The 243793-nt window shown below is 53.9% G+C and overlaps 7 protein-coding genes and 1 long non-coding RNA gene across 15 annotated transcripts; 3 read left to right on the forward strand and 5 right to left on the reverse strand.

Annotated features, from left to right (window-relative positions):
* Positions 1-51969: 51969 nt before the first annotated feature.
* On the reverse strand, positions 51970-96211 carry LOC139680775 (uncharacterized). The gene is made up of 3 exons (XR_011699410.1): positions 96001-96211; positions 88871-89341; positions 51970-52817 (listed from the first exon to the last, which is right to left on the reverse strand). It is a non-coding gene; the product is annotated as an uncharacterized lncRNA (long non-coding RNA).
* A 14509-nt stretch (positions 96212-110720) lies between these two features.
* Positions 110721-193706, reverse strand: SLC39A11 (solute carrier family 39 member 11). 2 transcript variants are annotated; one of them, XM_071573773.1, is made up of 10 exons: positions 193632-193706; positions 192496-192609; positions 190820-190858; positions 184213-184371; positions 168950-169067; positions 146536-146706; positions 130326-130395; positions 113744-113842; positions 112527-112685; positions 110721-112358 (listed from the first exon to the last, which is right to left on the reverse strand). In XM_071573773.1, the coding sequence occupies exons 2-10, from the start codon at positions 192601-192603 to the stop codon at positions 112280-112282; spliced, it is 1002 nt and encodes a 333-aa protein (XP_071429874.1). In that variant the 5' UTR covers positions 192604-192609; positions 193632-193706; the 3' UTR covers positions 110721-112279. The 2 variants fall into 2 exon arrangements, with proteins under 2 accessions (XP_071429874.1, XP_071429873.1); XM_071573772.1 differs by having other exon boundaries at positions 168929-169067.
* Positions 193707-199263: 5557 nt separating this feature from the next.
* Positions 199264-206659, forward strand: SSTR2 (somatostatin receptor 2). 2 transcript variants are annotated; one of them, XR_011699425.1, is made up of 3 exons: positions 199264-199437; positions 199849-202089; positions 204432-206659. XR_011699425.1 is itself a non-coding variant. In XM_071573832.1 (2 exons), exon 2 carries the CDS (start codon positions 199931-199933, stop codon positions 201044-201046), a length of 1116 nt encoding a protein of 371 aa, XP_071429933.1. In that variant the 5' UTR covers positions 199264-199437; positions 199849-199930; the 3' UTR covers positions 201047-206659. The 2 variants fall into 2 exon arrangements, 1 of the variants encoding a protein (XP_071429933.1); XM_071573832.1 differs by having other exon boundaries at positions 199849-206659.
* Positions 206660-207293: 634 nt separating this feature from the next.
* On the forward strand, positions 207294-216396 carry COG1 (component of oligomeric golgi complex 1). 2 transcript variants are annotated; one of them, XM_071573338.1, is made up of 14 exons: positions 207294-207647; positions 208100-208344; positions 209248-209429; positions 209795-209965; positions 210044-210197; positions 210612-210822; positions 210960-211742; positions 211969-212115; positions 213010-213171; positions 213459-213586; positions 214095-214203; positions 214665-214774; positions 214865-214940; positions 216231-216396. In XM_071573338.1, the coding sequence occupies exons 1-14, from the start codon at positions 207294-207296 to the stop codon at positions 216366-216368; spliced, it is 2970 nt and encodes a 989-aa protein (XP_071429439.1). In that variant the 3' UTR covers positions 216369-216396. The 2 variants fall into 2 exon arrangements, with proteins under 2 accessions (XP_071429439.1, XP_071429440.1); XM_071573339.1 differs by having other exon boundaries at positions 215319-216257.
* Positions 216397-216887: 491 nt separating this feature from the next.
* On the reverse strand, positions 216888-227112 carry VCF1 (VCP nuclear cofactor family member 1). Of its 4 annotated transcripts, none has more exons than XM_071573341.1 (4): positions 226931-227112; positions 225159-225255; positions 219126-219185; positions 216888-217541 (listed from the first exon to the last, which is right to left on the reverse strand). In XM_071573341.1, exons 1-4 carry the CDS (start codon positions 226975-226977, stop codon positions 217299-217301), a joined length of 447 nt encoding a protein of 148 aa, XP_071429442.1. In that variant the 5' UTR covers positions 226978-227112; the 3' UTR covers positions 216888-217298. The 4 variants fall into 4 exon arrangements, with proteins under 4 accessions (XP_071429442.1, XP_071429441.1, XP_071429443.1 ...); XM_071573340.1 differs by having other exon boundaries at positions 219126-219188; XM_071573342.1 differs by lacking the exon at positions 219126-219185 and adding an exon at positions 219461-219502.
* An 81-nt stretch (positions 227113-227193) lies between these two features.
* MTNAP1 (mitochondrial nucleoid associated protein 1) lies at positions 227194-230733 on the forward strand. Of its 2 annotated transcripts, none has more exons than XM_071573519.1 (4): positions 227194-228383; positions 228742-228849; positions 229291-229460; positions 229888-230733. In XM_071573519.1, exons 1-4 carry the CDS (start codon positions 227201-227203, stop codon positions 230140-230142), a joined length of 1716 nt encoding a protein of 571 aa, XP_071429620.1. In that variant the 5' UTR covers positions 227194-227200; the 3' UTR covers positions 230143-230733. The 2 variants fall into 2 exon arrangements, with proteins under 2 accessions (XP_071429620.1, XP_071429621.1); XM_071573520.1 differs by having other exon boundaries at positions 229291-229407; positions 229888-230016.
* Positions 230734-231072: 339 nt separating this feature from the next.
* CPSF4L (cleavage and polyadenylation specific factor 4 like) lies at positions 231073-233470 on the reverse strand. Its single transcript, XM_071573989.1, has 7 exons — positions 233368-233470; positions 232977-233129; positions 232615-232713; positions 232295-232388; positions 231880-231922; positions 231604-231768; positions 231073-231141 (listed from the first exon to the last, which is right to left on the reverse strand). The coding sequence occupies exons 1-7, from the start codon at positions 233468-233470 to the stop codon at positions 231073-231075; spliced, it is 726 nt and encodes a 241-aa protein (XP_071430090.1).
* A 2597-nt stretch (positions 233471-236067) lies between these two features.
* CDC42EP4 (CDC42 effector protein 4) lies at positions 236068-243170 on the reverse strand. The gene is made up of 2 exons (XM_071573517.1): positions 243097-243170; positions 236068-237967 (listed from the first exon to the last, which is right to left on the reverse strand). The coding sequence occupies exon 2, from the start codon at positions 237852-237854 to the stop codon at positions 236931-236933; it is 924 nt and encodes a 307-aa protein (XP_071429618.1). The 5' UTR covers positions 237855-237967; positions 243097-243170; the 3' UTR covers positions 236068-236930.
* Positions 243171-243793: the final 623 nt, after the last annotated feature.

Here is a 243793-nt window from a genome sequence, read left to right on the forward strand (position 1 = left end):
ATATTTCTCATTTGCAGTAAGAAACCAAATGAAGATATTCAAACATTTCCACCTTCTTGATTTATGCTTGGAATTAGTTTTGCCCCATTTTGCTTTACTGGGACAACAGAAGTGGGGGAAAGGAATGAAGAAGTAAAAGGGAAACTACAAGGAAAAGAGGGGGGATGGAGGAAAAACCATTTCAGAGGCTGAAAATCTAAAAATTCAAATCCAAACTTTTCACCACCAAGGGTAATTAGTTAAGACTCCGGGAAAGAAAAGGTCGAGTTTGGGCTGAAAAATTCCAAGCAGGTCAATTAAAAGAATCTGTGAGTGCTGAGGGCTGGTCCCCAAGGTCTGCACTCCCCCAGCCCAGCCCTCCAGGAGTGTGGCCCCAAAGCTCCAGCTCCACGTGGCCAAGGCACATGGTGGTGTTTGGGAACGCCCAAGACCTCGCTCTTCTCTCTTCCCTCCCTCCTCCTGGAGCACTGCACTGCTCCATTTCTGCAGGAAGTGTTCAGCCAAAGCAAACAGGGATTGCTGGAGCCAGCCCTCGGGAGCAGCTGCACGGAGCTGGCAGCCCCTGCCTTTGGTACCCCCCTCTCTGCCATCCCCCTGGGCCACGGACACAGGAGGCTCCTCCAGCAGCATCCATGTGCTCCAGAGCCAGGATTTCACTCACAGGAACCCACCACCAGGCTCGTGCTCCCACAGCTGGAACTGCAAATCCTTTCTCCTCCTGCATCAGCCCACAGCCTCCCTCTGCCCCTGCACCCCATTAATTCTTGGCACTTCAGCATCAATCTGCTGGGAGTTCCCTAAACTCAAATATTATCCATCTCCTTTGCTCTGCAATGGGCAAGAACCATCTGCATTCTGCCCCAAGGATAAATATATTTCAGGATAATACACTTGGGGCATAAAATTCAACTTCAGACCTCTGGCCAAGCCATCGCCCGTCATTTTTCCAGGGAGCCACAACACTGAGACAGAATGAGAAATAACCCAACCCTCAAAAGCAAAAAAAACCCAAAACATTGGGAAAACCAAAGGAAACAGTGGTTAAAAAACCCCAAACAAACAAACACCGAAGTGTATTTTTATCAATAGCTCCAGGGCTTCCTCCACCCAGACATCTTCAGGCTCCAGGTTGGAGCTCCACAGCACAGAAAGAGCATCCTCTGCCCTGGGGCTGGGCAACAGGAACATCCTGCATGCACATTTTCTCCTCTATCTGCGGGATCAGGACCATTAGGATGGATGTTTTCCCATTACCTTTGCTAAAGCACATTTCAGTACAAACCAGTGTAAATTTTCCACCCTGGGCTGAAGGAATGAGGTTGGACAGAAGCTGAGGCACAGACTCATCCATATCCCAGGGAGCTGGGATAGCAGAGAGGAACCAGACTCTTCTTCCAGCCACTTTTTCTCCCATTGTGGGAAACCAAGTGATTTTCATCCAAAACCCCAAGGCGTAACCCGGCACTTCCAGCCCTGCTCTGACAGCACCTGTAGCAAACAGCCCGAACAAGCACTCCTTCCCAGGAACAGAAATAGAGTTTGGTCCAAAAGCTATTTTTATTCCCTCCAAAAATATTTTGACAAAACCCATTTGCATCATCCCTGACACTTCCTCTCGCAGGCGAGGCACTGCGAGAAGGGATCCGCCCAGGGACTGAGGAGGAATGTGAGGAGGAACAGTCGACTTTGGCCAAAACAGGGAGCCCAGAGGGATGGAGAGGCATCACAGCAGCAGAACAGGTATCACCCAGGGCTTTTGGGGATTCTGAAAAGCAGCCATGAGCCCAGGCAGCCTCCACCAGGGTTGGCAGCCAGGGGATGGCACTGGCTTGGCTCAGGAAGAAAGCAAATTTCTCAGTATTGCACCTGGTGGAAAACAGGGCTGAGAAAGAAGAGCTGCCTGCTGGATATTTGGGTTGCCAGGCTGGCACTGCTCACAGTCAGCACTGGTGCTTTTATCAACATAAAACCCAAATGCCCATGTAAGTCCAATTTTCTCCCTTTGGAAATTAATCACAGCCCAAATCCATCTTCTCTTCTCCCATCACTCTCACACTGCTGCAGTTCCCCCCAGCTCCATGGCCACCCTCCTCACTGAGACCACCCTGAACCAGCCCCAAAAGCCCCCAAACCAGTCCCAGGGCACAGAGTGAGCCATTGGATGTGTTTCCAACTCATAGAGGTCCCAAACTTTTCCAAACTATTGAGGAAAAGGACCCCAAATTACATTTGCCATATGCCAGAGTCCCAAGTGGTGGGAGGAGAGGGTCCTTCTATCCCAGCAACCAGACAGCCTGAAGTAAGGGATTAATGCAACCCACACGTGGTGTAACTGGGTGATCTGGTTACCCTTCAGATACCCTGGAGCACTTAATGGCATGTCACACCTTTCAGCTCCATTTTCTACTTTCAGAGCTGTTCCCATTCAGTGATGGCTGAGATAGGGAGCAGTGTTGGAGCCTGGTGTTCTCCTGTCCCACACCTTTCTCATCCCAGACCAGAAGGGAGATAAAACTCCCCCCAGGGCAGAGCAGTTACGTGCTCCTTCTCCTTCCACCACAGCTGAAGTTGAAGGGAGCAGCTCCCTGTGCCCTCCCCCGTGAGAAATCAAGGCCGAGCAGATGCTGCTCCCAGCATGGCTGGGGAGTAATTTCATCCCTGTCCTTTGGGGGAAAAAACAAAAACTGAAGAAATAGAGTTGCCTGGGGTCCCCCCTCCCTGCTTCAAGTCCTTCCCTTACTTGCTCTTCTACACTAAGCAGTTACAACATGGAAGAAAAAGTACTGATTTTCTGGAGAAGCTCCTGGAGCTTTGTGCCCTTCCTGGAGATGTCACCAACGCTGTGAATGAGGGGCTACCCCTTGATACTCTCTCAAAATACTCCATGGTGTTGGATGGTGAGGCTGGAGGGACCACTAAAAAGCCCACAAATCTCTCCCCAGTCCTCCAGCCAACCTCCCCTTGGCCTCCCACTCTTCCTGCATATCTTCTCCTCTGTCAACAGCACTACCATCACTTTTCCAGGCCAGGACCTGCTCTCCTGGCCACATTTCAGCTGGATCCAACCACCACAAAGGGCCTATTCAAGCAGCAGCTTCCTGCCAGGCTCAGAGATGGCAGAGTCTGGGTGGGCAACTGGCACAATGCCCAAAAACCCACCAAAACACAGCCCAAGGTTGGGACCATCACACTGACAACCTTTGAGTCTCTCCCAACCTACACAGCCAAAGGAGAGGAACCACATGTTGTTTTGGAGACGTGGATCAATGACCAACCAACGGGGAGTAAGGACAGGAACCTGCCAAACACCATGTGCTGGAAAAGCTCTGCAGGTTCTGTTGCCTCGACTGACACTTTGCCAGGGACACCCTCTTTGCCCTTCCCTGGTGGTGTTTCACACTGAGCTCCAGGTCTGGAAGCCAAACTGGAACTGCCTCAGCTTGCCTGCTCAAGCTTTCCCAGCCTCCTCACAGCTACACTGAACAGCTTCCCTGAGTTCCTGTAAATGCCTTGGCCAGCCTGGGCTGAATTAAAGGTTTACAGAAAAACCCGAGTGTGGGTGCTGAGGCTCAGAGTTGGCCACGACTCGTCCTGGTGGCTCTTGAAGTTGGAAGACTGAGGGGAAAAAAGGGGGCTGATGGAGCCAAGAAGAGAGATGAATCATTCCACTTGGGTATGTTGGGGGTGAAGAGACAGAGCAGAAAAAACATATATATATTTATTTTAATATGAGGTTACATCTTCAGCCAAAACCTGATATATGCTAATAGAGTTGTACCAAAATCCACAATACATCACATCCCTTTCAGCAGCACACTGGGGGAAATAAGAACTGCTCAGAAGCTGGGCCCTGAAGGAGGTGTTAATCCATCTGCAGCCTCAGGCCTCCCACAGCCCCACCTGGGAAGCCAGGCCCCCTTCCCTTGGGGTACTGCAGCTCCCAGGGCAGGGGTACCCTGGGGTGGGCTTGTCCTGCAGGAAACCCACCCCAGCTTAGGATGAAGAGAAACCCAGGGAGAACAAACCCCATCCCACAGCCATGTCACTGTGAAAGATGATGGGGGACACTGGACTGCCCTGCCAGCACTGCAAGGGGAAGGAGTGTTGACACCCCCTGCACTCCCCCAGCTATGCTGGGACACAACCACACTGCAAAGAGCCAAACTGACCTCAATTCCTGCCCAATCAATGCAAGGACCTTTGCCTGCCCCGTGCGGACCCCGCAGCCACTCCAGGACCCAATTCCACCTGGGATGCCCGGGCAGGCACAGCTCCAGCGCCTGCCTTTCCCTTTCCCCTTCCCTGGCAGGCAGACCCTGTTTTTTCCCCGCAGCAGGAGAGCGCAGCCCATTAGACAAGGCCTGATTGCTCCTCCTCACCTCCCCCGTGACACAATCGAGTGCGCATACAAGGCAGAACAAAACAGTGACAATTGGTGACAAATGGACTGCACAGCATCCCGTGGCCCCGTCGCCAGGGAGACCCTGGCCAAGCATGGGCGGCCGCGATTCGGGCTGGCAGAGGGGACACAGGTGCTGGGAAAGCGGTCCCGCCCCATCTGCTGGTTGAACCCCCCGGAGCTGAGGAGGGCAGAGTCGCCGTGGGCTCACCCAGCCCCGGGTGGGGGACTGAGGACTGCAACCCATCAGGCCAAGCCAGCTCTGCCTCTCCCCTGCCGTCCCCCTTTAATAAGGGTAATTTTCCAGAAGTATTTTCCCAGGTCACAGTAGTGGTTTGACAACAAACAGAAAGGGAAGGGTTTAACTGTTGCTGTTACCGGCCCCGAGCGCATCCCGAGCACAGTCCGGGGCTGAAGAACACTCTCTGTGCTGGACATTGTATCGCAAGCCCTGCTTTGCCAGAGAGGGAACCGAGGCCAACAGGGGCTCGCTCCCAAGCTCTGCTGGCACAGCCAGGAGGCTCTTCCGGGAACATCTTGGAATGACTCAATGCCTTTTACTTTCAATGCAAGTGATGTCAATGCCCCGCAGCAGAGTGGAAGCACTTCAGGCTCACCCAGGACTGCGGACATTCTCCAGCATTCACAGCCCCAACAAAAGTGGGCGAGCAGTTTCTAAAACTCTGCCTCCCTCCTCCACAGCAGCAGCAAATACTGCCCTGGGTTGGGCTGGTTTGTCTTTCCAAGGAATTACCTGCAGCAGACACCCATTCACCTCATGACATGGCTTAGTGGGCATGGTGGGATTCAGCCAAAGACTAAACTTGAAGGTCTTGGACCTCTTTTCCAACCTTAGTAAGTCTAAAAAATAGCCACACAGCAGTGACAGCCCCTGGAAAAGAACTTTGTCTCAGACCAACAGAACTGTGCCTCTACACCTCTATGTTCTCCATCTCCCGTCCCTCAGAAGAGGTGCCAGCGGGGAAACTGAGCATCCTTGCACGGGCTACGTGCGCTCGGGCTGTGCCTCCTCCCAGGCCCCCCGGTCCCTGTCCCCGTCCCACTGTGCGGTGCAGGTGGGCAAGAAAGAGTTAACGCTGCAGCTGCCAGCCCCGGCGGTGCGGAGTTATGCTCAAACTGTTCCCACTGCTGCATGAAGTCAGCTGTCATTAGGGAACAAAGGCGCCCCGGAGCAGCTCAAGTTGTGTCACACTCGGGAGGCGCGGAGACTGCTCCCTGATTAGGATTTCTAAATCAGTCCCATCGAGGCCACAGAATAAAGCCGCAGAACAATGCGCGGGGGCACATTCACACAAGCAGCAGCCCCCTCCCTTCCCCCGCCGCCCTCCCCACCCCCTCGCACGCTTCTCTCCCGCCCCAGCCCCGCAGCACTTCACCTCCCCGTCCCGCTGGGGACCACAGCCGGCGGGCCCGGCTCCTGCCTCTCCATCCCTGCTCACCCTTCATTGGGGACATTTTTGAAGTCACCAAGGTGAGGCATCTCCTCTGCGGGGATCTCTTGCCCCAGGAGCCACCAGCCCTATTCTGCGAGGTGCCCACTTTGGGACAATGCAAGCAAGACTGATGGAGGATGCAATCCCAGGCACTCCATCTTCCTGGCATCTTTCCCGAGCAGCCACCCTGACTGGAGCAATTCTGCACCAGCTGATGACCAGAACACCATCCCCAGTGGCTTTTCCTCAGTGCTGACCATGGTAGTGGTGGCCACTGCAGCCCTCTGTGTCCACATCTGTGTCCTGAGCCCACTGTCCTTGCTCACTGTCCCCAGGGATGACCAGTCACACTGTTCCCACCAGCTTGACATCCTCAGGGAGAGCCAGCTCCCCACTGTGCCCCAGTGCTGCCAGTCAGGCTGGGCATAGACCAGCAGACTGACTGGTGCAAACACATTGTCCTTTCTTTAGCGCCTGTCACAAACTCCTGCACACATGTAACAACCCTGACCTACACCAAGACCAGCTATTTTGAAGGGTGGGTCACCTCTTTCAGTCCTGGGCTGTTGCCCCACTGCCCCTTCCTTACAGGGTTGCTGACACCTGCTGGACCCCCAACACTGAACCAGAGCGTCACCAACACCCTCTTCCCTGTCCTTGCCCCACAGAGGGTTTTCTTGCCTGCTGAGCAAGACTTTGTGCACACAGAAACAAATTGGAGGGTGCAGACCCTGTTGTTAAACTCATCTCAACCCACGCAGACTCACTCCATCAGCACCCAGGCTCTCACATTGTGGGCAGGAGGGAGATGTTGGTTTGGCTGGTGGGGTCTATAAAAATTGTTTTCTTGGAAAAAGCAGGAATTCCAGCACAAAATGACGCAGCACAAATCAAAAAACCTTGAGGGAAACCAGGGCAGTCTCGATTTTGGGACATTAAAAACACGGAGACAGAAATTAAGTGGTAAGTGAGGCTGCTCTTGGCTCCGAATGACACTGGCTTTGTCGATTAGGAGCTCTCTGCCTCGGTCCTCCCCAGGAGGAAGGGGGAGGTCGCCCTCTAAGTGGTTACTTCCCACAAGCACAAATCCTTAACATGGGGGTTCCCACAACTAATGACAGACATGATGGGACAGTTCTCCCACCACGCTTGCCTTGTCCAGAGCTCTAACCGGCTGGGTGGCCTGGGGGTCTCCACGGAGGTGGGGTTGGGATCTAGTCTGTGCTCCGGTGCTGTGGAACTCCCAGGCCAGCCCAAATCCCACACCTGTGCCATTATCCCAAAATTCCACACAACCTTCCTCGGAGAGCTCCCGTCTTCTCCAAACAAAGATCCCTCCATTGCACAGAGTCAAAACGACAGAATCTTTATCCCCTTTACCCTGCTTTGGATTTGGGCAAAGACGGTGATGGGAGATGGGAAAAGGCTCGGGAATTCACTGCATTCCCCTGCCCCAAAGTTTGGAGCTCGCAAAGCGCGGCGGGCAGCGGGAGGGCGGCAGCCAGCAGGTGCAATGAATAAATATCCCGGCAGAAATCAATCTGGAGCCGGGGGGAAGGGACGGAATATAGATATCGGGCATCCCGCCCCCCGCCTGCAGCCCCCGGCAGGACACGCACGCAGACACACACACACTAATCCGGGGGATTTGGCCGTCATATGACATGCCCGCTCCGTCCGAGGGAGGGGATTTAAGGCACGCCTCTCCTTTCACGCCAGGAAAGGATTTTCATCTCTCAAGAGCACAATGAGGGGGGAAGGAAGGAGGAAAGAAAAAAAAATAGGAGAAAAAAAAAAAGCCAATCAAGCCGGGATCAGCTGTGGGCTGGGCTGCTGCAGGTCTGCTTGTCCCAGAGGGGGGTGCGGGGAGACATATTGGGCCGTGTGGGAAACCCACAGGCTCAGCTTCTCACACATTGTTCTCCTGGCCCGCTCCCCCAGCCCCCAGCCAAAGCCGTTAATGCCACAAAAGATACTTTGCCCATTGTGCGGGGACAGCTGAGAGGATAGAGTTAGCCTTACACAGCTTTCCTGCCTCCCTCTCCCGCTGGAGAGGGGAAGAGGGGACAGGGCAATCAAAATGGAGAGTTTGATGCTCACCATACAAAAGAATTAAATCCACTTAGGCCCCTTTCTCGCTAATCTCGGACTGTGGGGGGTTAAATATGGTTACATTTTCATTAGGTACTAATAGCAAAAGGGCAGCTAATGGTAGCACAGCCCGCCGCATTGTCATGCAGATGCTCCCAAAAGGGCTCCCCGGCCCGGCTGCGGCGCGATGGCATCCCCGGAGTGGGAAATTGTGTCACTCGCCATTGTCGGCGCTGAATTCCGTCAATGGGAAAAGTCATGTTTCCTCCGCCGAAAGGAAACAAGTTAAAACGCCCACGGAGGGGCGGGTGGACGTGGTAGAGAGGCACCTGGACCCTCCGGCAAACCACAGAGCGATGCCCGGGCCGAGGGGCTGCTGCTTTAGGTGGTCCTTTGCCGTGCGATCAACTCAGCGGCCACAAACCATTAGACCTGTAATGCAGGTGGTTCAACCAGCCAGTGCAGCTCCTACTGCCCAGGGGCCGGAGGGATGCTCATCCCCCTTCGTGTGGGACTCGGGATGCACGGGGGAGGTCCCTGCTGCTCCAGGGACACCCACCCACAAAAAGGAAACTGCTCATTTGGGTGTCTTGACTAAATGCTCACATTAAGAAAGCAGACAGAAAATACTTGCCAGGGTGTATTTTATAGGGTGACAGCACTCTGGGCTATTTTTTCTTAGGGTGTTAGAAGACAGATCCACAACCCAAACAGTCAGTGAAGTTCTGTTCTTTCCCCCAAAGCAACTGTGGCACGAAGGCAAAATCCATCACGTGGGAACATGCAGCACAAGCTCTACAGACCAAGGAGAGACAAACTCTCCATCTGCATTACACTCAAGTGCAAATTTCCTGACCAACTCTGACACCACGTCTGTCTTGCCTGACTGCCAGAGACCAAAGCTGAGCCAAATTTCCTGCAAGCATTGCTGAGTTTTGCAAGCTTTGAGTCCTCGGAGAGTCACATTTTCATGCTTCTCTCTGTAACCTTCAGTCAGAGCTTGAGCTTGTGTGAAAGCTGAGACCCCAATGCTCTGGAGACAGAGCTTTCAGGGAGGAAGCAAGAGCAGGGCAACCCATGGTTGGCTTTCGGCAGTACAGCATATCACACTTAGATTCTCTGATGGCCAATAGGCTTGAGCTGAAATATGGTTGCATCCTTCCCTCATCAAGGGTTTGAACAGGACCTGCTCTTCTACCTTCATCTATCTACACACACCTTGCTGGAACTGACTGTTTACACCTCTGACATCATGGCAAATTTTGTTGACACTGCCCAGAAAGACTTAAAAGTTTCTTGACAATGAGACAGGCAGATGGATGGATGGACAGCACATCTCCAGCCCCAATTCCCTAGGAAAGCCTCCATGGAATAGCATGTTGTGCAACAACCACGATAACATCTTGACAGCTTGCACCACTATTTTTCTGGTTTTGGGGAGAGCTGTGGTGTTGCAATCCAGGCTCAGAGTTAAGAGCTGGAGCTCTGGAGAGCTCATCCCTACGAGGAGCATCACGGAGAGGCGTCACAGCCTATGGGCACCCAGGAGGGGCAGGAGCCTCCTCCGAGAGCCAAGCCATGCAGCTCCCCTGGACCTGCTCCAGCAGCTTACGCAGCTGATGGTCTGTTATGGCCCCAAATGTTTATTGTTTCCCAGCAAAGTTATACTAGAAACCCAACAACAGCACAGAATACAACACAACACATGTTATTTTTCACTACTGCGCCTCAGGACTTTCCGGCGTTGCCATTAGTCGTGTTTGCTTCCTTCAACCTGATGGAGCAAAAAAAAAAAAAGGGGAGGGGGCAGACACTGAAACCTCGGCAGCAATGGGAGCCACTTTCGAGGGGAAGCTGCTTTCGGAAACTCAGCCACGGCCAAACATTACAACCGGTCTCAGCAATTAGGAGAAGTAAAACATTAAAAAGCATGAGGCGAAGTGCATTTGCATGCTAAAAGCTCCCTTTGGTGGGGGGGAGGCTGAATCCAACAACAAAGCAGAGAACTGCCCTCTCCAAAACTGTGTTAACCCTGCTGTCACATCCCCCTCCTGGCTGGCACCCCAAGGCTGTGGGTGCAGAGGGGAGAACGGGCACAGCCACAGCCCCCTGCACTGGACACTGTGGATGTGGACCCAGATGGGAGCCTAAATTTGCTGGACAAGCAAACTGGAAGGGTTAATCCATGCTCAGTCATCCCCATCTAGCACAGCCCCTGGGGCTTCACAGGGAGGGGGGCACTGGGAGGTTTCCATGAAGGGGCAGATCTGCTGGAAAGTGATGTCCCCGCAAACCCAGCCTGGTTCCACAGACTGCTGCAAAAACAGGTTTGAATTTAATTCAGAGGCTGCAGGTGGGCAAGTTACCTGAAGGCCATGAGGAGGAAACTCCCACATCCGCTCCCAAAGCACAAACTTTCAGGCAGCCAAGGAGGGAGGGAGCAGGGGAGCCTCCTCCGGGTAGGGTTTCACCTGCAAACACAGCTTTGTGCTCCCAACATGAGCTGACAGGAGGCTCTGAGCCAAAACCCTGGGAGAGGCAAACTGAAAATCCCAGCTGGAGCTTTCCAGCCCTCTCATGAGGAGCAGGTAGAGAGCAGGGCTCTCCTTGGGGACTGTCTGCAGAAAGCAGGAGTGTGTCCTACCACCTTTCACCATCCCAATCTCATCTGTCAGCACAGTCCTTGATCCTGTAATCCTGCCCTGGCTGAGCTTCTCCTCCACTCCATGCCTCTCCCCCACAAACAGGGTCACCCACAGGTTTAACTGGGAACCAACCAGTCTCAACAGCGCTGTAGGGATTAGGTACCTTGCTGATAAAGCCTTTCTTGCATAGGGCTTGAGGCCAGGATTAGAATTCACAGGGGCAAAACAGCCCTTCAGAGACTTCCCAAAGCACCCTGAGCTCTGGGAGCACCAAGAGAAGTAATTGATTTTTAGGGCATCAGAGAGCAAATGGGGATATAAAAATAGGGGCACATCCAAAGCTTGTTCCATACAAATCCACCTAAGTCAGTGGGGAAGACTTGCAAGTGACAGGTTGGAGGACAAATAGAGCTCTTTGTGCTTGAGAAGGTCATCAGGTACAGGACAGTGACCGTGGCCATCCAGCCTTCTGATTCCAGGGTACCACAGAGCAGCAGTCACGATGAAATGCATGAAATCACCTGACAGCCCATTTCCCAAAGGTATCAGATCTCAGGTTTCATGGCAGAAATGGCAAAGGATTAATCTTTAAGTCAACAGTTGTGCTACCAACCTTCATTCCAGGACACCACAGCAGTGAGGCGATGCCTCCTTGCTCACTCCTCTCCCTCCAAGGCCCAGTCACAGGATAACCCACATCCCACCACCCTCCAAAATGGGCAAACTCTTAAAATGACCAACAGAGAAAACTCTCAGCACAGAGATTGCTTCTGATTCTTATGTTTAGAACCTCAACTTCAGCTGCAAAATTATTTTCTGTTAGAAAAGTGGTGGACATGAGCAGATTGAGAGTGAAGAGGGGAGACAACCCCCCGGACACCAGCTTGGAAGACAGTAAACATGCCTACAAACTGGTGTTGGAATGGGCAGGAATGACAAAGCAATATATAACTCCACACAAACGCACATTTTTATCAAGCAAAGGCATTTCTGGATTCAATGCCAAAGAAGGGCTTTCCTCAAGGAAAGCTCATTAGGAGTCCTCACCAGCCCAGTACCTTTCCCCTCAATAATAATAATAATAAAAAATAAAAGAAGGGCATGTTCTTTTGAAGGTTGTTTTCTTTCATGCCTCCTCCACCCCCCGTGGATCTCCTCTTCAGCATTCGGGGCTGGCTGTTACCTCCGGCTGAGGGAGCAGGCTGGGAGCCAGGAGCTGCTGCTCCTGCCAGGGCCCCCGGACACAGCCCAGCCCTCCTGCCTCGCCCCAGCCCTGCTCCAGCACCTCGGGGACATCTGCAGCCCCTGCCAGGCGAGAGGGCCTGGGAAATGCAGCCCAGCCCAATTAGAGCTCACATCTCCTGCATGGCAACAGGCAGTGGCAGGGCTGGGGAAAGGCTTGGTAGGGATGGAGGTTTCTGTCCAGGGAACACAAAGGAGAAGGGCTGGGGGAGCTTAGGTGGCTCTTTTGTTGTTGGGGGGTTTTAATTTGTTTTCTCCTTTTTTCTTTTCCCCAGGCAGTAGTTATTGGTTCCCCACAAGACACGCAGTTCCCCATCACAGCCTAAACCATCCCTGCCCCTCATGGATGACAATGAACTAGGCTGGATGCTGAACATGGTTATTGTTGAAATTTCTGTCAGTGCAAAGGCACAGACAGCCTTTGCCTGCTTGCTGGGCTCAATTTTTGGCCAGTCAGGCTTATCTGGCAGCAAATCAGAGGCACATCCCAGAGCTGGGCACCAAGAGAAGGTCTTGGAGATGGATTCACCAGACAGATGATGGTCTGCAAAGTTTCTTCCACCCCACCTCCCCAGTTAACCCTGCCAGGGGTTGTGCCTCAACCCAGTTCACTTGCAGCCTTGATGCACCATCTCCCAGCTCCAGATGACCACATCCAGCCCTCCCCAGCCCCAGGACTCAGAGGCCACCAGGGCTGATGAGTGAATTAACGCCTTATCCTTGCAAGAGCTCATCACATAAAAGTCCCAGCACCAGCCCAGAGAGGGCATCCTTCATTTAGATCACAGCAACACCAGCAAGGCTCAGCCAGGCTGGGGATCTCAGAGGAGGTTCTGGAGAATGCACGGGGTCTAATTCTGCTCATCCTTTCCTACAGGAGAGGGCAAATCTCCTGCTCCAAAGCCATCACATTCTCCATGTATTTTAACTGCTCTGAATGACAGGGCAAGGCAGAAAGCAGCTCAGAGCCAGGACAAGAGAGAATGACAATCCCTTCCCCCAGAGCACTTATAAACCGAAGAGACAAGATGTAACATGAGGAGGAAACAGGCTGGAGGCCAGAGGGGATGCCATAAAAATAGGATCTTTTAGAACCTCTTTGCTGTGGGCACAAAGCACCACCCATCTCTCCCCTGATCCCGGAGTGCAGAGCAAGCCCTTGCCCAAACCAAACCCACAGCTTGAACCAGAGCAGCAAAACCCACCCGTGGGGCAAATGAGATGGGAAAAAGGGTGTCGGAGCCCTGGGTACCCGATGGGGCTGGAGGTAAAGGGACCTGACTGTGCCTGGCCAGAGGGTTCAGTGGCAGAGCCAGGAATTGACTTCTGGTCTCCCAAAGCTTTGATGAAAAGACCCTTCCTCTCCTCTCCCACTGCTACCTGCCAAGGAGGGTAAAACCCTCCTTACACCAGTGAGGCTTAAATAAATCCAACAGTTCCCCACGACACAAGTTTGTCACTTCTTCTCCCTTCATCTCCCCTTCCTCACTCCACTCACAAATCTGTGATGGCAGAGAAGGGATTTTCCCCCCCCTGTCCCCCAAGAAGGAAAGACAGGAAGGGCTGGGGGGAAGGGGCATCTTATTTCAAATAAACAAACAAAATTTACTGCCGGACACATCCCCAAGCCCTTGGCCCAGGCTGGCAAACTGCAGCTCCGATGTAATAAGCACATAAATAAAGTTTACAGCTAAACTGGCCTGACCCAGTAATGCCCCGAGGTGCAGGAGCAGTATCTTGTCATTAGTATGCAGAACACATCCCCTTAATGTCTGCTCATTTGTTCTCAGCCCACTCGGCTCTATAAATCTCCACAAAAGGGCAAGGCAGGGCTGCGGGGGAGCGGGGCCAGGGGGATGGGAATCGCCTACTGTCCCGCTTCCAGCCGCAGCAGCACGGCCTTCCCAGGAATGGCTCTGCCCTTCCTTCCACCAGAGCCCACGGCAGGAGAAGGATGGGCAGCTGGGAAGTGCCCGCACTTGCCTGCCGGAGGGGAATGCAATGAGACTGGTATTTGTGTGTCAGCGCAGGTCCAAGCGCTCCCGGCACGGCAGGACAGCTCTGGCTGCTCCCAGCTGGGGCACAGGCTCGGCTGGGATGGACACAAACACAGCTCAGAGAAGAAAAAAGAATTCAACTGTATTTCCCTTTCTGTTTTGCTGGTTTGTTTGGTTTTGGTGTGGTTTTTTTTGGCAGTGCTTTAAATCATTATTCACCCTTTGAGACCTTCAGACCCTCTGACCTGCCAACATCCCACACAGCACAGGGCACCCCCTCCCCAAAACTCCTCTGGTAACTCCCCCTCAGCACCTTATTGGAGATCCACCCAAGCTCTGGGCTACACACTGGGGACCTGCTGAGGGCAACAAGGCAGGACAGGATTCTTGCCTGGCCAGTGGCACCAGGGTCAGCACTGCCAGCATCTCCCTTTCCTCCAGCACCTCAGTCCAATCCCAGACTGCAGTGAGAGGAGAGTCATGGAATTGTTTGGGTCGGAAAGGACCTTAAGGCTCATCTTCCATCCCGTGCCATGGGCAGGGACACCTTCCACTGGACCAGGTTGCTCCAAGCCGTGTCCAGCCTGGCCTTGGACATTTCCAGGGATGGGGCAGCCACAGCTTCTCTGCCCAACCTGTGCCAGGGCCTGCCCACCCTCACAGGGATGAATGAGAACAAGGTCTCTGATTTACTGTCCCACATAATCCCACAAGGAAGGAGCTGCACCGCTTGGAGCTCTGCACCAAACTTCTGTACACGGAAATATTGGCCACCCTTCTCTGTCCTCAGCCTTGTTGGGATCTCTCTCACATGTCTGAAGGAAGCAAAACACGATTTATTGTCTGACACTCACATGCACAAAAAAACCCCCAAAATCAGGAAAGAAAGAATGAGGCAAAGCAACTACCCAGCACATCAAACATCTGGGGAGCACAGAAGGTGGTACATTGGGTGCAAGGTGTCAAGGGGAAAAGTGTTGTCTCCAGAACAATCTGATGGCTCAAGAATTGGATTTTTGATACAAAATCATGGTCTTAAGCCCCTCAAAGCAGCCCACCCACATCACATTCCTCACCCTTGTCCCTGGTGTTCAGAGTCTCTGCTGTCTGGAGGCCTCAGAGGTGTCAGGCTAATCCAGGAGATCATAAAACCACTGAATGGTTCAGGTTGGAAGGGACCTTAAAAATCAACCCATTGCACCCCCTCTCTGTCCAGTTTTTGCCAGCCTGAGCAAATGGAGGCGAGTTATTGCAGGTATGGAAAAAGCTAAAGCCAAACATGTTCCCTGGTACTTTTCTGCATACCTAGATGGATGCCTGGAGAACCAGAAATCACAATTTCCCTGGGATGCATCAAGAAAGTCAAAGCCACGTGCTCTTTTCAATCCCAAACACTTTAACTTTTCCTTACATCTTAAATAATGAAGTTTGCAGACACACAGATTTCACACATTTTGGAATTCTTTCAACGCTTGAACACGCAAGAGGTGGTGCTTCAGCAGCCCACAGGCACCTCAGCCTCCAAAATCAGATAGAAATAAGACACATCTCAAGTGGGAGATTTAAGGACAAAGACTAAACTGCAGAAGAAGATTTGAACTGCAACTCGAAGCTTTAGATGAGTTGCAGATTTAAGCCCAGGTGTTGTAACCCTGTTCCCTGCATGGACAGAGTGCCTTGAAATGTCCTTTTTAATCAGCTGAATCAGCAAATCCCATCAGTTCCCACAGCCTGTGCTGCAGATTGGCACCGAGGAGCTGGAATGCAGCAAACACTGACACGTGCTGTCGGGACCAGGGCGGAGGGGCGAAGCCTGAGAACATTTCTGATGTCAGGAGCAATCAGGAGGTGTTAGAAGGTTCCACAGAGACAAAAATCGTGATGAAACTACCAGATATTTCACATCTCATTACACTGGAGGATTTCACTTCATAACCTTGGAGCCCAGAGGTGTCACAGGCATTCCTGTACATGAGCAAGATTCTATTTAAACATGGCAAGACCCATCAAATCTCCCCTGGTGGAAAGGCAAGTGACCTCTCTTACCTCAGATGGGAAACCAGCACATCCGGCCTCTGATGCATCTCTCAGACGCTCCAGCTCGCTGGGTGATAACTGACATGCCATAAATCTGGTTTTTAACTCCCCTAATTACCAGTGTTGTGCTCATGAGTAACAGGAGAGCGTTTAAGGTGGGGCACATTTTCCATTACAGAGCCCCGGTTGCATGAATTCCATGAGAAGTGTTTTCTGCTGGATGCAGCTGTGACAGAGGAGAGCCACACTCCAGACAAAGCTTCCTAGCCCCAAACCACCCCTCCAAACCAAGAGAGCCTTCACCCTTGAGCAGAGGGGCTCCTCCTGCAGGAGAACACTCCGAGTCACCTCTGCCAGCACTGCAGAAGTTGACCTTGGATAAATTCCATGCCTCCACAAGCCTTCCCTTTCCACAACACTGCAGCACTTGCATCAACAGCACTGGCAATGCCAGATGGATTGGAGGGGACTATGCCTAAAAAAATAAGGAAGGAAATCAGGCGATCCAGGCAAAATACTTTGGAATAATTAAATTCGAGGAATGGCACACTCCAGTTCCCAGCTGGAAATTGTTCTGCAAACACAGTTCAATTCCATGGAGCAGCAAGCTGGACACTCTGGTACAGGGAAGAGCAGAACCCCAACAGGAGGAAAGTCTTGAGGAGTGAGGACAACACATTTCATGGGATCACATCCCTTCCTCTGTAATCAGACCTCACACAGCTCACACGACCTGTTGTATCTCCAATATGGAAATGGAACCCCTGGAGCCAAGGCTGGTTCTCATCTAAGAGGCTGCTTTTTTTGCAGGTGGGTTTGGTGGAACTCACATCAAGGCTTGGTATAGAGAAGTTTGTCTCAACAACAAACTGGAGGAATAAATGCCATGTGATGCCCAAAAGTGTCCAAGAAGGATTTTGCACTAAGTTCATGCACACCCTTGCCCTGGACACAGAAGCCCAGGTCAGCTCATGGAATGTTCTGATTTGGGACCCACAGGGATCACCAAGTCCAACTCCTGGCCCTGCACAGGACAACCCCAAGAAGCTCCCAGATCCAACACAAGATCAAGGGGAAGGAAACACCAACATTTTCAGGCCAATGTGAAAACATCTGGCAATTGTTGGGAGCTCCACAGTTAGGAACAGACCTTTGTGGAGCTGCAGTGTTTTACTCATCACATTTGAGCCCTTCACCTCCTGGACAGCTCAGTGCAGACACTGCCCTGCAGATTTAGGCTGGGCTGCCTAAAGCTGTACCCCAGCTCTCCTACAAAGAGTGACCCAATGCTTTGCTACCCACACACCCAGCCCCAAATTCCTCCTCACCAATCCTGCCTTCCAGCTGGCAGCTTTTGGTCAGCAAAAGACAGAGGATGAAGTGGAAAAAAATAAGAATAAATCCCTGCAGATTCTCATCTTCCTTCTCTTGTCTCCTCAAGTCATTGTTTTGCAGTACAAGTATTTCAGCTCTCACTGTACCTGGGAACAGGATTAGACAGGTCACTGTGGAATCAGATTACAGACTTTTACCTTTTTAACTTCTCTTCTCAGCACGTAGGCTGTGAGCTGACACCCGGCGAGGGAGCACTCAGGGGACAGCAGTGGGTGGAGGTGGCAGCACAGCCTCAGTGATTCACACAGATCTGCCAAGTCATTGGAAGTTCTCAGGAGTCCAGGCCGTGAAACAAAGAACCAGATGGGTTAAAAGTAGAGGATGCAGAAAAGAAAAATTTTACCCAACCTGTGCAGGAAACACAGTAAAAATAACAGAAAGTGTCCTGCTAAAATTGTGTCCTGAAGGGCTTCATTTTCTTTGCAATTCAGAATTGCATTTTCCCCTTAGTCTGCAGAGCTCCAGCAGGACCCAAACTCCCTTGGTATCCTGAGCATATGGATTTGGCAGGGTGCAGAGTCCTGGTATTGGGATAGATCTGGTACCTTACAAAGGACTTTTGTGACCATGGACACCAGATCATTATGGAAACCTGTGGTTTCAGTGGTACAGATTTCATTTCAGTGTGGTTTTCCCTCAACCAGGGAGTACATCTGTCCTGTCTCAGCCTCTCCTCTGACTCCTTCCAGTGTCAGCATCCTGCATCATCTCCACTGAGCCCATCAACCAGGGATGAACACAAAGAAAGTTCCAGGCTGCACTGAGAGACAGCAAGAAATGGAGAAGATGAAGAGCCCATTCCTCAGGATAATCACTGTGGTAAAAGCATGTGTTGAACTCATTATATCTGTTTATAAATTCAAGCTGTTAATGCTCATGGTGATAGCACAGGACAGCTTGAGCTGCCTGTCCATGCTCCACCTGCACAGGAGCATCACACAAACCAGTTAATTCAGGCTGGAAGTGTCTGAAGTATCATTTCTCAAAGCACCTGTTTTAGCTGAGCCTTTTGGGTCCCTTCCAACTCAGCATATTCCGGGATTTTCTGTGCAGTCAGCACCAATCCTGCTACATCTTGACTCTCAGTGTGAACAACATTCAAGAGTGAGCATAACAACATTACCAAATGTATTATAATCAGCCTCAAAACACAAGGAACACAGAGATGAAATGACTTGCCCAGATTATACCCGACACCCAGGGCAGGGAACACCACGAACTCCTTTTCCAAAGCAGAGCAGTGCCCTAATCAATGACCCATTCTTCCTCTCTTAACACCTCAAATGGCAGGGGAGAAATAATTAATTACCAAATAAATTATTTAACCAGCCTGGCTTTTTTTCCTTGTTCCCCAATTACCTTTACATTTATTAAACTGGTGACCACCTTGTGGTTCCAAGTGCAAGGACACCGAAACCCAGGTGTTAAGACAGTTGTTTCTACCACAGCAGTGCCTGAAGTCACCAGCCCTGCCAGAGAACCTGTGGGTCATCAGCTGGACCTCCAAGGCAATTCTCAGCTCATCCTACACCTGCACCTGCAGCACAACCTGCCAGTGAGCCCTGCAGAGCTGCTGGTGGAGCACCAAGAAGTCTCCAGCCAGTCATGGACTCAAGGGATGTGGTGTTAAAAATCCCAAGACTCAGGAGTCCAAACCACAAGAACAATTCTAGAAGATGACCAAGAACTTTCTCTAGAAAATCAAATCAAAATTAAATAATCCTGTTTCGTGTTCAGGTGTTGCTCCCAAGTTCCATGACAGCACTCAGGGTGTCCCTCATCTCCCACCTTTAGGTCCATCTTGCAGGGTCTACCAACCCAAGGACAAACACTGCACAAGATACAGAGAGCAAAATTAGGGCACTCTCAAATAACATCAATCCCTGATGTCATTGCAGGGTCTGATCCCCAGGGGCACATTGTGTGGTTTTATTTGTCTCCAAACTTCTGAGGAAAGCCATGACACATGACTTCAGTTCTGAGTCATCTCCACTTGACCAACTCATCTCGTCTTTCCCAGTCACAGGGATAATGAAAACAAACTGATGTGGTTGCACACCAAAAAAAAAAATAGTCACTGAGCTTAATCCCCATGGAGGGAATTGTGAGCCAAAGCCCTCATTTCTTTAGCATCATTCTTATAGAACATACAGTACACACAGCAAGTTGGTGGTGGTTTCAGCACATTCAAAGAGGAGAAGCCTTAATTATCAATTTTCAGGGCTAAACAGTCATTTCACATCATGTGGTTATTTTAGGAGTCTTTCCTACGAGTCACAGCCACAAGTCAGCCACAGACTTCCTCCTTCCCACCTCTCCAACAGCACCCACAGACAGAAACAAAAGAAACCAAGAGTTTGGAGGAAGACCCAGAAGGGTGCACTTGTGTCATCCCTGATGAACCTCCAAAACAGGCTATCAACCAATCACTGGACCCATCTGCTGCTGGGGACACCCTGGAGACCATCCTGGGTCCTGCACAGCTCGAGCACCACTTCAGGCATTTCAGCAGATCCCAAAACGGTGCAGAACATCTCAGTTAATAAAGTTCCCAAGATAAAGATTAACGCAATCCTTTTCACAGGCTTCTGCTGGGTAATTACAACTCTATCACTTCTCAGTTAATTACACACAGCTAAAGATGTTATTAGGTGTAGATGGAAAAAAAACATTGTACTGGAAACAAGTCCCTTCTGCCCTTAGCTGACTGATAGTTAAATATTCCCAGAGCAGTGGAAAGGTGGGAATTCTCCATTTAACTGGTGAGTGTGTTGTTGTAAAAGACTTCCACCTTTGGGAGAGGGAGCTGGGATCAAACACATCTCACAGATAAAGTCCCACCTGAGCCAGAAGATCTCTGAGACTCCACCTTCAAAAAGGGGGCACTGGGGTGTCCCAAGTGGCCACCTGAAGGCAGGGAGGGGCCAAAGATGGTTTTCTTTTAATGGCAACACAGAAGGGGAGATATTGAATCATGACAAGTCTTGGCCTCTATTACAATGAACTTCACAGCAGGTTGGAAAAGACCTCCAGGATCACTGAGCCCAACCTTTGACCAATCCCCACCTCCTCATCCAGCCCAAAACACTGAGTGACACATCCAGTCATTCCCTGAACACCTCCCAGGATGGGGACTCCACCACCTCGCTGGGCAGCCCATTTTGATGGCAGACAACCCTTTCCATGAGGAAATTCCTCTTGATGTTCAACCTGAACCTTCCTGAAGGAACTTGAGACTATCATTTTTAACTGACAAAGACCAAAAGATCCCGTCCATTGAATCCCAGCTGGAGCCCAACCCTCTCTTGCCTTGCAGGGGGCAGGGGGTGGGCACCACCTGCATCTCTGGGGATTCCTGCAGGCAAAGTTTCCAAACAAAGTGTTTAGGACTTGCATCCAGGAAGCCCACGAAAGGGTTCAAAGAACATCATCCCCCCAGTCACTGCCCTGTTATTTTAAGCAGATAATTTTGGAAAAGAAAACACGAGAAGAAGGAGCTCTGTCAGGCTGTGGCGATTACTAAATGCCGAAGAGATGCACACACCATCCCCTGTGGGATGATGTGTGAGACAGGCCAGGGCAAACCCCAGCAAATGCATTTCCAAGCTCAGAGCCTGAGGGCTGGAACAGGTACCAACAGAGAGGGAGGGGGAGGGGGGGGGGATCACCATTATAAAAAGCAACTGTCAGAGAAAACACTTGAGAACAAGCAGGCGAGAAAAGTGACAGTGCACTTAACCAGAGGTGGTGAAAGGAGCTGCAGAGGGGAAGGGCTGTGAGCTGTAACCAGCCTGTTCCTGGAAAACAGCAGCCTGGATAACGGTCCATCACATGGCATTGGGGTGATTTGGCCCCAGGATGGACCCCCAGCCTCCCTGGGAGGTGGTTTTTCAATCCTGCTGTGGCCAGGAGGGGTTGGCTCAGCAGCACAGCCTGGGAGCTCCCACAGGGAGTTCCCGTGTGTGGATCAGCAGTGACAGCAGGTCTTTCAGAAAGCTGCTTGCTCTCATTAAAGACTCCAAGGGATGGAGAACTTGCTCTCTCCCTTCCTCACAAACTGGTCCAGCATTTAATTAAACCCCAAACTAAACTCCTCCACACTTTCTTTCCCAGTGGGAATTTGGCTGGTGGCTGTTTCCAGCCCTGGGTGTCTCCGTTTCCTGGCGCTGGGAGTGTTCATGCATCAAATGCCTTCTTGGAAAGGTGCATCACCTCATCCCTTACCACTCACCTCATTCAGGTGCTGCTTCTGGACTGAGTCAAGCCTTAAAATATCTGCCATCCATATGTCAGGTATGTAAATTAATGTTTAAGTCCTGATCTCCTGTGCCCAATTAAAGACTTAATCTCCAGCTGCACAGCCAAGGCAGCGCTGCCAAGGAGGAGCCGCTCCCAGGCCAGGGCTCACGTTTGGGCCTTTCTGCAGAATAATTCACCTTGTTTCAGTAATTCCTGCTGAAAACCAGAGCTATTCCCTCTGTGCAGCCACAGGGAAATCCCAGCTGTGTTTCCACCTGGCCCTGAAGGACAACAGCCTCGGTGGGGTCTGTCCATCACCATCACTGAGGGTTGACCCAGCAGTGCCCACAATTCTCCTTCCACCATCACCTCTCCAGCCAGGGCAGAGCTCCTACAGCAGCTCAGGGGCATTTTTACCTTTGAGAATCCACCTTCCCACCCCCAGGCTGGAGGAATGTGGCCCAGGCAGTCCTGTGTGCCAATGGAAACCTCTGGCTTTGCCACCAACTGCAGAACTGAAACCATTTGCAAGCCTCTTGCTGACCCCTCCACACCCGTTCTGCACTACAGGAGGCCAATAATTATTTACCCAGTGTTATGGTAAATAAAGAGACAAAAAAAGAAAAAATGTTTTAGGACAAGCAGAACTACTTATTTCCTTCAGTCTAGGGCTGGGTTTTGGAGAGTCATTCACCTACAGGTGACTGACAGGAGGGGTTTATGATGAAATACCGTTTGCAAAAACATCTTGCCTAAAAATGGTTCGATCAGAGCCAACAAATTCCATCAGCTGATCCAGTGTTGCCACCCAAACCTATTGCTCAGGGATGCAGCTGGACAAGAGCAGCACCACTGTGGGGTGAGGAGAAGCTGATTCAATCACATTCTCCAAAATGCTGCAACTTGGCAATGAGGAAAATCAACCATGGATTTTAACACAACCTGCCCCTTGAGAGGCAGGAATCTCGCCAGGAATTGCATGGCACAGGCAAGCACTGGACCATCCCTGCATGCCCAGGCCAGGAGCCCCTGGGTGCCCGGTGGCACTGGGCACACTGCTCTCTGCCAGGAGCTGCCTGCAGGGAGCAAACAGCCCCGAGAGACAAGACTGGACATGTTGTTTCCTCTTTGAGATGCCTTTGGATGCAGACAGGCACCTCCTTGGAAAATTGTTATTCCAGGTGCCCAAGACAACAGCAATGCAAATGCACAGAAGGGTTTACTCCTTTCCCAAGGGGAGAAGTAACATTAAGTATATTTTGCAACGTGCTGGCAGGAGGGAGGCAACATTCCCATTCTGCACTAGGGAAACAGGGATACAGAGAGGGAAAGGGATGAGCCTTGGGCTTTGAAAACCACCAGTAGCAAAGTGAAAATCAGGAGTCTTTGCATTCCAATGCACTGCTGAAGTCTAGCACAGCTTCATATTTTTAAGGCAGAAGCCCAAGAATGTTTCAAAACTTGGATTAGCCTCAGAAGGCAACACACAAGGGCATCCTTGAAGTCAATGATCCAATCAGCACACTTGGAATAAAGTTTAAAGTGATTATTTGAGAATTCCCAAATAACAGCAGGTCAGTTGAACACCCTCTAGCCCAGCTGAACAACCCATGAGCTCAGTCCCACTGCACCCACCATCTACAGGCCTGATATCACAGACTCATGCAATGGTTTGGGCTGGAAGGAACCTTAAAGCTCATCTTGTTTCACCCCTGACACGGGCAGGGACACCTTCCACTAGAACAGGTTGCTCAACTCCCCATCCAACCTGGCTTTGAAAAGCCCCTTTTTAAAAAGTGGCTTTTAAAACTCATTTTTAAAGGGACTTTGCTCTTTTAAAAGCCCCCTGAATATTCAGAAAGCCTCATAAAAAGTGAGTACACAAACAGAAATAAATGCCACCCCTTCACCCCAGAACCCCAAGGACTGTCAGCTCCTTGGAGAGGAACATTCACCAGGCAGGGGAGTCACCTCTTCCAGCTACTCTGCTACCCTTGGAGCCTACAGCCATCCCGAAATAAAGGCCCAAGGCTGGTGGGTTGACTTATCCAGTCAGATCAGCTTCTTCATTCCTAAATGACTAAATTAGTTGTGACAGGTTTGGCCCCAGCTACATTCAAGCAGCCTCATGCAGAAGAGTTTCCAGATGCCGCTGGATTAACCCCAGTGATACACTCAGTAAATCCACGGGCCACCCATCCTGGTGCCAAAGCCCTCGGGCAAGTTTGCATCACCCCAAGCCAGGTCCACCCTGCTCACACCCTGCCTTGGGGGTACCGTGCTCTGTCCCTGGGAGATCTCAGGCACAGATCTGCAACGGGGTTTGGAACTGACACAGCTCAGAAAGAATAATTTAAAAAACCAAACCCCTGCACAAGGCAGAGATTTCCAAAAGCAGGAGGCAAGGAGGGTAATTAAAGCAGCTCGGGTGTTCCCTGCACCTCGGGCTAATGGCAGGAAACAACCTACATGCACAGCAAGGCAACAGCCCATAATATGCAGGCCGGTGCTTCTCAGAGGCTTTTACCTAAATGTTGCCAGGGTGATGTGTACATAAACCTGTCCCTGCTCTGAACCGCGAGCAGCGGCTCGACAGAGAACACCGTCCTGGGAGCCCTGGACAGGGAGGAGGTTTAGTGGGGCTGTAACCCGAGGGATTCCCGTGGCTGTGGAGCATCCCACGGCTCCTGCTCCCCCATCCCAGCACGGATCTGACAGCCACGGGAAGAACGGGCTCATGGACAGCCAGGCTGACACCCCCCAGCTCTGCCGAGACCCCAGAGCCACCCACTGTGGGGGCAGCTCCACACCCTCTGCTCCAGGGAACGTCAAGGGGGAGTTACCTGCACAGAGAACAAGCCAAACACTGCCCAAAACATCTCCTAACAATGAACCTCTGAGCTGTCCCACCACCCAGCCAGGGCAGACCCTTCTTAGAATCACCTCTGACAATCTCTCCCTGTCCTGCAAATGATCCTGGCTGCAGGGAGCTGGGTGAGGGACCCAGCAAAGGCAGCCTCACCACTCCAGCATTTCCTATTTTCTGAAGCAGTTTTGTTGGAACTGGCAATTTAATTAGCAGGGGAAAAAAATTCTTCAGAATAATTTAGGAAGAAACATTATTTCCAAGTTAATGAGAGAAATATTTTAATTATGGTGTTTAACAAGTTATGACTTTGCCAAAATGTTCTCTTGGGAAGGCTGCACATATTTTCCCTAAAGTTCAAGCAAGCAAGAGTGGAAGAGGAGAAACCAGAGGAGGAAGACCATGGAAAGGAGGGCAAGCAGCAAGGCAAGGATTTTGTAAAAGCATCAGCAAACTTTTCAAAGCCCTGGTTCAGCCATCAGCTGCTGTAAAACGAAGAAACCCCAGGGAACAGCATTTCAGTGGCTCTCTACTAGTACAGGCTAAGGATTTAGGTTAGATCTAGATGGGATGTTGGGAAGAAATTCCTCCCTGTGAGGGTGGGCAGGCCCTGGCACAGGTTGCCCAGAGAAACTGTGGCTGCCCCATCCCTGGAAGTGTCCAAAGCTTGGAGCAACCTGGGCTGGTGGAAGGTGTCCCAGCCCATGGCAGGGAGTGGAAGGAGACAAACTTGAAGGTCCCTTCCAACCCAAACCATTCCAGGATTCTCTCCAGGCTCTCCCCACACCATTTCAGCCACAGACACGCGGGTGCCACGTTAACTGCTCAGCCCTTGGCAACACTGAGGGCATGAAGTTTTTTCCTTTGAAGGCAGCTCAGGGGGTGATATTGGTTTTCTCAGCACAGCTTCAAAGAAACACACATTTCCTCATCAAAGCTGTAGACAGCACTCAGAGGTGGCTCCTATCAACTCAGGAAATCCCTCTCCAGCAGCCAGGTCTCTCTTCCTCTTGGGAACACTTTGGACCTGGTCAGGATCCCAAAGTCCCACTGCCACCAAGCAACACCACAACAGTGGCATCAGTTCCAGCCTGATACGCAAACCCACCATATCTGGCAGATGATTCATTGATGCACATGACCTCATGACAGGTTCTCAGGTCTTTATTATTCCTGAATCACATCTGCTCATAAATACCAGAGGGGTTTTTCACACCTAGGATTATTACAGTGAACAGCCAGAGGACGACTCATTTCGGCTGCCTTAGAAAAATATTTCCTCCTCTTCTGGGCTTTTGCAGGATTACAGGAAGGGACTGGCAGCAGAGCCTCCCCACACACAGATCATTCCCTCTGCTGGGACTTAGGGTTTCAGCTACACTTGGAGTAATTAAAAAGTTAAATAACAGGAGAAAGAGAGAGGGGACTAAAATAAAACCAGAGTCACTGTTCACTTCCCCGTGTTGGTCTCTAGATGATATCAAGCTCCAAACCAGGAACTCAAACAGCAGGGACTCACTTTGATAAAACATCTCCTTCCTCCCTGCTGGAGGCATCTGGGGAGGAGATCCTGATCCCATCCATTCCCCTGGAGTAAGAGAGAATGGGATTTTCAGTCATGCAGAGATGCCAAACACTCCCCTCTCTGGGCTGGCAGATCCCAGGACCTACCAACAGGCCTTGGAAAGATGTTGGCTGGTGGCTCAGTCACTGAGCCAAGACAGTTCCCTGTTCTCCTCATGAACCCAAAACCTTCAGAGCTTGAAGACCAGAGGAGCTGTGGGGATAGACACATGGCTGCCTCCAGAGGGGCATCCAGAGCCCCGAGTTTCCAATTTCTTTGATCAGAATAGTCACAGAAAACATGAAAGTCAACATTTCAGCAAATAAAGTGTTCCCTCAGCCCTTACTTAATAGTAAAGAACAAGTAATAGCCCATAAAAATTTCTACCTCCATTTCTTTGCAGGAAGCAATAGAGTGATTTCCCCACTGCCTGGGGGAACAACAGAGAGCCAGGGGAGGAACAGAATTCGTGGGTCACATCGAGCCAACGTGGCCAGTTCAGCTCTGAGCAGGGCCAGCTGCAGGTCCCTGAGCCCACAAACCCCAAGCCCTGAATCCCTGACCTCAGACAGACCCTTCTTGAGCAACTCTCCCAGCAAACCTGCCAAGGTGATTAATGCCACAGCCACCTGTGTCACCTGTCAGGCCCTGAGAAGACACTGTTCACCACAGCTTCAAATTTCCTGAAACTGGAGATAATTGTTGGTTTTGGCCCAGCTCTGGAACGTGCCCAGTGCACCAGGCTCAAAGGCTCCTTGGGAACGTGTGATTTAATAGGAGACCAAAAAAGCCTGACTGCAGCAAAATTCCAGGCTGGAAGGAGGCTCCAGTCTGCCTCACCAAGCTGCATTATTGCTTTTTAGTCTTGCTGCCTCCTGACTCAAATGCCCACTGCCATCAGCCCAAGGCACCAGTTACAACTGGGAGCTGTGACAAAAGGCAAAGGTCTTGGTGCTGCTGGCACAGTCACACATCTCCCTGCATGTGCACAGCCCTGTCTGGCTTTTTCCAGCTCCTTCCATCCCAGGAAAACACTGAGTTTTGGAAACCAAATGGAAAACAGGGACTGGGTACAGCTTCAGCAGTGCTGAACATCCACTTGGGAAAGCCTTCCTATGAAACCCCCCAGGCAGAATCCAGGTGCCTAAAGGACAGGGACTGGGCTGCTCAAATTGGTTGGTTTTTTCCTCCAAGTGGACATGAAAAAAAGTTTTGCTTCTTTAAGAAGCCCCAAAGCCTCCAGCAACTGCATGGGCAGCTCTGTGCTGGATACACACAGTGACAAGCAAGATGCCTGATGGTGTGTGCTTGAGAGGGCCCAAAACTGCAACAGAAGACACATCTTGGAGCTGGCAGGAGCCAGGTCTGGAGCAGGAAGGATTAAAGCCCTGGCCTGTTTATTCATTGTGCATTTCCCAGGAAACATGTCCCCATGTTGCAGGTTTGGTAGGCACAGCTCCCTGGGAAGCTGGACATGGATGGGCTGGGAGGAAGCAAGGAGAAAGCAAATCATCCCATCCCACTGCAGAGAACTTCCCCCATGGGAGACTGTTCCACTCCTTCACTCACTCCTCCTTGGCAAAACAGTGAGCCCAGGCCTCCCTCTTTCATTGCAGCCGCAGCCTGGGGGATGTTCCTCCTTTTGTTCCACACCACATCCAAAGAAAATATTGACAAGGCACTTTCCCTGGACAGGTTGCACATGCCCACATGGCACTGGGGGATGGAGGAGCCTGTGCCACTGCTGTTGGCACCACTGGCTGCTCCAGCCCTGGGGTCCCAGGGCATCCCTGCAAAAGCCCCAGAGCAGGAAGGAGTTAAAGCTGCCTCATTGCTGAGGGATTTCTCCCTAATCTGTGCACATGTCATGGGGATCAGGACTGTGGGTGGTAGTGCTAGTCTGTGGCAGTCGTTCAGGCCCATGGCCCAGCACCTGACTGGCTCAGAAAACCCTCTTATCCAAGCAGTTTTCAAATTTAATTAAGAGGGACCTGTGACGGGCTTAACGCCGCCGCTGTGCCAGCCTGAAAGCTCCCTCAGGAGTTCTGACAGAGGGAGCAGGGACATGGCCAAGGCATGGCTTGGCCACAGGCAGCCACAGGAAGGCTTTGCAATTTCACCCAAACCACAAAAAAAAAAAAAAGGGAGGGTGATGGTGAGAGCGAGGGGTCAGATTCTTTTCTGCAGAGGTAACGGTGGAACCAGAAGGAAATTCAGGTTAATAAAAAACGGGCTCTCTTAGTTAAAGTTTGCCAGCCCAAGAGAGCAGAGCATCTGCTCCCTCTGGGACCTGACCAGAGCCCCACATGGAGCTGGGTCTCAGACATGGAGCAAAGCAAAGCTGCTGGTGGCACTGGGAAGGGAACAGGGAGCACAGCAAGTGCTCCTTGGACGGGAAAACTGGTTTCCATAGCTCAGGTGCATCAGTCCTCAGGGATCATGTTCATCCCACCTCACCACTGAAATTCAGTCATCCTGGTGCCATTTGGGTAGGAGGCAACCACAGGACATGTCAATAAGCACTGGTTTAATGCTTCTGTAGGAGAGTTTATCCCAGGAAAGTCATCTCCATGCAGGGCAGGGACCACCAGCTTGACAGTGTAATGGTGAGAACATCAGAGCACCAGTTCAGGAGAAAGATCTCCAGCTAACACAAACAGGTTAAATAGACTCATTTCCTAAAATTAGTCCTAGGCCAAGATCCTATGTGGAAGTTATGTCATTAACTGCTAATTCAATTACCTGGTTGACAGTAGCTATATGCCCTGACTTGAAATCTGAAGTCTTGGTTTGAGTTTGGATTTGAAGGGTTTGGGTCCCCCCCTTAATTTTTGGCTACTTGGCAAACTCACCCAGAGCAGGAAATTAGGAAGAGAAACAGTCTCAGTATCAATACTTCGCTGAGTCTATTTACCAAGGGCTATTTGCACTAGATCATCGCTCAGAAGTGTCTCACCTCCTCCACTCTTCAAGAGCCAAATGATGTCATGGAAGTGGCATCCAGAGCAGGAGCCAATATGAACCAACATAACCCAGGCCCAGCAGGAAATCACTCAGCAGCCTCTACATATGCATGGAATCAGCTCCCATTCTCCTCTGGAGCTGCCCATTCCATGGAATACAGCTCCCCTTCTCCCCAGGGCTGCCCATTCCACGGAATCAGGTCCCCTTCTCCCCAGGATTGTCCATCTCCAGCGCAAAGGGTGAGCATGTCCCCTCACCCACCCCAACCAGCCCCAGCCTGGAAAGCATCCCCAGGGATGAAGTGCCTCCATGCAAGTGTCTGAGCAAGTCCAGAGCTCACAAACACGACTAAATACAGATAATTCCATGAGTTTGTTCCTTTGCTTTCAAATGAGCCCAACTATGGTCATTAAACAGCAAGTTTGCCAATCTGCAAACTGATCATATCTCCAGCTGAGCTCTGTCTCCCTTTAATTCCTCTCCACCAGACAGCCATGGGAGCACCAGTGTCCATCAGCCTCTGGAAGTGCTAAAATTGCCACACTCCTTCTGCTTGAACCCCAGGCTCTTGCCCCAGGTGGGACTGTCAGGCCCTGCCTGTCTGCAGTGACATTTTCCCTGCATTTGCACCACTGCCCAGTGGCCACATCCAAGCCAGGACAGAGCCACAGCCTGTCCCCCAGGGCCACTCAGCTCAATCATGTTCTGCTCCCCTGGGAGGCAGCCACAGAAACTGAAGCCCTCACTCCTCACTCAGAGCATCCAAGGGGGTGAACTGAAAGTACCCAAGCACTGAGAGCAGTGTGGGTGCCCTGGGATGGCTGGTCCCACACCCACTGGGGTCACCCCATGGGTGCCACCCAGCCCTCTGCATTCCTGCCTCCTGGGAGGTTCCCCATCCAGCCAGGCACAGGCTCTGGCACTGCCCTCCCACAGCCAGCCCTGCCTGTGCCATGGAATCTGTTCATCAGGGCGAGCAGCAGGAACTGGGACAGAGCAAAACCACCAGGGCTGCTGCCCACCCACATCACATCAGCTCCTGGGAGAGCCCCACATGGTCCCAGCCTCTCCCAACAGCCCCCCAGACCAGGCAGGGGCTCTGGATTGACACCTCCAGCCCCATGGCAGATGAGCACCCCAGGACAGGGAGGGAGGGGGACAGCAGCAGGAATGCTGATACAATCCACACATATCCAAACACATTTCTGGGTGCTTCTGGGGCCAAGGAGCTGCTGCCCAGCTGGGGGAACTTGGATGAGGATCATGCTCGGGAAGAGCTCCCAAATGCCACCCCAATCCCACTCCAGGGCTGCAGTCAGTGGGACAGGACAGTGGGCTGAGCAGAGGCAGAAGCAGCCAGATGGACCCTGCCCAGGGGAGACCCCCAGGAGTTGGGAACCCCCTTCACCTGGATGGATTTGCAGACCCTCACAGCGGAGGAGACCCACAGGAACCAAGGACAACTCAGAAACTGGCATTCCCTCCAGCTCCTTTCAGCTCTCTGTGCTCCAAAATGCACACTCAGGGACAGGCCTGTGTGATCTCTCCTTGGCAGCCCTCAAAAAGAAACATTGCGCCATTTTATCCCACTATTTAAAAAAATAAAAGCAAAGAGGGAGGTGAAGGGGGGATTGTATCAGACGATTAAATATCCACAGCAGCCCAGAGAAAGAGGAGGACAGGAACACAGGAACAAAGAAAAAAAAAATCTGCTTTTTATTATTAAACTATTCTCTCAAATTTCTAATAAGCAGGTTGAAGTTTAAATTACAAGATCTCTAACAAAGTCAGGATCCAAACAGTTCAGGAGCCTCCAGATAACAATCGCCTTTGCCCAGATCAGTTTCAAGGCCTTTTTTACAGAGACAAAGCTCCCATTGAGCAGGACAGAGGGACCTCGGGGCTTTCATTACCCTCAGCTCGAGAGCCCCGAAGAAGCAGAGGCAGGGAGGGAAGTGGCTCCTGCACCTGCACAGGACAGCACAGAGCGCTGAGCCCCCGGCCCCGGGAGCGCTGGGGAAAGGAGCATCCGGGACAGCCCGAGCCCTTGAAGTGCAACCTGAGCCCCTGCTCAGCACAGCCTTACAAATCACCCAGGTTCGGGGCAGAAAAGGAGGGGAATGGGGAGCCCTGAGCTGTCAAGAGCAGGTGCACAGGATGGAAAACGCTGGAGAATCCAGCTTTGGTCCTTACAGAAGCAAAACTCAGTTTGGGTGCTTTGAAGGATAATGCCAGAGCCAAATGATGTGGCACAGCTTGTTAAAGGTGCAATTAAACCTCGAAGTGGAGCTGCTATGGGAATCTGGCAGGAAGGACATCCCCAAGCTCTGGTAAATAAAAGTTCTGCTGAAATTTAAGGGGAAGAGACATTCTTTAGTCAGTTGGGAAGGTGAGACCAGGCTGGGATAGTCCCCTTTGCCAGGTGACAAGCAGAGAGCACCAGGAGGAAACAGCGGTGCTGTCTCCATTTCCAGACCATTCCTGCACAAGACACGGCATCCAGGATCCTTAGTGCTTACTTTGGAATTACCCTAAACTGGGAAAACAGTGTTAAACTCCCTCGGGGCAGGGATTTGAGGACCTGCAGGCCAGTCTGATTTCTTCTATTCCTGTGTCACAGGAACCCTGAACTGTGTGTGTGGCTGACACAGACACCCCAACCCCACTTTCAGCTGGGGCTTTGGATGTGCCAAACCCATTTTTAGACCAGGCACGTTGCATGTGTCACCACAGGAGCCTTCAGGAGCTCCTTGTCCAGGTCCCACCAGCTGCTGGTGAGAGCTGTGCCCCCAGGAGGCACCACTGCCTGAAGAGGCAACAGCACTTGGACTAATTGGGGTTAATTAAGCAGGTGCAATAGCGCATTGCACCATTCCATAACCAGCAGCTTGTCAGAACCAGCTGGGGGACCCTGACTCCAAGGCAGAGGATCAGCACTTGGACCCCCTGGGACCAGCTGGCCAGCACCAAGCTCGCCTGAGATAGCACAGCCACACCACCCACCTCATCCTCAGAACGGCGAGGGAGGATGTGCCTGAACGTCCCCACTTCCATCCCTCCCCTCGCCTCCAACTGCTCCCTATCCCTGGTGAGGAGGGGGAGGATCTGCTTTCCCCATGGATCTTTCCCTCGCTCGCAGCCGCCCCCCTTTTCCCCCTCGCTCCGTATTGAGGCCGATAATTACCGCTGAATAGCCTCCCAGATTCCCATGCTCGCCAGCCTGCCCTGCCCTCCCCTCCCTGCGCCTCCCGAGCGGGAAGGATCAGCCAGCGCTGCCCACGTAGCAGCCGAGCCGGGGGCACGGGCAGGCAGAGCCTCGGCCCGGCTCACCTGGGGCAGGTGAGCTCTGGAGGGATGATGCACATCCCAGAGCCCGCAGGGATGCTGCAGGCACAGCCCTGGCAAAGTCAGTAGGGATTTTTCTCATCTTCCCCCACCCCCCGCCTAGGCATGTGTGTCCCACCTGCCCAGCAGCTCACGGAGACACCACCGAGGCAAAGGGAAGGTCTGACCTGCCCAGGGAGTTTCATCTTCTTGCACCTACAGACACCAGGCAGTGTATCCATCAGAGCACACCCACCAGCACTTGGATTTCTGCTGCTTGACACCCGTGGAGGGGTTGGGTCAGGGAGCCAAGCTGAGGATGGTGTGGAGACCTTTCTGCTGAGCACAGGAACCCCAGGACCCAGCCCCCCATTCCTTCATCCCCTCACATGCACAGCTCAGGGCATCACTGCTCCCCTGTTTCTGAGCAGAGCCGAGGCAGCAATTCCACAGCAGAGCCAACAAACATAAACCATCTCCTAAGCCCTCCCCTCTGCTGGAGGCAGAAATTGAGACTGAATTTCCTCCTGCACATTCGGCCCCTGCATGAGAAGTCCTGGGGGTGTCAGACCCTCACACAGCACAGCTCAGCCTCACAGAGCTCTGTATCCCACCTGTTCCACTTCAATGCCAGTTGTGCCAGTAGCACACACCCTAAAAAAAAACAGGATAAATGCCTCAAACCAACATTTGGGACAGTTTTACCAGGGACATGCTGTGCCCAGGACCTTCACCCTTGCCCAAGCACCAACCGTGGCCAAGAGTAGCTCAAGCAAAGAGCCCAGGAAGGGGGAGGAAGGTGATTCAATTCCTGCTCTGCCAACAACCTGTATATCACCCTGAAAAACTTCCCCTGCACCTTCCCAGCCCAGCCTCCCTTCACAATTCCTCTAATTAATTCAGGAGAAAATTAATTACAGCGGGATTTTCAGAGGCACAGCATCTAATGACCGACTCCCTGTGCTCCAAACCAGATAATCTCAGGCTCCTACTTGTGCTGCCAAACCTGGCTCTGCTGCCTCCCCCTTCCCAGCCCAACACAATGCCCTGCTCTAAATTAGGCAGGGAAAGAGTCTCTTGGCAAAAGCGAATCAGAGCACTAAGGTCAGGCCCTGAAAAACAACAGAACTGCCTAAAGAAACCCCAGCATTAATCCCGTCGTGCTTCCGCCAAAGATTCCCCTTTTCAAGTGTTTTCTTCCTGGTAAACAAAGTTCTCTCCATTGGGCTGTGAATTTTAGGGCATGGTTGCTTAGTAATACCAGGCTGAAACCCAGGTTTGTCCTCCCCCTTTGCCCTCCCCAGCCCACAGAGGATGGCACAGGGTTTATTAAAGAAATTAAAATGCTGTTGGAATCTCAAGGCAGGTCAGAGCTGATTTGCACCACAAATTCTGCTGCCCAAAGCAGAGTTCTGCTCCTGGTAATCCAGATGTGTGCAGTGAAGATGCTCTTCCCACCCCTCTCCAGGAGCCGGCTCTGCCCATCTCCCCTTGCTTTTAGGGATGCTCCTGAAAGTTCAAGATGCTGAGCACCCAAAACCCGGGATCTACATCCCCACCAAGGCAGGGGCTGCCCCAGGGGACCTGCCCCGACAATGCCCATGGGTCTGCTCCCCCTCATCCCTGTGCTACCTCCTCACCCAGCTGCAGGAGCGATTCCTGCATAAAATTCCTCATCTCTCTCTGCCCTCACTGCCTGTATTTCCAGGACTTTTCTTTCCCCAGGGTCAGTTGCACCATCTCAACACCCTCCACACCCACGCTGGTGCCCAGCAGTTACAGTTACCCTTCCCCTCAAAGCCACGTGCTCCAAACTGTGCCAGCCACCAAACAACAACAGGGCTCAACTCTTCCCTTTCCCATGAAGCAGCTCCTCCTTCAAAGCATCCTCTCCATTGCATCAGGGAGGACAAGCTGGGGCTACAGCCAGAGTGGAGGACAAAGGAATTGCATGGGATGGACATACTGGAGCCACCCCCATGTCCCTGAGCATCCTCCACTCTTATTTGGAGCAAAACACCACAGGCGAGAAGGCCACCGAGGGCACTGCACCAGTGCATCCACCAGGAGCACAGGTTTGCACAAGCCTTGTGGTACAAACAGCGAGGGAAACACTCCCTCTGCCTGCCCTACTTAAGCCTCAGGATGGTTTCAGCAGCACTCAGTGCGACACAGGGGTGGCTCCTGGCCCGGGTACCAGGAGTGAGGCCCCTCTGCCATGGGCTCCCAGCAGTGCACCATGGCACAAACAGCTCCTGGCAGCCTGTGAGGAAGGAAACAATAACCCTCAGCCTGGCCTCAAACAGGTCAGGAGCCTCTCAGTCCACAGGCTGGCACAGCCTCTGCTTCCAAAGCCCAGATCCCACTGACTTCAACAGGAGTTGGGTGCCTGAGCAGCGCTGGCCCCGAGTTCAGAGCCCCCTCGAAGACACCTCGGCAGAGCCGCTCTGGGGATGCTCCTGCAGATCCCACCTCTCCTGTCACTCACACCCAAGCCCTGCAGACGGCATCGCAGGCACCCACTGCCCGCTCTGCTGAGCCCCCACGGCGCTGCTTCTTGGCAGGAACCACCCCAGCCTTGGCAAGGGGATGGGAAGTTGCTCAGCCACATCCCCCGCCCTCTCAGGGAGCTCAGAGGAGCCTCTTGGTGAAAGGCTTGTTCAGCTCCTGACTGGCCATGTCAGTCACACTCAGCCATTATATAATAAATGAGAAATGCCTTTGCCTGGGTGGCAAAGAGGGCACTGCCTACAGCCAGGGCTCATGGGGAGCAAAGTTCCCCTCAGCTCAGGGCAAGACCACACCAGCAGTGAAGGTACATTTTGTCCCCTATTTATTAGTTAACAGGCAGCTGCCTCATAGCAGACAAGATTTTAGGAGATGAAAGCAGGTTTTCACTTATTTCAGCTTCTTAAAGCAGCATTTAAACTTCTCACTATGAGTTACTCTGCCTACAGTGAGAAGGCATCTCCTTCCCCAAGGCCAGCTGGGACTCAGCTTCTCAGCAAAGGTGTTCAAAGCATCCTCTGACCTGCCCTTCCTCCCTCTGTGGGTCCCACTGTGGGCAGTGGAGCAGAAACAGGAGCTGCAATACACAGCAGAGGTCTGAGCTCACAGGGAATTTGCACTGTGTCAGGTCTCCAAGTGCAGGAGCCACATAGGCTGGAAATCAGCTGAGGAAACAGAACCAAGTTTTGCTTTGCAAAGAGAACAGTGGATGCATAGAAAGCTACCATTAAATTGCCCTGAAATTTTGGGAGATGGTTTGGGGTTTTTTATAGAAAAAGGATAAAGTAACTCTAATTCTTGCAAAACTCAGCTTTTCTAAGCTGTTTCTAAACCCAGGTTTGAGTACAAAAGGTAAGAGGGCAAATCTTTCTTAGATTATAATAGGAAAAGCTTTTCTCTCCTGGGAAAATGAAGATTAATAGTGCTTCCACAACAGTCCCTGCTACTGGCAGCAGGATGGGGACTCCCATCCCTCTCCATGTGTAAAACCTCTTTCCTGCTCTGAGTAATGAGCAGCAGTTGCAATTAGGAGATGGGAAGAGCCAGGGCAGGCTCAGGGTGCCTCTGGTTAAGCAAGAGCTCTTTTAGGGGCACACCAAGGTGGCCCAGCAATGGGCAAACTGGGGTTCAGTGCCAGTGCTCACACCAGCAGCTCCCCTCATCCCTGCACTCACAAACAGCCCCTGTGAGGGGGTTCCCACAATCATCCTCTCCTGCTCCAAAACCAAGGAATGAACCCTGACAACACAGTGCAGAGCCCCAGATGTGGGAGGGGGAAGATAAAGCCCCACTTGTCCACCCTGGCCCAGGCTGCAGCATCCTCCAGCCACCTGCACTCACAGGCTATTTTCTGTTTCTTTTCCCAATTTCTCCACAGCAAACCAGGCCAGTTGGAAAGAAAAGGAATAAAAAAAAAAATTAGGGGAGGGGAGAGAAGGAGGGGAATTAACTCTTTGCAATCGAGTTGTCCATCTTCATGAGATTTTAATCCTGCCACGGCAAGGTCAGAGTTGAAGCCCGGGGTAAAGGGCTTTGTTTTGTCCTTGGGAATAGCGTGCGACCGGCAGCGGGAGCAGGACGGAGACCGCGGGCTGGAGGAGGCGGCACCGCAGCCCCCGCTCCCGGCAGAGCAGCTGCCCCGGACTCCCTGCTCCCACTGACATTCCCAACCACCTCACCCTTGAAACTGCTGCTCAGCGCTTGTTTTTTTGCTAAAGTGTTTCTTTTGCAATGTTCTAAAGTTTCTTTTTAACTTTCTCCTTCCAGCGAGGCAGCAGTCGGGGCTTTAATAAGTATTGTTTCAGGGCTGGTGAAAGATTAAGTGTTGCTAAATGAGATGAGAGCAGTTGTTTGACTCCCTGAGGACACCGAGCATGGGAAAGGCTCCCACTGACCCGATCAAAGGCTGCTCCAGGTGTTGGCCGAGAGGTTTCTTCGCCAGAGGAGCATCCCCTACCCTACCCTAGGCATCAACACATCCCGATTTAACTGACATAAACTCTTAATTATCACCATTCATCGCAGACAAGCGATTCCACCCTGTTCTAGAAGCAAAGTCCGCGCTGATCCCACGCTCCCCGGTCGCGCGCGGGGAGCGCGCATCCCGTTTCCATGGCAACGCCGCATCCCGACGGGACAGCGCTGGAAAAGGATGGGCGGGGATGACGTCATCGGCGGAGCAGCCAATGGGCGGCCGCGGAGATGATGTCATGGGCTCGCCCCCGGCTCCACGGAGAGCCGTGGGAGCGACCCCCGGGGCCACCAGCGCGGGGGGCACCGCTCGGGGGCGGCCCCAGGGCGGGGATCGGGGGGTCTCCCGTCACTGCACCCTCCGGCAGCGGCACAGGGGCACCCCGGGGGGCAAACTCACCCACCCCGCAGCTGTGCCCCACACCAGATCCCACCCTGAACTCTGCAGCCAAAGAGCTGCAGCACCTCGAGATTTTGGGGGTGTTATGGCCAGATTTTGATTTTTCCTGTTCAGGATTCCTGCCCTGAGCTGGGAGGAAAGCTGTGAGTATCCCTGCTCAGCCCAGGATGACCCCAGGCTGCGCTCTGTCTACAAGGTGATGCTCTCGGACACCACAGCAAGGCCACGAGCTGCCACTTTGTAAAGGCAGGGACCAGGAAAGGCCCGAGGGCACGGGGAGGGCACCCAGAGGAGCTGCGGGCAGGGGCTGCACCGCGGCTTTCCAGCTCAGAGTTATCCCTGCCCAGGACACTGCTGGAAAAGTAGATAAAGGGGTAAAAGGAGCAGCGGGAGCAGAGAGATTTCCAGGCAGCACTGGGAGCACACGGGGGAGGAGATCAGAACAAGGGCAGTGCCAGGAGGGCTCTGGACTGTGCAGCTCAGTCACCCCTGAACAGCGTCCCCTCTCTGGCCCCCCACCTGGCAAGGGAACAGTGTGACTCAACGGGTGACTCACCCACCTCAAACCCAGCCAGTGATGAAGCACTTTGTTCAATCAAGATTTAGATTAGCCCAAACTCCTGAAAGCTTCTCCAGTGACAGCCACCATACCCTGCTCCAGGCTCAGGACCCCTCACATCCCCCCTGCAGCCCCGGGGGGGCCTGCCCCGTGCCAGCAGCACTCAAGTGCATCTCAGCTCACTTGCTCAAACAGTTCTGCAGGTCATTGCCCCCAGACCAGACGCTGTTGTCAAAACTGTGGCTCAGCCACTCCCAAGAGACAGGAGGAAAACCTGGCTGGGCACAGGGGATGAGTGCAGGAGGACCAAGCCCTGCTCAGTCACCCAGACCCCTAACTCCACCTCTTCACCCACCCAGGGGACAGAAATGTGGCACTTGGAGCCATCTCCCACAGGGCATTCCAATGAAGGCAGGTGGGCAGGGCCAGAAAGGTGCTCAAAGGAGACACTTGAGGGGAGAGAGAGACTCAGAGCCAAGCCCAGAGTCACCTCACATAAAGCCACACTATCAGTGCATCGGCAGCACAGGAATTTTATCACCTGGAAACAGTTTCAGGCAGGTTTTTCCTTGTCAGTCCAACTGTTTATCAAACACCCCAGCCCAGCCAGCGGAGCACAGGCAAGTCCCCTCTCCCCTCCAGTTCAAGGAGGAGGGGGTGTTGGGTGGCCAATTTTGTCTGTCCTGGCTGTGAGGTGTCAGCAGCACCTCAATGAGTCAAAGCTGTCCTACAGCTCCAGCTGCTCCCTCAGCCTCTCATTCCAGGAAAGCATTACTACTTTTCCCCAAACTCTACAACTTTCAGTCTAGTGGTAACTACAGATCAATAAGCACCAGATGGCAAACATCTCCCAGTCTGGGCACTAATTTTTGGCAGCAACCAGAGAGGGGGAAACCCATTCAAAACCAAGAGTCTTGGAGTCAGGCAGCCAGTGCCCCAAGCTGCACAGTCCTCAGCACCTCTTCTGCAGCAGCATTGGTCAGGTCATGTCTTGCTTCCAACACCACACTGGGCTCTCCCTGTCAGCCAAGACACAAGTCACTGCCACTGCAGCTCGGTGCTTAATATTCCAGACCCTTGGGAAGCACCAGGAGGTCTCTTCAGGGGACACCTTGCTCACCCTGTAAGCACTACAGGTGGTTATCCAAGAGCTGCCTCCAGCCCCCGAGGATTGGAGCCTGGGAGTAAAACATCCTTGCTCTTCAAAGCAAGACCTCCAGGTCTCCTCCAGCTCATCCCACCTGCTGATCACAGATAGTTTTGCCACAATTGCCAGTTTAGGAAGAGATTGAGGCTTATTAACAAGCTGGATTACAGGGGGATTACAGATGATAACACTCTTGATACTGTGGCTGTTCAACCCAGGGCCACAAGGTCAGCCATAAAAAGCCAGTGTCACCATGGACTTGATGATAACCCAACAGCCCTGGTTCTCTGCCAAGAGATATGACCATCTCAGCAGCAAGGACAGGTGGGCCAGAGCACCTCCTTGACCTGCTGAATGGGGTTGCCAAGGGCAGCCTGTGGATGCATCAGCAGGAAGAGCAAAGCTCTGCAAGCCAGTGCAGCCACACACAGGCCCTGCACTACTCCAGAGCACTGACAGAGCAACCCTGGCTACTCCCAAGCTATCCAGCCACACTGTCCACACAGCAGGCAGCTCCAAGCTCAAGGGAATCCACAGACTTTCCCCAAAAAGACAAATATCAGCACAGGAATTGAGCTATTTGCTCCCCTGGTCCAAGGCTGAACCCAGACCCTCCATTTCTGCTCTATCCTGCACAGAGCAGCTTCTCTCTGCACTTGATCAACAAACCCCATTTTCAAAACAGTTTGTTCTAAAAACAAAGCCTTCCTTGCCATTCCCCAGAGCTGTAGAGCACAGAGCCCCAGCAGCAGGACTCCCTCCAGTTAAAACAAGTCAAGAGCCCAACGCCTGCCAACTCAGGGTGCCAACCACCAGCAGATCCTCCCCTTGGCTCTCGCCCTCTCCTGTCACTCAGAAAAGGCCTGGGAGGAAGAGGTTTGTTAGCTCCACTTGGCCTGTTCCTGTCCAACAGGTTCTCTCTCCTGCCCCACATTGTTACTGTTCCCATGCAACCCCCCCCCCCCCCCCCCCCCCGTGGGCACATTGGGGCACGTCCGGAAACGATTACGATCAGCTACAATAATGTTCGAGCAGCTCCAGAGCTCAGGCAGTGCAGCAAAACACCCCGTCCCTTCATTTTATGAATGAGTAAACCCTTATGCTTTCTATAAATGTCAAGATAAATTACCTGTGGGCATTCCCCTCTCGGCACAACCAACCACTGCACTGCCCCAGCCCTTTAATGGAGACATCAACCCCAATTACTGAGTTACTTGCTTTTCCTGCCGAGGTGGGGGGGATAGCAAAGGGGGGACAATGAGCACACCCAGAGGTCCAAAAGTTTAACTTTCCCCACCTCACCTGCAGCTCTCCTGAAGGCAAAAAGCCTTTGTGGCCACTCAGAGCTTATTTGAGGAGCAGCAACCAGGGGTCCAGCTATAGCAGGGCCCTTCAGAGGAAGGAGGGCAAAGTCCTCCCAGGGAGGGCAACCTGGGGCTCCATCACTCCATGGCTTTGCATCCAAATGGGGAGCTCTTGGGGAGGCTCCAGGGGGACAACCACTGTGATCATGAGCAAGGCTACAGGAGGGGCTCAGCACAGCCTGCCCAGCCTCCAGCACCAAACTGGAGCCACAACATGCAGGTGCCTCTCTGAGCATCTCGCACCAGCCTCTGAGTCCACCAGGATACCAGCCACTGCTCTAGGACTGGAATCACAGGGTTTAGGAAAAGCCTTAGAGCTGCCACCTCCTCTCCCACTGCAGAAACCAGGCTGCTCAGTGCCCCATGAGAAGCCACCATGTTCCAGCAAAGAGACACTGACCCAAGGGGGACAGGCTGCCCTCCAACACCCACGGACAGCTGAAGATGCCACTTCCCCCTGATGGGTCATCCCCACTGCTGCTTCCCTTCCCCTCCCTTGGAGCTCAGCTCTGTTTTCCAAAACACATCTGGAAGAGAAGCAGCTCCTTTCCCAACCATGATTCACCTTCTTTCAGCATCGATAAGGTATGTCTAAAAATAGACCCAGATACTGATCTCAGACAGATCATGATCTCAGACACAGGTGTTGGCCTTCCTGGCACAGCAAAAGAACAGGGAAATAACCAAATGTTGTTCTCAATAACATGACCCCATATTTTTGACTTCGGACTTGGGTATGGAATGACAGCCAGGGACACACCGGTGCCCTCTGCCTGGAGGCTGGATCAGGGAAGAACAGGATAGTACCAAATAGCCAACAGGATAGCACCAAGCTGGCCAAGGCCATCTCAAAGCCCTGCACCTCTCAGAGATGGGGGCAAGGAAGAACTAGGGCATATTTGTGAGGTCTCTGTGTGCTAGGGACCTTAAAAATCCCCCGAGTCCTCATCACACCAGAACAGCTCCCAGATTTAGAGCACATCCTTCCAGCCAGGCTACCCAGAGTTTGAGACTACAGAGCTGCCACCACATCTCCAGATGGATCCCACAGAAAGGATCCCTGGGAAGAAAACCCCAAACCAACAAACCCCCTCCAAGTACAGGGGCTTCCTTCAGGCCCTGACTCGTCCAGCAGGATTGCTTTGGTACTGTAGCTTATCCAAACATCTTCATCTCTTTCATAAACTCAATCTCTCCTTATCAGCCATCAGGAGGAAATGCAGGAGCTTTAGGGAGTGAAGTGTGGGGAAGAGCCCAGCTTTGATTAACCCACTTACTCCCCAGAGGTCACTCCCAGTTCAGTCCTTGTGGATTCACATGTTCTCAATCACGTACTTGGAAGCCAGGCTGGAGGTGAGAGTTTTCTTTGCATTAAGGAGGGAGCAGAGTAGGGAGGGGGGTCTGCAAATATTAATTTCAGGACTGCCAGTTCCCATGACTAATAGAGGGTTGTTGAAAACTAGCAGCTCTCCTTAAAGCCTCAGCTCCTGGAGCCATGGGAATAAATTAGAACCCCAACTTTAGGATTTGGTTCCAAAGGAAAAATGACATTTCTGCAGTGACAGGCCACAAGGACAATTTTCTTTTTTTTCATGACTATTGGAACACACTCCAAAGGGCTGACATTTAACAATAAATCAAAGACTCCACAAAAGCACTTTTTAAAAGTAAATGCCTCATTTTTATGTGCCCATTGTAAATGTCTTAAAGCACAAGGAGTAGGAGAGCTGTGTTTGCTCCTGCACCCACGAAGAACAAGCAAAAACAGTATTTGCAAAGGGCTCACCTCAAGTAGGAAGCTCCCAAGATTTTCATTTCCTGCATCAGAGCTAATGTTCAATCCCAGGTGCTCAGAAAACCTCCCTGGGATTTGTGTCACTCACCAGGTGAGGTTTCCAAGTGCCATCCTCAGTTCATAACCCAGGGAGTGATTTGTGTTTTGGCAGATCCCAGCATGGAGTAACACACTGAAGAGACCAAGCAGAGGAGAAAAATCCTACTTTTTGCTAAGACCAGCCTGCCCCTGCCACAGCTCCTGGGCCAAGGTGCAGCAAACAGCCCCTATTTAACCAGGCATTAGCTGGTGGCAGCACTGGCATGTGGAGGGCAGGGAGGCACCTTTCCCACACCCAGCCATCCTGGCAGGACCCAACTCCACACACAGCCTTCCAAGGATGCAGCCAGGGAGGCAACACAACCTGCCCGAGGTCAAACAGGAGCCTGGGGCAGTGGAAATGCATTTTCTTTGTCCCAGCAGTGAACCACAGGACCCCCTTCAGCAGCTGCTGCTGGAATATGCACATCCCCACCCTGAGCTGAGCAGCAGGATGCAGATGAAACCAGCCAGTCATCCCTACAAACAGCTCCCTGGCAGACCTCAAGAAGATCTCCTTGGGGAACAGGGAGCAAACACATCCCCTGAGGCACCTCAAACTGCAGGATACCCCAGAGCAGGGCTGGATTAGGTGCCCACATAGGCCTTTTCCCAGATTTAATCTTTTTAATTCCTTGTCATTCCCACAATAATGCTGTGTTTTTAATTAAGTAAACCACAATATCATTTCAAGGAGACACAGGAACAAAGGGCTGGCTTGCTCTCAGCAGAGCTGACGTGCGTTTCCAGCTCCCAGCTGGATGGTGATGCTGGAGACAAATCGCTGAGAACCTGGCAGGGAGATTTTCCAAGAGGGCATATTCCAGCCTGAAAATTCCCCAACAGCCTTGGGAAGGTGAGAACAATCCATTCAATGAGGGCCACCAGCATCACCTCCCTCCAAGAGGTGTTCCCAGGTGAAGAGGGCAACACACACAAGACAAAAGGGCCACTGGAAGGCGCTGACCCACAGCATCCCTAAATCCATGAGATGGACACCAACACACCCCATCTCAGCCAGTCACATCCCACTTGGCTTTCCCAAAGAATCAGCCAACCATCACCCTCCTCATCCCAAACCCCTATCAGAGGGGCATCAAGGTCTCAAAATCTCTGTTTTATTTTAAAAAGGAGGGGGGGGGGAAAGGCTCAGAAACATTTCTTCATTTTGCAGGAATGATTAATTATCTGCCTTGGCAGGTGTAAAATACCTCACTAGTGCTACAGGCTGGGCTGAGTTATTGAGTGAGAGCTCTCCGAAAGCCCTCCCTGCTCTGGGTTACCCAGAGAGGGCTGGGAGCCCAAATTAAAGCTGAAAGGTAAGAGGCACAACACCCCTTTTGTAAGGAAAAGGGTTGGGGGACTCACACTGTAGTGAGGGACCAGTTTCTTAAAATTAAATCAATTCTTAATAACACACAATTAAAGCACTTGGTGGCTGTGTCAGCAGAAACTCCTTGCTTGGAGCTGGGTGAGGTCCCACCCAGATCCCTCCAGCATGGAGCAGCTTTCCAGAGCCAATGTGCATCCCAGGGATGCTCCAGCACCAGCCCCACCAAAGGGGAGGACATGTCCCACCTTCTGACACTTATGGGCAGGGGTGGGATAAGGTGCTAGCCCTGAGTGAGATGCTAAAATGAGCATTTTTAAAGCAGAAATACAAAGCCTCAGTGGTCTGGGGATTCAGGCTTGTGTTGAGTCCTGGCACTCACCCACCACAGCACTTTCCCACAATATGTGGCTCAACTCAAAAAGATGATGAAAAAGTTGGTCCCTCACTCTTTCTTCACCCAAGTCAGCGACCAGGCCCCTCACCCCAGCACTGCTCCAACCACCACTGCAGGATCCCCACAAATCAGTGGGTATTTCACTTTTCCCTCTTGCAGAAAGGCTCCCAGACCTCCCAACTGCACAGAAAACAAAGCAGCTCCAATTTAAGCTTAAAACCCAGAAGTTAAACAAAAAGAACCTCAAAATATATTATTGGGTTATTTGGGTTTTTTCTTTACAGCTTTGTGGTTTGGAGCTCCTGGTCTGTGATTTGCACATCCCTGAGCCTGGCAGAGCTCCCCTGGCTGTGCCAGGGAGACCCCTCGGGCACATGGGGATGCAGCTCCAGGGCTGCCCACAAATCCTTCTCAACAGGACACTCCAGCCTGTCCCCAAGGTGACAATCCAGCATGGGAAGTGACAGCAGCACATGGAAAGCACACAGGGAAGAGCTCAGAGAAAAGCCACATGCTGTGAAGGAAGTGGGATGCAAGAGATGGATATGTCTGAGGAGAGGAGGAGGAAAGAAGCTTCTCCATTAGGATCCATAGAGGGACAGAAATCACAGAATGGTTTGGGTTGGAAGGAACCTTAAAGACCATCCAGTCCCACCCACTGCCATGGGCAGGAACACCTTCCAGGTTGCTCCAAGCCCCGACTAGCCTGGCATTGGACACTCCCAGGGATGGGGCACCACCACTTCCAACCAAACCACCTCTTTGCCTGGAGCCCAGAAGGGCACACAGTGGGAAGCAGAGCACTCCTGGGCAGCAAAGGGCTGAGCAGCCCATCCCTCTCCCATGCCCAGGCCCCCCCACACCAGGCAGGCAGGGGGGGTCCCCCCAGGCTGGGCTGCCCGTGCCTGGCACTGCCCTAAGCCCATCATGTGCAGTGGGCACTCGTGCCAGCGGCAGCCACTGTGCCACCTCCCCTCCCCAAAGCAGATTAACCCCCAGAGCCGCTGAGGCCACGCAGGTTGTGTCACTGTAATTAAATCAGATTTACTCCCCCCTTCACCCTCTCCCCAAAGGAATTCTCTTGACTGTACAAGGCAGGGCAGGGGGCAGGGCTGTTCTCATGGCACCACCCGCTGAAAGGAGAGAAATCAGGAAGTGCAGGGCTTAAGTCTCCACTTCTAATAATCCCCCACAGGAGCCAAACCCCCCCAGCTGGATCCAGGACTCTGGCGCCGTTCACCCACCAGCGCTGGCAGTGGGGGCATTGCCAGGGCAGGGTTTCACACTGGGTGTACTGGATTTGATGCCAGCAGAGCCCTGAGCATCAGTGGGGTTTCTTTGGGATGCAGGGGGACAGTGAAGGAGGGTCAAAGCCAAAGGGGTGCTCCAGTTCCAGCACACCATGAGCTCCCTCCTGCCAGCACTCCTGGAGCCTTCGTGGCCAATTCACACCCAGCTCACATTGCTCAAGAGCAAAGGCAATTACAGGTTTGGGTTTGTTGTTTTCTGATGGTGGGTTAGATGGAGCACGTTCCAGAAACCACCAGCGCTGCTTTTCCAAAGCAAACGTTGGTGCAGGGCAGGAGAGGTGGAGCAGCACATCCCCGAGGACACACGTGCTCCTGGCAAAGGAGCCATTTCCCAAGGGCAGCCCAAAACACCCTGGGTGTGGAGGGACCTGACTGTGGGGCTTCTGTGGGAACAGAGGCCCTGAGCCAGACTTTCTGCTGGCATCACCAGGTGATGACCACAAAGATAGTGGGTTTCTTTCTTGGGATGAAAAACACAAAGCCAGGAGCCTTCCAGGACCTCCAGGAGCAAAGGTCCTGCTGCCTAATTTAGCAAAGCTGTGGATTTGCTTTTGCTACAAGCCCCTGAACATGGACAGAGCTGGGCCAGCAGCTACTGCAGGAGGGAGACCAGAGGCAACAGCATGGCAGGAGCAATCCTGCCCCATCCTAGAACCTCATGGATGGGTCAGAAAAACCCATCTCTGCTGAAAACTGAGAGTCAAGTCTCCTTCCCTCTGCCCCTCACCAACACAACCCGGTTAGCAAAGCCCAAGGCAGACCTGACTCGGAGCCTCAAGGGCCACCTGGGTCCCACGTCCCTTGGCACTGAGGGTGGGGTGGCATCACCACCTTCCTGCAGGTTATGGTGCATTCCTCAGCCTGAAGTACCCCAGTTCAGCTCTCCCAAGTGACCAGCAAAGCCCTTTTTGGAGACGGAGGCAGTTACCTGGTCAGGAAGGAAGAATGGAGGGTGATGTGAATCACCAGGTTTGCCTGGGGCAGCCGTGGTGGGGAGTGCCACTAATTAACATTGAAATACCCACTGGGCTGTATTTCTGGCCTACACCAAGGACATGCATTTGGTTTTCTCATTCTTCTTTTAGCACCTGAACCCAAACCCACAATCCAAACCCATCACCACCATAACCACAGGAGCACCCTCCCCTCACCACAGGATGAGGTTCCTCCCTGCATTTCCACACTGCAGCACACACCCACATCCCCGAGTGGGAAGCCAGCCTTCAAATTACAGCAATTAATGTTATGTATATTAATAAATGAGTCTGGTGTTCCTAACAGGAGAACCTGCAGGGGCTTGTTGGCAGAACCAGGAGGCCTGAGCCCTTTTTGAGGCTGATGGGTGAATGTTTGGCATTACAGGATGAGACTTTGGGATCTCCAGAGGTCCCAGGAGCACATCCTACCCCGCTGCAGGGAGAGGTGGAAGGCCATGGGTGTCCTCCCCATCCTAGGATATCCAGAAAGCATCAGCTCCTGCAAAGCCCTGAACAGGGAGATGAAGCTCCATTTCCAGCATCCAGACATCTGCAGGGACTATTGAAGCCCCAGGTTTGCACCTCCCCAGCACGCCCTGGCCAAACCTGGGGCCACCTCACACACTCCCAGCACAGTCTGGCTCCAGCAGGGACCAGACTCCAGGGGAAGGGGGGAAGACTGATGATATGTGCAATAATGAGACCACTAATCAGGCCACACGTGCCTCTTCCTCCTTCTGAGGCCAGGAGCAGCTTCTCATCCCACTCTAGATGGTTTTTTTCTTTCCAATTTGAGAGGTTTTCAATCTCTCTCGAGTTTTTTAAGGTGCAGGGCAGCTTCAGGTATAAAGGAATTCATTTACTCCAAGCCCTGCCCTTCCTCACCCCTTTCCAAGTACTTCACAGCCTGTTTTCCTTTTCCAATGCAGAAAGAAAACACTCAGTGAGCAAGACTAGACACAGTGAGAGGAAACAGCGATTTACTTCACCATCCAACGCAAATTATCCCATGTATTATGCAAGCCACCCTTTCCCACTGCCGGCTGCACACAAACAACGGGATAATTTCACCTCCCCTGGGGCACAAAGGAGCCCTCACACCATGGGCAGACTCTGCCCAGCAAACATTGTGCAAGCCTGAAAACTTCTATCCCATAAGGGGAATTAGGGCAGGAGTTTGATCCCAAAGGAGTTTTCTTGCGGGCAGTGAGTTGCCATCACTCCTTCAAGCATCCCAGCCGGGATTCCTGTTTAATCCCTGGGGCCACCTCTGTGGCCATTCCCCCTGTTCCACAGGCTCCCTCCTCAGCTGGGCTTCCAGCTCTTACTGCTCCCCAGAGCACGGACATTTAGATCACATTTTATATGGAAAACACTAAAATGGCATCACACCTTTTAAAAAGATATTTCCACCTCGCTGCCTACAACCAGGCTCTGCCTCTCCCTCCCCAGCCAGGCTTTGCTATCAGGCCTCTAAGCCTGTTTAATTGAAAAAATGTGATTTAGGCTAATTGACAGCAGATGAGTTACATGGCTAAAAAGCAAGGGAACATTTGATGCAGCTGATTTATGGCAGCAGGGAACCAGCCATCCCAGGTCTTTGCATCCCACTTGCAGCCCCACTGCCAAAACAGTTCAGCTGGCAAAAAAAAAAGTAATTAGTGTTTAATTTCTTAACAATTTTTTTACCTTACTTTTAATTGCTCTACATAAAACTGTCCTAGAATTTTACAGCCTGGACCAGTCCTCTTTGCTGGTTTTAATTAGGGTGAGGCATGGCTGGCACATTAATTTAAAGAGGAGGGGGAGAACGTCAGACCATGTTCTGGGAAGGTTTTGCCATTACAAGCACCCAGACAACATCACCAGGCACCACACCAGCTGTGGGGAGCAAGACCAGTCCTCCCAGTGTGCAGCAACTGGTGGAACTGGGGGGAACTCCTCCCGCTCACACCAGGAAGGTTTAACTCCAAAAAAATCGTTCTGTTAGGAAGGAGCAGAGATCTCTCCCAGCAGGAGAATTTCCTCTCCTTGAAGGAAACCAAAACATGAAGGCTTAGAGGGAAAATGGGCTTAGCTTTGAGCGCTGCTCCCAAGGAGCTTTGGGGCTAATGGACATTCCTGAGGGATTGGGGCTGGAGACTCCCCAGCCCTGCAGCCCTTCCTGGGAGGGGGTTTGTCACCACACACAGCACACTGAGCCCCACTGGGACCTGCAACACAGCCCCAAAACACACCCACCCTGGGGGGTGCCAGAGCAGGAAGAGTCAGTTCATTCCTTGCAGGGACACCAGAACTCCATGGAGGAGTTGCTGTGCAGGAGGTGGAAAAGAGGAGGGAAGAGCACATGGACAAGCAAGAGGTGGAAATAACTGAAGAAATAGTTGAGAAATACCTGATAGAGGGAAATATACCTATTTCCCATTATATTTTCTAAGCTTGGCCCTACTTAGAAAATCTTGGGATTCCTGGAAAGGATTTTTCCAGGAAAAGACAAAGCATTAACCTCTCAATGAACAGACAGCAGGCTTGGATTTGCTCAGCTGTGTTGTCTGACAAATGAAAACCAACAATCAGCTATTTCATTCCTGGTTTAACTCTCTTCACACACGAAATCCCTTGGCACCATCACACCAAGGCACATAACCCCCCACCCCATTCAACCCCAGCCTACACAGTCAAGTCTAACATGGAAAGACCACAAGAAGAGCTTCAAGCTCACCTGCCTCCTCCAGCAACACGAAAACCACTCAGGTTCCCAGGATCCAGTTGCTGCTTCTCCTGCAAAGCACCATCCCAGCAATGGGGTTTCACCCCTGTGGGGAGCTTTCAACTGATTAGGGACACCTGGGTGGGGTTTGGGAGCTCCTAAGAGGTCTGGAGGGTGTCAATAATTGCCCCCAGGTGCTCAGCACTAAACAAGAATTAAACAAGTGAGCAAAGCTGTGGGCAGCCCAAAAGTGCAGCTGGCAGGGGGTCAGAACAAGATCTTTAAGGTCTCTTCTGACCCAAACCATTCTGTGACAATATACAAAACATTTTAACCATTTAAAAAGACCATTTTAGAGGCAATGAATGAGGGGAAGGTGACTGAGAACCAATGCTCTCCTCAAAGGGCTCTGGAGGCTTTAGATGAGAGCATGACCTGATGGGTTGGTTTAGTGGTGGCCTTGGGAGTGCTGGGTGAACATTGGACTCAATGATCCTAAAGGTGCTTCCCAACCTAAAGGATTCCAGGATTCAGAGAACCCCAACCATCCCCACCCCAGCCGTGATGGTGTTTGCTGGAAGCTTCCAAGTGTCCCTGTCTGTGTGGCCCTGTGGGATCCATCCTGCACACACCTGCAGCCACAGCCTGACACTGCTAAGCTGTCAAAACAAACATGGGAAGGAGGCACAGCAGCCTCCCAGTGCACAGCCATCAGCTCTGGGACACAAGCAGGGCCTGGCAGCTCCCCCCGAGCTGCTCGGCAGCTCCAGCAGATGCGTTTTATGAGCCCCAGCAGGAAAATAACATCCAGACAAGCATCTCTAACTGCCTGCAAATACACACCAGATGATGCAGGGACACATGAAATGGGACAGAAATGGGATGAGAATGGAACACTCAAAGTGGGGGGGATTGCTGGGTTTGCTCTGTGCTCCCCCCAGCTGCTCACCTGGCCTCCTCTTCCTCCTCCCAAACCCTCCCCATCCCAGCTGGACTCTGCTCTCCCTTTTTCCCAAGCAGCAGGATGAAAGCAGGCAAGGGGCCTTCTGCCCACTGAGCCTTCTACGGAACAGGATCTTCACATTAACAAGCCGAGGAAAAATAAATCCGGTTTCTCCAGGCCATGGCTCACATCTGCTTGTCCCCATCCTCCACACCCCAAGCCCTGGGGCACATCCCTGCCTCCAGCCATCCCTGCTCCTAACAACACCTGCACCTCCATCCATGCCTGCTATGCTCCTGGATGGTATTCCCTGGAGCTGGAGCTGGCTCAGGGATTACCCTGCAGAGAATTACTGAACTGCAGGGGAATGGCTTTAAGCTGAAGGAAGGAAGATTTAGATTGGATAGTGGGAAGAAATTCCTCCCTGTGAGCATGGGGAGGCCCTGGCACAGCTTTCCAACAGAAACTGTGGCTGCTCCATCCCTGGAAGTGTCCAAAGCCAAGTTGGAGCAACTTGGGATAGTGGGAGGTGTCCCTGCCCATGGAAGGGTTGGAAAAAGATGAGCTTTATGGTCCCTTCCAACCCAAACCACTCAAGGACTCTATGACAGCAGGATCACGTGTTACCCTTGACAGTGAAAACAAACCCAGGGAGTTTTCACCTGCTCCAGGTTGGCCCTACAAACCCAAACACCAGCTGCAAACTGTCCCAAGGGCACGTGGTGGGTCAGGACATGCCAGATGGGAGCTCACCTGAGCGGGAAGATCCCGGGCCAGGGCTGGGGAGGCTGGAGAACAACAGCCCCAAGTGCTCAGCCCCTGGCAGGATCAGCCCTGAGCAAAAAGGAGACAGAAATGGTGCAAAAGAAACTCCTTGAGCAGCACTGGCTGAGCACAGAGCACCCCCTTATCAGCACCCAGAGGCGCCAGCGGCTGCACAGCACACAAAAGGCTAAAGGCAGCCCCTGGGCCGGACTAACTAGTCTTAATATTTGCATTTGGTAAAGCAAACTAATAAATCCCCATGAGTTTGTCCGTGCTTCCAGTTTGTATTTCCTAGGGAGAATGACAGGCAGGTTTTCCTGCTGGTTACACAGGTAAATAGCAGAGCAGGCCCCACGCCCTTCCCATTTAACGGCTCCGTGTTTGCTCTGAGCCAGCCAGGACTATGGGACTGACTGACTGACTGGAGCAGACATTAGTTCTGAGCCCCAAAAAGTCCACATTTGGGCTCTGAGATCCCTGCTCCATCCCTAGATCCATCCTTGCAGCTCTCCTTTGCTCCGTCCCTGCAACCATAGGGCTGGGAGAAAGGCAGCACAGGTTCCAACCAGTGGGTCCATACAGGATTCCAGGCTGAGATTAACCCTGCAGCTCCCAGGCAAGGAATTCTGTTGGAAAAGGATGTCCCAGTGTGGGCACCAGCTCAGTGCTCTGCTCTAATTGGCAAGGGGGGAATCGGTCATAGGTTGGACTTGGTGATCTTAGAGGTCTCTTCCAACCTAAATGCTTGTCGGAAGCTCTCAGGGAGAGAGCCCTGGGGAGCTCAGGGTGTCCAGTAACACCAGTCTAACTGCTGTGCTGGTTTGCTTGCTAAGGGCCTGCTGTGCCAGAGGAACAAAGGCACCATGGGATGGTGACCACATCCAAACCTCCTCCCAAACCTGCAGGATCCACTTTCTACCAGAGAAAAGGAAGAGCAGACTCACCCTCAGCTTTGGACCTACCTCAAAAGGAGCAGTGATGAAGGGCATCAGTGCTCATGAGCCTACTGTGTATTTTAAATTAAAGAGTGCCTTTTTTATTTTAATGGTTTAAATGTTAAGAAAAAAAAAGAAAATTTCCATTTCATAAATACCTTTTCTACATTGCATTTCCACATGGCACCTTCCAGTGCTTCACATCAAGTGCACAGGGTGGGAGGGAACACACAGTCCAGGGACATGAAACAAAATGATTTAAGGGGAAATTAAGGGGAAATTTGCATTTCAGTGGCCGTTGGAGCAGGAGGCGTGTTAGGGACAGCTCAGCAGGCCAAACCATCAGGCAGTGGTGGTTAAGAGCTGCAGAAAGGGAAGAGGAAAAGGACAGGGGAGAACTTTTCTGCAAAGCAAAGGCATTAAAGTCTTGGTTGGGCTTTGTTAGGGCAGAAGTCTCCCAAAGCACTGGTTTCCTGTACAGTCCAACACACCCCCTGCAGCCCCGTGGTAGGACCTCGAAGGAGAGTGGCTGAGCCAAAGCAAATGGAGAACAACATCCAGCACTCACAGAGGAAATGGCTTTTATTAAGAAATTTAATTTTTTCTGAGGTGACATTTCCCCCATTGTGGAATCCTCCACTCCTTCTTCCCAATCCCACCTAGGCTGGGCTCCATGGGAGTGCTCAAAGACCCTCCTGAGGGCACACAACACCCATAGCACAGGATGAGCCTCTGCCAGACAGTTTTAAACCCAGGGACACTGCGGTGACCAACTCAACTTCTGCACCACGGCTCTTCCAAAGGCCATCCAGTTCTCACCAAGGGCATCAGTGGGATCCAGTGCAGGTCCAGCCATCTTCGTGAAACACCCAAAACCCCAAAAGGCATCAAAAAGAAGAACAGAAAGGTAAAAAAAATCCACAGCTGGTTCCTTGGAAGCAGGCAAGCACTTGGTCCTTCACAGAGAAAAGCACTGAGTGATTGTCTGACCCAAGAGCACTTTGCCATCCATCCACCGCCAGCACTTCCCGGCCAAAAGGATAATTTCCAAAGCCCAGCATAGAACAGCTGATTATGTCCTTACAGATCTGTGTGGGAGCTGGGAGCAAGGTGAGCACTGGGAGAAAACCTCTGGAGCTGAGGAGGGGTCTTGGAGCCCAGAGAGTGTGCAGGGGGAGCTGGTAGGGAGCTGTTTTCAGTGGTGGGTGTCAGGCAAGGACCTCCCACAGCCCTTGGTGCTCCATCGCTCAGGACAAGCTGCTGGTCCTGCTGTCCCTCTCCCCACGCTCCAGCTGAAGTGCCCGTCCTGGGAGGGTGTTCCTGGCTGTTCTGGCCATGATCAGTGATCAGTGCTGCAGCACCTTGGCTGTGCCCTCTCAGGTCCCTGCACCCCGAGCCTTCACCATGGACCCTGCGGAGGAAAAACACGGTGTTAACAGAAGCTCCAGGCTCAGGGGCAGGCGGTTGTGGTGGAGCAAATCATGTTCCTTCTTTGTCACCAAGGGAAATGTTGGGAGCAATGTGTAAAGGAGGAGATGAGGCAGCCCCAATGCCTCTCCTAAAGGCATCTTTGGCACCTTAAGCTCACCCCACCCTCAGCAGCGCCGAGGGCCCCGTGCTTTGGAGGCTGAAGGGGAACTTGAGGCTGGAAGAGACCCATTGTGACTGTAGGGTCCATTTCTAAGCAGACTGGGAGGAGCTCTCTCATCAACATCTTGGTGACAGCTGAGCCACCAGCACTGCTGTTCAGATGGGGAGAGGGAGGATATGCTGATGACACCCCTGGGAAAACCAGCATTACTCAGCCACATCGCTCCAGAGAGCCCAAAAGCAGCACCAGCCCCAAGGCTGGGCTCCTGTGGCATCAGGAGACATCAGATCAAGGTGCAGGATAGCACGAGGGTGGATAAGAGACAGAGCCAGGGGCTGATGGAAGAAAACCAAATGGCCATTTCTGTGCACAGACAAAACAACAGCATCTGGGAATGCAAAGGAAGGGAAGCAGCTCATCCTGCTTATGTGTACGTGGGCTGCCTTACACGGTCCAAGGGATGTCAAGTCATGGATTAAACATCCCAGCACAGAGCTGGGACACGAGACCACCCTGCTGGAGCCAAGGACTCCACGGGAGGAGTGCCTGTTCCTGTGCCCTCACTGCTGTCCTGGGCAGAAAGGGGCTCCTTTTCACAACTGCCACAGACATTTGGAAGGAGATAGGGAGAGGAAAACACAGACAGCAGAGTGAGAATGGACCTCATTTATGCCTCTATTCATGGGATCTCTACCTACAAGCTCTAAAATTAAGTAGAGGATCCAAACCCCACTATTAAGTGTGGCACAAGCAGCTCCCATTTGTCTCAGACAAGCTCTTGGCCTATGTAGGGAATTAAATAATTTGCTCTGCTCTTTGATTCTCACCCTGCTGGCCTCATAGGATCATAACCAGCTTTTCTCCCCAGCAAACCCTTTCCTCACTCCCCATCCTGTTCCAGAATCAACCAGGGGCACACAAAAAGAAGGCAAGAGGTTTATGCTCATTTGTGCCACACTTATCTTCTGTTTGCTTTGGACTTCACAAGGAATATGCAAGATTGGCACCTCCTAGCCCAGATATCACACCCTCAGCAACCCAGTGTGGAGGCACAGACCAGCCCCTCGAGCTCCTTCCCCAGGTAAAGCCTGAGCACCAGCCCTGGGCTTTCAGGGAAGGAGTGAGCGCAGCATCTCCCAGTTTGCAGAAGTCTGTGCACAAGTGTCCCTGGCTCTTGTAAATGTGTTAAAAAATAAAACCCTTTAAGAGCTTCCAGATGTTCTGTTTGTGTTGTGGTGTTACCCAGCTCCATCTCCAGAGGCCAATACACAGCCTGATGCAATGGCAGCAGCCAGGGGGAAGGCAGGGGGGAACAAGGAGGTCCAAACCCTTTTCCCTCTTTTCCTTCTATTAACTCCCATGCTGCTGGGAAACACGCTGAGAGCAGCTGCAAATCCTGCTTCCTGCTCCGAGCATCTCCCTGCCTCAGAAGCATCACCGAGGTTTGCAAGGCACTAACCCCAAATTCCCAGGCTCCAAGAGCACTGCTCAGCGGGATCTGGGACAGGCAGGGAGCTGAAATACTGATAATGCCTTCCCAGAGGCACCCAGTGCTCACCAAGAAGGTCCAGAGGGTCTAAGCCCACCGCATCCAATCCACACCCACCTCAGTGGGCCATGAAGGTTCACCAAAGCGCGGGGGGTGAGGATGTGACGGGCTCAGCCTGGGTGTGCCCGCACACGGCCGTGTGTGCCCAGCCCGCCCGGCACTCTTTGCACAGGGCGTTGCGGCTCCGGCGCTGCTTTTGAAGTCGCCCCGAGCGAGCTGCGTGCTCGGGAGCAATCAGAGCTCCATAAAGCGCGATAGGGCAGCGCTGGGCGCAGGCTCTGATCTGTTATCTGCCGGCCCCGGCGGGGCAGGCAGCTCTGCGGCTCAGTTCAAAGCCTGGCGGTGCCCGCACATCAAAGGCGCTTCCTGATGCCTCCGGCCCGGCCAAGCCTTTGGGCCAGCGCGGTCCCTGCCGGGATGCAACAGGAGAAGGGATGGGGCAGGAAGCATCGCTGCAGGAATAGAATCATAGAATCATGGAATCGATTGGGTTGGAAAAGACCTCCGAGATCATCAAGTCCAACCCTTGGTCCAACTCCAGTCCCTTTACCACATCATGGCACTCAGTGCCACGGCCAATCTCAGTTTAAAAACCTCCAGGGATGGGGAATCCACCCCCTCTCTGGGCAGCCCATTCCAATGCCTGAGCACTCTCTCTGCAAAGAATTTTTTTCTGCTCTCCAACTTAAATTTCCCCTGGCAGAACTTGAGCCCCTGCCCCCTTGTCCTATTCCTGAGTGCCTGGAAGAAGAGACCAAACCCTACCTGGCCAGAACTTCCAACAGGAGCAATGCATCCAGCCCGAGGGCTGCTGCAGGATGTGCCCCTGCCCGCATCAGGGACAGCAGCGTGTCCTTAATGCATAGATTAGGTACATTCCAACCTTTTGGTGGGGAAAGGAGCCCAGGCTGTTTCAGTGCCATGTGGGTGTCCCAGTAACTCCTCACCACAGGATACAGCACATCAGTTTATCCCAAAGACACCTCCACTGAAGGATCATCCTCCCCAGACCTCACTGACCTGGACAAACCCACTCCTTCCCCACCACTGCACATTTTCCAGCACTAAAACCTCCACAGACAGCAAGATCTCAGGTGCAATTTATTTTTTCCCTTCCACATTCCCCACACTCCCCAGTGAGGCATCATGTGCTTCTCTGTGCCCTGGACTGCTCCAGCCCTGGGAGCAGCAGCACAGCCAGGCCACACACCACGAGCCCTGAGGCCACCGGTGTCTCCTGGACAGCAGCCCCCGTGTTGTTGTGCTCTCCATGAGCCCACCACAACATCCCAGGAGAGCAGGGGGGAGGCAGCAGGCGCTGGAACAAGGGCTTGAGCTGCCTCCACGCTCAGCAGCATCCCGGGAAAGGGAGTGCATCCATGCAGAGCACACAGAGCAGGAGGTGCTGAGTCTGCAGCAGGAAGGATGATGGGCTACACATTTGGAGATGGGGATCTGCCTCCTGCCCCATCCCCCCAAACATGTGTTTTCTGGGAGCAGAGCAAAGCATAGGAATAGAAATGGGACTTTTGGCTGCTGAGGACGGAGCATCCCATCTACAGACAGCACAAGCACAGACTGTGTGGGCAGCAAAGGCAAACAGGAAAGGAAACAACAGGCAGGGAAACGATCCTGGCAGTGCTCCCATCATGGCTCACACACCTCCCTGCTGCTCCCTCCCCCGGGTGTCCCTCCCTCAGACCCCTCGCCCTGCTCAGACATGCTCCAGTTCCACTTTTACTGTCAAAATGCTTCCCATCCAAAGGGCTGGATTTAGAAAAATGCAGCCAAAGAGCTACAGCCTGTTTGCAGGAACCGGTCCCAGCACAGCTGCATTAGCCCCTCGTGGCACTGTCCCTGCACACCCACCCAGGCAGGGCTCAGCCTGGTCCCAAACCAGGGAAAAAGAAAGGGAAGCCTTGACAAGTCCCAGTCTGTGGGGGGGAAACTTGGACCTGGACACATTAAGGGACCTGCAAAGGGATGGGACTTCCCACCTGCACATGCTGGTTATCCTTATCCCTTCCAAATGTGGAGCAGGGCAGGATGGAGGTGAGGGGCAGCAGGAGGAACACCTGGGGTCATGCTGTACCTGTCACATGCAGACAGGATTTTATCCCAGCTTTAAAGCAACTCACATTTAGAGACACAGGTTTATTCACATGCCCTGACGTGCTTAATGACCAAAGTGCTCCTCAGTGAACCCAGAGATGGATTGTAAAATAAAGTCAAATAAAGTCAATGAGGCAAGTGGATTAAAGCAAAGTGAAAAAGCAAAAGATCTGAAAGATGAAACGGCCCCACTGAGTCACAGCCTGTGCCTGCCAACACACAGTGTCCTCCCAAGCCTCCTGCAGAGGGTCCCCTGCCACCACTGTCCCCCCAATACAGGCAGCTGCCCGGGCAGGTCGGGGCAGGGTGTGACCCTTGTGCTGCTGAGGGGACCAATCCATCATTCTCTGCTTGTTTCCATCACTCTCTGCTTGTTCACACGTGTCCCATCTCACTTGGGGCTCCTCACAACTCCTTCCTCCCCTCCTCCTCCTTGCCCAGCCAGCTTCTCCACCACGGGCAGATCCCCACACCATGGGCCAGCTCATGTCCACAGCCCACCCAGGAGCTCACATGGGTGGGAATCTGGGATCCTTGGGGAAAATATTCTTGATGTGCTGCCTGTTCCATCACCAGTGCTGTGAGATGTCCTGCATCATAGAATCATGAAATGGTTGGGTTGAAAGGGACCTTAGAAATCATCACATTCCACTCCCCTGCCATGGGCAGGGACACCTTCCACTGGACCAGGTTGCTCTATGTCCTGTCCAGCCTGCCCTTGAACACTTCCAGGGATGGGGCATCCACAGCTTCTCCGGGTGAGGTCAGGGGGTCCTGAGCTTTGCTGAATGATCTATAGTGGTGTGCCAGGGTTGGAGTCTCATTGAATGAGGCTTTAAGTTGGCTACAAAGGAACCCCTGGACTCAGTGCAGCCCTTTGACACCACTGCAACCCCACTGAGCTTTCTCCTTGAACCATCAGGTTCAGCTGCCAGAGCCAACCTAATGCCCAGAGTTTCAATCCAAAGCCATCATCTCCATTTACCAAGCTAAGCATGAGACACAGCAGCCCTGCCAAACTCCCAGACAGCCTCAGGAGAGGTGTCATTAAACCTCCTCAGCGAGAGGAAGCGAAGCAAGTGGTTTGTTCCCATGCCGCCCTTTCTGGTAAAGTGTTAATAACTAACCGTGGCCCAGACAGGTGTTGTCAGCTCTGAGTCACTGACCTGCCCCACTGCAACCAGCCCTGAGTCACAGACACACCGTCCCCTCCACCAAACACCCACCCCGGGCCCCACGGGAGCAGAGGGGTGCTCAGTGCCAGGCAAGCTGGGGGGCAGACTGTGGGAGATCCCCTCAGTCCTGGCTCTTTAACCCAAAAATAGCACAGGGGATTCCAGAGCTCCCCCTAAGAACTGACACCTGGAGAAAACTCGCAGGGTTGAGGTGCAGCAGGGAGAGTGTGCAGGAAGGGTCCCCCGGCCGCCACAGCAGCATCCTGCACTCCAGGGATGTGGAAGGGAATGGCTGTGATGGTCAGGGCACCCTGGCTGCATCCCAGAGGATGGGGGTCCAGGAGAGATGCCAGGGAGGCAGGTGCCCACAGGTGAGCACTGGCAGTGGCTCAGCCCCACTGAAATGCACTTGAACACAGCACCTGCTGCTCCCAAAGCATCACTCCCAGCATCAGCTGCAGTTTCCTCCTCAAAACCAGTCCTGACCAACCCATCCAGACTCGAGCACAGATGCTCACCCTAAGGAAGACTGAAAATAGAACTTTAAAGCCCCCAACAGAAACACCCTCGAGGACTTTTTTGCTCCCATACTCCAACCTGTTCTGCCCGCACCACCTCCCTCTCCGGCTCTTTCGAGCAATTTTTCCCCCTCCTTCCCCGCAGGAAAAGGCCACGCTCTTTCTTGAAAGCCATGTGTCACCTGGAGACTGACAGGCGGGTGAAGGAATGAAGAAAGTCCCATTCTCCTTCATTTTTGCAGCGTGGTGATAAGCACAGAGCGATGTCAGGCTGGGCCAGCACAGACTCCGGGAGTGGCTGGTTTCGGGAAGGCTCTGGCACCCCATGACAGTTCTGCTGCTTTATTAAAAGCATCCCCACGGTGATAACCCTCTGACAGGCTGATGGATGGGCCCAAGAAGCAAAAAAATTATGTTCCCTGAGCATGAACTTTGTTTCTATCCCAGCATTTTTGCTTCTCCTGCCAGAACTCCAGCAGCCCCTGCTGTGGGCAGATGAGCAGCAACCCTTGGTTTCCGTCATCAGCAGGAGTCCTGATGATCCATTTGATCCCTGGGCTCTTCCCCCTCCTCATCAACAGGGAGAACTCCACCCGCTTCCTGCTCCATCAGATGCAGAGGAGCGATGCTCTGCAGCACCTCCTGCATCCAAGAAAAGGTCAGCAGGGATGGATTCCCAGGATAAAAAGGATCAAAGGATCCTCATTCCCACACCTCTCTCTGCTCCCATCTTGGTGCAGCAATGCACTGGCTCACAGGATGGAAAAAGCACTGCAAAACCTCCGTGTCTGGCTCCAGGGAGGTGATGGGTTTGGCCATGCATCCCACAGGGTCCCATCCCAGGGAGGAGCTCTGCTTCCCACGTCCTGGGCATGCCCAAAGACCTCACACCTGGGTCAAGGTGTTTTCTGGAAAGCTTTGAATCAGGGAGAGATCCCAAACAAGGATGCAGAAGCCACACTGGAGTCCTGCCCTGCCACCACCCCTGCCCTCTGAGATCAGCCCCACAGGGATGGGAGGGAGGGAGGGAGGGAGGGAGGGAGGGAGGGAGGGAGGGAGGGAGGGAGGGAGGGAGGGAGGGAGGGAGGGAGGGAAGGAGGAAAAACCATCTGTCTGCACATTTATTTTCCAGCTTTGAGCTGATTTCTATCCCAGGGGATTACCAATTTAAGCAGTGTTTTTTCCTGTTCTGACCCTAAGCTGATTAATTCCCTGTGCCCCCCTCTCTCCTCTCTCCCCTCCTTCTTTTTCATGAAAAATGAGGATATGAAATTCCAGTGAAGTGCCAAGGCAGAGCTGGGTGCAGCCACGCTGCAAGCAGAGCCCAGGCAGATACTCCCCCAGCCCCACAGGATGGATCCTGCCCCCCCTTCAGAGCTTCAAACCACAGTTTTAAGATCTTTATCTTCTTATCCAAAAGGAACTGATATCCCTGAGGGAGAGGAGAAACCTCCATGATCCCAGTTGGTCAGAGTGAGTGAGGCCCATCAGCACCAGCACCACTCTCCCAGTGCAATGGAAACTGCTGATTCCAGAGGCACTGGTGGGACTCATCCAGGAGCAGCACAACTTGCCCTGGCACGATCCAGCCGTGCTTCCCAAGTGGAGGAGCCTCCTTTTCCAAGTGCCATCACTCACAGCAGCCCATCAAGCCATGCACCCCCCTCCCCGGCACACCAGGGTTTGCTGCTCCTTAAGGGAGGAATTGGGGAGGCTCAGGATTAGGGGATGCAAAAAATGCAACTCCTGGGGAGTCTCCAGGGCACCTCCATCCCTCAAACACCAATTAATTGTCCAAAACCCCAGAGCAAAGCCAGCACAGAGCCAGGTGTGCCAGAACAGCTCCCACCCAGGCACAGCCACCGCAGGAAAGCCCAGAACACACCCATCCCTATAAAAAGATAATTATACAATCCACGGCGGGAAATTAGCACAGCAAAACACTGTTTAATTCTCACAATGCACCTCAACGAAGGATCAAGAGGTACAATTACCTCTCACCTGCAGTGAGATGGGCCCTCAGGTCAGGATTAGGGCTCAGTGCTAAGGAAGGGTGGGAACCCTCATCAACTGCCCTCACCCAAAATGTGGAGTTCAGAGAGGGGCAAATTTGGGCTGTTTGCCCCTTCTGGGTCCTTGAAACTGGAAAGCAACAACAAAAATCTTTTATGTGCATAAGTCAAGGCATGAGTTTGCACCATAGACTCACTGGTCTTTTGTTTTCACATCATAAGGCATAAAAAAATAGGGATTTTTAAAAATTACTACATTTAAATAACTTCCCTTTAAGCGGAAGAGAAAAAATGAATAAAACAACCAAGTCTCTCAGCTGGTCCAGTCCAACCCAAGGAAAAGAAGCTGAAAGAATAAAATAACCCTCCATGAACCAAACCCTTCACACAACCCAAACCCATCCTCATCTGACAGGAATCAGGGCAGAGCCTTCATCCCACTTGGAGCACAGCTCCAGGCTCTCCTCATTCCCTCCTGATCTCAGACTCAGGCTCAGAGTGACCACAGACACAGATCTTCCACCTCCTGCCCTGCAGGGCGTCAAGTGAAAGGGAACAAGTGGAAGAAATAGGTCTTTGTTTTCACTCAGATTTGCTGAAAGTGGGGAAAAGCAAGTTTTCCAAAAATAATTTTAACCAACTTAAAAAAAAAGAGAAGGTTTCATTGCAGGCCCACTCCCACAGACCTACTGCTGATCATTCTGGAAGTCAAACTTATCCATGTGTGGCCACGTTTGGGTTGGCACTGCCCGGGGACACCGGGTCACGTTCCTCGGGGGTCACCCCAAAATCCACCCACCCACCCACCAGCCCTCAGCAGAGACAACGTGGGATGGGCTCAGGAATTCAATTCTGGGATGGGCTCATGAATTCCATTGTGGGATGGGCAAGGGTGAAGGTGAGGGTTGGTTTGGTGCCCACAGGACCATTCTCAGCTGGAGGGGGAGGACGCAGCACCAGCCATGCCATAACCTCAGTGGAGGGCATGGAGAAATGTACCTTCAGCCCAGCGATTCCTAGAATTAATCAGGAATTTTTTGAAACTGTTACTGGCTGTGAAATGCCAATGGGTTGAAACTTAAAACTTGATGCAGGAATATGAAAAAATGTAGGTCAGGAAAAAAAGCACCCAAGTGAAAAGCTCCTTGTTCCTCGCTGCAACGCCTCGGCCGCCCGGCCCCACGGTGCCATCCCTGGGTGAGAGGCTTGGGAAGGGCTCAGAGGTGGGATGTGCACCTGGCACACGGCTCAGACCTCAGGGGTTTTGGGGGCACAGCAGCCGTTCCTGCGGTGCCTGTGGCCAGAGGACACCGGCGGTGCCGCCACACCGGAGCTCCTGCTGCCAGGGCACGCTCAGCCCGCCCCGCCCTGCCCTCAGCCACAGGGCGCACACGGATTCTGTGCCATCCCGATGTTTTTTCCCACTCGTTTCAGGTATTCTGCTGTTTAGTTTAAAGCCCAAACTGCAGCAGAGCCATAAACGCCTGTTCCCATCATGGCACAAAATCACTGCAGTTTCCAACGTGCCCTGGGGCGCAGGGAGGGGAAAGTCAAAAGGCAGAGATTTCCCGACACAAACATGGAATAATTAAGGTTGGGAAGGACCTTGAAGATCATCAAGTCCAACCATTAACCCAGCAGTGCCAAGGCCACCACTAAACCATGTCCCCAGCAACAGTAAATACAACCACAGCAGTGCTACCATTCCTCCAACAGCATCCTGATGTTTGATCCCAAAAACCTGCCAGCTGGGATATAAAGCCAGGGAGTTTCATGGGTCCCATTAAAGAGCCTCAAAACACCCCAGAGACAAACAGGATTTGCTTAGGACGGGGAAACACCAGAGTATTTGTCACACAAAACCTCTGGGATAAATCCCTTCAGCTCAATCTGCCCATCCTCACAAGCATCTTCTTCCCCTCACTGATGTCAACATAAGATCTGCAAAGAGCTGGATTTTTGGAGAAAATCCACCTTCCAGAAGAAATGGGCACTCCCAGCCCTCTCCCCTCCCGAGCTGGGGAACAGCTGATCCCTTTTCAACACCTCCAGGTATCAGAGCTCTAATTTACGGAGCTCATTTCAGCAGCAGCACCCTGAGCTCAGCCCTGCAGTGCCCACACCAGCCCCCCGCCTGCAGAGGGGTTTTTGTTTGCTTTAATTGAGGAAAAAGAAAAATGGAAAGAAGAAAACCTCTTTTCCAAAGCCCCTGGTTTCATTTTTCAGGTGCCTTGATTTATTGATTTGCCCGTTCCCTTTTAATAGGCTCTCCCTGCTGGAGCCAGGGGGTTTCCTGCAGGAGGGCTGCTCACACTGCAGCTCAAGGAGGTCCTGCCATGTCCATCCCAGGTTAGGGCCTCTCCTGCTCCCAAAAATGACTCTTAGTCTCCAACATCATCACTTGGATTTGAGGAGGAAGAAAGCTGGGTGCAGCTGCATCCGTCCCTGCTGGATCCTGCTGCCCCTTCCCATCCCTCCATCCCCAGCAGGTCCCAGTCCAGCCCTGCCTGTCCACCTTCCCAACACCTTCCAGCTCTCTGCTCCCAGTTCCCAGCACTCCAGAGACACCAAAAGCAAGTCTACAGTAAAGAAAGCTTCCAAGAAAGATACTTTCATGGGGTAATAACAGGATGGCAAGCAGAAAATCTGATTTTTGCCAAGGCACACCCACTTCTGTGCTCCCTCCATCCTCCTGGCTGTGGTTTTATGGTTGAAGCCACCAAGGTGGGGTTTGAGAAGGGCTGAACAGCTTCATCCCAGTCCCATCCTTAGGGCAGGTGAGGGGAAAACCTGGCCAGGGCTGGAGGAAAGCAAAAGGAGCCCAGTATTGCCCAGCCTTCCTCCCTTCACCCTTCTCCTCCCCCAGCTCCCTTTGTTGCTTTGGCCACGATCCAGGGCATGGTGCCTACAAGGAGAACTCCCAGTGGATGAGATCTACATCTCATTTAATTAAATTCTTCCTTTTAGATTAAATAAGAAGCCTCTGCCCAGCCAAGGGCTGGAGGAGCAAAGCTGACCAGCCACCCAGCCCTGAGCCCACTTGGTTTTCCCTCCCAGAGCGGATGCAGAAGCTGGAGCAGAGGTTGGCCCAGCACCCAGGAGGGTGCTCAGAGGAGGTGGAGACCTTTGGATGTGTGGCCAGGGAGGATGGGTGAAAACACACCCCTTAGAGATGGAGATCCATGTGCAACCCAACTAATCATCCCACATCTGGGGTTGCTGAGGGCAGGGAAGGACTCAGTGAAAAGAGCCTGACAGAGAGTAGGTTTAGATTAAAGGAAAAATTTCTCCCCTGGGAGGGTGATGAGGCCCTGGCACAGGTTTCTCAGAGAAGCTGTGGCTGCCCCATCCCTGGAAGTGTCCAAGGCCAGGTTGGACAGGGCTTAGAACAACCTGGAAGGTGTCCCTGTCCACAGCAGAGGAGTTGGAACAAGATGACTTTTAACGTCCCTTCCAACCCAAACCATTGTCTAATTCCATACTCTGCACTTACAGGAGGAATTATCCTGGCTATGGCATCACTGCTCCCACACTGCTCTCCATCCTGCAGAAGGAGAACAGAAAGATTCCTGCCTGCAAAAACTTCACAAGCAGGTGCAGCAATTCAGGCTGTGCCAACCCTTGCCAAGCTGTTTCAGAGCCTCGTGTTTCCCCACCCTTTCTCCCTCTATCTGCATTTGCCCTCCAACCCTTCATTCTCAAGCTGGCAGCTTCCAGAGGGTTAACAAGGTGTGTGCCCCTGCAGGGCTGGGCTCCCCTCCCTCCTCGCCCCTCTCTTCCCGGCATGGACTTGGAGACCGGAGGCTCTGCAGATTTAATCTCCAAGATAAACATTCTGTAGCTGGAGCCTGCTCCATGTGCACTTAGAGCACAGATATTAAAGAGCACAGCCAGGCTCAGGCCTCTGCCCACCCCTCGTGGGGTCCCCCCTCACCTCTGCCACGTGCCCGGTGCCAGGGAGGTGCCACCAGCTTTGCTCTGAAGCTGCAAGGGATGGTTTGTACCTGGGAGTGAAGAAATACCCACCACAAGACCCACCATGTCTCTGAGTGGGTCTTTAAGGAAGGGGAGAAGGGGGACCTTGCACAGGGTCCCCTCTGCCCCACTGAGCCACAGGCATGACCAGAGGGATGTGGGAAGGAGCAGAGGAGCAGCATCAAAACACCCAACATGACCATGAATGTGGCTCAAGGGTTTAGTGATTTTCAGAATCCAAGTGGTTCATCTCTGAGAAGTGTCCATTTTATCGCCTTTCCTCCTGAGATCCTGATGTGATACCAACAAGCATCTGGAGGAGGAGGTTTGAGACCTGCCACAAGACACCAGACACAAGGCAGTGGTTTGTACATCCTTCAAGGCCCTTGTTATTGTGATGAAGGTGTAAATCTCACATGTCAAGGCCAGCACCACCCACAGATGCAGGTTACACCTCCTGCTCTTGCTCAGAGAAGGAAGGAAAGGGTCTCCAGGCTATTTGGCAACGGGAGCCTTCCAGTAAATCCTTATCTCACATCTTACGCTGCAGTCGGAAGTTGAGAGATTTGGTTCATTTTCCACAGGGATGGGAGAGGCAAATGTGCCATCAGAGAGCTGGGCCCAGCCCCCACAGCTGTGCTACAGCAAGGGCTGGGCAACACCAAAAACCCACCTTCCATCCTTAAAACCTCCAGGCAAAAACGTGATGGGCAGGAAATCCTTCTGGTTCACTCCATGCTCCAACTTGCTGGACTTTTAGTTCATCACCAAGAAATGTCTTTTCCTCTGACACTATGGGATGTCCAGAAGAGAGTAACTCTTCCAACCAAGCTTACAGCCTCCACCACAGCCTGGAAAACTGAGTTAGGATGAAAAGTTTGAGATCAGCCTGGAGTTGGCCCAGCAGAGCCCCAGGAAGGGCCGATGGCAGTTGGATCCCAGCACCACGTGCCCCTGCCCAGCACCCAGCTGTAAAACTGCTCTCTGAAGATGGTGGCTGGTTAATTGCACACAGACACACACACTGATGTTTTCATGAAAAAGGCCATTCTATAAAATTGTGGGAGCAATAAAAATATAAATAGTCCTCAAGGCACCACAAAATGCTGCCATTTTAAGTGCATTTATTTTTTCCTTGAAATCTGTGGGGTGGTATTTAAAGATGAAGGGAGGAGGACGAATATGTGCTGCTCTGTCCAAATGCCAAACGCCCCACGGAGCTCTGGTGGTCTCCCAGAGCCAGCCAGGGGCTCCAGGTCCACAATTAATGACCTCTCCACACCTTTCATGTGCCACCCACTGGAATACATCAAGCGTTTCGCCCTGGCTGCAGCCGGTGCGGTGGCTCCCAGCACCCCAGAAATGCCCATTCCAGCTCCCCCCACCCAAAATTTCTCAATATTTGCCTTTGAGATATCTTTTGATATCAAAAGGTGGCCACAGCCCAGTTCCTGAGGTGCTCAGCAACTCACTGGTGGTCCCTAAATAAGCAGCCAGATGATCTCACACCAAACACCCCCAGGTCCTTGCGGGCAGCCCTGGTGCTGACCACAAAACCTTCAAACAAGCCCAGAGAACAGGGAGGCTCAGTTCCCTCTGGCCACTGAACTCCTCCAGCCTGGTCCACCCAGGGGGACATTCCTCAAAGTAAACTCAGTGTTCTTGGGGTTCACCCAAAATACGAGCCCAGCAGGACAGGCAGACGCTGGGAAGGCAAGTGAGAGAGAGAAGGAAAACCCACAAGTCCTGTGGCTCCATCCAAGTCACGAGTTCAGTGAGTTCCCTGTGGTTTGGTCAAGGGGAAGAGGATTTTTCCTGGATGGTACGATCTCCTGCTCACATCTCCTCCAAGAGAAGGACAAAGGGGACACTGTCCCTTCACTCCCACCTCTCCAGGAAAGGAGGACACCCCAAACACCTCTGACACCCCACCAGCAGCACCCTGGGGACAGGGGAGTCCCTCATTTATAGATCAAAAACCTCCTGTGGGTTTTCTCATCCTCTTTGGGATTGAGCCACCCATATCCACAGACTCCAAGAGGGATGGACTAGAGGAAATGAAAGCAATTGCATCTCCTGCAGCCACAGCAATGATAAGCAAGTGCCACTGATGTGCTGAGGTATCCCTGGATCAGGTCAGCAAGGAGGTACCACCAGCCAGGATGAGGGAGAGCTCCTGGAAACTGCTGTGCAGCCCAAAAATGGCCAAAGCCCTCAGGCTTTTACTGTGTCCCAGTTAATTACTGCTGGAAAACTCATCAGCAGACCCTGCAAGTCGTTTGCCTGTTTATCCTGGCACATGGATCATCCTGGTCTGTGGTGGCCAAGCTGCTCACACGAGTGGCACGAGGAGCATAGAAAGCCATCAGCAATGTCCATCTCCATGTCAGGAGAGCACAGTGAAGAGCCTGTTCTTGCCTCCACCCCACAAGTGGAGAACATATCTCAGGATGGAGTTTCACTCTCCACACCTTTGCATTGGGCTGAGGGTCCCCAAGCTGCCACTGAGGGGTGGCCTGTCAGGAAGAACGGAATCCCAGCCCAGTGGCTCTCATGCTTTAAGGGGTGGTACAGCAAACCCCCTTTTCTCTCACCCATAGGTTTGTTTGCTTCCAAAACCTTCAGTCCAGCTTTTTACTTCTTTGCACCTTCTTCTGCTATCACTGAATTCCCAGGTTTTCACTTGCACAAGAATAAAACTCCAGCTCTCTCACTGCTTTAGGAAGCAGCAGCATCACTATCCTTGCCACACAAACGGGGACACTGAAGCACAAGAAAGTGATCAACTCCAGAGTCTTTTCCCTAAAGAGACCCCAAAACACTGCAGGAGCCATCACTCAGCCTTCCATAGCCCCAGCCACGCTCATTCCAGGGGAAGGGCTGCCAGGATCAGGGACCTGTTCTACTCAACCCCCCACAGACAGACCTGGGGAGCTCCCTAAAGCAAACAGCTCCAAGGAACAGCATCGCCCCTTGCAAACAGGAGGTGTTTACCAGCTGTGCTGGAGATGGAGAATTTTTAAGGCCAAGATAACAACAGACTAAGCTGCTTTTTTCATATGAAGTCTCAGGAACTGACAATCTGGGAAGGAAGTTCCACGCTGGACAGAGGGGACAGCTCTGCGGTCTGGGAACATCTGGTTTGCAACACCCAGGAGCCTGTTTTGGCTGACGGCCCCATGGCTGGAGCACGGGGGGTCTTAAAGATGCAGCAGCTGCTGGAAGAGCCTGGCTGAGCTCCTGGCATCCCACACTGCTCTGGGATCCTCAGCAAACCTGCACAGGGAGCCCCAGATGCCACCACAGTTAGCCCTGGTTACCTGAGAGCCAGGCTGCCTTTCCTTGCCTCAGTTTGCACACTGAAGTGATGGCAGGTAACAGCACCTGATCCTCTTTAGTGAGCAGAGCCCTGGGCTGGGGTGAAGGAGCAGTGGGAGCCTCATCCCTGTTCAGGAACTCCAGGGGTTTGGCTCAGGAGCCAGCTGGCAGCAGGGGAACACAGAACAGCCCATGTAGTGGGACCCATCAGTGCATCCAGGATGTCTCATCGAGTCAAAGAAGCCTCACCATCCCTTGCACCAGCTCCCATGTCCTGAGCTGGTGATTTCTGCAGGATTTGATACCCTTCAGGTACTGGAATACACTGTCACTGCTGGAAATGTAGAAAAACTCCAGCCCACAAGGCAGAAACACATCCAGAAGTCATGGTATCCTGAGATGTCACTGTCCCACATCCCTCAGGCTTAGTAACTTCAGTCCTGCTCCATCCTGGCCCAGGGACAGAGTGGAGATGGATCTGCAGATCCAGCCACTTTCCCTCCTCACCTCGGGGAACTTGCATGAATTTTAAAATTTCCTGCCAAGTATCAATTGTGCAGATGTTGAATTCTTGGCAGGGATCTCGAAGGGCTCCCTGAGGTACTAAGGAAAACTCTCTGGAGCACAGGCTGTGGCTGAGCACTGCAGCCCTGTGCCCACAGCACTCCCTGAAGGAACCCCCTGCATGGGAGCAACACCCAAGGGGGAAAGCAGCACAAATCCTTCTGCCCACGGGATTTCCATCACAGTACACTTTGCTTTCCACTTTGCTAATTCATTTGGTCCTGGCCCCACACGAGCAGGGATGAGCCAGAGCCAGAGCCAGAGCTTCACTTCCAGGGACACAGCTGCCTGAAATCCATCACACGCTCAACAGTGAGGATAATCCAGGCAGAAACCATTGGAAATGGGCACAGGGAGGCATGGCCATGACACATCTTCCCACTGCAGGACAGCCCTGGCTCACAAGAAACCATAGGAATGATAAGACGGAGGAGGGCTTTACAGCAGCACAACCTGCTTGGCAAGCCGACTTGGTCTGCATGAGCACAGCTGGATTTCCTGGAAAAACAGCATGAAAACCAAGAGGAGAAGCTGCACAGGGATAAGAGAGCAAAGTTATGAGAGACGCTGGAACTCAGTGTGGGTGCTGAGCTGTGGGACCCTCTGCTGCCCAGGGCTCATCCTGCCCCTCCCGGCACTCCCGAGCTCCCCGCAGCCCCTCGCAGCGCTGGGAAGGGCAGAACACGATCCTCTCGCTATGTCAAGCTCTTGGCAAGCTCCCCCCGACGCATCCTGTTCGCCGCTTCGCATCCGGCTTGGGAATTCCAGGAACATCTGCGCGCCTCCCGCGCCCAACCGCACAGCTGCGTGTCGGGACCTGCCGCGCCCCCGCCCGCCGGCGCGGTGCCCTCCCCGCGGTGCCCCCCGCGCCCACAGCCCACCCTCACCCAGCTGGAAAAAGCAGCGAACCCTTCCCAGTATCACCCGGACCCCCCTAGGAGCTAAAATGTTTTGTCCCTGGGAAGTCCTCGTGGGTAAATAAATAATTTGGGTATGTCCAAACCATCGCTCCTCATGGTGAAAAGTTTGGAGAGGGAGAGGAAAAGCACATGTGGCCATGTGTGCAGCATCTTCCCATCTCCTGAGCTCAAGCTTGTTCTCTCCAGCAGAGTATCGAGCAAGAACAGCAGCATCACTGTGATCACAACAAGGAACAGACAGAGACAACACAGCTGGGCATGCAGTGCACCCCTGGGAGCCACCCTGCCGGGGGCACGGGGTGCTCACAGCTCACATCACAGCAGGGATTTGGGAAAGGGAGCCTGTGAGACACCACTAATCCTGCCCTGAGCGCTTCATGGCACAGCAGGGAGAGCAGGAGGGCTCTGCAACCACTGCCGGTGTGCCAGGAGAAACCTGGGGAACACTCCTCTGCTCACCAGCTCCTGTGCCCCCGTCCTGGTCCTTGTGCTAGGTGGGAAAACTGCAGGGAGCAGGAAAAGCTGCAGGGAGCAGGACATGGCAGAACCATCCCAGGCTCCAGCAACAATGGGACAGACCACCAGGATGGCACCTACAAGCTCCCTGGAAAAGGTGGATGATCCAGGGCTGACACAGGGACAGCAACCAGATCAGTGCACAGCACACTAAAGACCTCCAAGCTCTTTCCCAAGCCTGTCTTTACAGTTTCACACTTGGAATTATGGAATGGTTTGGGTTGGAAGGGGCACTAAAGCTCAACCAGTCCCACCTTCTGCCATGGGCAGGGACACCTTCCACCAGCCCAGGTTGCTCCAAGCCCTGTCCAACCTGGCCTTGGACACTTCCAGGGATAGAGCAGCCACAGCTTCTTTCTTCCCACCACATGAATCACATTCCAGCAGCCAAGAAGCATTAGGACTGCCCACAGGCATCATCCTCATCCTCACCCCATCAACACAGACCAGTAGCAGGGATGGGCATGGAAAGCTGGGTTTGGTTCCCAAGAGGGAAAGGAAGGTTTGCCATGTGGCAGGTCTGCTACAACCAATGAGGCTTCTTATTTCAGAGCTCATTTGGCTGCTGCAGGTAAATTCAGGGGAGTGGGGAGATAAGAGGGAGAGGAAGGGACACACAGCCCTGTGCCCCTGTTCCCCCTGGGCACCACTGCCCCATGGGAGGGGCAATGCCCTGTCCTGCACTTCAGGAATGAGATGGAGAGAGGAAGACAAAAGGGACGCTTTGTGGAGAGGCTGAATTAATTCAGCTTCATGCAAAAGGAAATTTGTTCCCTCTGCCAGAAAGAAAACAAAATGGAGCAAGCAGGGAAAGGAGCGGTTGGGCACGGCTTGGCTCAGCATTCCAAAGGCAAATCGCCACCTCCTGCTGCTGCAGCCAGCACTGACCCTGTGCACCACACCAGGGGCACCGTGTGCCCCCCAGCCCACGGGGCAGCACCTCCAATTAGGATGCCAGGGGACAGGGAATGAAAGGGAAGAGCAATTCTGCTTAATTGAGAGACTGCAGCCAGGCCCTGCTTGCCCAAGATTATCCAGAGGAATGCAAGTCTCCTTTACAGCGGGTTCATTCGCTCGAGACAGAAATGAATAGAGCAGACTCCAGGCGGGAGAGGAAAAGAAAAATAAAGATTCATATGACCTGGATTTAGGGTTGGGATGAGATCTGGTGACTGCCCGAGGACCAGAGAGCAGTTGCACCCTCCTGCCCTTGGTGTCTTCCTCCAAAAGCACCAATCCCAACCACGAAACCTGCTCCACAAAACCTGCTCCATCAGGAGCACCAGGCTCCTCACAGCCCCCCAGGGACTGTCATTAACACTCCCCCTGCTCCTGCAGCAGCAGCCAATCTGCAGGGGCCTCCTGACCACCCAGAAGCAGGCCATGTCCTTTCTCCGTGGTCCATAAGTTTGGACAGTCAGCAGCTGGAAGGAGCCAGCTCAGGCAGGGCCAGGCCCCCCAGTCAGCTCCCAGAGCAAAGGGACACATCTGTGCCTGTCCTGCTGCAAGGAGAAGGCAAAAAGCATCTTCCAGTCAGTTTTACCCAGGTCCCATTCTAGTCAGAAAGCTGAGAGCCCTCAGCCATCCCCCATTTCCTTATGGTGCTCCAACAGTCCAGGGGGCACTGGCTTAGTCCTGCATCCACTTAATCTCTGCTGGTTTATTCCCATGGGGGAAAATCCATCCTTGGCATGGACATGGCACAGAGCATCTTCAGAAGAGACCACTCTGACCACACCTGCCAACGACCACCACCTGTACCCATAGGCTGGACCCCCAAAACCAGGGAGGCTCAGAGCTCCTCCTTCAGTGCTTGAGCTCCCAGGGAAACCAGTGAGCTGCAAAGGTCACAAACCCTTCTGTGGATCTTGGGAGGACGGGCCCAGACTTGGCAGCTACAAAAAGTCCATTTCTGCTGGATGTTCCCATCCAGCTCCCATGGAGTTTTCCCACCTCTACCTGCCCTCTATACCATGGAAAACCATTTTGTTTTCTATCAGTGAATTGGCAGAGCTTCCCCATCCCACAAACCTCCTCCTCACCAGCAAGACTCCAGCTCCAAAGAAAGCATCCATTTTTATCCACAACCCTTCTATTCCTTCTCAGATTTCTAATCCATTAGGTTTTAGTTTCCTTCAAAAAAAACAATCTTCAGAGAGCAAGGGAGCAGCACACAAGAGGGTGTGAAGGAACAGCAGCATCAAAATTGTGCAAAACTGCATTTCACTGAATTATGGAAAGGTTTGGGTTGGAAGGGATCTTAAAGCTCATCTCATTCCATGCCCCTGCCAAGGGCAAGGACACCTTCCACTAGACCAGGTTGCTCCAAACCCCATCAAGGGAATTGTGTCTGGAATAGAATGAATTCAGCCCCCAGAGCAGCCCTGCCCTACCCTGGCCCATTCCACTCTAAAGCACATCCTGTGCTAACGTCACCTGTGCCAGGATAAAGGCACTTTGTGCAACACACACATCTCTCAGCACATTCCCATAAGGAATTTGATCAAATTGGACTTATCTCAGCAGAGCTTTGAAATCCCCCCTGCTCCTGACACAACCACAGATGCCATTAAAAGGAGGATGGGACACCAGCAGCCCTGACACTGCCCAGAGGGTGAGAAATCATCATCCCAGAACCATGGAATGGGCTGGGTTGGAAAGGATCTGAAAGCTCACCCAGTACCACCCCCTGCCATGGGCAGGGATACCTTCCACCAGCCCAGGTTGCTCCAAGCCCTGTCCAGCCTGGCCTTGGACACTTTCAGGGATGGGGTAGCCACAGCTGCTCTGGATAACTTGTCTTGCATGAAAGATTAAATAAACTCAGCTTAACCTCGTGGTCAGGGGCAAGGCAATGCCACAGAAATGAGCAGGACCTCAGCTTGGGGTGGGCACCCTCAGGGCCATGGTGGCCTCGTGGCTGTCACCCCCAAGGCACTGAGCTTCCCCTGGTCCCCCAGGCACACACCTCCCTCCACCCAGAGCAGCAGGGATTAGCCCTCAGCCTCACTCAGATAAGCACCTTCACATCAAATGATCTCAAAATATCATCCACCCCTTCCCAAAGCTCCTCCTATTCCTCCTCCTCCTCCAGGACCTGCTCTGCAGGGACCTTGAGGTGCTCACAATAAATGTGGTGGCTTAAAGATTCACTAGGATCCAAGGAAAAGAAATAAAAGGTTAAACAAGCAGAGAAAGCAATTGTGGGTCCATCCAAGAGCAACATCGTTTGGCAACTTTGTTTGGAAAAATTAATAATTCTGCAAAATTTCAAGAGGAGGGAAGGGGATAGGTAGAGGGAGAGAAAAGGCAGCCTGGAAACCCAGAAACTCCTTTCAACTTTCGAAGCACAACCAAAGCAAGAGTGGGAAATAAGGAGCAACACAACATGTTGTTGATGACTTTTCCATTAAATACCCACGTTTAAACCCCCTCTTTGTATTCCAGCCTTTGCTTGCAGCCTCAACAGGCCCCACTTCTTTTTTTCCCCTCCTCCCCTCCCTCTTTTTTTAATAATAATAAAAAAAAAAGTTATATGACTTTAATTAAATGCACTTATTAAAAGGGTGAAATATTTGGAGAGGCTGTTTTTACGCTGGAGGCACATTTTCCAGCATGCTGCAGAGTGTCTGCATCCGCCCGCCCCAGGCCAGTTTTAATGCACAAATAAATCCCCACCTGAAGTGCTGACAGGTTATTATGCAGTGTGGCAGCCAACTAAAGTAAACACAGGGGCACAGTTTTAACCTCTTGCAGTCGCAGAGCCTCTCCCCCACCGAGGAGGGCTCAGGTGTAAATGACCAGCAGCAAAAGCATCGTCCTCTTGTTCCCCCCTTCAGCCCCAAGGGAAAGGATCCAGGGGAAGCCTCAGCTGGGACAGGGCAGGGCAGTGTTGGAGCATCCAGCATGTGCCAACCTCTGCCAGCCTTGTCAGCTGATGGACCAACCCACAGGAATCAGTAAATAGGAGTAAATTAATATTAATAAAGTCATAGGGTCACAAAGATGCTCCCAGGGCTGGAGCCCCTCTGCCCTGAGCCAGGCTGGGAGAGCTGGGGGTGTTCATCTGGAGAGGAACAGGATCTGGGGAGACCTGAGAGCCCCTTCCAGTGCCTAAAAGGAGCTTATTAAAAAGAGGGAAAGCAGCTTGTTGTACAGGCAAATAAAGATATAAAAAGTTGGAATGGTTTTAAAATAAAAAAAGGGAGATTTAGATGAGATGTGAGGAGGAAATTCTTCTCTGTGAGGGTGGGCAGGCCCTGGCACAGGTTGCCCCATCTCTGGAAGTGTTCAAGGCCAGGTTGGAGTTGGAGTAACCTGGGCTAGTGGAAGGTGGCCCTGCCCATGGGCAGGGGGTGGAACTGAATGGATTTTAAGGTCCCTTCAACGCAAACCATTCCTTGATTCTGGGGTAACAGGAAAGGACTGCCTGTCCCAGCTGGAGAGGTGTCACCTGATAGAAAACATCCTATCCTGTGGATGCCTCCCAACACCAGCCCTGAGGGTTTGAGTGCCTGGGATGCCAGGCTGGTAGACCTGACTGCTGTGCATGGTGGAGACACCCCCACATCAACCACAGTGGATTTGCATCCACGTTTCAAAAGCCAAGCCTGGGGTTTGCATATTCTTTGTCAGTGGTGAAGCAAAGATGGAGCAGATAATGGACAAACTACAAACAAATATAGGGAGGAAGGAACCAACCTACAAAGTCCCTGCTTTTTCAAAACATGGCAGCTCCCCCAGTCCTGTGCTGGACACGTCCCTGCCCACTCGGGAGACACGGGAGTTTCACCAGAGCTCCCGCATTTGGAAACAGTGACTTTGAATTCCACACATCCCTGTCCAAGCACCAAACAGTGCCCAACTCCCAGACCTACCACCACAATTAACAGCCACTAATGACTCTGTCCACTCAGGTCCTGCCAAAGCCAAACCTTTTGGGTATCCTCACAGCTCAGCTGCCAAAGCCAGCACCTCCCAAAGCCAGGGGCCACCTCTCCCAGGCTGCAGAGGATGCTTGAAGCTCTTCTTCCCTGGGGATGCAAGGATGCTGATACCATCTGCCTTTCCAAGGAGACAGAAGACCCTGGTACCGAGAGCAGCATCTCAACATCTTCCACATTGTACGAAGAATTCTCTCCTAAAATAAGTGATTTCCACAGAAGAGCTGGCGCTGAAGGAGGGTCCTCACCCACCCACAGGGCTGCTGGGCACCACAACCACGCACAGCCCCAGAGCACCAGCTTGTCCTCCTCACATGGGACAAAGGATCTCAGCCCCTTCCAGCCCGTGGGTCACTTGGCCAGCACGTGGCAGGGACAGGCTCCAACAGAAACATCCCTCTTGTCTTAAAAAATTAAGGCCTCCGCTTTGCTTCCACATCTGACAAGACGCCGCATGCTTTGCTAATCCTTGGAGGAGATTAACTTTTTATTTAGAATTCCTTCCTCTAAATGTGGCAATTATGAAGGGTGGGTTTTTTTTTCCTTCTTTAAGCTGTTGGCAAGGGAACACCTTTTCCAAGTTGGCTGCAAAGGGTTAGTTCAAAGTGGATCTCCTCTTCCTTCCTCTCTCTGATCCAACCCACGGAGATGCTCCTTGTCCCATCCATCACCCCAGTCTGATGTCATCCATGTGAAAATCCAGAGGTACTGTCCATGTTCAGAGGAGGAAGGGAGAAGCCATCCCAGTCCTGGGAGAAGGTTTGGTGCATTAATCCAACACTGTGGAACCAATTTGCTGCCGGCAGATCCTCATCCAAGGCAGTGTAACTGCACCTCCTCTGCTGGCTCAGGAAGCAGCAAAGTGCCACGTTTCACCCCAAACTGGCTGCAGGAAGCCAGGCCTGGAGCATCCACAGGGAGAGGAAGCTGAAGAGCTACTGGTGCTGAATTAGAGGCCCCACCACAACACCACTAACACAGACCCACAGCCACCCCATGACATGAACCAGGGTCAACCAGTCTGAGGACAACCACCAGTGCTGAGGAGACCTCAGGGCACAAGGAAATTTAGTCTGAACTCAGCCAGCACACCACTTTCACAACACAAAAATTCAACCTAAAGCAAAACATGTTAGGATATAAATGTTAAAACTCGAGGACACAATTTTTGCATGGAAGCACCAGGCTGATCCCTTGCAGATCCCAGCCCTGAGCTCCAGGGCAGCTGTTTCCACTCCACAAGCACAAAGTAGCACCAGCAGCCACGGAGTAGCTTATGGGAAACTCAAGGAAGGATGACCCAAACAGAGTAAAGACAACCCTTACTGTACACTGAGAAAAGGAAAAAAAAAGGTGGGGGGAAATGTATCAAGTGCATGTAGCTGTCAGAAAACATTTCTGCAGCTTTGGCAAGACAGACACAACTAATTTAGTGTGGCCTGGCTGAGGTATATTAAGCTGTCAGTCTGGATGATACGAATTTAATCACTGGGAGCAGATCAAAGCTCGGCAGCACTGTCGGTGGTGGGCTGGACACAGGGAGCAGCAGAGGAGGGATGTGCAGGGACTCAGAGCAGCAGGAAAAGCCTGTACGATGGGAACAGCCCCAGTGTGCTCCCAGGACATCACCTGCCCCCAGGATGCAGCATCACTGCTGTGCCACAGGGAGCTGGAGCTGAGCAGTCCCTCCTGGGACCAACTCCATCAGCCGGGCTTAGGGTTGGATCCAAGGGAGGAAATGCCAGTGGAAAGGGAGGATGAGCCATCAGCACTCCCATGGGGAAGGCTCAGGGCTGCAGAGGCCTCTGCACCCCAACTCCCCATCACAGGAGGAAATTCTTCCCTGTTAGGGTGGGCAGGCCCTGGCACAGAACAGCTGTGGCTGCCTCATCCCTGGAAGTGTCCAAGGCCAGGTTGGATGGGGCTGACAATCTCCATCCCACCTCTCCACAGGAGCTCAGGCTTTCTTTCTGAATCCCACAGAGCTGTCACAGGGCCAGTGACTTCTCCTGTCACCACAATGCCAAAAACATCCCTTTGTGCCACCCTCCTTCACTGGCAGAGAAGGGGAAACAGCAACTGGAGAGGCAAAGGGAAAATTCACAATTCCATGACAGCTGGAAGGAAAGTCCCAGTGCTGCAGGGATTTAATCTGCATGTTCCTGGGATGTCTTAGCCTTAGGCTGCCCCAGTAAAGTTTACTGAGGTTTGCTGGGCAATTTTTACCAGGGTTTGTTTGGTGGGAGGCACCAGTGGGGCCATCCAGGTGCTGCACGCTGCCTATCCAGCTGGGAAACAGCATCTCCTGTGGGATCTGACCATATCCGGGCTCCAGCAAAGTCCAGACCTCACTTCTGGAGGGATAACCACTCAGATACTCTCTGGTGCAGACCCCTGTTCCTGGGACACAGGCAGAGGATGTGATGCTGAGCAGGGACAGCACAGCCAGGGAGCCACAACCTCTGCTCTCCCAAGGGCCCCAGGAAAAGAGGTCTGTGATACAAGACAAAAAGGCAGATACATGGTGGGATTCTTGGGGTTACCCTGTACAGGGCCAAGAGTTGGATGATCCTTGTGAGTCCCTTCCAGCTCAGGGTACCCTGTGATCCTGTGACACCTCCAGTCTCAGCCACAAATGGAAAACAGCAGGAGCTCGATGGCTCAGCACATTTCTCAACACTTCCAGAAGCAATGCTTTGCAATGCTATTTTTAATCTCTTTTTTTTTTAATTTGCAGAAGTTCAGCCCAGACTTCAGCAGCTCCAAAGGCCACCAGAGCCCCCAGCGTGCTTCCCAATTACCCACTGCAGCCCCTGCCCGATTACCGAGCGCCGTTACATAAACCTAATTAGCAGGGCTCCACTTTCAGCATGGCAAATGGCTCCACTAATCCGGGATTTGTTCTCCTAGAAACTAATTTAATCATACAGTGCCAGCCAGGCTGCTCACGTGGCCGAGGGTGAGAGCAGCCCCCAAATCTCTCTGCCCCCAGTAATGAGCCATTAGAGGTAAGCCAAGCCTCGCCGCCGTCCCGCACCGCAGTGGAGCTCTTGGGGACCCTAATCCTCTAAAACAGCCCCAGACAGGATCTACTACTTAAAAAAAATAATGAAAAAAATACCATAAGAGAGATTTCAGGAGAAAGGTTGTGATTAGGCTGGAGCAAACCTGCAGCCTTCAATGGTGCCCATGTCGGAGAGCAAGGACCCAGCATTGACAGCGCCTGCTTGGGATGGTGAAGAGATTATGGCCCCTCTGATGGACATGGCACCTCTGATGGGACATGGCATCTCATCCCAAAAGAGGCAGCATCTCTGCTGAAACCTTCAAAAGTCCTTCCAAACAACTTTCAAGCTTGTGGTGTATGAAAGGGAAGGTCATGTGCTGCCAACTTCAGCAGAAGCAGCTCTTACTTCAACTAATCTTAATTAAGGATCTCCAGGATAACCCAACATCAATAGTAGGATTCCCCAGGCACAGGAGGACAGCCCAGCACATGGGAATTGTATCATTCCTCAGGCTCAGTGCTCTTTGAAAATCTGGACTATCTAAAAAATAAAATAATCCTGAGATTGGAACACAAAGAAAATTTCAATTCTATCCCTTCTATTTGCTTCTGGCTTTGGAAAGCTCAGGGTTGTGTTACCACACAGACACAGCTCCAGGTCCTCATGCTGAGCCCAGCCAAGCCCAGCCCAGGGGAGCAGAGCAGGCCCAGCTACGTGATGGGTTTCACAGGGCACCCGCTCGGCGTTTCACTGCTGACACTCCTGTCTCTGGCCAAGGGGAAGAGTTTTTTCCCTGTGCTGTGGAAAGGTGAAGCAAGGACATCTGCAGCCAAGCAACATCCAGCCTTCCAGAGCTCTGGCAGCAGCATTCGCTCTGCAGCAACTTTAATTTATAACACACTCACAGTAACTTGGAGAAAGGCAGAAATTGGACTCCTAATCCCTAAAATTAAAGAGAATCCAGAAATCACAATTTGAGAGTTTTCTTCCTTCTGAGCTTTCCACTAGACAACTTGTTTCTGGCTTAAGAAAGTTGGCTTTCCCAGACAACCTTAAATAAGTATTAAATCCAACACTGACATATGGCTTCATCATCCCAGAGGATCCCAGAACGCCTCTTGCAGGGGAAACTCCACCTCCTGGGCAGGCTGTGTGGACTGAGCTCAGAGCTCCTGGGACTTCCAACCTGACCTGCCTGTTCACTTAAACCTCTTTGTGCTTCAAGCACGATGTTCTCCAGGTTAAAACAGAGCCAGGGGCACCTGGACATGGGGAAGGGACCACGGGCACAGCAGCCCTGCCCCTTCCCCCAGGTGAGTCTTATCACCTGCGGCACCACAAACGGGCCATAAAGGGCCCCGCGGCTGGGAGGAGACAGCTGTGCTCCAGGTGTGCCCCAGGTGGGGCGGCTCCCTTTCATCTCAGACCCACCTTCAGCTTAAACCCTGGCAGAGACTTGGGTGCCACAGTAAAAAAACAGGACAGGCTCTCTGGCTGATGGAGTCCTTGGGAATCTTTTTCCTCCCCGGCATCCGTTGGGCATTGGAAGGCAAATTGGGCTCTGCTGGCACATACCCCACGTCCCCTGCCCCATCCTGAGGGACTCAGAATGGCTCCCCAAGGGCACACTCAGCAATGAGAGTCCCATCCCATTCCACAAAGGAAGGATGTGGCTGTGGGGCCATTTCACATCAGTGGACAAACCACAGACCTTCCCTGCAGGATGGAGATGGAGCTGGTAGGGACAAGTCTCCCACCAGACCTGGCACCTTCCAGGGCACCGGTTCCACCTTGGCTCCAACTCTAACATGCAGCAAAGCCCAGGACTTCCCAGCCTTGCCCAGAGCAGCTGTGACTACCCCATCCCTGGAAGTGTCCAAGGCCAGGTTGGACAGGGCTTGGAGCAACCTGGGCTAGTGGAAGGTGTCCCTGCCCATGGCAGGGGATGGCACTGGATGGATTTTAAGTTCCCTTCCAACCCAAACCATTCCATGATTCTACGATGGACGTTTGGTCTCTGCTTCCTCTATTCCAAGACAAGTGTGGCCCCACTCCCAGCCCAGCATGGGCAGGGGGACGTGGGGACAGCAGCACTTGGTCACCTCTCCTGTCCTAGGCTTGGATGAGCATCTACCAACACCCTCAAGCTTCAGAAAAAAACCAAAAACAAAACACTAAAATTCAAACAGAACCTTAGAACAAGCAAGGAAAAAAAATATAAAAGTGGGAAATATAAAAATGTAGGAAGTGGAATCTCCTTTTATGGCCAGACCTTTCCTTGGACCCGGACCCAGCTTTCTGAAGACACAGCAAGGTTGGTATTTAACTAATCATAGCAGGAGCACATGCAAAGGGCAGAGGTTGCCCCAGCCTCATCCCTTTCAAGCACCGGCCGCAGGTGCCAGCCCTGCCCCGTGGGAAGGGCTCTGCCAGCACAGCCAGATGTCACACACACCCCATGGCCAGGGGACTGGCCCTGGCTGGGCAGGAGCTGCCCACGTCCTTGGGCTGCAGCGAGCAAACAGCAAACACTGGGTTATCTCCCCTTGGCAAACAACTGGGTCATTAAGTGACTGGCTCAGACAATATTTAATTACCCCAATCGTGGGAAGGGGGCAGCAAGGGGGAGGCAGAAACTGCAGGGGAAATTCCAGAGCCGGAGATGAAACGGAGCTGCGGAGCTGCTGACAGGTGAGCAGACAGGTAATATCCCAGCCCTGTTTGCTCAGCCAGGAGAGCTCCCCACAGCCCCCAGGAAGGGCACACGCCGTGTCCCAAATGCCATGAGCTCCAGTCCCAAGATGTTTCTCCTTTGCCAGGCAGGGAGCTGTGTAGGTCCAGGACTCATCTCCTGCGAGGTGGGAGCTCCGGGCTGGAGCAGGGTCTGCTTCTGCATCAACTTGGTGGATCCCGAAACCTCCGGCACTGGATCCCCATCTCAGTAGGGCCAACCAAAGGCCTTTCTCACACCTGCCCTTTGAAGCGTTTGTTGACATCCTAAAACCTCTCCCAGAATCATCTTCATTCCCAGGGAAGAGCAGAGCATGGGGAGGGCACAGCACCTGCACAAGGGCTGCAGGGCCCCCCTGTCCTTCACATGCCCTGCTGAGCCCTCCCAGGTCCCACAGGGAGTTTGGGAACCTGGCACAGCAGGTCCACGGGCACCATCCCAGCCACATTCCCAGCAGGAGCTAGCGAGTGATTAATCAAGGTTACAAGGCTGCATCAGACAGACAGGAATGTGCCATGAGGGGCAAGGAGCACATCGGCAAAAGGTGTTAAAGAGCCCGGCAGGTTGTTTATAACCCACCATGAACAACTGATTAACCATTAATCCTCTGTTAGTGCTGCAGCAACAGCTACAACAGAGCAAGAAGCACTGCCCAGCAAAGACAAGGCAGGTGCCCCCCAAAGCTCTGCAAACACAGAGCTCCAGAGCGGATCCTTTGCCTCCAAGATATGTCACCACTGTGAGGAACCTGCTCCCCACCTGCTCATGGATTTGCCTGAACTTTGCTTTCAAGGGTTTGCTTATCATCCCCATCCCACAGCTTCTCCCAAGCCTCTGCCCCCCATCCCAGCTCAGTCACAGGGCAAACATCAGGAAATAAAAACAAAAATGGAAATGTCACCAGGCGAAACTCAGGGAGAAAGAAGCTGTGCTTCAAAAATCCTTTAAGGGGTTCATAATCATTGTGGTGCCTCAGTGATCTGCTGCTGGAGAGCGGGGGTGTACTGGACTGTCATAGAGCCTGAGCTCATTATCCTGCTCCAGCCAGGAATTTCACACATGGGCTCTTGAGTAACTTAAGTGACTTGCAAGTCCCAGTCTTCTTAACCAGGAGGCTTTAGAAAATCCCAGCCCTAATCCTCCTGTGCTGTATGAGCCGCCCTTCCCGTCTGTAAAAAGGGGATAATATCTTCCTGCCCCACAGGAATATCCCTCACACCGGCTTCAGGCTGCTCAGACACTGCCCTGAGAAGAGCCTGGAGCCATCTGGGCACGGAACTGCCCCCCAAACAAGCTCCTGCAGCACCTTTCCTGGGATCCCCTTCCCCAGCAGCTCCAGCACTCATGGAATTGAGAAAACATCCAGAGATACCTGCGTGCTCTCCTCAGCATCAGGAAGAGCAACCCAAGGTCATGGCTCTGCCTCTCTGTCCCAAACACAGCACAGGGCAATGACAAGGAGCAGAGGCACCAGCTCAGCCATGCCAAGACACATGGCACAGTCTCCACCATTCCCTGCATGAGTTGGAATAAGTTACTTCATCCTCCAGAGCCTCAGTTTCCCCTCCCGAATAATGAAACAGAAGCAAACTCACTTCACCTGCCTGCCCAGAGGGGGTACCAGCCCCAGAGAGCCAGTGGGCTATAAAATCCTTAGAAACCAGGCAGGGAAAGCGTGAGAAAAGCCGGAGCCACTGTGGTTGTTTATATGATGAAGAAACTGGGGCTGAGTCACGGAGTGGAAGCTGCGTGTTCCCAGGGGCAGGAGCACACAGCAGACACCCAACCAACTGGCTGGCAGAGATGTGGGAGCTGATCCCAAACAACGGCACGGGACTAACGGGGACCCTGCGTCCTGACATCCCACCAGCAGGGCTGGAAGAGCTGGAAGGGAATGCCAAGCCACCCTCTGCAGGGGAGTTGGGATGCTCAGGGTACACACACCCCACACAGTTTCCCAGAGGAGCATTTCCAGCCCCATTCTCCAAAGGAGTTACTTTATCACACGGGTGCCTCCTGCAACAAGAGGAGGGAACAGCTTGGCTTATCCCTGCAGAGAGTGTTGCCCGTGGGGAACACACAGTTCTGTTGCCCTTTAAATCACTCTTCTCCCTCCCTCCTGCCCACACCCACTCATTCAGCGATATTTATTATCGCTACCGATTTCCTAATCTCCAGCACATGATGCAAGAACAAAACTCAGCACAATGTTGCACACGAAAACCCAGCCACAAACCAGAGATGTGGGAAAGTGCTTCCCTGCACAATAAAGTGAGTCGGAAAAGCGGGATGAGGGCAGCAGCTCATCCCCCCGGGCAGGAGCGTTGGCAGCAGGCACAGGCCACACTCCTGGGGAAGGATGTTGGAGCAAAAGGAAAACAAGTTGCTTTCCTCTGTTTCCCCAGGGACTCAAATGAGTCACTGTCCCAAGACAGAGCCAGCAGCCCCACAGAACTCCCAGGATTCCATCCTTTCACAATTTTACTGGAGACAAAGTTTAGAGGATGCTGGGGCAGACAGAGGAGACCCCACTGTGTACAGCAGGACTGCACCTCAGCCCCATCCCTTGCACCCTTTAGTCTTTTATAGCCTTTACAAGTCTGATCCAAATGCCAGCCTGCCCTTTCCTCCTGGGAAAGGGAATTCCCCTGCAGCCAGGCCAGCCAAGGCTCCTTCCCAAGAGCAGAAAAAAGTCTGGAAGCAAAGGAACTGCAGAAGAGCAGGTCACTAAAAGCCTTTAGAGCTGCAAGTGCAGCAAATCTTCAAATGGAAAAGCAAGTGCCGGAGATTCACAGAATCCTAGAATGGTTTGGGTTGGAAAGGACCTTAAAGATCATCCAGTTCCAACCCCCTGCCATGGATTTGGTGGCCAAAAGCCACCAGCAGCTCTGGAAGAATGAGGGAAAACAAAGCAGGCAAAACAGGGAGGGAGGGGCAAGGGGGACAGACAGGAGGGCAAAGGATGGAAAAAAGAGGGAAGGATTTGCTTCAAGCAAGATCTACAGCCTGTTCCTGAAACTTCCCACTTGTGTGCCAGGCACTCCCGAATACTAATCAGAAGTGAAAAAATATCAAACAATTAGGAAGGAAAGTCTCTTGGCAGGGTTTCTCCTGGAGACGTCGGGCTGGTTTTGTTTATGAGCTGGAGGAAGTGGTAACCGCTCCTGTTTGTTCTTCGGAAGAAAAGAGAAAGCTCCAGTGTTTTAATTTCTCCGCTGAAAACCCTGGAGATTTGGCCTGAAATGGATCAGAATGGCTGATCTAGATTCACCCCCAGCCTTTTGTTACAAGAAAATATTTTAGTCATTTTCTCCCTCCCCTTCTGCGTGGGGAAAGAAAGGGGCAGTGGATACAAAGCAGGCATTTTTGTTCCCAGAAAATATCAATGAAAAGAGCATTCCAGAGGCCAAGGGCGCAGCACAGCTCCCAGGGCACAGGAGATGTCCTTGCTGGGCAGATGCACCCTGAGGAAGGGCAAAGAGACAAACCCAGAAACTCCTTTTCTTTTTAAAGGCAGGTGAGGCAACACATGGAAAGCCTAAATAAAGATTTTTAGCAAGATTTTGGCCTCTCAGTGTCCCACACAAGGCTGGGAGGGGGAGAGATCCTGGCTGGACACACAGACTTCATTTACCTGAAGGTGCAACTCTAAACTCTTCAAATGTAAAGTCCCTGTAAAAAAAAACATTTAATTCGGGTTTAACATGGGAGGGTTGAAATAGCACCTTGGCAAATTAAATCAGGTTTACTGTGGTTTGTAAAAGCAAGCAGAAGGAGCTCAGAAAGGGCACAGCATGGCAGGGACAGGTCCTGGCATGAGGAAAAGCAGGTCCCAGGGCAGACCCACACCCCAGAGAGGGGTGTTGGAGCCCAGAGCAGTGAGAGAACAGAGCTGGTGGGTCTGCCCCCAAGGCACCAGCTCTGCTGGGCAGGCAGCTCATCCCTCCAAGGGGGCAACCAGAGGATGGACAAACCATCACACTCCCAGCTAAAAACTTCCCAAAAAATCCAGGCTTTGAGGTGCAGAACCCAAATGCATTCACCATGGAAACCCAGCCCTGGGGCTGGTAGTGGTGGTGGAATCTGCAGTTGGCTCCAGCCATGGAGGAGGGAGCCTGGACAGTGAAACCTTTCAATGTGAGTGGTGCCGACCAAGTAGTCTGGGACTGCTCTGGAAGTGCTTTTCAAGGCAGCCAAACACACTGGTTTATCCAGCAATAATTCACCCACTTCCAGACAGAGCCATGTGGAAGCAGAGCCAGACAACACTCCCAACCCCTCTTGTCCTGGGGGAGTTGGAGAAGGGAGGGGAAGGCCAATAGGGAAGGGAGAGGCAGAGCAGGAGCTTTCCAAGCTTTTCTTTGGGGGAAGACAGCACATTGACACTGAGATGGCTAAACCTCCCAGCTCCAGAAATGCCATGTAGGGGACCTGCCTGGAGCGTGCAGGAGACAGCAGGGACAGCAGATGTCTCTGGATCACAATCCAAGGCACTCCTCATCCAAACACCAGCCTGCTGCTCTCCCAGTGTCCTCCTGCCCCTGCCCACACTGCCCAGTTCCCAAGCACACACATTTCCAGGTCACATTCATGGATCAGAAGCTTTTCGGGTCCAGTGCAACAGTTTTCCTAAATGCAGATCCATAGATATCGTGGTTATCATCCCAGATCCACTCCCTCCCCAGCCTCATCCCTTATTGCCTTGACACCCTGGGGTGTCAGGACTCAGATTCTGACTTTCGAACCATGGAACATCCAGAGTCAGAAAGGACTCACAAGGATCATCGAGTCCAACCCTGAACAACTCCTTGCTGTTGGGTCTGTACCCCTACAAGCACCCCAGGAGGTCGGGAATTGCTGTTTATGGGACAGCAGTGCCCACTCCCAGAGGGTTTGGATCCCTCTCGCCTGCACGACGGCTCCGAGCGGAGCGGGGAGGCCGCGGGACTGGGATGCTGCGGGGCTCGGAGCGGGGATGCCTCGGGACCGGGATGCCTCGGGACCGGGATCCTGCGGAGCTCCGCTGCCATCCAGCGGCCGCGGGAGCAGCGCTCGGGGCAGCGCCCGCCCCGTCGGTTCGCCGAGAAGCCGCTGAAGTCCCCCCGCGATGTTTTACACAGCAAACACCAATTTCACTGTTTTCCCCCTGAATTCCACGTCATCTGCCTGGTGCCGGAGCAGCCCTGCCTGTTGAACTGCCGCTCGCAGGGATACTGGTTGCTCCGGGGGGTTCTCCATACCTTTCTCCCTAGCTTTTCCAGCTCGGAAAGCGGAGGGCTGGAGCAGCCCTGCCACGGAGCCAGGCTGGGAGAGCTGGGGGTGCTCAGCCGGGACAAGAGAAGGCTGCGGGGAGACCTGAGAGCCCCTTCCAGTGCCTAAAGGGGCTCCAAAAGAGCTGGAGAAGGACTTGGGACAAGGGCCTGGAGGGAGAGCACAAGGGGGAATGGCTTCCCAACTGCCAGAGGGCAGGGATAGATGGGATATTGGGAAGGAATCATTCCCTGTGAGGGTGGGCAGGCCCTGGCACAGGTGGCCCAGGGAAGCTGGGGCTGCCCCATCCCTGGAAGTGTCCAAGGTCAGGTTGGACAGGGCTTGGAGCAACCTGGGCTGGTGGGAGGTGTTCCTGCCCACGGCAGGGGGTGGGACTGGATGAGCTTTAAGTCCCTCCCAACCCAACCCATTCCATGGGATGATCCCACAGGATTCCATCCCGGGCTGCCCCCGCGCGCCCCCTGCGGGCCCCGCCCGGCACTGCCGGCCCTGCCCGCGGCTGCCGCCAGGTGTCAGCGCGCGCCCACGAGCGATCCCGGGACACCCGAGCGGATCCCGCCGGGATGGGCATCGCGTCGGGATGGGCATTCCCCGATCCAGACGCTTCTCCCGAGCCCCGCTCAGGATCCAGCACCCCCTGCCCACGGCGGTCACTCCCTCCCGGGAGCGCAGAGCGAAGCGAACTGCCCTCCAAAAGGGTGTGTGCCCCCAAATACTGCTCAAGGGGGACAGCCGTGGGAAACCGCCCTTCCAGGGGGCACATGTGGCACTTGAGGACATGGTTTAGGAGTAGCCTTGGCAGTCCTGGAAGAATGGTTGGACTCAACGACCTCAGAGAGCTTTTCCAACAGAAATGATTCTGTGACTCCATGAGATGCCACAGGGCAAGGGGCAGAGCAGGGACAGTCAATTCCTGAAGCATTTTGGCCATTTGCCTGAGGGTTTCCCTGTGCCCAAACATCAGTGCCCCCAGCAGCTTTGGGCTTCCCTGGAGCATCCCTCAGACCAGTCCTACTGGGCCACATTCTGCTCTGGGGTGTCCAGGGCCATTGATGTGTATGGAGCAAGTAAAGGTGAGAAAGCCTGTGATAAATATTTCACAGACCAGAGGCTTTATGAGGGATTGCTAAAGATCATGATAAAAAGCTTTTGGTCCCTGCAGATAGAGGTGAGGATCTCTATAGCTGGATGGCAGTTCAAGGCCAGGTTGGACAGGGTTTGGAACAACCTGGTCTAGTGGAAGGTGTCCCTGCCCATGGCAGGAGCTGGAACAAGGTGAGCTTTGAGGTCCCTTCCAACCCAAACTATTCCATGATTCTGTGATCCAGTCAGAAATGCCGCACCCAAACAGGACCCACCCACCAGAGTCTGCCTGACCCACCAGACACCTTGTCAGCAGCCCCTGCACCAAGGCCCCAGCTCCCAACAACCAAAGGGAACCTCTCAACAAGAGAGGAAAGATGACAAGAAGCAAACCCGACTCCAGGTCCCAGCCTGGCACCAGAGGCTGGTGCAGAAGAGCCAGGCAGGTCTGGGTTCATTTACAAAAGCTCAAGGTATAAAGTCTCTGCCTTCCCCCAGCACAGGGAGCTCAGCACTCGGAAATGTGGAACTACCAGCAAGGTCACGTGCACAATCTCATCCCTCCTGCCTGCACCTCAGAGGCAGGCACAGCACAGGCAGCCAAAATCTCAGGTTGTAAAGGGATGAAGTCGAGTACTTGGTATATTCATACAATCATCAGGAAAAAACCCAAATCCCAATGGTTTGGGAAGAGACTGAGCTGTACCAGCACCAGTCAGACACTGACAAGGGGAGGAAACTAGAACATCCCAGCTTTGTTCAAACAGTTGGGAGTTTGCAGTGCAGAAGAATCTTCAGCTCCTCAGCTCTTCAAGTCTGGATTTGCCATCTCCATCCATCCCAAGAGCACCCAGCTGGCAGAGCCATCTCTGGGAAGAGCAAACATCAGACTCCCCTGGGTTTGTGTTCAATAAAAGGGAAGAGCAACAGCTTTAAATGTCTTTTCTGTTTCCCTGTAATCACCCTGGCACAGACCCCTGCAGGATGTGCCCACAGCCCTGCTGAGCCCAGATGGACACCAGAACAGAACTCACATCCCTGCCAAGCTGTCTCAGCCTCCTTGGACCGACTGACCACCAGCAAACAAGAAGAGATGAGCCCTAACCAAAAGCAGATATGTATTTTTAAAAGCCAAGTCTTTCCCAGCAGCAGTTTTCCCTTTATTCACATTTCTCAGTCCTTTTCCCAAAGGAAAGATCACTACAAGAAACCCACACCTGAGAAAGCAGCCTGGGCAAGGTGAAACACAGTACCCCCCTGAGTGAAAGGGCCAGTTCTGCTCCATGGGCCAAGACCCAGCTGGACCCTCCCCAGTTCAGAGCAAAGGGCCATTAGAGCCTTCCCTGGGACCAGGGATGGAGGGGAATGTCCTCCCCAAAGCACATGGGACCACAGAAGCAAAGTGTCACTGCAGGCCAATCCCAAGAAGCACCATAAAGGGCTGGTGAGGGCAAACTCCCTCTGCCCTGGCACAGGGATCACCAGCTCAGCCCCCACCCAAGCAGAAACCCACCATTTAACCCTCCCACATCCCCAGCTGCTCCTGACAGCCCCTTGGGCACCCCTCCCAACATCACACCAGGATGTCAACACCAGTACAAGTCCCCTCAGAATCCAAGGGCCCGGCATAATTTTCTAGCAGGAGAGTGGATTTTCCATCACAAAGATGCTCACACCACCCTCCCCTCCAAAGCAAACCTTTCAGCTCATCCCCTGCATCCATCAAGAACCCCGTGGTGCCCTCAGGACAAGCAGCACATTGTTCCCAGTGAGCCTGACCAGGCTCCCGTGGAGCCACCACCACTGGTTCCACAGGCTTAGAAGTGTGAAAAACCAGCAGGGTTCCCCTCACCAGGGAATGAAAGGAAAACCTGCTGGGGAACTGCAGCTTTTAACCCCTTTGTTCATTACTCAGCAATAAAACTCCAGGAAGTAAAGTGTTAGTAGGGTTTTCAGGCTCAAACGGTACTAAAATGTTCTGATTAAAACAGGCAGGGGGAGGCAGCTCAGCTGTCAGAAACAAGCCTGTCTGCTCCCCCTTCCCCTTAGAGCAGCTCACTGGATTTGGCATTGTTTTCTCAAGGGAGGGAAAATACAGTTTTCATAGAAGTTCCACAGAAAGGTGCTTTAAATTTTTTTTTTAAAAAAGAGAGAGAAATATACATCTTCTTGACTCACCTAAAACCAGCAGGATTTGTCCTACACACGACTCCTCCCTCCTCCAGAGCCACGATGCTCAGAGTAGCCCAGAAAAAAGGAGGGACCTGCAGAACTGGGAATTAACTGCTGCTTTTCCACATCTGTCCATTGGGATATTTCATGTATCAAAGCCAGTGCCTCCAGAATGATGCCCAAAGCAGTAATCCACTGGATTGGAGAGGAGCAGGTGCCTGCAGCCTCCTGGCTGTGCCATTCCTAGCTACAAACAGAAGGGAGCATCCAACACCCAGTCCATGAGGGTTTATGACATCAGAGATCCCAGTGCAGAGGAAGCATCCAGAGACAAATCCTCTTGGCTCAGGACCTTCGTGGAGAGGGAGAGGTCCCAATCCTGCCCACAGTCAGGCTCTGGTCTCCTTGCTTCCAGCACAAGGACAGTCCTGTGGCTGTTGTGCCCAATGTCATTCCTGAAGTGGCAGGTGCCAAAACCTGTGGAGAAACAAATGTCAGGATGAGGGACCAGGAGTGACCTTGGTCACTACAGCATGGCCAGAGCTGCACCTTGTCTCCACTCCCTGTTCCCCTGTCAGCCACAGCCCTGAGCACACCCCATGGAACAACAATGCAAGATATTCCCAAATTCAGCACTAGAATTGCCAGGGTTGTGCCAAAAGGCAGGACCAAGCAGGATTTTCCTTCCTGCTGCTGAGCAGAGGCACTGGCCATGCTGGTGGCCACATGCCCAGGGAGCAGAGGGCACCAGGCAGTTCCTTGCCTAGGTGTTACTGCCCCAGTTGGTCAGTACTGGTCACACTGGTTTCTGACATGTAGCATTCCTGTTTAAATCCATCCACAGAAAAGAGACAGAGATCTCTTTGCAGAGCAACATGTCTCCCCCACACACAGAGCAGTGACAAATACAACACACAGCCACAGGACTCAAAAAGGTGACAATTCCCAAGCTGAATCCCCTCCTGCAAAAGCCTCCTGATGAAACCAGCACCTGCAGCAGTGCTGAGCCCCTCAGGGCTTAAAGGACCTGCTGAAGTTATGTCCAAGCATGCTCTCCCTTACCTTTGGTGACAACCTCAGCAGAGCACCCAGGACAGAAGCAGCACCTTCCTCCCTGCACCCCTCTAAACCAAACCCATGGAGGTCCCTGACACCCTGGCAGAGGGAGCAGGGACCCCTCTGCCCAGAGAGCAGCGGGCACAAGGATGGCCAGCACCTCTTGGGGAGGATTTTGATTTCCTGCTCTGTGCCAGGTCCCTGCACAGCCCCTCACGTGTGCTGTGGCCACACAGTGTTCTGGGATGCACATTAGCACAGCCCCTGCCCTGCCTCGTTAGGGCGCCGCTGCTCACCAGCACAAAGTGCGTATTTGTTTCCCTGCAGGGGTGGAAATAAAGGGGGTTTTGTATTTTCTTCCTCTTCTCTTTGCAGGCTGGAGTGAGTTTATTTGACACTCCAGCACTCTTTGTGAGCTGAGTGCCCGAGGATAAATGCTACCCTTAAGAGTTACTTGGCGTTAGACAGAGGGACCCTCTTCAGAGGAGAATGGGGGCTTGTTGGGCTGGGGTGGGAGGGGGCGCGGGGAGGGGGGTCCGAGGAGCGCCTGGGCAGCCCTCATAGAAGGGTCTCTGTCCTGGGCTCACAATGGAGCGAATTCTTAAAGATACCGGGAGCTGAAAGGAAGGAAGGAACTTTCCTCCTTTTAAAAAGGATTTTCAGGAACAATTGAAGAAGCTATAAAAAGAGGATCATTATTTCCCATCCAGTCCGCGGGGTTGGGAAGCTCTGCCTGCCTCCCTCCCTCCCTCCCCCCCGAGCCCTGGGCTGGGCAGACCTGACATATTCCATTTGGATAGACTGAGGGTGGATGATGGGCACTGCCAGTTTATTGAGGAATTGCCCAGATCCTGCGAGCAGGGGATGCCTCATCCTTCTCCTCCCTCCCACAGGTACCAGTTCTATGGAACCACCTTCTCCTCCCTCCCACAGGTACCACTTCCATGAACCACCTCCTCCTCCCCAGGACCAGCTGCTTGCAGGTCCTCCTGCCTCAGAAGGAATACACTGCAGAGGAGGGATTATCCCAGGAAGACTGGCTCAAATATCCACTGATGGGATAGGATGGCACTACCCACCCTGCCAGGGATGCAAGAACAAACCATACCCCAGAAACAAACCATACCCACGCAGAGAGAGGATGGCATGTCCAGGGAAAACAGGGGTGGAGAAAGACCTGCCAGCCTTCTCCAGGTGAGCAGCTCTTCCTCCCCAGCTGATGGAGAGTTTTCTGCACACACTTGGTCTCCCACAGCCCAGAAAGAGGAGTTAAACCAAAGCAGTTTGGCTGGTGAGCTTCACCTCCAGCTTAGCACCACCACAGATCCCAGCCACTTCCAGGGTGACTCCTTATCAGCTCCCACCACCCTCGTGTCCATTGGTGACAGAGTTCTCCCCAAGCCCAGCCCAGCAGGACCCTCCTGCCCACACACCCCACAGGCTGCACTTCAGCATTTCTGGCACCTCACAGCAGCCTCAGCCCAGGTGCCAACGTTGTCCCACCCCAAACTGAGCCCTGCTCATCCCACCATCACTCCAGAGGTGTTGAGGACCTCACTCCACAGGCTCCCTCATTCCCTCTTCACTTTCACTTGCTGAGGAGATGCTGGAAACAACTACAAAACTGAACCCACAGCAGTGCTGGCCACGAGGAAATCTGGTGGAGCTCATCCACCCCTCCAGCAGGGAGGGACCTGCTCTCCATAGTCTGAAGTGCAGAGAAGCCCCTGTGAGCTTTAATTCCCAGAGTTCACTCCCAAGTTCATTACACCCCTGACCATCCAGAGCAAGTCAAGCTGCCTCATGGTGTCACTGGCAGCCCAGGTCCCAGATGGCAGCAGCAGGTTCCTGTCCCTCCAGACACCCTGCCTGGACATGTGCCAGTCCCAGCACTGAGTTTATCTGCAGAGAACAAGGATGGGCAGGGGAGAATGTCACCCAACAGAAACGCCCTCATCAGTCAGCCCACAAATCCTAAAGGGACCTTCCCTGCTCCTCTGCCTGCCAGGGAGAGCCCACACACCACAGGTGTGTTTCCTCACACCAGTTCAGGAAGAACTTCCAAAATTCTGAAACATCCTGGCCTGAAAGCAGAGTTTAAAGGACCAGCAGCAGAAGCTGAAGCAAACTCCAATGACAGCAGTGAAGGGCCAGCCACCCCAGCCTGGGGATGATGTGACACTGGTCCCAGAGCACCTTCCTCCACCTGACCCTGGACAGGACACATTCAGAAGTCCAGAGCAGCACTTCAAAGCCAGTCTGAACTCCTTTCTGGCACCAGGCAAAAACCTGCTGGCCCTGGGGATCAAGTCATGTTTCCAGAGAGGTTCAAGGCTGCCTTAGGCTGAGCTTTACTCAGCACAGAGCCATCCCTGCTCCATCACAAGACCACAGAAGGTTTTCCTACAGCCATACAAGACAGATGACAGCTCTGATCTGCTCCCAGGGAGAAAAAGCAGGAATAAAACCCCAGAGGAATAAGCTTTACAAAAATCCTGACTAGACATTTGCTCCTGATACAAAATCCATTCTGAGGGAGGTTGTTGGTTTGGTTCTTTTTTTCAGGAAAGCTGCACAACCACCCAGGGATCAAACACATTTATTTAAAGGCTTAGGTTTTAGCCCTCAAAAAAACATCTGTGGCTTGGCAGAAAGAGGAGCCAAATGAATTTTAAAAAAATGTTACCTTCTTAGGGCATGGGTGCAGCATAACCCTGGGGCCGAGGTCTCCACACCTCATCAGCTCTGTGTGGGAGAATCACACCTACAGAGGAACCGAGGTGAGAACAACCTCCCTGACCACACTCACTCCCCTCCTCCTCTTGGGTGCTGGTCCAGGAAAGCGCTGCCTGCAATTCAGATGCTGCCACAGAGGGGGGAAAAACCCAAAAGCAATCAAGGGGCAAAGCCTGGAGCTCTGAAAAGGCTGAGAGCAGGACACAGAGCCACTCTGAGCATGGCTCTGTCCCCAGGGACTAATAAGGCAGCACACTGTAAACCCTAATCCTCTGTTAAGAGCTTTCATCAAAAAGGAACAGTATTTATTAGGGAGTTATAGGAGGCAATAAAAGTGTTTTCATGCAGTGTTTACCCTAACATGGGGGACTTTCTGCAAGCATTTGCCCCTTCATTTTTGTTTTAAATACATCTTTCTGATGAAATAAGCCCTTCTGAACAAGGCCACCCTTTGTAAAGCAGTTCTAAGTTTCTGGCCAGTCGCGGTAACTGGCAGAGCCCTGGGCTTTTCTTGCCCTCTCTTTTGTTGCTTTGCTTTGCTGTTCAAAGTTCAAACAAGCCCAAAAGCCCCCCAGCACGCTGCATTGTGCTCCTGGCATTGTTCCCTCGGTGTCCAGGGCTCAGGAAGCCAGAGGAAGGGCAGAGGGTGTGGCCCTAAACATTTCGTCTCCAAAAATTTAAGGCACTCTGATCACTTCTTGTACAGAAGAGCCCCCCAGACAGAGGAACCTGAGTCCAAAACTGTCCAGACCTGAGTCAACTGCTACTAAAAATACCCATCACCAAGGAGAAGTGATGCTACTGGATCAAACAGATTTAAAGCCAGGCACAGGAGGAAGGCACACCAAAATCCAGCCTTCAGAAAAGCCAAATTGGCTTTCAGGTGTCACAGCTGGGCTTCACTTCAGGCAGAAGCATCCCAAAAATCAGTCAGGACCCAGCCCCAGGTCCCAACATCCCCCAAGTCCTCTCTGCTCTGCACCTGTAACACTAAGCACGAGTCAGGCAGGTGAGATGGCACCTGAGTCTGAGTCAGAGACCACCGAACCCCCACAATATGTAGTTTAATTTACAGCTGGTCCTCAAAGAGTTCATGATTTCCACTGCTGGTGACAGGGTGACCAACCACTATCCCAGTATGTCTTTTCCAGCCCAGAAGGGGTGAATCCACCTTCCCCAGGTCACAGCTCCAGCCCAGCCATTCCAAAGGGCTTGGGGGCTGGGGGGTGGGTGGGTGTCTTTGCCCAAGGGGACCAGACCAGGAGCAGCCCCAGTTCAGCCTCCAAACTGGGTCCTGACAACCTCCCAGAGCTGTGGGTGGAGCCCAGTTGGGTTGTTTCCCCCATGGCTCCTACAGCCCTGTCCCTGCAGGCAGGAGGATCCATTCTGGCCTCTGACAGCACAGATTTCCTGGCTCAGCAGAGGCAGCTGAGCAGGGACACACTCCTGCTCCCCGTTCCTTGGGCAGGAGGAGCACCTGCAGCACCAGCACCTCCAGCTCCTGTAATTGAGTCTGCCAGAGCACCTGAGTTCCATAGAGAGACCCACAAGTGTCTGCTCCACCAACACCTCACCCTGCCCACTGCAGCCTTCCCCAGAGCTGAGCATCCCTCCCACCCTGGGAGACACCAGGACAGGGACACTCCTGGCCATGGAGCGACTTTACCTCCTCCTGCCAGCACAAAAAGTGGATCACAATTCCCTTCACATACACTGTGCTTGCAAAGCACCTTCACTTCAGCTGTGAGCCTCTTCCCACCAAAAAACTGGAGTCCCCACTGTCAGAGGGGTGCAGAACAACCCCACAGCCTTTCAACAACACCCCAAAAAGGGTTATCACTGACTCATCAAGTGAAGCTTGAAGGGTGCTACATCTCAGACCACTTTTTGTTTAAGACACCTGAACATGGAAACATCTGGGAAACTCTGAAAAGGCAAGTCCCAGCAGATCTGGCTCTTTTTGCAGCAAAGCCTTTGAAAAGGAGAACACAAAAATGCTGCAGCTCCTTCTGCCCCATAATGTCTCCCTATCAGGGGCTCTCACAACTGTAGAATTCCACCTGTGAGAGTGACTGAGGGCAAACAGGAAGAATTTTATCCCCCCAATCAAATTCTGCAGGGAAATGAGAAAGCTGATGTCCTGAAAACATCACCTGTCTGACAGCAGAGAAGGACAGTGTCCTGGTGAACCCTGTTCCAGCCTCCAAGCTGGAATCTCCCCTTCACAACACCAGGCAAACCAAGACGCAGCTTCTTCCCAATGCCTGAGTCACCAGCTCTCTCCTCTCCCGGCTTCCCTCCCACCAGCTGTGACCATGATTATAAAAAGATGTCTCAATTAGCAAGAGCTGAGCAATTCCTCCAGCCTCCAAACCCTTCAGAGGAAACACATTCAAGCCAGCAAAGAGCAACACTAACAATGTCTGGGCAATAAAAGCTTCTCTTGTTTGTATCAAAGTAACCTCAAACATCCTTTCCCCAAACAGGCATCCCGGGCCCTCCGTCCCACTCAGTGGGCTCACACGCTGCAAGGGCTGGTGTTCTCCTCCTGCCGGGTCCCTGCGAGCAGACAGCACTAATTTCTGTGTGTGTTATTGGTTGCAGGTCTAGACTGGTGTGGTCTTTTTGTTGTAGCGAGCAGAATAAGGGAGTCATTCATATTTTTCCAGAATTCACACAGAAGTGCTCTTGTGCATCACAGATACCCTGAATCACCAGCCTCGATCAAGTGTCCCTCGCTCCCGGACTCACACGGGTCACCGAGGCCGGGGAGACCCCTCCGGACCCCAGCAGAGGAGGGGAGGAGGTTACGAGGGGCTTTAGATGTTGCCCATCGTCCTTGTTGGGCACCTGCCCAGGGGCGAGCCTTTTGGGCAAGGTATTCCCACGGTCGGGGAAGAGGAAAGTCGTGTGTGCGTCCCTAAACAAACCGCCAAAACCCTACCAAAACCAAAACAAAAAAAAACCCAAACAAACAAATCAAAATACCAAAGACAACGAAGAGAAATACCAGCCACGGGGTTTTCCTCAGTGAGAACGGGACCCCTCCCCGTTCCCCGGGACCGGGCGCGCTCGGCCCCCGAACGAGGAGCATCCCCCGGCCGGAGCCCCCTCGCCCCCGGGGATGGGGAACAACGGGACGCGGTGGGACACGAAGGCGGCGGTACGGGGGGATCCAGCGGGGGCCACCATCGGGGCCAGCCCCGCGCCCAGCTCAGCCCCGCCACGCCGGGACCCCCGGGGGCACCCGCAGCCCCCGGGGCCGCACCGCGTAACGGGACCGGCAGGAGCAAGTGCGGGGCGGGGGAGCCCCGGGCAGACCCCGAGCCGAGCGGGGCACCCACCTCGGCCTCCGGAACAGTCCCGGCGCTGCGGGTCCCTCGGCGCGGGAGCGGCAGCATCCTCATCCTCTTGCTCCATATCCTCCTTCTCCATACCCACATTTCGCTCCGAGGGGCTGTGCCCACTCCCATCTCCCGGCGGGAATACCCCCGGCGGTGACGGTGCCCGGGATGCGGAACAGGACCGTCTCCGCCGCGCCCAGGGATGCTCCGACGGCGGCTGCCGGGCCATTCCCCCTTATATAGCCCCGGGGGGCGGCGGGCGGGCGGCGCGGCTTCTCGGGACTTGTAGTTCCTCCCCCGGCCCGGAGCCACCTCCCTCCGTCGTTCCGTCCCTCCCTCCCTCCCTCCGGCCGGCCCGCGCGGGGAGGGAGGGAGGGCGCGGGCGGTGCGGGGGGACCCGTGGGAGTGGCGGGGCAGGATCGGGGGGTTCGCTCTGCACCGGCACCTCGCCGCTCTCCACCTTCCCCGGGGGGAAGAGCCGGTGCGTTTGCCTGGTAGTTTTTCCCGGTAGTTTTTCCCGGGACTCGGAGTCGCATCCCTGGCACAGCCAAACCGGCCCAGTGCAGAATCCGGCGCCTAAACTGTAAATGAGTAACCGCACCAAAACACCAGCTCGGAGACCGAGCGCTTCAATTGTCCCGTGTATTGGTTATTGTTTAGTTTAATTATTGCCTCAATTATTAATTTAACTTAATTATTAACCCATCCGTGGAATGAATGAGCAATTAACTGTGCTGTTAACTGAGGGGCTCATTTAAAGCCCGTTCTTCCAAGCACATTCAGGCCAGGCAAAGTCACCTGGCAGGACAGAGTCTTGTCCCACGGGTTTCCCTGCTGCTCCAGGAACCCCACGTGCTTTGGGAAATGTCCTAAAGAGGCCATCAGGCACAAGGAGGGTGGCAGGGGAGGGGATGCACAAGGTGCTGGGAGGGGAGGGGATGATCCTGCATAACCCTCATCCAGTTGGATGGTGGGCTTGGCTCCATGTGGGCAATGTCTCACCCCACCAGCTGTGCAGGGACAGGGACACGGATCCAGTGTCTTCCCACCTGCACCAGGTCAGGATTTACCCTCCCACGCTCAGAAGAGCTGAGGAAGTGAAACCGCAGAAGTTTTCTAGGACAAGGGAGCAAGGGGGGCTGAGGCGGCAACAGGGAAAGTGGAGGGGAAGGAAAAAAACCCTCCTGGCAGGTTTTCAGGGCCTGAAGCCGGAGTGGAAATGCTTCCCTTCCCTTAATTGCTTTGAGACCAGATGAATTTCTTGAAGAAACCGCAACTGAAACGCTGCACAAATCACATTGTTGTGCTTGTGTTGGCTGCCTGCTGAAGGAGGGAAAAGGTCATCGTTTATGGTATATAAAATAGAAAAAAAAGCCATATTTGAGAGCTGTGGAGGAGGGGGTTGTGCTGCTTTTTCATACCCACATTCTGGAAATTAAAACCTGTTTGGCAAGAGCCAGAACGCAACTCAGAGCGAAGAGCAGAGCTGGGGAAACGCACTGATGGGGGGCTCTGCTGCAGCCCCCAGGTGTCCCCCAAGCCACCCCAGCCTGGCCCTGCCCCTTGCCTGGTGGGGTGATGCCCATGTGGAGGAGCAGGGCCCCAGGTGCTGCTCCCATGGGATTCACCATCCCTCGGGGGCCACTGATGCCAGTCCAGTGCCAGCCTGGCACTGCTCTGGCAAGTCTCTGCAGCTTCAGAGCCTGAGAGGGTGAAGCACCATCTGTCTGACAATCCTTCCCTGTTGGAAGTGGCAGGAAAATCCTGATTCCAGCTTCTGGGAGATCCACTGGTTTTACTCAAGCACAGAAATTTGGCTGCTCACTTTTTCTCCCTTTTCTCATCCATCAGTAAAATGGGGTTTATTTTGCCCCATCCCTGGAAGTGTTCCAGGCCGGGTTGGAGCAACCTGGTCTAGTGGAAAGTGTCTCTATCCAGGGCCAGGGAGTGGAATGAGATGAGTTTTAAGGTCCCTTCCAACCCAAACCATAATAGTTTGCACTGAAATTGGCAGATGCCAGTTTGGGGGTTGTAGTGGGGAGGGAGGTGCTGGATAGGCTGAGGTCCAGCATAAAGCAGCTCAGACCACAAAGCCAGGACTGGGATGCAGATGGACAGACAGACAGACAGAGAGATGCAGAAGTGGCCCAGCTGCCCTGAAGCAAAAGCTCCTTGTGCTGTGTGGGATGGGAGCATTTGGCCCTGTGAAGCTCCTGGGCAGGATGAGACCCAGAGCTCACTGGAGCCAATGGAAAGGCTCTTGCTGATCCAACACCACCTGAGCAAGGTCTCCAAAGGGCTCCTATGGACAGTCAGAGCTGTGTGGTTTGATGGTCTGGGATTTCAGAAGGCAAATCACCATTTTTATAACTTAATTAAGAAGTTTTACTTCCTTTTTTAGTGGGATTTCCTTCAGAGCCACACACCCACAGGACACAGAGCTGTTAGACATCGCCACCTCAAACAACCTGCAGCTCTCTAAGGCTGTGCCATGGCTCCTGGGGCTTTTGGGCCAGCCCCTGACTGGTGTAAAGCACCTGGGTGCTGGTCAGGTCCACCTGCACTGCCCAGACACCCCCAGCAGGCTCCGAGACCGGTCTGAGGAAGGCATTGCAATGGAAAGCTGCTCTACTCCTTCCCAGAAGAGCTTGACATTGATTTATGGGATGCTTCCAGCCCTGGTTTTGCAAGACTATGACGTGTTGGTGGAAGGTGTTGGAAGATGCCACGAGGGCCGTGGGTGCCAGGGGAGGCAGCAGGAGCTCTGCACACACAGCCACGGCTGCAGGGGCTGCAAACACAAACACACAGACATTGTTTTGAAGTGACAGCTGTGCCCCCCCCTTCCCAGATCCCTGTGAGAGGACAGCATTCCTGTCTCGCATTCCTCAGCCACTGCTGAGATGGGGAGGGGAGTCCTGAGCCAGAGGAAAAAGCACAAAGTTTTAATGAGGAGTGTGGGCCGGGCACAGGAGTGTTGGGGTGGGTGGTGTGGGCAGGGAGGGGGCAGGATTGCCCACAAAGCAAGATAAAATGTGTGTGGATCAGGGAACAGGGAACAGGGGTAATTGCACAAAAGCCTGTGGATGTAAGAATGTCAACCAGATGTTTCCAAGGCACAGAAAATCAGCAGTTTCCCAACAGATCCTCTTGGAGCAGCTGAAGGCATCCTTTATCCCTCAAGGGCAGGGACCTGCAGTGCTCTGTGGAGAGGAGGACGCGGCAGTTCGGTCCAAGGGCTGCTGAACACGGAATCACAGGATCATTTAGGTTGGAACACACCTCTAAGATGACAGAATCCAACCTTTAAATATCAAATCCAACATGGGACAGGACTGTGGCCACTGGATCCGCTGGCTCTGAGGCTCCATGTCACAGCTACACTGCCAAAGGGATGAGAGACCACCAGGAGGATGGACAGGCACTGGTTTTTCTCCAGAAGAATATCCTTGAGATACAGAATTACCAATGGCCAGAATTTGTCAGGGGGGAAGGACTGGGTTGCTGCTCCTGCAGGCAAACAGGGAAAGCACCAGGAAGCGATGGGAGCCCTGCCCTGCCCCACAGCAGCAAGGGGAGGGGGGAGCCACAAAAACTGCTCATTGCTGTAAAAGCTGTGTTGGTACAAACACCTTCGTGGGAGCACAGTTGGGTTCACAGCCTTAGGTCAGGTTGCTTTTACCACACCAGCTCAGGAATGGCACATCTATAAAATTCACTGTGGAATTTGCTGTTGATTTTTACCAGAAACAACAACAACAAAAAAAGCATTTAGTGATGGGCACCAGCACTGGCAAAATAAAGAGTGGGGAAGGGTGAGCTGGGAATGAGTTCCCACAGGACGGCTGTTCCCAGGGCCTGGCCAGCACAGTAACCTCTGAAAGTCCTCTGACCTTCAAATACCCTCCCCAAACCAGTTAAATATATATAAATATATTGAAATATGGAAACAAAAAGCTTTTCATTTCGTGTGCTGAGAGTGCCAAGTGCCTGCAGGAGCCAATAAAGAACTGTTGCTCCAGGGAATGGGGAGCTGCGTGTCAGGTAAAACACAAACAACCTGAATCTTTACCCAAAACTTGAGCCAATCCCCAAATTTTAAAAAAACAACAACCAAAACCAAAAGCTGAGGTTTTGTAAAAGAGGAGGAAAAGTGTGGTTACGTGTTTTTAGTTTTTGCCCCAGTGCTGGATCAGAGCCTGGACCACAGGCGTGTGCCGGCCGGTCCCTGGGAAGGACGGGCTGCTCCGGCTGCAAGAGCAGAGGGGAACGTCCTCAGAGGGACCTGAAGCAAAGCTGAGAGGCTGCAGGGATGGCAAACCCTTGGGAAACACCACTGTCCCCTCCACAGGCTGCTTTTCCCAGGGGCTGAGGGCTGTGAGGTGCACAGGGGCAGTGCAGGGGCACAGCACATGGAGGGGTTTGTCCCAGGCAGGTCCAGAGCAGGAATGTCCCACCACAGTCCCTGAGGGGCTCACCTGCCACGAGAAACCCAAAGACTGTCATTCCAAGATAACCAAGAACAATTTGGTACCTGCTCCCACAACTCTCTGCCCGCTCCTGACATCCCTTCCACCCTCCATGGACTCCCAGCATTCTGGGGAGGAAAAAGCCACAAAGGCTGTGAGGAAAAAGGCACATCCGTCACCTGTTTGCTCAGTGACACCAGCAGAGCAGGGAAGAGGTTTAAGTGCCATCACCAAGGTCACACAGGACTCTGGGACACCAGGACTCACCCACTCCATGGCATGCAGCTCCTGTAGCCTGGCCCCATCAGCCAAGCATCCTGGGGAAGGTAAAACAGCCTTAACCCCAATGGAAAATATCAGATAAACCCCCAAAATCTCCATAAAACAAAAGCAAAGGAAGGGAACAGGTAAAATTATGAACCATAAAAGCCAAATCTGCTCTACAGTGGGACAAGGACAAAGAAAACTCCCACTCCTGCAACACCAACCCCATGGCAGGGTCTATATGGGCTGTGTATTTTATCCTTAAGTTACTTAAAAAGACCTTTAAAGCCAAAACACTGTTAAAAAGTACATTGTGTTCTCTGCTGGGAAGATAAATTCATTATTTCAACTTGAAAAGGTGACTCATCTAACATCTATTCTAAACAGGCATAAAAACACACACACACGCAGCGAGATTTTCGAGGAGGGCAGTGATTTAGTGTCTCTTTCTTTCTCTCCCCACACTTCTTGCCTCCTGCACAAGGATCTATTGAGAAGCTGCAGAACAAACGTTCCCTTATGCAGCTCCAAAAAAGTCTCCGTCAGTTTGTCTGAGACAGCTGCCTCGGAGCACACTATGGTTACTCATTAACCAGGGCTCCCAGGGCAGGGGAAGAAGGAATAAACTTAATAGTCCCTAAACCAGAGGAAAAAAAAAACCAAACAAAAAAAAAACCACCAGCAAAGCAAATAAATACATCAGGTGTCCTGGAAAATAAAGTGGAAAAAACAGGTGGCACCAGGAGCACCTCCAAGGCAGAGGGTCCGGCTGTGATGGGCTATGGCAGCAGGAGGGGACAATGACATGGGGGAAACGTATGGGGACAAAAGAGAAAGATTATTAAAGGGAAAGAGAAGAAAGAGAGGGGACAGAGAGGCACTTGTGCTCTGCTGTGCTTTATATGCTCGGGGTGCCGGGGAGGGATTACTTCACTTCATTCCCGCAAAGTTGCCCTGCTCTGCTCCCCTCTGGAGGGAGTCACTCCCTCCCCCCAGCACGTTTTGCATGAGAATGAGGGGCTGCTTTGGCTGGGCAGCATTTTCCGGGGGTCAGTTCACTCCGGAGGCCTCTCTGCTGCCAGGAGAGCCGGTGGGTGAAGTGTCCTGGCAGGAGAGGGTGGGAGTTCTCCTGCCTCCTCCTTGGGTTCCCACTGCCAGCCCTGATGAATGATGCTTGTTCTCCCACTGGATCTCCAAGATGAGAGGTCTCCTCCAGCCCAAGGGTGGGTTGGGTTCTGCTCAGGCCAGGCGGGTCCAGGTGCTCCCCTGGCCATCACCACCCCTTCCATTGCTCTCTCCACAGAAAGTACATTCCCAGGAGATCCAGGGCTGGCTGCACCTTGTGCCTTCATTCCTCACCTTCCCCAGACACAGATTTTGGGGAGAAAGACATCCCAGTAGTCATAGAATGGTTTAGGTTGGAAAAGCTTTCTAAGATCCTCAAGTCCAACCATTCCCTGTCCCCATGGACCCCTCGCTCATGTCCCCAGGTGCCACATCCACAAAGCTTTTGAATCCTTCCAGGGATGGGGACTCACCACTGCCCTGGGCAGCTTGTACCAAGGCTGGACAATCCTTCCCATGAAGAAATTTTTCCTAATATCCAATCTAAACCTCTCATGGCACACCTCGAGGCTGTTTCCATGTGTCCTGTCACTTGTTACCTGGGAGAAGACACCGATTCCCACGTGGCTCCAAACTCCTGCCAGGGATTTGTAGAGCTCATGGGCTCATCTGCAGGGCAGGTCCACGGCAGGGCAGGCGCTCACTGCCTGCTGAGAGCCAGCATGTCCCCAAACTGTGTCCCCAAATGCCTGGGGACACTGGGCAGCATCACTGTCCCTCCTCTGTCAAAGAGCCCTCCCTGCCCAGCCCTCGGCCCACAGGAGAGGGAATGTCTGGTGCCACCTGACATCTCCATGAGCTCCTGATGGAGAAGGATAATTACAGTCATAATAAAAAGGTGATAGAGCTGTGAACAGGGGCAGGAAATGAGCCCTACCTGCCCTGCAGAGCTCCAGAGCTCCTCTGTGGGATTAATCCTGTTTTCTGTTTGCCCAATACACTCTCTCCCAAGATAAGGGGGGGCAAGGGCCTGTAATTATCTCCCTGCCTTTTGTCATGTGCTTTTGGGAACAATTAAGGGATTGCAGTCAAAGGAATGAGGTGGAGATGGAGCAGAGCCAGGATATCGCTCTCCCACAGGACCACAATCCTCAGGACTTTATGGGATCCATCCCAAGCTGACAGTACAATCCTGGGGTCACCTTCTCCTGGAGCAGCCCAGCCCTGTGGCAGCAGGGAGAGGGCAAGGACACAGGGATTCCTGTACAGCCTCAGCATGGGCAAGAGCAGGGCCATGGAGCAGCTGGACACCCAAGGCTGTCCCAGAGCCCTGGGACCTGCAGATCCCTGTCCCTGGGGCCAACAAAGGGTTGGCTGACAGGACAAGGGGGAATGGCTTCCCACTGCCAGAGGGCAGGGTTAGATGGGATATTGGGAAGGAATTCTTCCCTGTGAGGGTGAGGAGGCCTTGGCACAAGTTGCCCAAAGAAGCTGTGGCTGCCCCATCCCTGGAAGAGTCCAAGGCCAGGTTGGACAGGGCTTGGAACAACCTGAGATAGTGGAAACTGTCCCTGCCCATGGCAGGGATGGAACTGGATGGGCTTTAAGTCCCTCCCAACTCAAACCATGCAGTGATTTCCATGATTCTACGAACAAAATCTCTGTTGTGACTCCTCCCAGCTCCCTCTGAGGAGCTGCTTTTGCTGAGGCAGCATCTCCCATCCTGCTCCATGTGTGACACCCCATCCCCTGCACCCCAAACGAGGGAGCACCAACAGGGAGTTGCACCAACCTGTGAGTGCTCCAGGCACCATCTGCTCTCCCGAGGGCTGGGATCTGCCCACAGCTGCCAGTGGCAGGCAAGGAGAAGGCTGGGAGGCAGCTCCATCCCCATCCAGGTCAGCTGGTGCTCCAGTGAAACAGGTACCTTGTGCTTGAGTTTTTGTGAGATGTGAAACATCTGGAGCTCGGCGGCACAAGGCAGCCTTTGTGCAGCTGGGAAACGAGCAGCAATAAACCAGCACTTGTTTGGGAGAGCTTCAGGGAGAGGGGGAGGGAGGAAAAAGACCTGGAGAAGGAATCTCAGCCTCTTGTTGGGTCTCAGCAGCATTTTCCACCCTCACTGTGCTAAGGGCAGTCCCGGACCCTGCACAGCCCCAGACACTGCACAGCCCCCTCGGTGTCCACTGCACCCCATTCCAGATGGGAATATCTCAGCCCAGCCTGGCTGTGTCCAAGCTGAGGCACACAGGGCTAAGCAGCTCAGTGGAGCTGGTTCTGGCTGTATTAAATAATAAAATCAATTAATTGTTATTAAATACTCATCATTTGACTCTGAAAGGAGCGCTGTCCCTTCCTGGCTCACAGGGCTGGCACAGAAATTGGTGTTTCCTGTTGGTATTACAAGATACATTGACTTGAGAAGTGCTGACCGACTAATAATTAAAAGGACTTGAAGGGCTGATATCCCTAAGAAATGAATTTCCAGTCAGAACTGCCCAGTCAGTGCCAGGCACACGGGACTTGGGAAAAGCAGAGCTGGGGGTCCCTGTGCCTGTGGAGACTCCCAGTCCCTCCTGCAGCTCCACAGCATCTAACCCGAGTGCTTCACCTTAGCAGTTCTCTTGTCTGAGCCAGCTAACCCCGGGAATGGGGAGGCAGCAGGGTTCAGGAATTCTGCACCTTTCCTTGGCTAAAGGAAAGGCACAGCAGCCCCTCCTCTGTTTCCCTCTGGAGCCGTGGGAGGTTTGGACACCCCATGCAGGTGATTTGGATGTGGGCTCTGCTCAGCTTTTCAGATGAGAAAAAGGTTTACATAAGGAAAAATTATATATTCCTGTTACCTCTTTGGAGCCTATGGAAGCAGGAAGAGCCAGGGCTGCTGTCAGAGGCCACAAACTGTGAGCCAGTGTCCATTCAAAGAACTGGATCCCACTGGGGAGGACTGGGGAGCTCTTACCCACCCCAAGGGACAGGGACAGCACCATCCCCTGCTGAGACAGAGCATCCCATCGGGCATTCCAGCCCAGGCTCCTGCTCCCAGCACGGCTGAGTGTCCACGAAGCCAAACGGGGCTGGAGCTGTTACCAAGGGAGGAAAAATCCCCCAAAATCTTTTTGCCTTTCAACCACCCACCAGTGCTGCCTTTGCACAGCAATTACCGAGGCCCCAGGGGTTTCACACCCAGTCACCTGGGCCTCCTTCTTCTAAACAATTTAATTTGTTTAATGATTTGAGAGGCCTCGAGGGGTCCTTGTTGTCAGGATTCCTTTTCTTGGTCTCCAAAGGGTTTTTCTCCCCATCCAGAACTGAGGGCACTGGAGGGATTTTGTGAAATCTTCATCAAGCCAAGATTTAGGACATCTCTCTCAAATTCCTGGGGGTCTCTGACCTGCAGGGACACACCAGCCGTGCTGCATTCAGGGGGCAGATCCCCAGAGAGGCTTTGTCCATCCACTGGCACAGCTGAGCTGGGACAAACTACGTCCTGGAAAGAAAGGAGAAAAACAAAACATGTTGTGAGATGTTGATTTGTGATTGAAATCCAGCCTTACTCCTGCCCCTGCTGCCAGCCCAGACCGAAACACCAGGCTGGGATAAAGTGGGATGCTCCAGCCCTCACTGTCCTAACATTGGGAAAGAGAGGGATCTAAAAAGGATTGGAATGCTGATGCTGTTGGTCTGTCCTGCACAGAGATGGGGGAGCAGTGCTGGGGATTGGGAATGGCAGAGGTGGAACTGGGGTCCCCAATGGAATTGGGGTCCTGGGGGACAGGGGGGTCCTAGTGGAGGTGGGTCCTGGAGGAGATGGGGGTCCTGATGGAGTTGGGGTCCCAGCGGAGGGGGGTCCCAGCAGAGAGGGGTCCCAGCAGAGAGGGGGTCCCAGCAGAGAGGGGGTCCCAGCAGAGAGGGGGTCCCTGGGGGCTGTGGGGTGTCCCACACCCCGGCCGTTACCAGCACCTCCCTCCATTGTTTCCCAACCAGCATTTTTCCCTATGACCTAATCTTCCCTTGGCTCACGCTGGTGATTTTATGGCAGGGAAATTATTTTGCAGTAAAAGCAAAGCAGATCCAGGCTGTTCTCTTCCCTCCTATTTCCACACGGGCTCTGGAGCAGTGGGGTTGTTTCTGCTCCAGGCACAGCAGAAGGATCGTGTGAGACGAGCTGGGAGCGAGCGTGTGTAGGGTCAGGAACACTGTCCTTGTTCCTGTGAGAACACAAGAAGGCAACAGCCAGAGAGAGATTTAAATGACTCCCCACACAAACCAGCTCTGGACTAAAAAGCTTTTTAGTTATCATCAGCATTTTGTAAGATTATATTAAAATAAACCTTCAGGCTCAGTTTCCTGCTCCCAAGATCCCCCTTGTAGGATTATAAGGCACAAAAACATTTCCCAGAAATCTCAACCAAGGACATACTAAAAATATTTTCTCCCCGTTCTTGCACAAACCCTCACACTGTAAAAGCCTTAAAACAAGAAGAGAGGCACTAAATGGGAGCTGTGCAAACTGCAGATCCCACAGTGTGTAATTTTAGTTTTTTCCCATTGGGAACAACCTTCTGGATTGAAGAATTAGCATCAGATCTGTTTCTGGATTGATGGTACTTCACATTAACATTTCCCACCTCACACAACACCCAAGGAACCACATGGAGAACATCCCACTGAGATGGCAGAGGGGAACCTTTCCACAGTCACCACCCAGGTGCTGATCAGTGAAAATTAAGTCTTCCAAGTAAAACAACCAGGAAAGAGGCAACCAGGAGCTCATCCATGTGCTGCAGTCCTGGACAGACAGAAGCACGTACCTTTTCAAGCACTGGTTGACCATGCATGACTAAATACACCCACTTAGAAAGTGCCACTAAATACCTGAAAAATAGACTGGTATTGAATTAAAAGTTGGGAGTGTTCAGTCTGGAGAAGCTTCCAGACCTCCCACCTTAAAGAGGCTCTAGGAGAGCTGGAGAGGGACTTTGGACAAAGGCTTAGAATGACATGACATGGGAATGGCTTCCCATTGCCAGAAGGCAGGGTTAGATGGGATACTGGGAAGGAATTTCTCCTTGTGAGGGGGGTAAGGGCCTGGCACAGGGTGCCCAGAGAAGCTGTGGCTGCCCCATCCCTGAAGTGTCCAAGGCCAGGTTGGACAGGGCTTGGAGCAACCTGGGCTGGTGGAAGGTGTCCCTGCCCATGGCAGGGGGTGGGACTGGATCATCTTTAAGGTCACTTCCAATCCAAACCTTTCTGGGATTCTATGAAATCTCACTAACCCCATAATAGCTGCCTTGGGGAAAGGGCACCATGAGCTGAAATTTCTTGTCTTCCCTCCCATCCCCAAACCCAGGCTTGTTCCTGAGGTGGAGGGGGGGTTGGGGGGTCCACTCTAGGACTGAAGCAAGGCAATGTGGCACCTGCAGGGCCAGCAGGATGGGCTTGGGAGTGGGCAGAGGATTCCAGCTCTGCTCCGGAGCCTGCGGGCTGAGCGTGAGCGCCTCGGCTTTAATTGCTGCCTCGCTGCCAAGTACAACAAAGGCCGTGCACAAAGAATAGAAGTCATTTTGTCTCCAGGTTTGAATTGTTTCTTTCCTAAGGGGAGGGGAGGGAGGTGAAATCCATCCCTTTATAAGCAATGACTCAGGTGCCACGATCCACCCCGGGCGCGCATCTCGCACGCCCGAGAGCCGCTCCGCGCCGTGTTTGCTTTGACGCTGCCGTGGGGCCTCATAATGGGATTATTGTTCCTTTGCGTGCAAAGCCCTCGCTCGGGGTTTCGTGTCCCCGCCCGGTGCTGCAAACCGCAGCCGCCTGCGCCTCCCCCAGCCCCCGGCACGGGCTGGCGAGCGCCCGGCAATGCCGAGCCATTCCTGCGCCCTGAGTCACGGCGGAGCGGGTGCGGAGGGTGCGCTCCCGTGGCATCAGCACGGGACCAGGGAATAGCTGGGAGGGACCCACACGGGTCATGGAGTCCAATTGCTGGTCCTGCACAGGACACCCCAGCCATCCCACCTGTCCCTCCAAAGGCTCCTGGAGCTCTGGCAGCCTGGAGAGCCTGGTTAGTGCCTGACCACCCTCTGGAGGAAGAACCTTCCCCCAAGATCCAACCTGAACCTCCCCTGATGCAGTTCCAGCCATTCCCTCTGGTCCTGTCACTGGTCACAGAGAGCAGAGACCCCTTCACTGTTCCAGTGAGGAAGTTTCCCTGCCCTGGTTGCACAGCCATACCCATGGCCTGTTCCCATGTCTATTCCAGCTAGGAGTGAGCCAAGCTGGGCCAGCAGGAGCTGATGGAGAGGGAAGAGCAGCATCTGACCAGGTGTTGTGCTGTGGTGCCAACCTCCATGTCTGCCACGTGCCACTCGAGCAATCACCAGGAGCTGCCTGGCATTGCATGGAAACAGGGAGAAAGGTGGGATTTGCCTGGAGCAAAGGGGACAGGCTTTCTCCTCGCACCACTGCTCCTGTCAGGATGGATGAGCTGCATCCCAAGTGGGATAGATCACAGAATCATAGAACCATGAAGTAATTTGGATTGGAAGGGACTTTAAAGCTCATCTCATTCCCACACTATGCCCTGGGCAGGGATACCTTCCTCTATCCCAGGTTACTCCAAGCCCTGTCCAACCCGGCCTGGACACTTCCAGGGATGGGGCAGCCACAGCTTCTCTGGGCAACCTGTGCCAGGGCCTGCCCACCCTCACAGGGAAAGATTTCTTTCCAATATCCCATCTAAATCTACTCTCTTTCACCTTAAGACCATCAGCCACACCAGGGGAGGGAGAAGCCCAGAGCTCTGCATCACACACTCACCAGCACATGTAATCCCCTCTCCAAAGCCCTAATGCCCGGACAAACACAGGGACAGCGCCATGCTCCGAGCTATCAGCAACCTCTCCATCCTCCACTTGGTTCTAAGCACAGCCCAGCACTCACCCAGGGCACCTCTTGGTTGCAGAGGAGTTTCCTGTGGATTCCTCCCCTGCCTCTCACCAGCTCAGTCTGGCACTGTGCTCATCCTGCTCCCGGACATCATCTCTGTGGTTCAGCCTCTGAAAGTGAAAAAACCACAAGAAAAGCAGGAAAACACACTCAGCCCTGCACTCCAAGCCCTGGGAGCAGCAGCCCCACACCAGGACACATGTGTTTGCACATGCAGTGCTGAACCACCTCCAAGCTTTGCCCATGCCAGGCACAGGCACCTCCAGGGCTCCAGGAGTTGGGGAAATTTCCCATTCTCAGCTAAACACTCAGGTCAGCCCCTGCATCATCAGGGCTTGCAAAACCCCAAAACATCCACAAAAGCATCAGCAAAGAGGCCACCAACTCACACTGGGGGGTTTGGGTGAGTTTTAACCCCCCCTTGCAAAAGCACCTACAGGGGCTGTTTAGAAAAAGCTCTTCATCTTTTTGAGTTTGAGACTTTTAGATGGAGACAAGTCACAGTTTAAGTTTCCCCCAGCCAATGCAAAGATTTATTATTATTTATAAACCCTAAGAGTTTAAAGGGTTTGAATTTTACTGAAAAATTAGTAGGGGGAGGAGAAATCACAGCTAAAAGTCATCTTATGCTTGTAAGGACCTCAAAGGATATTTCCAACCTGCCTAAGGGCTGGTTCAAACCCTCCAAAGGCTCACGCCCTCCCAAGGAAAGGATGGAAAGAGGGAAACCCCTCCCTCTGTGCTCACCACAAGCATGGGTGCTGTGGGCCAGAGGTCCTCCCCATTTTCCAGAGGCAGAGACACAGGATGGGGGTTCAGTGGCCATTGCCTGGGATGGGGAGGGACCACACCAGTCCCTCAGCTGCATCCTGACACTCATCCAAGCACAGATTTGAGACCAAGAATACCCCAGGACCCCAGAACCCATCCCAAACCATTGGATAACTTCCTTCATTTCCCTCCAGCCTGGTCTCTTCACTATTCCCAGCTCCTCCATCCAAGGACTGGAGCCCATCTCCCTTCGGCAGGCCTTGGCTGAGTGTTTATATTCCCTTTGCTCCAAACTCCACCTTTTCATCGACACTTACTGTTTCCACAGGTAATTTCAGCCCTGGCCCCCTGCCAGCTTTTCAATCACACCAAACACAGAAATAATTTCATTCCCCCCCCAGGGGACAAACAGAAAAGACAGATTTTCCTACGTGCTTTCTGCATCACCCTCCCCACTCGCTCCCTACGGCTCCAATGTGCATCAGCATCATCTGGGCTGGCTACATCCAAGCAGGATTAAATGCTCTCCATGATATTATCTCACAGCAATCTGATTACAGGGCTGCCTTTAACTGTATCATGTGGGTTTTGTACCAGCTTACACCACATGCCAGGAATCAAAGCAGAAAATATTACTGACAGGCTGGAGCAATCCCAACCCCTGGACACCAGTGAGTATTTTAAGGCTTTTAAGGTTGAAAACAGAGAGCTAAAAGCTTTACAGACACTTCTAGTGCGTCTGGAAAGCAGGTGAAGAGCAGTGGGAGATGGTGCAGCCTGTCCACCGGTGGCACTGGGAAGGAGACACTGATTCCCAGCCATGCCAGGTCCCTTCCTTCTCCTACCCCAAGATGGCAGGGACAGACAACACCTGCTGCTTTTTAAAAAAAAGGGTCCTGACACCCCTTGCTTTTCCTGCAGAGGGTCACAATCCCAAATTTTCCCTGTGCCTGGACATACCTGGCTCACCTCTGCAGCCCCAGGGTCCCCAGGGACACACACACACAGGTGTCTGGATGAGGCACTGCTAAACTGCCTTTCCTTGGCTTTTTTTCCCCCTATTTTTCATTCCCAAAGCAGCTGCCTTCCTGGCCAAGAGGCAGGGCCTTGGACAAGCCAGGAACAATTAGGATGGAGAAAAGAAATGCAGCAGAATGGAGGGAGGGAAAGCAAAGCTACAGCTTTACAGCATGAAAACAAAGCAGTGCAAACTCTCTATTTCCAATTTATTGAAACCAATCACAGTTGAAAGGTCAAATCCATTGGCAAACAGTAGTTTTGTATCATCCAGAGTGACCCACAAATGAAATACAAATGAAATCCAACCAAAAAAAGGAAGCAAATGAAAATGCCCAGCTCCGACTCAGTTTATTCAAACCTGTTCCCTTTGGCTGCCACCCCAGTGGGACCGGAGGGTGATCCGTGACGTCCCAGCCTCACATCCAGAGGGACTGAGCAGCAGGAGGCAGCCAGATGATCCAGTTATTTCCACTGGAGACTCTAAGGAAGCCCTTTGTGCTGAAGATGGAAGCATCCCTAGTGACAGGGAGCTGGGATTTGCAGCACCTTTCCAGCCTTGGGGATTCCCTCCTCGCCTGGGCGTGTGCTGGGCACAGGGATGGGCAGGATTCACTCCTCAGCCTGGAAGGGATCAGTCCTGCAGGAAGAGCCATTCCACAAGAGATGCTTGGAAAGCATCAGGTGAAGAGGCAGGTGCCCACAGTGCGTGTTTCTGGCTCTTCAGGTGGGATAATTAATTCATCCTGATGAATTCATTCATCCTGATGCTTAGGAAGACAAGGGCTCCCAGCACACTGAGGTGCTGACTTGGCTTCAGGCTCTTCTGCAGCTGAAGTGTGACCAGGACCAGCATCAGGAGAAACCTGTGTTGGCTCTTCAGGGAGTTTTGGTCCACTGGAACCAGCAGCTGTAAACCAGCAATCCCTTGGGAGGGCCAAACACAGGTCCATGTGGAATTGTATCCAGCTGTAGAGCATCAAGCAGCACATCAGCAACTGTGTGGAGGACCACACCTTGCTTTGTCAAAGAGTATGTGCTAGAAAACACTAAAATTCTTCTTTCCTAGTTTTTTTCCATAGGAAACCCTGGAACATTGGACACAACGCGTTGGAACAGTGCCTCAATGAGAAAAACTTAGGAATAAATGACATTTCCCCCTTGCAGACATCCCAAAAAAATCATTTTTATTTGCCTGGACTATTTGCATCCATCAAAACAAATTCCCTGAAGCATTCCAAGGACCAGCAGGATACAGGAGACCTGTGATCCCGTGGCATGTTGTGTGTGTGTTATCGTAGCTCTAACGCCTTCCACCTGGCTTCCCAAAAAAGGGTGGAATTCAAGACTCCCTAAGGAGTTTACTCCATTCCAATGCCTCAATACTGAACCACAGCCCAGCTTCAACACAGGACAGAGAATTTCTAACCTTCTACAGAACAAAGATGATCAAAATCCCAAGTGACCTGACTCAGAGAAACCAGCCCAGCATCATCCAACGACCCTCCCGAGAGGAAAACCAAATCTGGTGGCGAAAGGAAAGCAGGATCTGGGAGGAACCACCCATATTTGTGCTTTGAAAACCATCAACATGACATTAGGGGGCAGGGAGAGATATAAAATTATAGGAAATCAACACCAAACCAGATCCAGAAAAGATATGTACAAAAACAGTCTGGAGGATAACGCGTGTCCCGCTCCGAACGCCGCACACGCGGCTCTCGAGTCTTCCCTGGGATCGGAGCGTGGCCCTACCCGAGCCCAACGTCCAGGGACATCATCACCACAAATCCCAGGATGGAGGTCCAGGATGCCAGCTTCCCATTGCCACTGCAGGGAGAGAGGGCAGATGTGAGCTCCAAGGAGCCAGGGATGATCTTTGGGAGGAGGGAAGCGCTGCTTGTCTCTCACCCAGGCAAGGGAAGGGATGTTCCAGAGTCCTCTGTGCTTCTCCCTGCCCACCTCCCTGCCTGGAGTGGTGTCTCCAGAGAGTCTCACCTGGTCTGTGCCTCAGGAATGATGTCATCCATCACCACATAGACCATGGCTCCGGCGGCGAAGCCCAGGGCGTAGGGAAGGAGAGGCTCTGCCACCACCACGGCGAAGGCTCCGAACACGCCGGCCAAGGGCTCCACCATTCCACTCAGCTGCCCATACCTGCCAAACACCCACACTAAGAGCCCCTGGGCATCTCCAGCAAGGGGTGGCACAGCCATCCCGATGGGATGACAGGGCTCAACCTCCCCATGCCCACCGTCCCCCCATTGCCCATTCCCTAATGCCACCGTGGCCCGGAGGAGGTTGGACACCAGCTGTGCCAGGTCACCTGGATTATTTTAAACAGATTGTAATTAGAGCTAACCTATCTGCATGACCCAATTCCTTCCCCCAACAGCTCTGTGGGACTTGGGGATCGAGCCTCCAGGCAGGGATGGGTAAGAAAGGAAATATTTCAGCAAAACTCTGTCCCAAAGAGGTGAGGTTGTGAACCCACATCTGGCCACAGCCTCAACCAGGATAAAATCATGTTCTTCCCACTCGTTTTCTTTCCCTCTAGGACTGTATGAACTCTCTGGGCCATGGGAACTCCCTTCCCAGCAGCAGCAATCCTGGTGCAAGTCCCAGCACTGGCTGCACTTATGGGCTGGGTGGGAGGAAAAGAAAACAAAGCTTTGGTGGGAGCAGTTTTGGAGCCTCCCCCTGCCCTCCCATCCATCACCCAGCCAGGTGAACACAGCCCTGCACTCCCAAGGTTCATGCCCTTGGCTTTTTCACCTTAGGGAAGAAGGGAAAAAGAATAACAGTGGGTTTGAAATCCAGCCTGGAGAGAAGGGAGAGAAAAAATGAAATAAAATAAAAATTGAAATAAAAATGAAGAAAATGTTTAGTGCAGGATCTGAGAGCTCACAACAGGTACTGCAGCAGGATGTGGTTACCTTTTGGGATCATGGATGAATCCCCAGGGAGCTGAGGGCTCAGATCTGAGCTCGGGGAGTATGGAGGGAGCAGGACAGAGCTCACCACACTTCCTCAGCACTGGAAACCAGCAGCACTCCCAGCATCAGCTCCCCATGATTCCATGTCATATCTGGAGCAAGGCCATGCCACGGGCAGCTCCATGATGGACTAACACAATGGATACAGGAGGAAATCAATGGACAGGAGGTGCTGCTGGAGGGCTCTTGTTTCCCTGGGAGAAGAGGAGCTCAGCTTACCAGAATGCTTTCCACGTGGAAAATCCAGCACCTCGCAAAGGCAGACTGACAGCCAGGCCCTCCGGGAAATTCTGGATCCCAATCCCAATGGCTAAGTTCCTACCACACAGAAAAAGCACAAATGCATAGATATATTAACATACATCTTAGGTGGAAAGCACAGCCTGGGGGAGGCTGCTGGGAGCCAGGGAAAAAGAGACATGAGTAAGGATTCAATGGAAGTGAAAAATCAGGGCCAAAACCAGAGAGGAGAGCTGGACTGTCCATGTGTCATAGAGTCATGGAATGGTTTGGGTTGGAGGGGACACCTTCCACTATCCCAAGTTGCTCCAACCTGGCCTTGGATGGTTCCAGGGATAGGACAGCCACAGCTACTCTAGTCCCTTCCAGCTCAGCAGGAGTTTTGAACTTTTGGGGAAAACCAGGAAATCAGGATATGGAGTTTTCTCCTTCACTAAAGGAACAAGAATGTTTCAAGCACCAAATGGAGCTCATGTTTATGGTGTGGGCTCCTTGGGGTCCATGAATGTCACTTGTTCCACAGATGGAGATCATCTGCATCATGTCTTTGCTGCCCTGTGTTGGTGGGACTGGCCATGGCCTGTCCTTGGGGGACACCAAGAGAGGGACCATTCTGGGGGGCTCAGAGCTGCAGCAGGGAGGGGCTGGGCTCCAGGAGGGACCCCAGTGCCTCTCCACAGGGTCACTTCTTCCTCTGCCAGCAGCTCCAAGCTCCCTTTGCTGCCTCAAACACTTGTTTCCTATTAGTAAAATAAGACTGGTGAGAAAAATCTCTGTGGGTTGTTTAAACTTCTACCAGGGTTTACAGAAGAGGGGAGGGGAAGGGGGAGAGGCCGTGGGTTTCCCTAACCAGGACAGGCTATTACAATCAAAAACATTATTCAAGGGAAAGAGAGAGAGGACGGAGGGGGAAAACCATCCCTGTTTGAAAACACTGGGGCCGCTGTCTGTGCGCCGGTTTTTTTCCTCCTTCCCTCGCCTTCGCACAAAGCAGCTTTTACTGGCCCTGACCACAACAAATTAATGGAGAGGGAGAGGAAGGTGTGAATGGAGGGGTCTGTACAGGAAGGGTGGCAAGTCCCCCACCTTGCCCCTGGTCCCACCGGGAGGAGGGAACCCCGCACTGATCCCTGGCCCTGCAGCAGCCCTGAGGGCAGGAGGAAGGGGATGTAACCCAGGGGAAGATCCAGAAGTCCATCATCAGGTGGGTTTGTCCCTGCTCTTTTCCTCCTCTCCTTCCCACACAACCCTGGCACAACCCATCGGGGTTCCCCCAAGAACCAGCCCCAGCCTTACAAAGTGGGGCATCTCCACGGCAGTGCCAGATGCCCAGTGGATCTGGCACATGCCAGGGATAGGGATGGGAACAGGGCTACAGGTGGCACAGCAAGCAGTGGGCTGCAGTGACCACCATGCCACGTGCCACAGCACACACCCCCCCAGGGCAAACATGTGCAATGGGTCATGGTGAGCTCAACACCTACAGGAACCCACTGGGGCCAGGCCACCCACATCCCCCAGCCCTCATCAGAAAGGCAGCAATGAATGCCCCATCCCAGGAGTTTAACTGTTTTCCCAAGAAATGCCCACTGCGTGGACACTGGCAGCCAGGGCAGCTTCAGTGTGGGATGTGGCCAGAGACAGAGGCCACCAGAGACCCAGTGCAAGGCCACAGGTGTCCCTGCAAGAGGAGTTTCTTCCTCCTGCCTTAGGATGTCCGTGGGGCAGAAAACACCTTCTGGGCTCAGCACCAAGCTGAGAAGGTCCACATGACATCTCCTGGCCTCCAGTCACTCCATGTCCCCACAAAGGTCTTCTGCTCACCCAGACCATGCTCCCGTTCATTCCTTCAATGCCTCCTCCCACCGCAGCTCTGCCTGAACATTTCTCGGACTTTGGGGCCTTCTGAGCCTTTCCCAGGGACACTAATCTCATCAGGATGAGGGTAACTCCGTGACAACATGGAGGCCAGGAACACATAAGCCTTGCTATTTGCTTTGCCTCGGTTCACCGCACAGAGGGAACCCCAGGGGCCACCTCTGTTTGCCCAGCACCGCGTCTCGGGAGGTGTCCAGGTGCTGAGGCAAAGGAGAGGAGGACTCCCTGTGCTCCAACTGTGGAACAAACCATCCCAGGGGACACTCCTGTCCCTCTTGGCCACCGAGCTGTGCACCACTCACACCTTCTGGGCAGCTCCCGTGTGGAGCTGACGGCAACGCGGACGCCGAGGAGGGACGGAATCAAAGCTGCTTTGTGTTCGAGGGGAACAAAGGCGCCTTAGTGCGGAAATAGGTGGGGATTCTTGGAAGGCTTCCCCCGACTGCAAAGGAATACATTGTAAAACATAAGCACAAAGAAGGACCAGAGCAGCCTGGCCCAGGGGAGCTGACCCTCGGAGTGCCCTCGGGGAGATGGGGACACAGAGGAGATTGAAACAGGCACGTGAGCCAAGACAGCCAGAGGGACAGTCCTTGGGATGGGAAGTTTAGGGTCTCTAAAGAGAGGAAGGCAGGGGATAAGTGGGAGAGAGGTGGCAGAAGCAGATCCCATGTGGTCGGATTTCTGCCCAGGGAGGTTTGGCATGCCCGTGCCTGGAGGGGTCCAAGGAACAACTGGACATGGCACTCCAGTGCTCTGGGCTGCGTGACAAGATGGGGGTGGGTCACAGGTTGGACTCAATGATTTTGGAGGTCTTTTCCAACCTCAAAGATTCTGTGATTCTGTGGAGGGGTAACATGTGTCCAGCTAGACAAGGAGGACAACCTGTGGCTCATCCCCAACCTACAAATGTGAGTTGGTCCAAAGGAAGCACATCCCAGAGGAAACCACACTGGACTGCCTTAGGATGCATGTGTCCCATTGATGGCTCTGCCACCAGCACCCTGGCCAGCATGGGAATCTCACTTGAGTGTCTCTTCCTTTGGGCACAGTAGACTCAGGTGTCCTTGGAAGCATCAAGGATCAAGGAGCCAACATGCATGGGACATGTTACCTTTCCCAGCCTTGCCTCAGCTTCCCCATCTGTAAAATGGGGTGATGACAGCGATGTCCTCCATCACCTCCTCAATCTGGGAACAGAAACACCACCAGGACACGTGTCACCTACATGTAGCTCTGCAGAGAGCCAGCGATGCTGGGATGGCTCTGCCCTGGCCTTGGCTGATCCTCCTCTGCAGCAGTGCCCAGTGCTGCAGTTTTAAGGAAGAAAAGGTAAACCTGTGACATCCTGGTGAGACTCCACTGAGGACCAGCTCGATGGACAGACTCCATGTCCCCCGGGAACATACCGGGGCTGGACCTCCTACCCCCAGCTCGCCTGCCAACTGCTATGGCACCACGCTGGGAGACTCCAAGTTCACTTTCAAAAAAAAGTTGGCATCTCTGCATATTTGCAAGGTCAAGGCACAGAAAGCTTTCTATAAGCCTAAACCCTTGTTTTCAAGGGCCTATTCTTTTACAAACTGATTATGAAAGCAGGCTACATATTCTTAACAAGCCCCTTTTCACTCCGGCTTTCAATTCCCTCCAGTGTATAATGTGCATGTGTATTCTTGCATGGCAGGCCCTTACATACTGTTTTGATTGTTATCGTCTTGCCATGAAAGGGCCGATTGTTTTGGGTTCCCAAGATTACATCATGGCTCCCACTCGGCCGCCGTCGAGGTGTTTGATCAGGGCTCGCAGGTGGGAACGGGAAGGAGCTCCGCGGGGCCCTCGGCGTTTCCCGTACCTGCCCTACCTGTTCGGTGCAGCCGCCGGCACGGGAGGCTCTCACGCGAGGGCTGCGGGGAGCTGGGGGGGCAGCTCCCCACACCACCACCCCTGGTGGCCGCTGGACCACACTCCCACCCTGGGCAGCAGCCTGACCCATCCACGGGCACACAGGGCTCCTGGTAACCCCATTGTGCTCACCATTCCAAAGGGCAAACCCACAAAGGAAGGTGGATGTTGCACCCACAGATACACCCTTTGATAATGCAGGATTTTCACCTCAAACATTTCAAACTGTTATAAAAACCATCAGGATATAAACCTACTGTGCCTCCTGCTCTTGGGAGCAGCCACCAGCCCCATCACCCACAGGGACACAGAAATGCATGGAACAAGATGTGCCCTCATCCTAGGCAGGGGATGGAACAGGTACCCCCACCTTGGGTTGGGAGGGACCTTAAAGCCCATCCAGTGCCACCCCCTGCCATGGGCAGGGACACCTTCCACCAGCCCAGGTTGCTCCAAGACCCATCCAACCTGGCCTGGGACACTTCCAGGGATGGGGCAGCCACAGCTTCTCTGGGCACCCTGTGCCAGGCCCTGCCCACCCTCACAGGGAAGGATTTTGTCCTCATGGGGAATAATTTCTTCCATGAGAAGCTCCCACTGAGTCTCTGCTGGAGCCATGTGCGGCACATCCCAGTGGAACAACATCTGCTCTCCTGAGACTTGGCCCTTCCAGCATTGCTCCTCAGTAGCCACTTCCATCCCCTTTTCCACCCCTTCCCACCCATCTCCTGGGCTGGGAGCTGTGCCTCCTGCTCTGTGCCACATCTGCTGCCTGGCCCCCTGCCAGCCTTGCCCCCCCTCTGCCCTGGATCCACATGCTATAAACATTTACAATTTTAGGAAATTTTACCCTTAATTCATCCCAAAGGCACATAAGCTCAGATTGAAGTCATAAAACCTGCTCTCCCCTCTGACTGCAGCAGCTGGGATGTGAACTTTGGCTGAAGAGCACGGAACCCTCCAGCTTTCCCAGCACAAATCCCCACCAGTACTGGGTCAGTCCAGGATGGGGCTGCCACCCACCTCCCCTCTCCAGCAAACCTCAGCTCAGTGTTCTCCCACTGGATCTCAAAGATGAAAAGCCTCCTCCAGCCCAAGGGTGGGGCGGGTTCTGCCCCGTCCAGGTGCTCCCCTGGCCATCACCACCCCCTTCCACTGCCCCCTCCACCATCATCCTCCACAGACAATACACTGCCAAGGACTCAGGGCTGGCTGCACCGTGTACTCTCATTCCTCACCTTCCATGGCTGTGGGTTTTGAGGAGAAAGCCATCCCAGGAACACAAAATCATGGCATTGTTTTAAGGAAAAGACCCTTAAGGCTGTCAGGTCTAACCTGTCACTGCCAAGGCCACCACTCAGCCACATTCCCAGGCTTTTAAATCCCCCCAGGGATGGGGACTCCACCACTGCCCTGGGCAGCTGTGTCAGGCCTGCACAGCCCTTCCATGAAGAAATTTTCCCTCATATCCAATCTAAAGCTTCCCTGGCATATCTTGAGACCATTTCTCTTTGTCCTGTCACTTTTTTTTGGGAAAAGAGACTGACCCCCACCTGGCTCAGCACCCTCTTCCAGAGCAAGAGCAAGTTCAAAACCTCAGTGTTGGCCAACAGGAGACAGAAACTGGAGGTCATTCCCTGGGAGGGCAGATGTGTATCCACCTCCAGATCCCACGGACTGGTCCCATTGTCTCAGGACTATTTATTCCTCTGGAGTTTTAAAATCTTTATTCTTATCTGCCTGGTTATTTATGTAACTGTTTGATTTATGAGTCAGACTCACGCACAGGGTAAAAGTTCACATCTCCCCGATCTGGGAAGCACAAAGACACATTTCATGAGCACCACACGTTCCTTTTGCCATGTTTTGACCTTGCTGAGCAACAGGAAAGGCTCAGGGAGCCTCGACACCTTCTCCTGCTGCTGGACAAGAGTGTGAACTTGGTCTGTGAGCACAGGACCTGGCCAGGATCAGCCGAGTCTCACCAGGCTCTGGCTCTGCAGGGCTGGTACCTGCAAAAGGAGCAGGAGACATGACCAACCCCTGGAGTCACTTCTGAAAACCCTCCTTTGCAGGAGATGGAAGCCATGAGGAATTGTCCTTGTCCTGCTCTCACAGCACACAGCAAAAAGCAGGATCCATCACACAGGCAAATTTCTATTTGCACAGTTATGGTGTACCCAGCTAAAATGTCACAGGTACTTGTAAGTGATACAATCACAGAATGGTTTGGGTTGGAAGAGACCTAAAAGCTCATGTCATTCCACCCCCTGCCATGGGCAGGGACACCTTCCACTAGACCACTGTCCAACTTGGCTTTGAACACTCCCAGGGATGGGACATAAATGGATAAGGACACCAGAACTGCCCATACTCAGCATCGTTTCCCCATCATGTTTACTGGGGTCCATTTGTGCCCAAGGACAGGGACCAACACAAGACCCAAATATTCCCAGATCTGACACCACTGACACCACCCACACACAGAAGGGCTCCCCTTGGGCAGTCCCCAGCTCTGATGGGGACCTGGCTCTGGCTGCAGAGGGGTGGGTGGGCATGAAGAGCTGCAGGATCCCCATCACAACATCTTTCTTTTCCCAGAAGCAGATTCAGCAACATCAGATGCCACCCCAAGCCCTGCAGACCCCCAGCTCGGAGCAGCCCAGTAACCCCCCCCAAACTGCTACAAGACAACAGCAACAATCACAAAAAGAAGAATCTGTGGCTCTCCCACCTCATCAGAGCTGGCTCCTGACAGGAATGTCTCCATTTTCAAGCAGAAACCAAGAACATCCTTCCCTGGCAGCCACTGAGCCACAGACAGCACCTTCCAAACCCAACCATCACCAGGAGGTTTCACTTAAGACCCTACACACCTATTTTTAAATACCTTCAGACAACCCTCATGCGAGAGCTCGTTAATTCTATTTTAAAGTGTCACCCTGGAAGTAATTTCAATTTTTACATATTCATACAGGCACACCCCTAAATAAAGCAGGATTTAATGATGTGGCTGCATTGATCTTAGGTAGGGCTGGAGCTGGAGGGAGAGACAGAACCTTGGAAAGGTTATTAAAAAAAAATTAAACACATAGAGAAGCTGGGTGGTCTGAAAGCAGGGCTGGGATTATGGTCCACCTATAAAAATTCCCAATTAACGTTTATGGCTTCATGCAAAAATGCCAGTTCTCTCTTTTTTGTATGAATCTTCAAACTGGAAGCTCATTTCACGTTGAAAATTACTTTAGATATCATGCAATTCTCTGTGTAAATAACATGCTGGGGTTGGGGGAAATGGTTGAAGGGGAATTTTGTAGAGATTTATTGCCTTGTCCTCCAGATCACCAGCAAACATGGCCCCATCACTTGGGGAAACCAAAAGTAAGGCAAAGAGGATGAGTATGGTTAAGAAAGACCCTGTTCTTCTGTCCTGTTAAAGGGTGGAAAGAACCCACAGGGAATCAAAGCCCAGCTATAAATGTAGACAAAAATAGGGATGTGTTTCACTCATCCTCTCAGGTGCTTCAGGTCATGGTGATGGAGCTCAGCATCCCACCACAAACAGAGCTCACTCTGCCAGGGTGGCATCGAGGGGCTCACACACAATTCCCATTGCCCACGTTTGCATCCTGCTGGGAATCATTAGCCAAGAGCAAAATTAAAAGCACTGCAATGATTTCTCTTCTCCCCCTTCTGCAGCATCGCTGTTAAACCGCGCTGGGGACCGTGAAAGCAGCGGAGCAGCTCCTTTGTGCAGCCTCAAAACCTGGAACCAAACAATTTCCTAACAGCTGTAGCTCTAAAAGGGCCCATTATCGGCCCGTGTTCTGCCACAATGTCTTCATTCAATTTGCTTCCCCTCTCCAAGGGTTCGTTTTTAAACCAGGCTGCAAAGAGAAGATCAGGCCGTGGAGCTGCACAGCCAACCTGGGGCTCAAAGTGAGCTTTGTTGGCATTGCCTGGCTGAGGCAATCCCAGATAATGCCTTTGGCCTGCTCTGCTTTTCACCTTGTCCTTTCTTTTATTTTAAGGTGAACAGGAAGCAAACGGGTGCACTTTGCAGATCAAAGCTGGGCAGGAGACACCTTTGTGGTGAGGTCCTGGAGAACCTCATCCTATGGGAATGGGGACCAAGGTCCAGGATGGACACATTCGACCCCCTGCCGTGGGCAGGGACACCTTCCACTAGCCCAGGTTGCTCCAAGCCCCATCCAACCTGGCCTTGGACACTTCCAGGGATGGGGCAGCCACAGCTTCTCTGGGCAACCTGTGCCAGGGCCTGCCCAGCCTCCCAGGGAAGGATTTCCTGCCAAAATCTAACTTGAATTTTCCACCATGGGTTGCTGGGTCATTGCAGCACCCACCCACAAGTCTTCCACAAACCATTCACTTGTCCAGCAGCACCCAAGGAAAGGGCTGGGCAGCTCTCCCAAAGCCACCTCAGAGAGGTGAGAAGCCAAAGAGCTTCTCCTGGAATTCCCTGTCCTCCAGGTTGTATCACCACAGGAGGAGAAGGACACAACCATTACACGGACTTTCCATCAAGCCAGATGCTGTCTGGGAGACCAGCTGTCCCTCCTGAGCATTACAAATCAATCAAAACCCCTCCTTGGTCTAGACACTGGAGTAAAGGATGAGGAAGGAGTGAGAGGGAAGAGAGGAGACTATTTACACAGTGATGTAAAGGCAAAGAGCCAGCGAGGGATTGGCAGCCAAGAGCCCGGCTCCCAGCCAGGCTTTGGAGACCTCCCTGCTCACTTGGGACCTCCTTCTCCTCCAACCAGGCAGCAAATGCAGGCTGCAGCACCCACCCAGCCCCAGGAGCCACTGTGGGCTTTCAATCCAACTGTCTTGGACAAGAGACAGGAAAGTGAAGAAGAATGAATGTTGTCACCAAGTCTGCTGGGACCAATGTGGTCAAAGAGCACATGTGGACAAGCCATAGAGCCTGAGGGATTCCTCCCCAAGGGATTCCTCCCAGCCTGGCTCCACCATGAGCTGCACCACTTCGGACAAGTTTCCCCTTTGAGTGCCTTGAATTTTAGTTCCTGGATTCCAGGAGAGCTCAAAGCACCTGTTTTCTCTAACAGCCTCCCACCTCCTGCAGTTGAGATGCTTTTGGAAGACAGTCCTCATCTCCCTCACTCCCTGCCCAGACTCCAGGGGATCCAGCAGCAACAGCTCTGCTCCACAGTTCCCTCTTCAGCACCTCCACAGGCTCCTCAGCAGCACAGCCAGCTGGGAATGACCTGGGACTGCCTCAGGAAGAGCATCTGCCCTGAAACACAGCCATGGAATGGAAACCACCCCAGGCAGCCAAGTGACCGTTCCCAGGAATTTAAGAGCAAAAAGAGCCTCCTCCAAAAGGACCATACACATGGGGCTGGGACATCTGCATTGGGGGTTCCTGGTGGGAAGGTGCCATCACTGGCAGGAACCCCCTCACCTCTCCTCACCTCTCTCCTCACCTCTGTTGAGATTCAATCAGGATTAGAAATGCAACAATCCTGGTTTGTGTCTCAAGCCCTTCCAGCCCACTTTCTGCTCCAGAGCCGTGTTGACAAAACACCCTGGTACCATCCCCACCCTTCCCAAGCAAAGCCCTGGAGGAACCTATTACTCTCAGTAATAAACATCCACCTTCAGGACAGGCTAATTAAAAGGTGCTGAATAAGCACCTTCCGCAGCTTTGTTTCGTGCCCAGGGGCAGTGCAGGGCTTTGTTCTGCACCCATTTGCCTGGGATCCCAGGAAAGGTGGAAATCCCCCTCACCTCATCACTAGGTGGGTTTTTTCAGTGAGGTATTTGTGTGACCTGATAAAGAGGTCAGGATTCAACCCCACATTTTGATGCTTTCCCTTTATTAGCTCCACTGTGGATCTATTCATAAGCAAGAGACGGGATCTCATGTGTGTGAACAAGAGAAAAAAGCCAGTGTGTCTTCTGCTGTCTCCCAGACCACAATGATTTCCATTCATTCAAGGAAAACACAGTATAAAATTTTTGCCTGGTTTCAATCTCCGTACATTAATCAAGCCCTTTTTTTTTCCAGCCTGAGAGACACAGCGTGGGAGGCACAGGCTGTCCCATGAAATAATATTTTCCAAGCCATAGTCAAAGTCTGCCTGTCAACTCGAAGCCTCTCTTCTGTCTGTTTTACCAAAGCTGGACAGGAAACAATCTGTGGGCACAACAGATCAAAACAAGGCCAGCATTCCCAGCAAAAGGGTGGATGAATGGGAGCCATTGTGCTGAGCTGGAGGAAACATCAGCAGCATCATCGAGGGGGGGAAGATATATCTGTTTACATCACTTCCCCACTCCCATCCCCTCCTCCCCCAGATGCCCTAGAGAGGAGATGTCATTGAGGAAACAGTGGGGCAGGTGGCATGAGGGTGGGACATCAGAACCACAATGGGCTGGTCCACCAACACCAAAAGCAGGTCGAGCTGGGCAATCCAAGTTAAACATTATTACCACAAAAGCCACTTTGCCCTTTTCCTTGTCTCTCCAGCAAGCCAGGATCAAACCCTCAATCAAACCCCTGGCAGAAGGGGGTGCAGCAAACTCCTTGGTGGGATTTGGGGGTGCTGAAGGAGAGAAGGGATCCATCCCTGCCCCATCCCCAGAGTTTAGGGGGGAAAAGCTCACTGGGCATAGATCCACCTTTTCTGGAGGATCCCAGCCCAGCACTGCTGTGCCCAGGAAAAGAGGGTGCTGAGGGGGTGACACCCACAGGGGGGTCTGCAGGGACTCCCCTGCCTCCAGCTCACCCTGCAGCTGCTGAAGGGGATGCACATGAACCCCAAGAACAGCTCCCAACTGTGAACAAACCCTTCCCAAATCCCTCTGCTTTAAACCAAAGGCAACAACCAACACCCCACTCCCCCTCAAAAACATACTCGGTTTCATCCTAAGGCAGAGCTGGGCCAAAAATTTGTCCACACCATTTTTAGCCTCCCTAAATTATCTGTATCCACAGTACCCAATGAGGACCTGGTGCCCAGACCACCCATGGCTTAAAAAAACACCTCACTTTATTTTTCAAACTTCCAGTCCTTCCTATATATCATCTTTCCAAGTAATTTACGGCATTTAACGGGATACTGGCTCTGCTTATTTGAACCTCCTCTCGCCTTGGGAAGAGCAGCCCCTTGCCAAGGGCTTTGCCAGGGAAAAAGCCACATCTGGGAATCCCATTAGCTCCAGGGTTTGCTCTCCAGCCCTGGGAGACCAGGCAGCAGCCCCAGACCTGTGAGCAGAGGCTGATAGGAACATGGATGTTACCACCTAGTGTCAGCTGGGAGAGGAGCAGCACCCGGGCTGGGGCTGGGATGGGAACACCATTCCAGCCACCTCTGCCTCCCTGGCCATCCACAGGGACAGGAGCTTTGTTTCCCTGTAACAGGGATGGCCTTGAAACCACAAATTCCATGTTCTTTTGGGGTGGAAGAGTGCAGGGAAGTCCATCTGTGTTTCATCCCAACTGTTCAGTTTGAGTTGGCCTTGCAGGTATTTTTTGCCTGCAACCAGCCAAGCTATTCAGTGTAACAGACCCACACTGCCCTGCTCCATCTTTATTTTTGATGGAAGAATTAGAGAAGCAACTGTGCCCCATCCATGCCAGGACCACAGGGAATGTGCCCAACGACCCTGCAGGGAAGGGAGGGCACCTGGGTAAAGAGCACCATTGCAACATGTCCTTCCAAAGATCCAAGCAAAAAGTGCACTGAAAATCCTCTTTCCAGCATCTTCCAGTAGATACAGGCTTGATTTGCCAGGTTTGATAACTAAATTTTATCTTTTTTTTTTTAATTATGTCCACAAGTGATATTAAAGTAACACTGAGGCTGCAGGATGGAGTTTCACCCAAACACAGCCCCGAGTCCCTGTGCTCAGGGGGGAACCAGCACACGGAGATATTTCCACTGGAAGAGCATCAGCCTTCACATCCCAGCTGGAAAACAGCTCAGCCAGAGGAGAACCACAGCCACGAGCCAGAGCATCGCCTGCTGCCTGTGCTGCCAGCCAGTGGTGCAGTGAATATCCCACCTGCTGGAATCACTGTGATTCCTGACAGAGGAGCAGATTGGCCAGAGAGGGATTGGCACAGAAAATCCAGATGGTTCAAAGCTAATTGTGCAACAGATTCCCTTTTGCTCCCCAGATTAGCCAGCCAAGGTCCAAGCACTGCTCACCATACACGACCCCAGCCAATGTCACTGTCACCCCACACCCTCATCCCTCCCCATCACTCTCCATCCTCCTCCTTGGGGCAGTGGATGACTCAAAGACATTCCCAAATCCTTCTCCTGTTAAAGGCAGAGTCACTGGCACAGGTATTTGATGGTAATTTTCTGTTCACTCTAAGGCACACTCCAGAGTTCCTGCCATCCTGACCAAGGAAATTCATTTTATGGTGAATTTCTACTTGACAGAAAAAAATCCGCAGGAAGCAGCAATGCTCCATAGGAAAAGGGATTTGGCTTTTGTGCTCACACACAGCACAGGCACAGGCTGCAGAAAGCAAACAGCACACGGAGGATTTGTCAGGGGAGAGCAGCAGAACAGGTCCTGCATCCCCATTATCCCACCCTGCTCCCCCCAGGCCCAGACATCCCACCCTTGATGGTGGGTGGGATGGGGATGGGGATAACCAGCCCCTTGTGGTGATTCTCAAAGAAAGAGTCTCTGATGAGGAAGGGGGAGAAAAAGGGGTCCCCAAGGACCCCACCTCTCCCTCCAACCTTGTGCTTTGAGCCATGGGACGAGCTCCCACACGGGATGCAGGAGGGGAGATGCTGCACGTTCCTGGGACCCCCTCCCTGCCAGTCCTAGACCCCACCTTGGAGCTGCCCAGCATCCCAGCCCATGGAATGTGGGGCCTCAGGGTCACCCCAGGGATCACTGGTGGGTGCTTCCATCCCCTAAAAGACACAGCAGAGACTTGGGGAGAGGGAGAACACCCGACATGAGACATGCAGAGCATGGACAGCAACGGGGACCAGCGCTGGTCTCTCTCCTCCTACATCCAGCCTTGGGAAAGCCACTGACAAAGTGGATCAGCATCAGGCAGCCCTGCCTGGCCCCCTGCCTGTACCTCTGCCTGCCCCCCTGCCCACTCTGCACCCCCAGAGCAGCCAAGGGACACTCAGATTCCACCCATCCTGGTCTGGGCAGCCCCAGCCCCATCTGGTTCCTGTTAAATCAGCCACACAGCACGGGAGAGCTCCCTCCCCCACACTCCATGGGTAAGGAGGGGAGGTAGAACAGCTTTTTTAAGACATGGCTGCCCTTCTCTTTACCTTCCTGCCTGGAAGGCAGCCAGGAGCAGCTCCTGCCTCCCCATTCCCATCTGGAAGGAACCTTCCCCTCCTGGGACACACAGCCTACCCTGGCACTGCCCCTCGGCCCTGGGCACACCCTTGCTCTGGGTCCTGCCCCATCTCTGTCCCTGCAGCAGTTTTGTCCTGAGCTGTTATTTCCACCCCGTGGAAATTTCCAATATTTTTATCCTTGCAAGGAACTGGGCAGGAGAACTGCAGTCCCACAGCAGGGAGGGATGCTCCTGCCTGAGGATGAGCAGCAACTCAGCCCCCCATGGAAAACACCCCAAAAGCAGGTATTGGTAGTGCTAAGCCCCATCTGAGCTTCCATTAAACCTACATCACCTTCCCAGCTGAGAGAGCTGCCCAGCTGAAGGAGCCAAGATCCAGCTCCACCACTGAGACCCAGACACATCCATGGTTTGCTCATGTTCCCTGACAGGCAAAATCATAAAACCATGAGATGGTTTGGGTCAGAAGGGACCTCAAATCCCATCTCATTCCACCCCCTGCCATGGGCAGGGACGCCTTCCACTATCCCAGGTTGCTCCAAGCCCTGTCCAACCTGGCCTTGGACACTTCCAGGGATGGGGCAGCCACAGCTTCTCTGGGCTCCAAGGGGGTTCCCCCCACACCCCAAGCCATAAATGAAAAGCCTGGCAAGGCAAGGGGCTCTGAGCCCAGCCCCAGCTCCCAGAGGAGCTGCCAGGTTGCAGGAGCTGAGCCTGCACACCCGGTGGCAGCAAAGAAACACAGAGGAGCATGGGCAGGGCTGGCAGCAGGGCTGGGATGCTCCGGGAGATGCTCAGGGTGGCTGGAGGGAGTGAGCCCTTCTGGGAGGGCTAACGGGGTTTGTCACACCCAGGGCAAGCAGAAGTGGCATGGAAGGGGTACACTGAGTGCCACAGCTGCTCCACTGAGTGCTGTCCCAGGTTACTGCCTGTGAGGGGGATCACGACTGTCGTGCCCTCTCAGAGCCGTGGCCATGGAGCATTTTCCCTTCGGATGTGTCAACAGTTAACTCTGTCTCTCACATTATATATAAATCCACTGCTGTTTTTTAAATCTAAAGAGCCTAAAATTCTCCTGGATATTTCCAAATGGCTTCGTGGCAGCAGAGCTACACCAAGTGATTTTGGGCTGCCTGCAGATGACAGTGACAGACAAATTGATGGCAATGAAGTTATTTTGTCTCCTTTTGCAGCTGACTGAATTTGCATTGGTATTTTCATGGTACAGATGCCACCTTTCATCTAACATGATTAATGCTGTTGTAAATACAGAGAAAGAACCAGCTGCTTCTGCCTTCTCGGCTTCTACGGAGCAGCTGAGGGAAAAAAAGTCCTTTTGTTCCAGCATCTCCAGAGCCTCTGCAGGCTTTATGAAGAGCCTTTTATTTCAAAAGGTTAGAGAAATGTGGTAGACAAAGCTGGAGTATCCTGCTTTCCTCATTGGGATCTGTGGCATTCCAAGTGCCTGGGCCAGCCCAGGGTCCCCATCAGCCAGGGATGTGACAGGGAACTGGAAATGGGTTTGGGTTATGTCTTTGTGGGGTCCTTGTGAGCACAGCTTGTGCCTGGCCACAGAGGGGCTGGACAGCCTGGAGGGGCCCAAAACCAGCCCTGAGACCCCACAGATCCTTCAGGAGGAATCATGGAATGGTTTGGGTTGGAAGGGACCTTAAAGCCCATCTCGTTCCACCCCTGCCACGGGCAGGGACACCTCCCACCAGCCCAGGTTGCTCCAAGCCCTGTCCAACCTGGCCTGGGACACTCCCAGGGATGGGGCAGCCACAGCTTCTCTGCCCAACCTGTGCCAGGGCCTGCCCACCCTCACAGGGAAGGATTTCTCCCTAAAATCCAATCTAACCCTGTCGTCTTTAGGAACAAGGTGACTGAGCCATACCAGCACTGTGTCCCACGAGCCATAAGGGTTGGGCTGGTCAACCACTCACTCAACACACCCCATGTCCCCAAACTGCAAAAACTACAGCAGGGTCTGGGAAATGAAGGGCCAAGAGAAAATGGGGATAATTCAGGTGTAAATTCCAAACAGAGAAAGAAAAGGACCTCGAGAGCCTCGGCAGGAAGGTGCTGTTTGCAATGCAGCCACCAAGAGGTGCCAGCAGCTCTTCCAAAGCCTCAGCAGCTCTTCCAGCTTCACACCAGACTTACTCCTTTCTCCCATTCTTTCAGCAGTGCCCCAGCCTGCCCAGTTCCAGCTCTGCTGGGGGCACCTGGGTGAGGGGCAGCAGCACTGCCATCCAGGCTTTGATCCTGCTTGGAGGAGCAAGAAACACACCAAAGCCCAAAACACCATGGCTAGTTTGGAGGAGCTGGATTAACCCCCTTGTTCACACCAGTCCTGGAGTGAAGCACAGAAAGGTTTGCCTGGAAGCAGCTGGGGACAAGGCTGGCACTACCAAAACCAGCTACTGGTGAGGCTGGAGCAGGGCACAGGGATGCCAAGAGGATTGAGAGCCTTTATGGCCACCAGTTCCAGATTCCAGTGGTCCTGTTTGGCAGGAATGGGAAAACAAAGCCACCACATGCTTTCCAGCAGCTCCAGCAGCTGCTCCTTCCCGTTGGGGATGCTGCTTTTGTGGAAAATCTCAGCATTTCTCTGAAGGGAGAACGTGGAGCCTGTGCCAGGGAGTCTGTCTGTTCCATGGGGAGTGGAGCCACAGCTGCTCCCAGCTCAGGTGTGACAGGAGGAGGAGGACAAGCTGATGCCCATCCCTGCAGGGACATACTGGGCAGGGGCACTGGGAAGAGCTCCTGTGAGCCTCTGCCACTCGTGCTGGCAGCTCCAAGGAAAGGGCCTTATCCAGGCTGATTTCCTTCTACCTCCACCTGATTTACCATCTCCACCTTTCAGTCTTATCTCCAGGTTTTTTAACTCCCTTCCCTCTGAAGTTCCCCAAGGGCAAAGCTCTCTACAGAGGAACAGCTACCAGAGTTGAGCTAAGCCATCAGCATTCCCAGGGATGTTTAATGGGGATAAGGAAGAGGAATAAAACCCCCAGTGTGGTGCTTGCAAAGCCCTTGGCAGCGACTGGTGCAGGGAAGAGGCTGCCAGTGCCTCCTGATGCAGCCCAGCATCCCAAAATTCCTGTGTGCACCTACCCAGACCCAGCAGCACCCACTGGAGTACTCAGCTGCCTCCTGTCCATGGGCCACTCCAGCTCCACTGATCCCACCAAGGAACAAACAAGGAACCACTGCAGAAACCATGGAGAACAGAAACCTTTCCTCAAGTCCAACAACCCCAAACATCAGGAAAATGCATCAGTACCAGGAATTCCTTCCATTCCCTCTGCCCACATTTGTGCTTCCAGGCAGGTTTCAGTCAAAAACCGTATCTCCAACGCACCCTGGCACGGGACAATGTGGGACAGATGCACAGACAAGCTCCAAGAGGGAAAGGCACACACAAAAAGCAGCATTGTGTCTTACCTGGCACTTTGGAATGTTGCAGATGCAGATTTTCCAATAGCCCCGAATCCAACTCCCACTGCCAGACCCTCTGGAACAGGAAAAAACAGTAAGGTCAAACCCTACAACAGCCCTGAGACCTTCTCTCCTCCTCCTGTGCTCCATCAGAGGCAGGGCTGATGTGAGCAGGAAGAGCATCCCAGGCCAGGTCATTTTCCTGCTCATTTTAATCCAACTGCATTTAACCCAAGCTCAGTGGCACTGCCTGGGGTATTCCTCACCAGGAACCCAAACCAGCTGTTTCTCAGGAAGCCAACACGGAGAGAAAAGGGTTCTGGATTGATGAGTGCACCAAGGGAAGAAGACCCCAATCCCCACCAGCTGAAATGGGATTTTAACAAGGAGCAAGACAATGCAAAACACCAAATCTGTTCAAAAAGGTTCAGGCTCAGCAAACCTCTCTGCAGAACTGGTGCCATGGTGGATTCCAGAAGAACCAAACATCAGCTTCTCCCATAAATCCCCCAGGAGTTGGGCTAAGCCAGGGTCAGGCTCCCAACAATGTCCCCTCCCTGCTTTCTGGTCTCCCTGTGCCCCAAAACAACCACACCTCCTGTATGGACACTCCAAAGCAGAAGGAAACCCAAACGTCACAAATGTCACTGGAGTGTTCCCTGTGACCCAGAGGATGAGGTCTCAGATGAGGAGGACCCTGTGTGTGTGTGTGTGTGTTTGTGGTCTTCTGAGTTTCCAGTTGCCTTGGAAACACACCATAAAAAGCAGCACTAACTTGAATAATCACAGATTTGCATCGAGTGCAGGCTGAGCACGAACTGAGACACTCAACAGCTCCTCAGAGCCTTGATCCAAGGCTCAGCATGGACACAGGGAAAACCAGAGCAGCCATCAGCCCTACAAACAGGGTTACAGGGAAAGGAGACCCCAAATTATGTCTAAAATCCCAGAACTGGGTGATAACTCCAGGCAGAGGAACCACAGCATGTGGGGCACATACAGGACCTGGGGGGAATCACACACTCAGGCAAAGTGCTCCCACCTCCCCAAAATCACCCACCTGGGAGATGGCTGAGCACCCAGGGCACAGGCTGAGCCCTGCAGGGCTGTGGGTGCCCACAGTGGTGGCTCTGGAGGGCTCTGCTCTGCCAAACTTTGGGAGGCAGATCATTTTAAAGATGTTAAATGGCTGTGTGCAGTTCAGCTGTGGGGATGTCCTGAAGCTGCACATGAACTGGGCTGGAACTGCTATTCCCAAAGATTTCTTTTTAAGTGTGACATGTCCAGATAGCAAAAGCCAAAGAACAAACTCTCGTTTTATAACTCACATGCTCATTTAGTGCGATAACAAAAATAGCTTTGACCGAGGGGAAAAGCCACCACGAGTTCCCTGCTGCAAAGTGGGACTCATGGAGTGAGAAACCCACAACTAATGAGAGTACAAATCACAGCTACGTGGAAACAAATTATGGGGAATTAAAATCACCAGATGGTGCGTAGTGAGCTGCTGATTTGGGGAGGGAGCAGCAGCCCAGGGTGGAGACTCAGCAGCACAGGGAAGAGGAGGGACACAGCAGCCTCTGGCCAGGGGCTTTGCCACATCCCCACGGCCCAGGAGAGGACACGAGAGCTGGGGCAGGATGGGCATGACCACAAATCAACCAAGGGGTTGCTGACCCCAGAGCAACAGGGAACCACAGCCAAGCAAGTCTGGAGTCCCAAATGGTCCAGACAGCAGGGAGCACAGCACACCCCACCACCTTGGATGCTTGGAAAACCCTTTATTATTTATAGCAGATACTGTGTGAAGCTCTCAGCCCAGTGCTGCGATTTAATTCAAATACTTCATTTCAAAGAGCTTGTCAAGACCCCACAATGACTTCACTGCTTCCACAGCACAGATTGAGCCTCTTTCAAAGGTGTCAAACCTCAAAAGGACTCAGTTCTGCAGGTAAATGAGCAGATTCTCAAGGATCTACATGGAAACCCAACACAGCAAGCTCGCTGCCAAGTGTGCCCACACTGCAATCTCCCAGCTCAGCCCTCCTTGTGCTGGAGGCTCTGGAAATGCTTGGTTGGTACATAAGGTCACTGGAGATGGGAATGGGAGAGCAGCTCTTACCACTGCAGGCTCAGGCATCAGCTGGAAAAATAAACAGCCCTGGGGAGTTTCTGGTTCTTGGCACCATTGTGAGCGAGGCAGAAAGAAGCAGAGTCATAAACTCCTGGAATGGTTTGGGTGGGAAGGGACCTTAAAGCTCATCCAGTGCCACCCCCTGCCATGGGCAGGGGCACCTTCCACCAGCCCAGGTTGCTCCAAGCCCTGTCCAACCTGGCTTGGACACTTCCAGGGATGGGGCAGCCACAGCTTCTCTGGGCACCTGTGCCAGGGCCTGCCCACCCTCCCAGGGAGGAATTTCTCCCCAGTATCCCATGTAAATCATTCCCACATAAGCCTGTGACTGAATTCCCACATAACCCTGTGATAGGATTTACCACAGGCCACCACTCTGCAGCTTCAGATATGAAAGATGGTGAAAGTGTCCATGCCCCATGGGAAACCTCTCCATGTCAGAGAGGGTTTTCCAAGGATTTCAGCAGCTTTCAGCCCCTCTTTGACCAGTGACAGAGCTGGAGAGACTCCACACAACTCTGTTATCTGGAGAGCTCACAGGGAGAAGGCACCAGGCTGGGGGTTCACTTGGCATCTCTTTGCAGAACAAAGACATTAAAAAATGACCAATCTCAGCCACTGTGAGGAAAATGCTTCTATTTAACCTGAACAAAGGGATTTTGCCTCTCTTGGGCTTCCTTGGCTTTACAATTCAAGACATTTCGTCCTGATAAGGCATTACCCAGGGATCAGACTAATCCTGAGCTAACTTAGGGATCAGCTCCACACCTCTCAGCTTCTTACAAAGGCATTTTCCTCCCTGCTTGTTTTCCAGGAAAAGAAAAATAAAGCTTCAAATGCTCAAACTGAAAGCAATAACTGTGCTGGAGGGTCACTGAAGATAATGCTGTTGCTGCCCAGACAGCTGCAGGATGTGTTTGGCAGCCTGGGGAACGTGGTGACAGGGGCAAGAGCACGATGTCCTTACATACCACAGCTGACATCCACACCTGACCTACAGCAGGGCATCTCTATAGCACCAGGGACCATCCACCACCTCCAAAGCCAAGGAGAACCCATTTTCCCTGCCCTGGATGTGGCACTTGGGGTTTGGGGGTGATGGTGGTGGTGCTGGCTTCATGCTTGGCCTGAGGTGCCCAGGTCCCCCAGTGCCCATCCCCAGCACATGGAGGGGACTGGGATGTGTGAATCCTCCTGTCACAGCCTGGGTTTTATTCCTATTTTCATTTCATTTCAGTGCCCCCTCAGCAGAGCTGCAAAACAGCACAAGATGTTCCGTCTGGTTGAGCCAGGAGGACAGTGACAGTGTTCCCGTCTGCTCCAACCCACAGGAGCACACAAGTCAGTTGGGATGGGCTTTGGGATGAGGCCCAGCACGGATCCATCTGCTCCCCCTCAGCGTGCAAAGCTCTGTGTGCTCCCACTCCGTGCTGGGATGTTCCTGGGCAGGCCAAAGCTCTGCAGCCCCAAGGGGAAAACGTGGGCTCCTGAGATGGTGAATCCCTGTGGAGCTCTGGGCTCAAGGACAGTGTCCTGCCTTAGGACTAGCCCAAAAAGTGCAAGTGCTGCACTCTGCAGGGAGCTCTTCTCCTTGGCAGGGATAACAGGGAGTCTTGCTCAGGCAGGAGGTGCTGCCATGGAGGCAGCCCAGGGGATGGTCCTGGGGCACCTGGACAGGTCTGGGCTGTCAGATCCAAACCAGCCCTGACACCGAAGACCTGGACAAGGATAACAAGGATAATGTACAAAAGCCACAAATAACTTTAAAAATGAGAGATTCACCCAAGAGATGCTCCTCCTTTGGAAGGAGAGGGGTCAGTCACTGACAGAGCTCCAGGGAGCCCAGCTCATGCTCAGGTACACACTGACAGCACTGGATGTGTTAGATCAGAGGGAGAAAACCCCCAAAATATGCAAAAATTGGGAAACTAAGAGGGACTGGACTCACCCAGGAAGCTGCTTCACTTTCTTGCTCTGAAATCTAGTTCTGCCCAATTCCCTGGCCTGAAATCATCCTGTGCTGCTGCCCAGAGCAGTGAGCGATGTTCCTTTGCTCTGGTGCTCTCCAATATCTATTTTCCAAGGGTCAGTGGAGCAGCACCAGGTCTGTGCTCACACAGCAGGGCTGGACCTCAGCACTTCCAGCTGCAAATGCCACACCAGCCTGAAGCTCAAAGATCAACTTGAGAGTCGGCTCATTGCAGCCCAAACCTCCCCCTTATGGCCCGAGCTTGGCGAGCTGAAAGAACCAGATGCAATTAAGCAGAATGTGATTTTCAATCCTATTCAGGGCAGTTTGTGAAGCCAGGCAGGGATCACAGCCCTCTATTTGGACCAACAGGCACAGCCCAGGGCCAGGCTCATGGCACTCCGTGGCATCCTGCTCTGGTCTGGAGCATGGAATGAGCTTCACAGCCACTGTGGGAGGCCTCTTGTCATCCTCACAACAGGCCTGGTCACAAAACCAAGAGAAAATGAAAGCCCTTCAGATTCCCTGGAAATCCAACCCATATGCAGGAGGCACCACTCAGGGCCTCGATAAATTACAGCAGTTATTACGTGACTCTCATCTGCCATAAAAGACTGAGGAGACAGGCAATGGTTGGACAAAATACCCTACAGGAACAGCAAAAACAGGAATCCACTGAACAAAATCCACTTTCCAACTCATGTTGTGACTATGGAGGCAGGACTTCAGGGATAAAGACAATGACACCACAGAGCCCTGGTCTGGGATCACAGCTATAGAACGTGTGTTTTGCAGGCAGCCACACCACAAAGATCCGGGAGCAGAGGATTTAGGGGTGGTTTTTGCCCTTCTGCTGATGTACAAGCAGGTCAGGATGGCAGTGAGGGGAACACAGACTTGTCCATTATCCCTTAGTTTATCCCATGCCTCCCACTCTCCAGGAGGATGCACTTGGTAGGGTCCTGGCAGCACAACCCACCCATCACCCACCCAGAGGTGTCTCTGCCTAAAAAACACACATTTCAGGAAACCTGTCTAAAAAATATCCTTGTAAGAAACTTGCCTAAAAACACCCTCGTAGGAAACTCCTCTGGGATGCAGCACGGCCGGGAAGGAGGAGGAGGAAGAGGAGGAGGATCTGCGGAGATGATAAATGAGGAGCAACTCAGAGATCACACAGTTAAAATCTTGGGCTTGGAGGGAAGGCAGAAATTAGAGGAAAGGCAGGATTTGTCAAAGCCTTTTATCTGCAAAACACCAGAGCTCTGCCTGTGGGGCCATCAGATTTCAGGGCAGGTGAGGCGAGCACAGCTTGGCAGAGCTCTGTGCCTGCAGAGCTGGGGAAGAAACAGAAGGAATTATGGATTTAACAGCAGGAAATGCCTTTCTTTGTGAGGAAAGGAGAGTGTGTGATGCTGAGAAAACCCTTTTCATAAGTTAAGACATAGCCAAAGCAAGACAGGATCTGGGTACCAGCACGGACACACTCAGGGGTCATCCCAAAAGCATCCTCTGATTAAAGAGACCAAACCTGCTGGGCTCATCTGCCCAAATCCTTCCCAGTAATGCCAAATCCTGCAACATCTGCACATCCCTCAGTGCTCCACACCCCCCGACAGAGCTGGGACCCCCCAGCCTGGCAGCAGCACTGAGGGAGACGAGTGACATCCTCTCCTCCTGCGAGGATTTATGGAGCTAATTCCTCTGGGTCAGCAAACGAACACGCTTCCTCCAGGAAGGTACTACAGATGCCAACATGTCATCAATTATTCATCCTGCACTTTGAAGAGCTGTTAAGTTCCTAGTGGGAAATTAATCTTCCTATAATGAGGTTTGTATTTCTCTAAGAGTTTAAGCACATCCCCGTTGCCACTATTCAGGGTTTTTTCCCCTCAAGACTGAATTCCAGTTCCCTCCAGGAAATATTTTGCCATTACTATATAGGAAAGCACAGAGATTACCAGATTTCAGAGATTTTCAGGTTTCCAGTTCCCCACCATTACAGAACGAGCAAGCAGGAGGTGACAGTCATTTTAGAAAGATTTTTTTTTTTCATTCTGTGGGAATCGGAGAATGGTTTGGGTTGGGAAGGACCTTAAAGATCCTTTAATTTCCAATCCCCTGCCATTGGCAGGGACATCTTCCACTAGCCCAGGTTGCTCTAAGCCCTGTCCAGCCTGGCCTGGAACACTGCAACTCTGGGATGTGCAAACACAAAGCTGAAAGAAGGTGAAACACCTCAAAAGCTTCTGACGTGCCCAGACAGCTCAGCTAAAGATAAAATCCAATTGTGCAGCTTTGCCTCCAAGTTTTCCAGGGACTGGGTCCCATGAAGGTTGTGCAAGAGGTGATGAAAACCAGGCAGGTGATGACAGGGTCAAAGCAGGCATCGCCTAGAAAAGCAATCAGCTGGAATTCCCAGCTCAGCAGTCCTTAACAGCAGAACAGACACACAGAAAACACGTTTGTATTACAGAAAAAAGTCATTTTGGTGGGAAAAGCCCTCTGAGACCACTGAGTCCAACGTTAACCCAGCACTGCCAAGGACTCCACTAAACCATACCCCTAAACACTGTGCCATTAAAAAAGGATTTTAAGCCCCAGTGGGCTACAAAATGCCTGGCCCTGGGCTGTCCCAGGCAATTTCTCAGGAGCTTTGTGTGAAAAAAGCCTCCAGAACTGGGTGCTCACACCAATAAACCCAGTGCAACCAGCCCAGGCAAAAGGGTCTGAAACAAGGAAGGGACCAGCCCGAGCTGCTCAGGGCAAATCCAGGAGGATGTGACACATCTGAGCAACTCACGGCAAGAGATACAGGGGGGGAAATCAGCCCAAGGGGAGCCTGTGGCCTTCTGAGGGTTTGTGGGCATTAAACAAAGTGGAATTTGGGAGGCAGGAGGCAATTCCCCTAATGCCCCCTCCTGGTTTACCCCACAGGAGCCAGACCATCTCCATCCCACCCTGTTCCACTTTTCTCCTGCTTTCTCAAAGCAGGACATGGAACAAATCCTCATTTGAATCCATGAGCTGCACCAGCTAAACAGGAGCTGACGAGGCAGTTTACACTTGATTTTAAAGAATTAAAATCACCACCCAACATCCCAAAGCTCATTCATCATGGAAATACCTCTCTGAAAGAAGAAAAGCCTTTCCCAAATTAACAAACCAGAACTAATCTAGAAGCAGTGACTGATCAGGGCTGGAAACTGGCTCTCCCTGACCCCACACCACCTGAATGCATCCCAGATATTTAATATTTCATTTCTAGCACGCAAATGGTTTCTCACACCATCGCTCACCGATGTTTAATGTGACAGACCCGCGAGATCTGATGGGGACAAGAAAGCAAAGGAGCTTCCACATGCACATTTCAGCAGACTTCGATTCCATCTGGTGAAAATCCTGTATTTAATTGGCTTTTGTCACCTTTGTGGCTGTTCCTGTTTATAAAACACCGATCACTGACTCCAAATGATGCCGCAGAGATAAATGTGTGTTATCAGGTTCTCTCTTGCCTGTCCAGGTGTCTGCCTTCAAATGAGTTTTTGATATATGAGCTGCTGTCAGAGGGGCATTACAGACCCCACGCTCTGCCCCCCTTTAACAGTGCCAGTGTGATGGGCTGTGACAGCCCCCAGGTTGCAGAGGAAAACTTCCCACCCCTGCCCATGTCAGACATGGAATTAGCTTTACATCAGGCTGTCACTGCACCCAGACCCAGAGCCTCAGCCTCCAGCTGCCCAGGAGGAGCATGAGGAAGTCCTGAGGGAGCCAAACAAGTGGCCGTGGGGCCAAAAGCAGCCCAAAGCCTGAGAGCATCTCCCACAGCTGGGGGTGTCACCTGCATCCTTCACTGAGAGCATCTCCCACAGCTGGGGATGTCACCTGCATCCTTCACTGAGAGCATCACCCACATTTGGGGATGTCACCTGCATCCTTCACTGAGAGCATCCCCCACAGCTGGGGATGTCACCTGCATCCTTCATTGAGAGCATCACCCACAGCTGGGGATGTCACCTGCACCCCTCACGTGACACTGTGGGCCACCAGCATCACCCACAGCTGGGGCTGTCACCTGTACCCGGTGCTGGCACCTTGCCCAGCCACCTTCCCACACCTCCCACCTCCTTGCACGGAAGCTTTAATGACTTGGAGCAAGTTGTTTCCATCCGCCGAGGTGCTTAACAGATGAAAATGTCAAAATATGTGCTGATGAGGCACCAATTAATGGGAGGTTTAATGAAAGGTTAAGGCAACCTTTTGCAGAGGGAGTGTGTGCAGTCAGGCTCCTCCTGATCCCCCCTGAGTCACCACCGTGGAACGCTCCGGATGGCCCTGAGCACCCGGCTCTGCCTCCATGGGCTGCATCCCAGCTGACCCTTCTCCTCTCCCCTTGGCTGCTCGTGGGGCCAGCACATCACAGCACTGTCCCCAACAGCCCCTGCTCATCCCTGACACATCCCTGCCCAAAGGGTGCCTCGGGAACAAACCACGGGTGTGATGGGCAGCAGCCTTGGCAGCCACGTCTCACCTGGATTGTCTCCCCAGAACAGAAGACACTGTGACAAATTCATGGCTGTTCAAATCCTTCTGAGCTGGTCCCAGGGCCAGCACTCTCCTCTGCTCCCATTAAGCTCCATGGAATTGTTGCTCCATGTGCTCCCCACACCCACGAACACCTTCCCTTACCTGCATCTTCCTTTTCAGCTCCTGGCTGGAATGAAAGCTGCAAGGAAATCTTTTCCTCTTTTTCCTTACTAAAAATAACACCTTTTAGTAGAAACCCAAGGTGCTCCAAGAGTGCCCAGGAATAGCCATTAATAGCCAGGCCACCAGCACAAATGGCAGGAGAAGGAGGGATGCTGTAATTCCAGGAAGAGGCATCACCCAGACGAGGCACAGATTAATTGGCACGGCTAAATGGCTCCGTTCTCACGCTCTGCCGACCCCCAGTGGGTTCCCAAATGCTTATTAAAGTCAACAATTGTAAAACAGTCTCAGTTTCAATAGACCAACAAAAAAACCACCATCATTTCAAATGAATGTTCGCTGCCTTTAATGGATCTCGGAGAATATTCATATAAATAATCCCTTCTCTTTATAATTGAGATGCAATATCACACTCATTGCCCCAGCCTTCCCTCGGGAGCTGAGAACACGGGAGCGCCTGTCCCAGGAGAATGAATCCAATCAATTTTTGCTAATGACAAAGTAACCAGCCTGGAAATCACTCCCCTCCCAAGGAACACCAATCTGACAACACAGCATGGGACCTCTGTGCTCCCACCGCCATCCACAACCCGCTCCCTCCACACTCTCCCTCTGGCAACAGGCAATCTGCTCCCAGCCTCAAGTTCCCCATCATCTCAGGATCTGCTCCACCTCACAAAGGACCAGCTCTTGGTACTGGTGGACAAGCTCTGGCTGGCTGGTTTCAGGTTTAAAAGGCTGTGGCATCCAACACCCCACCTTGGAACCACTGGCAGAACGTGTTGAACTTGGACTCAACCATTGTGGGAAACTCACCTGGGACACATCAAATACCCCATGGATCAGGCACAAACCTCCCTGTGGAGCTCCCTCCTCACCAGTAGGAAGATATCCTTTTGTTTTGGACACATCTTCACCAGCTGACCACACCAAGAAGCACCTTGCACACCTTCATCCTCCACCTTCATCAGTGCCAGGAGCTGGTTTTAGCACAGGCCAAAGGAGCAATGGATGGGACTAAATCACTGTCCACCACTGGACATGGTTCCAACAGGGGGCAATACTGGGTGACAATGTTGGGGTCCCCAGCAACTTGCTCCCACTTGGCTGAGGGATTCAGCTCCCATTCTATCCACTGGCACAAACCCCTCATCAAACAACAACCAGAACCACAACTCGCTGTCTGCTCCTCCCCCAGACAGCCATAAAGCAGGAGACACATGAAAGACATTAAAACTGGTTAAAGCTGGAAGAGGCCATAAAGAAAAGGTAGTGTCCAGGCAGCCCCCAAATCCAGGCAGCAGCTGTCACTGCTGAGGCTGTCCCCAGCCAAATGCCACTGTGCAGAGGGTGGCAGGCAGGTCTCACACCCTCCATCCCCAGGGCACTCGCCTGAACCACCCTCCTGCCCAGGAGAAGCTGCAAACGAGTGTGTTTGAAATCAGCCTGACATTTCCCATCCCTTGGTACAGCCTTCCCTTCATCCTCTTCCTCGGGATCAAACAGAGCAGCAGCAGCACTTGCTGCCAGACTCCGTAGGGATGGAGGTGTCACAGAGTTGCCACAGGGGTGGACAGGAGGTGTCTGCCTTAAATCTGTCACCAACACCAGGAACTGCTGCTGTAAGTGAAGGACTCAGCCGTGCCTGATGCCAGCACGGTGACAGGGACACAGGCAGGGCCAGCACTGCAAATGCTGCACCCCCAGCTCTGCACCAATCCTGGCTGTCCCTTCCCCTGCCCCTCACTCCAAGCATTGTCCAGAACCTGACCTACAAGTTTTGGGGCTAAATCTCTCCCTCCTTGGCAAGCAGAATAGGAGCCCCAAAACCCCACCACATGCCAAGCACGATGACAGTGCCAACCCCGGGTTCAGCCTCTTGCTGCCACCTTCAAGGGCAGTCCCAAGGGGAAAGAACTTGGAAACTGTCACTTAGGAGTGCAGGAACCTTTCCCCCAACCCTGTGCAGCTTCCCAGGAGTCTCACTGATCCTTCCCATAGTTGTCAGCACCTAAAAGTTTCTCCTTCTAACATTCTGTCCCTCCTGCTCGTAGTGACCCCCATCCCTCCCTCCTCCCACAGCACCGTCACCACCACAGCCAGAATTTGTTCCATATTTAGCTCACACACTTTGTCCTGCTCCTCACTTTGTTTCTTCTCATTAAAAATAAATAAATCCTAGCTTGTTAATGGGTTTCTGGCAGTGGGAACTGAAGAGAAAGCCTCAGGTGGAGCCATGTGAGATTTAGGGGGTGAGCAAGGGACGTTAGAGCCACTCTCACCATGAGCCGGTGACTCCGTGCACGGCGCCACTGCCACGTCCCATCTGCTCCTTCCCAGACACCTCTGCTTAATGGGGACACTTGAGGCAGACACATCCCAGCAAACATGGAGGGATTGGACTGACTGCAGAAAAGGGAGCTATTTTCCTGCAGGAGGGAAAGGCCGGAGCATAGAGGATGACCCAGCTCTGCATGCAGCTCCCAGGATGTGCTCCCAGCATGTGCTGGGGCCTGGGGCCATCCAGCTCTGCCCATCACATCACAAAGAAACAGGAAAACTCGGGTTTCCTTGGCAACAGGAGGTTGAAAGCATCACCTCATGCTTGTGAGGAACTAGCCCTGCTGCCTTCCCAGGGGGATGCTCCCTATCTCCCTATCAGGGATACTCCACAGGGGGATAGAGGGATGGGCCACCACGGTCCCTGCAGTGAGTGAGATCCCAGACAGGTCCCTGCTGTGTCAGATGAGCAGGTTTTGGGGATCATAAACACACAGTCCCAACAGCCAGAGGAAAGCAAAGCAGGGCATTGCCACAACCAGTATCTGCAGCTCCTTCCCCATCTCACTGCCACACAGACACACACCAGGAAGAGACTCAGGCTCTGGTGAAACCACCAAGGGTCCCACAACACTCCTGTCAGCACTGAGAGTCCTGTGAGGAGCAGCTGAGGGAGCTGGGGGGGCTCAGCTGGAGAAAAGGAGGGTCAGGGGAGACCTTATGTTTCTCTGTGACTCCCTGACAGGATAGGAGAGCTGGGGGGAGTCGGGCTCTGCTCCAGGGAACAGGGACAGGACCAGAGGAAACAGCTTCAGGCTGTGCCAGGGGAGGGTGAGGTTCAGGTTCAGGTACAGCATCAGGAGGAATTTCTCCATTGCAAGGCTGGTCAGGCACTGGAAGGGGCTGCCCAGGGAGATTTGGAGTCCTCACCCCTGGAGGTGTCCAAGGAACCACAACGGGGCACTCAGTGCTCTGGGCTGGGGGACCAGGTGGGCATCGGGCACAGGGTGGACTCCATGGTCTGGGAGGTCTTTTCCAACCTCAGTGATTCTGGGATTCTGTGACTCCAGGGAGAGCCATGGGGCACACAGACAGTACAGAACACAGCCGTGGTCCTGTCCTCCATCTCTCTTAGAGCAGGGTGAGCACTAGGGGCTCCTGCAGCACCTCCATGCCATGGGACCTTCCAGAAAAACACAGCAGGGACCTGAATGCACATGCAGAGCTTGGCTCAGAGCAGATCCCTTCAGGACCTCCCCAGGAACCAGCTCTGGGCCCACGTCCCCAACCCTGCCAGGCTCTCCTCCCCCCTCTAAAACAAGCACAAAGAGAAAGGCTGTTCAGCTCACACCTCACTAATTGTTATTTGTGATACACCAGTAACATTTTAATTAATCTGAAGTCTTCAGCATAACAGCCACCCAAGGTACAAAGATAAACCAGAATAAACAGGGCTTGATTAAATACATAATTAATGTTCTACTAAACTCAGCATATATGAATATTAATTAGCAGGAAGAATCTGCAGTTTGGCATCTCCTGTCACTATCAATTTATTCTTTACATTGGCATTCCCAGCTTTGGAACAAATTATCCAACCTTTCCTCACCAGCAGAGCCCACGAAACTCAAACTGACTGCAGGAGGTTGGTTCAATTATCTCACCCCCACAATAACCTGATTCCAGCCTGAAAACAGAGATAGAGGCATTGCCAGGACCAAAACCAGCTCATCCCTAAACTGGGATCAAAGTCAATAAAACAGTCCTCTGCTGGCAATAAAAGGGGAGCCCATTCCCCCTCAGGGCAGGAGGAGAACAGGTCCTTGAAGGGTTTTAATCACCAGAGGGACTTTAGGTACAGTTTGGGCTCAGTTGTGAGGATTCAGAGGAGCAAGAGCAGCTCCAGCCCATCAGAGGCACCTGGGCAGCTCAGAGACCTGACAAGGTGAACATGGACACCCCACTGGCTGCATCCCCATCACCACAGCAACCAGAGCATTGCCAAGGAATGGGGAGTTTTATGAAGGATTATGAAGGCACAGGTAGAACAGAAAACCCTTGGGAACTACCTGGACAACCTCTGTGTGAGGGCACAGAGCTCACAGGGAAGCAGAGCAAACACCAGACACAGTACCAGAGCCATGTGCTTCTGCCAAAGGAATCTGGAGAAGAGAAGGCTCAGGAAAGATCCCACTGAGGCCTTTCAGTACTTCTTTAAGTACTTACAAAAGATTATGTTCCTTTTAAGAGCTCATGAAAAAGATGAAGAGTGGTTTTGATACACAGGCAGTTAGTGATAGGACAAGGGGGAATGATTTTAAACTGAAAGAGGGAAGATTTAGATTAAATGTTAGGAAGAAATTCCTCCCTGGGAGGGTGGGCAGGCCCTGGCACAGGTTGCCCAGAGAAGCTGTGCCTGCCCCATCCCTGGAAGTGTCCAAGGCCAGGCTGGACAGGGTTTGGAGCAACCTGGGCTGGTGGAAGGTGTCCCTGCCCATGGCAGGAGGTGGCACTGGATGAGCTTTAAGGTCCCTTCCAACCCAAACCATTCCATGACTCTGCTAAGCACAGAGTGGTTTTCCCGTGGCAGGAGCATCCCGAACATCTCTGCTCAGCACCTCCCGCAGCACAGGCACTGCTGAGGTGTCATTACACTGCAGGAGTCTGTGCTAATTATAGCAGCCTTTCCTCTGGCAGGGCTGCTAATTGAGGTAGAGCATTACAGTGTTTCCAAACCCTGCTCCTCAGCAGGGACCACAGCGCATCCGAGAGGCGCTGCCAGTGCTTTTACTGGGAAAGCAGAAGGAATTCGGAGAAAGCTGAGCCCCAGATCACTGCTCAGCAAGGCTGGACCAGCCCCTGCTTCATGCAAGGAAGAGCAGAGAGCTGGTAAAGAGCAGAGCTGGCCATGAGCTCCTGATTTAATGACAGGCTGAATTATTTATTCGGGTGCAATCGCTGCTGGCACCCTGTGCCCTGCGGGAAGGGCTCAGGAGCCCAAGGGCAGGATCAACCCCAACTGCTGAGGCTTTGGGCACATCCCCATTGGAAGGAGAGCATTGGTCAGGTCTTTGCCATCGATGGGTGGCCCTACTGGGCACAGATAGCCACTGTTACCCACCCAGCACCACTGGAAAAGAGCAGGAGGAGGACTTTGGGGACAGAGATTAGTAGAAACAGACCCAACACTGAACTGAGCCCTCCAGGCAGGGGCTGAGCCACTGCTCACACACCTCTCCGGGTATGAAGCTTTAATATCATGACCTTTAAGATGCAAGAGAGAATTTCAAACCCTCTGTCACCATCCCAAGGCGGCTTTGTGCTCTTGTAGGAGCAATGAAAGGGCAGACCAGCATCTCTGTGGCAGCCAGGGCCATGTCACCATTAACCTCCTGCTACGAGTGATGCTTTGTTCCCTCCTCTACAAAACTTTCTGTCTTTGCTGGTGACAGACAGGAATCCCCAGCCCAGGCAGCCCAGTGCCACTTGGCTCTTCACCCCAGCTCCCTGGCACATCGTTTGAGGGATGAAATCCAGTTAGAGTTTGCTCAGTAAAAACAATTTCCTTTTATTTTTTAGTGGGCTAATTTAAAGCTCCCTCCTTGCTTTGTCTGCCAGGGATCTGCCTGCTCCAGCAACACAGAGCTGGAACTACAGCATCAGAGTCACTGCCTATAATTAATAAAGAATGCAGGGATGAGAAGTGACAAATGTTTCACTGTTGCTGACAAACTGGAGCAGGTTAATGTACTGAAATAGCCTGTGCTGGTGATGCACAAGCAGATCACCCACAAAAGCTGCAGCAAAACATTCTTAACAGGATAACGAAAACCTGGCCAACTGTGTGCCCTGAGGGTGGGGCCAGGAGCACCCAAGGGTGCTGTGAGTCAATAACCAGCTGGAAGGAAGCAATTGCTGCCCAGAGCCCAGCAAGCAGGAGGCTGGGAGGGCCAGCAGCTCTCTATGTGCTGAAGGAGCGAATGCCCACACGCAGCCGAGAGCTCACCGTGTGTTCACTTTGAGTCCTTCAATCCCCAGGTGCCCTTGCAGGGGAGAAACACAGGATATGTGGTTACAGACCCATAACTGAGCCTTCTCACCCGGGAAGACCATCCAGTGATGGAATTTAAGACGGATGTCCTGGCACTGGGTCAAAGTCACTCTCAAATCACAGAGCACGAGGTGACAGCGCGAGGCAGCTCCTCCCGCCCTGGCTTTGATGGATGAAGCAAGTCCTGAGCCCAGCAGCTCCCACAATGACAACATCCACCTCCTTGCCAAGGAACCACACTTGGAAAAATTCCCCCAAATTTACAGATCCAAGTTATGCAGAAAAGCTTTTCCCTATTCCCTCTGCAGCCACCCCGATCCCGGCTCCAACCTGAGCCGGGCAGAGCCAGCAGAGAAAGGAGAAAGGAAAAGGGAGGGGAAGGAGAAGAGGAGGAGGAGGGAGGGGAGAGAAAACCGGGAAAGAAACACTGGAAAAGGTTGCCTTATATTACTTTCAAAATCCCCAAGAATTGCAAAGCAGATGGGTGTCCTCAGCTGTCAGCAATTGATCTCATCAGCCTTTTATCACATCTTCCTGTGCCACAAAGCCCAGCCTGGCAGGACACAGCCCTCCAAGACTTTGAGGCTCTGCAATTTTCCAGCTATTGTCCAAATCCCTCCCTTGAATAAGAAAATAAACCCCAATTGTACATTCTCCTGCAGAGATGCAGCACTTTAAAATGCATCTCTTGCTGGTTCACAGACCACAAGACCAACTAAAAGAGACCAGAATTTGTTGTCTTTACAGCATCACCTTTCTCAATATGCCCTTGGGATTGACAATTCTTGCCCACCACAGGCTGGCACGAGCCAGGCTGCAGATGTTCAAGGCACCAAAGGCTCCCCCTGAGCCCCCTCCCCATATGGGGTTTTGCTGCCAAGACCTCACGTGGTTCAATCCCACCACAAGAACAAGTTCTGGAACAGGATCTTGTCAAAAGGCACCCACTCAGCGTGTGCCATCTGCGAGAAAAAGACAGGAGAGAAGGTGGAAGCACTGTGTGATCCCACCAGGATGGCTCCAGCCTGCCTGTGAGCAGGGCTGGATGGGTGGACAGACAGACAGGACTCACCTGGGATGTTGTGGATGGTTATAGCGAGGATCATGAGCATGATGCGCCTCCAGCTGCTGCTGCCGGGTGTGGAGGCTCCGTCCTTGGGCACCGGGAATGCCGGGGGGGCCTCAGGCAGGGGGGGTCCTGCTCCTCTCCTCCTCTGGTAGGGCTCCCCATTCTCACCCTTGTCTGGGGGGACACAAAAACACCTGGGTGAGCTGAGAGGAACACATGGACACAGCAGGGCAGCACCTGCCTCCCCTCCCAGAAGGAGAAAGCAGAGAGAAGGAATGACACGGAGGAAAACCCCACACCACTTCATTGGGATTTCACCCCATCACTGAATGGGTGCACTGAGATGTATTTAAGGATCATTTCTTCCACTAACAAAAATGTTACCATTTGTGGAGTGCAGAGAGGAGGGGGTCTGGCAGAATAGAGAGAACTAGGCCAGCCCTTTGTGGACTGGCACCTTTCCTCTTTCGATTCCTTTTCTAAGAGGAATCTTCGTTCGTCTTCAGTTCTTGGCTGAAAAATGGCAATTTCCCAGCCCCACTGGTGCCAAGGAAGGACTGAACTTTGTACCAAGAGAAAAGGTGGCAGCCTTGGGCTCTCAGGTGTCGATGATGCTGCGCCATTAACATTAAAAAAACACCCAAACCCTAATCCTAACACAAAAGAGAAGCCTAACCCTAACCCTAACCCTAACCATGCTGTGACCTCACCAGGTAAACTTCCAGACCTCTGCTCCCAGCAGGACCATTACTATCAGCTCTATTTCAACCAGTTATTTAAAACCACACCACAAAAACCCAAGGCCAAATTAGTGCTTGGAGAGTGGAACAAGCACCAGGCAGCACCATAACAAGCTCCCACACACCAAGCACTTCACTGTTCACCTTCAGGATAACAAGGGCCAGGGGAGCCAGGAAAGGAGTAGCTCAAATTTTCAGCCTCACACAGTTATGGCTTCATATCAAAGATGTGACATTTAGACAACATAATTCTCTCCCTCTGGATTTATGTAATTCTCTCTCCTGCCCCTTGACCCACCAGCTCCAAGATGTTTTTTCTGTGGACAGTGCAAGGAGCTGTCTGAAACCATTCTGATGGGATGCCAATGCCACCCCCTCCATCCTGCCTGCTCCCTTTGGCACATCACACGTTGCCCAGTGTGTGTTTCCAGAGCCAATTAAGAACCTGGGCATCAGAGGGCTCATGAACATTGAGGGAGGTCACCTTGGGAAGGCAGAGGTGTCAGCAACACTCCCCATCTTGTCAGCTGTAACACAAGACCACACACCTGAAGGCAGCCCAAACCAGTCCTCAACAAGACAAAGAATAAAACCAAGAATTTAATATGTTTTCACAGAATCATTAAAGTGGGAAAAGGCCTCCAAGATCATTCAGTCCAGCCTGTGACTAATCCCCACCTTGTCAACCAGACCAGAGCACAGAGTGTGACCTCCAGTTGTTCCTTGAGCCCCTCAGGGACAGGGACTCCCTGGGCAGTCCCTTCCAATGTTTAACAATCCCTTCTGTAAAGAAATTCCCCCTAATGCTCAACCTAAACCTCCCCTGGCACAGCATGAGGCCACATCCTCTTAATTTTTGGCACCAGGTTAGAGACTAAAACCCCACTTGGCAGCAGCAGAACCAGGTGAGTTCCCTCCTGCCCCTCCCATGTGACAGGAGCATCCCTGGGTGCCATCCCCAGGGCTGCAAAGGGCCACTGTCCTGCCTCCCCCAAAGGCCACCCTCGCTCTGCAAACACAGCAAGACGCTGCCCAGGTAAATATTGTCCTTGTTGGGAGCCAGACACTTTCTGTCCCCAAACCCCAGCCCAGTCAATAACCAGCAGTAACAGTTGGTGGCAGAGCTTCAGCTCCAGCCCAGCCTGTGGGGACAAAGATAAATACTTTTTTTATGCAACACAAGGACAAACAGATCCAGAGGAGCAGCTCGTCCAAGTCACCGCAGGAACGCTGGCACAGCAGAGCCCTGGCAAAGGGGCAGACAAGGCTGGAGCCACTTGGGGATGAAATTCCCGTCTTCTACCAGACCACTGGATTAATTTAATTGCTTGGCATGCATTCCCTGGCCCCACAGTGTTATCCTCAGCTGTCCCTGCCCTGGCCACCAGTGCTGACCCATGGACCTGATGGAATGATGGGGATGGGGTCACCCAAGGCCCCCCACTCCCTGCACAGCCTCAGGCCTGCACAAAAACCTGGGTGATCTGAGGATGTAGAGCAGTGCAGGAATCCCCCTCTGGCATCAAAGGCTTTCCAAGGAGAAGGATAAATGGATTATGTGACATTTAGAGACAAGAACTTACATTTGAGTGACAAAATGCCAGCATTTCTCCCTTCAGAGAGAGGAGCAAGTGTTTGATAAAAGCAGAAGTGACCCCAATGCCCCGACAGCCAGGGCAGGGTGGGCTCCTGAGGCAGGTTTTCATACAGCCATGGAATCACAGCCTGGGTTGGGTTGGAAGGGACTGTAAAACTCATCCAGTCCCTCCCCTGCCATGGGCAGGGACACTTTCCACTAGCCCAGGTTGCTCCAAGCCCCATCCAGCCTGGCCTTGGACACTTCCAGGGATGGAGCAGCCACAGCTTCTCTGGGCAACCTGTGCCAGGGCCTGCCCACCCTCACAGGGAGGAATTCCTTCCAATATCCCACATGACCCTGCTCTCCTCTCCTTCAGTTTGAAGCCAATCAATGAAAAGCCCAGCCCAGTTCAGTTGCTTAACCTGCCACCTGCTGAGGTTTGAGCCCAGCTCCCTTCTATTAAATACCTTTTTCATTATTATTTTATTTATAACTAGTCTGCTTGCTACTATTGGAAAAAAAATTGATGAAATCAGCCTTTTTCAAGCATATCTGCAGCCCCTCCAAGGACAGCAATGCCACAGGACAGGGAATGCCCACGGGGGTGAGGAGTTTGGCTCCTGCCAGCACCGAACAGGGAAAATCTGTTGGACATAAACAGAATCGATGCAGCTTTTATAGAGAAAGTGCTGAGGGTGGTTTGAGTGGACAATTTGAACACAAAATTGCCTCTCCTACAAATGATCAGTGCATGAGCAGAGGACAAAAGCAGCGACACCAACCCAGGGAGACAACCCCGGCACCATTTCCCCAGCACTGTCACAAAGAACAGGGAGACTGGTCAAGGGATGGGCTTTACTTCCAACTGCTGTTGGAAAAGACAAAAAAAAATACAGGATAATTATAGTGCAGTGACAATTCCAGCTCCCAGCACCAGGCACAGCACAGAGGAGACCGGGACAGCCATCACACCAAAGGCAGCAACCAGAGCTCTGCCAGCCTGAAATGCTGCACCTCACCCAGGCTGAGGGGGACAAAACAGTAATTACAGCCAAACACACACTTGGCTGGGAATCAGGAAGGCCTCAATAGCAAATTGGAGTGGTGATAAGAGCAGAACAAGGGGTGGTTTGTAAAGAATAGCTGACACCATCAGACAGGGTGTTCGCGAGAACGTTGCCAAGACAATTATGTGGCAAATAACTATCTGTGCCACATACATTATTTTAAATCTTGTTCACAAAAAGTCCTTTCTATATTCTACTCAATTTATCATTATTGAATTTCTTAGTAAAGCTGCAGGGCAAAGATTCTGCCAAAAGTTTAATTACGTATGTGCAGCCTGCTGCATTTTTCATATCCTCTGCAGCCAGCACTGGAAAAGAGATAAATGGCTTTGAGCACGGCTTAAACTGCTGGTGAAGTATAAAAACCAACTGGCTTCTTATCAGCATGTGAAATGGCTTTTTATTTTTGATTATTTCTTAATGAAAACTGTTTGCATTAGCTGTGAGCTCAGCTTTATTGCACAAACAGACAAGTACTCTATTTACTCTGGGCTCAAAGCCCCTCCTTCAGCTCCCGAATGCAAAACAGAGTGTGTGGAGCTCTCCAGCTTTCCACACCTGCTCCAGAGCCTGCTCCTCCTCCCCACTTAGGCCTGGCTTTGGCTCTGCCTCTCTCTCCTAGGCTCTGAAGTTCAAGGTGCTCAGGGCTGCTGAGCTGGGGCTGCTCAAATTTGCCACAGCAAAGTTTTGGAGCCTGTGCAGCCCCTCTTAGGTGGACTGAGGCCCATTTCAGACTGGACTGAGCTGCAAAACCCCCCTCCAGACAGCACAGGGGCAGGAGGGAGCCAGTACCCTCCAGCACAGGCTCTCTCTCCGGGCAGCATCCCAGAATTTCCTCTCTCCAAGCCGGAGCAAACACACTGAAGACAATCTGGAGCCTCCCTTGGCTGAAGATGCTGGAAGGAAAATGATTCACAGCTCCAAAATCCTCCTCCATCTTTCCCCCATCGATTTCCCCTCAAATCCTTGTGACAAGGCTGTGCTTCACCAGGAGGGGACCCGGAGCTGCCCACGGGGAGGGATCTCCAGGCTCCAGCAGCACTGAGGGCTCCGGGGATTTTCCTGCTGCTCAAACCTCCAAGGGATGAGCTGCCACCCTTGCTGGTATTTGTCAGCTCCCAGCACTGAAGTGTGGGAGAAGGGAAGGAGAGAGCCAAGCACGGATGCACAATAGACTTATTAAAATCGATGATTAACTGCTGCTCGACGGCAATTTGTAAAAGTTGTTTGGTGATGATGCACGTGGGAATAGGGGAAAGGCAGAAAAGCATCAAATACTCATATATTCTATAGTTATAACTGCACTGGAGGGCAGCACCCAAGCCACAGGTAGCAGCAAAGCACCTGGAGGGAGCAGCCACTGCTCCAGCAAACCTCCTGCCAAATTCCTCTCGGTCCCTCCGAGTCCCACACCACACTGTCCTCACTGCCAGCACCTGCTCCTTTGCAGCTGGAAATGTGAATTACAGCTGCTCTGGAAAACCAGGAATGCTGAGAGGCTTGGTCTGACACTTGTCTGGGACTGGGGAAGGGAAGAAGGAACAATTTCCTTAAGAAAATGCAAACACAAGGAGCTGACATCCCTTCCTGAGGAACATAAAGTAATTGCGCATTAAATTCTTGCCCCTAATGGCTGAGATAAAATCAGAATTACTTGGAAAATTTCTCAGATTCCCCAAGGCTCAATAGTCAATCCCAGCCACCGTTCCCTGCTCTGCTCCTCTCCATAAACCCTCAATGCTCCATTAACTTTGAGCAGGTGTAAGAAATGTGTTGTGGCCATTGGGATTCATCCCTGGGGCCCACGTGCTCTCACCCTGCAACATCCCCCTGGACTCCACCTCCTGCTGGGAGTTGGTACCAGACAGGTGAAGCATCAACATGGGTCTGAACAGACTTTGGATGGGAGACAGGGAGTCCACCCTGGGAATAAACATCTCTCCCACATCCAAAGGCTAAGGAAGGCAGCAGGAGGGCTGGCAGCACCATCCCTCTCACACACAGGCCAGTGTGCACCACCCCTTCCCTCCAGACCCTCATTTTCTTTCTTTTTTGACCACAAAGAAGACCCAGACAAGAAACTGCATTAAAATCCAGAGCCACATTCCTTGGGAAGGGGAGCCACACACACTCCCAGCAGCACCCACACACCACTCCACACCACACACTCTGCCTTCTGAGGACACCACCCTCATCTTCCTTCAGCTTTCCCTTTTTTAAAGGCTTTTCCAAGGATTACTGCCAGCACCTGGGGCTGAAGCCATCAGTCCCACTGCTCTCCATGTGCCCATCCCACAGTGCCCACAAGTAACCAAAGTCATTCTCGACGGGAGCTCGTCCTCCTTCTAAAAAACTTCCCATCCTCATTTTCCTCATCCTCCTTTTCCTACTGCAGCAGGAATTTCAGGGAGCACAGAAGGGATGCTAAAGAGCAGATGGGTGTTAGTGAGCATCTGCTGCAACGCTGCTCTTATCTCCCACCTCCAGAAGAGGTTTCAATTACTGCCAGTAATTAAGCACAGCACCTCTTATGGGATAACTGCCATCCCCTCGCAGCCAGGGACAGGGAGAGCTGCATCCCGCAGGCTCTGAGCCAGGTGGGAGTCCCGGGATGCTCCGAGCATGGATCACACTGCAGCTGGAAAAGACACTGCCAAGGGAAAAGCTTCCCCAAAGCAGGGAAAACGCAGCTCTTGCAAAGTCTGCTGGGGCAGAAGAAAAATGCTGAAAAAGGAGCTCTGTGGAGCTGCCCAACTATGGTCAAAATAAGGATTTACTTTTAAAAATAGCATTTATTTACTGCTAGCAAAGCTCAGGCTGCTGGAGCAGAGAGCACGGGCTTCCCATGCTCCAGGAGCCTCTGCAGAGCCACCACCCCACCCTGTGCTGGGTGTCTCGGTGGGGATGGGACTCTCCTGAGGCTCCTCTGCAGGTTGTGGTGCCTGCAGCCCCATCCTGCTGGCACGGTCTCAGCCCCCTGGAAGTAACAAATTCATTTTCCAGCGTTTCTGGCAGATGAAAGAGGTCCCTGCATCTGCTCAGGCTTTCAGCGAGGAAGATAAATAGAGTGTCATGACTCACTGTCTATTAGGCGCCTTCATTTATCCAAGCGTGCACAGGAGCTTTCATAAAAGGTTGTTTAATTCAGCATGACTGACTAGCACTTGCTCCCAGAGACATGATTATTGCTGGGCTCTGTCTGAGGTCGGAGTCGGGAGGAACTGCAGCGTCAGCCTGCCCTGCACCCAACACAGCGCAGGGGACTGACCCCAGACACAGCTCAGACACCACTCCAGGAACAGCCCAGCCTGAAGAGACCCAGAAGCTCCAGCACCCCCCAGTGCCCCCTGGGGCCCCAATACCTCCTCCTTGCAGCACTCCCAGCAATAGCTCCAGAACATCCTTGCTGCACTGCCTGTCCCTTCCCAGTCCCTCCTGACTTTGCAAGCACCACCTTTGTCCACCCAAACGTTGATCCCGATTCATGAACATCTTCCCAGCTGCTCCAGTGACCCATTATCGTGTCTCATACAAAATCACTCCACAGCAGCCTGAGAAGCCACAGAGATGCAGAGAGAATGCACAGATCCCTCTGGCTGCCCCCTTTTATCTCCTACAAGGTGATCCTTGGAGCTGCCATGCAATTCCTGCACTCAGGAAAGCTCCTGCCATCCCAGAGAGCTGCCAATGGGCATTTGGGTGCACTTTTGCATGGGACACTGAATCTATAATGCAGCTCTTGATTAAGAGGGAAAAGCAGTGGAGAAATGCAGTAAAGGGAACAGCACAAGTTGCCCGATGTTGGCCCAAACAAATCAACCCTCTGGAAATCTCAACTGGATGCATTAAACCATCATCTGATTCCTCCAGAGCCACAAAGATTCATTCTCACAGACAGCAAACCCCTCATCTTCCATGAGGATGTAGAGGACAACAGCCATGGCTTTGAGGCAGGGTCTGCCAGAGGAGAGTCCCTCACTACACCCATTGTGGGAGGGGGATGCTCAGGAGGGAGATCCCAGCACTGAGAACCACCTGAACCCCAACACTGCACCTTCCTGCCCCAGAAATCATTGGGAAATCTCCCTGGTAAGGCTCAGGACCTCAGGGTGATGGTGCCACCAAGGCTGTTCCCAGTGAATGACCAAAACCCAAGTGACAGAGGTGACACACACAGCACCAGCCATGCACATGGTGGCAACACACAGCATGGCCAAGGTGCTGCTGGTCCCTCACATGCCACAGGTTTTCTGATGGAAGAAAGAAGGAGTAACATCCAAACCCTCCCTGACCTCCCTGCTCCACTTTTGCCGTGTTTAAAGATTAAGTTCTTGGGCGAGAGCAGAGGCACGACGTTCAGTGTAATTACATGCACCAGGTCCTTTTAAGCAAACTAATTCCTGCTAACTTCCAAGAGCTCTTTAAAGAGTTCCCAGTAGATAAAGTGCTTCGCTGAATCATTTTATGCTGAAATTTTACACATCCGAGTTAATTTAATCACTCCATTTCAGAGGGCTGAGCTACGCTCGCCTCTCCAGTCCTTGGCAGGGAACAGCTTCTGATCTGAGCAGGATCAGACACAGCCAATCCCTGAAGGAAGGAAAAAACCACAGTCTTGTTACCCACTTGAAAAGAAAACTGGGATTTTTACCAGGAGCTATTAAGGGACCAGGCAGCAGCAGGCTTGGATGATAAGCTTGGAGCCAGGATGATGGGGCTGGTGCCGATCCCCTTCGAGCAGCCCCGGCGTGGTGACATGGCCATGGCTTGGCAGAACCCTCTGCTGCCATTCCCGAGGGTCCTGGCACTGTCCTGGCACATCTGCACACAATCCAGATGTGTCTCTTGCCCAGGGAGGCTCCAGCATCGTCCTAGTGCACACACACCAGAGTTTAATCTGCTTATTGCCACGTTACCCCTGGCTTGTCTTGCCTGTACCCTCCTCTCCTGTCTGTCTTTTTTTAATTACAGCTGAATCAAAGTATGGAAATCCACAGAGCAGAAACCTCCAGGAGCAGATATCAGTACAAACACAGCCACACATCCCAGATGTTGGGATCCCAGAGAGCAGAGCAGAACAGAACAGGCATTACTCCCACTTGTGTTTTACCACACCATCTCCCTACAGCAGCTCCAAGACACCAAACCAGGGACAGGATGAGCTGCTCAGTTCTTTTCTCCATAATTTCTCTTATTCTTTTCCCCTGACATTCCTACAATCCAAAGTCACCTGCTCCTCCTTTCTTTCCAAAAAGACATGGTGGCTTTGGCTGGAGAAATCCTCTTTGCACTTTAATTAATTTGAAAATAAAAATCAATAAATAAACACATTAGAGCTCAGAGGCTGAACTAGAGATGGAAGCGGTGCCTGTAATCATGGAATGGTTTGGGGTTCGAAGTGACCAAAAGGATCACAGGGAAGAATTCCTTCCCAATATGCCATCTAACTCTGCCCTCTGGCAGTTTAAAACTCTTCCCTCTGCACACCAGCTCCTTGCAAGCCAATTCCTAGAGGGAATTCCTCAAGTGACAGGTTGCATTTGCTGTTCAGCAGCTTCACACATGCTCTGGAATAAAAGCACATCTGGAAAGACACATCTGGAGCTCCCACCCTCATCCCCCACCCAGCACAGCCCAGCACGAGGGAACAGCAGCAACTTCCCAGCCTGTGGCTGTCAGGGCTGATGCTCCTGGGAGAAGGGGCCACTCTCTGAGCCAGCAAAATAAAACAAGTAATCGATTTCTGAGGAAAATAAATAAAGTGCTCCTTTGTTCTCAGCCCTTGGACTTAGAAAATCAATCCCAGCTCCCTCTGGAGGGACAAGCACATTGGAGTTCTGCCCACTCTGAAGGCAAAACCAAACCACCAGGCAGCTTCCAAGAGCACAATCCACCATCCCCTGTGCTGTGGAGATGGGTGGGATTGGGAGTGGGATACCCATGGTATCACACACAGCTGATTGTATCATACGTGCAAACCCCTGATCCTCAGAAAAAAATCCCAGCAGAACAACAGCATTTTTGCAAACAAACCACATTTCCAAGGGGGATGGAAAGAGACCTGGACAGCGTGGGGAGGAGTGGCAGGGCCATGGCCAGTGTGGGGTGGGTGGTGGGACCCCATGTCATCCCTCCCACCTCGGTGCAGCCACATCCCCTCCCTGAACCCCCCAACAAAACCCATGCAAGGAGAGCAGGGGATTCCACACCTCCCACTTCAGAGGGAGCTGCTGCAGCAGGAAAACACCAAAGGGGAAGAGCACAGACTTGAACTGAGCCCTGTTAGAGGAGCACGAGCCACTTCCACAGTAACCTCAGGCTCCTGCTCCCCTCTGTGCAGCACCATCCAGGCAATTGCTGTATTTTTAATATTCCTCCTTTAGGTCCTCCTCAGGGTAAAACCAGAAAAGCAAACCCAGGGCTCAGCCCACAGCAGGATGTGGCAAAACAGAGGATTGAGGCACAGCCTCAGCTGTGAGATGAGGTTCTGGCTCAGGGTCTGGGCAGTTTTCCTTCAATAAATCCTGATTTATGGATCTGGGATGAACGGCTCCAGAATGAAAACTCCTGTCTCTGGCAGAGTTTAAGCAGAAATAGGCCATGTGGCTCCAGCCTTTGGCTCCATTCCACAGATCCAGGATGGATATCCCTGGCTTGAAGGGGTCAGGGACCACCGGGATTCTCCAGCACTTGCTCCCAACCCTGCAGCAAGGGCTGCACATTTTCCAGGCCTCTGGCAGAGGGGACACACCCTGGCTGTGCCACGCTCAGCATCATCCTCACCATCACCCCATCTCCTGGGGGCTGCTCCCAGCCTGGCACACACCCGGAGCTGAGGGAGGGCACCAAACACCACTCCAAAATCCATTTAAAAATCAAAAATAAGGATCTGAACCACCCCTGGAGTTTATGACAGAAAAAGCTGGGTTCTTTTTTCTCCTTGAATCCAAAGCAAATCGATGTGTCTCAGCCCGAGGTGGGAAGGCAGGGATGACTCAGCCCAGCCAGCAGAACGGCACTGACTCCCCTTCCTCCGCTGCGGCGCGGGATCCAGCCGGGAAGCACACACGGAAAAGAATCCTCTGCTCACATTTGCCTCTTGTATTTCAATAAAGGATGACTTTAAACAGCCTTTATCTGCCTTTTCATGGAAAATCCCCCAGCACGAAGCATCCCAGGGTTCTCCTGCTCCCAGCTGAAGGCATTTCTGCTCCCTGCACAGGGGGATACGGATGGCTCCGACAATCCCAGAACCAAACCAGTAAAAATCTGGCACAGTGCATGAAATGAGGGATGTTTTGCAGGGATCTTGCACCCAGCAGTGCTGCACAGCCAATAACACCAAGCCTGGCATGGCTGTGACTCTGAGCAGCCTGAGATCCCCTCGGAAGCTACTGGAATATTGAGAGTCAGGTGTGATGAACACCTCACTGCTCTCTGGGAAAGCTGCCGAGGTCCACCTGGAAAAGGATGGAATCATGGACTGGTTTGGGTTGGAAGGGACACTTAGGATCACCCAGTTCCAATGCCCTGCCATGGGCAGGGAACCTTCCACTAGACCAGGCTGCTCCAAGGCCCAGATGTGCCATTTCAAAAAGAATAATGTTATTCTACAAACTGCATCTCCCTGGGCTGGGACAGCAGGGACTGTCCCCATTCACACACTGGAGAGGGATTCCCGGGTGAAAAGAGCCAAAGAAATATTTTCCTGATGAATTTTAAATCTAAGCATGGCTTGTGGAAGCTGTAAATTCCCACCTCCTGGGAGCAGGGAAAGCACCACAGCACAGCCCCTCGTACAAAGGGAAGAGACACCCACTGGCAGCAAAATAAATAAATAAGCACCATTTTAATTACACATAATTGGGAATTCAGTGCTGTTTCATCCCCACTTTCAGGCAGTTCACACCATCTGCTGTCACAGATCCATCCCAGGGCTTTGAAGAGAATCAGTCTCAGCTTTGCTTCCTCTCTCCAGATGCTCTTGGGGTGGAGTTATCGTTGAGCATCACCCAAGAGGGCGGAACTGGGGCTCGGGGCAAGTTCTCTGCTGGTAGTGGAGCCACACAGATGGCCATGAATATGCTCAAGCTTTGGGACTTGTAGATAACAAAGGTTAGAAAATAAAGAGACTTGGTTTAAGCTGATAACAATACAGATGAGAAACACCAGGTCTTTGAAAATAAAAATAAAAGACCTTTCTTTTTCTGCAGAGGTCCCAAGAAGCTGAGCACAAACCCTGCTGTCACCTCCTCCCCACAGGCAGCCAGAGGCCATCGGTCCCCAGCTCATGTCCTGGAGATGGGGACACTCAGGGGACACATTCCCACCACACCTCCCTCACTGGCAGCTGCCAGGCTCGGCTCCCAGTCTGGGTGCTGGGGCTGTTCCAGTCCCACCAACCCTCCTGCTACCACAACCCACCAGAAAACAGGGGAGGAAAAGCACAATGTGAGATCTCTGCTCGTGTGCTGCAGATATTCTATATCCAAACCTGCACAAAATCTCTGTGCAGGCTCCAAAGGGGAGGACAGACACACCTCCCTGGATCCTGCTTCATCCAGGAACAGCCTATTCCTGTGCCAAGGGGAAAACAATCAGAAGCCCAATAAAAACACACCAAAGCCAGGCTCAATGTTGTTTGCCCCCATGTCAGGATGAAATAAAACCTCATTTACAGCCCCCGAGAGGGACAGTCTGTGATGGGCAGGATGTCTGAGCAACTAAATCATTACACAGGCTCAGCTGGAAACCAAAAATCATTTCACTCTGCCAAAGGAAGGCAGAAGGATCCTCCCTAATTGGGGTTATTTATCCAACACCTCCACTGGTGGCTGCAGAGGGGGATCCCCCGTGCCTGGATGTGCCCCAGCCTGGGGAAGGGGCTCCCCCCCAGCCCCCAGCCCTGTGCTCCAGCACAAAACATTCTCAGCCATGTCCCCTGGGCATCCCTGAATGGCTCTGGGATGCAGCACCGGGCAGATTGGAGGCAGGGAAGGCAGAGCAGCTGCTCCAAAGCTATTCAAGGAAAGGAGGATGAGGGGGGGATGCTCTGCAGTCAGGGTTCCCTCCTAGGGAATGGCACCAGCAGGAGCTCCCTCACTTTATATGCTGAAAAATTCAGATTAAATAGAGCCATTGCAAGAGGCCAAGAAAGCTTCAATCACAGCCTTGGTATTACCAGCACTTGAGAGAGGCAGGAGCTGCAGAGCAGAGCCCTCATTACCTCTGCCCCTCACAGAGCTTTTGCCTTCAAACATGTAAAAATCCTCCTGGAACTGTGTGGCAGCCCCTGCTCCAGCCCTGGGCACTGTGCCCAGCCAGCCTGGCCCGGGGGACACCAACACTGACCCCTCAGGGAGCAGTTTGAAGCCATGGGCTGGGGGGAATGGACAGATCCCCGTGCCCCTGGAGCTGCTGGTGCCCAGTGGTGGCCCAGAGCCAGGACTAGGATGCACTGGGAGGGAATTTCAGGCTGGATTATTTCAGGAAGAGGCCACTAACCCCTGCACAGCTGCAAGAGGGTGCAGACACTGCTGACCATGGTGGGCATCACCTTTCCTGGAGGCAGGGAGGGGCTAGAAAGCAGTCTGGGGGTTTTATGGCAAAAACTGGTTTGGAAAGGCTCTGATTTCCCTTCCTGCCTCAGACACCCTCCATGGCTCGACACCACCATCTCATGTGGCCCTGAGCAGGAGCCATCCTCCTGCATCCCACGGGATGGACAACAGCAGAGGCTCCAAAGTATTATCCAAGCTCAGACATTCACTCCTTGGCACATCCCTAAACATCCTTGTCCAAGGGGGAGCTCCATCCATAGCACCCATCAGTTCTGCATCAGTATAAAGAGCAATTAGAGTGTAAACCCACAAGTGCCACTGAATTAAAGATGAGTTATAGTGCAAACCTACCAGACTCATTGAATTAAAAAGGAATTAAGAGTGTAAACCCACCAACCCCACTGAACTGAAGAGGAATTATAGTGTAAACCCACCAGCCCCACTGGATTAAAGAGAAATTATAGTGCAAACCCACCAGCCCAACTGATTTAAAGAGCAATTATAATATAAACATGGCTTTTATCTGAACAATCAATACTTGCATCTGGGAAAGCTTCCTGCAGGTGGGGGGATGGAGGAAATAAAACATTGATTTTTAGTGAAAAGGCATATTCCATCATCCTGTGCCATATACCACGTGGAGGAGGATAAAGAGTGGCCTGGACATGAACAAGTGTCTCAGGACACCATGAACTGAAACGAAAATGTGTTGAAATTGAAATCAGATGGGAAAGAAATCACAGCACAAATCACAGGAGAACCAGCAATTATGGAAAATGAACCTGCTGCTGTCAAAAAGAAAAGAGGTTCCCAACCCTCTGCTCCCACGCAGGACAAGCTCTGTCCCAGCAGCTTCCCCAGTCCCTTGGCAACCAGCTGGGATTTAAACTGGAGCTGAACTGGTAAGCAAAACCCCTCTGGCAGCAGCCCTGCAGAAAAGCCCCCAGCCCCAGATCACCAACAGCAGCAAAGTCTTTCTGATCCATTTTTCCAGGGCAGAGGCTCAGCTCCACAAAGGCACTGGAGCACCCACCAGTCTCAGCTGGCACCTGGGGTGACAGCAGGAACTGCCAAGCCTCCTGTCACCTCCCAGCAGCTCCAGAACCCCTTTGTGCAGCCTCACACAGACAGAAAACCCCACAGAAGCATTTCATGATTTTAGGGAATAAAATATAGTCAGTGGTGTCCCCCCAAACCCCTCTTTGCACCCCAAGAACAGCCAAGGTTTTAGTGAGGTGACCCAGAGCTGAGTGGAAGCAGAAGCAGAGTCAGAGCCAGGCTGGCCCCAGCACCCCAACCACCACCCTGCACCAGACGTGAGTCAAAATCCCAAAGCAGCACAGGCTCTTTTTTACCTAAATAGATCCCTTGATGTCACATTGCAGGGAAGAAAACAGGTCACCTGGAAATGGGACCAGAACCAAGCACACAATTACCTTATATACACTTATGGATATATCACCACACACACAGAGGTTTATATTCCTGTGTCCCTAATGTGGCCACACTGCTCCACACAGACCCACTGAGCCTGGGAACCACTTCAGTGCTCCCCCAGCTCTCTTTTGGGACTGCTCTCCCCCCTGGCCCATCCCCTGCCAATCCAATTTCACACCATCACACTCCTGCAGCCACAGCCATCTCCACTGACACAGCTGGGCTATGGCTTTTTATACACTCCATTATCCTTAAAATGTTTGTTTAGTAGGAATCTGGGGAACAGCCCTTTTTTGGGGCTGCAGTTGACTCCCTTTCCCTCAGAGCAATGCCGATGCCTCCCTGCACTCCCTGGCACACACTGTGGCATCAGCTCCTGCTGCCTTAATGCAGAGTGACTGCTGCAGCTCCTGATCTGCATTTCACTCCTCCAAAGCATCCTTAGGGTGACTGCAAATGCTTCCCATTCCCATTGGGCTGAAGAGCCATCGCTGGGAAATAAATGAATTACTGTGCTCACTGACTGGAGCCAGAACAACATCCGCTCCAGAGGCTGCATCCTACCAGCTGTTAGTTCAGTTTAATAAACCTTGAAATTTAAGGGTTTCCCCAAAGCAGCTGCAGTGAAGTGCTGTTTCTCCCAAGATTTGCTTGTGCTAATCTTCTTCCAGCCTGAATTGAGCTGAGACAGAATTTCAGCCCTCCAGCGGCTCCCAAACCACTCTGGGAAGACACAGGTTTGATGAATAAAAGTCTCTGGAGATGTTCCTCACCCTTAACACCCAACACCCTAAAACAGGAAAGATTTCCAAAGGACTAATGACAGCACACTAGTCTGTCCCTGGCACCTCTGCCACCCCTGAGCACCACACAGAAGCCACCAGGGCTGCTGGGGATGCAGATGAGTTTCTGAGGAATTTATTTTATCCAGATGCAGGATTAAAAAGACATAACAGACTGTCAGGTGTAACCAGAAAATTTACACTCCCTGAGTTAAAGAGGTTCTGCTGGGAAATGGTTCCTCTGATGAATGGCCACAAGCACCACAAAAAACTTCCCTGCAGCTTCCAGACCCGATTCCAGAGTGTGGGGCCTCACCAGCACATCACTCAACAGACTTTAATAAACCTCCTGCACTAACAAATCACCCTGGAATCAAAGGAGAGCACAGGGGAAGCACAGAGAGCATGATCCCCACATCCCTGGCACCCCCAGTCTCAGGGTCATGACACAGGCTGGGAATGTTGTCCCCCAGGAGCTGCCTCTCCTGCACAGGCACCAAGACACTTGTTCATCTGCCACCAAACACTCCAGATGAGGAATCCTGCGTGGTTACAGCCCTGCCCAGTCCTCTCTGCTTCCTAACCTCATTTTTGTAGCCAAAAAGACATGGACAGACCCTACAGCAAAGAGCAGGTAAGTCATTTCCTTGTGCTGGTAAATCTGTGCCTGCCTTCATTGAGGCAGGTCAAAAGGCTTAGGGAAAAGGAACCCCAAAGACAAGAGTCCTTCCAGTTCTCAGGTAGTTCAGTGCCTGTGGGACACAATTCAACCATCCAGTGATGCCACCAAATCCCAAACATGCTGAATTTTGTGTTGGCCTCTCCCACCCTCACCACTCCCCTTGGAAAGCTGAAACTCCCCCCCGCAGATCCTCATCTTGGAAGGGACGTGCTGGGAATAAGCTGTAACTCTCCTGCAACTCACAGTTGAACCGAATTAAAGAGAGAAGCCCTTCTGGCCCCGTTTCCGAGGACAATGGAGGAAGCCCAGGAAAGCAGGATGTGTTAACAAGAGGCCATGAAAGACAACCCTTGCAGGGAGCAGCGGGAAGGGGCGTGAGATGCCAACGGCACAGATGTCTGTGCGGAGAGGGATGCGGCTCCTCCCGGATCGTGCTGCTCCCTGGCCAAGGCTCAGAAAAACAGTGAGTGTGGAGGCAGCTCATGCTCCACGGGCAGATGAAGCAGCTGTTGCCCCTTGCCAGCAGCTCTCACACCCATCACAACACCCTTCAAACAAGAGTGAAGCAAAGGACAAAGCACCAAGTGTTGTGCCAGGCTTATTCTGAGGAGTGAGTCACTCTTCAAGTGTTTCCAATTCCAGACTTCTCCTCCTCCTCCCAAGGTCTGACAACCTTCCAACCTCAGACTTCTCCTCAAAGGGCAGCTGAACTCTTTGAGGACCTGTGTGTGGCTCGGCTTCACGAACGAAGATTTGGGAAGGGCTGTCCCCACGTGGGTGGGCCCTTCCAGCCTGCTCAGTAGATTTTAGGTGAGGCTCAGCATGCGCAGAACTGACCCCACCGTTTCAGTCCTGAGGTTCATCTGCCACGGCCGAGCGAGCTTGGACAGTGCCAGGGAAGTCCTCAGGACTAGAACCTACAGCACCCGGCATTTCCCAGGAGGTCTCCCATCCAAGTACTAATCCGGGGCTGACCCTGTTGAGCTTCTGAGATCTGACGGGATCAGATGTCAGGAAAAATCTTTGAGGACCTACCCCTAACTCAAAAGTATCCTGAAAAAAAGCCCACCCAAGGAATTTGGAGGCTGTTCTCCTCCTCCTCCCTGTTAGTAATAATTTAAGCACCATGATGTGTGAAAACAGACTCTGCTCCCCCAGCAAGGTGGAAATGAGCAACAGCAGACAGATGGGACTCACAACACTCAGATCCCATCTCCAGAGCCCTCAGGGATGGAGAAGGGCAGCCCTGACACACACACAGGTTGCTCAGAGCCACAGCTCTCAACTGGAAGAGCACAGGTTGACATTTCCTTAGGGATCAGGCTGTTGGAGCTGGAAATCCTAATGCCTTGCACCTGGAATAACCTGCTCTGGGTGGTTTGTTCACTGCGGGCTATGATCAGGGTGGGAGTGCAGAGCTGGGTCCTCTGCAAATACATCCAAGAAGAAAGGGTGATGTTTACATCCAGTGACAGCTCCTAAGAGCAAAGGAGAGCAAACACCAGGTTAAATTTAACCCTGTAAAGTCAAAATTCCTAGTCCAAGGAGTAAGGCTGTGACTGGAATGATGGGGTTTCGGGTCTATGGCTGAAAAGGCATTTCATCATTCCCTGAAGGATTATGTGCCCCGATTTCATTTATTTTTTTGAAGCTCTGCCTATATAAATTCACATTTAGTCACGACTATAAAACCCAACTACAGATCCCAGCCTGACAGGGATGGTCAATAACCATTTGAAACGCTTCAGAAAGGGGCATTAGGATGTTTTTTAATCAATACAGACATTGCCACAGGCATTCATCAGCAAGGCTGGCTACGGAGCCTCAGAATGAATTGATGGCTTCTGAAAGCAGCAGCTCTCTGGATCAAGCACAGTGTGAACGTGTCATCGTTATTACAAACAGCACTGGAATCATCTAAAAGTGGTGAACATCTCGTTTTGCAGAAGGAGCCTCATGTTATATAAGTTGCAATGGCTTAATGACCCTTTGGGATGCACACGCCAGGCTGCGGTTGAATTACCCCGATCAATCACGGCAGGTTTCATGGCTGGAGAGCTTTGATCCATCATCCCTCCCTCACAGTCACTGCTTCTGCTCAGGGAAGGAGGGAATGAGCAGCAGATTTACAGGGTGAGCATCAGCAACCTGCCTGTTCTGCTGCTGTGGGAGCTGGGCACTTCCACGGAGGTTCTCCTGCTGGAACAGGGGACAGAACAGATCAGGGCAGCCCAAAAACCTGGGACAAGGCTGGACTTTTAGACATCAGATGGTCCATCCAGGAGTAACAGGGGAAAAAAATAATTTTTTGGCTGTAAGGACAAACCACATCAATATGCTGCCTGAGCATCAGTGCCAACCCCCAAACTCAGCTCACACCCTTCTCTTTGTATTGGTCCCCAAGAGGTTTTGCCTCCTCGTGTATCTCCTCAGCATCCTTCCTCCCTTCCTTCACACTGGACTGCTTTACAGGCCCTGAACTGCCTGGGCACTGATGAAAGATGCCACGTTAGCAGGTTCTGCTTCCTCTCCTGGGCAGCCCTGGAGCACAGAAACTTCCTTTGAAGGAGCAAAATAAAACAAAAATGGAAAAAAATGAGCTTAGGAAGGAGGTAGAAACTCAGAGCAGAAGGTGTTGATGCTGCTGGAAATGGCCCAGTGGGATGGACCCAGAGCAGGGCTGGCACTGGGGGTGCCCCCAGCCCACCCATTCCCTGCTCCAGGGCTTCCCCAGCCAAATCACCTCCTGAGCTTCAGTACTGCAGCTGTTTTGGTGCAGCAGCTCCAATTTAAAGGAAAAAATTACAATTTCTGTGTAATGAAGTTCCTCTATGGTGCCCACAAACCTCATGGCTCATTTAAGTAATAAGTTTAAAGAAATTGCATTTCTTATGCACACTATTTCAAACATGGGTTTCTTTTTCCAGTTACTAAATCCGTCTGGATTTACTCACTGCACATCTAGGCAGGAATGCCAGAGGACCATTTCCTAACTCACACCCCACCAAAAGTCAGCTGAGTCACCAAAACAAACCCTGATTCCCTTCAATGGTATCAATGACTTCACAGCACCAGCAGCACAATGCCAGAAGCACATCACATCCCCCTGGCAGAGACATCATGGAATGGTTTGGGTTGAAGGGACCTTAAAGACATCTCATTCCATGCCCTGCCATGGGCAGCGACACCTTCCACTAGCCCATGCTGCTCCAAGCCCCATCCAACCTGGCCTTGGACACTTCCAGGGATGGAGCAGCCACAGCTTCTCTGGGCAACCTGTGCCAGGGGCCTGCCCACTCTCACAGGGAAGAATTCCTTCCCAATATCCCATCTAACCCTGCCCTCTGGCAGTGGGAAGCCATTCCCCTTGTTCTGGCACTCCACACTGTTTTAAATAGTCTCTCCAAGACACAGACACACATCCATGTCTCTGGGATGGATGAGGAGCAGCAGAGATGCCCTAGATATCCAGACACATATTTACAGTCTGAATGAGGAGCCAGCTCAGAAACTCCTCCTCCTCCTCGACCTCTGAGATGCTCCCAGCTGAGCACCAAAGGGATAGCTGGGATTTTACTCCAGGCACTTCCCAGCCACATTTTGCAGTGACCTGCTCTGCCCCAGCAGCTTTCCCAAAGGTGTCCCACCTGCAGTGAGGACATCCAAGGCAGAGCAGAGGCGGCTGCTGAGGAGCATCCCCGTGTCCTCCCACTCTGTTCTGGACCCGCATCGGGAGCACCGCGGATCACTCGGAATCACGACATGCCGAGGGGCACCGGGACTCGCGAGGCATCAACCCACCTGGCTGTTAAATACACAGTTTGCACGGACATGAGTCACAGCTCGGGTTTCCAGGTGCCAGGCTGGATGTAAATCCTTTCTGAGAACTCCCTGGGAACACCGCGGGGACTCCAGCCCACGGTGACCCTGCCCAGCTGTTTCCTCTGGGTTTAACACCTGGAACCCAAGCAGGCTGAGCTGCTCCGAGCCCTGGAGCTGCCCACGGAGGGTTAGGGAGCAGGGCAGCCCTTTGTGCCCAGGGCAGGAGGGCACAGCCCCCGGGGTCACTGGGTGGCACCACAGAGAGCTCCACCAGCACCCACAGCAACAGTCAAACATCCTCATCCCAATCTGTTCTAAAGCAGAGAAATACAGATTGCATCCCTTGCCTACCCAGATACATTAAAGACAGGGCTGGATTCTCCTTCTTTTGTAGTAATTAAAGCCTAGTGATTATCCCACTCATCAAATACCAAGTCTAGACACACACTTTTCACTGCAATTCATAGCAAATCCACCCCTACTCCATTTCACGTGGATACACACACCTTACTCCACACATCCACCAGGCAGCCAGCTTTTACTAACTCCCAGCAAAGTCCCATTTCCATCCAGCAGGGGCTGGAGAGGGGCTGGAGCATGAGGGAGCAGAGCCTGGAGGGGCAGAGGGGGCTCCAACCCTGTCCAGGGGCTCCCATGCCTCCTGCCTCCCAAAAAACAAGTGATGGGAACCCAAGGGATTCGAGATGGTGGGAAAGAACAGAGTGACAGAATGGTTTGGGTTGGAAAGGACCATAAAGTTCATCTCCTTCCACCCCCCTGAAATGGGCAGGGACACCTTCCACTAGACCAGGTTGCTCCAGTTGGGAGCAACTGCTGCTGACAGCGAGAAAAAACAGAGTAAGACTTTTTTTCTCCCACCAGAGCAGACGAGGGACAGATCTAACTATCACCTTTCCTCCACCTCCTTCTCTCTAGGTCTAAAAGAAATCTCCTTGCTCTCAGCTACAAGATTCCCAGCTGCAGAGTCACTCCTGCTCCCAGACTCTCCCAGCCACGTTAAATACCCATTTCCATCTCTAAGGATAAGACCTCAGACACGCAGGGCCCTGGGGAGCTGCAGGTTCCACATTCTCCAGCCATCCCCATCCCAGCTTTCTGCTCCTCACCTCTATCCCCAGGCTATGAAGACAAAGGCAGAACAAGGCAGCGGCTGCTTTGGGATTTTTCCTTTGTCTTCACAGGTTTAGCCATTTAAAAACATGTAAATATGAAGGAAGGGTCAGTGATTCAACAGTGATTAAGTCTGAAATATTCCACTTAGTACCCATTAGACTTTGAAAACACCCATTATGTTCCCAGAGCATTCCCCAGAGCCCAGCCAAGCACTCCCCAGCTCCGGGGAAAGCAGCTTCCTTGGAAGGCTTGAGGTATCTTGTGAAAATACCGAGTTCATTTCAGTAGAGAGAAAAAGAAAAGCAAGAGACAATAAAAGAATTAATGTATTGTAGGTCCTTAATACCATTTCCCCAGAGAGAGGAAAAAACAACAAAGTCTAATGGAAATTTTCTATTCCCAAAACCATTTGCACTGTTATTGTCTGCAAGTAAAAGATGAAAATATAAAATCTCAGCAGCTCGACTTTCTGAAAACTGCAGGGCTGCCTACTTTGTTTTACTCTTGAAGAATAAAATTAAACTGCACCTGGGATGTGAAGTTTCCACCTTACAAAAATATCCAAACCCCTGCAGCAACCTTAAAGCCACAGGGCCTGAGCAGCTCATGCTAAAAGGGCTGAAGGACCCAAAGCTCATTGGATTTAGCACAGAACATCCTTCCATCCCTTTGGAAAAATCCAAGCTGGTATTTCAAATCCTGTGGATTTGAAACACTTTAGGAAACATGTAATTAAGCAATGTGGTTAAATAAAGGAGGCTGATTTAAGAGGGTAGTGCTATTCCTCACAAAAAGAAGGATCATTCCTTCATCTCTATTCACTCCCAGTTGAGCTCATGATGTTTAAACCTCTATTTCAGTTGCTCTTCAAGCAAGAAAAAGCAGAGAAAAAATAAGATTAATTCAGTAAATTACATTTTCTTCTTCTACTGGAAAGCTGCTGTTAAGTAGAGGAAGAGACAGTTGTGTTGTCTCAGAGGATCCATCCCCACCATCCACCCCACAAACACACCCTGGAGCTGGGGAAGCCCAAAGAGGTGCCACCACCTCACCTAAATCCCTTCTTTAATTCTGTTAAAGGAGGAAACAGCTGCCAGCAAGACATTTTATTCCACACTTTGGCAGCTACAATTCTATTAACCTCCAGAACAAGGAGGGACAGCGTGAATGCCAGTCCTCATCTATAATTAGGGAGGCCACGAGGGTCAGTGCCAGGGGGCACCTTCACTGTGGCACAGCTTGGCCAGAGCAGGGTCAGCACTTGCTGTGCCCACGCTGAAAATAAACTGACCTGGAGTGAAGCTGATGATTTCATTTCCCTGGTGAATGAGATACCTAATTATCAATAATTCATAGGCACAGACAGACGTGCAAGTGGCTTTGAGAACTGAAGTAGAAACTGAAGAAATGATTCTTGGAATAAGCAGCAGCAGAGAGAGGGAGAGCCAGAGAGGGAAGAGAAGGTGCACTTTGCATGCACTTTGGTGTCAAAAACCAATCTAATTTCAATGACATACGTGCCGGCCCCGGTGCCAGTTTAGCAGGGGGGCTTTCCCCGTGCCCTCTGCAGGTGGTATATGACAGGATGCTTGCCTGGGTGCAGCCCAGCTCTACCTATCCGGATGGACAACTCGCTGCTGTAGTCCAGGGGGTGGGCAGGGTCCTGCTTCTCTTTCGCGGCTCGTTGGTCGCAGCTCAAGGCCAGGGCAGCTTGGGAAGGGCCACTGAAACCCTGCAAGGCAAGAGACACAAGGTTTTTCCAGAAGAAAAGGGTTTTCCCACAGCCCTTCCTCTTGTCCTGATGAAAAGGAATCTAGGCTGGTGTCTCTGGATGTCTTCAAACCCACCTGGAGCTACAAAACTGGGAGGAAAATGGGTTTAGAAACACAACAGCAGAGCTGAGAGGAGGGAACGTGTCCCATGGCAGTGATGATGTCACTTGGTGTCACCAGGATGTCCACATGGCACCTGGAATGACCCCCAGGAACGTGGGCTTAGCTGTTGGATGGATGGATGGCAGCAGAACAAACCATCAACCACTGAACAGGCAGAGCTGGTAACGGGAGCCTCGCTGGGGAAGGTCACATGAAACAAAAATAAAGGTTAAAGATGAATAACTAAATTGTCTCCTCTCCCCTCATTTACATAATACAGTCTGACCAGGGCTATTAATACTAATCACATATTTGCTGTCTGCTCTCCACTGCAGTTCAGTCAGGGAGCTTTCACCTCCATTAACCCAGCAATTACAGGATGAGGAGCTCGTGTTTAAATCCCTCTGGGAGATGGGAGACCTCCCACCACACCTGCCCATGGGACACACCTGCAGCTCTGCACCTGAAATCTCCAACAGTGGCTGGGAGAAGAGGCAGAAATAAAGGAGTTTTCCAGCCAAACCTGGATGATGTGACACAGGGAGGGCACAGAGGAACTTCACATCACACCCTGACTTGGATAAGGCAGGAAGAGACTGAGAATTGAAGCTCAGAGGCTCATCCTGCTGCTGACACTTCTGCAGAGAGCTCTGCCTATACAAGAGTCACAGAGTTGTAGAATCATGGAATGGTTTGGGATGGCAGGGATCTTGGAAATCATCTCATTCCACCTCCTGCCATGGCAGGGACACCAGACCAGACTGCTCCAGTCTCTGTGGTGTGGCCCTTGTGAATTCTCTCTCCATCTTTCTTGTCTGGTCCTGCTAAAGCTAAATGAGTTTTCACCTCTGGAAAGCAAGTGGCATCCAGAAACACCAAAAACTTTCTGGAAAACACCAGCCTAAGGAGAAGCAAGGATGGGAATCCAAAGCTGCAGAAGAGTCAATTTTAAGTGCCCAGGAAGGACTTATGAGCATTTCCTGGGGCTCTGCAGCCACCTCAGACTTGGGAACTGCCAGGATTCCTGGAGCAGACAGCTCTCCTTCCACAAGGCTCCTACAGCATGTTGATAAACGAGCTACAACCACTGTGACAGCAGCTTTGTGGGCTTTACCACCACCAGACTCGTGGCTCTCCTCCAGCCCAAACACAGCTGCTCCTCAGCCAGGCCATGTCAGCACGGGCAGGGCAGAGAGCCCAGGGCACGGCCAGGACACAACAGCCCAGCCAGGGTGAAAGACACCACTTGGACAAGCAGGAGCAGGCAGGTGACACTCAGCCTGCCCCCTGTTACCATCCACACCAGCCCAGCGAGGTCCTGGTGAGGTCAGGACAGCTCATCTCGTGCTCTGCAGCCCTGCTGAGCAGCCAACCACGGATATTTTCCGTGCCACCACTCCCAGCACATCAAATACTTGTCAAAATGATACCCACAAACCCACTTGCACGGAAATGGAGGCAATCTCAGAGATATTTCAGATGGTTTTTGTAGGGTCAGGTCACCTCTCCCTGCTGACAGACACAAATATACGACACCAGCAATTTGTAAAAATATTAGTGACCTTCAGGAAAGCACACGATTGATTCCAACTGTGATTGCTCTGAGTCATCCCAGCCCGGGCCCTGCATGAGTCCCTTAATTAGAACGTGTCAGTGGGTTAAAAAAGCATTAGGAAGAGAAGAGGGAAGTCAACTCACATTAATTAGTTCGTGGCAGTAATTAGCGTTAACTGAAAGAACCACAGGGGTTGATTATTTCAAAAAGAGAGGCAATGAGATACTTGGACAGGAAGAATTTGGAGGAAAACTATTCTGGGATATGGGAGTCCCCACTGCACTTGTGGAGTGAAGTTATTGGATTGTCCTGGCCCTGTGTGGAAAAGCAAATGAGAAAAAAAAGGTGTCCTTTATATAGAAAACCAGGTATCTTTTTAGATAAAAAATGGGTATCCTTTCTGAGAAAAAGAACACAGGTATCCTTCTAGGTAAAGCAAAGATTCTGGATCACATCCCCTGCCCAGCAGCCTCTTGCACAAGTTTTAATTGATCTGAAGCCAATTTTAAAAAGAATTGAAGAGTAAGTGACACCTTTGAGAAACAATCTGCTCTTCTCCACCTGAGCAGTGAAGGGGAATAAATTAATAAAGAAACAGTGATGATAAAAGCTGATGGTCTGGTTTGGGGTGGGTCACTTGATCCCAGGTCTGGAGGTGCTGCTTGTCTGGGAAGGTCAAGGTTGCTGCTCTTCCCCTGCAGTACCTTAACCCAGCAAATGCCCTGAACAGGCTCTGCAAAGCCACAGGAAACAGAGACTCATCAACTGATGGCAGAAAGTACCACAAGGGGAAAGAGAAATAGCATAAATGTTACTGTTTCATTTAAATAAACTAAAAACTATTCCTAACTTGTCCAGGAGCAGACACACAGAGATAAGAGACAATAAGAAGCCACGGTTTGATGGTGCCCAGAGGCTTCTATTTCACACTTAATAAGACAGAAGCAGTGATGGCAGAGCAGGGACCAGAAAGGGACAGGAGAAAAAGGAAGAGAAGAGGGAGGGTCAGCCTTGCCACTCTTGGCTTTGCTGCTCCTGCACCGACCCAACACCAAAGGAACAGAGCAGCAACTTCCTGGCTTTTCTGAGGTGGATAAACAGATTTATGTTAAAAGCATGAAGTAGGAGTGGATAGGAAGAGAGTTCACTTGGTTATCAGAGAGCATCCATTAACATGTAAAACCAGCAGGCTGGGATTTTGTTATTAGAAACAACATATCAAGGGCTCGACGCTTCCGAGGGATCCAAATCCCTGTGCCAACCATGAATTCCTGTGCCAGCCACGGAGCTGAGGAACATGAAGTGATGGAGAGCACCCCCCACTCTCTCTCAGCACCCTTTGGCTTCATCCCTTGAGATTTTGGCCAGTCACATCATTCCCAAAGTCCCTGGAGCACCGAGGGACACAGAGGGACCAGGGTGCAGGAGGCAGAACCTCCACCTGCTCACGCCCCTCCAAAACCTCCTCATTCCAAACTATATTTATGTAATAATTTAAAAAAAAAAACCACCAGGCCTTCAGATGAAAATCCATCAGCCAACTCCACGTTCTCCCAGCACAACACCCACAAAACCCCACAGTGTATTCCACCTCTTCTTGGGGTAAAAAAGCATGGGTTTGGTTAATATTGCATGGTTTTGGTTAATGTTGACCTGGCACAAAGGGATGGGTTAAAGGAAGGAGCCAGCAGGCACAGATTTAAGTGGTCTTGGATTGCAGCTCCTCTCCATGGATCACCAGCAACCCCCCCACTCGAATTACTAAAATCAACAACTCAAGTGCACCCTTGAACACTCCCAGCAATAAAAGGCCCCTCTTGCTGCTGAGTGGGTGCAATCACATTTATGAGGAACAGCACCCAGGGGGCAGCTCTGGACACTCTCATAGCCATTAATGCCACTCCCACAGTGCCTGGCAGTCCCTGCACCCCAGCACAGCCCAGCCCAACTTCCCAGGTCTAACTGGGTCCCACCAGCAGCACCTTTTGATCAGAGAGATTCCCCCATAAATTGGGAATAAACCCTGGGACACAGACCACCATCACAGCTGGGAACTGGGGGAGGAAAGGTTCATCCATAGACTCAAATTCCAGTGTTTTCATGGCAGACCTGCCCCAGCAGCACCCGGTGAGCAGCTCCCATCAGGCTGAACCCTTTCCCATCCCACCAGAGCAGCAGCACAGCAGCAAGAGCCTTCCCTAATAACTCCAGCCAGGGAAGCTTAAGTGAATATTAGGGAAGCCTGGTATCAGTTTATCTGTAACTAATGTCACATTATTGCAAGCACATTTTATTCACTGCTAATTACCAGCCACTCAGATAACTCATAATTCCTGAAAATTGCAAACAGCAGCTTTAATCACCAGGCTCTGCCAAGAGGCTGCGAGGGCAGGAGGAATAAAATCACCTCCTTCTGTGGCACCAGAGTGTGGGCACATCCAGAGCATCCTGTGGGGTGACACTGGAGCTGCCCAAGCCTCAGGGGCTCCCCTGGGAGCTGCCAGAGATCCCTGGAAGTGCCAAAACATGCAGCACTGTCCTGAGCTGGCAGCACCCAGCACATCCAGTCTGGCACACCAGGAGGGAGAAAAATTCACCAAAAGTCACCCCAAAGCCTTAAATAACAGGAATGACAGGAAAGAATCTCACAGCCCTTCCAATCCAAGGATGTTGGGATACCCATTCCAGCCAGTCCAGCACTACTGGACCCCCAAGAGCATCATGCCAGGCAGCAGGAACTCGTCACTGGCACCACCAAGGCTCCAAAGGGAGAAAGGAACAGGCCAATCCATCTTTTTGGCCAAACAACATTCCTATAAAAAATAAACAATATGGATTTTTCTCCCTGGCACGTTTGGGGCTTTTCCCTTTCCAGGAGGGAGGCAAAACACAGCAGGGATGTTGCTGGCACCAGGGCTGGGAAGGCAGGAGGAGGGAACACTGGGGCAATTCCCAGGCTCCGGGGGAAACCCAGGAGAGGCTCCTTCCAGAATGTGGTATTTGACACAGCAGAAAGAAGGTCGTTTTCGTAACCTTTGCCGTGACAAAAACAAAAGCCCAGGAATGTTTTTCCTGCTTTTGCCATGGGACATGGCAAAAAAACAAACAACTTGTTCAACAAACAAACCCCATCTCTGCAACAGCAGGAGCCAAGTTTCCTGTCACCAACCTCCTGTCCCACAGGAACCTCAGAGAAACCTCAAGCACAACCAGCAAAATTCATTTTTCCATGGAATAAGTGCTCCAGGTGGAGTTTTGGAGCCCACAAGTGCTGCCCACAAAAACCAGTTAGGATGTATATCCACTCCCAGTTGTTTGCTGGGAGGGAACTTGCCTGCTACAGCCACAGCCAGATCCTAAGGGATATTTTCCCGTATTTTCCACACACCCCCACCTGGCCACGGGTGGCTCTCTCAGCAGGACATGGCAGAGAGGCTTGTGGCATCGAGTCAGCACTACAATATGAGCTTTTAATTGTTTGCAATAAACCTTTAAGCCTCAGATGGGATTAACAAGAGCTTTTTCTGCACACGCTTATTAAAGCCTGACGGAGACCAGTTCCACCTCTTCTCCCTCTCCCTGCCCCTTTCCCACTCTGTTTGTAGCGTGGCAACGTTGGTTTTTACAGTCCTTTATTCTGCCAGGCTTTCTGCCAGGGTAAGAGAAAAAGCAAACAAAACTTCAATCAACAGCTCATTCCCACCCAATATTCCAATCGCTGCAGAGTGAACTGATGGGAGAGGGTGAGCTGGGGATGTGGGAGCCCTGGAGGGGAGCACTGCAGGGTGAACTGATGGGAGAGGGTGAGCTGGGGATGTGGGAGCCCTGGAGGGGAGCACTGCAGGGTGAACTGATGGGAGAGGGTGAGCTGGGGATGTGGGAGCCCTGGAGGGGAGCACTGCAGGGTGAACTGATGGGAGAGGGTGAGCTGGGGATGTGGGAGCCCTGGAGGGGAGCACTGCAGGGTGCAGGGAGGGAGAGGGTGAGCTGGGGATGTGGGAGCCCTGGAGGGGAGCACTGCAGGGTGAACTGATGGGAGAGGGTGAGCTGGGGATGTGGGAGCCCTGGGGGGAGCACTGCAGGGTGCAGGGATGGGAGAGGGTGAGCTGGGGATGTGGGAGCCCTGGGAAGGAGCACTGCAGGGTGAATGGGTGGGAGAGGGTGAGCTGGGGATGTGGGAGCCCTGGGAGGGAGCACTGCAGGGTGCAGGGATGGGAGAGGGTGAGCTGGGGATGTGGGAGCCCTGAAGGGGAGCACTGCAGGGTGAATGGGTGGGAGAGGGTGAGCTGGGGATGTGGGAGCCCTGGGAAGGGAGCACTGCAGGGTGCAGGGATGGGAGAGGGTGACCTGGGGATGTGGGAGCCCTGGGAAGGAGCACTGCAGGGTGCAGGGATGGGAGAGGGTGAGCAGGGGATGTGGGAGCACTGGAGGGGAGCAGGAGGGCTCCTGGAGCTCGGGCAGGATGCAGCAGGGCTCGGGCAGTGATCCATCACCCCTCCAATGAAGAGCCACGCTGTGCCAGCACTGCCTAATTCCATTACACTAAAACACGACTTCCTCTGCACCCGCAATTACCCCGTGGACGTGCGCGAGGCCCCGGCAGAGGGTGGAGCAGCACCAGCCCCTTCTCCCATATCCCTCTGAGCATCCCAGCCCAGGGACATCTTGCCTGGGCTTTATCTCCTCCCAACATCTAGCACAGCCCATAATTACCAATACAGCACCAGAACCCACGGAGCCACAGCAGAGCCTCCAACACCTTCCCAAAGCACAGGGCAATAAATCCACAGGAGAGGCCCTTCATTCTCCTCAGCTACTGCAATTAATTCTTTAACTCATTACAGAAGAAAGGCATAACAAGGGACATGGCACTTCCTGACCACCACCATGGAGAAACAAAGCAACTTAGCATGAAATCATGGTTTGGTTTGGAAGGGACCTTAAAGCTCATCTTGTTCCACCATGGGCACACCTTCCACTAGACCAGGTTGCTCCAAGCCCCATCCAACCTACCTTGGACACTTCCAGGGGTAAATTCCTTTCCTCTGTGAGCCTTTCCAAGCCTGAGACTCCAAGAGGAGACTCATCCAGGCAGTGTTTCAGCCACGTTAGCTCCAAAGCCTGGGGCCAGCAGGTTAAAGTCACATCCCTTCCACCACCTCGGTGGTAATGAGAGCACGATGGGGGAGACAGGACAACACACCATGGAGATTTTCACACCCCAAATGTGGCACAGCCCTGGAGGATGCAGAGAGGCCACTCCACAGCCCTGGAGGATGCAGAGAGGCCACTCCACAGCCCTGGAGGATGCAGAGAGGCCACTCCACAGCCCTGGAGGACGCAGAGAGGCCACCCCACAGCCCTGGAGGACGCAGAGAGGCCACCCCACAGCCCTGGAGGACGCAGAGAGGCCACCCCACAGCCCTGGAGGACGCAGAGAGGCCACCCCACAGCCCTGGAGGACGCAGAGAGGCCACCCCACAGCCCTGGAGGACGCAGAGAGGCCACCCCACAGCCCTGGAGGACGCAGAGAGGCCACCCCACAGCCCTGGAGGACGCAGAGAGGCCATTCCAAGGCCACATACCCCAAGCATCAAGAGGGTGCAAAGGCAGACACACAACAGGGTCCCAGTGCCAGTGGAAGAGCCTCATCCAGCTCGAGCTGAGGAACAAATGAGCCATTTTTCGCCCCAATCTCCCAGCAGGATGTTCCTCTCCACCAGCTCCACAGCCCATTAATAAGGCACAATGTCCCACTGGATTAAGAGCAAATGTTTTTTACACCACTCACCATCAGCCACCAGCCCAGGGGGCACCGAGCATCGCCCAGCAGCCCCTCACCCAGGGGACTGTTCACCACGGGCATTGCCCTCCCTGGGGCACACGCACACAGGAGGCACAGAACTGCCTCTTTCCAGCTGCCTTGGCAGCAGGCAGCAATGCCAAGGCAGTGTGGGTGAGTCAGAGCTCACCCTGGCAGGGAGCTGGAGCTGTGCTGCAGTTCCAGGCCTGCGTGGAGAGATTTTCCACCATCCTCACAGACACATCTTCCTCTCCCTGACATCCCCCCAGCCAATTGCAGAACCCCTCTTGTTGCTGCTCTGTCATGTTAATGACAGGTTTCCTTTTCACAGGGGAGGCATTAATTTGGGGTTATGCTGTGAGCAAATTCAAAGGCAGATTTTGAGATCAAAGAACAGCTGAGGAACCTTTTGCAGCACTCGGCGTGGCCCTGGATAAACAGGGAAGGGCTCAGGAGTTCAGAGGGAGAGTATGGATGCTACAAGAGTGAGTCTCAGGGGTGATCCCACCTTGGGGCAGTCACCTCTATGCCAAAAATCAGCATCACAACCACAGGAAAGGGAGGCAGAGGACTCCTGATTCCTCCTGGATTCAGGCAGGGTGTGGAGCATCACAGCAGCAAGAAGAGCATTTCAAGTTTCTTAATCCATCCCCTTTCAGAACCCACCAACCTGAAGCACGTGAGCAACCCTGGAGCACTCCAAGCACCCACATCCCCTCCTGTTCCTGTTCCCAGGATCAAAGCCCAACCCCCCCAGCTCCCCCCTCCCGGCAGGGATTGCAGAGCCAGAAGGTCTCCCCTGAGCCTCCTTTGCTCCAGGCTGAGCCCCCCCAGCCCCTTCAAGAGTTCTCCAGCCCCTTCCCAGCTCCGTTCCCTTCCCTGGATACTCCTCTGGAACCCCCTGACAGCCACACATCCCTCCCCACAGCCCCAGCCAGGCTCCTCTGGCAGCTCTGGGATTGATCCAGTGCTCCAGTATGCTCTTCCTTTTGGAAAACTTTCCTCTTTCACAATTCTGAGCCAGGCCCAAACAGTAATTGAAAATCTCTCAGCAAAGGCTGAGCCAGGAGGAAAGAAAGTCCCAGGATCCATTACCAGCCTTATCAGCCATACCTGCTCCAGGGGGAAAGAGGGGCTTATCACAGGCACCTAATGGAAAAGGGAATGATGGAGAAAGGTGTACCCAGTGCAGGCACTCATGGAATGAAGAATTAAGCCAGGTTTTCTCAGTCCCTGCTTTTCTCCAGCAGGATTTTTTCACCCCATACCATCAAACCACACCAGATCTCATCTCTGTCAGAACTTAGTGATCCATAAACCTAATGAGGGTGGGAGGGAACTTAACCCTGACCTGGATTTGAAGCAGCTCTGCTCTGCAGCTCGAGCTTTGGGGCTTCAGAAATCATGTTTTTATGAAATGCTTAATGCATAATGAGGAGGAATTATAATTAAGAGCAGCTGACAAATTGCGCTCTGGAAGTAAATAACCCTTTTTACCTTCATTAATAAAATGAAATGCTTTGCAAAAAATTAGCATAATTGCAATATTGTGGGGGTTTTGGCAAATAATGTCAATCTATCCAGAAACAACTGGATTCCAAGCACTAAACCTACTGGGGGTAGAGAGGGATGGGAAGCACCCAGGTTTTCCACAGATCATATGGATAAACACACTGAAAAGGACCTTTTGGGGTTTCTGAATCTTTCAGAGGGTCCCATGGGTGGGCTTTGTGGTCATCACTAGAGATTTTCATGTCTGAAATCCTGCCTGGGTCAGGACCCAGGGAGCAATCCCACACAGATCCATAACCTTCCACAGCTGCCCTCAGGGAAGAATGGGTTGGGTTTAGCTGATAAGATAATAAAACCCATGCCCAGGTACTCTTATTTATTCAGAGCCAGAAGGGAAGGATGTTTCCCACTGGAAGGCTTTGCTACATTCCCTGATGAGGCTCCCAAAAAACCAAAGTCTCCCTTCCTTAGTCATCAGAGCCAATCCTTCCTCCCTCCCAGAGCCAGTGGAAAAGGGCCAGGACAACAAAAAACAACACCAGGGCTGCTGTTTATTTTGCCCTAAGCAAAGGAAATCAGAGCAAAGCAGGAATGCACGAGCCAGGCTGTGGCTCACAAAGGATCCTCTGGTCCATCCTCACCCCTCCACGAGGCAAAGGCTCAATTCCTGCAGCAGCATTTCAGTCCCACACTCAAAAACTTAATAAACCAGAAAATACACATTCCCCCCACCCACCCCGGGCATGTCCCTTGGCTGAAAATCCTCCACCTACTCCGGCAATGAGGATGTGCAGCTAATTAACTTCCTGGGAGTCACAGATGAGCAGGAAAAAGCACATTGAAATGGGAATTTGTGATGGGCATGTCTCTGAGGAATTAGCAAATTGCATAAGAGGAATCTTTATTCCGATTGTAAATTAACACCAGCGACAAGACTCGGCATGTTTTTACTGCCTGGTGAAATGATTAACCCGTCAAGCCCAGCCCTGTGCAGAGCAGGGGGGGACAAATATTAAAAGCTTTCCATCTTTGCCAGGTGGAAGCACATTCAGGAGGACCATGGGCACCTTCCAGCTGCACCCACAGCATCAACAACTGCTCTGCCTTATCCCACCAAGGGAATCCCAGAATCCCTGAGGTTGGAAAAGCCCTCCCAGCCCACAGAGCCCACCTTGTGCCCATTCCCCACCTTGTCCCCCAGCCCAGAGCATTGACTGCCATGTCCTGTCCTTCCTCAGACACCTCCAGGGGATGGGGACTCCAAACCTCCCTGGGCAGCCCCTTCCAGTTCCTGACCACCCTTTCCACAAAGAAATTCTTCTTGAAATGTATATAAGTGCCAGGAATCACTACCTAGTGCCCCCTTCCCCCCTAAAAGATGCTCCACGTGGCCTAATCCAATGGTGGTTTAGCCCTGAGAAAAAAATTACAACTTTAAACAACATGCAACTACACCTGCAGGTGGGATGGTCCTTCCCCTCCTCCTGCAGCTTCATCCACACACTAGTCCCAGTTTTCCCTCCAAATAAGCAACTTGCACGGGTTTAGAAAGCAAACTATCCATCCTCCAGGCACATTCCAAGCCAGACAACATCATTAGACACAAGAGTGTCTTTGGATATTTATTTATCAAGTTCCAAACCCTTCCCAAGAGTTCTCACCAAAAATAGCCTAAAATTTACTGCACAAAATGCCCAGTCCCAGACTTAATTCCCAAAAAGCCTTCAAGCCTCAATTTGCACAACCAGAAAAGGGCAGGAGCACAAGGCAAGTATGTCTGGGGAGGGCTGAGGTGACTCAGTCTCCTACCATGACCATCCTCACACCTGCTCCTCTCTCATCCATCCCACGTGCAGATCCTCACCCTGCTCAGGGAAACCTCTTGAGCAGCAGCAAACCAGAGCCCCAGATATTTTAAGAACAGGTATGAAACACAAGTCCTGGAGCCCAGACAGGGTTTTTGGCTATATTGGTTCCATAGGATGAGGGGTCAGCAGCAGCACCTACAGGGCAAACACCAGCCCAGGTGAAAGGCTTTTAAAAGGCACTTTAGTTACTATTTGCTTAAATCAAAGGAATGGGTTGCCCATCACATGTGGCTTTATTGATTTATTTTGTACTCAAGATCAAAAAAACCCACAAAATCCTGTATCCAGCTGAGAAGAAAAAAAAAATAAAGCCAATAGAGATGGTCTTTCCAGGTCGGAATTACAGCCCTGGCTCCCCATCCTCCCACCCCAATCATCTTTTACACCACAAGTATTGGCAGGCTCCTGGTTATAGCTGAGTAATGGCCCATCAGCTCTTTCCCTGGATTATATATTAACTCCTGGTTCTCCTGCAATATCTGCCCTTCTCTGTCTCCTCGAGCAGCTCCCAGGGAGACTCCAAGGCTGCTGCAGACCCCCCACCCCAGCACCCTCTGGCTGTGCTGAGCTCTGCCCACACCCCCACCACACTGGGAGTGACAGAGCTGCTTTCCATGTGCAGACAGATGTTTCTGAGGAAAATGAAGCCTAGAGGTAGAGGAGATGAGGCTGATTAAGCCCCATTATCCTATTTAGTGTAATGATCACAGAGCCCACGTCACTCAGCGGAAAGAACAAGGCACTTAGAGGAGCAGCAAGCAGGAGTCGTGCAGCACTTGAGGGACTCACCAGCTCCCAATACCAAGAACAGCTGGATTTCTCCCTCTCCCTGCTCATGGCACCTTCCCAATCCCACCAGCATCACACCTGTGAATTCCCATTCACTTGCAGGAGCAGTTAAGGGCTTTGACCTGGAAAAAGCAGGAACCCTTCAAGCACAGGTGCTCCACTAGCACCCCCAGGCAAAGCCCACCCAAATACCACTCACAGGGGCTTGGAAACACTCTTGGGAACTCCACAGCCTGCAGCACCACCCAGAGAGGCCTTGGGGATCCAGCAGCTCCAAGAAAAAGGCAACTCACATGGAACCATAAAGTTATTTAGGCTGGAAAAGCCCTATAAAATCATCAAGTCCAACTCTTAATGCAGCACTGCCAAGGCCACCACTAACCCATGTCCCCAAGTGCCACATCTGTGTCTGTTAAACCCCTCCAGGGATGGGGACTCCACCACTGCTGGGCAGCCTGTGCCAGTTCTGGATGCAATGCTTCCAATTTTCACACGTATGTGAAAAGCCAGGAGTAAAAGCAGCCAGGGACTGTCTGAAAGGCAGATCCAGGGCTGGAGCATCCTCTGGATTCTTGAGGGATTCCTCCAGGGAGGGGGAGACCAGAGCAAGGAACACATCACAAAAACCCAATAAAACACGCCACTCTGAACAAACCTAGCAAAGTCAGCAGAGCTGCAAGACAGATTTGAAGGATGAGAATAATAACACTTCATTCCAGCATTCTTATGCCTTGCAGTAGACCCAAAATAGCTCCTCAGCCACCAGGGACCTGCTGCACTGAGCGGAATTTTTAAGTAAACTTTCCCTCAAAGGCTTTGGGTCTTGGCATCAAAGACCCTGAGACCCAGTGCTTTTCAGTAAAGGCAGCAGTGCCACATACACCTCCCTCCCCTACCCCTCTCCATCCAGAAACCTCCTCAAACACCAGCTGAAAGCCAAGTCCTGCTTTAAAAAGCAGATGCAAGGTTAAACTAAAGGTTCCATGCAAGGAGATAGTTGGCAAAATATTGGAGAGCCCCCTTTTTTCAAACTCCTGGGGTCTGTTCCTGCCATGGTCCTGCTCTCCAAGCACTCCCAAATGCCCTGTTGTGGTTTGCCATCCTCCACCAGCCCAGCTGAGTGCCCAGACCAGCATCTCCTCCTCCTCCAGCTGAGCCAAAGAATGAACAAACATGTTAAAGGCTTCACACAGGGAAACAGGGAAAGATAAAGATGTAATAGATTAGATCTGCCTTTTGTAAGGAATTTAATGACTCCAGCTGTTCAGCATCATTAACCAGTTTGTCTTGGAGGTTTAACCCTCCTGCTGCCACTGAGCAAACACAGGGATACCCCAGCTCCAGTGGGGCTGAGGCAGGAGCAGGGCTGGGCTGATAAAAGGTCATTAAAAGCTTTTACTACCTATTGCTATCCAGCAAACTAGTCCTGGAGCAGTGCCAGGCAAGGAGAGAGCTCTCTGTGCAAAGAGCAGCAGCTAAAAACAGATCCCTCATCCTGCCCTCCCAGGGACAGAGTGCCCCAGTCTCACCAGCATCCTCTCCCCACCCATTCTAGGGAGAAAAACAACCCTGAGACTTTAACTGATTTGTTAAAGATTCGTTGAAAGTGCAGTGGCTTAACCCTTGTCTGAACAGCTCTGGCTTCCAGGAAAGAAGTGCCAGTGAAGGGAGATGGATCTTGAGCCAAATTCCCCTCCCAGCACAGCCCAAGGATGGCTCAAGACTGACCAGGCACTTGCTTTTCATTTCAACACATGTCAGCTTTAACCTCTACCCATGTTCCTTCCACATCATCCCTCAACTCTGCCAAGCCTCTGGGTGCCTTGTCCTCCCTGAAGCCTCTCAAAAGTCCCATCCCTGCCCATTGCACAGTCCCTGCCCAGCCTCAGGAGCCACCCCCTCTGCCTCTGGGCAGGGAACACAGAGCCCACCCTCCTCTGCCAGCCCTCCTGACCCTGCCCCAGTAATCCAGGGAAGGACAAGCAGCACTTTGCATTTGCACACACCCTGAGGTGGGCACTGCCCATTATCCATCAGGAGAGACATCCCCAGGCAGGGACACCCCCCCTTTTCCAGGAAGGCAAGCACACTGGCAGCAGCACCAGCCTTGGCATATAAACCCTTGGGTTCCACAGTAGCCATGGGGTGTGAACCCTCCCCAGGCCCCACACCGGCCCAAGTACCAGCCACCAGAATTCCCACGGGACATGTGTGTGGTGGCACGTGCTGCCCACATGGAGCAAACGGCTGTGTCGAGCCAGAGGAGACAACTCCACTCTCATCGACATTTAGACTGGATTTCAAGATATATTGTGTATTTTATACATGTGCATTCCACACGAGGCCACCCCCTCACTGCCCATCCTGGTCACTGCTCCATCCTGCTCTTCACAGCACAAGGATGTCACTCCCAAGACTCCCATTTCAACACACAATGGAGAACATCAGCCAGCAGGAAGAAGTGGGTTTGTGGTGCAACTGTTTCTCCATCCTGTTGAGAAACAACAGCCCAAGGCAGCTGATGAAACACACCCCAGGCTCCATCCACGAGGGTCACACTGGTGAGACATGTCTGGTTACAGAGGGCAGAGGAAAAGGCAAAGTTTGGGGACAAACAGCTTCCAAGGGCTCCAGTGGCTGCTCCTGGCCCCCCACTGAATCCTAAAAAGAGCTTCGGAGCCCCAGAGAGCCAGGACATGGGCAGGAGGAGAGCACAGAGAGGGAACCAAGCTCTGAGCCATCAGACACCACTGGCCTTTCATTCACTGGTTCTTTAATGCATCCATTTGCACTGGAAGCCACACACCATAATATCCAGCAATTTTCCTCATAGCTGAGGATGCATCTGACTGTACCTGTTACCCTGTTCGGAGAGGCTCCAAAGGCAAGGGAGGGGGAAAGGCTGATGCTCCAGGCTCCCCTGGACCTGCTCTTTGAATAGAAAACCTCACACTCCTTCCTCATAGCCACAGACAACCCCCCCCTTCCCCTAAAGTAAATATAACATTTAAAAATCTCTTTGGAAATTTTTGGAAATCTCTCCACTGACTGTGCCATTCTTGTGTTTTCAGCTGTAGAAATCCAACAGCCTCCCATTTATTTAATTTTTTAATAACACTCTTCAACACGAGGCTGCTTCATTCGATTTTGCAATGCTTGGAGGGTTGGCAGCTCTGCAAATTAAGCCCCTGGGCTGAGACACAAGGTCACACCTGAGCTGTTTGCAGAGTGTTGCCAGTGAAAAGAACAAAAGCAGAAGCGTGAAGGGGGAAAAAAAAAAAGGAAGATTAAAAAAAAAAAAAAGCTTGTGCAGACAGCCTAGAGCTGCATCCAGCACTGCCAGAGCCAGCCAGGGCTCGGGGAAATCACACTTTCATTACAGCTGGGAGAGAAATCCATCTGTATCCAGGTTCCATCTGCTTTTCCCTGCAGCTGAAGGCAGAGCAGGAGCCCCCAGCCCAGGAACTGCCTCTTACCAGCACTGGGATGAGCAGGTCGGCCACAAACACGAACGCTGCCCCCAGGGCAAAGCCCACGGCCACGGGGAGGAAGGAGAAGGCTCCGAAGCTGCCGGACTCCTCGGCCATCTCGATGGCTGGGGCCAGCAGGGACCAGTAGGAAGCAGCCAGCATGACCTGGGGACAGAAGGGGACAAGTGAGAACCTGGGGGACCGAAGGGAGAGGTGAGAACCTGGGGGACAGAAGGGAGAGGTGAGAACCTGGGGGACAGAAGGGAGAGGTGAGAACCTGGGGGACAGAAGGGAGAGGTGAGAACCTGGGGGACAGAAGGGAGAGGTGAGAACCCCACAGGCTCCGTTGCTGAGGGGATCCAATCCTGGCTGCAGCCAGACTGTCACCTCTGCCATCAGCCCATCCTGTGGCCAAGGACACCCCTGGGCTCACCCCCACGAGGTGCATGCCCAGGACATCCCAGCAGAGCCACAGGACAGACCAGTGAAGGGTGGAAAAGAGGTGTCCCCCCATTTCACCACCGGTGTTTTCCATGGCAGCAAACGAACGACACGAGCTCATTAGGGTGATTTTCCGTGGGGTTAGCACAGCCCTGACAGCCCTTTAAACAGGAATGGCAGCAGGATGGGAGCAGGAAAAGGTCCTCCCCTCGGGTGGTTTGCAGGGACAGAAGTGGGTTCATGACTCTGCCAAAGCCCAAACCAAATCCCTGCTCCCCCAGCTCTGGGCTCCTCCACACAGTGGGACAGGAGGAAGGAATCACAGCATTGGTGTCCCCAGAAACAGAATAAACCTGGGATAACACCTGGAGCCAAAGAGCCACCTCCAAGCCAGCTGAGGGCACACTCATTTCCTACACTGATTTACCTGCCCAGGTCCCCACCTTGTAACCCCAGACCAAGGTGAGGGCAGCACAAGGCACAGCCCAATATTTGGGTGTCTCCTGTCCCAGCATCCAAGCCAGAGGGTCCAGGGTGGGAGGAAGACAAACTCCCACCCCCAACAGCAACACCCCAGCTCCCAGCACAGCCAAAGTCCTACTGCAGTATTTGACCTACAAAATTAGCACCAGGAAAATAAACCTTGCCAGTAGCAGAGTCCTTGCTTAAGGCTGAGCAGGGTAGGGGAAGAAACACAAAAGACCACAGAAAAGCAGAATTTGGGACCTGTGAGGATCTCCAGCCCAGCCCTGCTCAGAACTGCTTGCTCAGTGTCACACAGTGTAGAGAACAAAGCACCAGTTTCACAAGCTTCTACTAAAGAACACAACATTAATATGCATTTTATCACCTTATCTCTCTTCTCCTCTAATTAAAAAGTCATCAGCACAACACCCTCCACAGCAGCCCTGGCCCCAGTTCCTCTCCCTGCAGCTGTTCAGCTCTGCAGAAGGAAGCAAATCAATGAGACAAGCACTGATGGGCTCAAAGATCCATCGGGATCTGGGTCAGGTTTTAGAAAGAGGTTTGTGCAAGGGCAGGGACACGATGGCACCCAGGCCCTGTGGTGGGCAGTCAGGGCCCGTGTTCCTCAGGGTGGACAAGGCAATGCCCCCAGCTCTCTCCCAGCCCTGCAGGAAAACACATCAGTGGGAAGATTCCAGCAGAGAAAGGGGTGGAGGACCAGGATCCAGTGGGAACAGACAGAGTGATCCTGGAGACAGAACAGGAGGGGTGCTGGGAGGAAAAGTGATACCACCTGTCCCTCCAGGAACCCCCCAGGACCCCATGGATTCCCACATTCAGGATGCTCAGAATCCTGGAATGGTTTGGGGGTTGAAGTGACCAAAAGGATCATCCAGTCCCACCCCTGCCATGGGACACCTCCCACCAGCCCACGTTGCTCCAAGCCCTGTCCAACCTCGCCTTGGACACTTCCAGGGGTGGGGCAGCCACAGCTTCTCTGGGCAACCTGTGCCAGGGGCTGTCCACCCTCACAGGCAGGAATTTCTTCCCAATTTCCAATCTAAACCTCCTCTCTTCCAGTTCAAAGCCATCGAAGAGGTGCTGCTCAGCCCTCACAGCACGAGAACTCGCCCCTGAAGAGGAGAAGGTAACAAACTATTACATCTTAAATCACTCCTGAGAAGGAATGAGCTGCCAATTGCTGCAGACACCAGTCCCTGAGGGATTGTGTAAATCTCAGCTCGCTGTGAGTAAGAAGAACGCAGGTTGTCATGTCAGGCTTAAGTAAGGCTGTCAAACTTCATATTTCAAATGCCACCTCCTTTAAAAAACAACCACACACCCCAACGTGGAAACACAAGCAACAGGGAAAGGCTTTGCAGAATTATATTGTCATCTCATGTTAAGATATCATTTCCCCATGGAAAACAGAGCCCTGACAGTGCTCAGCCTCCAGATCCCGTCAGCACCCGAGTCAGCAGCAGAGCTCCCACCAGCCCTGCTGTGCTCAGGATGGGGATGACAGAGCCCTGAGCCATCCCAACCTGCTGGGGAAGGAAAAGGGATCTATTCTTATTTTATGCAGAGAAACCCCTTAACCCCACTTGGTGGGGGAGCTGGAAGTTGGTGTCCTTCAACAGCCAGAAGGGACAATGCCCCAGTGCCTCCTCCCTCAGCCCATCCCTGAACTCAGGCTGGGATTTGGGGGCTTGGGGCTGCCCAGAGCAGCCCAGCTCCTGCCCACCAGCTCCTGCCCACCCAGTTCAGCATCAGAGCTGGCACTCAGCACACCAGTTCAGCAGCAACTCTTACCAGATGATGCCCAGGAACTAACAAAAGGATTTCTGCCAACAATCTGATTTCAGCAACAAATTCAATCTGAAATCTCTGTAATTGTCCAGCAACAGAAACCCCAGTGTCTCCAAGCCAGCTGGTGCCAAAGGCAGGAATAAAACAGAAAAAGCCCCCTGGGCTCTCCTTGGATCAGTAAAACACTTGGAGTCACTTGGGCAGAGGGGAGAATTTTCCACACCAAGCCTTCCCCTGACAGCAGTGCCAGTGAGACAGGGAGCAGGGGACAAGCTGGCTGGCACGGGGACACACACCTCCTGCCAAACTGGATCTGGGCATTGGCACAGACTTTGTGCTCCAAAACCAGGATATAACAATGCTGCCAATCCATCAGCTCTTGGAAAAACATGTGGAGGCTGGTGGGGGAGGAGAAACACGCAGGAAGAAGCATCACCAGGTTGTGGGGAGCTCAAACACTTCTTTGGGATGTGTCAGTGGAACAGGAGACAAACCCAGGATCAAAAAAAAACATGGAATGACTGAATCCAGAAGTGTGTCCTCATGCTCATGGGAATGCCCTAAAACACAGCAGGATTTAACCACACTGCACCCAACACCTCTGCCAGGGCTGGAGGAGAGAGCATGTGGGCACCAGCATCTCCTTCCACAGGGACTCAATGCAGGCATCCCCAAAATTCTGGGGATGCCAACACTCCTCCCCACCCAAACTACAGACCCAGCACAACCCCAGTAGCTTTGAAGCCACACAAGAGCTTTCTTCTGCAAAAACAGCATAAACAGGGCACTGACCTTCATCCCCAACCACACCTGGCCCTGTTGGACCTCAGGGTGAGGGGGGCCTTGAACATCCATGCCTGGTACCACATTCTGGGCTCAAGTCAAAGCCCCCATTAAAGCAGCAAGGCTTGGCCACACTCCTGCGTGGCCACTGGGCAGCAGAAAACCCAGGAGAAGGAGATCCCCTTGGCAGGGTGGGAAAGGCAAGTGGAGGCTGAGACTGACACTTTCCCTGCCATTCTTTCACTTGACTTCATTAAGGCTCCAACAAGGACCAGCCCCAGCAGAGCTGTGTGAATTCCTGATGCTGTTTTAAGCAGCACTGAAAGGGAATATTCGATCCCAGCTGTGCCTGGTGCGGGTTGAGGAGCGTGGCTGGATGATTTTCTGCTTCATCTGGGACAGAAGAAATCAAAGTACAGCCCAGCAAGAAAAACAGCCATGTGAGGCTGCAGGGAAGGAGGGCTGCAAGTGTTTGTTCATGATGTCTGTGCCCAGCACTTCCAGCATAGCAGGGAACAGCTGAAAAAACCCATCTTATTTAAGATTATCAAGATTTAAGAGAAAAGGCAGAATTCCACATCAGATGCCCCAGCAGCAAAGCCTTGTCTCTATGGAAACACAACACCTCGGAGGCTTCCACATGCAAAACCCTCAGTTATCTGTGAGTTCCAGAGAGGGAACTGAGGCAGAGAGAAGCCAAATCCTCCGGCCCCAGAGCGGTGCTGGCATGGGCCCAGCTCCTCCACACCACAGTGAGCAGCTGCACAGGTCCCTCCACCTGAGATGGCACCTGTGCCACCAGACATGGGCAGCCTGAGCTGTGCTTTGCCATCAAGGTGCTCCCAGTTACACACAGGGGCCCTCCCAGTGCACCCCAGCTCACAGCACAGCAATTTGACCACATGCCCAGGTTTATCCAGGCCCTCCCAGATCAGAGGGAGCACCTGCAGTGAAGGCAGTGCCAGGACACAGCTTTCTGTGTCCCAAAGTGACATTCTGCATCCCAGACCATCCTCCTCAAGGTCACCTGGACATCCCTGTCCCAAATCCTCCTCCTGGCTCAGCAGTGATAAAGAAGTTTTTAATTAATTCTGGTTTAATATCACCTTGCAGCTCCCAGGACACAAGTAGGGAAATGATCACCAAGAGGGTGGAGAACCATCCATTATAAACTGTTTCTCCAGCAACCCTGGTCTTGGAGAGCATCATGGATGCTCCTGGAACCCAGATGATTATCAGGAATCCTGAGTTAAGCACAGCAAGGTTAGAAGCAACATCTGCCCCTGAAAGCACAGGAGCTGGAGCTTTGTTGGCCCTGGCAGAGCATCAGGGAAGTTAATTCAACCCAGCAACAGAGACTTCAGAGCAGAGATAAAGAGGAAGTTGTCTCTCCTTATCCCTCAGTGCTCAGAGAAAGAGCCCAGTATCTACAAGAGAACATCAGACACAGGGCTGTGAACAGAAATCCCCTGGAGCAGGAGCAGTCCACGGTCAGAGCAACGTTTCTGTCTGCAGAAACACTTCATACAGGGCAGAGGAGAGAGAAAACACTACAAAGAGGTTTCAAAACTGGCTGGTCCATGTCCTTTTACCCCTACATGAAACACAGAGTCTGTGTTGCTCCCAGGGTTCCCCCAAGAGCAGTTCTGCAGCTCTGGAGGTGGCAGGAACAGCCTCTCAGTGCAGCCAGGAGGTCCTCACCTGCCTGGGCTCCCTCTCCAGCCTCAGGCAGGACACCTGCTCAGCTCCAGCATCACATCCCACCTCCACCCTCAACTGGCCACAGTCCCTCTTGCCAAAGTGCTGGGGCAGGAGACGGTTCCTCCTCCAGCTCCTGCATGGACTCTCCACAAAGCCACCAAGCACACACTCCACTAGTGCTTTCCCTGGGAAAGAGGGAAGGAGACATTGCTTGTGTTGTTAAACCCTTTCAGGTAAAGATAAGGTGGAGACACAGCTGGTCATGCTGTTGGTCAAGCAATGGCAAAGCTGCCCAGCTGGGAAAAGGGAAACTCAGGGGGACTCCAGTGCCACAAAGGGCCTCCTCATTGTCCTGCCCCCCAGACACTGCAGCACCAGAGAAAAAAAATCCCCTCTCCTGCCCTGAGCACAGCAAAGTGAAACAGCTGAGGGAAAAGCAAATGTTTGCAGGACTTCTGCTTCCTGAGCCACACCTCAGGCACACAGGGATGACTCAGTGCTCCTGGCAGGGGACGTGGTGGCCACAGCAAGGACAGCACCTGGCCAGGAACGCCTGACCCGATGGGGTTTGTGGATAAATGATGGAACAACAACCCACTACAACAGCCAAGGGGAATTATTCTTGGCATTATCAGCTCACAGGAAAGCTTCCAACTGAGTTCCTGTCACACACCACAGCATCCAGGAGCCACCTGCACAGCCAGAACCCTGGGAAGATGAACTTTCCAACCAGAGCAGCTCTCAGGTGCACTCCAGCACCTGAAATGTGGAGTTCAACAGTTGAACTTGATTATCTTAGAGATGTTGTTCAACTTTAACGATTCTACAAGGCACACAAAGGTGATTTAACGAGTCTTGATGAGCCTACACCTGCCCCCCTCACCTGGGCAGGGGCAGCTCTGCATTCCCAAGCCCCAACACAACTTCAAGCCACAGTTTCATGTTTTCCTTCAAGACAGAGGGAATAAGCTCCACATTCATTGTGCAGCCTTGATGTAGAGCTGCAGTGTCTTTCTTCCCTCTTCTCCCGAGGGTTTGGAGCATCCACACCCCGCAGGAGACCAAGAAGTGCAAAGCCAGCCATGCACAACAGCCCTGCTGTCCATCTTCATCACTCCCCTGCTCCAGGAGCAGCTCAGAGCCCCAAGGAATGAGAAGAGTTTAACTCAAGAGAGCCAAACCCAGTGTGGGCAGCTCGACATCCTCATGACCCTCCTCATGCCACCTCCACCCTCACCAAGGAGGCACCAGGACATGACAAGACATAACCAGAGCCACAGGAAGCCCTTCCCTGCCCTCAGGCAGTTCTCCAAGGAATGCTGACTCCAGTGGGCAACCAAACCAAGCGTGGAGGGGCTGCAGAGGGGGGCACAGAGAACAGGGACAGAGGGGAGGAGGAGGAGGTTGTACTTACACCTGCAGCAAAGCCCAAGCTCCCATCCAGGATCCGCCTCTGGAAAACAAACACAAAACACACCTTTTAGTCCTGGGAGGAGCAGCAGAGTGTGAGACACCATGGACCACCATCTGCTCCATGATGGGAAAGGGGGACCACAAGGCTGGATAGGGACTTTGGACAAGGGGGAATGGCTTCCCACTGCCAGAGGGCAGGGTTAGATGGGATATTGGGAAGGAATTCAGCTCTCTGAGGCTGGCCCTGGCACAGGTGCCCAGAGAAGCTGTGGCTGCCCCATCCCTGGGAGTGTCCAAGGCCAGGTTGGACAGGGCTTGGAGCAACCTGGGCTGGTGGAAGGTGTCCCTGCCCATGGCAGGGGGTAGAATGAGATGAGCTTTAAGATCCCTTCCAACCCAAACCATTCCATGAGTCTGTGACAGCACCACTTCATCACCATGACCCTACAGAGCATCCCAGCTCCCTCAACCCAGCACTGCCCAGACCAGGCTTGGCCTCTCCAGAGCCCACCCCTGAGGGTGTGAAAAGCTAAACCAGGAGCTCTCCTGCCCTGCATTTCCCCTCCCTCCTTGAAGATTTTGATTCCTCCAATACCTGCCTGCTCTGAACAAACCCACGGCTCTGCCCCATCCCAGCACAAATCCTGCCCACTTCACTCCCAGGGCAGGGGGCTTTTCCTTCCCCATGAAGAAAACTGATGTGCTCCTGCAAAGAGAATCTCAGTGTGCAACCAACTCCTGAATAAATCATCACCAGAGTGAGGCATAAATAATAAATCCACCCGGGTGATTTGGAACATGGCAGTGAGGGAGCCTCTAATTTTGGCTCCACGATGACTTAAAGATCAGCTCCTTGCTCGCTCTGAGCATGGGCTGACCCAAATCCTGCCCTGGAAACGTGGCAGCAAAACCAGGTTACAGGAAGGGAACCTGCTCTTCCAAACACTGTGGCTCCTGGAGCACATACCACCGCCCAGGGGCAGGAATGTGATTTCCTCCTCCTCTTGTGTGCTGAGAAATGAGCTGGATTTTTGTCCCTCTTGCCCCAGGACCGATGCTGAGTTCCTCAAAGTTGGGATGAGGCAGCCCAAGCCCTCTGTGAGCAGGGCCCAGCACTGTATCCCCAATCCTGCTGGTCTCCCAGGGGTAGGGGATGGTCCCCCAGACCCTGCTGGTGTCCCAGGGGTAGGGAATGGTCCCCCAGGTGTGGGGGTGTTCCCCCAGATCCTGCTGGTCTCTCAGGGGTAGGGGATGGTACCCCAGACCCTGCTGGTCTCCCAGGGGTAGGGGATGGTACCCCAGACCCTGCTGGTCTCCCAGGGGTAGGGGATGGTACCCCAGACCCTGCTGGTCTCCCAGGGGTAGGGGATGGTCCCCCAGGTGTGGGGGTGTTCCCCCAGATCCTGCTGGTCTCTCAGGGGTAGGGGATGGTACCCCAGACCCTGCTGGTCTCCCAGGGGTAGGGGATGGTCCCCCAGATCCTGCTGGTCTCCCAGGGGTAGGGGATGGTACCCCAGACCCTGCTGGTCTCCCAGGGGTAGGGGATGGTCCCCCAGACCCTGCTGGTCTCCCGGGGGTAGGGGATGGTCCCCCAGACCCTGCTGGTCTCCCACGGGTAGGGGATGGTCCCCCAGATCCTGCTGGTCTCCCAGGGGTAGGGGTGGCCCCAGGACCCACCTGGGCACTGGAGAACACGAACACCAGCGCCGAGCCCGCCGCCGTCAGCGCCCAGGTGAGCGCCGTGCCCAGCACCGCCTGCAGCACCGGCCCCAGCCCCGGGATCATGCTGACCTGGGAGAGAGGAGAGGCGTCAGGAGAGGCACCTGGGGTTTGGAGATACAGAACAACCCCCCAAATCCCCCCTGGTTCAAGGGAGAGAACCCCCAGCCCCTCCTCACCAACTTAACCATCCTCCTCTGAGCTTCTCCCACTCAGGTGGGGCTTTGCAACTCAATCCAGCAGAGCAGGAGGGACCAAGGAGGGATGGACACACCCCATCCCACCTGGAGCTGCTTTTGGGCTCAGCCCCAGGATTTGGCACCGAGACAGAGCAGAAATGGTGCTCAGAGCTTGCCCTGACCCTGGTGCCACGTCCCACTTGAGGGTGGCACATTTTTGTGCCCAAAGCCCAGGACCTGCCTCCCTGATCCTGGGAATGGGCAAAAAGGGGAACAAATCCCAGGGGGGGGCCACCAGAACACAGCTCAGGAGCCAACGAGGCCAGGGGAGGGCTATCCAAGCACTGGGAATGGCCCAGGGAGCAGCACTGCTATGGAAGTACCAACTACAGGCATAGAAATGTACAAGACTCACAGATATTGACACGTTTGTACACAAATATCTCAAAACACATGCATAGTTAGACACTTAGGTGCAAATACATCAAAACAAACATATACATTTGTATGTAGACAGACGAAAGAACCCCCCGAACCCTTGGTACTCAGAGCCCCCCAAAACCCCCCTAACTGGAGCCCTCTGGAACCCTCAAACCGCCGGTCCCGGGACCCCTCCAGTACCCGGAGCCCCTCTAGAACCCCCAAACCCCCCGTAACTGGAGCCTCCCGGGACCCCCCAAACTCCCCATACCAGCAGCCTCTGGGCCAGTCCCGGGACCCCCATGTCCTGTACCCACACCCATACCCATACCCGGGACCCCCATACCCGCAGCCCCCGAGCCGGTTTCTCGTCCCCCCGAGCCCCCCGTGCCCATTCCCGGGGCTCCCATTACCCGTGCCATACCCGCAACCCCCGGGCCTGTTCCGGGACCCCCCGAACCCCCCATTCCCATACTCGGGACCCCCGTGCCATACCCACAGCCCCCGGTCCCGGTCCGGTCCCCGCCCGGCGCCGCTTCCTGGTGGCCGCACACGTGTCGCCGCCGTGGCCCCGCCCACCTCCGCAGCCGCAGCCAATGGGAGTGTGGCGGGGGCGGGCCACCCGCGGCTCTGCGGTTCGCGCGGGCGCGGCGGCGGCAAAGCGAGGCGGGCGGGCGGCAAAGCGAGACGGGCGGGCGCGAGAAGTTGTCACTGTCACTGTCCCTGTCACTGTCCCGTCACTGTCCCTGACACTGTCACTATCCCTGTCACTGCCTCTGTCACTGCCAGCGCCCCCCAGGCAGAGCTTCCCGCTGAGATCCTTTAAGGCAGCGTCTGCTGTTTGCGCTGGGGTGCCCTGGGAGCGTCCCTTGCTGCCGCCCAGCTCCCAAGCAGCCCCGCTAATTAACAGCCCGACGCGGCTCCTTAATGATGAGCAGCCTGGGGGCACCTCACAGGGGCAAGCAGCCCCCTCTCCATCACTGGCATCCCTCCCTGGCACAGCCCTCGGAGGGTGCTGCATCCCACCTCCAGACGTCACAGCATCCCGGAATCACTGAGGCTGGAAAAGCCCTCCAGGACCATCCCGTCCACTCTGTGCCCGATATCCACCTTGTCCCCCAGCCCAGAGCACTGAGTGTCACCTCCAGGGGTGGGGACTTTGAACCTCCCTGGGCAGCCCCTTCCAAGACCTGACCACACTTTCCATGAGGAAATTCCTCCTGATGTCCAGCCTGGACCTTCCCCAAAGCCTCATCGTGGGGCACACAGCGGCCAAGCCCACGGTCCCTGTGCTGGCAGGAGGGAGAGTGACTCGCAGTGCCAACCATGGAGCCCGGCCAGCCTTGGTGTCCCCACCCCGTGCCATGCCAGGAGGAGCAGGTGGTGGCAGAAGGACACATCCAGCTCGTTTGCAATTGAACCCTCTTTATGAGAGTGTTTATCTTCTCACAGCCTTTGATCAGCCTCCCCTGCCACCGCTGGGAAAGGTCAAGGCCATTTGAAACCTCCCTGGTTTCGGATTTAATCAATCTTGCCCTGTAATTGCTGCATCCCTCATTAGCTCCCCTGGCCAGGCAGATGCAGGGCGAGATGCCACCTGGGAGGGACATGGGGACAGACGAACAGAGCTCCCCCTGCTCCCCCCGGGGATCCCCTGGCAGCTGTGCTGGCAGGGACAGCTGGTGACCCAGCCAGGCTGGCCCTGGAGACACGGCTGACACAGTCTGGGGGTGGCTGGCAGGGATGGCCCTGCCTGGGGACATGTAGGGGGCAATGGGGACAGTGCTGGCAGTGGGCTCTGCGCAGAATCATCACCAAAGTCAACTCTCAGCCCCCTTTCCCAGTGTCATTTTTGTGCAGGGACACATGTCACAGTCCTGCCTGTCCTCTGCAGCTCCCACCTGGCCCCTGCCTGGATGAGACAGGAACCTCTACAAAAAATGGCACAAATTCTTGTGCAATCTCTCATTAAGGTGAATGAGACATCACAAGGGGTGGGCAGCTCCAGGGAAGCCTGGGGCAACCAGGACCCCAAATCCCTTAGGATTTTTTGCCATAAAGCTGCTTACTGATGTCTGGGACAGGTAGAAGGCACAGAGAGGCACATCTAAGCATGGTGTTGCTCCTGGGCATCGACTGGAGATGCCCCAGATGTGCCCCTTGCTGGGCACGGTGCGTGTGTCCCTCTGTCCTTCTGTCCCTGATGGGTCCCCTTCCCGCAGGCTGAGCTCATGGCCAGGCTCTTTCCCAACACAAATCCATCTCTGTCAAGCTGAGGCCACGGCTGGAGCCAGCCTGGACTGCAGGATGAGCAATGAGGACACCCAGGGCCGTCCCAAAGGCAGGGCAGAGGAGCAGCCCAGGCAGGGTCAGGGCTGCCCACCCCGCGAGCTCATGTCACCTCTGAGTCACAAGGCACAAAGGAACAGCTTTGTGCTCCTCCACTGGCTTTGGGCTCAGCACGGGGGACACAAGGGACACGAGGGACCTTCTGCAAGGCTGGGGGACCACAGAGTTCCACCAGCTGCTCCGAGCAGGAGGGAACACCAGCGGATCAGCGTGTGCTGTCACCAGCCCTGACATTTCCAGCTGGAACAAAGCCCGGCTGCCAAATGCAGGCTGTTCTGCCCCGATTTAATAGGAAGGACCCTCCAAAGAGCCAGGCACGGCGGGCAGAGGCGCGGGCAGGAGCCGGGATTGCAGCCCGCGGTTGCCAAAGGCTGCGGTTCAGCGGCACTGCGAGCGGCGGCTCCGCTGCAGCCCGGCCGGCCCCGCAGACAGCGATAAACTCATTACGGAGGCAAATAACGGCAGGGCGAGAAGGGGAGAGGAGGCAGAGGGAGGAAGGAACGGGCTGGAGGGAGGTGTGGCAGGAGCAGCAGTCGGGGCCGGGTGCGGGTTCCCCCGGGAGAGCCCCCGCCCCGCCGGGGCTGCGGGAAGCGCAGGCTCGGAGGGGTCTGGACGCTGCCCTGGGCACAGCTGAAGGCGCCAGCGCCTCTCCCTCCCCATCCATCACCGCTGCAGACGCTGCCCGATTAGATCTGGCAGCCACCAGCCTGGTCCTGCCGCGCCTCGGGGTGAGGGAAGATGGTCCAGACCTGTTTGTCTGGCTAATTAGCAGAAAGCAAAGCGTCCCCCCAGCCCGGGCATCCCTGCAGCAGAGCCTGGCACCCTCCAGCCAGGCAGCAGTACAGCCACCAGAGCCACCCGTGGCTGCTGGGCTGGAGGTGGGAAGGGAAAAGGCAGGGAATGGGCAGTGCCACCCAAAGGACCCATGAGAGACGAACACCACGGTCATCTCTGCTTGTGCTGGCCCTGTCCCCACAGTCATGGGGGCAGGAATGGGTTTGGGCACAGCTGCCCCGGGGGCAGAGGCAGAGCTGCATGGGGTCAGCTCTCCAGGGAGAGATGATCATCTCCAAGAGACGATGAACCTTGAGGACCCTCAGGTTGGCTGCACTCAGAAATAAATTTTTCCCCTCCCAGCAGCAGCTGCCCCCCAGTTCCCCTCCACCATCTCACAGCACAGCCCAGAGAGCTCCAGTTCAACAGTCTCCCTCATTCCTGTAAAAAACTGGAGATCTCTCTGCCTGCCCTCCACAAATCTGGGAGAAAGGCCGGCTCACCCTACCCCTCCATTGGCATCCAAAGCCCAGCTCCTTACAACACTCATTTCCAGGACAGGGGGCAAAAGTGCTGTTTTCCACTGGGACTCTTGCAGAACCCTGAGAATAGATGGCAAAAAACTTGGACAGACTTTAAAAACCTCTCTGTGGTCACGTAACCGCCGTGCCCCTCTCGCATGGGTTATTTTGGCTGTGTGGGAAGGGGCCGTGCCTTTCTCCTCTCTCCAGCCCTGCCAGTAAATTGCTTTTCAGCACAGTGGATGCTTCCCAGGCAAAAGGACAAAGAGGAGTTTATCTGCCAGCACCAAAACAGCTGCTGGGGTACAACTCTCCAAACCAGGGACCACCCAGAGACACAGATGAGACTCTACACTAGGCTTTAATTCAACCCTAAATCTAAACAGAATTAAAAAATTATCTTCAAAAGGCCAAGGACAGATTCCTAACTCAGCCAGCTGTTGCTGCCCCCCCTCCTGGATGGATGTCAGCTCCGATCAGCTCCTCAATACACACCAGCCTATCATTTCATTAGTTTTATGGAGTTTTTAATGAAGATCAGGTCTGGATTTAGCCAAGTGAGATTCACTCAGCTCCCTGACCCCAGAGTGGAAGGGAAGGGCTGGGGGTGGCTGGAGCCCCGATGCTCTGCAGGCAGCCCCAGCCAGCTGGAAGCACCCCGGGGTCCCTGCACTCCCCCTGCCCTGCCCCTCCATCCACCTGGCACAGGGGCAAGACGATGCTCAGCACCATGCTGGGTACTGGGAGAAGCCACTGCCAGTCTGGGCAGTCTCAGTGCCAGGGCGAGGGCAGGGCACAGCTCAGTGACCTGTCATGGCTTGGTGACCACAGGGGCTGCACACCAAGGGCCCCCAGGGGAGGGATGTGGCAACATCACCTGTTGACAGGAGAAATTCAGGAAGGCAGCACTGGAAATGCACACAGTGAGACTGTACCACGCTCTTCCCACTGCTGAGGGAAGGGCACGGTTAGGACATCCCTTCTGGGCACAGGAATCAGCCAAGGGCAGATAAAACAACTGCAAAATGGTCACAAGGCATCAAACTCCTCTCCCGTGCCAGGCTGGCACGCTGTGCTCCCTGCTGCCCACTGCCAGCACTCTGCCTGCACAATGGTGGTCCAGGGGGTAGGTGCAGCCACCCTGCCTGAAGCAGCATCCCAGGGATTGACATTCCTCAGGGAACCCCAAAGGGGAGCACCCCACAGAGATCCAATCCCCCATTCACATCAGCCAAAGCATCTCCATCCCCACCTCCCCTCCTTTCACACTGTTACTGGGATAATAATTTCCACATCATCTACAGCAGAAGAAGCTCTTTCCTGCCTCCTAAAGATTTATGAGGCTGATAATGACTCTCCCGGGTCCTCCAGGACCTGATGTCTTTAGATCTTGAGATGTGCATGGTGAAGTGCAAACGAGACCCTCCCGGCCACAATCAGAATCTTCAACACGGGGGTCTTTGTTCCCAGTCACTCTTAATTTCCTGCTTTCTATTGTCTCTTGGATTAGTGATGGAAAGGAGGACAGGAATAATGATTATTTAATTGCTTTCAAGATCTCAGACAGATCAGAAGAGAGGTTATCTGCCCCAAACCTCTCCTTTTTGGTCTTCCTCCTTCAGTCATCATCACTGGGTCAATGCAGAGGGAGAGGCTGTGGCAGGAGCTGCCCATATTGTGCCAGTCCCCAGAGACCCCAGGTATTTCAGCATCGCCTTCCCACCTCTCCAAGGTGTGAGGAGCAGCAAGGACCTGCCTTGGCTTGTCTTTGGAAGCAAGGTGAAAAAATCCAGGGGTGAAGGCACTCTAAGCGTCCCAGGAGACTTTGGGAGACCTCTTGGGGATCTTCACTGGAGTCACAGTGTGTCCATCATGCTGCCATCACCCTGTCCATCTCCTGGTGGCCCTGGAGACATTAGGAGAAGCTGAGCCTACGGCTGGAACCCAAATGTTGCTTCTACAGCAGGAGCCAGGCAGTGAGGCCATTGGGGAGAAGGAGCCAAGGGGTGCATGGCCCTCTGGGGTGTCTCCACCTGGAAGCCTCATGGATCCAGGCAGGTCCCACCACGCTCTGAGGCAAAGCAGGGGCCCTGCACGTGTCCCTGGGACCCGCTCTGAGCTCCTGGATTGGGCACCCTCTGCCATGCACCACCAGCCTCTGAGAGCAGGCACGAAGCCCCCCAGAGCAGTACCAAGAGCTGCCGGCAGCCGAGGTGCCCGGCCGGGCTCACCAGGCAGGTCTGTGGGCAGGGTGGGCAGAGCAGGAGAGGGAACGCAGGCAGGGTGGGCAGAGCAGGGTGGGAACACAAGGTGGGCATCGCGGGCACGGCAGGGTGGGCAGCACAAGGTGGGCATCGCGGGCACGGCAGGGTGGGCAGCAGAGGGTGGGCAGGGTGGGCAGCACAGGGCGGTGCGGGCTGTCCCCGCCCCGGCCCCGCAGAGCCGCCCCGTGCGGGGCGGGGCGCAGCCGGTGCGCTGGTCCAGCGGCGGAGCCGCGCCGGGAGCGGGTGCGCGGAGCGGTGCGGTGCCGTGCGGTGCCGTGCGGTGCCAGGCGGTGCCGGGCGGTGTGGAGACGAGCGGAGCCCAGCGCGGTGCGGGCGCAGCCGGAGACTCCCCGGTGCCCTCCGGGCCGGGGCGGGCGGCGGCGGCGAGAGCAGGTGAGCGGCGGGACAGCCCCGCGCGGTCCCCCCCGGCAGCGGAGCGATGGGTCTGGGGGTGGGGGCTCCCCCGCCCCGAGCTCGTCGCCCACCGGGGCCGTCCGGGCTCGGGGTGCCGGTCCCGGCTCGGAGGGAAGGGGCTGGCACCCGCAGAACGGCCAGGAGACGGGGTTTTCCAGCAGCGCTCGTGCGCCCGGGCATCAGTTGCACCCACCGGGACACACCGGTTGGATATGGGGAGCCGTAAGAGCTCCGGGATCGCCAGAGCCAGGAGGAGCTGGTGGTGTGTCCAGACAGACCACTCGAGGAGGGGAGCCCCTCTCCTGGGAGCATCTGCCACAGAGCTTGGCAGCAGGATGGGCAGATCCTCCCCAGGAACATCTTCATTTCTATTTACCCTCTGATTTCCAGAATCTTCTCCTCTACCCCCAGAGCAAGAGAGGATGACATCTCTGCTCCTCTGAGCCAGCAGTGCCCAAGGACTGGCAGAGCCATGGAGCCAGACTATGAGCTGCCCAATGCCACTGAGTTCTGGTTCTCCCCAGTTTCCCCCTTTGACAACTTCTCCCTGGAGGCTCCCACCAACGCATCACAGAATGCCACAGGCCACCACTTTGACCTGACCAGCAATGCCATCCTCACCTTCATCTACTTTGTGGTCTGCATCATCGGGCTGTGTGGCAACACGCTGGTGATCTACGTCATCCTCCGCTATGCCAAGATGAAGACCATCACCAACATCTACATCCTCAACCTGGCCATCGCCGACGAGCTGTTCATGCTTGGGCTGCCCTTTCTGGCCATGCAGGTGGCCCTGGTGCACTGGCCCTTTGGCAAAGCCCTCTGCAGAATTGTCATGACGGTGGATGGGATCAACCAGTTCACCAGCATCTTCTGCTTGACGGTTATGAGCATTGACCGGTACCTGGCTGTTGTCCATCCCATAAAATCTGCCAAGTGGAGGCGGCCCAGGACAGCCAAAATGATCAATGTGGCTGTTTGGGGCGTCTCCCTGCTGGTGATCATGCCCATCATGATTTATGCTGGAGTGCAGCACAACCATGGCAGGAGTAGTTGCACCATCATCTGGCCAGGAGAGTCGGGCGCCTGGTACACGGGTTTCATCATCTACGCCTTCATCCTGGGCTTCCTGGTGCCTCTCACCATTATCTGCCTTTGCTACCTGTTCATCATTATCAAAGTCAAGTCCTCGGGCATCAGAGTGGGCTCCTCCAAGAGGAAAAAGTCCGAGAAGAAAGTCACCAGGATGGTCTCCATTGTGGTCGCTGTCTTCATCTTCTGCTGGCTCCCCTTCTACATCTTCAACGTCTCCTCAGTCTCTGTGCTGATTGTGCCCACGCCTGTCCTCAAGGGCATGTTTGACTTCGTGGTGGTCCTCAGCTATGCCAACAGCTGTGCCAACCCCATCCTTTATGCTTTCCTGTCTGACAACTTCAAGAAGAGCTTTCAGAACGTCCTGTGCCTGGTGAAGGTCAGTGGCATGGACGAGGCAGACCGGAGCGACAGCAAGCAGGACAAATCCAGGCTCAACGAGACCACAGAAACCCAGAGGACCCTGCTCAATGGTGACCTGCAGACGAGCATCTGAGAGGACAGTGGGGTTGTCCTTCCTGCACTCTCCTCTCCCCGCTTGCTCCCAACTCAGCAGGGTGGTGGCATGTGCAGAGTCAGGGCAGGAGTGCCAGCTGAGGGAAGGGCAGTGAGCACCCCATGGGCGCTGGGTCCTCGTCTGGGCTCTTCTGGGCTGGTTTTCAAGCACTGGGAAGGATATGGATCAAGAGGAGCTGTCTCACCAGGAAGACAAAGACAACTCGCAGCAACGCAGCACACTTCAACACCAAAGTGCCACCGTGGCCACAAATACCACCGGGGTGGCTCCCCCGGTGTCACCCTCGAGGCTGGTTGGCTTTGGGTCTCTGCCCCTGCACGGGTGGGTGCACATGGACACACAGGGTGACCTCAGGAGAAGCCGAGGCCACGAGTGTGTGACAACACAGAGATGCAGGGACGTGGTGGGAGCTCCCGGCAAGCCCGAATGTGCACCCGCCGTCACCCTCCCGAGGAGACAGGGATGTTGGGGGCTGCATTTTGCTGGGCTATCCGTTACTCCGTTGCCTCCCTGCGCTGTGTGACCGCACTGTTCGCAGCAGCCGCCCTGCCCAGAGGGGACACTCCAGGATGGAGGCGACTTCACTGGAAGCTGCTGTGCCTCCTCGGCAGCCCTTCTGGTCCCATCACGCTCCTACCCTGCCTCCTCCAGCCCTGCCATCTCCCGCTGCAGGAGAGCCCTTTCCTTCCTCCTGCCGTGACGTCACCTGCCCGCAGATTTTTCTCCTCGGATGGAGGATTTGCCTCTTTTCCCTCCCCAGCGGCCGCTGCCCCTCCGGCCGCCCGCATCTACCCGCGGTCGGTCCCTCGCTGCGCCGGCAGCCGCGATCGCTGCTCGAGCAGCCCCGTCAGGACCTCCCGGTGTCAGCCCCTGACGGGTAATCCTTGGAAGTATTTAAGCAGCAGCGACACATCGGGGGTTTGGAGCACCCTGGCACAGGCTTCTGCACCTGGCTGAGATGTGGGTTTGTCCGGCCCCGGCTCGGAGGATCTCTGGGGTGACTCCTGCCCTGCTCCTTCCAGGCAAGTCACGCTGCAGACAGGGGTGATGGAGAGGATGGGGGGCAGGACGTGGAGGGTGCTGGGGACTTGGCCCCTACCCCCATCCGAGCCAAAGGAATCGGGCAGAGCAGACAACAGGACTTCCAGCACCTGGGAATGAAGAGCAGGGCAGCACACACCAGCCCCCCTGGACCCTGCACAGGGGAAGGGGTGGTGGGACTGGCCCATCATCTGCCGTATCTGGCTTCTCAGGACTGTCCTGGAGCGCTGAGCTCTGTCCCTGTCCCTGCCTGCCCTTCCAGCTCTGCACAGCCCGGGGCTCTGGAGCCCTGACCGCCGGCAAAGCCCCTCCTTGGACAGCGCAGCAGGAACACGAGGGAAAGCCCAGGGGAGAGGGAGAAGTGCCGTCTTCCTGCCGGAGCACCCGGAGCAGCCTCTGTGCCAGAGGCCAGATCTGTTCACAGGCTCTTGCTCCAGAGCTGAGCCGTGGGAACGTGGGGCTTTAGGGGGAGAAAACAGCCGGGTCTCACTCACCCTCCCCTTTCCCATCCCACCCGGGTGTCCCCATCGCCAGGGGATGCAGAGCCTTCACCTGGCACTACAATCGATGAGGGAGGTGAGGGTGAGCCTTGCCCACGAGGTGTCACCTGCTTTAGGGTGCCACCTTGCTCAGCCACGTATCCCCAGGCGATGCTCTGAAAGCCCCAGCTCTGGGAGAAGTTTTCCCATGGCTCTGCCCCCCTCCTGCAGCAAGTCCCTGCTTGGGGCATCACATCCTGCTGTGCTACCCCCACCAGCCCCCCAAAAAGTGCTTGGTGTCAGGCTGGATACTTGCTCCCCGGCTCGGTGGGACACAGGGCTCAGGGGTTTTCTTCCAGACAAAGCAGAGCATCAGCAGCATTTATTTGCTTTTAACTATTTCCTGCTCCTCCAAGGAACGTGTGGCTGCATTTAAATGCTTGGGGGCACGGGGTGGGCACCTCCCTATCCCCTCGCTGGGCACTGGGCACATCCCAGCTCCATTGTGGGGAGTGAAGCCGATCCCAGGTTCCCTGCTGATGCTGCAGGAATTAAAGCAGCAGCAGCAGGTCACGGCACAGTGAAATCGGGGCTGGGGATGGCCGGGAGCAGCAGAGCCCCGGGCTGGGATGAGGATCGGTGTCACAGCCGCAGTGATGCGTCAGTGGGGCTGTTGGCATTCCATGCCCGGTGGGCGGTGAAGGAGGTGTCTGTGTGGAAGGCAGGGATGGGATAGGAAAGAGGGAGGGATGTGGAGCCCCCAGCACTCACCTGCAGCGGGGCCAGACCCAGATTTGCCAGTGAGTGACTTGTCTGTCCAGACCCTGCCATCAAAATCCCAGCGGGTGGTGGGAGGAGACACCTGTTCCCAGGTGTGCCCCAAAAGGAGTCCCCAGCAGGAGCCTCCAGCTGGGAGCACCCCCTCTCTGTGCTGGTTTAAGGCTGAAATACAGAAAGCTTGGCTTTCTTGCCCTGGGAAAGACCTGTGCCGAGGTCAGCTTTGTCCTGGCAATCTCCCCAGGCACTGACATTCCTGGCAGCTCAGAGGTCTGATCTGAAATATTTTCCCCTCTTTGTACCCAGTGGCTCTCCTGGGATGGGGATAACAGGGCTGCAGGTGTGGAATGAGGGGCATGGGGCTCTGCCACCAACATCCCAAAGGTGACCAAGGTGGGATGTGGCAGGGTGAGGGCACAAGGTGGCTCCTGGGGGCTGCCAGGACTCCCCACCGCCACCTTTCCACAGATCTACAGGGAAAAAAGGACAGGAGAGAGAAACGTGCCACCTCTGAGTGCACAGGGAGGGACCCAAGAGCTACAGCCCAACACTTGCAGTAAAACCAGCAAAATAAAACCTTCTGCTGGTTCATTGCTGCCTAATAAACATCAGCACTGCTGCTGCTGCTGCCAGTAATGAAGTTTTCCTTCCCAGACACTTGATTTTAGTGGGAACTTGACCTCATATTGAATCTGCTCTGCAAAGCCTCCCAGGGCTGCTGGTGGAGTGCTGAGAAACCTCTGCTGCTTATTGCAGAGCCAACAGACTGAGCCCAACACACGGCCCCGGGCAGGAGGGATTAGTGACAGCTCCACCTGGAGCAGCACGAACAGCGTTAACACAGATGGGAGGTGATGAGAAACACGGACCTGGGTGTTCCATGAGCTCTCCTGGACGCTGGGATCAGGGATCCAGCCCCATCTGTGTGATGGTGCCACCTCACCTGGGGATTTGCAGTGGGTTGTTCCTGCAAGAGACTTCCAGTCCCAGCACCTGCGTGTCCCCCCAAAATCCTGTGGGAAACCAGCTCCCCTTCCCCTCCCCATCGCTGATTTCTGTCTGTGCAGAGAAGGAAGCCCAGTGAGCCTCCGTGGGACTGAGCTGTGGGTGCATCCCTGCTGTCCTGCTTCCTCAGCCCTCGGGAGTGGAGTCTGGTGCTGTGGCTGGGCTGAGCATCGCCCTGGCTGCTTCCACCTGTGCCCCCCTGGCTCTGGGTGCTGTGGTGGACAGTGCTGCCCACTGCTCCATAGCCAAACCTGCTTGGGATGGGCAGGAGAGGCTGAGGCTGGACCTGGAGCCTTCCTGTTGCATCCCTACAGCTCCTCATTTCAGGACCAGCACTGCCTTGGACTTGTTTAAAGTAACAATCTCCTATGAACAGCACAGCTGTGTCTCCAGAGGCCTTCCCAACTCTGGCACAGTGGGAAGAGCCTTGTCTTTGATGGAGACTCCATGGAGAGGTCTCTTCCTTCCCAGACTTGCATCACGGCCACCATCCAGCTCCATCCCAGCAAGGAGAGCTCCCAGGCTTGGATCTGTGGCTCTGCCTCAGAGCAGCTCCACTCTCACATCTTGGGGGGCTTTTCCAGCCCCTGCTGTGAACAAGCCCATTTCAAACTGCTCAGGGAGAGTCTCCATCCACTCCTCCGGGGCTGTTCCAAGGGGGAATTGCCAGCAAGGCATGAGCAGAGGGCACAGCAGATCCCAAACCCACCTTCTCACTGCTGAGTCTGGAATGGGAACTGTTGCTTTCCAGCCCCAGGACATCTCTGCTGTTCCCTGCCTGCCTCCAAATCCCAGCCTCGCACTTGTGCCTCTGGATGGATTTCAGCCCCATTCCCTGCTTGCTCCAGGACCTGGACTGCGAAAAGCCAGGGCAGGAGGAGAGTCAGAGTGTGGGGATCCTGCCTCGAGCCATGTCCTGCCCAGGCGATGCCAAGGGGTGCAAAGCCTGGACACTCCACCCATCCTGCCCCACGCTGCGTGTGCAGGAGGAGGGCTGGGGTGGGGGACTGTACATATCTGTATATAGTGGACTTGCCCAGGGGGTTATTCTGCACATGGACACAGCCCTGCCTTGGCTCCCCCTCACCCTCTCCCTGTGCAGTGGGACTGGTGGCACCGCACAGGAGCCAGAAGGGAGCTCAGAGGCTGCTGCAACACCGACAGGTGATTTCTGCCTCTGCTGAACCCAACAGCCCTTCCCTGCCCAGCAGGGCCACAGCGATCCAGGGTCCCCCCAGCAGGGCACTGCCCACCCCTCTCCATCATCCCCTGTGTCCATAGCTGTGCCCTGTTGTGAGTGGGACACACCAGGAGCGTGTCCCTGCTCCCAGCCCTGCTCTCCTGCCCTGCATCCATTCCTCAGTGTCCTGGGGTGGGACTGAGCCTGCCCGAGGCAAAGGCTCCCACTGCCAGTCCGTGCCATGGGGAGGGGGTTGTGGATGGGGGGAGGGAAGTAAAGGAGTTTTCCTACAGTTCCTGGCTCTGTCTGTGTGTGTGTGTGTTGGAGCAGGATATGACCCAGGCTTGGACACCTCCCTGGGAGAGAATCCCAGAATTGCTGTGGTTGGGAAAACCTGAGCCCCTCAAGTCCAACACTGCCAAGGCCACCACTAGCCCATGTCCCAGGTGCCACATCCACACAGCTCTGAAATCCCTTCAGGGAGGGGGAGTTCACTCTGGGCAGCTGTGCCAGGGCCGGACAGGAAGGAATTTTCCCAATATCCAACCTGAACTCCCCCAGCACAACTTGAGGCTGTTTCCTCTCATCCCATCCCTTGTTCCTTGGAACAAAGTCCGACCCTCCCGGCTCCCCCCTCCTGTCAGGGAGTTCAGAGACTGAGAAGGTCCCCCCTGAACCTCCTTTTCTCCAGGCCGAGCCCCCCCAGCTCCCTCAGGAGTTGTCCAGCCCCTTCCCAGCTCTGTTCCCTTCCCTGGACACCCAAACCAGGCACCATCCCTGGAGTGGGGACAGCAAAGCACCACCCAATTCTTCCCCACGTCCATGTGCACGAAGCATCCCCACAAAGGGTCGCAGAGACCCCCAGAGCAGCTGAGCGGGAGAGGCTTCTCTTACAGGGTGGCAACAGCTCCGGTTGCTTTTGGGGGTGTGTGAAGGGCTGGGGGGTGGATGTGCTGGAGGAACCAGCGCTGTGAGTGCTGAGAGGGGGAAACAGGCGCTGTGAGGAGCCCGGCCCGGCATGAACCACGGGTTTGTCTGCTACAAACAAAAGTTTGTGTCTGAGCAGCTGCACAGCCCAGCGACAGCCACGCTCTCTGTGCAAATAAAACAAATCACTCCACAAAACCATCGGGTTTCTTTCATCCCACTTTGGCTTCCAGCACAAATGGGGTTTAATGGTGCTTGAACACCGCGCTCAGGCCACACCAGCACATCCCGTGGGGCTGAGGGCACCTGACAGGGCATCCCGCTCCGAGCCCCGCCATGGGCAGGCACAGCCCCCGCCAGGCCAGGCCGATCCCCCCTGCCCGTCCCGGGGGGATCTGGGGGAACATCCCGGTGCTGGGAGCGGCGCGGTGTGACCGGGCCCTGCCCAGCCCACAGGGCCCCTCCCGGCTCTGCGGAGCGAGAGCGGCACCCGCAGGCCGCGGGGCCCGGGCCGCTTCCCCGGGAACGGGCAAAAAACCAAATAACTAAATAAATTAAATAAATAACGCCGTGTATTCTCCACCCCACTAGAAAAAAAAAACCAACAACCCCGTAGCGTCGCCATGGCAACGCGGCTCTGCCCGGCACAAATATGGCGCCGCCGCCGCCATGGCAACAAAGTCTGGGCGACTCTCTGCCCGGTTCAAAGAAGGCGGCGCTGCCATGGAAACGACGCGTGGGTGCGGGTCTACCCGGCTCAAAGATGGCGGCGCCGCCTTGGAAACGACGCGTGGATGCGGGTCTGCCCAGTTCAAAGATGGCGGCGCCGCGCCGCCAACGCGGCCGGAAGCGCTGTCCTCTTCCCGTACCCAAGATGGCGGCGGCGGCGGCCGCCGGTCCCGCGGCCATGGCGGTGGCGGCGCGGGGGGCCGAGGCCGAGGCGCTGTTCGAGGCGCACACGGCGGCAGAGCTGCGGGCGGTGGAGCGGAGACTGCGCGCCGGCATCGAGCAGAAGCGGGAGGAGCTGCGGCAGATGGTGGGCGAGCGGTACCGCGACCTCATCGAGGCGGCCGACACCATCGCCGAGATGCGGCGCAGCGCCGAGCGCCTGCTGGGAGCCGTGCGGGGTCTGCAGAGGGGCAGCCCGGCCCGGCCCGGCCCCGCCGCCGCGGTGAGGGCCCAGGGCGCGGCCCCGGCGCGGCCATCGCTCTCAGTTCCCCCGTCATTGCCCCTCGTCCCTCCCCGGCCCCTCCCTCTGCTCCCCTTTCTCCTCCCTCACCCCCTTTCCCTTCCCCTCACCCTGTTTTGTCCCCCCCTTCATCCCCTGCTGGGTCACTGACCTGTTTTGGGGTCCCTGTCCCGTTTTTTGGGATCCCTGCCCTGTTTTGGAGTCCTTGTCCCATTTTCGGTTTCCTGTCCCATTTCTTGGTTTTCTGACCTGTTTTGGAATCCCTATCCCATTTTGGGGTCCCTGTCCCATTCTGGGGGTCCTTGCCCTGCTTTGGGATCCCTGTCCCATTTCCTGGTTCCCTGGACTGTGTTGGTTCCCTGCCCCATTCTGGGGGTCCCTGCCCATTCTGGGGGTCCCAGTTCTGTCCCCTCTCACCCCTCTCTCCCCCCCAGGTGTGCCCCCCTGCCCGGCGCGGCCTCTGGGGGGCGGCGGCGCAGCTGAAGCTGCTGCTGGAGGTGCCGGAGCAGGTGTGGGGCGCGGTGGAGCGGGGTCGGTACCTGCCGGCGGCGCGGCTGCACCTGCTGGGGGCCCACCTGCGCCAGCAGCTCCAGCTGGACGCCCCCCGGGCCAGGGCCAGCCCCATCCTCGCCCGCTTCCCCATCCTGCTGCGCCAGGTGGCCGCTGCCAGCCACCTCAGGTGGGCTGGGACAGGGGGTGGGATGGGCAGGGAGGGAGGGGAGAGGCCCTGGCACAGGTTGGGCAGAGAAGCCGTGGCTGCCCCACCCCTGGAAGTGTCCAAGGCCAGGTTGGACGGGGTTTGGAGTGACCTGGAATAGTGGAAGGTGTCCCTGCCCATGTCAGGGGTGGGACGAAGATGGGCTTTAAGGTCCCTTCCAACCCAAACCATTCCATGATTCATGCTGAAAGATCTCTGGGGTCCCAGAGCTGGTTTTGGCCCCCTCCAAGCTGGTTTTGGACCTCTCCAGGCTGTCCAGCCCGTTGGGTGTCCCTGGGTGGGCTTTAAGGTCCCTTCTAACCCGAACCATTCTGGGATTCACCACAGTGTGACTCAGATGCAGCCCAGGGGAGGCAGGAGAGAACATGGGCTACGTGGAGGTGGGGGAATTCTTAACCTTCCAGAGAAATCACCTGTGGGGCTGGAGGTACCTCAGCCCCTGGGAGGGGCAGCTGCCCCTGAATCCCACAGCAGGATCCCACAGGAAAGCCCCGTGCCCACTGGCAGGACCCCTGGGGTGGGGCAGGTGTTTGGGCTGTGGGGCACAGTGCTCCAGGAATGCCTCTGGAAAGCTGGCAGGCAGGCAGGGAAGGCAGGGGATCTCGGGGAATGTCCCATGGCCAGCGAGCACATTATGGGGGCCTGCAGTTCACAGGGACCAGGTGGCTTTAAGGTCCCTCCCAGCCTGACACATTCCACGAGCTCAAGGCCAGCTGTGTGACACAAACACCTCACCCCGTCCCGTAACACCCAGACAGTCCCACCTGTACCTGGGGGAATGACACCCTGGTGGTTATCCCGTGACCACACCTGACTGTGCAGGTCACACAGCCCCCAGTGACCCCCACCCTGTCCCCTTGGCAGGGCCACCATCCTGCAGGAGAGCAAGGCCCTGCTGCGGGCGCGGGCAGTGTCGGACCAGGCGGTGGCCGAGGCCCTGTGTGCCATCATGCTGCTGGAGGACAGCTCCCCACGCCAGGCCCTCGCTGACTTCCTGCTGGCCAGGAAACTGGCCATCCAGCAGCTGCTCAACCAGCCACACCACGGTCAGTGCCACGGGGATGTGTCCTTGGGAGGGTCGGGGTGACCCTGCACTTCACCCACCTCCTGGCCCCAGAACAGGGTGGGATTATTCCTGTAAATCTCATGGTGGCAGGGACACAGCCATGTCATGTCACTGCTGGCAGCCTTTTGCCCCAGCAGCAAAATACCTCCAAAGCACACAAAAATGAGCAGTTCTGAGAGCCTTAAGCCAAGCCCACCTGTAATGGGGTAGGAGGGTGGGGCACAAGGCTGAGTCCTTCACCCTCCAGCCCTTCTCTGGAAAGTTTCTCTAACTCAGAAGCCTTGAAACACAGTGCCACTCACACCTGCTGGAGGGGCTCAAAGGGGGTTGCCTGTTTCCTTGCAGGTGCAGGTATCAAGGCTCAGGTGTGTTCCCTGATGGAGCTGCTCACCACCACACTGTACCAGGCTCACGCTCTCTTCTACACCGTGCCTGAAGGGATGTCTCCAGACCCAGCCCTGCCCTGTGGATTGCTCTTCTCCACCCTGGAGAGCACCACAGGCCAGCACCCTGCAGGTGAGCCCTGCCCCTGCCCCGGTGTGCAGGCAAGAGGGAGCCCCTGTGCTGGGCTGGTCCCTGACCCTCTGCTTCCAGGGAGAGGTGGGGTTCTGGAGGAGGACTTGAAGCTGAGCAGCTGGTTCAAGTACCTGCCAGAATCTGTGGTGGAATTCCAGCCAGCCCTGCGGACCCTGGCACACCCCATCAGCCAAGAACACCTCAGGGAGACTCTGCAGCAGTGGATCAACATGTGAGTGGCACAGGGGTCCCCTTTTGCAGGGCTCTCTGTGATCTCTGGGCTAAGGCAGCAGCACAAAGCAACCCCAGATTTCCTGACATCCTCCTCATTCTCAGTTACCTCTGGGACACAACAGCCCACCTGGGCTGCACAGAGACTTGTCTGTACACATTCCCATAACTATCAGTGAACAAGCACTGAGTAAGTGGGAGGAAAATGCCTTAACCTGGCTCATTTGGCTTTTGACCCAGCACCTTCTGGTGAAGGTCCATGGGCAGGAACATCTTCCACCAGCCCAAGTTACTCCAAGCCTCATCCAATCTGGCCTTGAATAATTCCAGGGATGGGGCAGCCACAGCTTCTCTGGGCAACCTGTGCCAGGGTTTCCCACCCTCGCAGAGGGTGAGGTGAAATGTTGCCCTTCAGGTGCAGCGATGACATCAGGGCTGGGGTCAGCAACCTGCTGGTGTATGTGAGGAGCATGAAGGGGCTGGCCGGGATCCGAGATGCCGTGTGGGAGCTGCTCTCCAGCGAGTCCAGCAGCCACAACTGGGAGCCTGTGTGCCGTCGCCTTCTGGACAGGCCCGTGTCCTTCTGGGAGGACCTGCTGCAGCAGCTCTTCCTGGACAGGCTCCAGGTGGGTGCTGGGCTGTGGGGAGCTTTGCTCTGTGTGCCCCCTTGTCCCAGCCAGCCCACGGTGCCTGTCAGTGGCACTCGGGGGGTGTTTCAGTGGTGCATTTAAGTTGTTTTTCCCCCTTCCTGGTTCTGTTCTAGACTCTCACCAAAGAAGGGTTCGACTCCATCTCGAGCAGCTCCAAGCAGCTGCTCACTTTAGCCTTGCAGGAACTGGAAGTCAAACCGGGCAGCTCTGCCCTGAGCAAGCAGATCCAGCTGGAGCACAACGTGGCTCTGTTCCTGTGGTCGGAGAGCGCCGGGGACCTGGCTCCGGACGCGGCGTGGGTGAGCGTGGGGCAGCGCGGGCCCTGCGCCCGCAGCGGGCTGGCCATGAAGGCGCAGGCGCTCACGCCGTGCGTGCAGAGCTTCTGCTCCACGCTGGACTCCAAGCTGAAGGCCAGGCTGGAGGACCTCCTGTCCTACCTCCCCACGGACTCCTCGGCGTCCAAGGAGCCGGCGGCACAGCCACGCTCCGCCTTCGACCGCTTCGCCGACGCCGGCACCGTGCGGGGGCTGCTGCACGAGCACTGCGTCGCCTGCGTCCAGCACGTGCTGGGCTGTGTGAGGGAGGAGCTGCAGAGTGCCCAGAGCCTGCTGGGGGGGCAGCTGGGCCCCCCTGGTGATGCCAGGCTCAATGGCGTGCTGTTCATGGCGAGGCTGTGCCAGTCCCTGCCCGAGCTGTGCCCTCACCTGCAGCGCTGTGTGCTGGGCCAGGCGGGCAGCACCGACACGGTGCCCAAGGAAACGCGCTCCAACAAAAAGCTGGGGAAGGGGAAAGCCCAGGAAGTGACCCCGGTGCAGGCCAAGTGGCAGGGGCTGAAGGCAGAGCTGCTGCAGCAGAGCCTGTCGGCTTACCAGATCTGGAGCTCAGCTGTCACCAAAGTAAGGAGCTGTTTCCCTCCTCAGAGCAGCTCCCAGTGTGGGATTCCCTCCCTGGGGTCAGCACTGGCTACTGAGAGCTCGCCAGGCCCACTCTGGGAGAGGAGGGGGTGGCAGCTCAGGGGTGGCTCCAGTGGGATGGTCTCCATGGGATTCCCTTTGGGGGTGTGGGGGATGTGTTGGGTGGGCTGTCTGTCCTCTGACTGGCACCTTTGGGGTTGTGCTGCAGAGTCTGGTTCAGCGCTTCACCCACACGCTGCTACTGGACACAGCTGGCTCTGTCCTGGCCACAGCCACCAACTGGGATGAAATTGAAATCCAGGAGGAAACTGAGTCTGGGAGCAGCGTAACATCCAAGATCCGGCTGCCTGTGCAGGTATGAGGAACAGGCTGTGGGAGGAGGAGGGCACGGGGTTCCAACACCACGTGCTGCCCTGCTGTGGAGTTGTTTGGGGTCATGAGCAGAGGACAAACACTCTCTGGTGCTCTTTGTCATACTCGCCTCATAAGGACAGAGGTCACAGGAAGGAAATACATCCTTGTTGTTGTTTATTCCAATGAGTAAGCTTGGCCCAGATTCTGTAAAGCTGAGCCAGAGAAGGACTTAGGCCTTGTTTAAACACAAAGGTCCCAGGAGAGAGATTTCAGGGAAATTGGGTGCACTGAAAGACAGGGCTGCAACAGTGGGACTGTAAAATCCTAAGGGAACTGAGGCGTGTGGTTTTCCAAAGGTGTGGAGGTGGTGCAGGGAGGACACTCACAGGGACAAAGCATGTGGCAGTCACAGGGAATGGGGAGGAGGGCCAGGCCAGGAGTGAGTTCTGTGTTTGCACAGCACAGGAGGGGCTGGGCAGGGCAATAGTCTTCTGTAGTGAACCTTATCCAGTGAATTTTATTGATTCTGAGGGAAAAAGCAGCCAGATGAAAGCTTGGGATAGCTGGGAGGCCCAGGAGAAGAGCAAGGAAGAAACAAGCCTGGGTAGCAGGTGGTCAGAGAAGGGTCAGTTGTGACAGAACAGGCACAGCAGGCAGCCCACCCAGGTGAGCACAGCTGGTAAAGCTCTGATGGGACTCTGAGGGCTGCTGTGACCCAAAATCTGGGGTGTCACCAGTCAAACCCCATGAGAGGCCTGAGCCAAGCTGTGGGGGCAGAGCTTCATGGCTGCTGAGGAAGCAGGAAGCTCCCACCACCCAACTGAAGGGATGTGGTGCTGGTAAAGCAAACAGAGCTCCCAGACCATGTGGAAATAAACACTCTTCTCTTCCACAGCCCTCCTGGCACGTCCAGTGCCTCCTGTTCAGCCTGTGCCAGGAGGTGAACCGGGTGGGTGGCCACACTCTTCGGAAAGTGACCCTGCAGGAGCTGCTGAGGACCTGCATGGCAGAGGTGCTCGCTGCCTACGAAAAGCTCATGGAACAGAAGCAGGAGAAGGTTTGTGGGTGGGGTCTGCAGGGGGTGTGGAATGGAAGAGTGGCTGGGATTGCAGGGGTGCACATACTCCTGTTCCTTGGAAAAGTGTCTGTCCATGAGAACTGGAAAGGGGACACTCCTAAACACTCCCCCCAAAACAGGCAGAAGGGGATCACACACCAGATTTCACACTCGAAATGGCTCAGTTTGGTTGGTTGTGTCTCAGGGCTGGGTTTTTTTAAATGCTCCCCTTGGGCAGCCCTCTCTGTGCGAGGGAAGAGCCTCATTCCTGCCTGTCCTGTTTGCAGAAGGTGGACACCTTCCCCCTGACCCAGAGCAGAGCTCTGCAGTTGCTCTACGACCTGCGGTACCTCAGTATCGTCCTGACAGCCAGGGCTGAGGAGGGGAAGCCCAGCAGGACCAAGCACGACTCCAGGTGAGCTGCAGTTCTGGGATCTGGATCCTTCACAGAAGGCTGTGGGGCCCTAAAACAGTCACAGGAGTCAGGCAATGCAGCCTCCAAGCTCTGACACTGCAACAACACTAACCTCATCCTTAAAATACAGAAGGGGTGGGATTCTGTGGCCAGGAGCTGAGGCAGCAGGTTGGTCCCCCCTCCTTGTGTACACACAGTCCAGAGGACACCAGGGATACCCTCAGAGGATACCCTGGAGAGAACTGTTAAGCTTCCACCTGAGAGTTAAAGCCTTGTGTGTGCTCCAGTCTGAGGCATCTTTCAGAGGAACAGGGAGAAGGTTCCTGTGCCACAGCAGCTGCTGTGGTTTGTGTAAGAGCTGGAAACCCTTCAGGCAGCTGCTGTTCTGCTGAGTAACTCCCATTCTGCTCAGTCACCTCAGAGAGGAAATTCCTGGCTGCTTCAGAGTTGGCATCAGCAGCTGTTCCCAAGACATCACCCCTGACAGGACCCTCTGCTCTCCTTGCAGGCTTGAGAAGGTGATTGACTTCCTGGAGGGACACATTGATCCCTTCGACCTGGATGTTTTCACTCCACACTTGAACAGCAACTTGAATCGCCTGGTCCAGCGAACCTCAGTAAGGAATAGGGCTGGATCAGGAAGCAGGGCTGTAAAATGCCTTTTGCAGGGCAGCTGGGGTGGCTTTAAACTGCTTAAAGCCTAAAGATAACCACTGGCACTTCCTTGGAAATGGGAAGAGTATTTAATGCCAGCTGAAGATAAGAGGAGCTGGCAGAGCCGGTTGTGCGGCGTCAGAGTTGGCTGAACTTTATCTAACAGGACTCACTGGAGCCTGTGCAACACTAAGTGGGTTAAGTAGTGCTGAAACAGGCCTGGAACTCAACTGTGGGAATAATTAAAAGCAAGACCTAGAGGGGGAAGGGAGATGCTTCATGCTCAAACTTACTGCCAATGGTTAGTCAGTGGGGACTTGCCATGTACTGTGTGATCAGCATTGCAGAGCCCCCCAACACAAACAGCTCCTCGTGCCCTCCAGGTTCCCTTCCCCAAATACCAGAGCTCCTTCCTGCCTTCCAGGTTCTCTTTGGCTTGCTGACTGGCACAGAGAGCCAGTACACGAGCCGGAGTGTGGCCCCGAGCTCCCAGGAGCTGCACAACATCCTGCCCCTGGCATCCAGCCAGATCAGGTAGGGCACCTGGCTCTTCTGGGCATTCTCCAGTCTCTGGGAAGTAGGTCTGGAATTTCTGCTTCCCACAATTCTTCCTTCCATCTCAAGGTTTGGACTCCTGCCACTGAGTATGTCAAGCTCACGGAAGAGCAAGGCCACTGCCAGGAGCACAGAGCAAGTCCAGGTTGGTACAACTGAGCCATACAAAGAGGAGTATTTGCCAATATTCACTGTCCCCCTGACCCTCGAGCTTATGGGCAAAGAAGAAAGTAGCCAAACAGTTAATAATGTCACCTGACTTTTATTTTTGATAAAATGAGAGAATCGTTATGGCAACACAGCAGGAGATGGGCTGGATTTCTCCATGGCCCTCAAAGAAAACCCCTTTGCCCCCATATTTTTGGGCCACTGCTCTGTAGCAAAACAGGCAATAACCACCCTGAAAAGCAGTGAGAATTTACACAGATGAGGCAGTTTGAGGTCAATGCATCAGAGACAGTTCATTAAGGAGGGCTGCAAGAGAGGCTGAAGGACCGTCGCTAATTATTTAACTCCTTTCCAGTGGGACGCTGCCCTCTAACCCTGAGGAGGCCTGGCCTGGTACCCAGCCTGTGTGAGGAGTGTGGTGCTGCTCCTGCAGAGGCTCTGCCCTGTTGCTGAGCTGTAGCAGACAGTCATTGTGTTGCTACGTTTCCCCCCAGTTTCAAACATCTGCTTAGATGGAGCTCTGTGTGCTGAGTGAGAGCCAAGGAATACTCACTGCTGTGGGAAGCAGAAATTAATGTTTCCTTTACTTATTACCAACCCAAGAATCCATCTGTGGTGTTGTCTTGGCAAGTCGGCCAAGTTGTTGAGTCTTGACAAGAGTTAAAGGTCTGGTTTTATCAGATGAGATGATGTTCACTCTGCAACTCTTTCTCCCTTACTCAGAACCATCAGCATAAGGGTTGTTTAAAAGCCCAAAGCTTCCCAGTAAAGGTATTCCTTACCTCTCACACCTCACCTGGAGTGGAGCATAGAAGTGTGCAGTGATGTGTGGCTCACTCCTGTCACTCCCCTCACCTGTGTCCTGTGCCAGCCACCTTTCCCAGCTGCCTGCTCCTTCTTCAATGCTAGATCACTCCTGGAGAGGTTAAAATCCATACTTCTCCAAGAAGAGCTCTCTGCAAGGGCAACAGCTGTGCTTCTGCCATGCTGTTACCCCTTGCTCTGAGGGCAGCAGCCCCTGCCCTGCACCTCAGAGTGTTGATGTGGGGATTTTGAAGCGTTGAGTGCCAAGTTCCCTGTTGCTAACAACAGCCAGGTGCTGCTGTCCCTGTGTCTGTCTGTCACTAACCCCCAGTCATGGTTCAGGCTGCCTGGGAAGAGCTGTTCTGCTGTGGCTACACCTTGCACCTCCTGTGGGTGAGGGTGTGGAGCAAGTCTGGGGTTTGCTGTAACAGTTACAGTCACTTCTGCATTTAAAACCTGCCAGGTTGCAGCTCCTGTGCTCCCCAGGGAGGACGAGGCCTCGCGCCCGGGCTCCCTGTTCAGGCAGCTCGTCACCGAGGACGAGGACACGGCAGCACCTTCTCTCTTCAAGCTGGGCTGGCTTTCGGGCATGACCAAGTGAGGAGCAACAAATAAAATGTTGGGCTGTGTGTCTGTGTCCTCTGAGATCTCTCTGCCCCTGGGCAGGACTGGTGCCACCTCCAGGACTGGCATGTCACGTCAGGGCATGTCACCAGGCACGGCTCAGGACTGTCCTTGTCCCCTGGCTGCTGGAACAGAGGGGTCACTGCTCTGCCACCTCCTGTTCCTTACAGTGTTAACCCTGGAGTCAAATTAAAGGAAAAAAAACAACGTACACACTAACAGAAAACAAAAAATTTCACAGCTGGAAATGGGTGCTGGAGCAGGGGGAGACTCCTCTGTCCTTCAGGCCCCACAATGCTGCTCCAAGTGGCCCCAGCACCTCCTGGGTCTGATTCCACATTTCCTTTCCAGTCCTGCAGCAGTGACACTCCTGTGAGATCAGGCTCATCACACTGAGCTGGGTGGGAGCTCAGCTGGCCAGGCCTGAGGACCTGCAGTCACTGCTCCTGTTCTTAGTCTTACTAACTCTAAACACTCAAAAAATTATGTTGCCAAATAATTTTTTAACTAGTTTATTGAAATTAAAAAAAGACTTATAAAACTGAAGAGGAACGCTTAAGAGAACTTTACAGAAAGCAACAACTTGCTAATAAACAGATTAGGCAGTCGATTGGAATTGGACAGTTTGCAATCCTATAACACACATGTGGACTCCTCAGTCGCCTCTTGCCACGTACTTTAGAACCACCCCAAAAAGAATCCTATAAAAATTGCTCCAAAGCCCCTTTTGCATTGCAATAGTGCAGCAAACCACAAGTAAACAATCTCCTGTTAACCTGTTATTTCAAATATAGACTGAAAAGGCAACAGGCAATTTTGTGCAATTCCATTTTAACAAACTTTGAAGTTGAAATATCAAATCTACACAGTGCTGTCCCTTCACAGAAGGCAGGGAGCTGCTGGGTCATCATGTGGGGAGGCGGCCCCGGCTCTGTAGGCTGTGGAAATGGGCTTCCTTCAGGATCTGGTTGATGTGGAAGTAAGGACCTTGGCTTAGTGCAGACTGCTCGTGGAAGGGCTGAGAGGAGAGCGGGCTGGATCCTGCAATGCTGGGGTTGAGGCTGGACTCTGCACCGCACGCTCTGTCGGGGCTGTTGATGCTGCTGCTGCTGCAGCTGCTGCTGCTGCTGCCACTGTCACTGCTGGAGGACTGGGACACACAGGGGGGGAACAGCAACATCAGACACTTCTCTCCTGCCCTCACCCCAGGTAACCAAGCACCCTTTAGGACAAGCCCCTCCCTCCCAGCTGTGGGCCCGATGGACTAACGTGAATCCACCCTGGCATCGGGGTTGTTATTGCCAAGATAAGTGTCCCAGAGCTGGAGGGACAATCCCTCACCTGGGGTTCACTGACCTCCAGGATATTGGATTTCAATCTCTGGTTTAAACCCATCAGCTCTGCCCCCAAACCCACATTAGCACTAGTGAAGTTTGCTGGATTCATCTGAGAATTGGAAAATAAAGAACATTCCCAGGGAGCTGCACAGGCAGGCAGGGCAAAGTTTGGCACTTCTGTTCTGGCAGAGGTTTTAGGGAAACACCAAGCAAAGCATTTTCCTACAAGTCAATCCTTCTAAAGTGAGATCTGAAGCATCCAAAGCTGTTACAACAAATGCACCACAACACCCATTTAAGTCTTTGAACCCCTTGGCAGACACACAACTACTCTCCCAGCTGAGCACAGGGATGGCAGCATTAACTGGTCATGTCCCATAACAATTCCATAACAATTTACTTGACATGACAGTAAAAGCCACCAAGAATTCCACATGCAGCAGAGAGAGCTCAGGATTTGGCTGCCAGAGAGGCCAAGCTCATTTGCCAGCAGACAGGATAACTACATTTCATGGGAATGGCTGGAAGAGCATTATTAGTCATCATTCTCAGGGATTCACAGATGTAAAACTGTTCAGCTCACACCACTTTAAGGGCTGCTGAGGAAAGGCTCCATTAGCTACAGTTGAAGTGTTTTATTACTGTGTGATGTGCTGGTCAGGACCTGCAAATGTTTGGGAGAGTCAATCAGTGAGAGGCTGCTCTGCCATCCCAAAGGTAAATTCACAAAAGCAGCCAGAGCAAGTGAGGGCAGCTAAAACCACCACATTTGGGAAGTCTGGAGCCACAGAAGTCACAGCTTTGTGCCACAGCAGAGAAGGACAAATTTCAGGACCTCCCCAGTGATTTTCCAGTCAGCACCACATCCAGAAGGGCCTCACTTGGAGTCAGTCTGAGGAATGGCACAAACTGCACCTGAGGGGTGCCCAAGGGGTGCCCAAGGCCAAGGAAGGCTCTGTGGGTGTTTGGGGTGGACACAACCCCTGGCACTGACCCACTGTGACCCTCCTGCACCACCAAACCCCTTGGTTGTGCCAAGCACCACCAAACCCCTTGGTTCTGCCAAGCACCACCAAACCCCTTGGTTCTGCCAAGCACCACCAAACCCCTTGGTTCTGCCAAGCACCAAAAACGCTTCAGCTCTGAGGGAGCACAGCAAGCCAAGCCAGGGGCACTGAGGAGGAACCCCCAGGGGGAGTCACTCCCGAGGAAGCACAGATGGAACTGCAGGAACAACCAGCTCCTCTTCCTAAAGCTGCTCAATCTCGAGGGGCAGAGCCCTGGGAGGGCAGCAGGAGCCAGGGATGGTGCTGGCCAGCCCAGCCCCTCTCGCACAGCAGCACAGAGAGGGCCCCGCGATGCCGAGGGAGTCACAGCAGCCTTGGAGACAAACCCACCGCACAGGACACTTTGTTTCCTTTTAGTCTGCGTTCCTTACTGAGCTTCCTTACAGCCACCTGCTGCAAATGAAGGTAAAAAGCCAAATGAGAACCTGGCGTCACTCACCGCTCAGTTTCACATCCCCACAAACATTTTCCAGCGGTTACTAAGGATGATTTTGTGCATTTCTGGGTGTTTGAAAGCTGACAGTGTGTCCTGGGACGTGCTTCTGGCACCTAAGGCTGTTGGCAGATCTGGTTTGTCAGAGCCTCTTTATTTCCAGTTCTCTAATGCAAAGATTCACTAGCACTGGCACCCCTTTATTATTGCCCCAGTCACAGTGAAGACCTACCATTGCCCCAGGCTGTGGTGCACATTCTGATACGCATTTGGACTACAATTAGACAAGAAAAGAATCCTTGAAGTCATGATCATGTCAGCAACGACAGGCATCCCACACAGTGCAACAAAGATTTGGTTTTGGGGTTTTTTTTTGGCCCAGTGAGATTTAGGAGAACACTTTTAACTATCACAAGGGCATCTTCAAGGTTTACTGGACTCATTAACCCTTAACATCACACTGAGGAGCTACACAGGTCTCATTTCCAAACCAATGTCCTGTTAAATGTACTAATGAGCAGATCTGATGCAGCACCTCGATCCCTCCCGACAGGAGCTGCAGAACAGCCACTCAGTCCCAAAGAATCTCCCAGGCTGAGTTTAACAGAGACACGAGCTGGTTTTTAGTTAGAAATTCAGACCAGCCCTTCCCTCAGTGGAGGGGGACAAGGTTTGATTTGAGCAGGAACTGCTGTTTGCTGATAACCCAGTGGTGTTTCTGAGCTCTGGGGAATCCTGACACCAGCCAGGACAAGGAGGAACCACGAGGAACTGGGAGTTACACAAGTTATTCAGGAAGGAAGGAGTAGCCAGAACACCCTGACCCACTTCCTTCCCAGGGAAAATCAGGGCAAAGGGTTTCTCACTGGTGATCCCACAGGTCTCCAGCCTCTCCTGACCAGCAATGAATTCCTAACCAAATACAGGGAAAACTGCACAGCTGATCTCCTGGAAAAGGGAGGACAGGCTGAACAGGAAGGGAAATGCGTGGCCAATGCTGTGCCTGGCTAATGTTTAACACTGGCTGTGGTTCCAGGGCGGTGTTTGCTGTGCCTGCCCATGCTCTGAACTCCAGAGCAGTTTCCTGTCCCCCAGGGTGGGTGTCACCTGGAGTGGCTCCTTCAGGACAGGCAGGAATGGCACATCCTGACAGCAACTGGCCGAGAGCAGCACTGAAAAGAGGCTGAAGAAAATCACAGTTTCTTTGCTATAAAAGTTGGAGTCAGGGGTGCCTGTCCTGGGTGGAAGGACAATCCAGTGGGAGAAAACAGCAAATCCCCTGGAATCTGATCTAGCTCAGGTGAGCAGCAGGATTCAAAGTGAGGGACTGTGGGATAACAGCAGGCACTCAGCAATAGGACAAGGGGCTCAAGCTCTGCCAGGGGAAATTGAAGTTGGAGATCAGAAAAAAATTCTTTCCAGAGAGAGTGCTCAGGCATTGGAATGGGCTGCCCAGAGAGGGGGTGGATTCCCCATCCCTGGAGGTTTTTAAGGTGAGCTTGGCCATGGCACTGAGTGCCATGATCTGGTAAAGGGACTGGAGTTGGACCAAGGGTTGGACTCGATGATCTTGGAGGTCTTTTCCAACCCAATCCATTCTATGATCACAAAGAGCCCATGTTTGAACTGCCCCTAAGAAAAACCCTCCCTTTATCTCACTCTTCAGAGCAATATGGGTAAGACAAAAAGTCCTTTAAAGATCCTGCTGCCTGATTGTCACACTGGGGTTACATTCTCAAATAACCTCACTCTGCAAGATGCACTCACTCATCCTTGGGGGTCCCTTCCAGCTCAGAATATTCTGTGATTCTGTAACTTCCAACTAAAAAAGGCCACAGGAATCAGTACTGAAGGGGATGGTTCACAACAGCAGGTCTGTGGTGCCCTGTGATGAAATGTGATTTTCAATGTGCTCTCTGAAATCACAAATTTCTCCCACACACTTCCCAGCTCAGGATCCTAAAGCCAGGGAGGATTTTTAATCAAGAGCTGTCACAGAATCCCAGACTATTCTGAGTTGGAAGGGACCCACAAGGATCATTAAGTCCAACTCTTCAGTCAATGGCTTTGCAAATAGCAAAGTATCAGGAAACTTATTGAATAAAAGTGTTACAACTGGCTGAGCCTTTCCCAGCGACCCCAATGGGAAGCACTTGGGCACAACGAGCACAGGGATCTCTCCCCTTGGCACAGGATCCTTCACAAACATCCAAATAACACCAGTTTAATCTCATGGCTTGAATTTCTGGGCATGCTCAGTTCTGTGATCAACAAGAAAACAAGGGAGGGGAAAAAAAAAAGAGAAAAAGCTCCATTCTTCAGGAGACAATGTGGAGATAAAGAAGGATTTTTGAGTAGAGGAAAAGGTTTTGGAGCTGCTGGCAGATTCTGAGGCCTACCAGAGAGCACCTAATTAGTTCTGTGAGAAAAACCAGCAAATCAACAAAACCAAAAGTGAGGTAAGAAGGTTTTGGGACAAGCTGTCACGAGAAACAATATTGAAGAGATAAAATTCTCATGGCAAAGAGAACATCTGTCCAGAAAGTTTCATCCAACTAAAAGCTGTAATAAAGTTTATAGACTCTGTGATACAACCTACAGAACTTGGCTGTGGGTGGGATTTGAGAATATATATGTTTGTAATTTGAAGTTAGAGTGAGCTTTTACCTTTACCTATTTTTTCCTTTCTTCACAGAGTGATTTAATAAACTATTTTGGAACACCTGTGAACTGCCCTCAGTAATTTTTTGGCTGCCACGACCTACTGTGAACTCTCACAAGGCAATGCTGTGGTTCTGTTCCTGCAGAGGGGATGGAGGTGCTTGGAAAGCTGCTCCAGTGGGCACATTCACAGCAGTGAGAGCCTCTCCCTGCCTCACCCCAGGTTTGATAGGTTAAAACGAGGCTTTGAGGGGTTAAAACCAGGCTTTGAGGGGTTAAAACCAGGCTTTTCCAAGGCAAGAGCATGCAGGAAGCACAGTCTGTGTTAGGCTGAGCAGTGACCCTGCCCTGGGTCAGCCATGCCCGTGCTGTCCCTTTCCAGCACCCAAACACCCAGCACAGGGTTTGGGGCACCCAAACACCCAGCACAGGGTTTGGGGCACCCAAACAAACACCCAGCACAGGGTTTGGGGCACCCAAACACCCAGCACAGGGGTCAGGGCACCCAAACACCCAGCACAGGATTTGGGGCACCCAAACACCCAGCACAGGGTCAGGGCACCCAAACACCCAGCACAGGGTTAGGGGCACCCAAATACCCAGCACAGGGTTTGGGGCACCCAAACACCCAGCACAGGATTTGGGGCACCCAAACACCCAGCACAGGGTTTGGGGCACCCAAATACCCAGCACAGGGTTTGGGGCACCCAAACACCCAGCACAGGGTTTGGGGCACCCAAACACCCAGCACAGGGTTTGGGGCACCCAAACAAACACCCAGCACAGGGTTTGGGGCACCCAAACAAACACCCAGCACAGGGGTCGGGGCACCCAAACAAACACCCAGCACAGGGGTCGGGGCACCCAAACACCCAGCACAGGGTTTGGGGCACCCAAACACCCAGCACAGGGTTTGGGGCACCCAAACACCCAGCACAGGGGTCAGGGCACCCAAACACCCAGCACAGGATTTGGGGCACCCAAACACCCAGCACAGGATTTGGGTCCCCCAAACACCCAGCACAGGGTTTGGGACACCGAAACAAACACCCAGCACAAGGTTTGGGGCACCCAAACACCCAGCACAGGGTTTGGGGCACCCAAACACCCAGCACAGGGGTCAGGACACCCAAACACCCAGCACAGGGGTCAGGGCACCCAAACACCCAGCACAGGGTTTGGGGCACCCAAACACCCAGCACAGGGTCAGGTCACCCAAACACCCAGCACAGGGGTCAGGGCACCCAAACACCCAGCACAGGGTTTGGGGCACCCAAACACCCAGCACAGGGTCAGGGCACCCAAACACCCAGCACAGGGTTTGGGGCACCCAAACACCCAGCACAGGGTTTGGGGCACCCAAACACCCAGCACAGGGTTTGGGGCACCCAAACAAACACCCAGCACAGGGTCAGGGCACCCAAACACCCAGCACAGGGTTTGGGGCACCCAAACACCCAGCACAGGGTTTGGGGCACCCAAACAAACACCCAGCACAGGGTCAGGGCACCCAAACACCCAGCACAGGGGTCAGGTCACCCAAACACCCAGCACAGGGGTCAGGGCACCCAAACACCCAGCACAGGATTTGGGGCACCCAAACACCCAGCACAGGATTTGGGGCACCCAAACACCCAGCACAGGGTCAGGGCACCCAAACACCCAGCACAGGGTTTGGGGCACCCAAACACCCAGCACAGGGGTCAGGGCACCCAAACACCCAGCACAGGGTCAGGGCACCCAAACACCCAGCACAGGGTTTGGGGCACCCAAACACCCAGCACAGGGTTTGGGGCACCCAAACACCCAGCACAGGGTTTGGGGCACCCAAACACCCAGCACAGGGGTTAGGCCACCCCACCCCTGTGGCCACAAAGCTCCTGCCAGTCCTGCTTTTGGTGGCTCTGCCCAAACATCAGGTGTTCACACAACAAGCAAAGGTGCTGCTGCCACTCACCAGCCAGGCTTTTCCTGATCTCCTTAATTTCATTACTCCCACTTCCAGCCCTTGTTCCACACTAAATTCTTCCTCCTCCCTTCCTCCTTTAGCCTTTAACTACTCTACACACACGGAGGGGTCTGACCTGTTGGACAAGGGATTTGGTGTCAGATGGTTCTCCCCTCAGACACAAAAATGCAAAGTGTCACTCCTGAAAAAACAGCAGCACAGGAACCAGGAGTTTCAATCCCAGAAAATTCCCTCATGATGAGCATCACCTTTAAATCACTCACTCTCACATCAGCCACTTGTACAGGTGACCAGGGTAAAAGTCTCCCCTCACAACAGGGATGTGTAAATACAGATTTGAAATAATTTCTGTATCATAAAAGAGCTCAAAGTTACACAGCACTAAAGATTTTCTGCAAAAAACAGTGAACAGTTCAAGGGAACTGCAATAATTCAGTAATAATTCAGACTGTAAGGACTCATTACAGTTCCCCTTCTCAGTAAGAAGGCTCTACAAAAACAAGGGTATTTCAAATGCCTGAAAATTAATTAATTTCATTAACTTCCAGGGGCACAGAGCAGGAGGGAGCACCTGCTCTGCACCCTCTTTTCCATGAATGTTCCCAGCAGGAGGACATTGCTCACAGAAACCTCACAGGGAGGTTTCAGGTGATCCACACAGGAGATCTGGCAGCAGTTGGGAAATCAGCACGTTTTTAAACAAAATAAACCACAAAATAGCTCACAACTTGCACCAAGACAACACCTGTCTGGTGAGGAGCAAGAAAAGAAGAGAGTTTATCCCACATCCAGCAAAAAATCATGGAAAATACGAGTAAAACCCAAACAGTTTGAGTGCAAATGTTTTAGCTGTGAACTGGCCAGTCCTGCTTTAACTGACCAACACTATCAGAGCAGTTTTAAACACCAGAGAAGGCCTGGTTGGGTTTTGGCTTAAAATTTACCACCAATAATCACCTAAATACAAATAAATGCAAAGGTGGGGAGTGGGTCAGGCAGTGACCACACACTGGTAACTCACCCCACCATCTCTTTGGCTCCAACACAACTCACCTCACACTGTGAAACTGATGTGGCACCAATTTAGGTCCTTTTGTCTTGGATTTGAAGTTTATTCCCAGAAATACTCAGGCCAGGGATAACCAGCTCACTGGAAAGATGCTGATCCCCAAACCACCTTTCACAGATTCCAAGCCCTGACGTCACAAGGTCAAACCTCCCACACAAAAGTGTTTCCATGGAAACTCACAGGATATTCCAGGCTATCCCAGGAAACTGCACTGACTGAGAGGGCTCTCACCTCAGTGTCCCACGAATCCTGCAGGACAGAATTCCTGGTGTTCCGTTTTGTCTGGGGAACGTGACCATCCTCTTCATTGCCATTCCTTCTCCTCTTCCTGGGGAAAATTTGGGGAGAAAATAAATTATCAGCTTATTGATTCACCTTCTGGTGTGTTCTCTGAAGGTGCCTCTACCAACAACAAAAAGCAGGAAAACGTGGTGAATTAATGAAGGATTATCTGGTGAGTTAATGAGGGATGTGCCCAAACCCCTGAGTGCTGTGGGCTCCCATACTCTCCTTCCAGCTGCTGCCTGAGGGCAGAGAGAAACAGATCCTGTTTCTCACATCAGTTTAAGGGACATGGACTCACATTAAAACCACCTTTCTAAATGAACTCCTTTAACAATTCTCAGCCTTGCACATCCAAAAACGATCCCGGGGCCTGCAGTGACACCCAGCAGGGCAGGAACAGCACGGGATGAGTGGCAGGGACCACAATTCCATAAACACCCAATTAATTCATTCCCCTGCTCACATCACCTGCACTCAGCACCCAGGATTTCTTCACCCTCTCCACTCTGGCAGTGTTTGAACTCAGGTCACACTCCTGAGCAACGTTATTTCCGTGCAAGAATTAAGTTTTGTCAGGAAGCAGCTGGTGGAACACAAACCCTTCCCTGTTCCTGGGTCTCTGCCCCCCTCCCAGGGCAGCCTGTGCTGTCTGGCCTGGCAAGCAAAAGCTTTAACATACCAACAACCTCATTTTTATCCCAATCTTTGCAGGCAGCAAAGCCAAGGGGAGTCTGAAGGAGAATAATGGGATGTGGGTGGTGCTGATACTCCCATTTTAGAGGCAATAAAGGGAAGACCTCAAGGATCAGGCTTGGAGAAACCTGGTTTGGGGAAGGTGTCCCTGCCAAGGGCAGGGGTGGGACTGGAGGAGCTTTAAGATCCCTCCCAATCCAAACCATTCCAGCATTCTGTGACATCAACCCAGCAGCTGATCCCCAGCAGCATCCCAGAATTCCTGTCCCCCGTGCCCACAGAATTTTAATGCTGACATCAAAGGCTTTTCTCCCACAGAACAAACATGACGAGCCAACCAGGATCTCAGCACCAGCCAAAGCACAGGATGCAGCTCTTTCGGTGCCTAAAATTAATCTGTGCTCGAATGAGTCAAAACAGGCTGGAGGGAGGTATTTTTAGCTGGCTCTGCCCTCGCAGACAGCACACTCAGCTGCGGGATGTGCCCCCGCCCGCAGCTCCCCCACCGGCCCCACACGCTGCCCATCGCCCGCCCCCTCCCCTGGCACGTCCCGCCCTCGCCCCACGTCTGCGATGCCTCTGGATGCCCCTGGATCGCTCCTTTCCTCAGCACCCCCAGGGCAGGTGGGACGGCGCTTGGAGCAGCCTGTGCCGTGGGAGGTGTCCCTGTCCATGGGGCCAGATCGGCTTTTAGATCCTTCCAACCCAAACCATTCCATGATTCCAGGAGCCCGACCCCTCACAGCTCCGGGCACCCCCAGCCCAGCTCCCACACGCTCCGCGATCCCCTTGGATTCTCCTTCCCCCCCCGATCCCACCAACACCCCCCGCACCCTCTGCGTCCCCCGCGCCCCTTCGACCCCCCCATCGCACCCAACCAACCTGCACGCCCCCAGCCCCACTGGAACCCCCCAGCGCTCCCCCTCCCACCCCAGGCCGGCCCCTCCAGCTCCCCCGGCCCCGCGCGGTGCCCGAGCCCCGTCCCCGCCTCACGGCCGCGCTCAGGCCGCGCTCCCCGAGCCCACCTCTGTCTGGCTCCGCGCTCGTTCGGCAGCGGCTGCCGGCAGCTCATGGCGGTGCGGGGGCCGTGCGGGGCCCTGAGGGGGCTCTCGGTGCGCTCCGAGGGGACCCTGATGGACCCTGAGGGAGCAGCGCGGCCTTGCCCGGCCCGGCCCGGCCCGGCCGCCGCTTCCACCGCCTCGCCCCCGTGACGTCACGGCTGCGCCCGCGCGGGCGGGGCCGCGGCTTTGTGACGTCACAGCAGCGCGCCGGGAGCGCACCGGGCTGGGGCGGCGATGGCGGCGGGGCCGGGACAGGGACAGGCCCCGGGGCTGGAGCGGTGCCCGCACTGCCAGCGGCCCTTCAAGCGGCTCCGCGCGCACCTCCCGCACTGCAAGGCCGCCCCGCGACCCGAAGCGGGACCGGGAACGAGCCCCCGCCCGGGCTCCGGCAGCGCAGCGGCACCGGCGCCAGCACCGAAACCACGACCGGGATCGGCACCGAGAACGGGCCCCCGCCCGGCCCCCGCCAGCACCCCGGCCCCGGGGCCCAGCCCAGCGCCGAGTCCCCGCCCGGCCCCCCGTGCTGAGCTGGGCCCAGCAGGTCCCGCCGCGCCCGGGAGCGGCCCCGGCCCTGCCCGCCCCGGCGGGAGCTGCGAGCGGCAGCCCCGGGATGTGGAGCCCGCGGTGCAGGACGTGGCCGCGGCCCTGGATTTGCGCCCCGAGGAGGTGGAGGATGTTCCCAGGAGGATGGAGAGCGGAGTGAGGGTGGTGATCGAGAAGCACCGCGCCAGGGTGGTCAGGGAGAAGCGGCCCCGGAGCAGCGCAGGGGCCGCCCAGGGGATGGATCCGGACCGGGCTGCCCACCCACAACGCGCCAAAAACGCTCCGAAATCCACACACGCCGAGCCTCGGAGTTCCGCGGCTGTGAGGAACGTGCCCGGGAGCTCAAAGGGAGGAAAAATCAGCTTAAAGGCGACAAAAGTACCTCCAGAGCCCCTCCAGGGCAGAAATAGCCCCGGTGTCCGCGTTCAGCAGGAGGGAACAGACAACGCCCTGGCAGAGGAGCAGCGGGGGCTCCGGGAAGGCGGTGGGGGATATAAAGCCCCTGGGGCTGCTCTGCATCCCAAGAACCTCCATCTGTCAGTGGCGGAGGGTTTGGGAGGTCTCGGCGAAGGCACACCCAAGAATGAGCTCAGCAGCCTGGAGAGGCTCAGGGACAGCAGGGAGCTCCTCCTGGGCACAGGGAGAGCCCCGGGGCTGCCCCCGCACCAGCCCAGCCTCTCCTCCAACCCCCTGCCCACCTGCTCATCCCAGCGCTCTGCAACGAGCACCGGGGTGGGAGCCACGGGCCTGGAGTGGCTTCCAGACTTGTATCCAGAGTGTGACGGGCTGAGGATGTTGCGAGGGAAGCGTTTCCAAGAAGATGTGGGGATCACAGTGAAGACTCCGGGAGGCAGTTTCTCAGAGGGACAACGAGGTAACCGGAGCCTCTGTGCTGTGACACGCTGCTCTGTCAGCCTGGAATGTGAGGTGTGAATGGCAGAGGAGGGGTAGGGAATGCTGAACTGCTGGGCTTGTCCAGGAGGGATCCAGGAGAAGCCAAGGAGGTCAAACGTGCCTCCTCCATCCTGCAAAACCAGGTTCAGGGGTTTGTGGAGGTTGGAGTCAGACTCTTGCACATTTGGGCTGATGGAACCCAAACTGTGGGAGAGAGAATTCCCTCTCCCTTTCCAAGCCCAAATCCCGTGTCAGGTCCCAGATCCCCACACAGCACAGGGAGCAGCAGCACCACCCCCTTTGTCCTCCCTGTGCCCACTGTGCCCTGTCACCCGCAGGTCCCCTCTCGGAGAGGCCCCTGATGGAGGTGACGTTGGGGGAGCTGCACACCTGGATCAGCACCTGCGACTTCTCCCCCCAGGGGCTGCTTGGGACAGTGCAGAGAGGTGAGAATTCCAACCTTTGGGGCAGAATCATCCCCCTTCCCTGGTCTATCTGCTGCAGCCTGGCCCAAGTGACCTCCCTGGATCTTTATAAAGTGCAAATTGTGGAATAGTTTGGGCTGGAAGGGACATTAAAGATCATCCAGTCCCACCCCCTGCCATGGGCAGAGACACCTTCCAGTAGCTCAGGTTGCTCCAAGCCCTGTCCAGCCTGGCCCTGGACACTCCCAGGGATGGAGCAGCCACAGCTTCTCTGGCCAACCTGTGCCAGGGCCTGCCTGCCTTCCCAGCCAGGAATTCCTTCCCCATATCCCACCTAACTCTGCCCTCTGTCCATGTGAATAAATGAACAAACCCAACATTTTGGCTTTGGAAAGTTGCACAGGAACCAGGGAATTCCTAAGACCAACACCTGATTTGTCCATTTCCTTTCTCTCCCAACAGCCTGGAACAGTTACTATGCCAAATACATCAACGTGAGGAGGGGGGGACCTGCTGGGATCTCCATGCTCCTGGCTGGGTACTGCCTGCTCAGCTACAGCTGGAACTATCAGCACTTCAGTAAGATTGCCTGCTTGGGCTCTCTTATTTCAGGAATTCTCCTTTTGCAGCAGGTGGAAATTCTATTTACCATTCCTGTTAATTAAAGCTCTGGAATAATTTAAATACTCAACATTTATGACCAATTATCAGCTCAGAGAGCAGGATTCCAGATTTAAGCAGAGGAATTTAGTTAATAAAAGTGGTGATGACAGTTGCTGACTCACAGCAACTCTCTGGAGAGCACCAGGACTGTCAGGACCATTTTGAAACCCTGCACAAAGCAGAGGGAGGAGATGTTCTAACACAGAGCTCCCATTCCCTGGCTTTCCTCACAAATGACAAAGGAATTGCTGCTGTTGGGGTGGTTTCCCCTTGCTCATGCACAGCAAAGCTACAGTCGGGCTCCTCCTCATCAAAACTAGGCAGGGCCCACCCCTGGGCCCCCCAATATCCTTTTGTGCATCCCTAACACTGGAATGTTTTTCCCTCTTTTTCCAGAGCATCATCGCTGGCGTAAATACCACTGAAGGAGCTGGAGCAGCACCCAAGGAACAGCCACAACTCTGGGAGGCAGCAGAAGTGCTCACAGCCATTGTCCCAACAGGGATTGCCAGCAGGAATTCCCAGCAGGAGGGGCCTGTTTGCTGTCAGGACAGGGCTGGAATGTGGGGGCTGCTTTGCAGGTGCCCTCGTGTAGCAGGAGGTGACAGTGACAGCCTGTGGTCACCCCTCCATGGGTCAGGAGGCTTTTAGTACAGAAATAAGAAAGTGTTAGAGCCATCCCTGAGGGTTCTGTGTGTGCAGCAGAGCTCTTGGAATCTGCAGGATCCCAAATCCCTCGCTTTGGCACAGCAGACACAGGACAAGCTCCTGTCCTGAGCTGATATTAGAGGTTAATTAACATTATGCTGTAGCTGAGTGTTGGCAGGGAGGGTGGGCTGCAGTCCCAATAACAATCCACCTGGCAGAGCCCAGGTTATACTCACCCTTTGTACTGGTGGGACTGGTCAGAACCTTTGTGAGGGCATTAAAGCAGCAGCTCAGACCACAGTGCCCTATTTCTGGAGGAGAAAAATCCATTGGAGGAGCTGTTGTGCCCAAAGGGCAAACCCGTGTCTGCATCAGACAGAGGAGGAGTCAGGAGTGCCAGTTGGAGCCTGCCATTCCCAAACATGTCTGGGAAAGGGTTGGTCATGTTACAGGCACGAGAGGGGGGAAATAAAGCAAAGAATTAAAAATCTGAGCTCTTTATTCAGCAAGGTGCAGTAGTGCTGTGTCAGGTGGTTCACAAAAAATTCTCTCACCAGCAATAAAAACCTTTGTGGATCTTCCTTTCCTGCTTGGTCTGTGATCTCAAACATGGTGGTGCTTTGTGCCCCATTTCCAGGGGATGGGCACACCCTCACCCTCGTGACCAGGACCTGGCACAAGCCAGTCCTGCACCCCTTCAAACGTGGGAGTGTTGCTTCTGCTGTCTCAGCCTGTCCAGAGCCAGCTGTGCCCACTGTAGGAAGTCCAGTTTTCATTGTATTAAGTGATTTCTCTGCTGTTTGTGTGAATTGTGAACTGGTGCTGAGCAAACCCAACTGGCTTTTCTAGTCCAGCAGCTGCCTCGGTGCTCTCTTCATCTCTGGCGTGTTTTAGAGTGTCCTCCTTCCCTGATCCGTGTGGGAGCACCTGGAGTCACTTCCCCAGCAGCATTTCCAGCTGAGTCCTCCCCCTCTCAGCAGTGTAGGGACTGACCTGTCCTCTCTGAGGGCACAGGGAGAAGCAGGCATTGGATTTGTGCTGGATCAACCCACTGCCATGTTCCCACGTGTTCATTTTCACATCATTTCCAGTGGAGTGAGCTCATGGAGCACATGCCTTGTTCCAGCACAGCTCCCACCAGCAAAGAGCACCCTGAGACCTCCAACTGCACCAAACCTCTGCCCCAGAGGGACTCTCCAGGGCTCTCCCACTGGTGGTCACCACCCAAGTCCCTTCCCTTGTCAGGTGACTTCAATCCAGTACATCCCTCCTTCCCTGCCAGCTCCTGAGGAGACAGGCTCCAGGGCCAAAAAACCCAGGGAGAAGATACATTTCCAGTCCAAGAGGCTGTTTTGGGAGCACTGGGGCAGACCCCATGCCACATGCTGTCCCTCACCATCACTCTTCACCCTCCCTTCATGATGAGACTGCTGCTCTCAGCCCTCCCTTTCCCCAAACACTCACCTTGGAGCAGGTGCCTCCTTCCAAGCAGCCATTGGTGTCCCACAGATGCATTGCCTGGTGCTGGGTGACTCGTGGAGGTGGATCCCTGGGTGGCACGTCCTCATCTCCCCTCTCCTCACTGGCAGCCACATCCTGCTGTGCCAGCCCCCGTGGGCAGCCAGTTTCCTGGAGGGAAATGGGGCAGGGAGGGGGGCAGTTGGCAGCTGCTGTCCCACAAGAGCTGTGGGGCAGCTGGAGCACCGCCCCAGCAGACAGGCACAGAGAAAAGAGCTTCACCTTGGATGGGTCCGTGCTGCTCATCATCAGCCCGGCCTTGAGGCTGGGAAAGGACACAGAGGACAGGTAGTTATTCCCTGTGGCTCCCACAACCTCTCAGGGATGTCTTGGGGCTTGTACAGGCACAGCCACGGGGACCAGGACCGCTCCCTGCCCACCCTCTGGGACCAGGACCGCTCCCTGCCCACCCTCTGGGACCAGGACCGCTCCCTGCCCACCCTCTGGGAGCCCTGGTTGGACGCAGGGAGAGACCAGAACAGTTTGGGTCATTCAGACAAGGTCCCAAAGCAGCCTCATCCCTGACCCTGCAAGGGCCACAGCCACCTCCTGAGCCTCAGGGAGGGGACTGGCCCCCAGCCACCTCCTGAGCCACCCCAGCTGTGTCCTGAGCCCCCCCAGCCTGCCCAGTACGTACTGCACGAACTTGCACTTGGGTCCTTCAGGGCAGAACCCCACCAGGTAGTTGGCACACATCACCCTCCGCGTGTGCTTGTACTTGCACCGGGGACCTGCCACACAAAGCAGAGGTTTGCAGGGACACGGCATCACACCGGGATTTTGGGAGCTCAGCAGCCCCAAGCCCAAATCCCCACCAGGTTCCTGTCCCACTCCCAGCCACGCTGTGGGTCACCCCACTGTGGGCAGGAGGTTGTGCCAGGAGTGGGGTCTGGCCTCTCCATCACCGGTGGGCACACAGGCAACCCCTGCCCACCCTGCCCCATTCCAGCAGCTCACCGTGCCTGCAGAACCCACGGTCGTACCAGGGACAGCCCACGTTGTCTCTGGGGGTGGCATCAACGTGCAGGAAGGAACAGTCCTTGTTGCTGCACTCGCCTGCGGGAGCAAAGGGTGGGACAGGTGGGACAAGCCAAACAGAGCAGGAATCACTCAAGGATGAGCTGGATGGGAGGAACTGGGATGCCCTGAGAGCATCTGGGTTTGGATGAGGGAACGGTGACCCCAGGTGAGTGACAGTGGCACTTCTTCCCTCTGTCAGGAGGTGGCATCAGGCACTTGCTCGAGGCCAGCCCGCAGGGACAAGAGTGGGAGGGGTGGGAAGAGGCTCGCCGGGGTGCCCGGCACGGTCCCGCACCTACCAAACTTGGAGTAGAAATAGCACTCAGGCATCTTGGTGGGGTCGTGCTGGTGCAGGAAGTCGCAGCCGTCGCCCCTCTTGCAGAGCCCACGCAGCCAGTGCTTGCACACCACGGTCCTGGTCCCACTGCCGTGCCAGGAGGGGCCCTGCATGCCTGGCCATGGCACCCCTGTCACAGCCAGCCTGTCCCCTGAAGCCCCCCAGCTCTCCCTGCACCCAGGAACCCTCAGCACCCCCAGCCAGCAGGAGCTTTCCTGGGTGTGGAGGAGGTTTGCAGCTCCCACTGGACACACAGGGCTCAATTCACGTGGCACTGCCAAGGTCTGAGTGCACTGGAGGTGTCTGAGCCCTCCCCAGCAAAGGGGAGACACAGGACCCTGTCCCCAACTTACTGTCGGTCCCTGGGAGGGGCAGGGGCCAAGCTCCTCGCTGCTGCTCCACATCAGCCTCTGAATCAAACTTGATCTTCTCCACACCAGCCACCACCTCCTGCATCATCCCTACTCCAGCAAGAGCCCACTCCAGCCTGGCACAGATAGGGAAAGGGGCAGGGAAAGCACAGCTCACAGGGCAGCACCAGGGATGCCCAAAAACAGCACAGCTCTCCCGAGGGAGCACCACGCTCAGAGGGTCCCTGCAGCCACCCTAGGCCCCAGCAGTGCTCAGAAAGCCTCCTCTTCCTCCTCCTCCCCAGCCAGAGCAAACCCAGCCCAGGCAGCCCCTCAGAGCACTCCATTTAGGGCGGGAAGCTGCCCACATCTGATCCCAATTTGCAGCCCTGATTGCCTGGTGCCACAGCTGGGGAGTTCAGCCCCGGGCCCCATCCATCCCCCTGCTGCCTCCCTGCTCCCACATCTGCTTTTTCTTCAGGAAAACCAGCTGGGGGTGGCCATGTGCCCTCACTCCAAGGCCTTAAAAACATGGCTGGAATGGGAAGGCAGTCCTGGCACTGGCACAGCCCCATTACACCAGCCTAGAACTGAGCATTCCCATAGCACAGGATGGATCCTGTGTGGGTTTTCTTGTGCTTTGGGTGCTTTGAGCATTGGTGGGTGCACAGCAGCACAGCACCAGCCCCCCTCTCCAGCACCTGGCAGGACAGACCCATGTCCCTGGGCTCCAGGAGGGCACAGCAGGCACAGCCAGGTCACTGTGCCTCCTGATGAACTACGGAATCATGGAATAGTTCCACCTCCTGCCGTGGGCAAGGACACTTTCCTCTAGACCAGGTTGCTCAGAAGCCCCTCCAGTCCCTGCTGCTGGGCTGGGGGCTTTCCTGCGTGCCAGGCTGCAGTGGCACATCCCAGGCATGACTGTGGTGCTTCCTGGTGCTCACCTGGCACAGCCCACTCGGCCCTTGGATTGACCCCAATGCTCCATCCTCCATCTCCGTCACGTGGCTCCCCCAGCCCTGTGTGCTGCCCGGGGCGCCGTGGGCTGACACATGGGGATGGAGACCTGCTCCCATTCTGTCACTAGGGATAAAGGCACTGGACCAGCGCTGCCCGTGGGGGCTGTGCCCTGCACAGGGGCGCTGGGCACCCACTCGGCACCCACCCACCAGACGTGTGGCCACGTCCTGGGACCCATCTAGGGGTGTGACAGGATGTCCCACCCCGTGCCGTGCCCACGGATTGTTTTGGAAGGCTGGGGATGCAGGTTATGCTCCCCTGCAGTGGGCACTGGCCGGACTTTGGGATGGCAGCAGGATCTGCTGTGCTGGCCCTGTCCCCGCTCACTCCCGGTATGCCAGGGCCAGCTCCCTGTCCCCCGGGCGGGGCCGTGCCCAGGGTGTGCTCAGCAGCCCAGCACACACTTTCTGCCCCGTCGGCTCGCGGCACCGCGGCACTGCCGAGCGGGAGCCTGGAGCCGACAGGCGTCACAAAGATCAGCGTGGCCAAGTGACAGTCTCAGGCAGCCTGTGAAGGGTCACCCCAGGGCCTGCCCCCTCCCCACAGCCCTGGGCAGCAAGGGGGTCCTGGGAGGGGGTGCAAAGCCCAGGGACCCACCTGCCCTACTGTTGTGTATCAGAGCATCCCCAAGGGACAGGAGGAGCCAGGTGTGCCCCAGCAGCCCGGTGACCTGCCAAGGGACAGCAACCAGGACCACGGGCTCAGGGGACGGACACAGGACCCTTCTACAGGACACAGGGCTGTGCCATGGCAGTGGGGGCAGAGGCAGCCTAGTGAGCTCAGAGCCACCAGCTGCAGCTGCTGTTGTTCTCCCTGTCCCAGACAATGGTCCAATGTTCACTGCCCAGGGTGTTGTGTCCTGTCAAACACACGCACAGGACCCCATTGTGTCCCCATTGTGGCACAGTACTTTCCTGATCCCACTGGCTTCACCGGGGCGCTCCCTTTGGAAGGACAGGGGCATCCAGGCCCTCCTAGAGCTGCATAATGTTGGGGGGGGCAAATCTTTCCATCACTGGTGAGAGGTGATCCTGGCTGGTTCACTGGGCAGAGCCATGCTCTTCACCCACTTGGGAAGGGCTCTGGGGCTGCTCCCGGCTCCATTGGTGGGGCTGGAATAGGAAGGCAGTCCTGGCACTGGCAGAGCCCCGTTATACCAGTGGCTGAACTGCGGGAAGCTGGCTGTGGAATGGGAGTGACCTGCCCTGCTCTCCATGCCAGGATCATCCAGGGCTATGGACACCATGCAGGGACAGGAGCCCCCAGGGCACTCCCAGCCCTGGCCCCCAGCCCATGGGAGCAGGGACAGCAAGTCTTGCCTCACCATCACCTTCCCCTCCTCCCTGGCTGGCAGAGAGGGAGCAGGGCTGGGGGCAGAGCAGTGTGTTGGCAGAGCTGTCCCTTGGCAGGAGCTGCCTGGCCAGAGGGTCCCAGCCCGGAGCCAGATCCGGCCAGCAGGAGCTCACCCGCTTCCTCCTGCCCTGGGCAGATAAAGCACGGCCACTGCAGGTGCCCAAACTCCGGCCAGGGACCAGTGCCGGGCATGATCACAGCCAGGGATGGGCTCTGAAGGTGGAGGCAGCAGGATGGGGGCTGGGGATTGAGGCAGCACCAGGAAACTGGTCCTGCTTGGGCAGCACCAGGAACTCATCCCTCAGGAACTCAGGCCACTGCAGTCACTACTATTTCTTTTTATTTTTTGCATCTGTACATCCATGGTATAAAACCTCCTGTTCCAGCTGCCTGCACCAGGCCAGTGTTGGCAGTGCCCAGCCCCACTGGCCCCACAGCACCAGGACATCAGGGCTCAATGGCTCAGGGGGTTTCCAGCTGCTCCTCCCATGGGGGACAGACCCACATTTCCATCTGCATCCCCAGGAGCAGCCAGTGCCAGGGCTCTCTGGGGCCATCCCTGTGACCCCCAGGCTGGTTGGAGGGTCAAGCATCTGGGATGGATCCAACCATCCATCCATCCATCCCTTCCAGGGACAGGGAGAGAAGCTGCCACAGCACAGGCTGGAGGCTCTTAGTCTGCAGAAAGTCCACAAGAAAGTCTGGGAGCTGGAGCTGCCCACAGTCCCGGGCCACCTCTGAGCTCCAGAGCCAAGTTCTTCCTCATTGGAAATCTCCTCTCCATTAAAACCAAAAGTAGGAGAAAAGAAAGTTAAGTACAAATCAGAAAACAGTAAAAACCGTACGGTGGAGAAAATATATATATTACTAAGGGGGCTAAAACTCCAAAGGCTCATCTTGTTGGATCCTAAATTGCTTTACATGGGCAGGGGACAGGAGAAAAGAGCTAATATCCAAAGTCCAACAGAAAGAACCAAAATCGAGTCTGCTTCCCCCTCCCAGGAAGTGCTGGGTGTTGGGAGATGTTGGGAATACCCTCGGCCCCAGGAGCAGATCACTGTCCTGCCACGGCACAGGGAGAGGAATGAGGGAGGAGTTGAGTCTTCCCTGGTGCCACCAGTTGCAGCATCGGGGTGTTCAGCCCCATGTCCAAGAACCGCAGGGAGAACCCTCGGCTCAGCTGCCCACCTTTATACTCTGATCTCATCATCGTCTTCATCAGCAAACGAGAACTCCCTGTCAGGGCGTTTTGGGGGCCCCCCGCGCTGGCTCGGGGGCCTGGGCACGGGGCTGCGCTCCTCGGGCCCCGAGGTGCAGCTGGACACCGGACTGCTGTCCCTGGGGCCGCGGGCCGGGCTCTGGCTCGGCGGGGTCACCACTGCCACCACTGGGGAGCCAGGCAGGGCGGCATCCCCCTCCTCCTCCTCCTCGTGGCTCTCCTCTGCCTCGGGGTCTTCATCCTGCTCCCACTGATCCTTATCCATGATGCTCAGGACATCCCCGAGCATGGAGGGCCCCAGGTCGATGTGGAAGGACATGATGGACTCGGCGTGCTTCATGCCCGCCCCGCCCTTGGCCACCACGACGGGCAGCTCCGTGATGTCCCCAAAGTCGCGCTCGTCCAGGCTGGGGCTCAGCGGCCCCGCAGCCGCCCCGTTCGGGCGCTGCTGCTCTTCGGGGCTCATCTCCTCAGGCTTCTTGACGGGGCTGGAGGAGAGGCTCTTGGGCAGCTGCCCCGCGCTCCTGTCCACCTCCTTCTCGTTGAGCTGGGGCAGGGACACGGCGTTCTTGACGAAGAGCGCCGAGTCGCGCAGCGAGCCCAGCATGTCGCGCCGGTCCCCGCGCGTCACCGACTGTGAGCGCTTGCTGCTGCGGAAGCGGCGGGACAGCAGGCTGGGCTTGGAGGCGCCCGGCTCCTCACCTGCCTCCGGCACCGGCTCCCCGGCCTTGCTGGTGAGGAAGGAGGTGTCCCCAAAGGCATCCCCCGCGCGCCCCACGTGCATGGTGTGGCGAAAGTCCCCCAGGGGCGCGCTGATCATCTCGGCTGTCAGGTCGGCGCGCGAGCGGCGCTTGGAGTGGGCAGAGTTGGACACGAGTTGCTTGAGGATGGGCATGGTGGCGGTGAGGGGAGGCTGTGCCGAGCTGCACCGTGTCCCACCAGCCTGGCCAGTGCTCACAGCTGGGGCTCCACACTTGGGATCCCACCGGCGTCACAGACGGGTCACTCCTAGGGGAGAACAGAGAGAGACAAGGTCAGGCTTTGAGGACATGGATGGGCCTTCATCCTGTCATGCTGCAAAATGTGAACCCATGCCCACAAGCTGCTTGGTTCCGTGGGAACTACCTCCATGCAGGGCATTGTTCCATGGGGATCACATCCTCAGACAGCCCCCACCCCCAACCTCCCTTCAGGATGATACCTAATCCTGTGTCCCACATGCATGAGCACTAAAATTGATGCAGAGGAGCACCAAAAGGGATGCAGAGCACCAGTGTCCCCTCCAAATGCAGCCCCAGCCCACCCGAGCGGTCGCTTCAGCCTCTGTGAGTCGCACGCCGAGAAGATGCCTGGGATTTTTTTTTTAATTGGAAGAAAGCAGAAAGGAGCAGACGCCAGAAGGAATTGGAAACAGACGGCAGGAAGTGTGTGAGGAGGGCGTAGAGCCCCCGGGAGGCACCGCCAGCCGAGCAGGGGGACGGGAGGGAGCTGGGATGGGGGACACGCAGGTACCCCACAGGTCTGTTCATGCCTGGCAGCACGGGGACATGGGGACACAGCCTTGCTACACCACAAAACCCTCCATCCTCACTACTCCCCAGCGCTGAGACCACGTGTGACCATCCCCACCCTCCCCAACCACCTCATGGTCACAGCTGTGACTCAGAGGTGACAGAAATGACGAGGACGCTGGTGGAGCAGGATGTGGACTGGCATGTTACTCTTTCCCATGGCCACCTCGGTGCCACCAGCCAACCCATCCAGCCCAGTGCCAGTAGCCAGGTCGGAGGGGACAAGGACAGAGAGCACGTCACCGCATCCCGCACTTCCCATGGCGCCAGGCAGCCCCAGGTGGTCCCGGGAGAGGCTGCCGGGGAGGAAGGGCTTGTGGCCGCCCTTCCTCCCTCTGGGCACTGCCGGAGACACCACAGCCCCGTGACACGCACGGGGAAGGGATGGACGTGTCTTCTGAGCTAGTGCCACATTCCCCCCCTGCCCACCCAGCCCCAGGTGCAGCTGAATGGCTCGCAGGGTCGGCTGGAAGCGAGTGGTGTCCCCACAGCCCACGGGTAGTGATGGTCCCAGCATGACCCAGTTCTGCTCAGCTGGACAGCACAGGGAGCCACAGGACCTACCCCACAGCTCCCAGCATGGCAAGGGGAGGGCTCCACCCCCCATCCCTCCCCAAATCCACCTTATGACACCCCTCTGTCACCCGCAGGAGCAACAGGACCTCAGGCAGGCTGTGGCCAGGCAGGATGGACTCTGACCCCACATGGGTGCAAAGTCCTGGTGCCCAGCCCTTCCATGCATGGCTTCCTTATCGGGCTGGCCAGGGCAGGAATGCCCCATGGCTTGGCACTGGTGGTACGTGGCCACACTCCCTTGCTGGCTCCATGCAGATCCCACCACCCCAAAGAGGCACAGCCTGAGCCCTCCCCAACCCAAGGATGTGATGACACATGGAGGGTCTGGCTGGGGGAGCCCCCAGTTTAGCCCCAGCAGCTGGAGGAAGAGACCATGGAGCCACAGCACCTTCCTCACACCTCGAACCAGGAGCTGGGGGGATTCCTTCCCCCCTCACCACATCCCAAGGTTGCCGGACCCACTGCTTGATCAGGATCTCAGGGATCTCTCACATGCCCGACCAAGCGCCTGTGCACGGCACAAACACTTTCCCCTTCCAAAGTCTCCTTCCAGCCCGGCATTCCTCCAGCCTTTGGTTTCCCATAAAACAAACACTCCCGGCGAGCTCCCCAGCTGGGCCAGGCAACCGTGCTGCTGATTTAGGCCATCTGGGGACTGTCCCTGCCTTGTATTTAGATTTTGGGGCCAAGCTCAGCATTTGTGAGATGCTTTGCAAGCCACGGCAAAGGGGCCACGGGGAGGTTGGAGCAGGATGGGCCGTCCTGGCCATGGAGCTCCACCACCACCACAGCCTCCAAACCAGCCCCATAAGCCCCCTCAATACTCCTGCCCTCAAAGCCATTTCACAGCAGCCAGAATCTCCTCTTACCCCTCGAAGTTCCCCTCCCAGCCCACCCTGAGGGGTGATGGCAGCACAGAGGGGCTCTGCTGCCCACACAGTCTGGCTGTCCACCCCATCCTGCCCAGGGGAGCAGGACACAGAGCCCTTTTCTCTCCTCTCGTTCAGGGAGAGCGGATCCTGTGACATTCCCGCTGCCGGCGCTTTCACAAACGAAACCAGGCCAGGCATTGCTGGCGCTGCCTCTCCAGCCACCTACCAGGGGAAGCTGCTGGTAACCCGAGAGACTTCACAGGCACCTGGCAGCACTGCCCATCCTGGGGCAGCGAGCCCAGAGCACAGCCAAGCCCCAGCAGGGCTTTGGAGAAGGGGAGGGGATGAGTCCTGCAAGTGTGGATCAAGAGGGACAAAGCATACTGACAGCCCTCTGTTGCTTCCCACCTGCCCTCTGTGCCCTTTGTTACCATGAGCTCAGCAGAGTGAGAGCCTCAGGTGCTCAGGGACACAATTGTCCCTGTAAATGAGTGCCTGCTTGCAGGACAGTAGGATCCTGCAGGCAGCGTGGAGGTGGGACAGCCCTGGCCGGCACCACATGCCCAGATGGTGCTTCCCACGAGACCACCGCCCTCCATGCTCTCCATCTCCTCCTGCTCAGCACCAGCCACCCGTGGGGAGCAGAGGGACAAGTGGCTCAAAGAAGGAGGCCCGTGAATGGGTGCACACAGGGGAAACGCTGAGTCCAGCCACGCTCCCACACATTCTGCCCCCGGCTCGTCCCGCTCACAGGCTGGGAAAGCCAAACTGGGAAAGCATCCCAGCTGGCCCGGCCGGCTCCAAACGAGCTCCCCAGCTTTGCTGTGCAGAGCACCCCAGGCAGCTCCCTGCAGCCCCGAGATCAGAGGATGCTCTCCCCACCCTGCTGGGCGCTGGGGCAGGGGCTGGGCTGGGCTGATCGGGCCCCCTGCACCGCCCGGGGCCAGGGAGAACCCGCACACGGGGCAGGGAGGACACGGAGCCTGCCCAGCCCCACTCTGGGGTGCACTGCCCCTCGGGGATCCGGCGCTGGCGGCCCTTTGATGTTGGAGCCTGGCAGACGGCTGCTGGAGACAGGGCACGGATCACACCCTGTCACTGCCAGCCCCAGGAGGGGACCAAGCCGCTGTCACACCCTTGGTCGGGCTCCCCAGCGAGTCTTCCCAGGGCCCGGGGGCAGACGGGGCTGTCAGAGCGGGCAGTCTCGGCGCCCCGGTGACCGCCTCCACCCCTGCGCGGTGACAGGTCTGGTCCTGTCCCTGGCATCGCGACGCTGCTGCAGCTCAGCCGTGAGATGCATGGAGCAGTCTCTGGAAGCTGAAAAGCAACTGACTGACAGCGAGCATCAGAGCCAGGGCGGCAAGATGGCACACGGGGTGGGAGGCAGAGCTCGGCTCTCACCAGGGCACACAGATCAGTGCCAGGCTGGGGAAATCATCACCCCAGCGCCGTCACACCAGTGCCAAAAGCAGGGAAGCGCTCCCCGAGGGACTGCCAACAGCCAGGAGGTAGCCAGAGTTCAGCAAGAACTATTGGCAGGACACGCCAGAACACGCACAGGACCATAAATCCTTCTGCTATGGGGCTACGAACCGGCCCGCGGCTCTCCAGAGCCAGGAGGGGACTTTTCCGGGGGGAAAGGTTATCTCTTCGCTGGTTCTGGCTCTTTCTCTCACAACAACAGGGGCTGGCCGGGGTCCGACAGGATACGGGGGCTAAACAGACCTCCCGACCTCCACCGGGCTCCGAATTCCTGCGGTTTCGCTGGGGTGGACGGGAAGTAAACAGGCAGCCTTCCCACCGCGCGGCCACGGCTCCCTCCGTACCTGCCGGGAGAGCCCGGCCAGCCGTCCCGGGGGCCCGCGGGGCTGTCCGTGCTCAGGACAAAACCAGCGAACAAAGGCAGCGAGCGGCACGGTCAGCACAAAGCGGGGCTGGCCGGGGGGGCGGGCAGGGAGCCCCATGGCCGGGCAGCCCCTGGTACGGAGCCGGGCGGCTGCCCTGGAGATAGATAGGGGCTCAGGGAAGCCTCGTGCTGCACCCCCGACCCACAGTCCCTGAGCCTCCTCCGTGCTCAACTCCGCTGGAGTCTCTCCATGGTTTCCGAGGGAGCTGCGTCCAAAACAGAGTTGTTTACTGTGCGCTCGGCAGGGGAGCGAGCCCCGTCCCGGGGCACAGAACTCACACTGCGACTCAGTTCTCACCCCAGCCCATTAACGATCCCTCTGGAACAGCCTTCCTGCTCGATAGATCCCAACTCCCTTTGAAACAGCCTTCCTGATCCATACATTCGGCGTTTGGAAACATCTATACCTCACACTGCCGCTGCTGCCGGGGTCAAACCGGGGCGGCGTGGGACGAGCCCGCAGACTCTCCGCTCCACCGGCACCGGAGCGGGTTTGGGAGCCGGCTCCGTGCCCAGCGCTGGCACAGCCGGGCTGCTCCCTCTCTCCGGGGCACCGGAGCAGGTTTGGGAGCCAGTCCCGTGCCCCGGAGCTGGCAGAGCCAGGCTAGTCCCACTCTCCGGGGCACCCACGGGAGCGGCGTGTGCCGGGCAGTGCCGGGGAGCGGGGCAGGCTCAGGATGCCGAGCCCTGTCCGGGCCGCCGGGGGATGAGCGGGACGGGGATTTCGGGAGGCTCTGACTCAGCACCCGCCGGCGCCCAGTCCCGGCCAGCCCCGGGGTGCCGCTGGACCCGCTCCAGCGCGGGGAGGATCCACCTTCCCGGGACGGGCCGCGGGCAGCCACCGCCCCGGCCGCGACCACCGCCAGTCCCGGGCGAGCGGCTCCGGTGGCCGGCAGGGCGGGGTGGGGTGGGGTGAGCCGGGCCGGTGCCCCACGCTGGGCAAACACCGCTCCGCATCCTGTTAACCCCTTCGCCCACCCGTGCCGCGCACCGGCCGCACGGCCCGGCGGGGATGAGGCGGGGGGGCTCCGCCGCCCTGCCCGGTAACGGAGAGGCGCAGCCCCGCGGACCCCGCCCGTCCGCCGGACAATAGCCGAGCGAGCCGGGCTGCCTTCCCCCGAGCCTGGTCCGGCCCAGCCGGGTCCAGCCGAGCCGAGCCGAGCCGAGTGTCCCCGCACCGGGGCGGCCCCCCGAGCCGCGGCCCCCCCGTACCTGCGCGCCCCGGCCTCGGCCCCGCCGCCGCCGCCGCTCCATGTCCGCGCCGCGCCGGAACGGGGCCCCCCCGCACCCCCGGTGATGTCATCGCCCCGCCCGGGCCAATGGTGAGCCGCTACGTCACGCGGCTGTCCCACGCCCTCCATTCAAACCCGATGGGGCGGGGGGGTGACCCTTGTCCCCGGAGCGGACCCCCAGGGTGGGCACGAGTGGGGGCATGAGTGGGGCTCCGGCAGCGCGGGGATGCTCGGGGGTGGGGAATCGAGGGAGATTTCCCTCGAGGGGATCGTGAGTGGGGTCCCGGCCCCGCCCAGGCGCTGTGCAGGATGCGTGGGGTGTGGGATCCCAGCTCCCTTCCCTCGGAGGGGGTCACGAGTGGGATCCCTGGAGGCAGAGCTAGGAGCTGGCTGCACCCGTGGCAGGGTTGTGGAGACGGGGGGTGACCAACCCTAATTAATTAAGAGGAATTAAGAACCGCGCTGAGGGGCCAGGAGGAGGCAGGTTCAGCCCCAGGGCAGCATCACTGCCCCCGTTCCACCTGTGACTGTGACACCCAGGAGGCTGGTTTGGGTGGGCGGTGGCCAGGACACGATGACAGGGGCTCCAAGACCTCTCCAGAGCTCTGGTGCTGGTGCAGGCACTGGGCTCTATGGTGATGGATTCCGTGCCCACCCGGCTCTGGTGCTGGATTCCG

This window comes from Pithys albifrons, chromosome 19, assembly GCF_047495875.1.
Source record: "Pithys albifrons albifrons isolate INPA30051 chromosome 19, PitAlb_v1, whole genome shotgun sequence".
Taxonomy (NCBI): domain Eukaryota; kingdom Metazoa; phylum Chordata; class Aves; order Passeriformes; family Thamnophilidae; genus Pithys; species Pithys albifrons.

Coding starts and splice junctions, on each gene's coding strand:
- SLC39A11 (XM_071573772.1), bottom strand. CDS start 192,603: ATGATCCCGGGGCTGGGGCCGGTGCTGCAGGCGGTGCTGGGCACGGCG. Junction 169,068..184,212: donor ACCTGCTCATCCCAGTGCTG/GTAAGAGGCAGT, acceptor CTTGCCTTGCAG/GGTTTCAGTGGCCCTTCCCA. Junction 112,359..112,526: donor ATTCCTGAGGCACAGACCAG/GTGAGACTCTCT, acceptor CTCTCCCTGCAG/TGGCAATGGGAAGCTGGCAT.
- SSTR2 (XM_071573832.1), top strand. CDS start 199,931: ATGGAGCCAGACTATGAGCTGCCCAATGCCACTGAGTTCTGGTTCTCC.
- COG1 (XM_071573338.1), top strand. CDS start 207,294: ATGGCGGCGCCGCGCCGCCAACGCGGCCGGAAGCGCTGTCCTCTTCCC. Junction 209,966..210,043: donor CACAGGCCAGCACCCTGCAG/GTGAGCCCTGCC, acceptor CTCTGCTTCCAG/GGAGAGGTGGGGTTCTGGAG. Junction 211,743..211,968: donor GGAGCTCAGCTGTCACCAAA/GTAAGGAGCTGT, acceptor GTTGTGCTGCAG/AGTCTGGTTCAGCGCTTCAC.
- VCF1 (XM_071573340.1), bottom strand. CDS start 226,977: ATGAGCTGCCGGCAGCCGCTGCCGAACGAGCGCGGAGCCAGACAGAG. Junction 225,256..226,930: donor GAGCGCGGAGCCAGACAGAG/GTGGGCTCGGGG, acceptor AATTTTCCCCAG/GAAGAGGAGAAGGAATGGCA. Junction 219,189..225,158: donor AGGATTCGTGGGACACTGAG/GTGAGAGCCCTC, acceptor CTTCATTTGCAG/CAGGTGGCTGTAAGGAAGCT.
- MTNAP1 (XM_071573519.1), top strand. CDS start 227,201: ATGGCGGCGGGGCCGGGACAGGGACAGGCCCCGGGGCTGGAGCGGTGC. Junction 228,384..228,741: donor TTTCTCAGAGGGACAACGAG/GTAACCGGAGCC, acceptor TGTCACCCGCAG/GTCCCCTCTCGGAGAGGCCC. Junction 228,850..229,290: donor GCTTGGGACAGTGCAGAGAG/GTGAGAATTCCA, acceptor CTCTCCCAACAG/CCTGGAACAGTTACTATGCC.
- CPSF4L (XM_071573989.1), bottom strand. CDS start 233,470: ATGCAGGAGGTGGTGGCTGGTGTGGAGAAGATCAAGTTTGATTCAGAG. Junction 233,130..233,367: donor GCCCCTCCCAGGGACCGACA/GTAAGTTGGGGA, acceptor TGCCATGGCCAG/GCATGCAGGGCCCCTCCTGG. Junction 231,923..232,294: donor CCCAAGTGCAAGTTCGTGCA/GTACGTACTGGG, acceptor GTCCTTTCCCAG/CCTCAAGGCCGGGCTGATGA.
- CDC42EP4 (XM_071573517.1), bottom strand. CDS start 237,854: ATGCCCATCCTCAAGCAACTCGTGTCCAACTCTGCCCACTCCAAGCGC.